This window comes from Falco peregrinus, chromosome 4, assembly GCF_023634155.1.
Source record: "Falco peregrinus isolate bFalPer1 chromosome 4, bFalPer1.pri, whole genome shotgun sequence".
NCBI lineage: Eukaryota > Metazoa > Chordata > Aves > Falconiformes > Falconidae > Falco > Falco peregrinus.
The window spans coordinates 92,903,709-93,171,358 of NC_073724.1; the positions used below are offsets into that span (position 1 = coordinate 92,903,709).

Here is a 267,650-nt window from a genome sequence, read left to right on the forward strand (position 1 = left end):
AGGATGTAGGTCTCCTAGGCGTTATCTTCTGCTGGGCCACCTGCAGATGGGTTATATATTCCTGAGTGTTTACAATGGCACTGGCTGCTTCTGTTAGGTACCTGGGTCACTTCCTCCATGTCAGAGTCAAATCTGTTTTCCTAAGGAGTTTTCCAGCTGAAGCCTGGAAGGGCAGGAGGGAAGATGAAACGATTCCTTGTTTCTCCCTGCCCTGGGTTGCTGCTCCTCATGTGTCATGTTTTCAAGAGCAAGTCTTGTGCAAAGAAACCAGTCTGAAATTGCTGTGCAAGGCAGTCTGCCCCCAGGACAGGCTCAGGCTCTGGATCCACAGGGCAGGACAGGACACGATCACCTGTGGTTTCTTTGTGGCTAGCTCTAGGAGATCCCATTCCTGCACACAGGTTTCTGGGACTGTCCTGTCCAACAGTCATCTCTGCACCTGCTACAGCAGCACACTAGCTCTGGCTCTTCAACTCCACTGCAACAGCAACACCAGCGTGTAAGCACCTATGTCCTCCTCCACGTGGCCCTCCGGCTGGTTTTGGGAAGATATCCTAAGGTATAGTCTGAAAGCTGCCTCATCCTCACGTTGCTAATGGTAACACCAGGCAGAGTGAAAGCCCCTCTGGCTGCCCACCACCTGCAGCAGTGCCAGCGCTGGGGCGAGCAGGGCTGTGTCAGAGCCCAGGCAGTGCAGTGGGACACTGGATACCTGCACAACCTACCTAGGCTACAGAAGACCTCACTTAAAATACTAGTAATATGTTCCAGGCTAATGATCATGGCAGAATTAGCTAATCAGAAGCAATAACACCTTCATTTCAAAGAAGAGACAGTGTATTTGCAGTTGTTAACGGGCTGGCAGCCACTGCTGGAGCTTACAGGGATGGCTGGAACTGAACTGCTGTTGCCCTAATTGCTTCCAGCTGCAATCCCAGGGAGCAGAAACTCAGCACATCCAATTTACTGACCTTTCTGCTGTGAATGAAGAGGAAATGCCAAGGCAGGAGCCCCACAGAAAGTGCAGGGAGAGCGAAGCCCATGTCAGGAACCTGTTTGGTGAAGGAGAAATGGCTGCTGCTTCAGCAGCTGCTCTGAAACTCAGGTAATAACAGGCTCCTGGAAATTAGTCTTTGGCACATTTACTCACCTAATTTTTCTAGCCTTCTAGGTACATGGTGTGGTACCATTAACCCCACAGACGAAACAGCCCACATGGGAGAGCACACACCACTTCTTTTTGGGATCCTTCTCACATTGAGCAGGGACAAACTGGTCAGCCCAGGAGCTCCATGAGGGTGTAGATGGCTGCCTTCCTCCTTTCCCACCTCCAATCTCCCAGGGAAGCCCCAGCTGTGGAAGGAAGGTTCAGGACTCAGGAAGCAGCATGAGAAGGAAACAGCAGAACTAAAATTCTCCTGTGTTCACCCAAAGTCCCCCTGCAGGTCCTGCTGCAGCTTGCCATCCATGAGAGCTCATCCCGGTTGCCGTGAAGGAGTGATCCACTCTGGCCTGTTCAGCAGCTGCAGGGATGGGGAGAGGCAGGAGTTGGCCAGATGCCACTAGAAGGCTCCTTGGCCATATCCAAAATAGCGGCAGAGAGGACAGAGCCCTGCCAGAGCCTGGCCCAGCTTTTGGAGGAGGGAGGAAGCCTGGGATGAGGAGGGTCCGTGCCTCCAGCACAGCGAAGGTGTGATGGCAGTGTCACATGCTGGTGGGCGCAGGGGCTTGAGGGGCGGTGTGTTTGCTGGGGCGCATGGGAGCTCTTGCAGCTTGGGCTGTCTGTCCATCCTGTCACCATGCCCTGGAGCTGTCACGCAGGCATGGGGCACTCCCCGCCTTCTCGTTCCTTGCGCAGAGCAGATGCACATTGCCATTAGCTGCACTGCATCCACAAAGGCCCCTGGGGCCTTTCCTGACTACAGCGAGGGATAGGCAGGCTCATAATATATTAATAATCAAGTGGTTTTATTTATAAGGCAACCTGTTCTCTGCTATAGAGCCAGAGGCACTGTGCAATAAGTAATAATAAATCTAATGGAACAGTGTAAATAAGTAACCAGCTTTAATCCTAGCTGCAGAATTATTAGGTAGGTTAGAACAGAAAATCAGATTTTTGTTTTCTCTTTGTTGTTCAAGTTTCACATGATTCTGGGAGCTGTACATTTTTGGGGGTGTCTGTGAAGATGCCGGAGACACAGCCAAGGGTCAGAGAGTTGAGAGTTCCTCGAGCACCAGCGGGAAAAGGGCGGAGGTGTCTGTCCTTCAGATTGGGACCCGCTGATCGGGGCTGTGGGAAGCAGCGCAGTGCCAAAGGCTGGTCCTGGTGCAGCCCCACACCCCTCTCCAAACCAGCAGCAGCCAGAGTCACGGTGCGAAAGGACTTGGAGAAATCCCAGCCTTTGCTCTGCATGGCACAGGTTGACTTCCAGGTGCTGCTGCAGATCATGCTGGCTGAGTCTTGGGCAGGGCTTTCATGATAAACATCTTCACTTGTGGTATAACATCGTTTCAAGTCAGCTATGACACAGGTGTGGGTGATGCCACCACGGACACCCATGACTTCCCTCTCTGTTGGGCCCCAGGGCAAGAGGCAGAGGGTCGGGCTGTGTGTCTGCCCTGTCTGTCAGTGATGAGCAGCAGACCCGAGCTGCCATTGCCAGCTATGTCCTGCTCTCCCTACCACACCTCCTGCCTGAAGAAGCTCATCAAGAAGCTGTGGGCTGACAGAGCCCTTCAGTAGGAGGTTCAGAGTTTTCAGGAGGCAGTGAAGAGCTTTTAGGAGAAGATCAAGGGCTTTTAGGAAAAAACCCAGAGATCTCAAGATGGCCATCCAAGCCTTCTGGAAGAGGGAAAGCCCACCTGGGCGGAGGAAGGTGCCTTTTGACAGGAAGAAAAGGCTATTCAGGAGGAAGCCCAAGTCTTCTGGAGGTGTATCGTGACTTCTGAAGGACTATAATGCTTTCTGAAAGAAGGATAAGGATTTCTGGAAAGAAGATCAGCTCCTCTGGGGCAAAGACAGGGTCCTTTTGAACAAGGACAGAGTCCTATGGGAAGAAGGAGAAGTTCTGTGGGCAAACAAAACAGCTCTCCTGGAAAAGGGGAGAGCTCTCTGGGAAGATGAGGCCCTTCAGGAAGATGAAAAAAACCTCAAGGAGTATGAAATGTTGATTTGGAAGAAGGCCTTTGGTCCTGAGGGAGAGGATATCTTCAGAGATGCCACTGTCCACATGGGAAAAGCATAAATTGTTCTGCTAGGCTCAGTCAAAAACATGTGGAAAGCCATGTACACTGATGCTGATACTTCATCTAAGCAGTACTGTGTTTCAGCCAGGTCTCTGAAATAACATCTCCAGTTCTTGGAAAAAAATAAGAGTTGTGATTTTTTAATGCGATTTTCTTTAAAGCCATTGTACTTGTGCTTTCAGGACATGATTTATCCTTTTGAGGTCCTATAGCCTGAAGAATTGGGCAAACCTCTGGTTTCCTGGTCTGTCACCAGGAGGCATGCAGGTGAGTAAAGCCATGAGAAGGTGAGGGCTTAATGGCTGAGACCATCTTCTGGAGCTCAGAACAGCTCGCCTAACTCCGTGCAGTTTATATCAACTAAGTCAGTGCCAAAATAAGGCACTGATAAATTATAAGCTTCAGATCCCCCACATTTTAAGAGTGACAGTTAACACTCCTGAGTCTTACTGAGGCAACTTGTGCTGTTCCACCAGGTTTGGGTTTTGACTTCCCATTTAATTTCCTGCGGCTCTTGGGAGTGTGATGGGAATGTTTACTTGCTTGGGTGAGCCCCCTGTATCCACTGCCTGGCTGACAGCAGCTTTGGGATCAGCCTTGCTGACACGAGCAGAGGGCAGGGAGAGAAGTGGGAGCATTTACAGGAGTCAGCAGCATGTGGGAAAAGATGCAAGCTCAAGGGAAAGTTGGAAGCAAGCCTCTCAGCAAGGGGGAAATAAATTTAGCACTGTGTATATACATGTGCGTGTAAGAGCCCGAGAGGGTGCACAGAGGGACTAGAATTATTATTCACCTGCTGAGCTCCTCTTGCCAGCGGAGGTACAGGAGCCTCTAGGTGAAAATCCTCAGTAACTGCAGTGCAGCATGTGGTCAATATTTAGCAATATTTTATGTGAGGTGAGTACAGAGGCAGTGCCTTCTGCTGAGTTTGCAGGTTTTCCTTCCTCTTGAGGAACTGAACTTAGATGCTTCACATTTTCAAAGGCTGATGTAAAGGGTGGCCTAGAGGCAAATCTTCGTTTGACCCGCTGTACATCCAGGAGCCGGGGGGACAAGAGCAACAGTGAAAAGTACTCATCTGAGTTGAACCAGGCATTGAATTTTTCTCTGGTATGGTAGCGTTAGTAACTCATTCTTCTTTGATAGGGGATGAACATCGAAAAGACTCAAGGACACAATGTAAGAAGCCTTTACAACTGCTGTTGAAGAATCTGGTGACTTTCTGCAACTGTCAGGCATATTTAGGCTGTCAGTCAAGCCTATCACTAAAGTTCAGTCCTTTGTGATCTGCTGTAGGATAAAGCTGCCTGTCCTGTTTAATTTTGCTCAAGACAAATTATGCACTATGTCTTTCCTGAAAAATCTATGAATATTTATTGCTTAATGAATAACCAGCCCAGAAGAAAAGCCAGCTGATTCAGCCAGGGTAGGAACGTTTTGCAACCTTTGTTATTATTGTTCTATTATTACCATGTAAGCCAGAGATGAAAACGATCTATTAGACCATTCAGTGTCACTTCCTGCAAATTCAGGACTCTTACGCATTAGAGCTTTATCTTTAGATGCTATAGAAAGAACCTTTGAGAAAATGACAATACACAAGAAGCACTTGTCACTTAATATATTTTAATGACAAAAAGCCAAGAATTTATCTCAGTTATTCAAATCCGTGTGTCAAATTAATATCCATTTAAACTAAAATTAGGTATGCTTTCTCTTGCAAATAACTTGAAGCACATGAAATGCTCTTAGGAGAGTCACTAGTCACTTCTTTCACAGGAGAGCAGAACAGCGTTTCTCTGGTGAGGGTGCTGTCAGTACAATCCAACAGTGGTGAAATTTAAGGCATTTCACAATGCAGCACAGAGGAGCCAGAAGTTTAGCCAGAGAAAATCAGGTACCAATATGGTTTGAGACTGCTGCTAGCTCCCCTGAAAATACATCATCCTCCTGGTAGCTTCAGAGTGGCCCTTGCTTGGGTGGCATTGCTGGAGGAAGGCCACCTGCAAAATGCTTACTGGGGCTGGGTATTTGAAGTGGGAAGTTAAGAGGGCATCTGCTCTGCATCCAGCAGTTCTGGGCTGAGGATGAATTTCAGTCACAAAACCAGTTTCTGCTAACTCTCTATAATGGTAAAGTAACAAGGGGAACAAATAGATCTACTGATCTGGCATAGGTAGGGAGCAGGAAAGTCTGAAGACATGTCTGAAGAACTGAAGATGTTTGATGCATGGACTCACTTAAAGTAGAGTGGAAGGACCTAAAGAAGCTGCCAAGCCCACCTGTGCCTCAAAAGCAGCCATACCTGTTATGCTCTGTGTAAACACTTCTCCAAGGTATTTTGCTTAATTCCCAGCAGTAGTGTTGCACAACCATCACTGTGTCTCTAGGTCTTTACTTACACATAATGTTTTTGAGATGTCTGAGGTGAATCTCCTTAATTGCAGTTTTGATTTCTTACCTGTAGGTCTATCCGTGGTGGGCATGGGGAACAACCATTCCATTTGCCTTGTGTTTATCTGGCTGAAGCCTGTACTGTCTTCTCTAACCAAGTCCCCCTAGACTAACCCACCCCAACTTCTTCTGGCCTTTTTCACTGACTAAGTGCTTTACCTATCTGGAAGGCTTCTGTCCTCCCTTCTGGCCCTCCCCTCAAGAGACTGAAACGTCAAAATAATTTGCAGCATCCAGATACAATAATCGCTGAAGATGCCCAAAGTCAAGGTTGCAGCGCTTGTTTTGGAGAAAAGATTCAGCCAGGAGTGATGCAGCTGAGCCCTTCAGACACTGAACGTCAGTGTCAAGATGCACTGGTGCCGGTGGGTCCTTCTGCAGAATGATGCTACCGCAAAGAGCCCTGTCCTGCGTCCTGGGGTGTCTCAGCCTCGTGTGAATGAAGAGCAAACCAAACCTGGGACTCAGCAGCACAGGGTCAGGCAGAACAGGCACTGATGTAACTTTAGACCATGATCGAACTTCCTGTGGTTGCTGTTCACATAAAGAGGCATTAAAGATAAAGGCAGAACAATTACCGTAATTTCAGAGTAAATACAGGGATAAAACCCAAACACATGGAAACATGGTGAATCCAAACAAGCATTATATGTTGGCAGTGCAATTAATTTAAAGTCAATGAGCAGTGTGCACTCAGGAAAGTTTTGAAGGCTTAGCAAGTCCTGCACAGAGCAATCTGACAACAGGATGCAGAAATTTGGCAGACTGGCTGTGCTGCATGCCCAGAGCTCATTTCCTTTCTGGTGCAGGCGACGCACTTCTTACTCTCCTTCCCTGGACAAAAATATAAAATACTATGGAAAACATTACAGAAAATCTATGTCGAGGCAGAAGGGTCCAACTTTATCCACATGAAAGGCAGCCCTGGCCTCAGTCAGAAGCCAGTGAAGATGCCGATGAATCTGATATTCATATTTCTAGGTCTTCTTTCAAAGTTTTTGCTCAAGCGATTCACAGCAGGCTATTTTCTGCTCAAGGCCACAACAAAGGTGGAAATTATGGACTACAGCTTTGTACTTCTAAAACCACAGAACATCCCAAAGCCCAGAGTGTCTTACAGAGGGATTGATGACAGAGCAATAAAGAAATTGAGTCAGTAGTGCCAAATCAGCATAAATACTTAAATGGGAGAACGAAATAGCTCCTGAGCTCACCTGCATGTTTTAAAATGCAGCATTCCTGACACAGCTGTGGAGCTAACTCATGTGATGTGAGAAGGAGAACATGGAAAATGGTGAAGAGTCATTTAAGTCAACTGACATACCTACCTGTGTCACAAACCGTAATGGCAAGTGACAGAAGATAATTGAATTTATTCAGTATATGTATGTGTGTATGTATATGTATGTGTGTGTGTGTGTATATAGCTATAATTTCCAACTCTGTGTGTCAGTCATTGCATAGGAGGAATATAAAAAAATCTGGGAGGTGGGCCTGTGACTCATGGGAAATTGGAGCTATGGAGAGCATCCAGACACAAATATAAATCCTGCTGCTGTTCTGCCAGGAAATCTGGCTGAATTGTTGAAAAGTCAGTGCAGAGGGTGCTGTGGAAATTGAAGGAGGAGATAGAATACTGTGGCTGAAAATATCAGATGGGTAAAAAATAACCACACTTTCATCCTTCAGAAATTAACATCTAATGTGGCTTAAAGAAGAGAGGAACCGTGAAGAAACTGTATTTTCAAAACAAATCTGTAATGCTGAAAATCTTTCTCCCTTTCTCTCTCTGTCTCTGCCCTCTTTTATTTTTTATTTTTTAATCTTCTTTTATTTATTGATTGAACTAGGAGCATGATCTGCAGAGAGGGAGGGAATTCCAGATTCTTGGCACCTAGGGATTCTTGGGAAGCTTTTTGTCCTGATCCACCAATTCACTCAGTCTATGCGGTCCCTCAGAGTACCTGAAATGTTCCAAAGTCCCATATAAATCTGTATTTAGAATTAAAACTGGGATTCTGTTATCGCTGGTTCACAGGCAACATGAGAAGTGGCCAAGGGGACCCCTCAAAGGTGGTGGTGAATTTGAGCACAAGTATATATGCTTGATGATGTGGGCTTTTAGCAAAATAAAAGACAATTCAGATTTGTACCTGTGATCTTCAGACACCATGGTGGCAGCCCTGGATTTTTTAAGATAAACACAGCTTGTATCTCGGGTCTTCAGGTTTGCAGTACATGGCACAGAAGCACCAAACCAGAAACCAGCTTCCCTTGGCTGCAAATTGTCCTCTTTGTATTTGTGATTTTTGTGTGCGCCCTGCTGTGTGTGTTTATACTTACAGACATATACCAAGAGAGAAAAAGTGGCTGGGAGCCAGTCAGTGTGTGCAGCACAGGTAAAACACCGTGCCCTTGCCCTAGTCATCCCCCTGCACTGCCTCTGCTATTAGAAGTGTTGCTTTAATTACTAACAGCAGGAGCTGTGCAGCTACTAACTTACCAAACCTCAGCGTCAGCGCTGTGGGAGCAGGTGACCTCAGTGCGGGGCTCTGACAACATACTTTTCATGCCATCACCTTCATTAGCATCCTGTGCCTTGCCATGCTGCCCAAGAACAGTATGTAAAAATTCATTAAAGATTGTATTTCTTTGGTGCGAATGGAAACATGACTGTCCACCCTCCACATTTTTACTGTGAGTTACAGCGTCATGATTCTGTTGTCCCGCGGCGCAGCTTTCTGAGCTTTCTGGCACGGGAGCTTTTCAAGCAGTATTACTGTTGTTATTACTCTTCTTCATGTGAATGCCACATTTCCAGAGCTCTGCCTAGCTAGCTTAAGAAGACTGAAACAGAAATTGGATTGAAAAGCTGTTATTTGGCTGCTCACCCTGCCAGTCAATTCCCAATTCACGTACAGGTTTTCTTCCACTTTCTTCAGGATCACCCTGCGCATCTGTGGCTTGACCACCACGCTGCAGGCGGGAGGGAAGTGTGAACCAAAGTGAATTCTCACTGGAATCACAGCGAGTGCCTCTTTTGTGAACATGCATTCTCCCTGCTGACTCACACAAAAAAAGCAGCTCTCCCTGCAGACTCCATCGTGATTCCAAGCTGCAGCCCAAACACATGCAGCCCCACTGAAGAGAAAGCTGTACATCCTCTGGTTGCTTCATACCTGTCATATACACACTTCATTTTTCAAGTGACCTACATTGACTTTACATCGTACCAAGACACACGACATTTTCTTCTTTTCAGTGGCACTCAGATTTGCATCTATGCAATCAGCAGCGGTGTTTAATTTAAAAAGCCAGCCCAAGCAGCAGCCTGATAGAAAGCCATTAATACTGTGAAATAATTGAGAGATGAAGAAACGATTGTGTGACCTGACCTTTCCCACTGATCAGCTGGGGAGTGGTGCTTCCCTGAGAGCAGATGCAATCAAGAGCTGATAGAGGTGGAACTGATTAACAGGGCAGATATTATTTGAAGCACCCATCTTTCCCAAGGATGGGGAGAGGGGATTTGTGTAAACTGATCTTCTTCCTAATGAAGGCATAAATAACAAAGCCTGCAAGGATCCCTCTGCAGGGAGCCATCAGCCCTGCATCAGCCTGCTGAAAAGCAGCAGCAGGGTACTTTGCACTCATGGTACTTATATGGTATATGGCACATCCAGTTCAGAGGTCCCCACACCTTACTGGCCCCACAGAACATACAAGGAATTTACTACCCACCTTATGTGTTGTCTACCAAGTGACCTTAATTGTAATTTCAAGACCTCAGCCCTTGCACAGAATCTGCCCCCAGCTCTATACTAGCTGGAAATGTCCTACATTTGCCTATGCTAAGTATAGTCAACTCAGGATCATAAGTCTCTACACAACCACCAGCTTCCAATCCCATAATTAATTAAACCTTACCATCCCTGTATGAAGCCCAGCCTTAGCTGCAATCCCTGTCACCATGCAAGGGAAGTCAGCATCTCTGACAAGCCCTGGTGCACTCATCGGGGGATGTGGAGGACCCCATCCACGGGTAGCACACACTGCCACTGGCACGGATCTCACATGGGCAGACACCAGTTGAGCCAGACTTGTCCCCAGGAGTCACAGCATGGTCATGGCTCCATATAAATAGATGGGATGGACTGACCCCAGATTTTAATGCCAGAAATGAGCCTTTATGATCACCTGCTATTTTTAGCATCTGACTCAAGAATCTCACAGAACAGCATTTATAGCCTACTCCAAACAGAAGCTACCCTGTAGAGGGGCAAACACATTTGGCTGCTGGACTGCAGGCAAGGGGGTAACTACAATACCTCTGCATGCATATGCCCACGGGCTGCTCTCTGCATTGCCCCTCTAAAAAATATTTGTGATTCAGTTCCCATCACAAGACCCTTCTACTAATGAACATCTGACATCTTCCAGTGGGTTTATCGTACAACTCTTCTGTGTGGTCAGGACACCTACTATGCTATACATACACATTATTGTGTTAGTGTAACAGGCTGGAAATGCAGGGACAGGGTCTGTGCTACCAGCACACATGGCCTATGTGCATCCTAATGCCATACTAGAAGCCCAGGGCACACCAGCATCCTTGCCCAGTGCCCTGGTCTACATGGAAAGGAAACTGAGGCAGACACTAGAGATACAGATGGGTCTGGGTGTCAGGGGTAGGACTGCAATCACACTATAAACCTTAGGTCCAGACTAAGGTCCAGAGCTTTAAATGTTGATATTCAGGCACCAAATGTGATTAATGTCACTGCATGAAAGCCCTGCACACCTCCAGGGGTGGCCTATCTGACAGCAGAAAGATGGCTTTCAGAGGGCTGACCCTGGGTTTTTTGAGGCATTTCACAGTGCACGGATCACAGCTACCTTCTCTGCTCCTCCGGTGCAGTCACGGTGGAGGCCCCAGAAACAGCAATAAGAACCAGACAGTGCTGTACAAAACTCCTAAATGCAACATTGATTTCCAGGCTCATGTTCGACCAGGCGGTAAGATAACCCCTGCCTTCAGACACATACATACCATTTAACCACACACTTAACACCTCTGCAGCTTGTTCACACATTTCGTGCTCACTCACCGCCAGCATGACAACTGTAACAAAAGGAATTCTATTTTTAACCCAATTACTGTTGATAGCACACCACAGACATTATGGGAAACCTGTGGGCTATGTTTCCTGAAGAACAGCTCAGTCACCAGACAACAAGCCATGCTCCCAGGGCCAGGTGATGCCACCGTCACCCCTCCAAGACCCACCTTGCTGGTGGGAGCCACCACCTTCACCTTCCTGCACCCCCTGCCGCACTTTGTCTCCTGGCTCTGCCCCATCTCTTCCCCTCGCTGGAGCAGCCCAGCCCAGCTCAGCCCCAACTCTTCCTCCTTCACATGGGATTTCTTGATGGCTGGCAGCCCACCTAGAGGCAAGCAGGAGGTTATCATATAACCTATAGCTAGACACTTTGGGAAATAGAGAAAAAAACAAAACCAAAATAAAGCTGGCAGATGTGCTGGCTGGAAAGAGAGGACACAGCCAGGAAAACCCAAACGGGTGGCAGCTACCGCCAGCAAAACCCTCCTCATGATGTGCCTATTTCCCACTGAACAGCAAACAACAGTGATAAATATATGTAATGTTTCGTTGCTAAAATGATTTGTGCTTTAGATAAGGATGCTGGACTCCTCACTGTAATGTAGGCATGTGAATTAGTGGTTCACAAACTCAAGCACAGAGACAATAACTGATGTGGCACACATTGTCACCGCTGCGTATTTTTAGACTCTTGTAGGCGTTTGTAGTCATTCCAAAGTGCCTTGATGATTTTTCATGCATTTTTCCAGCAGGAATGAAGATGGCTTCTTGGACTGGAGTATAATTACCAGTGTGCAAAGAAATGACCAAGTGACTGTGTTTTCCCCTGAGGGCAGAACAGATTTGGGGGGGACAAGAGCAATTCTGAGGCTGCACGGCCATTTCTTCTGCTTTCTCTCTGAAGGTCTTTGTGATGTCAGCCAGAAACATTTTTCATTACTCTACCCATTTTACCATGCTCTCAAGTAGAGATCTACTCCTCACAGGTTGCAGAAAGATTTCACTTACGGAATTTGAGGCATGGGCTTTCTCCCTTGCACTCCCTGAAGGCGTGCAACACAAATTAAACCCAGATGCTTTAATTTCATTATAAAGGAAAACCTCTGAAAAATTGATTTGAGTGGGTAGCAGGCTCACAGTTCCTACAAGATCAGTGCCAAGTGGTTCAGGAAATAATGTCGTTTCTCCCCAGGACTCTGGCAGGGCTGAGCCAAGCCCTGCAGTGAGCTGGGACTGAGGAGCAGTGGGAGAGCTGGAGGACAGCACTCGGCTCCTTACAGTTCCACCCATTGCAAGGATGCTCACATCCAACAGCTTTCTTGGGGCTGGGGACAGGATTCTAAGATGATGCTCAGACTGTCGTTCATCTCTGATTAAATCAGGGTTTGTTGGGAGAGAGAGGCAGCGAGAGCAAGGAATGACTCCGTTATACGTGAGGCTTTTGCCATCATGGAGAAGCTTTTCAGCAGCTTCCACCAAAAATCCTCATCTCCAGATTAAACAGTAAGTGCCTCAATGTAATGATTACATGTTGATGTTTTTTTAATATCTATAACTATATTTGCCTGTATGTGCACACGTGTGCAAATGTGTATCTGCAAACAGGCATCTCTGTATAATAACACCCACAATCAGACTCAGATCTGCCTGAGGCCACATATACTTTAAAAAGTGCTTTTTGCTCAGAGGTTTACTCTAAGGGCTCTACAAGCTGGATGAAATTTCTAGTGCCTCCTCCTGCAGTGCTTGGATGCTTTTCATGGCCTGCTTTTGGGCTCCTCTGATAGGAGGATTCATGACATACAGAGGGGAAAAAACAAAGTTTATTAATAGAGTCATCCAGTTCTTAAAACCACCATGCATGCCTGGGTGTGCACGCACGTTGCAGGACCCAACCTTGCCTTCAAACTGTCCATATTTATTTTTGGCTAGTGCATAGTGAGCCCTGGGCTTCAGGAAGTGCTGTTGGAACACAGTACAGCAACATTTCAGGTCTCTGAAATCGCCTGTACAGAGCAACTCGCACCACCAAGGCGGAAATGTGGTTGTGCATAAGGTTACAAGCACTGAGTTTTCACTGCATTACAACTCGATGGGTCCAAAAGGCATGGTGGGATCATTCAACTTGAACCTACGCCCCCCAGCCTGGTGGTCCATCTCATCCTTGGCTGTCTTGGGAGAGAGGGCTGCCAGCAGTATGGCTCTGCTCACTTCTTTCAAGGAGGCTTTACTGATATGAGGGAATTGTGCCCTGTGATGCTTGGAAAGGGCTTCGACTATTATCTTGAGAATAATACATTATCCCTGTTGGAGCAGTTCCAGTAGACGTTGCTGGTTTTCCATTTGAAAGTCATAATAATAACTCACATGCATTTATAATCAGTTTGCTGTGATTTAGTGACAAGGAATGCAAAAGGCAGTCACGTAATTATGCTCCAGGGACAATGGGTCTGTGTGAGCTTAATGTCAAGGTCTTCTGTGCACGAGGTGCTGGCATTATTTTGGATATCTATCCCTTTTTCTGGAATGGATCCCTGGAAATGGAGGTGAGGGCAGTGGGCAGCAAATGCCAGGGCAGATAGGACAGGGAGTTGGGGTGGAAGGTAGGGACAGGAAGGGGTGGGAAGGACCCATCCAGGGCAAGGTGGGGGTCACAGGTGGGCAGAGCAGGAGTGCTCAGACCAGTCAGATCCACACATGCAACTCCTTCCCAACACTACACTGCTAGGGAAGGATATCGGTCCTTCTTCCCTCTCCCCTGCCCTGCGTTGGGGGTCTGGCCAGGAGTGCAACTGGCAGTCTGTAATACATAGAGCAATTCAAACATCAACACAGTGGTCAAAGGGGGCCAAAGAATCAAAAAAAAAAAAAAAAAAAGTTGAGAATTAACTGGAAAGAAACAGAGTAGAGCAGAAAATGTATGTATGCCGCTGTAGAATTCAGTGGTGTGTCACCTTTTGGACAGTGTGTGTGGGTCTGTTATACCCATGTCCAGAAGCAATAAGGATGAAGCAGTGAGAACCTATGAAGTGGGAAATGTGGGACAGGTCCTGTGCAGGTCAGCCTGGAAAAGGTGTGAGTGGAGACAAACTAAAAAGTTCTGTAAAGTCCTGAGGTGCACAGATGAAGCTACTAGTCTCCACTACTACAAAATTCAGAAGGCATTGAAAGAAGCTTTCTTTCATGTTGGCACAAATGATATTCCTGTTTTAAGTGATCAGCATTTCCTGGTTTCCAGAAATTTAGTTTTAATCTTGAGCCCTTTCCAGGTCTTCAGAGGTTTGAAGTATGGGACCATAAACATTATGTACCAGAGGCAACCTTAATTCCCCTTTAACCAAGTTCTGTTTCCGAGTTTTGCACTGAGTGCCAGCCAACCAGCCATTTGCAAGGGACTAGAAATCTTTTAGCACCTGGAAATGCATCAGAGAGGACCTGCCTGATTTTTAGGTCACTGTATGGTGAAAAATCCCCCCATGCCAAAGGATGATTTCTATAACCATGAGGGACGTCACACACAACAGGCCCCAATGTATGTCCACAAACAGAAAAGCCAGTGCAAAGCAGGTGAAGAAGGGAGCATCCATGCAATGTCACGTCACTGCTGTGCAGTACCACGTCCCTGTTCCCAAGGGCTCTGTCTAACCTTGCCACATCACTCCCAGGGCTGGCACAGGGCACATCCGTGCAAAGACAGAGAATGCAAGAAACAAGAAACTCTCAGCACCAGCCGGCTGGTGGCTGCCCCGGGGCTTCCCAGGCACCCCAGGTATGCAGCGGTCCCAATTTCTCACCGCTCCACTGCTAGACAAGCTTTTATTAGAGCCTGCTAGGAGTTTAGGTAAACCCATTTATTATTTTTATTACTGCCTTAGCAAAAGCATTCCCACTCTCAGCTATATCAGGAAAGTTTTATGGGTTCATATGGAAGAGACCAACCCTGTTTCAGTAAATTCTCATTGTTGGATTATTATACATTGTAAACAATCTCTTTGGTGTCAATGTTTCTTGTCTTAGATGCCATCAGTGATTCTGTCCCCCTCATCCATCAATTAATGTTCATAATTAAAATCTACCTAGCCAGTTAATCTCACTAAGCAACTCTGCTGTGTTTGTCATCATGGCATCTGAATACCCAGTACAGCAATCGCAATCAAAAGGTAGAGATCATCCACAGTATGATTTTTCTCTCATTCCCCAGAGCCAGCCAGAAGAAAAGAGCAGTGAGAGACAAAATAACACTCTTGCTGCTTTTAAACATCAACCACAGCCTCTGAGGACCTGGAGAAATGGACCTCTCTTATTAAACTGTAAATTGCTGGTGCCGTATCTAAAGAATTATGTTGGACTGTTTATATTTTGCTACATTAAATCAGCATTGTCTTTTTCTCCTTTATTTTACCCAGTTTGACAAAAGAGGTGGATCGTGACTGCTTGTGTTAGGTAAATTGTTCAGGACATGCGAAGCATGCCCAATCAGTTGTGCCCACGTATCTTTCTATGTTAAGGAAGAGCTGCAGAGGTAAGATGCTTTCCCCACCCCAAAATACTTTCAAGGAGCCAGGCTGGAAGCTGGCTCCATGCCCTAACTAATACTGGTAGCTTCTGCAATTGTTAAAGAACTTAGAGATGTTTTGCCTGAGGTTGGGGGAGAAGGCGAGTTCTTGCAAGTACTTACTATGTAGGAAGGACCAGATGGCAAAATACTACATCAGTAATAAAGCCCCACCAGTAGTCCACTTGCAACATAGCTGTCCCATAACACAGTTAGAAATACAGTGGAACTGGGATCTTAATGTGTTTCATAGGTTTTCTCAAATACCTGAGAATAGTTGCTATGGGCACAGCTAAAGAAAGATTCTAGCAAGGTTTAGACGTGGCCTTAAAACACTATATTTTCCTCATTATTATTTTCATTCTCAAAAAGGACTTCTAAAGGATTTCAGGAATACTTAGTTTTTTCAATGCATGCATTGTCTGCCTGGGGAGAATGCCCTGAAAGCCTCCAGCAGGCATCCTCCAGGCCTGGCCACACCATCTGGAGACGATGCCATCCCAGAGTTGTGCCAGTGGGAAAGACCAGGGCAGCAGATCATTCAAATAGGGAATAGCAATTTTCTAAAGCAAAGTGTGTGGTTGCCCATAAAAGCATTTCTTTGCTATGCTGGCAAGTGTTAAAGAAAACCTGCAGCGCCTGTAATGGCAGTGCCACCTCATGCTCCTGCAGCTGGGCTCTGAAACATGGATGCAACTGGGACATTTAGCGGAGAGTGGGCTAAACTGCGCCTTTTAAAGGCAAACCAGCAGATTCAGGCAGCTCTCAAATTCAGCCAATGCCTGGGAGTTCAAAGGAAGGCTAAGGGGTTGCATGCTCCTCCTGGTGGGGGGAAAAGCACAGCTAAGCTCCCGGATCACCAAACGTTCGGAAAGGGTGTCTCTGCTACAAGAGGGAGGCCTACGAGTGTACTGGGAAGAGCAGAGATGGCCAAGTCTGTATTACTGAATTGCTGCCGCAAAGGGTTAATGTGGATGATGGGGCAGAGCGCACCCTCAGCAAGTCTGCCGATGACACTGAACTGGGAAGAGAGGCTGACATGCCAGAGGGTTGTGCTGCCATCCAGAGGGACCGAAACAGGCTGGAGAAATGGGCTGACAGGAACTTCGTTAAATTCAACAAGAAGAAAAGCCAAGTCCTGCACCTGGGGAGGAACAATCCCAGGCACACCCAGCTAGTGGGAAAGCAGCTTGGCAGAAAAGGACCCAGGGTGCCTGGTGGACACCAAGTTGACCATTAGACAGCAACACGCCTTTGCTGCAAAGAAGGTGAACGGTAAACTGGCCTGCATTAGCAGGACTGTTGCCAGCAGGTTGAAGGAGCTGATCCTTCCTCTCTGCTCAGCCCTGGTGAGGCCACTCCTGGAGTGCTGTGTCCAGTGCTGGGCTCTCTAGTATGAGAGAGACAGGGGACTACTGGAGAGAGTCCAACAAAGAGACACAAAGATGATGAAGGGACCGGAGCACCTCTTCTGTGAGGAAAGGCTGAGAAAGCTGGGACTGTTCAGCCTGGAGAAGGCTCAGAGGGATCTCATCAATATACATATAGATACCTGAAAGGAGGGCGCGAAGAGAGCGGAGCCAGGCTCTTCCCAGTGGTGCCCAGTGACAGGACCAGAGGCAATGGGCACAAACTGAACCTCAGGGGGTTCCCTCTGAACATCAGGAAACACTTTTTTTCCACTGGGGGTGTGACAGAGCACTGGCACAGGTTGCCCAGAGAGGCTGTGGAGTCTCCATCCTTGGAGATATTCAAAAGCTGTCTGGACATGGTCCTGGGCAACTGGCTCTAGGTGGCCCTGCTTGAGCATGAGGGATTGGACCAGAAGACCTTCAGAGGTCCCTTCCAACCTTAACCGTTCTGTAGTTCTGTGAATCTAATTGCTCCACCAGCATGTGCTCTCAACACATTACCCTTTCACATTAAAACTTTCTTAGCAATGAAGTGGCATGGAGAAAAGCTGGTAAATGTTGGTTGACGTTGATTACCTCTTTCCAGTTCTCAGCTTCTGGAGGCAGGGACAAGCAGTGCATTCCCATATGGCAACAGGACTGTCTCTGGAAAATGTGTGTTCCCAACACGGTGATACGTGATCCTCGGCACGGGACCAGCGATGGTGGCAACAGCGCATCTGACGTGGACAGAGGCACAGGATGTCCACATGGCCTTTTGTGGCTGAAACACATTCTCCAGCTTTCTGAGGCCATGGGAAATGCTGGTTCCTGGCTCTTCCTGTAGGCAAACCAACCTTTTTGAGTAGGAAAGCCAGCTCCCAGCTCCCTGGTAATTGCTTTTGTGGTAAATACAGTTGGGGCTGAATAGCACTAATAAGGATAGATTTTCTGCAATTAATCATTTTCAAAAAGAACAGGGATTCAGCCAAATGCTAACAAAGTCAGATGGAAATGGGAGCTGGGCCATGCATGAAGCAATGAAAAAGCTTTACCAGCAGTTTAAAAGCTGTAACATTTTCTTCACAAAACTAGATGGACACATCTTTCTGCAGCCCTTTGCAGTCACTTTTCACACTTGAGCTCTCCATTCCTTCTGCAAATGGCATCACTCAAATCCTGCACAAGTATTTTAAAAGAGAAACTGATCTCAGAGGAAAGACTGCCGTACAGTGGGAAAGCCTGAGCCAGAACCTGAAAGTACTAACAGAGTGAATGAGAAATATCTTGCTTAGTCTGAAATAACTTGCTTAGCGTGGAAAATAGGATGGGGAGAAAGGCAAAATGGAAATAAACCCATGCAAGCAGGGGGACTGCCTAATATTTTTTAAGCACCAGATAGAAAAGAGATGTAGGGACTCAGGGGCTTGCAGGGCTGTGTTGTGCTGTCATGACTGGCCTTAGGTTAAATAAATGAGAGGGGCTGGTGGTTTTGATCCTACACCCACCTGCAAGAGCAGCAATAAGCCAAGGTAATGAGAACTGTTTGACCACACAGAGCTACCGGGGAGTGGACGGCAGGGTGAGTGGTAGACAAAATCCCTCTGCTGACACATTGCTAGTGACTGGGATGACTGGTGGTCTGTATATTTCAAATGAGACCATGTGGACTGTCAGTTCTTTTTTTCCCAAAGGTTTTCAGTCCTATTTTGGAGTAACAGTCAAAGTGTATGGCTCATCCAGCACATGGGTATTTGCTATCTGGCAGCCAGGTTCTCAAGTTTTTGCTGTATAGAAATATGCTCGCCTCACTTGATGCACCTTCTGTTAGGCATGAATAACAGCTTCCCTGAAACCTTCCCATTCATGTGCAAATAAACAACATGGAGGTCTTGCCAATGTCTCCTCCACATTTCAGGAAAGCTCTGACAGCCTCCTCTTTTTCCAAATCACCCAGCCTCTATTAGAAGCATTTTTTTTATTTTTTTTTTAAATCAGTTGTTTGGAATTGCTGGGTTTCAGAGTCCAGGAGAGGGTAAGGCAGACAACTTTGCTGGGGACAAACAGATGAGAGCTGTAAAGACCAGAAAAGGGAAATGTATAACCACCCCGATAAAAAGTGTTTCTTACAATCCGTACTAAGTTATTGAGAAATAACTAGTTGCCTTCGCGCCCCTTGACGGTGGGCTGCCATTAGCCAGAATTATTATTGTGCTTTAACCTGGCCAGTAGCTAAACACCACGCAGCTGCTCACTCAGCCCTCCCCCCCCAGGGTGAGACGAGGGAGAGAACTGAGTCGCTTGACAGAGAGGGCTTGCAATCAGACTTTAATTTGGAATATGCATTGTCCAAAAACCCACAACACCCAAGAAAGCTTGTGTTTGTTTCTTACTAGCTGGTGGAGGCATTGCTGTTATTTTATTGATCACATCTGTTGGGATCTCACGACGTCCATCTTGCCATTTTATTCCTGAAAACTGGGTCCTCTGTACAGGTCCCTTGACCTTACTTTGTTTTATGGCAAAACTGGCTTGCAGAAGGGTTTGGACTATTTTCTTCCCCTTCTCAAACAGGGTACTCCTCCCAAACGTTGTACTACTTTTTCTGGATTCTGGGCTCGCTCAAAGGTGAAGTTCCAAACCACGAGAGGTGCCCACTGTCCTAGGTAGGCACTTGCCCATACTACCCCACACACCCTGCCACTCATAAGTAGCCAGCCTCAGGGCAGATCTCTGGGTGGTATTCTTAAATAGTTGTTTTAACCTTAAACAAGACCCGGAACACATTCAGGAAGCATAGCAATAGGAACATGCTGATTTGAACATCCTGAGGATATTTAAAATTCTCAAAAGCTATTGTAATTAGCCTGGAGGAGAGGGGGAAGGTGGAGGAAGGTGTCTCCCCCATAGATTGGCTCTCTGAGGAGAAAAGGTAGAAGGTGTAATTACTAATGTTTTCTGATAAACAGCTCCCAAAGCACAGAGGTAATGGCAATGCTGAGTACAAATACCACATTAGTTTCATGATCAGTAATTCTATCATAGCATAAGCCAGTGTTACAAAGTACAACAAACCGATAACCTTAACCCAGCCCCCAGAGGTGATAAACAGCACAACAGGAAACATATACAGCAAGTGAGGTGTTGGATAACGCAACCCTGAGAACAAGCACAACAGCTCTGAGGGCAAATAAATCAACATTGTGACCAGCAACTATTGAATTAATATAATGAATGTTTATAGCAAATTTGTTTTAACACACTGTGGTCAGATCTGTGGTTATCTCAACCCTTCCTGCCCCGTGTTGGGCACCCAGAAAGGACAGCTGTGATTTAACTTGGCACATAGCTAAACACCACATCACCACTCGCTCACTGCCCCCACCTCAGTGGGATGGGATGAGGGTGATAACTGGGGAAAAAAAGTAAAATTCATGGACTGAGGTAATAACAGGACAGAAGTTTAATAGGACTGAGTTTAATAGGACAGAAACGGAAGGGAAAATAATAATAATGATAATAATGATGATGAAGATGATACTAATAACAATAATAGAATTAAAACATACAGAACAAGTGATGCACAATGCGGTTTCCCACCACCCGCTGACCGATGCCCAGCCAGTTCCTGAGCAGCAGCCCCCGGGCAGCTCTGCCCCTGGTTTATATGCTGAGCATGGCACCGTATGGTATGGAATAGCCCTGGGGTCAGCTGGGGTCAGCTGTCCTGGCTGTGTCCCCTCCCAGCTTCTTGTGCCCCCCAGCTTACTTGCTGGTGGGGTGGGGTGAGAAGATGAAAAGTCCTTGCCTTAGTACAAACACTGCTTAGAAACAACTAAAACCACAGTGCATTATCAACATTATTCTCATCCTAAATCCAAAACACAGCACTGTACCAGCTACTAGGAATAAAATTAACTCTATCCCAGCTGAAACCAAGACAATGATACAATTAGAATTACTCAAACCAGGCAGTTTGAAAGTCCTTCCTATTCCTCTGCTCCACATGCCCAGCTATGTCTCTGTCTGGGATTTCCAGGTCTGAAATATGTTAAAAGATGCCTTGCAAATGTCTACAAGGTTTGATACAGTATGCATGTATGGGATTTCCTGCACATACTGTATGAAGTTGACCTGCATATGGACAATGGCCATTTGCCAAGGACACGGCTGTGTCTGGCAGCTGGCTCAGAATTACTGTGAATATCCAGAGGCTATGGGCAAATGCTCAATATCTTCCGATGCTGTCACAAGTTTCTAGGCAGAAAAAGAAACCACCGCATTTGGAAAAGACCCAGGCATATGTCAGCCCAAATTACACGTCTGGGGATAATACACCTGAGTTCCACACTTCTGAACAAGGTACACTAGTCCACTTCAACCTGAGCAGGGTGAAGAAAAGGGAGGTGAACCTGAAGCCAGTGAATGATGACCCAGGCCAACAGTGTCAGCATTGCTCCAGTCTGTGCACCCCATAGCACTGAAAAAATAAAGTTGACACTGGGATCTGCTACAACTGCACATAATCCACTGGTGATGCTGGAATCCACCTTCAGAGGCAACAAGGAGGCTTTTTCTCTCAGTAAAACAGGAGAGGTGGCATAAGAGCCTGGCAACTTAGGTTTGGTTTCTCCAGACTCTGCCCTTGAGCTGCTATGCATGTGGCAGCATCTGTTGCATTTCCACACACAAATTCCAAAGCATGTTACACACGGGACACCAGCTAAACCTGTAGGGGAAGATGAGAAAGAGAGGAGTAAAGTATTACGAATGTAACTGGCCTATGTGCATCCTCTTGCTAGGCCAATGACTTAAGCTTGGAGTGACCTTATTAAGTAAATGGAAATATAATTTTCTTTCTGAGGCAATAGGACACCCTCAGCAGAGAAGAAATTATGGTCATCAAAGCACCAAACTGTAAACAGGAACCTTGGGATCAATAGAAAACCAAAAAGAAAAGAAAAAGAAGGACTAATGTCCTCTCATATTAACAGAGGATAAAACGTGATAGCAGCTGACGCAGGTGAAGCAGCCCTCTGGGAAATGTGCTACCACTTTCTAGTGATTGCTTTGGTACTGCCCTGTATGCAGGCGATTGTGTCCAGAGCTGGAATTGCTTGGAGTATCATGGCTTGCTCTGTGCCCCAGTGCCTGTCTGAACAACTCACCAGAATAAAGAGAATATATCATTTACTGTGGTTTGCTATTTCTGCCTCTTTTTTTTTTTTTTTTTGGTTCTTGGGTGTTAAAAACACTTTTTTTGCTGAAGCCACTGTATGCATTGCAAAAATACTGTGGCCAGATGTGTATACATATAGCATAGTAAATTAAATGGGGAGAGTGTTAATACTGGTATAGGTGCAGTCACTCTCATTACACCTACTGCCATTTCTAAACATGTGTTTTAATAAAGAAGTAAGCAGAAGAGCGTGCAGAGGAACTGCTGTCATCAGCATAGATGGGTAAATGTGATGCACAGAGAATACACACCTCGTAGCAGAACTTGTAATCTTCTCATTTCATTACTCTTCAGGTCTTTTATAATGGAGTTTTTCAACCTGTCTCTTTTCTGACTTACACAAGAAGTTGAAAATGATGGAAGAGCTAGTGAGAATGGAGAGGGGGAAGAAGTTGTTGGGGAAACAATCATACATGTCTGAATCAGAGACTAGTAACTTGGCTATGGGTGAGCTATGTTTACGTTCCTTTGTTTTTATGAACCCAAAAGTGAGTTCTTTTAAATTCAATTTTTATTTTATTTGTTTTTTTTACAAACAAGCCAAGCAATCAGGAGAACAAGGCAAGATGGTGGTGAAGAGGCATGGCTGAAACACAAAATGTCCCAGTCCCTGCTGGGGTCAGACACCGCTCAGGTCACATCACCTGTGCCTCAGCTCAGCCTTGTGTAAGATGCAATCAGCTCTTTCCTCGTGGAATTGGCTTGCCGTTTTATTGCTGTATAACACCTTTATCTCAGGGCTTACATTTAACAAATGCCCAGGGAGTTAAATAACAACAGCAATGACAAAATTACTAAATCAGTGGTATGCTTTCCCATAGAATTTGACACTTTTCAAAGGAGGAAAATAGTGAGGCTGCTTTGGGCTCAGCCTTGTTTTCACCTCCCTCCCCATCTCTCCCTCCCAGCACTGCTGTAGAGGCCCTGCTCTCCCTGGGCCAAGATCCTGGGATGAAACTTGCAGAGCAAAGCTGCTTTTCTTGTTACTTCTGAAGATCTCTTGAGAGCAAGCCTATTTTTCTACTGACTTATATTGGTCCAACCTGCTTACTATTTAAGCAAGAGGATCGTTTCTTACAGCCCAGTGTGTTCAGAAGGGAAAGCTCTGTCAAATTCTCATTTTCTCCCTTCTTTTTAAGCACATGGAGTTGTTGCTGTAGCCATTAATAACTGGTTAATGGCTTGTGCAGGGAAAAATCTTAACCTGCTGCCTCTGCAGTGAAACCTGCCTGGAAATCACAGGGTTTGGGGTGCATCCAGCTCCAGCTGTAAGCTGCAGTGAGTGCCGGCCAGACCCCAGCAGCCCTCTGAACAGCTGAGGCTTTCCACCCTCTGGGATCCCCGAGAGAAGTGCTGCAGTGGCCTGAAAATCTGGGTGTCCTCTCCCTACAAAAGCCACCCACACATCCCAGTTCCTCTTAGCTCTGCACCTGGGTCACGACAGCCCCACACAGTGCTACAGGCAGGGGCAGAGCGGCTGGAAGCTGCCCGGTGGAAAAGGACCTGGGGTGCTGGTTGACAGCCAGCTGGACAGGAGCTGACAGTGTGCCCAGACAGCCAAGAAGGCCAACAGCATCCTGGCTTCTATCAGGAACAGTGTGGCCAGCAGGACCAGGGCAGTGATTGTCCCCCTGTGCTGGGCACTGGTGAGGCCGCACCTCGAATCCTGTGTTCAGTGTTGGGCCCCTCACTGCAAGACAGACACTGAGGTGCTGGAGCGTGTCCAGAGACGGGCAGCGGAGCTGGTGAAGGGTCTGGAGCACAAGTCTGGTGAGGAGCGGCTGAGGGAACTGGGGCTGTTCAGCCTGGGGAAAAGGAGGCTCAGGGCAGACCTTACTGCTTTCTTTTCTTACTGCCTGAAAGGGGGGGGGGGTGTAGTGAGGTGGGGGTTGGTCTTTCTCCCAAGTAAAAAATGATAGGATGAGAGGAAACAGTCTCAAGTTGCACAAGGGGAGGTTTATTAGGGAAAATATCTTCACTGAAAGGGTTGTCAAGCATTGGAACAGGCTGCCCAGGGAAGTGGTTGAGTCACCATCCCTGAAGGTATTTAAAAGATGTGTAGATGTGGTGTTTAGGGACATGGTTTAGTGATGGACTTGGCAGTGCTGGCTTAATGGTTGGGCTCAGTGACCTCAAAGTCTTTTCCAACCTAAATGATTCTATGATTCTACTATTCTCTCTCTGTTCATCACAGGTCACAGTGAGCATCTCCTACAATACCTGTGTACCTTGCAGACATTTCTCCTTGTAGTTTCCCTTTCCTACCTTACCCAATAGTCCCATATAAGCCCATATTTTACGGTCCATAGACCATACAAGTCACACAGTTCTGGCTGCTCAGCTATCACCTGCCATGGCAGTCATGAGTGAAAATCAGGCAGCCTGTTGTCAGCATAGACAGGAGTTGCCTGGTGTTCCCGACCCTGCCAGCGAGGCCAGGAGTGGGCTACAGCAAACCTTCATGGAAAAGGGAGATAAGCTAGGGCAGAGGCGCTCTGGCCACTACATCCCTCCATGAGTGCTGCCGGCTGGCAGGGCAGGGCAGGTCCAGCAGGAGCTCACGCCCAGCACCCACTGCTGGCTTTCTCAGCCCACCCGTCCCAGCGGTGGGTACCTGCACCCGCAGAAGCAGATGAGTGCAGGCATCTTCACCAAAACTTCCCTTTCAGCAGCTTCTTGTGAGCTACAGCTATAAACCATCTCACTGCAACATGGCCTTGCCCAGGGTAGCATTGCCCAGGCCACCTTTACAGCCAAAATCTGCCTCCCCCGTGGGTGTGAAGCAAGCAGCACGCTACCCAAAAGCCTTGCCTCTCTCCCCTTCATCTCCAAGACGATATGCTTAACGAGCTCCATGGTCTGCAAAGAGGACAATCAAACAACAGCTTCTGAGTAAGTTACTCATGGCACGAATATATTGGCAGGTGTATGTGGTTTTTTTAATTCTCCTGCCATAGTGAGAGGATAAAATTCCCAACACAAATGGCAACTCTGCAGCACGTATCTGACATAATTACAGTAATTACATTGTCTGCGCACTCTTTTATAAATCAGTGACAGTATATATTTACTGAGTTTTTTCCTGTTCAGCAGGTTGTTCCCAGCTGCTCAGATTTGCAACTGCAATGCAGAGATAACTTAAAATAACTTTAACCCTTAGAAGCGATGCCCCTTTCTGCGGGGATGCAGGCACGTCTTTTGGAGCAGGGCCTAACTCTGCACACCCTTCCCGGCACTGCTGGAAAGCACAGACAGGCCTTGGAGCAAGCCCCCCCACAGGTCTCGTTTCCCCTGGTGAGTAAAATTTTGCCAGTTCTGCCTGCATGAGCTGGATGCGGTAGGTGTGAGCATTGTCAGGATTAACCTGCTTGTAACCTGCGTGCAGGACATGAGCAGCTCAGCCCACAGTGGTTTATGTTGTACAGTCTGATGTTGTGCCTTGTAGGAAAGCCAAGGTTTTCCTTGTCTTTTCACAGCAAGTATTTTTGCAGCCCCTGGGCTAGCAGGTGTCCAGAAAATAGTCCATCAGCTTTACCCATCTCTGGAGGCAGAGCAGGACACGTGGCGGTGCTGATGCTCTCTGTGCACAGAGCATGCATCTGGCCTGGGCTGCTTGGCACATCCCATGCATCCCCGTACAGGGAGGTAACCTGGTTTGCTCTGGAGACATTCTGCGTCTGGGTCATCCAAAATCCAGCACTCTTCTGTGGAGAAACCTGTTACACTTTCACCCCAGGGACTAAGACAAAGTTTATGATGTCTGTCACCGGGAGCACACAATGTGGCAACCCCCTGCCTGGCAGGAAAGCTGGCACAAACCACTGCACTAAACACCTACACCCTATCTTCACTGCAAACTCAGAAGTCCTCTGCCCTCCCTGGCCAAGACCCTTAGCTGTGTCCCTTGCTTCAGCCCCATAAACTGGCCCACTGACACACGGGGCATTTAAAAAAGCCAGCTCTGAAAACTGAAAATGAGTGCACACAAGAACTTCCTGGTGCCCAGTGACCCCCATGCAGCCAGGCTGCCCCCCAGCCTTTCCTGGCAGCTGGCTTGGCACCACCTCCTGCACATGCCCCTCAGCAGGACTGTGCTGGGTCCCCCCAGGGGTCTGATTAAACCCACAGGCTCGAGCATGGATGAGCAGGCCCCTCCCCAAACGCAATTCGAATCAGTGCAGGGTGGCCGTTCTGCCTCGCTCCTTGCTGCCAGTCTGCACCACGTGTGTGTGTTGCACATCTGGCCCCCTGCAGCCCCTGATGCCCGTCAGGCAAGGCAGAAAGCTGCAGAGCTACAGGGCAGGAAAGCACCAGGCTTGCTGTGCAGTCCCCTTGTGCCTGGGCAGAGGAGACCGCGTGCTCCTCCTGCCACCCATCGCAGGGTGCCATCTCTAGCCCTCACCCTAACGCTGCGAGGGTAGAAGAGAGGTGAAGGGCTCAGGAGACATGGACATTTCAGCCAGGTGTTCTCAAACCACAGAAATGTCTAAAAAAATACAAGTGGAGAGATAAATGCTAATTTTAAAGCAATTTGCTTTAAGCAAAACTGCCACAATCCATCTTCTACCAAAGCAGCAGCTTGAGTGATCCCATTGATCTTGTGTATCCCCAAAGCACCTTTGGCAAGCTTCACCTGATGGGTGCCCCAAGGCCCTGTGCTGCCTGGGGACAGCTCCTCTTCCTCTTCAGCAGCCTGGGAGCTCCTCACCTGCCATGGGCTGAAGGCGAGCAGGGTTACAGGGATTTAAATAATAATACAGAGCTACAGCACTTTGTGACAGCAGCACCGCTGCTTTTTACAAAAGCCATGCACTGTGTCACACTTAAAAAGAGGTAGCAGTGGAGAAAAAAACCACTTTGGTGAACTTCTTTCAAACCCAGCCTATTTATTCATTTTACAGGTAGTCATCCGGATTTTGGGTAGCTCCCTAAGTGTTCAGGGGTGTCAAATATTCAGATTTATGCCTAATTTTTTTTTTGTCTGTCTGTCATGAGACACATGCAGCTGTAGTTCAGAGAAGCACTGTGCATGTCACCTTATCTTCACTGACTCCGGAAGGATTTACACTTGTGCTTTGGTGCTCCCCTGAACAGAAACACGTTCCTGGAGCCTTACGGCACAGGTCTAGATGGCGACTTCCCCGAAGGTAAGAGTCTGCTTAAAACAAAACCCAACCAAAGAAGCAGTCTTGCACCCTCAGCTGCCTGCGGAGTTTAAACTCACATTGTGTAGGTTTGTTCTGAGGGTGCAGGCACCATGCTTTGCCTTCCTGCAGGACTGCTTTTCTTCTCGAATATCAGCTTGTTGAAGGCAAAAGAAATTTAACAATAATTTCAGCAGACACCAATTATGTGACTTAAACTGCCCTCTTTGCATTTTTTCCCTCGCTGCTAACCAGCAGTGAATGTATTCGATCTTCAAATGCTTTACAGATTAAGGGGATTCTCTGGCTGGGGCTGGACCTGCAGTGACATCTCGCGGTCCCCCATGAAGCAAGGTGCTGGCGGACCAGGCAGCACAGCCCCCAGCCTGAACCTCGCACCAATGCCCCTGGACCACAGCACTGACCAGCACAAATCTCCCAGGGGATTTACCTCCACCTGGGGCAACTAAATGCCCAAGTGGGGAAACAAACACACACCTCCTCCTGCGACACCCCCTTCCCTTCCCCTGCAGTGCCACATGAAACTTCAGAAATCATGAAGATAAACAAATCATGAAAATCAGATCATTACATGGAGAGTCTGTGGATGGGCCGTGCTTGCCCGCAAAGTCTGGGTGCTTTTAATTTGAGACAAGGAAAGGAATTAACCTGCCCTCTCCCACATTTGTGCCTGTCTGAAACTCACATGTGAACAGGATGCTTTGCGCTTCACCACTTCTTTTGTTGTGACTCTCAAACGATTTTCCACTGAAAACCAACACGCTTGCTGTTGGCATCTTAGTAGAGGAAATTAAATCCAGCATTTTGGTATTATCTGATTTCCCATCCCTGTACACCATTGTATAATTTCACCACCTACTCACTTGTTTTCTTCACAGGCAAGTGCATTCAGAGAAAATACAATCTTTGGAAGAATATTTAGTCAGAGAAAGGTTGTAATCAGCTTGGATAGAAATCAGACAGTTAATTTGCTTGAAAAAGGGGGGAGGGAGGAGGAAATTAAATGGAATAATTTATTTCCTGTGAACCTAGGGCACCAAAAAATTTTATGGCAAAACTATAGCATGAGAAGGAAAACAGTTGAAAAGCTTCACAGGAAACACTGCTCCTTAGCTATTGCACTAAAAATAACATGAAAGCCAAATTAAAAGATCTGATTCCTTAGACATCTTCTGTGTTCGTTAAAGAAAAAAGTTACAGAAAAAGACTCATGAACTTTTCCCAGGGCAAAATAACTAGACATCCCATTTAAATCATCAGATATATCAACATGTAGAGTCAGATCAGCAATGACTGAGTCACGTTGGGAGAACATCCAGAATGTAGATGCCTAAGACCAAAACTGGGATTTAAAAAGCTCCTCCACACTGTCTAATCCATCTAAATAGTCATGGGAAAACGGAGAAGCATGGTGCACTGGCGAGCAGCCAGGGCACTGAGCTTAGGGATTACCCCAAGAGCCCGTCCTCTTGGGCGCTTTCCTCCAGCCCTTTTACTGGACTGGGATCACAGCACAGAGGAGCCCCAGCCACAGGCCAGCACTTCACTCTGCCAGAGGCTCCACAGGCGGATGGTCCTAGTGAAGATAAGGAAAGCTCATAATTATGTTACACAGAAATGCAGATGCTGTCCTCCACCTCATATGCCCCTCCAGCGAGTCAGCTCAAGCTCAACAGTTTAACAAGAGCACACGATCACAAGTGTCAGCACTACACTTAGATTTCTTTTTCTTGACTATCTGTAGTTATTCCAACTTCCTTTAGGCATTTATGCAAGTTTCACAGCAGTTTACGGTCTAAGACATTATGCAAATATAGTTAGGAAAGCTTAACGTATTTTCTAGTTCCTTTTGAGTTATTAAACAAAGTCAAAGCTGATCTTTCTTCCAGTACTTTGGCACCTCTTGAGAGCAGGATATTGCGATCAGTCCTCTACTCCAGTAATTTTCCAGTTCATAGTATGTTCACAGAAAGAAGAGAAAGCCTGGCAGGAGAGAAGGTCAGGAGATTGTCCAGGACAGTCATCTGCCCCAAGGCAGGATTCACCTTTAGCTAACACATTTTCATCAGGTACGTGCCTGATTGCCACACGCATCTGAAGAACCCCCCTCAGCAATCTCTTCCAGCGCTCCACAATCTTTCCTGTTACATGGTTCCTCCCTAGCGACTAATCTAAAATATTCTTTGATTCAATAAGCCTATTCTTTCTTGTTCTAGCCACCACGAACACAAAAGACACTGAAAACATGAAAGGAATAAATTGTTCTCTTTGTTTGGAGACTTGTATTTCCTTTGAGTATTCTGTAGGCAAACCTACTCAAACTCCTTCGATTTTCTTCTATTTCTCATTCTCATGTACTTATGTTCTCTAGATTTCTGTTAAATCTCTGCTCTTCTCTGAACTGCCTCTGGTTTATCCTAACAAGTATGACACACAATACTAGACCTGATACTTCAGCCGATGCCTCTTCAGAGCTGAACAGAAAGAAGTATTTCACGTCATAAGGATGATATGAAAGGTCTTTTCCAACCTAAATTATTCTGTGATATAGTCTTTATACATCTTAATGTTTCTGTTCATTTTTCAGCATCACTATGTTGTTATAATGGCTCACAAAATGAAATGCCAGCCAACTACCTGACCTTTTTCTGCCAAGCTGACCTCTATTCCCCTTTCCTGTTTGCAAAACTTGTCTGTTCTGCCCAAATTCTCAAGACGATTTTGAATCCTAATTTCACCTTTCAACATGCTTGCAACCTCACGTACCTCAATATACAATTGTATATTGTGTGCCTCAACACTCCTTTCCCCCTGTTATATATCCTGCCTGAAATAGATCACAAAGCAGTCACAAAATCTCTTGTGCATATGTATCATATGTATCCTGCAATCCAACAATCACTGCTTACAGTCTTTTTTTTTTTTTTCTGTATCCCTCTGAAAAAAAGAAAAACAAAGACACAAAGTTATTTGTTTGCTTGGTTGGTTTTGGGGGTTTTGTTTTTTAACACAGTAGTTTTACTGTAAGCACGGGTAAGAAAACATACAACAGTGAAACAATAAACCATCTTCCTCACAGGGACATGTGTAGGCACCTACCACATGTTTGAAAAGTGTGTGTGCTGTGAAAGTAGTCTCCACACATATAAAGAGATTTTATCCATTTTAAAACTGATTTGTCATTATTTTTAAGACAGTGCCGTCAATGATTACTAAGGAGAGCTCAAGTTAATACTAAGAGGAAGAGATAATAGGAAGATCTGCCCAATGCTTTCCGCACAATTCTTTTCCCCTCTGACTTGTTTTTCATTTTCACATTAGGAAGAGCAGGATTTGAACCCATACTGGAAGCAGCTCTATATTTGAGTTATTGAAAGTAAGTGGTTATGTCACATTGTTTAGCATGGTAAGTCCTCTTCTTTTACTTTTTAGATTAGACTATAAAACTCTGGTCTTCTTAGTTCAGAGTCCTACAGCTGAGCAACACAGCACCCCAGGATTGGGTTCAGTGCACCAAAGTCATTGATTCCTACTGCCGTGATTCTAAAAGGTGTTAAGGGAAGAAATTGACATTCACAGTGATAAAGTTACTGCAAGCTTTGGCAAAGATGTTAAAGTGAAGAACCCTGGTTCTCATTAAACTCGAGCGAAGAGGAAAATTTAAAACAACTCAAAACAAATTGACATCAAATTTTAAGCTATTACAAATATTCTTAGTTCAGGTCCTCTGTCATCAGAAAAGGCTATTTATATGGTAGCAAATAGAGGCCCCACATTTTAAGGCTGTTTTTCTACCTTTACCATTTAAACTTTTGGCTCCATTTTAAGCAGCCATCAACCTGGGTTTAACTTATGCAACAAACTCATTCCATTCAGCCATGCTGGAGTCACACCAGTGCTAGTTCTGTTCTCAGTCACACCATGGCAAGTACCACCTTTGTTCACACTGGCATAAATTCTTCACTCTGCTAGAAGGAAGACACAGATAACTGCCCAACTGTCAGGAGCTTCATGGGGTCCTGCAAGGTATCCACAGGAAAATGATATGCTAACTTGAACCAGGAATTGCTCTGCCTCTGTGGGCATCAATAGGAACAGAAAAGTTCCTGGTGACTTAACAGAGTTTTTCCAAAACAGAAATATCTATAAACATAAGTAACTCATAGAAGATATCTTGCACAAAAAAAAAGAGGGGGAAAACAGCTGATATGGAGCAAAAGATAAAATCTAGGAGAGCAGTGGGAATCACAGAACAAGTTTAGCAATGGAAATGTGCATCAGAAGGATGTGATATCTGAAAGCAAGTGAAAAGCATTGAAAGAGAGCTGTCAGAGAATTATAGTCAGTGAAACACTGAAGCTTTTTTGGTCCAAGGACATGCACATGAATCCTAAATACAAAATGCTCTCACAGTGACATGACTAGTTAGGATTCTGTGTAAAAATAAAACTTCTGACCACAGAGCTTCTTGTGCCATGGCTATTTTCACTTGGAGACAGAGAACGGTATTTGGCGGCTCTGAAAATGCTTTTGTTTCATGTGCTTTTAAAAGAGTAAAGTTAGAAAGAGTGAAAAGTATGAAATTTGATGCCCAGCAAACAGTCCAGAAGACAGCAGCATTTTTAGACATAATGTAAAATTACAATTTTACATTATGTCACTAATTGCTGTGTGCAAAGGAGCCAGTTAATTATAAAGTCACAGATTCTTTCTGTGACTAGAAATAACTGGTGACCTGAAAAAAACCCACAGTCCATACAACCCAGCACTGAGCTGAGTTGCAATTGCTTTATGAGCTGAAGGAAAGTTTTCACTTAGAGGCCTGAAACTCTTGATGAAGTGTCGGTCCCTCCCACCGCTAGTGAGGAGGAATGTTTCCTCCAGTACTAAAAATACAGTGCTTCAGATGTACTGTTCTTCATCTCCTCCATTCATGAGCAATGACCACTTGTCCCCTTCCTCCTCAACAAAACCATTACATCTCGGTAGCTTGTCTGAAGTCAAGGAAGAGAGAGACACTTGGCTAATCTGATCCAAAGGAGCTGATCTGGATGAATCCCTCCTCCTATCATCCATTCCAATATGAACACTGATTTGGGAAGGAGTAAGTGGCTTCATGCGGCCTTGAGCTTGTGCTTCATAACTTTCTGTGTTTGGCTTCTTGTAACTAAGAGGAAAAAGAGAAAAGATGTTTGGAACTGATGTGCAGAAGTGTCTTTGGCATTAGAACAACTCTGAAACTTCTGATAACCTAAATGTTACCTGCACTTCAGACACAATGTTAATGACTGAGAGTACTGGTCCCATTGCACTAAGACATCTCAGTAGTAAAAGAGAAGGATTCTCAAAGTGATGTTCTTTAAGAAAAAATATGAGTTTGCTGAATTATGAATTATGAAAGGGTTCATAGCAGACAGTTGCAGGGGAATGGACTTGATGACCCATTCAATGTATTCTAGGTCAAAAAAAGCCCAGCAAGGGCAAGTATGCATGGTCTTCTTCACATACATGTATTATCGTGTTCTTTGGAATCTGAAGTTCTATTCAGCTGATGTAAAGCTTCAAGAAAGATTACTGGCCTACAGGTTATACTGGAATACAACTTCCATAAGTCTGAAGCCAAGTATGTTTTGGGGGGTTCTCAATATCTAACCATGATTGTGTCTGATACTTAATGTAATCAGCAGAAGATCAAAATGATTGGAGAATAAAGGAATCCCTTCTCAGAAATTTCTCATCCTTTGCATAACTATACACAGAAAGTTCTTAGGATGAAAATTCTATAGTGGTAGGGCTGATTCTGCAAACAAACATAAGCACATGTGTAGTTTTCATTCTAGATTGTGGTCTCACTGAGCATTTGCAGGATAAGAAACATAATGCAGCAACAGAATTCCTATATAATAATTTATACCATACCGTACTATGCTATACTATAAATTACACGACACTACAGAAGACCCCAGGTGCTGTAGGAACACGTGAAGGTTTGGACTAATTTCAGACACCATAAAGAGTCTTATTTTTGAAAGTTGTTTGCTCACAATGCTGTTAAAAACAGGCCCACTGTAACTGCATCCAAAAAGGGCGCCCAAAAAATCTAGCCTAAAGAAATCAATGAAATTAACATCCCTTCCAACCCAAAGCATTCTGCGAGTCTATCAATTTGAAAAATCTTGCTACAGTTCAGAAACTGGTTCACTTCCAAAAAAATAGAGTAAGATACTTTATCTACAGTAAGGTGCAAAAGTATAAATACACTGCTGCTCTCTTTCTCTCTGGCCAAGTTAAATAGACAAAAAATAAAACCATGTACAAATCTAGATTTTGAATGATTTGTTCACTTGATATTCACAGCAAACCCAGTGTTGATCATTACCTCCCTTGGTATTGAATTACATCTCCAACACAGTGGCATCCAGTTACACTTTCAGCTGCTAGTTAAAGAATGCTCAGTACTGTCTTACTCCAGGTCTGTTCATGATAGTGACACATGTCTCTTTGGAGCCAAGGATTAGACAGAACAATGCTACATTACAGGACTGTCAGGTACTTTTAGGTACACAAAGCCCAAAGTAACTTCTCACTTGAGTCCCAGCAGCAGAGCTACCTAAGGGTCCCCAGCTGATTAGTGTAAGACAACTTGCCATTTCAGCTGCAGGGAAGACAGCACGACAGACACAGAAGAAGCTGCCATTGCAGCTGATCCCATCCAAGGCTGAAGCACAAGGCCAACAGGCATGAACACACCTAGCAAAAAAACATACGGGCATGAGCTAGAGCTGCCTGTCCCGATACAGTTCATTTCTGTCCCTGCACATCATAGAACAGACTGGCAGTTCTGCAACATGACCTGTGGAGATCTCCATAAACACGGCTAGATCGATACATATTTACTTACTTATTTTAAAATTACCCTTCTGTTGCAAGGGATGACCTTAGCACCAGTTCAGTTACAAGACTGCGGCCACAAGGTAAGACTGTTTGTCCCCTTCAGCTATTCTGCACATATGAAACAAAGCAAAAGCAACAGAAAGACAAGGCAATAGTCCAGGCAAAGGACAGAGAAGTTACTCATAAAGAAAGAATGCTTGAAGTAAGTTTTAAGGAGGAATCTGGAGCATGAGAAGATGTCTGACAGAAACAGAGAATGCAAGAAGTAGAAGAGAAAATGTGTGATTCAGGGTGAATAAAAGAGGGAGCACCCAGAAGTCAGTATCTCTGATTAGAGCTGGCTTTGAATATAAAGAAACTAATCCCCAAGTACCGCTATGAGAAATAAGAGCATGGTTTTAATTTCATTGTATGAGAACTTTTTCCTAAGAGTTTAAAATTTGGGAAACAAAGATTTTTTTTCTACAACATGAAAAACAAACAAACAAAAAAAAGAGAACGTATTTATTCTGTCCTCCTCCTGCTAAGTTTTAACTACTCTAGGAACCTCTATTTGGTTCCTTGAGCAGGAGATCCTGTAGGATGCACCACAGAGCTCAACGGTGCTGCTGTCTTCAACAAGCTGAGCTCTGGCAGTCACATACCTGCTGCTATGGGTATTCCAAGCAGATTATAAATTAAGGCAAGAATCAGATTTATCCGTATTCTTCGAACTGTTCTCTTTGATAAGTGAATACTGGCAACTACATCCAGCAAGTCATTCTGCAAGACAGAAGAGCATTGAAAGTTTTCTACATGCAGTCTTCAGAAAACAAACCAAAAAGAGGAGTGTCAGTGATAAAATAGGACAGGTCAAAACTAGTGCTCACTCGGATAAGAACAACATCTGCTGCTTCAATGGCAACGTCGGTGCCCGTTCCAATTGCAATTCCAACGTCGGCCCTGGCTAGTGCAGGGGAATCATTGACTCCATCACCAACCATTGCAACCTTCCTCCTCCCATTTTGGAGCTCCTGGACCTTTGCAACCTTGTGAGAAGGAAGAACCTCAGCAAAGACTTTTTTGATCCCAACCTATGTACAAAGAAAAAACATATCCAGTTGGTGATATGCTTCATGCTGAAAGGAAGAGCCATTTGCTATTCTGGGTGAAGGAGAAGCAAAGGAAGGCCAACTAAACCAATTCCACTGGAGACAACACTTGCAATCTACACAGGAAGCTGAAAAGCAACATGTCTTTGGCATAAGAAAGGGACTGATTACAGCCCCTTCCGTCTTTACTGCAGAGGTGTTGGCAAACCATGTTCTGTCATTAGCATCATGCCCCACATTGCTTCTACAGCTCTACTGCCCTGGTAAGAAAGGTTTGATGATTAAAAAAGCCAGCTTTCAGCTAATCATGCTGCTTGAAGCATGAAAATTTTTCAGTGAAACCATAGAATCACAGAATTTTTTGGGTTGGAAAAGACTTTGAGATCATTGAGTCCAGCCATTAACCCAGCACTGCCAAGTCCATCACTAAACCATGTCCCCAAGCACCACATTTACACATCTTTTAAATATGTCCAGGGATGGTAATTAAACCACTTCCCTGGGCAGCCTGTTCCAGCACTTGACAACCCTTTCGGTGAAGAAATTTTTCTTAATATCTAACCTAAAACTCCCCTGGTGCAACTTGAGACTGTTTCCTCTCATCCTATCATTTTTTACTTGGGAGAAGAGACCAACCCCCACCTCACTACACCCCCCCCCCTTTCAGGCAGTAAGAAAAGAAAGCAGTAAGGTCTGCCCTGAGCCTCCTCCTCTCCAGGCCGAACAGCCCCAGTTCCCTCAGCCGCTCCTCACCAGACTTGTGCTCCAGACCCTTCGCCAGCTCCGCTGCCCGTCTCTGGACACGCTCCAGCACCTCAGTGTCTGTCTTGCAGTGAGGGGCCCAACACTGAACACAGGGTTCGAGGTGTGGCCTCACCAGTGCCCAGCACAGGGGCACAATCACTTCACTTGCCCTGCTGGCCACACTGTTCCTGATAGAAGCCAGGATGCTGTTGGCCTTCTTGGCTGTCTGGGCACACTGCTGGCCCATGTCCAGCCGGCGGCTGTCGACCAGCATCCCCAGGTCCTTTCCCACCAAGCAGCTTCCCAGCCGCTGTGCCCGACGCCTGTAGTGCTGTGCTGTTGTGTGATGCAAGTGCAGGACCTGGCACTGAGCCTTGTTGAACCTCATACAACTGGCCTCAGACCATCAGTCCACCCTGCCCAGATCCCTCTGTGGGGCCTGCCTGCTCTCAAGCAGATAATGCAACACAGGAACCCCATATGATCAGGCAGTTGCAGTATGCAGAAATGCCAAGTATGTCCAAGTCTCAAGGAGACTATGAAGATCAAGCAGATGGCTGCCTAAACACTTCTACCCATCCGCATCTCAACTTATAAGGAGTTGTTACCAATGGCTTTAGCACTGGTGGTGTACAGAAGAGGGCTGGCATAATGCTCCTGGTTTGGCTGCCTCAGCAGGCAGAGATCAGCTTTTCACTACACAAGGTAAGAGCTCTCTTTTAACCTTTGAAAAAGTAACATTTTTGAAAGTTTTTAGGACTGTCTTACTATTTTTCCATTGGAAAGAAAGTAAGTGCCAAAAATTCAATGAAAATATAGGTTGGCACAGACTAAGCTTGCTGGAAAACTTCACCTGAGTGCCTGGAACCATAAATAAAAGCTTGTTTCTGAAGATTTCTCTTAACAAAGTTGAGTAGGAAAGCACTTTACCACAACTGAACACAAAAGTGAAAGCGTGAAATAAAATAGAAGGATTAAAGCATCACACTGATTTAAAAAACAGACCTCACAACATGCAAGAACATGCATACCACAGTGCTGGCTGAGTTAGCTGTGTGGTGAGATATCTGAGGAAAGCGAGGTAGCATACAGTAGATTAGAAGCAGATTGATGCAAAAGGGAAAGAGAAAAACTAAGGTGGAGAGAGTAGAAATGTAGCAAGGTGGAGTGAGATTTTGGCTTTGCCTTTCAAGTAACATTTAGAGTTTGAGATCAAGGAAATCTCATGTAAACCCAACATCTTTTAGACTGCTATGCTTCTTAACCATTCTTACTGTTATTACTGTTGCCCTTAATGACAAATCCCCACTTACCTTGTAGGGAACAGGACTGGACCTTAAAGCAAATTTCCTTCATCACTAACCAAACATGACTGCCCTTCAGTGAAGGAAAGCAGGAGGCTTCAGTTCAGCAACAGATTAATTACTGCAAGAACCTCTGTACCTCTGAAGAAGTACTGACTGCTTGTCTTCAGTGGGATCTTGAGGTAGCCACTGGCCTCAGACCAAGAAAAGCTAGTCTTCATTTAATGCATTGAGTGAAACTCTGATTTCCTGCCCCAAATTCACTGCAGTAAGCAGAGTTTTAGAACATCATTATGTATTTTTTAAAAAATGTAAAGAAGCAGATACCTGAGTAGCAATGGCTTTTGCAGTTTTTCTGTTGTCCCCGGTTATCAGCACCACATCTATTCCCATGTTTTTCAGCGTGTGCACAGCAAGGGCTGCCTCCTGCTTGACGGTGTCTGCTATTGCAATCATTCCACACAAAACGCCTACACAAAGAAATGTCCTCTGTTAGAGAGAGCTGTGGGAGGCAGAAAGGCAGCGAGAGAACAGGACTTCCCTCCATCACACCATGTGCCCACATTCTGGGTAAAATTGACACTCATAAACCTGAACAACTGTCTACAGTTTTCTAAGTTATGGTCTCTTTCTTACACACACACACAAACTTTTCACACTTATCTGCTTCAGGTCAAACAACAAACACCTTTGATGTTTAGGGACCAGGAGGAAGGGGAGGAGGGTAGCTTTTACACATGCCTGACTTCTAGCTTTTATGGTACAGACAAATACAATAGCGGGCTAGAGAAAGTTTGGATAATTGTGTCCAGGTCACATGTTGAAGACATTCCTCCAGAAGGAAGTATATAAAGTATCTGGAATTATGTCTCCTAATCTTTCAGGGTTGGATCTCTATTACAATTAATTACTTCCATACAAAAGTGTTGCAGCTGCCTTCCAACATAGCGACTCAAAGGTGCATCCACATGTCTTTCATGTGACTTACAAAAATCTCACATTGGTTTATCAGTGCATGTTACCTTTTCAAAGGACTTAGGTAGGTTTCGTACCCCTGTATCTCTATTTGCTATCATTAACAGTGATAGGAACACCAGTTGTACATCAAAGCCCTTACTTTCATGTTAAGAGCATTCGATATTACTGGACTGATGATGGAGCCCAGGCCAAGGCATGCAAATGCCTCTCAAAATTGCTCTCTAGGAGCACCAAGTCTATTTACTCAGTAATTGAACCAGAGACCTCACTTCAAGACCACAAATGCACTGGTAATATTGCTCTCTAGGAGCACCAAGTCTATTTATTCAGTAATTGAACCAGAGACCTCACTTCAAGACCACAAATGCACTGGTAATATATCACCATTACAGCAGTTTCTCATGTTGAGGTATTGTCTGGGATCTTTTTCTGTACAGCACAGAACAGAACCCCTTTGGCAAAACTCTTTTAGTCAAATCTATTATACTCGAATGATCTAATGAATCATCATGTTTATTCATGAAATGTTTTGAAGTCAGTGATGCAATAGGTTGGCCTCTGATCCTTACGTGATGTAAAATCAGGATGGGACATATCACTGCACTAGCACTGCTTTTCTGAGCAACAGACCTAGACAACAGGAAGTCCAGAAATAAATAGTTAAATTAAAAACTGCCCAACAAAATCTTATGAACAGTGTTCTGAGGTGAAGGCTTCTTTTAAGAACACCTTGATACTTTGCAGTTCACAAGCAGTTCTGCACTAAGAGATCAGTAGTTTCTTGACACTAAGTCACTGATCAATTGCTCCAGAGTTTCTTTTTAAGTTCCATGGTTGGATCAACTGACAATTTCCTAAGTCACTCCAAAGAACAGCAGTTACCATCTATAGCCACTAGTATGGCAGTCTGTCCTTTCGTTTCATGGTCTGTCATTGCATCATTCACGTCATTTGCAATATGCAAGCCATTGCGTCGCATCCACTCACGATTTCCAATCAACACCGAGTATGTATGAGAAGCTGATGGACCTTTGTGCACAGACATAAAGAAAAATGAGCAACTCAAAAATAGTGAACACAAGCCAGAAGTGTTTGAGGAGGACAATGTCTGGCTTCATCAGCTATAGAAAGTTATTCTGAAGATGTTTTCCTAAAATTTTTTTGTGTATGTGTGTTCAAGACTGGCAATGCTCACACCAAGACACAAACAGAATTAGTCTTGCTGATGTGCTGCTGTCATGGCCAAACACAAACGCATAGGCACTACCTGAAGACAGCCTCATAAAACTTTTCTCCTTCAAGACTCAATCTGTGCCTGTTTATAAACAGAACTGCATCATGAACTAACATACTTAATGGAAGTATCTGCCTGTATTTGCCTTTGCTAGTTGGCATTGTTTTTCTGAATAAATGCAGTATGCACATTTCATAAATGCCATGCTGCTTTGTTCTCACAACTAATGACTTCTTTCACATATAAAGGCTATTTCTGGCAAGAAAAAAGTAGTTTTGTTCTAACGAAGAATGAAACAGTTTGTAAAACACCTCATTATATATTCAATCCAACTTCACAAGAGCTGTATAAGGCAGATGAGAAAAATATTACATTAACACCATTTACAAATGGCACAGTTGTGATGATTAAAGTTCTTATTCTATTTAATTCTTCTAATAGCTTTCTCAAAAAGGTCAGGAGAGCCACAGCCTTCTGAAGAGAACTGATGAGCTTCTTAAGGATGGCTTTAAATACTTTTTCTTTCTCTCCTACACTACAAAAGAGCAAAGTGGCTTCCACAGACCCTGAAACAAAAACAAATGTATTGGCCTAATCAAAAAACATCAGGCACTGAAACTTGGTTTGCAGATGTAACATGCTTTATTGTGCATCTGCTGAATAGATTTTCTTTTTGATTAAGTGCCTTGAGAGATATATGAACAGAAAACAAGAGGTCCAATTAATAGGGAACTAAAGGGTAGGATATAAGAAGTTGCAGTAAGACAACATATGTTAAAGGTAACTGCTCTAAATGGGGAGATAATGCTAACTGGCAAACTTTGCTCTCTGCTGGACCATTCTACACAAAAAGGACATTGCTGTGTATGCCTTATTGTCTATGTATTGTAAGGACTTTCTGAGTACCCATCACAGTAGCATTTAAATTGTTATTTAGATTTCTGAATTGCAGAGAGATCAAGAGTATCAAGAATAGGGGAAACAGAGAGCTTCCATTTTTGTTAAGGCACATTTTTGTCCACCACGTTCTTTGCCTCCTCCTGCCATATATCCACCTTTCTGTTGTTCCTAGTCTGGTAGGATTGTTTTACAGGGGTCAGGACTGTTGATTCATTAGCTCTCACATTGTGACTGGCGGTCACTTCAGGGGCAGACATACCATGTGATTCCGAGAGCGTGATCAGCACCTTATCTCCCAGAGGAGCACTGCTGTCCCTGCTCCTGTTAGCGTCCAGCTTACTGAGACCCTCCTCAGCCATGCCCAGGACAGCCTCAACACCTCCAACTTTGCAGCTGATGCCACAGCCTGGGACTGCCTGGAAGTCGGTGCAGTATCCCAGGCTCTGAGTGCCAAGCTCCTGTGGACATAACCAGAGTCCATCATCAGTCTGTGCTGCCCACATGGGGTATAAATATTAGATAACTCCTGCTGAAAAGAGGCTTCATTCCTCTTCTTGACAATGACCGACTGACTGAAAAGCAGCATGGAGTATCAGTAGCACAGAACTAAAAATAAGGATGTTCCGGACATGCTGTGGTTCAGACTCCTAGAAAGGGACAGCCATACAGATCACAGCCCTAGCACCAGAAAACCATAAAGGACAGCTATTCCTGGCAGTTCAAAAACAAAGCAGTTACATTGGTGGTTCATGGCCTCAGCCAAGACTAGGAACTAATAAGAAATACTGAACGATAAACCATACAGCTTCTGAAAAGATGCAAATCCTAACTAACCTCACAGACAACTGGCTGTGGGGGATCGGGCCTTTTATATATATATATGTAAAAGTACAGTGAAAAGCTGTATCTAATTCCTGGAGTGATCTGGCTGGATGATAAGGAAACTGGGTCTTTCTGTTGAATTAGAGAGAGAAGCCAGTGAGTACCTTCAAGATGAGAAAAGGGATTACCAGGACCCTGAGTTACAGAAAGAATGGAGAAAATAATAATTTATAAACAAGTTATTCTGGGTTGTCTTTGGAAATTGGAATTACATGTACCTTTCAGTAACCTTATTACAATACAGGGATGATACGGCACGTGGTAAGAATATTAGCAGATGGTATAGCATTGCAATTAATATAAGCCAGATCCAGTAATAACTAGTGCATGGGATGACTACAGCAGTATACTAAGACAAATCTGTAACCAGAAAATGTAAAATACGACAAAGGCAACGGAGTCATTACCCATACTCTTTTTTTACTTCTACATTTGTATGTTAGCTTCTAAATTTCACCACTGAAAGATCTACCACTAATAAATTTGATATGTTCTTGCCAATGAATTTTTCCGTGAATCAATTAATTACTAGTCTTAGCAGAAATAAATTGTTTATTTAAACCACGCTTCCTATTTTGGTTACTATTTGTGCTTTCATTCTTCCTGAAACACTTGAGGAACACATGCAACACATAAATGACCTTTAAGCATCTGCAAAATCTGCAAAAATTTGAGTGATCTATTAATTCATTTGTGAAACTCACAAATATCACAGTTTAAAGCTTTTTGACTCATCTATTCAGATAAGCAAGTGACTAATAGAAGAGACTAGAGTCAGGTAACATGAAATGTCACCACACACATTTGCTTCACAATGCTATCGGAAGCATAAGTATCCCTCCTGCACATATTCCACAAACCTGAATTTTCCCACTAGTTCAGGAAAAAATTTTTAGGATCTTGCTTGAGAACTCCACAGCTTACCAGAAAAGCAAAGGTTAGAATTGTCCAGACTAAGATGCACAATCATAAAATCTCCCAGCTTTCCAGCCTATTATTTTTCAGGCAGGCCTGTCCCTCAGGGACTTGCTTTTTTTCTGCAACATTGCTGCATTTGCACAGATCCCTTCAGGTCTCAGATGAAACAGGAAGGCTAAGTACCTCTTTGCAGTATTTAGTGACTGCCACTCCTAAAGGATGCTCGCTGCTGGCTTCTGCAGTGCCAACCACTGCTAGTACCTTCTTCAGAGAGAGCACAGCCATGTCTCCCAGCAAAAGCACTCTCATGACTTTAGGAACTCCACAGGTGATGGTCCCAGTTTTATCAAACATCACAGTCTTGATCTGCAAGAAATAAACCAGAGCTACTGCCTAAGCCCTGCAAGCATAGGGAGGCACATAAATACAGGCAAGACCTTAGTAATGAGGTGACTATATCCACACCAAGACATAATAAACCTACAAAAGTAGGGATTCCTGTATGTACTTTGAACTGTCTGTAGAGCAGGTGGTTTCACCTGCTTTCACCATCCCATACCTATATCAGGATCTCAGACAACAGAGTCATTGCAGGACTTGTACTGTCCTTTGTGTATGTATTCACATGCAGGACTCACGTAATGGCACTTCAATCACTTTTACCACAAGGGATATGATGCAAGGATGGCTTTTGCAAATGCTGTTCTGAACAATTAACAATAGCGCTGAAGAAAGAGGACTCAGGAAGTTATTTGGTGATAGAGCAGGTAGGAAGAGTACAAGAAGCTGCCACAGGTTCCAGAAAAAACAACCTAACCAAAACCAGCCTCATGTTATTCACCAAAATCTTCAATCGCTTGTTAGCCAGCCCAAAAGGTCTTGAGGAATCGGGAATGAACCAGAAAACACACCCCCACATACACTGAAACCCAAACCAAGTCAATTCTAATCCTAAAAATAAACACAGCACAGAGAAACACAAGAACCAAAAAAAATGAATAAAGTAGGCACTATTTCCATTCCCAGCTCTTCCAACCCATTGACCTTGCAGAATCCAACAGGTCACCTCATTTTCCAGGCCCTGACGGTAGCCTCACTTAAATTCAAAAGGTAGAAAGTTCTGACACTAATTAGTAGTAACTTTTTGGTTTTTGCAGAGCTTTGGAAAAAGTTCTGGTTTATGCTTTATAATGTACAGTAAGAACATGAATTACCAGTCTGTTTAATTTATTCTTACCACTCTTTTCACTTGAAAGGTTCTGCGTATGTCTAATCCAGTCTACCATAGCATGGTTTAAACTCATATTCTTTTCACTGGCTGTGAATATGTCAAACCTGTTCCTTCTCAGATTTCCTCCTTCTCTTTTCATCTCTTTTCTGTCTTTGAAGGGCTTTTTCTGCCTCCCTCCCATCTTTTTGCTATACACTAAACTAACTTCAAATCTTTCTTTTTTTCTCTTACATACTACATTTTAAGCTACGGATCATGAACATTTCACAACATTCCTCTGAAGAAAGAAGGAAAACACTGGATTATTGGGCTTTTTTGCAGAAAAGGTAATGAAAGCACAGAAGTCAGAAACCTCTGAGGTCATGCAGAAAATTAGCAGTCTCACTCAACACTTTGCTGTGACTATGAAGAAAGAAGGTCAGATTTGTCTTCTTTACCTAATGAGCAGCAACCAGCAGAAAAAAACCCAAACAACATCCTGCAGTCTTTCTCTCCACCAGCATGACTTTCTGGGAAATTATATATCATGTAGCAACAGCTGGGTAAGCTACCAAAGTACAGAATAAACTATTAACCTTGTGTGCCATTTCCAGGGGTTTTCCACCTTTGATGAGAATACCATTCTGCGCAGCAACTCCTGTGCCCACCATCACAGCTGTGGGGGTAGCCAAGCCTAAAGAACAGGGGCATGCAATGCTCAGCACAGTGATCGAGGTTTGAAACGCAAATCTCAGTATTAGTTCAGCTTTTGAAATGTGTTTGTTCTGATTCTGCAAGAAAAGGGAAGGGGGAAAAAAAAGAAAGGAAGAGATGGATGATTGCTGATAGAAGATAACACAGATGTACAATCAACCATAGCCATTTCAAAAAACATTTACCTGGAAACCTCCCGTATAGGAAAGCAATCTATTATTGTTACTGTAATGGTAGAGAAAGGTCAATGTTATGAATTGTTTATGGCAGTATTTTCTGGATTTTTTGCTGCTCAGGCACACATATACTTGACTCTGCTCTCAGGCTGCTGGATGACAATATAACTTGTTGACATTTCCTTCATAGCTTAGCAAGGGAGAACCCTACTCCCAGGCACACAGATCCCCACAGCTGCTGAGCACAGCAAATACACATCCTGAAGATAATAGAAGCTCATCTTCTTTCTAAAGCCAAAATCACTATCTGCCATCAGGAACAAGGTTGTCCAGAAATATTTCAGCCATGATAGGAATGGTTCAGCTCCTTGCCATGCAGCTATAGAACATTTTTAGTCCAGAAAGACTGCCAATAATTTGTTTGTAGAAAACCCATTCAGAACTAAGGGGTAAATGCAAAGGTATATTTATACCTGCAGATAGATTTTAATTAGTGTAATTATCTGCTCTGTGTAGAAAACACCACATTGTACAAAAGTATTTGCCAGGTTGCAACATCAAACCCACAGATGGTATGTTAATTACACTGGAAGGTATCCTAACACCAAAATCCAGCTCTTAATGAAATTACTTACAGGAAAATATTTTTTAATAACATCAAAATTTATAAAACCAATTGTGATCCACACTAGCAATGTCACTGTTGAAATGATGATGATAAATGGAACAAAATATCCACTAAACTTATCTGCCAGTTGCTGGATGGGTGCCTATAAAAAAGAAAAACAGGTATTTTCATGTTTATGATCAAGACACATAAATATGCAGAGTTCATTATAATCTGATTCTTTTTAGAAGTCTGGAAAAAAACAGTTTCCTGAACCAGTAAATATATCAAAATATAGATTCTTTTCCTTATTTAATCAAAATATGGGACTAAGGTTTTCTTTTCTATTATTTTTACCTTTGACATTTGAGCTTCTTCCACCAATTTCACAATTTGTGCCAGGGTGGTATCGTTACCAACATGGGTTGCGTTAACAAGAACTGAGCCATGTGCATTTATAGAACCAGCAATCACTGTGCTCCCAGGCTTTTTAGTGACTGGCATAGCTTCCCCTAGAAAGAAAAGGTAAGAATAAATGAGCCAATACCCCTAATAGCAGTGAACATAGTCCATTAGCACACAGCTCATTTTTTTGGTAGCAAAATCAGTATGCTAACTTGAAATGCTAACGGGTATGCACGACCAGAAATCACATACTGTGTATCTCTGTCTAGTGAAGACATATGTAAGTGGTCTCGTACTTCTACAAACAACTTCCTAGGTTTAGTTTCAAAGCAAATGCTGTTTTCTTGGTCCTAACTCTCCAGTATGCCATCCCTCAAAAGGGCCAGGAGCAAACTGGTTGTAAAAGCAGCTTCTAGGAATTTCTCCAATTAACACTTTGCATAGCCTTTGGAGTTTGAACAATTTATTTCCACCTCCCTCAGTTTTCAAAGACTAGAGAAGTTGTCTCTGTGGCAAAGCTCCTGTTCTCATGCTGCCTCTCCAAAAACACTAGCTCAACAGAATCTTTATTTTCTCTCTTTTTAGAGTTAGTGATAATGACTGGTTCTCTTAAGCTAAGGGCATCCCTGTTTCCCAAGCAAAGTATATACATAACTAAAACAAGTATGCCAATGCCAATGTAAAGTTTTTATATCCTTTACCTTACTTCTGAGAATTGCATGATGCAGGAAATTCTTATTATATTTACAAAATTAATTGAAAATTTCAGAAGCTGTGAAAAAGTCTCATGACCCTTAATGAGCATCAAGTTGCGAGGCTCTCTTTCCCTCTCCTTGCTCACTGGGAGATCACTGTCAGAAGCCCTGTTTGGTGCCCATGCATGTACACCCAACATCTCAGCAATATTTCCCCATTGCCCTTTAGATATTATTTCTGAGAAGGTACCATCTCCACAAATACATTCCAGGGGAAACTCCCACCAGATCTCCAGAATAATGGTGTTTAAACTCTATCCATCCCATCAGTACATTAGTGAAGGTGACCAAACTGAGCAGAAATTCTTCAGCTTTTTAGGGTGTGTGCAAGCTGCAGGATTTGGATTCGAGCTCAAGAAGGCTAGGCACAGCATCCATTAAGGTGGGAGTTTATTCAGACTGCAGCTTTTGGGTTGGGTCTGCCCTCTTCCCTTGTAAGAAAGAGTTCTAGAAAATGTCATTTCTTTGTGTAAGGGAAGTTACCAGTAATAAGAGACTCATCTGCCATAGAACTGCCTTCAATGACCTTTCCATCTACCGGGAACTTTCCACCAGGAACAACCTTTACGATATCACCCCTTTGAACCAGTTCAACAGCTACCTGCTCCTCACTGCAAAAGACACAAGTAGAACAGACACATTGTTTACACCGGTAGCTTCAAAAGAATAATCACGCTTTCACATTAACTGTAACAAGCCTAGTCTGTGCACCCAGGCAGGCCGAAGGGGTTTTTGTTCATAAATATATACCTGGTGATAGAGTGGTCAGGTCCAAGAGTCACCACAGTGGCTTCTGTGGCTTGTAGAGATATAAGTTTAGCAAGAGCTTCTGAGGTCTTACTCTAAGAAACAGAGAAGAGTGTGTAAGATATATTAAGATAGATAAATGCTGATGTCCACTTAACCCAATGAACTAAATGACCTTCTATAATACAGGCTACATCATAAACGTCTGACTCAAAATTCCTCTGAATAGTTCTATTCTACTTCCATCACAAATACACAATTAGTGTGAAGATGTGTTACCTTTGCTATGTGTTCCAGCCATCTCCCAAGGGCAATGAACACGAACAGCATCGGAGGAGTGTCAAAGAAAGTGACAGGGCTTTTCTCTGCCTTTTCAATTATCGCTACCACCAGGATCACACACGAATACACATAAGCAATCGTCGTGGCCAGTACGATGAGCACATCCATATTGGCTGTCTTGTGCTTCAGTGATTTGTAAGCTTGTACATAAAAATACCATCCACCAAGAAACTGTTGATGTAAGCATGGACAGACGCACATTAAGATTACAGCAGTGAAAGCAGAGAGTACATGATGCTGCCTATAGCAGAATTATAAATATGTAGTATATAAGGGAAAGCATTACTGTCCCATGCAAATTTTATATTGCTATAACTTCAGTTGAGTGGTCTACTAGGAGGCTGACTCCATTGTCATCCTCTCACTTTCCCTTCCCCATTCTCAAAACAACTCTGCCAGCTAAATATCATCCTTTTCCTCAGCAATGAAAAGTAAACAAGGCACAGAAGTTGAAAAGATTTGCCTATGCTACCCAATTAGTTTGCAGCTGATCAGGTATTTCTTCATTTTAACACTACCTTCCCCACTTGGAAAACTACCTGATGCAGCTTTGGCAGGAGTAAGTCCTGTGAGCAATTACAGAATGGAAAACCTGCAGAAAAACGTCTCTTTATTCTGTGTAGGTGGTACAGACAAGAGAGCAAGCCTAATCCACTAAACCTTTCCAGTCTTTTCTCTTTATCACATGAGTTTACAGAACAGAAAGCAAACCCCTAGGAAGTACTGTGGACATACCTGAACAAACGTGCACAGGACAAAGAAGAGAAGATTTAAAATAGATAATCCAGGAATGAGGTTCTGTTCCAGCACCATAGACCCATGGTGCTCACCATTGGGTATTAGCATATAAATCATTAGGATTAAGACAGGGATACCAAACAGTAGGCTGCACAAGAAAGACTTCCTCCACCTGAAAAGTAGAAGCTGTAAATCCCCAACTGTCATACACCCAGCAGTACCCAGGCCAAACAGTGTGCTCACAGTGTACAGCTTGAGCTATTAGTACTGTACACACAGCTTTGGGATATTTTGGAAAGATACAACATTTGGGGACAGTTTCTGTGTCTCCTACATGTTTAACTGTATAGACTTCTATCAGTTGAAAACTGAAACTAATGAGAGTAATAAAAGTACTTGAATCAAATGGCAAATCGTAAAATTGAATATACTTTACACAGGATAAGCTAAATTATCTGGGAAGAGTGAGGGGCAAGATGAGTTACAACAGATGATCTATACATGTTCATTAGTGAGAGAGAAACAGAAATACTTACTGCTGTATTTCCTTTTTATGATCCAGGTTATGTGCATTTGGAACTCTTCTAGCCACAGAAGCATGAAAGCCAATTTCCTTTTTATTGAAAGGGGAGGGAAGATGAGTTAGTTTGGATTAAATTAACAAGATTATTTATACTTAAATTACACTACTTCTATGAGAAATGTCAGAAAAGGACACTGTTCCATATTTAATAAATGTTAACTTCTTATTTATTTTTAGATTCTGCCAACATGAGAGGATATTTCAGACAGTACTCAAAATGTGGACTGCAAAGGATTTCTGCTATGTGTACATGGACACAATGTATAGATGCAGTAAGTGTCCCAGGACACTGCCTGCTGCCCTTCTCCTCAAGGAAAATTAATGCCCCTTCATCTCCACTGGAATAAGTATGAGAGATGGGAAATACCACAAGGGAAAGTAAAACATAACAAGGCACTGGGCTAGTCAACCTTGCAAGCATCTCCTTAACACTACAGGTGAGTAGATACACCTGAAGCTGAAAATCAAAATGACTAGAATCAGTTTAAACCTGTAAAACAACAAACCACAGTGCAAAGCATCCCAGAAACAAAGACAAGCAACAAGCCTGTTTTGACAGATGCTTCAGTGAGTTACTGCGCCAGAACAAGGCCCCCACCAAAAGTCAAAAGCCACAAAAAAACCCAAAGCACACTTGCAAGCACAATACATTTAAACTGTACCTGCATCATGAGATGCTCCTGTGGCAAAATATACTTTACGGAAATACTATGCCAGCCTGAACAGTGTACTAGTTAACACGTTAATCACTACTGCTGCATCAGTTCTGTGGTCTAGGAGCTTTTTTTCTGAGTAAATACTCTAGAACATGAAAGGCGAACAGTCTCTGCTGTCCTCCTGACCACTCACTGCATGTGCCTCATAGAGTAAGTTCTCTTCCCTTCTGGTGGGGCAGAGAAGCAAAAAGTTTTGTCCACACCCAGGCTATGATAATGGCAGATTTTATGATCTGTGTGGTTACTGGTAAGCCAGGATAGTTTTCTTTTAGTGGCTGTATCACAAGCTTTCAGTTTAAAAAGTTCTTCTTTGAATTGATGCGGGAATAAATGCCAGCATATACAGAGATGTGTAATACTTGTGGTATGAGCTGTTGCAAAACTTCTTTTACAACCTCTTTCACTGGCAAGAGAAAGTGGTAATTTTTTTTCTGAAGTATCAACACTTCACTGAAATGACTGGACATCAGAGACACATGATTCCACACAGAACTGCAAGGAATTAATATATGACACTTTTATCAGATATAAATAAAAAAGGTTTCTTTTTTGTAGTTTTTAGGGTGTGGTTTTAAAGTAACAACCTGGGAGAATATGCACTACTGTGGAGTAGAACAGCTTCACCACAAGAGCATAAAAACATATGGCAATAACTATGGCATCTGCAAAAGTCGGTGAGAGCTCTCAAATACCAGCTCCTTTATTTCCTTTTTAACTTCACCTTAGAACTGCTCATACATAATTTTCTAAAGCCTACCTCAATAATTTTAATAATATCTCGAGGTCCAGTAATTTCAGGATCAAACTGGATGTGAGCTTTGCAAGTAGCAAGTGCAACTGAGGCGTAGAATATGCCATTTGTTCTCATGAGTTTGGATTCAATATTGTGAACACAAGAAGCACAAGTCATCCCTGTGATCTAAAGAAAAGACAAATTTAGGTACAGTTAGCGGTCCCCCACATTCACCCAATATTTGTGGATGAATTTTAGACAAGGCTTCCCACTGTCACAAAGGTGCTAATGACTATTCAGGCGCTGCTGATACTGACCCACGGCCTCAGCATCAAGATTTTATAGAGCTGTCTTAAATGAAACAAAGCTGAGAACATAACTGTCCACTTTAATTAAAAAATTATGTAACCAGCAGTTATAATCACAGCTATATATTTGTATAGCAGCACTTGTACATTGTATTAAGTGTAATGGTATAGCTAATACAGTTCTATCAACAGCTATATTAACATCGGCAAACTCAATCTCTGCGTGTATGACTTCATCTCACTTAAATTTTCCTGTGGCTTCAGTAAGTAGGTTCTCACTTTCTGATCTATTAGTACAGCTGCAGACTGTTGTTATCTGACTTTTAGTGGGTATATCAGAGAACAGAAACAGATTTGTGAAGAATCTGTCCTTCATATAAAAAAATTATTAATTTTACCCAAAGTTCTCAGACCTCTGTACAAAGCCCCAGGCATTATCAACACACATTTGGTGATATGTTCTCAGTTGCTCAGAGTCTGTACTGTTGACTGAAGTCACAGAAAAGTTCTGTTTCATTTCTTCTTGCTAAGTCTATTCTATATATACAAATATCAGGTTTTATTTCACTGCCTTTGGACAGGTTCTTCTAAGATGAATTGATTTTGTCTTTTCAGCTGTTAAGAAAAAATAGTGTCACCAGCCAGAACTGACTTGCTGAAGCCGCAACTACTTAAACAAAAGCATTTGCAAGTAAATTACTCTTCCAGACTTTTCCAAAACTAACATGTAATTTCAAAAACACATGACTTACAAGAAGCTCCACACTCCCTTCTGTTTCTGCATGATCTTCTATGACAGTAGCTTCAAAACCCAAATTCTGGATCAGCTGTGCTATTTCAAGAGGCTGTATGAATTCTGGCTTGTATTTTACCTCTGCTTTACCTGCCATCAGTGCTACCAACACTGATATAATTCCTGCAGTGTCAATAATAAAAAATGTTAGATAATGCAGCTCCTTTGAGGTAAGAAAAATAAAATATCACAAATGATTGTCAATGAGGGCTGGAAAAACTTAGAGATGTTATAAACCTAATAATTTCCTTCTGCCTCCTTCTTGCGTTGTTCCCTAGTCCCAACTGCAAAGGTTTTACCGAGATCTAGCCACACTGCAGTTCCCTTCAGCAATGAAAGGAACTGCAACAGTCACACGTGGAAGGAGGTGAGTTTTGCTACGCTCTAGTGAAAATAAATGGATGTTCAGAAGCAATCTTTGCACTCATTGATGCAAGCTCTACCCTGGACTCTGTAAGTTTGGAACACCCTAAACAACCCACACCCACTCCCACCCCAGCACCATGTTAGGCCTTTTTATTCTCTTGGTTTTCCCTTTGTTTTGTTTGGGGTTTTTTGGGGTTTTTTTTAAATAAATAAACACACATAAATTTAGAATTGAAAAGCAAAACAAAAATCACGGGCAAAAAAATTGTTCTTCAGTGCTAATGGTTTCTTGGATTTTGTAATCAAGGCAGTAAAACCATCACTGGGGCACTGGGAGTGCAGTAATTGATAAGCAAGACCCTCCAAAGGCATGCCTGCACAAATTAAATAAGACATTGCTGAGGTTCATCTGTTCATCTTCTATATGGCCAGAGGAAAGGCAGCTCCAGCCTGCAGACTTCTAACCTAATCAGCTTTGCTGTGCCTAAGCTAATATAATTATCCAGGAACTGGAGCCACACATTTGTTTGTACCTGCTTGTGCAAATGTGCCCTGAAGTGCAAGTTTCACATCACACGTGTCAGAGCTCTCAACAGCTCTGGAAGAGATGGATTGCTCTATAAAGCAATAAGGCTCTGAAAACTAAATAAGAAACATTTCTCTGTTCTTGCCTTGAGCCTTATTTGAAATTTTTATCACATTACAACTTACTATTACAATACAAGTATGCCCCCTGGGTTTGTCTACCAGTGCAGTAGGGTAGTTAAACAATGATATAGTTACATTAGCACTAAGAAAGAACATTAAGTCTATTTAACCTCCAGATGTTGTACCATCCCCTCTTCCATTAATCACATAGAATACCTTTTCCATCCCATAGTCTCTTATAGACTCATTATAGGAATCTCAAATTTATTACCATCTTCTTTCTGCAAATTTCTTTCAATGGTAGACACGCATGATGCACAGGTCATGCCTGTGATTTGTAAAAAACACTTCTCCGCTCTCACTCCACTGGGCTGGTTTGGTACATCGAGGTGAGGAATGTCTGGAAGACCAGCTGACCCACAGCCGTGGCGAGGAGGTTCTGGAGCTTGAGGCTGCACGGCAGCATTGCTGGTGTCAGGCCGGTGCCTACGTTCTCCAGTGGCGGTATCTTGAATAAATGCACAATACACTGAACAAACACTGTTTACAGTGTGATTGGATGATGCAAAACTACAAACAGGTCACATTTATCAGTCATGCAAAGTCTCTTAGTTATTTGAAAGGTGACATGGTGATCTCGGTGTCTTCATGGAAATAATATAGATTGTTACTATGCATATAACAATATACACTCACCAGTACCACTTGCATGACCATTTAACTCTACAGAACTAGTTTTCCACTTTCAGATGGCAAATGATTCCTTCCGATTTCAATGCCTAGACCTGACAGCTACCTCCACTTGATAAAGATATATTGGTATCTATAGGGTCCTTATCCAGCATAGAGAAGGCAGTCCAGTCATACTCATTCTGTCCCTGTTGTCATCTATGCAGGACTCATAGCACTTCATCTCAGACAAAGAAAAGGACAAGTTTCTCAACAGGTTTCTCTTTATGGCCCAATATTTACACTGCAAGTACTGCAAAATGAATAGTGGAAGGATTTGCAGCACTCGGAAGACCTCCACACATGCAGGCCAGTTGCAATCATTTTTGTTCTTACCAGATACTGTACAGACACACAACAGCTCCAGCTGCATTCACAACCTGCCTCCTTTGGGCAGAGGTTTGTGTAAAGGAGCAAGAGTTGCTTCTGAACACGTTAAATACAGGGGGTGCCCTCCTTTTCCACAGATGAATCAGAAGGTCTCCCACCAACAAATTATAAACAAACAAAAAAATCATAATTAACCACCACATATGGTCTCCTCCTCATTTGTAGTATAAAAGATTCAGAGGGATTGGACCCGTGAGAAAAGTGAATAGGATGTGGGCTATTGCCATCAACCTAATTTGTTGCAGGTAGACTACATCAGTATCTCAAAGCAGATGAGCTGAAATAGATAAATGTTGCCACATTTGAAATTCACTGGAGAGGAGGCTGTGCACCATAGCAACTTCTTAAACATTGAGCACATGTACAAAATGTACAAACTGTGCTGCAGCTGATATGTAAAAGCACCTGCTCCCACCAAAGAGTACCTACATCTTGCCACTCACCTCGCTTAAAATAAGGCTTCGTAAAGTAGGGCTAGTAAAAATAAAGAAATAAAGGTCAAAGGATTAGGACACTAAAAAGAGATTTTAGCTAGATAAGAAGAGGTTTAAAATGAAAGAGATTTCATTAAGTTTGTCAGGGGTTTAGTATTCTGGAACATAAATGAAAACATTTGGTTTGATAGATCTACTTACAGCAGCCTGTAGACATAGGAGGAAACCTACTTCAGTGGGTAAGGGGATCAGCTATTTGAAAAACCTTGTACCAACTTCCAAACCTTTTGGCTTCATAACATAACTGAACTCTTCCACCCACTAGTGCAGTTATTAAGGGCTGAAATAAGGTGCTCCACATCTGAAATCTCTCTCCCTTGCTAAGTGAGGTCAGATCAGGACAGTTCCTTAGAAAAGACAGTGCCAGTGTGATGTTCCGAGAGTTTCTCTCGAGAAGAGAGTCTCAATGAGGTGTTGCATGGCCCAACCTGGTGCACTACCCACGGAACTAAAACCAGTTACCTGTCAGCACAGAAGCATCAAACCCCATGTCCTCTATGGCAGCTCTTAACTCTTCTCCATTAGTGACAGCCGGATCATAATGTATGGTCCCAGTTCTGCCAGCTAGAGAAACTGCTATATGTTGCACTCCTTGTCTCTGTGATATGGTCCCTTCAATAGACTGTACACAAGAATGGCAGGTCATGCCATCAATCCTGATAACAGCTGTGCATGTCGTGTCTTGCAGTGGCTCTCTGAAGAGATCGCATAGGAAAGCGGATGATGAAGATTCTCCTTTATTTGCTTCTGAACCATTAAGGAGGCATACTTTAAAGTTTCCAGGTGGAAGGGATTCAATACCTTGCTGCAAAGCTGACAGGGTAATCAAATTTGGGCTATACTGTATCACAGCACGTTTATGTTCCAAAGATACTTGAATACTTTGTATGCCAGGAAGATCTGATATATTTCCTTCAATGTTTCTGACACAGGACTTGCAGTGCATACCTTCTATCCGTACAGCCACCGTAGCTATGCTACTCATCTCAGCGACCGAGGGATCCACCCCATCACACTCAAGACTTGCTGGTGTCTCCTTGGGGTTTGCATTCTGCAAGCGCTCAAGATCAAGGACACCCAGCTTCAAAGGAGCTGATTTACTTTTAACAGTGCAGGCATACCCCAGGTTACTGATATGGCTCTTGAGGTCATCAGGTTGAATGATGTAAGGATAGTAAGCAATAACTGCTTCCTGGTTACCAAGTGACACCTTGATTTTTGCCACACCGTGCAATTTCCTAATCTTTCCTTCAATGTTGGTGACACAGGACTGGCATGTCATGCCTTCTACCCGAAGCTTAACTACTGCTTCTCTCAAGCATGACAAATTTACGGTCGCTGTTGTCAACCTCTCTTCTGCTATGTTGGCATCAAAGCCCATACCCTGAATTTCCTGGAGAATCTGTTCAGAGCTTATTTCTGACTGCAGATACTTTATTACAGCACTGTTCTTTTCAAGGGAGACTTTAATACTCGCAATGCCCTTCACCTTAGAAATTTGGCCTTCTATTGACTGCACACACGATTGGCAAGTCATCCCCACAACGTTGATTGTCACAGTGTGTTCTTGGGAAGATGACGAGGGCACAGGTTCAAAGCTTTCCTCATAGCCCATGTTGTCAAAAGCAAAATTGTGTTTCATTGTAGGCTCCAGCTCACAGCCAGGAGGAGAATCAGTGTTGGACAAAGCCTAGGGAGGAAAAGGAAAAATATAAATAAAATGTGTGTAACTTTAGCCCTGCTTTTAGAGGGCAATATTCTGCATGTGCTTCCAAGCACACGCTAGAAGTGCTCTCAAGTCAGCCTATACTGCCAAAATGCTTCACAACATTAACTTACACTTCGAATATATTAACAGTGAGCTTTGCTCACAATGATGAATCAGGCCTCTGACACTTCTCTTGAGCAGCAATTAAAAAAATATTCACTAGGGATGTAAAAGCAAACTTGTCTCAGTATTCCCACACCAATCCAATCATTGAAAACTTGAGCTCTCTGCAGCCACAGGGCACTTTCACCATGCAGCCCAAGCCCTGCTCTTGAGAGCACAATGGCACAAAGGATCGCAGCAGTGTGCTGAACGCTTCTTCACAAATGTCAGAAGCTGGCTTAGCTTGGCCAACCTGCTACTGCTCAGAAGGAGCTCAAATAAAACCAAACCAAACTAAACAAAAAACCTCACAGAAAACAGAATCAAGAATTTCCCAGGAGCCTGAAACAAGCTGGCAGAGGGAGGAGCAGTTGCACGATATCTGAAGAGCTATACACATGCACACAAAGGCCTGGGCTGTCTGCCTATATATAGGTAAAAACATTTAAGTTAAAATCTATATCTGATAAAGATTTTAAAAGACACAAAACTATACGCAGATGCTTCCACTCTGGTTTAGTTTCATCTGCCTCCTTGTGAGGCACCTAAGAAAGACCATATATTGAGCTACAAGAACTCACTGGTTTGATCCAACACTGATTTTCAGGATGTAATGGCCAATATTGAAGCAGATTGGCCAGAAGTGGACTATCTGACTCTCAGCCAAATCACAGGCTCCACAGTACTGGGACTCTACAGTTTAACGCACTCAAGTCAATTGAAAATGAAATATTAAAAAAAATATATACTGATAAAGGCAATGCTTCTCACCGAACAGGTGACTGGAGCACAGACTCCAAAGATTGCCAAAGGAAACTGCTGGAAGGGGAGGGACAAGTCCCAGACTGTCAGAAAACATCAACGTTCATGTCCGTGACTTAAGGCAGTTCTAACTACTAAACATCTAGATGCAAGCTACTACAACAAATCTATTCTCTCACCTGTCATGCTGTGGGGTCTCCAGCATTCAGTAAAGCACCTGATGCTGGACTTTACTGCAGGAAGGGGCTGGAGAAGGGGCACTGGATCAGGCTCAGTACCACAAATCTTATTCCTACCGCCGACAAGAAAACTCCCTCCTTGGTACCACAGCATGAATGAGAAGCATTTAGGCTGCTTATTAACACCAGACTGCATCCAGTTCATTAGATGCAGTATTCAAAATTCATTAACTTGATTTTGTTTCACACTTAGACAGCTTGGGAATAATGAGGGCTGGGGTCATGACCAAAACAGCAAAAATTTAACATGAGAAATATGCTTTCAGCCTTCTCCATATTTTATTTATTAGAACAGGAGAAGGAATGAGCAACTTTAACTCTTCAGCATTCCAGTGCAGCCCCTCACTATCCTGACCACGAGCTCTCCCCCCTGCCCCCTCCCTCTCCTCTTCGCCTCAAGGCTATGCTCCAGAGATGCTGGTGAAGAAGAGTCACAGGAACATTTTAGCCCTACAGGTCTGGCAGCACCGGGGGTACATACCTCTCTCCTTGCACTTCCCTTACCAGAAGTTACTAAAATCCCCAACACACATGGAAATGCATAGCTAGCCCCTCCTTCCAAAACAAAACATATACAGTTAATTGGACCTCCCTGCAAAAGTGGTTCCCTGTTTAACCACACACAAAGATGACCACATGCTTATTTCCTCTTATTCGTGCCTTCCCACAGTTTAAAATAACAATATGGCCATATATAGGAAAAGAAGCCCATCTGAAGATGTGTAGTCTCTCACCCGCTGCATTTCAAATGCTGCTGAAACTCAGTTGCATTTATCGTAATGTCTACCTTGAGAAATGTTATATAAACATTGTCCCTGTCTCCTCTTCCCAATCTTCCATCCCCAGTGCCCCAAGAACACTCTGCTCTCAGGGGCCAGCTCTTCTTATCACAAACACCCAGTAAAGCAAAAATCTGCATGCAAGTTACAGGAGCTCAGCTTGTCCACTTACTTTGGCTCCTACAACAAAGGCATTTGCCTTCTGCATCCTTTGCTGAAACAGTGAGAGATGAGTGAGACAAACATCCTCCACTCTGCTGCTCCCCTCCACCGCGTTTTCTGTCAGCCACTTGTAGATGAAACCCAGGAACCATCACTGGCCTTATGTCCTCCACCGTGTTCCCTCCACCCCCACGCTCACCCACCACCTCAGTTTTCCTCTATATATAATAATACAAAAACATTAAAGAGTATTTCTGGTCCTCCAGTCTTTTGAAAAACATAAAAGCAAGGACTGATTTTACTATTTCAATGCGTTGTAAGCCACAAAAACATAAAAACTTGGCCGCCACTTTATATTTTGAGAAAAAGCTATACCAAAATTCAGAAGAATTGGCAAAAATATTTTGCTTGTTACTTGACAAAGCCTTATGTTTATGCTCTGTAGGAGAAAAATGTTAGCACACATTTTAAATGACAAGTTAAAAATAGAGAGGGGACATGGATTAAAAAAAAATAAAAGGCTTACTTCCCTTTTAAAAAAACACAACCAAAAAAAATGAAGAAGCATCTCCCAAAAAAAGCCTTTAGTATTGTTTAACAGCTTCCAAAAAATACAGAAGAGGCACAAATACATCTACGTGTGTATTTGCAAGAAGGGGTGTTTCTACACTAGATCAGAGGAAAACAGTTCACATAAGGACACAAAGACAAGGCACACAGAAATGTGCCCACAGTTTGCCTCAGGCACACGCTAGGTCTCAGAAGAGGGTTTCCTGATACCAACTAACAACCACACATAAAATGGCACCTATGGGCTGTAAAGTAATTCAGAGACACCATCTGCAAGAGGATCAGAGAAGCAAACACCTTCAAAAGTGCCCAAAAAAGGTACCTGGGATTCCCAGGCATTGGTCCTCCTGCTTGTTTCCCTGCCAAGAGGGAAATCCCAATCAAATAATGAAAATGCTTTTGACTCTACATCCCTATGGAAGTGTGAAGGAACTGGCTACAGTAACCAGCCATTTTATTTCTCACACCAAATGAGACCTGCTTACTTTTAAAGGCAAGTGTACACCAAGTCTGTTTGCTCTACCAGTCTTGTGCATATTTTTGCAGTGACTATGTAAAAAATTCGTAAATAATGAAAACATGAAATGATGACAATTCTTTCTCTCCCTTGTTCTGCACACAAAAGTTGCAACTGAAAATGCACAGCCGAGCAAGCCTCTAGTCTGAAAACTAAGAATCCCTACAGAAAGCAGTGTTATAAAGCTCATTTAAACAATAAAGGGGAAAAAAAAAAGAAGAAAATTAAGAAGAAACCCATTGACAGAAAAACAGCAGTAGCTGCAGAGAGCCTTAAAGGAAGCACCAGAACTGGATGGAAAACATTTGTATCTGAACTGGACCCAAGATGAGTAGCAACTGAAATTGCTGACGTGCATGAGTGTGGCATCTGAAGCCTGGTGTCAGGCTGCCCCACTGTCCCCCAGAATGAGCTATTTCTTTTGGATGCTCCCATTCATAAGTTCAAAGGTTGATAGTTTAACACAGCTGTGAGGGGATACAGAATAAATGTGAGAAAAACAACTGAACTGAGAAAAAAACCAAAGAGGAAACCACAGCACTAGGCAACACCCTCATGTACGCACACATGGTGCCTTGACATGGATGCAACCGCATGGCTGTGAACGCAACAAGGTTTGTGCTCTCCTTGGCCTCAGCCTCCAGCTACCCCTGACTGGGTCCCCATGCTGCCTCCACGCCTGTGCTCCATGGTGACCTTGTGGTGTGACTTGTCACCAGGAAAGCCTTCCCTCTCCTCCTCACTTCCCCTTCCCAAGAGGTGCAGCCACCTCCAAAACACCACTGTAACACCTGGCCTCTGCAGCACAAGGCTGAGGCCATGCCGGGTACACCCCACAGCTCCCCAAGCGTCACCCACACCGACATCCCTCATGGCTGCTGCTCCTCTCTGGTGCTCCAGCCAGGCTCTCCACCCAGGACTGGCACTGCTCTCCTGCCCTCCTTCACCTGGCCTGCAGGGATGCCAGTTTCCATATCCTGAAATTCAGGCACCAGACTTCTCACCACAATGCCAGGCTGGCGTGGAGATGGGGCCCAGCCCATTCCGCACCTTCCCCTCTGCCTCTCCCCATCTGCTCATCCATGAATGCCAGATCTCACTGAACCTCTCGTCCAGTATCTCCAAAGGTTTTGGGCTGCTTTTGTCCCTGTACCTCCACAGGCTGAAACCGGCTGTTGCCCCCTCGCCTTCAAGCTCACAACTGCCAAAAAATTATCTTATCTGTGTCTTTGCTTTAGCTTTCCTGCTTCATTCTTTCACAACCCATGCTGATTCATGGCTTTGGACTCAGGCAGGCAGTAACACACAACTGAAACGCCACATACTATTAATTAAATGCTTCAGATGCTTTCCCAGTTTGTTACAGGCAGCCAGTGAACAATAAAATGAGGACAGAGCAACCTCAGGAACATCAAAGGTCCCGAGTCTTCAATTTCATTCCTACAACAGCAGCACTTATGAGTGGGCAGAAATTCAACCCTCATCCTCCCTAACAAATTTCAGTGCAACTTGTCTATCCATCTTGTTAGCACATACTGTTTAAATGTATTAGATCTTAACTGGTTGGAACACAACTTGTTATTTTTCAAACAGTTCCTGAGTCTTAAATGAGGGAAAACCCACACTCTCCACCTGGATATCAACATTCAATGAAAATATTACTTTAAAGCAGCCTTCATGGTGCTTTTGTTTTCAAAATACTAAGTTAGTTGCCCTAATGCTTCTGCCAAGGGACTGCTATTCCCTGTCTGGGAACAGGTTTCTCTAACCGTGCAGATGATGGGGAAAGATTTAGGCAGTTGTAGCCAGTCTTACTAAAATGATGCCTACACTGTAGTTAACAAAACTTAGAGACCTTAACAGGTACTTCTAAATTAAAGGGAGCTATGTAAACCATGCTTGCTTTAGTGGGAAAGGGGAAAGCCTTGTTGTAAATGGCTTGTTTCCAATTTAGAATTAAAACAAAGCAAACCACTTTGTGATGTTCTTCACGGCTCCAGTACAAGCAACACATATATCCCAGTGAACTGAACACAGAGAAGAGATCCTTTGGTAGAACAAAGTCATTTATGTCATGATCGTTTTCTAGCAAACATTTATAATATAAGAAGTAACTTGAGGCAGAAAAAGCCTTCAAGTATATTTGGTTTGTAGTGGCTGTTATTTCATTCCAGTCTGACACCACTTATTTAAGCCATTCCAAGCATACACAGTTTCACAGGACACAAAATTCATTCCGAGAGTTTCTTTTCCTTAAACATTCACAATAATCACTGATCCAAACTACATTACTGTAATTTACATACCTTTTAAACAGCAAAAACTCTTTTAAAATAATAAACCTCATTGTGTTTTTACCAGTGTTGATTTTTTTAAGCCTCTTCTCCACAACAGTTGATCTCCAAAAATACCGTAGTTATACACAACACTGAACAAATAAAATAAATAATGTTGCCACAGGCTTGTTATCAAGAACTTCCAATAGCATCCACTTAGTAGTTATAAATAAACTACTTACCTACAATTAGGACCTTTTAATGTTTCTGCAATTTCTGTTATTCCAGAGAATAACCTCGTATCAGCTGCTGCCAAACTACCCAAGCAATTGTAGTTCAAAAGGACAAACACTAATACGTTTCCTTACTAAGAATCACTGCTCTATATTATTAGAGGTGGAGCTGAAAAAATGCTCATTAGTTACTAGAGCATAACTCATCATTAACATCTGCTTTCAAAGATTACTTTCAGAGGATCTCCAGAGGACTTTGCATTTGTGTATTGCTTGTTATGGGGCAGGCATCCATGCTGGGGATTGAGACAATTTAGATAAAGAAGGCTTAACCTCCTTTAATATACAACCCACGTCCAACATGCTTTGTTTTAAATTCTCCAGTTCAGAAATACCTCTTCCCTCCCAACACACACACTCACCAGCTCACTGACCTGTCTTTCAACTGCATTGACTTCTGGCATTCCCATGGAGTAACTCTGCAAAAGTTTATCTTCTTTCTGCAAGTTACTGCTTGCTTTTACCAGAGATCCTGTCTTAGACTTCTCACCAATAATCAGTAGTTCAGGCACATCATGAGGTGCCTGCTGCTTACGAATAGACACCAGGGTTATGTTTTTGTTGTTTAAAGTAGCTAAGCAGGACACTTCCCTTTTCATTTTATTGTCCAGTTTTCTCTCCATTATCTCTCTGGGCTTTAAATATTGCAACGCCAAAGAGCAGCTTTATGAAAGCAGTTATTTGGTGTCTTATCAGCCACACTTCTTTCAGTGACATTTACAATGGCTTGAAGAGTTCTGCCTGTCTAATCAACGTGCCCATTAAGCATTCATCACAAAATCCCAGATGTAACCTGTGATCCCTGTGTACACTGCCTGCTGCACTCGGCTACCTGCTTTTCCTGCCAGCTCAAATGCTTCCCACCAATTGGCATCCCTTGTGCTTACCAAACTGCATTCAGCACTGCTAATCTTTGCACACGGCATTGCAGCGAGCTCAGCCAAGGCTGCCTTTCACAAGCTAGTCAAACATGACCTGTGTGCAGCAAGCCAGCGCACAATTAACTCAGCCAGGCAGGCATTAGCTCCTTGTGGCCATGTGAATAATCACAGCTCCCATGAAGGGTAATGCTATTGCATTTCCTCCTATGAAATTACCAGGGATTTCTTGGAGGAAATGTGGTCCCTTCTAACACTGAAAATGTGCCTATGATTATAACATTAGATAAGGTTCCTGGACCAAATGTCTTTCACTTAGGGCATGAGAATATTCATTCTTTGTTTCAAGAGGCAGGAAAAAGAGTGAGTACAATATTTCTACTTTTAAAAATGTGCCTCTTTACCATCAAAAAGTCTTACTAAAAAACAAACAAACAAAATTAAACCAGAAATTAGTGCCAGAAAGTAAAGAAAAAAAGAAGATATTCCCTTTCGCAAACTCAAGTCCTCTTAAATCCTCTGGGCAACATCAGGAACATGTAATTTAGACAGCCATACATATCACAGGTACATAACCATTAGAAGTGCCTTGAGCCAAGCCTGAGGATATTTATCTGGGATTGCTCATAGCAAATTTACAGCACTGTGTTAAAAGCAGAGGTTCATCCCTCACACCCCTGCCACAAAGACACTGGTCCAGAAAGCCACCAGATGTCCAGAAAGCAGGACATTAGCATCCTGACTTGTCTTCCTGTCATAACTTCCCCACAAAGAAGAATCCTCAGCTCTGCTCACACCACAGTTCTTGACTCCACTTCAGAGTTAAGAACTGCCTTTGGAAAAAGATAGTCCCTTGCCAATGAAGAGAAACTAAAAAATACTGTTGTAGCACTGTGTTGTATCGTTGTCTTAATATGCAAGATCAGTGATAATATTAAACTTTTAAAAATGGCTATTTTGAAAACATTTTGAGAAATGGCCCTTCTAAAGAGTATTACTACAAAGAGGAAAGCATCTGTGTTTGTGCTGTATTTATCAATGAAACCAATTAAAAATATACCTGACTTCAGCTGTAATGCTTTTCTGAAAAAGAAAACTGTGTTAAAGGTGAAATACTTTCAGGAACTGCTGGTTTTAGCTGGGCTTGTATCAAGCAATTGAAAGTCATACAATTTGACTTATGTGAAAACATTTCAGTACAATGTCTTTAAATACTAAAGATACATCTATATTATATATATATATATATACAGTGTAGAACTATTTTTTATCTTTCTAAAACAAAACAATTATCTGAGTCCAAATCAAAGATATGCAGAAATTCAGCTCTGCATCCTATTTCCAAATAATAGAAATTCCAAATTCTAGATTGTCTTAGGGAACAAAAATTCCAGTTTCTGGCCAGCTCTAAAGTACATACTTGGTCCACTCATCTCTGACAGTATCTTTACTATTAAACATATCCCAAACCCTACCTAGCATGTTTCTACACATAAGTAATATTAATGAAATCATCATGTGATGAAACATACTGTAAAAACAAGTTGGGTTTTTCTTCATTTCAAGTTTACCAGCAAAGCTCAACTTAGGCTGATAGAATAAAGAGATTTTTAGTAAGTATCTCCTCTCATTTTCCCCTTAATCATCCTTTTTTCCCCCCAACTTCTGAGCAACTCTTAAGGTAAAAAAAAACCTGGTTTGATTTCTAAAAGTAGTGGAGACAAGTTCTTACTTAGTGCTCTATAGTCCTTTGCCTACAGCTGAGTCCTGAATTGGAGGTAGAGAAGAAACACATGAGGTTGTGCTTTGAACACATTCAGTTTACAAAGTATATACCCACATCAAAAAGAATTATTTGGTTGGAAAAAAAGTTTTCTGTAGTTCTTCAGATGAAAAGGGCATAAGATATATTTCAAACAGTCTAGCTGATTTAAAATAACCTAGTTTAGCTGGTGGCTCAAGCAGAGCTATATGGCAAGGGCAAAAGAAACCTGCGCAGCTGAGTTACAAGCAGCTTTTGGAGAAGAGGTACCATTCACAACAGAGAAACTGCTGAGCATCTTGTACAACCAGTTTCCATTTACCTTAGTACACCAGACTGAAAGCTCAGAGGTCCTGCTGCATCCCAACCACTCCACAACTCTCTTATGATTCAGGAGGCAGATCACGAAGGGATCCAATATTGATGCCAGCACCTCAAGGGTGGCAATGTCTGCCAGGGGAGAAGGCAGCTGCTTGGAGTTAACCACTGCAATCGCCTGCTGCTGAACTCTGTCAGACTGGTTTCCAAATCATTTTCCCCATTCTGGCTCAATTAATTGCCCCTTTAGAGTGGATGCTAATTGTGTTACCCGTGAATTGGGGGTGAGCATTTTAGTTATGGCTGAAACAAGAAAGGCAATGTTGCCCATCTCACTTGATAACCATGGTATCACTCCCTGGCTCAAGGCTAGGTTTTCCACAGCTTAGGAGTTTCGCCAGGAAGAATCACTCAGGTTTGGTAGCATGACATTTAGATGGCAAATAGAAAATATGCCTGCTGCCTTCACAGGTCTGCTAGTTCGGGGCAGAGATGTTTGTATTTTAATGTCAGAAAATGCAGAACATCCCAAGAAAAATAAATCCCTTTGACTTAAAGCCCAAAGAGCTGGCAAAACATGAATTTTCCCCGTTACATTACCTGCTACTGTTGGCAAATATGATAAACACACAAGAACTACGTGTTTTCAGGTAAATTATGTTTCCTGAATGCATTCATCCCTGGTTTTATGGGATATTCTGGCCTGCATCTAATCCCTCTGGCTCCATGCCCAAAGAAAGCATCTTAAAATAGTCTTAACAATGCTTTGAAAGATGAGATGCTTGGGTTCCAGGGAAAAAATGGCGGCCTGGAGGTAGGGGGGTCATATTGCCTTAACATGACAGACAAGAGAAACCGGTTCAGACACATGCACATCATGCCAATGCAAAGAGGGGTGTATTAGTATAAATCCATCACTCTAGAAATCCAGTCTGCCTTTGAATGTTAATTGTTTTCCTGCTCCTCAGACATCGTTTTAAACCACTGAAATACAATCCATCCTGAGGCATACAAACAATGATATAAGGCTAAAACCCAAGGAATTTCACGTTTGACAGTATTTTCTGTTCTTTTAAATTTGTCTTCAGGGTGCAAGTCAGCTAAATTTTTTTATTATTTTGCCCATCATAACAGAGTTGGATTGACTTTTTTTTGTTGTTGTTTTTACACATATAATGCAACTGCAGGAACTGGAGCTTTAAGGGGGAAAAAAAGAGAGAGAGAAAAAAAAGGAGAGAGAGAATAAAAGCGCCACATATTTCAAAGTTCCTAGTAACAAACAACAGGGCTGTAACTCACAGTTATCATTGCTTGGGGAGGAACCCGTGAAACACCCAGTCCTTATGTGAAACAAATAGTTCTCATCTGTCACTGTCCTCTTTAAGCCAAAAGAGAAGGTATGCACTTTTTCTTCAAGCAAATCCCTGCACTTGCTCAGCAGTCATTTTTCAGTCCTACTAACCAACACAAGCCTCACATTTCCCCCATGGAGTCAATCAGTTGCAGCTGAAAGTTCAGTGGAAGTTTGGTCAGACTCATGGTACGTAACTACATCCTTGACTTCTCCAAACTAAGTGACATACTTACTACAGAAAATAAAAAAAAAATTAGCATTGCCACACCTTTTTAGCATTAAAAAGGCAACAAAACTCCCTGTTAACATACATTTGTTCCTGCTTCTAGTTTTGAAATGAAAAGAGAAAGATAATTCTTTGGCTACAGTCCTAAGAAAACTGGCAGCCATCAGATACACAAGCATTTCTATAGCACAAATGGTATACATTTTGCTTTCAACAGGTGAAGCAGCATGATCATAAATAGTATTATTTCTTACACTACAAGAGAAAAGGAAGCTATGTAACTGAAATACAAGGAATCGAATTCCTACCTTCCATGAACAAAATTGCTTAAGAGTTGATGGCCTCATTTCAGATCAAATCAGCTCAGACTTTGGCTTCAGTTTTTCAGGAAGCGGACTCAATCTTCTCTAAATATTTAAAAACTTTTTGTTTGCTCTAAACCAGCAAAACTCGATGGAGTATCTCTTTTGTAACAGGACCCCAAAACGCCTACTAATTTTTTTCACTCCATGGCTTCTAATGTGGTTGCAAATTGTGTGGACTTGGTACTTTGTCTGCTTTTAGCAGTGTTGATTTCATTATGATAATTTCTGTTATCTGCCTATTTATACTGCAGGAATTTGTTTTCAAGTCCCCGGAAACTACCAGGCTGATCATATTACCACAGGAAAAGGCACACCTTTTGGGTCAGGGTTTAAGTACAAAGAACAATTGCAATCTGCATGAATTAATTCGAGTTCAGTTTTCCAGTAATCTTCACTCATCTAGCCAGTGAAGACGGCTGGCAGAACTCATCAGGCAATGCCAAAACAAAACCAGTATTTTCACCTCTGTGTTTCAAACTCAATTTTCTGACGTCCACAATTTGTTCTTGTTCTGAGCTGGTTTTGGCTTGTGAAGTTTGAGCAAAAGCTTTTTTGAATTCCATACACACAGAAAAAGGACCCACATTTTATCCATCTTACCTGCACTATTTCAAACATGAGAATGAGTAATATTATAAAAGTAACTATTTTTAAAGCTAATTTGAGAAGACAGAAAAACCTATTACTTGTGAACTATATCAGTCATTGCTAAAGATCATAGCTTTTGCCACCTACATTTGCTATCCACATTTAGAAATAAGACTCATGTTATTAAATCCAGTTTTATTTTGTAAATTTCTCAGTATTTGTTGTGGCATTTGAAAAATGTCTTTTACATTTGTTTTGAATAAATAAAGCGGTAGCTCTCTGAATTGTGAATTAAGTAAATGGGAAGACTGACTTTCTTTTTTTCCCAAAAAAGTAAGCTGCTGTTTACCCTGTAGCAGGCAAGCTAACAGCAGACCCTAAGGTGCCGTGCCAAATCTGCAATTAAATTTTCCCCTATACAGATCAGGAATGTAAGCCTATGTCTTAAGTGACCTCCATATTTAATAGATATCCTCTAAACTGTCCCCAGCTGTAGAGTCCACGCCATTTAGATTTACTATTTATTTTTTTTGCCAGCACTTGTTTCAAATCATTCCTGTGGTCATGTTTGACAGCCAGAGACAGAGATTTTACTTTTATGAGACTCCTGACACTAAGTAAATAACATAAAGCACATCGCATTTGTAAAGCATGAAAATAATAATAACAAAGAAAAATTACCAGAAAAGAAAAGTAACTCCAATTTAAGCCTGTATTTCTGGTTCTATAGCCGGTGTTTCTATATTCTATAGCCCAAGTCAAACTGCTCAGCCTCTGAATAAAAGGTTATTTCATCCCATTTCATTTATATACACCACAGTCACCTTCATGTCAAGAAAAAGACAAAACAGCATCTTGTGTTTGCATTACAGATGTCATGTCTAAAGTACAAACATACTGCCTTTGTTAGGACAGGCTAGATGTGGAAAGGCAGGACCAGATTCAGTTTCTCTTAACAGTTGTTTCTGGCTGCCTTATCCTGGCAGAAACCAACTCTATACAGAAAGAGAGGAGCCTGAAAGCAGCTCTCCTCACCATACCACCTAGGCTCCTCCAACACAGAGCCCTTAGCAAAGTCCTATCAACTTTCTTGGTGTTCCAGGCAAAATTCTGCCTGGGAAGAAGGGTTTCCACTTTCTACATCGTCTATTTGGGGGTTTTACTCCTTTTTTCCCTTCCCTCCTTGTGGACTGGTTGCAGTTACTGGGTAGAAAAAGGCATGAGGGTGTTAGGGTCCTCTCTATGATTTCATCTTTGCAGAGAGTGTAATCTCTTAGGTGATCCTCTGGCCACAGGTGCGCAGACACAGCCCGGTCAGGCTGGCACGAAGGCCCTTCTCACCTGTCCTCCACTACTCGCCCTTTTGGACTGTGCCACATGCTGTCCAGACAAGACTACCAACCACCCATGAGTGAATAAACCCAAGCATTGCTCACATGCCACTGACCCTCAGCATCACTGTACTCATGGTGAGACAGGAGGGGCAGCAGCTGGGGCCTCCCTAACTACAGTGCTGCCCTTAGGCAAGTTTTTCTTCCCTATTTGGAGATGGATGAAAATCTTCCATCTCTCCGGCTGACTCCCCTCAGCCACAGCAGGCAAGAAGTGAGGAGGGAAACCTCTGATGAGAACATTACAGGCACACGGGGACAGAGGCTTTGCTGTTCCCAGTTGTCAGAGATCCAAACTGTAATTTGGAGCAGTTAGCTGTTTAGCTAACTTATTGGTCTACAAAAATCCTGTTAATTATTTGCTCTTCAGGGCTAGGAACTATTACAGCACTGCTAATATCTCACATGAACTTACAGTCAACTCTGAGGCAAGAGCCACAGGCAGCAAGGGGCCAGTTTCTATCAGTGGACAAAACATACTTCCAGATGACCATGAAACTATGTGGAGCTTGCCTGGAAAGAGCCATACTGATTCGCTGGGGAGTCCTATAGAAACTAAGCAAAGAAACAAAGATGAAAACATATTTGCTGTTACTTTTTTCTGCTGGAATACCTGATAAAAATTCCCTATTACATCAAATAATACTGGCAGCCTGCAACAAGTAGTGCGGAAGAATTCAGGTGGAAATTTCAGAACTAAAGCAACAGTCAGGGATGAAAGTATCAACACAGGAAACTCTGCTAATTTTACACAATCTGTTCCATACAAACAGATGCTTCAAAAAATATCTAAGAGAACGGCAATACAGAGTAAACCTCTTTCTGTTTACAAGTGTTTTTATCTGAAATACTTAATACCTGGATTGAAATGTGCAGTTAAAATCCTGCTTTCAAATGCAGATGTGTTTTCTCAGGTTGTTTTCTGTGGCATGCATGTGGCTCATCATGACTCAAACACTGTAAAAATAGTGTTTGTTTATTGCATGAGCACACAGAGGAAACTGGAGACATTTGACTCCTAAAGAGATCCCGGGAGCCTGCAGTTGTGAGAAAAGAAAAACACAAAAAAGCTTTCTGACAGTAAAATGGAGGGTTTTTTCAGCTCACAGCAATCCTGTCATTTCCAGAGTTCACCTCAGTCTGTTCTTCAGACAAAGAATGTTTCTTTCAAGGACAAGTGTTTAGTCAAAACCGATGCATTCTGCAGCTCAGTTTAAAAGAAGGAAACCATCCTGAGAGTTGCTGAGCAACCTGCTGAGATTTATTAACTGCCCTCAATTCCTGGGAAACAGAGATGTTAATCTATGGAAATTCAGGCTCAGTTCATTTACCATTCCCTCCTGGTACCTCCACTTGTTGAAAGAAAAGGTAGTGCGGCAGGGAACTACTTTAAGCGGCCCTATTTCATCCCCCAGAAGAGGATCTTTGATTGACTCTACCCCATGGGAAAATCACCGACCTTTCGAGCTTTCTTCATCTCCAGAATAGAAATAAGTCAGAGGAGGTGACGAGGCACAGTCTGCATCTCTCATGTCTGGACTAGCCAAACAGTCTCCTCCAATAATCGTAACTCCCTTCTGTCCTGCTCCGCAGGCAGTTTCTGGCTCTTTTCTCTGTCTTGATCAGTGCCAAGAAGCCAGACGTGAGCACAGAATGCAAATCCTGCCTCGTCCTGGCTTCATGTGAAATAATTTGGATTTTCATCCAAATAGCACTCTCCCTTGCTTCCTGAGGCAGGCAAAGAGAAGCACACACAAACACACGTGCACAAATGCACTTTGAACAAGTTAGTGCAGGGTATTTGTTTTTCAATATGTAAACCCTTTAATGTTTGATAATGAAGATGCCTAACTCACTAAAAATTTCACACTGTGAATTGTTGCAACTTCCTGAGCAGTTTCATAGTTGAATTAAACAGATGTTAAGGTACAACTGTGAAAGAAGTGGTGCTTTATGATCTCCTTCATGTCCGATTAGGTGCAGATGGCCACAGAGACATTAGTATCTACATAAGGGAGAAAGAAAAGCAAGAAGTGTTCAAGTCTGCTATCACAGACATTCAAAAACAGTCTCCAGCCTCTCAAGAATTCCGAACTTTCAGCTGAAAAAGCTGGGACTTAAGCTGAGTCTACATGTTACTTTGCAAATTCAGTGATATTATCAGTAGGGCTACATCATTTGCCATCTCATTTCTGCCTGTGCTCTGGGTTGCTTGAAAAGATTTCCTTCAGTCACCCTAAAAAATGGCAGGCATTTTGATTTTTCCTGCTGATGGCTGTTTAGAAGAGCTGTCAGAAGAATCCACAGGAGATTAAAACACAGCATAATCTACAGGATGAAACTCCAACAGTGGAACTGGTTTTTTTTTTTTCCTACATGGTCCTTGCCCAGCTGGGACAACTTGTGTGAAAATAATCTTCTGTTAATCAAAAGCTATAGGTTCAATCTGCTTAAATTGCCTGGTGATACAAATAAACGTGGTTTATAGGAGCTCTTGCAAAAAAATCTGTGTAGATCCAAGCTGCTTAATTCTTCATTGCTTCTGCCCAAAGGGTGGCTTCTGCTCACAGATACATGGTGCGAGCACCCATGCCCTAGAACATCTAGCTCAAAAGTAAAGATGATAGTTAAGAAAATTTTTTACTAGAATCGCTTGCATTTAGCAACTTTAATATTACAACATATCAGTACAAACAAGCCCATAGTGTTTTTCTCAAGATACATTAGTGCCACAATTTATTTCCAATACTTGTTTCTTGCTTTGTAAATATTTTGCATACAACTAGTGCAACTTTATTTCTGCCTTCTGTTATTATGCAATGAAGAACAAATGTACTGTAACATTCAACAGCCTATCACAAGACGTGCAAAAAGGAAAAAAAATTGCTGTGTTTATAAATGATCTAAGATTCCTTATACTAAAAACAGTCCCAAGCATTTTGGTAACTAAGACCACAGCCCTGAATGAGAGACTCAATGCAACACAGGGCATGTTTCCGAAAGAAAGTAACCAACTGTACAAGAAAATACAAAAGACCACATGATTGTCATATAAGTATCCTTACACAATATTAATCCAGTTTCTTTGTGTTACTACTTGCCAGTGGTTTTATCCTACCAGCTTACTCATATGTGGAGTACTCAGCAAGAGTAAGAGTGACAAAAATGTACTTTAAAACTGTCTCAAATGCCTTGCAGGCTTGCAGAGAACAAACTGAGTGGATTCTGCTATTTGTTCTGAATACTACTCACTTCAGAAGGCCTGTTTGCATGTATTTAACTTCAGAGTAAGGGCATTTAATAAGGAAAGCAATTAAAACAGGACAAAAATTCTTGCAGAGGCAGCAAAAGATTAAACATGTGGTGCATCTCTGGGAAGCTGAAAACAAAGCTGACTTCATGGCAAGACTAGTTTAATTTTGCTGGCATGTCAGCCACATGGAATTCCTACAGACAAGGGTTTTAATAGCATTCTCATGGCTAGAGTGGGAACACCACAGAGAGCTCAGCACTGCCTTTGCTGACGTTATTGCCAATACCCTAAATGCATGCATACAATATCATCTGCTACATGTGTATTAAGGTGGGGAAGTTGTTAAGTCGTGACAACTCAATTAGTCTGTCAGATTTTCACACATTAAAGGTATCCTTTTATGTCTCTAAGACTGTCAGCAACACAGTCTTTGTATTGCTCACCCTGTGATTAAAGAAAAGTTAACAAAAGAACTTTGAAAGTATTAATATGTCTGGGGTTTAATTATCACTACAGGGACTAAGAAAAAATAAAACAACTAAGATGACCAAGGCAGTGGAGCATCTGTCCTGTGAGGAAAGGCTGAGAGCTGGGTCTGTTCAGCCTGGAGAAGGCTCAGGGAAGATCTTGGTAATGTATATAAGTACCTGAAGGGAGGGTGCAAAGAGGACCGAGCCAGGCTCTACCAGTGGTGCCCAGTGACAGGACATGAGGCAATGGGAACAAACTGAAACACAGGAGGTTCTGTTTGAACACCAGGAAACACTTTTCCACTGGGGGAGCAACCAAACACTGGCACAGGTTTCCCAGGGTGCTTGTGGAGTCTCCATCCTTGGAGGTATTCAAAACTCATCTGGACACGGTCCTGGGCAACTGGCTGTAGATGACCCAGCCTGGGCAGGGATGTTAGACAAGATGACCTCCAAAGTTCCCTACCAACCTCAACCATTCTGTGATTCTGTGAACTATAAATTATTAGAACTGGGAAAATTATTTTTCACCATCACTCAGATTTCTCCCTAAAACAAGCAAGTGGAACTCAAAAGCCAGGTACATAGGTGTCTCCCTCACTAATTGCTCTTCTTGCTACCTGGAACTCTTCACCATTACTTAAGTCTCCTCTTAATTAAGCCATGGCTAACCTGTAATCCTTCAGATTCCTAAAGACACTCAATCTAAGATTCATACCTTCAAAGGGAGTGGCCATAGGCTCCTTTTCAAGTCAGTGGGGAGGCACACAAATGTCACCATCTAAAACAGACTGGACTTTTTGTTCCCTAGAAGAACTGTGCCTCTTCTCTGAACCCAGGCAATTATCTTCCAATATTGATGTTACAAGAGAGGTGTTTTGATTTGAGAGATGTGAGTGCAGTGAAGGTCTCTTCTGCATACACCCCACATGCTTCTCAGGCAATTGCTCTGTCAGGGAAAAGCAAAAAGATTAAGGGAGAGAAACCAACACCTGCGGCACTCTACTTACAAGTGCTGTTGGTTTGGAAATGAAATGTTAGGTCATGCTTGCTGGACCTCTCAGCAGAACTCTTCCAATTTACCTGCTTACATAAAGGCAGAGGTGCCCTGATAAAACCTATAGTCAGTGGTATTTAGGACAGTGAAGTTATTTAAATAAAAATGCCGTAAAATTACCAATAAAACTCTGACTTTGAGGGCCTAACAGATTTCCAGTTCCATTCCCACATGGTGAGTCCTCATAAGTGGAAAACTCAATCCAGGCAGGTCAGAATCGAATAACTATTACTGAAGTTGAATTCTTCTCACTCCCACTACAGTAGAGACTTTGTCTCTGTGCTTCAGGCTATAGCAATGACCACATAAACTAATGATCCACCATTTTCCAACCAGCACTCTTCTGCCAAAGAAGACAGGACGACCTTCATAAACATTCTTAACAGCTTCAAGACCTCAAAATGCACAGGTGGCTATGACATGAAAGAGATCATGCTGATCTCTTAAGAGGCTGAAAGATCACAGGTTCTGAAAAGGCCCAGTTCAAAGAAACAGGGCTCAAAATGCCCTCAAATTTTGGACAAACTCAACTCTGCAAGAGAATGGAGACTGAGTTATTTGTATCAAATCTGCCGCATAAAGCATTTTATTATTTTTTAAATGGAGAATGTGGTGGGGGAAAAAAGCACTGAGTGATGTGACAGATCAGAAATGTTTTGGCCTATTTTGCCTAAGCCCCTCCTCACCTACAGTCTGGTATTTTCACTCAACACCTCCCAGCATCTGGGAGAGCAGGAGTTTCCTACATTGTTCCAGGGGAAGCCATTTTAGAAATACAAGCCTTGCTGTTCGCCGACACGACACATCATTAGTGGCATTTTGAAAAACAGCTCTGTTTAGTCACGTCTCTACACTAGTCCTCTGGTCTGTGCATATAATCCCCAATCAAGATAAAATGGGAGACAGCATGTATTAGCCAGAGACAGCCTGGACATTCTCCAGTGGAAATTGTTCCCAGTGAGCGTGTTCATGGAGATCCGGACACCCTGCCTGACAGGTGCTCCTCCATGAAGAGGGATTCACTTACAAACGGGAGATTAAAGCAGGGCGGGAGGACGGGACACAGAACACCACCCTCCTCTGGCCGAAGTAAGGGCCACTATTTACCGAGACACAATCTGCACGTGGGGGACGCAGAAGAAACGCCCTGTCCCGGGGAGGCCTCTGCCCCCTCACACACCCCGCGGCGCCCGCGCTTCGCGCTGCCCCGCCCGGCGGCCGGGCCCTGGCTCCCGCGCGGAGGCGGCGCCCCCTGAGGCCAGGCAGCAGCGGCGGCGGCGGCGGGGGAGGTGGCGGGGGCGGTGCCAGCCTCGCTCCCGCCCCGGGGCGCCGCCAGCCCGCGCAATTCGCGCCCCTCCCATCCCCTCAGGCACGGCCGCGCCCCGCTCGCCGCTCCCTCCCACACGGCGGGGCGGTGCCTCTGCTAGCCCCTCCCCCGTTCCCCTCCCCTCCGTCTATCTCCCACCGGACCCAATGAGAGGGAGGCAATACCAGCTTGGCCCCGCCCCCGCGCAGCCGGGTACCGCCCTTTCCGGCGGAAAGGTGTCGTGGCGTTATCCAAGATGGTGGCGGGAGGGTTGTGTCTGTGTGGGCTGATCAGGTACCGGGGGTGCGAGGGCGGCAGTGTGGGGGCGGGGCGTTCTGGCGGGGGAGGGGAGAAGGAGACCCCGTGCCTCTGTGGCCCCCTGCCAAGCCGCAACCGCGCTCCCCCGACCCCCCCCGAGCCTGCCTGGGCTTCGCGCTCCCGCCCCGCCCCGCCGTACCCCCTGAGGAGCGGAGGCCTCCGGGCAGGGCGAAATGGGACAGGACCCTGCCCGGCTGCTTCTCGCCCAGCCGCCGGCCTCAGATGGGTTAATGTTGCTTTTCCGCTTCATCCCGAAAGGAATGTTATCTTACGTGTCAGTCGTGACGCGTGGCTCGCCGCGGGCAGCTCCTTTAATGTCGAGTAAATGGTGTTTATCGTAACGGTAGCACAGCATCAGAAACCGGGCTCTGTTGCCTGTTAGGCTGTGTAGGCCAAGAAGAGACACACCGTTCGTGGGTTAGGAGAGCTGTGCGGGGAGGTGGTGGTCTGCAAAGGGAATTCCCCTGTCAGTGCTTCAGAGATCTGAGGAAGCAGGTGTCTCTAAACGGAAACTGCTCAGAGCTTTTCTGGACAATTGACATGCATCTTCAAATCTCAGGGGGGATGAAAATGCAAGTTCTGGGACATGCACTGCAGGCTGGCTCAAGTAGCTCTGCACCAAAGCAGTTCATGCTAATAGGCTAAACATGAGCTGGGACCGAAGAAAACTCTTACAAATCTGTTTAGAAATCACTTTGCTAGTTGCATTTTGCCACATTGGTAAGGACGTGCAACCTTTATAGTGTATATGGCACATAGATACATGGCGTGAGTAAACAACAGTAAATTATTGTGAAGTAACAGTACGGAAAAAATTTGGCTAAACAGTATAGAACAGTGATTTTTTTTTTTTTTGTAATTGTTGAAATGATACAGGGATGTTTATGATTTCTGAGATGAGAACTCAAGAAATTGTTGAACTCCCTGTAACTCTACCTGTAAGCCCTTCTCTCTCAATTTTGTACATAGTATTTTTTCAAAGCAGTTTTGTATTTTAAAATTTCTGGCTTGTTTCAGATTGCTGTGCTCGTTGTTAATCCCTGCATTATTTCTAAGTGGAATTTTATGTGTCTGCTTGGTGGTACTGCTGTGGGGAATACGGCTGTGGATACAACAAAGGAAAAAACAGTTGACTTCAGCAGGAGAAGATGGGAAGCGGCCATTGCTGGTTGCCTTTTTTCACCCATATTGCAATGCAGGTGGTGGAGGGGAGAGAGTCTTATGGTGTTCCATTAGAACGCTCCAGAAAAAGTAAGCCTATATGTTTATCAAATACCATATTTCATTCTCAGCTGCTGATGGTATTATCTGTGCACATTTTGGCATTTTACGTATTTAAATAGGTGTCATTTATCTACCAGTCCTATGGGGGTTTTTTGCATTTGAGTTTCACCTGGTTGCACCATTCCACTTCATCCCTTTATCCGGATTTTGATCTTTCTTGCTGTGGCATCTATCAATTCTTTCTCCCCTTGGGAGAACCCCTCCTACTTCATTGGTTTTCTGCTACTGGTATGGAGCTTTGTATGGGCTTAACTCATCAGTAGGTAACTGATGATTTTCATACTTGCCTCTTGGTGCAGGAGGCAAAACAGGTTAACATCTAAAGTGGGTTTAACATTGGCACACCCACTGGCTCGCACAGTTTTCTGCATTTTAGTCATGCTATGCACACACAGACATCTCGTAATGTAGGGCAAGGCATTCTTAAGTCTGTAGAATAATACTAAGCTCCCTTTTTGTTTTACAAAAAAAAATATTCCCCAGGTCCTCAGCCATATGTTCTTCTGCAGATCAGAAAAAACTGTGGAAGTATAAGGAAAAGTATAATTCAGTTAAAATAATTTCAGAGCTAGGCCAGACATTAGTTCTCACATATCTTTTGAGTAATTTTGAATGGATAATATTTTAGTTACATGTTAAAAAATTTGAAGAATCTATTAAATTCTTTTCTTTACTCTTGCAGGTACAGAAATGTAACGTGTGTTATTTACACTGGTGATAGAGATGCCACTGGAGAAGAAATAGTAGAAGGTGCTTTCAGAAGATTCAATATTAAATTATCTCATCCTGTGAAGTTTGTATTTCTGGAAAAACGCTACCTTGTGGAAGCTTCTCTTTACCCTCACTTCACTTTGCTGGGACAAAGTTTAGGATCAGTGTTTCTTGGCTGGGAAGCTCTTCTAAAGTGTGTTCCTGATATTTATATTGACTCAATGGGTTATGCCTTCACGCTTCCCCTCTTTAAATATTTAGGAGGTTGTCGCGTAGGATGCTATGTCCATTATCCCACTATCAGCACCGATATGCTTTCTGTCGTTAGGAATCAGGATACCAGATTTAACAATGCAGCCTTCATTACAAACAGTCCTCTTTTCAGCAAATTTAAACTTGTCTATTACTACTTCTTTGCTTTCATGTATGGATTGGTTGGTTCCTGCAGTGATGTGATTATGGTTAATTCTTCTTGGACACTAAATCACATCCTTTCCCTCTGGAGAGCTGGGGCTTGCACTTGTGTTGTACATCCACCGTGTGATGTTCAGACCTTCCTGGATATTCCACTAGAAGAGGAGAAGAGCACCAGTGAATATTCCATTGTTTCTGTCAGCCAGTTCAGGCCTGAAAAAGATCATCCATTGCAAATCAGAGCCTTTGCTAAATTGCTGAAAGAGAAGAGACTGGGGCAGCAGCCATCATTGAAGCTTGTCTTAATTGGAGGCTGTCGTAACCAACAAGATGAAGAGCGTGTAAATAACCTTAAGCACCTTTGTGATGAGCTGGGAGTTAGTAAGGACGTGATATTCAGAATAAACATTTCCTTTGAGGAGCTAAAGAGACACCTGGCTGAGGCCACCATCGGCCTGCATACAATGTGGAATGAGCACTTTGGGATCGGTCAGTATTTTTCCTCAGTGTTGAGCCATTTGTCCCAGCTGGGGACACAGGGAGGGCTTCAGTTCGTGATTAAGGCTCCTCAGTACAGGTGTCTAAGCAGAGGGGTCTGCATGTCAGGCAGGTGTCCAACTTGCATTCCTGTCACAGGCTGTCTAGCTGAGGTAAAGCCTACAGGACCAATTCAGGTGACTAACCACTAGGTGCTACTGTAGCGCAAGCCAAAGCATCTTAGACTGTTAATAATGATGGACATCCTCTGGTCACCTAAACAGACAGCTAGTCCCGTCTGTGCTGCCCAGGATGTCCTGACTGACCTCCAGCTGTCCCTCTGCAAGGTCATGGGTCACCCTAAGGTCGCATGTTAAGTTTGCCAGCCTCATTGCACAGATGCCAGCCATACCCAACAGAGCCTCAAAAGGCAGCAGGTACTTCTGTTTAAGCACCTTGGATTGTGCCCTGTTGGCTCCACTGACCACAGAGGGAGCTTAGATGTAGTTCATACATAGACATTCATGTGTAGAGATTGTGATTGTCTATTACCTGCCTCAGCTGCCATTTGAAATGTCTAGTAAACGTCATGGGGCTCCATCTGCTGTTTCAGAGGTGTGAGTCTCCCACAGATCCTGTCTCTTACTTGTAAGCCCCGTGTAGATGCCACCAGGTACCTACTGTTGGTCATCTCATTGCACTAGGCCACTGTGCTAAGGCAATTAAATCCATTGTAAGGCAATTAAATCAGTCACCATAGCACGGAACAGAACACCAAAGAGGAGCTGGGACCTGGTTTGCAATGTGCTGTCATACAGAATTAAGGTATTGGGCTCAGTTTACTGGGGTTATTTGGGTCCTGACCTTGAAATGGAATGTAAGATGACCCATCTGTCATAAATCTACAAGGTAAGTTAGCAGCCAAACGGATGGATATAATGTGACTAAACTGCAGTTCATGTCATCAGACTTTATTACAATACAAGTTAAATAAGTATCAACCCTAGTAGTCTGTAGGAACTTGGTATAAAAAATTTACTCTGAAGTGTCTCCCAGAATAATGGGTTTCTCATATTTCTTCCCCCACAAAACAATTCAAGTAAGTTTAAAGAAAAAGTTACACAATCACACTGTGATTTTGAATTTCAGCATGATTTCACCTTCATCTCCAATTTTATCTGTAAAAAACATGTTCCAAAAGCATTATTTATAGTTGGCAATTTTTGAGCTAGGGGAACTTTTGAAAAACCAAATCAGAACTGAGACGAATCAGCAATTAAAGTGATTTCTGAGGTCTGTTCTGGAACTGTGGAGGAGAACTGAAGTGATGTATACATTACATGCTATTCCTATCCCTCTGCTTTTGGCTGAGGAAAGCTTACTATCAGATTCCCATTCCATTAAAACTTCTTTCATCAAAAATACAGATGTAGTGGTAACAATTTTTACTAGTTTGTCTTGCTGAGTTGTCAAAAGCTATAGATTTGTTAATCTTCAAAATATTGAACTTCTGAATATCATCTGATTGAAACATGCATAGTCAGCTTTTCTCTCAGTATCTTTCTAAATGTTAAAAATCTTCAATGTGAATGAGAAAATGAAGTTACATTCAGCTGTAATTTTTAATTATTTTTTTGCAGCTGACACCAAACCATAAAACGCGCATTGCAGTGTTCCGTCACAAAGCAGAACAGAACTATGCAGTGTTGTAGAGCTACCTTCCCTTGTATCTTCACATTTGTTTCAATATCTGGCTTTTTTTTCACCATTATATACTGGTGATACAATCTCTCTCAGCTGAATCAAGTATGTTACAAGAACCGCAATTTAACCAGTTATAACTTTATATATAACTTATTATATAGCTTAACCAGTTATATCTGGTTTCTAATTTCAATTTTATATGCTTAAGAGAAACTTACAATTTCAGTCCTCAGGACTGAAAACCTTAAATTTGTTTTTCTTCTGAGACCATTTACTCTGTATTTTTCAAACTGATCTAGAACAGCAGTCTGTAGTAACTTCTGGGTGAATTGTACTGCGGTTTTACCTTTCCATGCCTCACAGAAAGCCAGAGTATGATGTGCACACTCATGTCAGCATGTTTTGTATCTTTTACAGGAGTAGTTGAATGTATGGCAGCTGGCACTGTTATCCTGGCTCACAATTCTGGAGGTCCCAAATTAGATATTGTGATACCCTATGAAGGACATACTACTGGCTTCCTAGCAGAAAACGAGGACAATTATGCCGAGATGATGGCTTATATCCTTTCTTTGTCTCCTGAAAAAAGGTTAGAGATCAGAGAAAATGCTCGTCGCTCTGTGCATAGGTTTTCTGACCAGCATTTTGAAGAGACATTCCTGTTATCTGTGGAGCCATTATTTAAATAAATGTATATAAATATAAAGGTGTATGAATAAAATTAACTTTTTATATTTGGCTATGTGTCACGTATAAATGTATCTAATCTATGATCCCTTGGTCCCATTCAATAAAGAGATGTTTTTCTTTCTGTCAGGGTATCTGCTTTACGTAATAGAGATTCTTCTACTGGGAAAAAAACACTCCTGATAATTTTCTGTGTTGACTACGTGACAGTGTGGTGCACTGTAAAACCCTCTGGATTCACAGAACCTTCATATTTCCTTGGTAACAGAACTACATCTGGAAGTTCTTTTATTTATTGAATACTTTCAGTCTCCACCCATTTAATGACTTTTCACCCACAGTCACACTTTTTAAAGGCAACGCTTTTGTTTGATAGCTTTTTTCACCCAGGAGATTTTGTTTCCAGAGTCTGCAGCACATTTTCAAATGGCTGTCCCCCGTTGTGTGGCAAAATCCTATTATGTGGGATTTTAATTGTGATTCTGGATATTTTGTTACCTACAGTGATTCCTTTAAGTTAATGATACGGTGGTTTTGCTAGCTTGCTTTTTAATAGTGTAATAATTGCCCTTGCCCATGATGCTTACATTAGCTATTTCCTCATGCCCTTTCACAGTATGACAGCTTAATGGTATTTTTCCAACTCTACTCTCCTGAAATGTTTTCTGTTCTGTTCTGGGGAATAGAAGGGTCTAGATTCGAGGGCATAAATAAATGCTGTACAAACATGAACATTAAAGCCCTAAACTACTGCTTATTATAAACCGGAACGCTGAACAAAATGTTCAAAAATTGGACATCTGCTTTTGTATCAAAAGTGGAAAAGCATATCGTTCTTTTTTGAGCCATTGAAGCACTATTTAATACTTTAGCAAACTCACAGAAGTGAAAAATTTCAACTTACCAGATGTCTGCTGCAAATACAATACAGCAGAGAGGAAGCAGTCTCAGAGGCTCCTGGAGTGTGTGGAAGGCAATTTCCTGACACAGTGGGTGAGGGACCCAGCTGGGGAAGGCACCCGCTGGGCCTGTTGTTTGCAAACAGAGAAGGACTTGTGGGTGATGTGGTGGTTGGAGGCCATCTCGGGCACAGTGATCATGTAACGATGAGGACTTTCACGTTTTGGAGAAGTAAGGAAGGGGATCAGCAGAACTGCTACCTTGGATGCCCAGAGGGCTGACTCTGGGCTGTTTACGGTCCTGGTTGACAAGAGTCCCTTGGGAGGCGGTCCTGAAGGGCAGAGGAGTCCAGGAAGGCTGGGCATTCTTCAAGAAGGAACTCTTTAAGGCGCAGGAGCAGGCCGGCCCCGTGTGCCCAAAGACAAGCCAGTGAGGAAGAAGACGGGCCTGGCTGAACAGAGAGCTTTGGCTGGAACTGAGGAAAAAAAGGGTTTATGACTTTTGGAAGAAGGAGCAGGGAACTCAGGAGGGCTAGGAGATGAAATGAGGTTATGCAAAGAGAAAATTAGAAGGGCCAAAGCCCAACTAGAACTTAAACTGGCTACTGCCATAAAAGACAATAAAAAATGTTTCTATAAATACATTAGCAACAAAAGAAGGGCTAAGGAGAATCTCCATCCTTTATTGGATGCGGGGAAAACCATAGTGACAAAGGATGAGGAAAAGGCTGAGGTACTTCATGCTGCCTTTGCCTCAGTCTCCAATAGCGAGATGCTCTGGGTACCCAGCCCCCGGAGCTGGAAGGTGGGGGTGGGGAGCAGAATGAAGCCACCATAACTCAAGGTGAAATGGTACCTGCTACACCACTGAGGCACACACGAGTCTATGGGGCCAGGCGAGATCCACCGGAGGGAACTGAGGGAGCTGGCAGGCGTGCTCACCGAGCCGCTTTGTCACCAGCCCTGGCTGACCAGGGAGGTCCCAGCTGGCTGGGGGTGCGTGAACGTGACACCCATCTGCAAGAAGGGCCGAAAGGAGGATCTGGGTAGCTACAGGCCTGTCAGCCTGACCCTGCTGCCAGGAAAGGTTATGGAGCAGGTCATCCTGTAAAACATCGCATGGCATGTGCAGGACAACCGGGGGATCAGGCCCAGCCAGCCTGGGGTTATGAAAGGCAGGTCCTGCTTGACGAATCTGGTCTCCTTCTACGACAACGTGACCTGCTTAGTGGATAAGGGAAAGGCTGTGGATGTTGTCTTCTTGGACCTTCGTAAAGCTTTTGACACCATTTCCCGCAGCATTCTCCTGGAGAAATGGGCTGCTCGTGGCTCGGGCAGCTGTGCTCTACACTGGGTAAAAAGCTGGCTGGAAGGCTGAGCCCCAAGAGCGGTGGTGAATGGACCAGCTGGTGGCTGGTGACAAGTGGTGTTCCCCAGGGCTCAGTACTGGGGCCAGTCCTGTTCGATATCTTTATCAATGATCTGGACAAGGGGATCAAGTATGTACTCAGTAAGTTTGCAGATGACACCAAGCTGGGGGGGAGTGTTGATCTGCTGGAGGGCAGGCAGGCTCTGCAGAGGGATCTGGGCAGGCTGGACTGGTGGATCAAGGCCAATTGTATGAGGTTCAACAAGGCTGAGTGCGGGTCCTGCACCTGGGTCACAACAGCCCCAGGCAGCGCTACAGGCTTGGGGCACCGCGGCTGGGAAGCTGCCCGGTGGGAAAGGCCCTGGGGGTGCTGGCTGGACATGGGCCAGCAGTGTGCCCAGGTGGCCAAGAAGGCCAACAGCATCCTGGCTTCTATCAGGAACAGTGTGGCCAGCAGGGCAAGTGAAGTGATTGTGCCCCTGTACTGGGCACTGGTGAGGCTGCACCTCGAACCCTGTGTTCAGTGTTGGGCCCCTCACTGCAAGACAGACACTGAGGTGCTGGAGCGTGTCCAGAGACGGGCAGCGGAGCTGGCGAAGGGTCTGGAGCACAAGTCTGGTGAGGAGCGGCTGAGGGAACTGGGGCTGTTCGGCCTGGAGAGGAGGAGGCTCAGGGAGACCTTACTGCTCTCTACAGCTGCCTGACAGGGGGGTGTGGTCTCTTCTCCCAGGTAACAAGGAAATGGCTTCAAGATGTGCCAGGGGAGGTTTAGATTGGATATGAGGAAAAATTTATTCACTGAAAGGGTTGTCAAGCATTGGAACAGGCTGCCCAGGGAAGCAACTGAGTCACCACCCCTGCAGATATTTAAAAGATAGGTAGAGGTGGTGCTTGGGGACATGGTTTAGTGATGGACTTGGCAGTGCTGGCTTAATGGTTGGGCTCAGTGACCTCAAAGTCTTTTCCAAACTAAATGAATCTATGATTCTATAAAAAAGCTACTGATAGAATGCGGTTTTCCCTCTATTTAAGTTTTATCTGGATTATATGAAATTTTTAATATGAAAAAATACAGTTAGAAGAACCTACTGTCCAATGTTTTATTAGGAAATGGGGAACACACAGTTCTCATGGTTCTAATAAATGCTTTTACTTCTACTATAAAAAACTGCTGAGCAGTTGGTGGTACTATGTAGTACTGTGCAAATGAAACTATGGATTACAAAGCTGTATTAGCAGTACATGGAGATTATGAAAGGCTGCAAGAGCTTCTTTTATAGCAAGGAGCTGATTGAGCTAGGGAAATATACTGGTTAGGAAACTTTCTTACATGATACAAATACAGTTAAAGAGAGTATGTAATTAGGAATTTGCTCAAGGAAGTCTTGTCAGAGATGTCCCAGGTAGTTTAGAATAATAGATGAAAGTGCACTACAGTCTGGATGAGGATTTTTCAACATTTAGACATATGACAATTAGCCTGATTTTCTTCCTTTTAAACAAAATAGTAACAACCTTCTATTAATTTTAATTGAGCATTTAGCACAGTGGAAAAGCAGTTGAATTACTTGGCATTTAATGTCATCTATCCTTAAATGTTGTTACTGATGTGGCTGAAATTTCAAGCAAGTTAAAGTTTTTGAAACAGTTACTTTGCTGGTGTTCTATGTAGCTCTTGCTTCCTGCTTACTTTTTTCATTGTATGTGTCAGCACTAAATGCCCCATGGTTATTTTCTAAATCATCATTAGATTTTCCAAGTAGTTTGTGAGGTAAACTCATCCTTTCTTCATCTGTTTGACCTTTATTTGTTGAAAGGATGGGAGACTCCATGCTTCTCTCTGCTGGAGAAGCTGCCACTTTTTCCAGACATTCCTTCAGCTCATGTCTGAGTTCATCTTCAGAATCTTCAAAATTTCTGTACAGTAAAAAAAAAGATAATTGTATTAATTAAATACATCCTTGTTACAAGTCTTTCTCCTTTCAAGGTCTTTGAGATTTTTTTAAAGATACTTTATAAAGAATATACAAGCAACACACACAATATGAACTGTTTCTTCTTCCTCTGTAAGATTGTTTACCTGTATTTATAAGGTAAGAGAACAGGAGTTGCAAAGCCATGTTAATACTTCTGCATAACCTTTTTAATGACCATGTTGGTATGTGACCTACTAATTTACAGAATTAAACATTAAATTAGCAGACTGTAAAACAAGTAAATTTTCTTCACTTGTGAATTTAAAAGAACAGAAGAAAAGCTTTAGGCAATGCAGCCTGTCATTTCATGAAAACAGTTGTATGGATTTTTCTTCTAATGTGCTTGACTTACGTGTCTTCATCATCTGATCTTGGTTCAAGTCTGCCTTCATCAACAGCAACAGCAAAGTATGCTTCTGAATCATCTTCCTTGTTTTCTTTTGGAGGCAACATAGTTAATCTTTCTTCTGGAAAGGAAGAGAAATATTCCTTTATTTGTGTATTAGCTAACTATAAAAGTCTACATAAAGTAATAGCAAATACGTAATTGCTTGATTATTTTTTTGGTTGTTGTTCAAATTACAACTATGTTAATACCATGCTTCTGTTGATCACACATTTTAGTTAGTGTTTTGTAACTTCTGCATAGTGAAACCTAATGTGTTTGTAGATCATAACCGAAGGACTATAAAAGTTAAGAAAGAAAGATGATATAATGTTAGTATGTTTAAGTTCCCAATACAGGGATCTGCATTTTCAATGGAAAACTTAGGGGAGTACTGTTTGAGAAAGACTGAAAATTACTGCTTTGGCTGTACCTATGGTTACCTAAAAATGCTCACTTTCGAAGACTGAAGGGCAATCTTAATCTGAAGATTGGGAGAACGTGGGAGAACAATGCTAAGAGTTGTTCTAATATAAAGACTAAACCCGGCATGTGATCCAACAGAGATCTGTCAGTTTGGGTAATGCTGTACTCCACAATGTCAGCTTTAGCAGCAGGGCAGAATGGGGTATTGAGAGAGTGCCATATTTTAATAAATGTAACTGATAAAAGTAACAGCAATTAGAATACCTGTGTACTTATTTTTGCTTTGGCCTATGAACTGCTGATATCAGTGAAAAGTGGTCTGAATTTCATTTTGGTTTGGGGTTTGGGTTTGCTTTTTTTTTAATGTGTAAGCAATAAAGCTAGTCTTTGGAGAGACATTTAGGTGGTACATTTAGCTGGTTTAGTCTTCAGGGTGGGGCAGTTTTAAAAGAGCTCGTTATGCTCTAAGGAAACATCTGTGAGGCATAATTAGTAGGAGAGTGCTGACTGCACAGCTGCAAATGGAAGACATTTCTCACAATCCATTAAAATTGTTGAAACTTGGTATGTGCAAGTTAGCTGGCTCAGAAGGCCTGTCATCCAATTATACATTCAGTAGATTGGCAATTGTGCATAAAACCACAATGTCCAGTTATATTTACAGCATCTTTCTGTGGAAAATACTGTGGCTTTTTAGCAAACAACTTTGATGCAAAGAAAATGTCAATTTTAAAACAGTCTGTTACTTTAGGAGAGTGCACTGCAGTATGTGTTCAACTCAATTTCAGAATTTCAGTGTCTGCTGCATCAGCATGGACCATGTTGTAAAGTAAGTCACCACTGTAGTTTAAGTCGCCATGCACTATCATTTACAGCTGTTGTACAGAAATACATTTATTTGCATAAATGCTTTCTACAGCATACGGTTCTTCAACCTTAACAGTTACAGGGGCTAAATCCAGGTTTGTGGTACCTGCAGACTTGCTGGCAGTAGTAGCTTACCTCTGTCTACCCAAGCAAATGAAAACACGACATATGAAAGTAATAGCCAGTAGGTAGGGCTTGCCCTTTTCCTGGCTATTGAAAACAGCAGCATCCTGAAAGAGGCCTTTCGCTGCCACAGGACAGAGCAGTGGATGCTGGGGCAAGCTGCCCGTGTTTTTCTAGTTTGCCAAGTGCTTCAAAATGTTGGTTCTCATCACAGACCCTCTGCCAGTGGTAGAAGAAGTAATACACTAAAGAGAAACTTGCAGAGTTTACAGTAACAAACATCCTACCTATTTCTTCTTCAAGGGAGGTGAAGGAATCATTAGACAGTTCTGCTTTTGCTAAGATGTTCAGGAGTGTCCCTGGCAGTGTTTGTTTCCACTGCTTCCTGTTTTCTGGGATGTCTTCAGGCAGATAAGCGTGGTCAGCTGAAGAACAGCAAGGTTCTCGGGTCACTAAAGCATGAGTGTAGCTTGCCACTGTCTTTTTTTCAGATTCAGACTTTCTAGTCTTGACACTGACTTCTTCCTTTTTGGTAATGCTGGCACCTGTATTTTTTTTACTTTGTGGAATACTCATTAGTTTTCAGTAAGTATTTTATCTGATCAATACCGTAGAGAAAAAAATAGTTTGGACTATCTGTCAGATAAAATTTCTAACACCAGTTTTAATGCTCAAGTAACTGCTTTTTAAGCCTGGAATAGACAGGTGCAACTTTACTGAGCAGTCCTTGCTCTCAAACTTGTTGGCTTCTTCAGGCTGAAAAATCTTCAAAGAATTTCCAGTTTCTTTTGCACCCTACGCTCTTTTATCTAAGCCAGAACGAACAAGAAGTGGTACACTAATAATATTCTGCTTTGTCATCACTGTCTATGCAAACTCTTCAGGTTATTTCTGTGTATCTGGGGTGTTGGGAGCATGCTGGAATGCTGGAAGTAACTCCAGTGACTGCAGCAACCAGTCATTGGAGACAGCTGGCTGCCTGGGAACATATGCACTGTTACTGTAACAAGCCCAGTGATTAGCCTCTCCTGAAATGAAGCATCACCACAGCCACACCTGTGTGAGCACGCACCTGTGCTTGTGACCCCACAGCGACACTAGTGTGTGGGGTGAGAGACCAAACCCCCCCACACACCCTGGAATGGCGTTGGCAACTGACTTCTCTAGTTCTTGTTCATTAGCTCAAGGCCCAAGAAAGTGGTGATGGTTAGTTGCATAGACTGGTTATTTTTAGCCACTGTTACCCAGGCCACAGAGTGATTCGCAAAATGCAGCCCTCTTAACGTGCATGAGCAGCACAACATCACTGCAATATTAGAGGGGAAAATGACAACTGCATTCTATGATTTAACACATACAATAACCTCAGTTATTATGAAGTCTTGCAATTAAAAGCCTGCCAGATCATGTGAACATTCTGGTATGGAATCATTTTGGCAAAGGTCTGTAAGTATTCTGGCTGAATTTTACCAGCTCCTTACTTTCACTGAAAACCAAAACTTTCTTACCAAGTTCGTTTTCAGCCATAGGAGGACATACAGATGTGACATCAACATCAGCTAAAAAATTCAGTAATGTCTGAGGTGCTCCAGCTTGCCAATATTTTCTGTTTTCTTTCTTATCATCTATGTCATTGGACTCTAAGGGGAAGAAAAAGAGAAGGCAAAGTTATTTCTTTTTTTTTTTTTTTAAAGTAGATTTCAGTGTGATTGTAACATTATGTGATATAAAGACAGAGCTCATCAGATAAACTTGCTCTAGCCTGGAGTTACTGAATTTACCTACAACTCCTACGTAATTTTCACGATTAATACTCAGCATTGCATTTCTCCAAGAAATACCTGTTTGGTATCCAGATACTTCTTCCAAAGCTCTGTCCATATGAGCTTCATAAACTTCCACCGCTTTCTTCTTAAGATTCTCACAATCCACAAAAGTTAAAGTCTTACTGAGTTTATCTAGTACCTGAAAAAAAAAATAGCTTACTTTGGAAACAGAAAACAAATATGGTAAAATAACTAATCCCTTCTTATTTTACTGTGTTTGTGAGCCATTCTCATGTATGCACGGGAAAACTATGTATCAAAAAGCGAAGCAGCAAAATTCAAAAGTCACATTGTGAGTTGTGTATCAGAGGGCTGCATGGAGCTCTGCAGAGGTGTGAAACGACAGAATGACAAAACAGTGCTTGATAAATTGAGAATATATATACCAGAAAGAAATTGTATTTTTGATGTTGCTGTTACAAATATTTTAAAAAATTCTAATATACTAACAACAATCTTAATAGGTACCTGTTACATGTTGATCAGCCACAAATGTCATTTTAATAAATGAAATCACACATGTTTTCTGTAGTCTCACTTCCACTTTTTCTACATAACAACTGGTTCATCACAATGTTATTCTTGCTTTGTGATACAATACTAGTGAAAATAAACATAAATGTACTAAAACAATTCAAATCAAATTTGGCATTCTCAGACTAACTCAATTTTGAGGCGAGTTCTTCCCCTCAAGCCCAATTAAAAAAAATTAAATATCTGCACACCTTTCATCTTTTACCATGTGAAGGATTGATCCACATATTATCCAATTTTCCTCTGAGTAATTATCTTCTTCAAGAAGGTCATATATATGCAATATGTCAACAAATCCTCAATAGGAAGCTTCGTTATAACAAAGGTAGAGGATGATGGTAATGGAAACAAACCTTAGATACTGGAGCTACTCTTATGGTTTCAGATTACTAATGTAAATGCTTTGAATACAACTACAACATACCTCTGCTTCTTGAATACTGTCTTCCTCAGGAACACATACATCTAAATTAATTTCAAACTTTACTCCTCCCTGAAGAAAATTATCACACTTCATTAATTCATTTTATTAAATAAAAACATTTAATTAAATGTACACAGTTTATATAGTACTACAAACTTGAAAGTTATTCTTCTATTGAAAATACATTTTATTTAACAATATTTTTCTTCTATTTAACAAAATCAAAGTTGAACAAATTGGAAAAAAATAGACTTCTCTAAATACACTTTATGGATATTTTCAAATGAAAAAAAAAGTGGACTGCATCCACTTTTGATTTTAAGGAAAGGTGTCTTTAATAATCATTTAATTCAAATCCTTGCAATACACAGAGTTGGTTCTTACAGCTGGCTCTCAACCAGTATTAAAACTTGAATACTGTACTGCTTTCATGCAATATTTCACAACAGACCTTGAGTCCACTTCACAATAATCTCAGAAACTTTCCTGATATCTTATGTGCATTTCCATTCAATTGCCATCCCCTTCTATAATTTAAAAAGCACTATAGAGAATAATTCTATAACAAAATGTTAAAAAATTAGCAGCCTGACTTTAAACTATGAGTAAACGTGAGTTCCCATACACTACTAATGCAGTTTGATATAAAGATGAGTAGGTAGGGATTGATTACTATCTGGGAATATCTAAAGGGAGTCTCCCTCAAATGATCTGAAAACCTCATTTATTTTCTTAGGGATTCTATCTTCTCATATAAACTTCTAACAAACAGTTGACGAGCACTCTCAATTGACTCACAAATAACTTGATTTCCAGAGCTACTGTGATAACACAATCATTTGAAACATACAGACATAAGAAGAAAGTGGAAAAAATACAGAAATGAGGACGGTTACCTTTGGTTTATGTTTCTTTTCTAAGATTTTCTGGTCTTGACTATACTGGAGTCTGACTTGTTTAAAGTTTTTTTCCATGTCCTGGAAGGAGGAAAAACCCCAACTTTAAAACACACTCTGGAACCAGTTTATGTCTATACCCTCTAAAAAAAGACCTGTTTAAGTAGTAAATGTAGTCACCGATTTCCTTGTATATGTATCTGTAAGAATATTCCATTTGTTGCCTTATTTAGATTCTAATACTGAAAGACATAATTCTGGCTTATCTGGCAAATAGAAAAATGGGAAACCTAGCATACACTGCAAACCTCTGATTTTTCAAAAACCTGTGTTAGGAGGATACAGTACTGTGTCAAGAAATAAGTAATACATCTTTTATTTTTTATGAGCAAGATGACTCATGCTGATTTCATTCTGGAAAACTTTGGAAGTGATGAAAGTCAAGATTATAATAGAAACCAATGCCTGCAGAAAGTATAGCCATGTTTCATAGTATCTTCTTTTCTGGTAACACCTGAAAAATACCTAATTACTCCTTTTCATATTCCTTTATCCTATGTTAGAACCTGTCAGATAAAAGCAAAGTAAAGAGTTGTATGCTGCTCCTTCAGTGATCTGCTGCAAGTAGGGCACATCCTCAGCCTCAGATGAAACGACTACAATTCACAGATTTTACTTTTTTAAAACATATATACAGTTTCTCCAGTAGATTGAGTGCCCATGAACTAAGGTGACATCAAGCAGGTGCAAAATCTAGTGTTTCTTTTTCATTATCATGTGTTTCCCATTAAATCACAGGGAATATAATTTCTGTCCTATCATGGCTCTGGTTGCCTACAACCTACATCACATGATGTGTGAATTCATTTTAGTAAAAGCCAGATCCACGATCTGTGAAAATCACTGAATAGAATCCTACTAATATGGTCAGGTTTGGCCCAAGTTCCAGCTGCAATAGGGTAGCAGAATCTGTCACCAATCTATGTGGCAGTCTGCCTCTTGCTACTGGACAGTGCAGGAAGTTCTACATCAAACAAAACAAAACAAAAAAAATGAGGCAAATCCTGACTGAAGAATCCTAGTAGCTAGACCAGGGCTATTTTCCTTTCAGAACTGACTGGGAATTTTCACACTGAGATCAATTTGCATAAATTGAGGCATTCATTTCACTTGAAGAAAAGTGGACTTTCTGTAGAACTCCATGTGGTCTGGAAAACTCATCCGGTGTTCACAATGTCAATACTGGCAAAGTGGAACAATTCTGAAACTTTCCAATTGCTGGAAACAACTCCAGCAGGTGTGTTGGTAGTGCTTGATGAGAAAGAAGTGAAGGAGTGCTGTAGCTGGAAAGCTTTGGCTCTGTCTCTTCCTCCCGCTTCTCCCAAATTTTTAAGTAAGGACTAAGGACTCCAGATAAAACTGAATTCTAACTTCCCACACAGTGCTACTCCAGGCTGTCATGAATCGCTGTACCTTCTGTACAGAATTTTCATAAAAGACTTGCGCTGTGAGTGGCTGCTTCTTTGCTTAGAAAGCAAGGAAAAGAAACACACGACAAAAATAAATTAAGTAAAAGTATATCCTAATATTTACAGATGAAACAGAATTACCAAAACAAGTCAGGACTCCACCAAAGAAATTTTCCAGGCTATTCATGAAGGGAACCTAGGGAGACTTTTACATATGGTGCAAGCTTCAGATAAGATTTAAGCTTTACCATTTTTCAGATTTGTCACAGAGAGTGAATCAAAGACCATGTGGGACTTGCATAAAAAAATCTATTTAGACTAGGAGATGATACTGATACCTGAAGTGATTCTTCTCCTGTTCTAGCTGTATCCTTGATTTCAGACTGGTCCTCAGCTTTTCCTTGCCTCACAACATAGGTTTTATCTTGTATTTTTTGATTCTCCTAGGGAACATTTTTATCAAATGTTAATTTCAATTTCTAATTATGTGTACTAACTTATAAAAGAAAGAGGAAGTATGACTGGGTGTATGTTTGAGCTTTGTTACCTGGAGTATTCCTGCTCTAAATCTGAATTCTTTTATATCACTGTGGTATTCTTCCCGAATCTTCTGCAATTGTTTCAGATACTCCTATTAAAGAACAGTAAGGTAGAACACATATATATTAGAAATACAGAAATAACACTAGCTAAACAGAATATTATATGGATATCAAACTGTGTATATATGAGAAAAAGGGATCCTTATCCTTTACTGCCAGCTTTAAAGATTGCCTGATACTTCCTCTTAGAGGACATTTTTGAGTTATAACTCTTTCAGACTAACCTTTTTGAAGATTTGCAGACAGTTTCATGCTACCTTTTCTGTAGAGTTATATCTAAACCAGCTAATTCCAAGAATGACCTAAGGACTTGCTCAGTAATGATGCTAAGGTTGCAATCCAAATATAGAGGACTGGAAATTAGGAGGACAAAATATTATATAATATTTATTGTATTGCAACCTGCTCCCCAAAATGAAACAAAATCCGGTAATCTTTTCTTGGAGAAGCTTCAACATTCCTATGCTTTGTAGCAAAAACTTCAAATTTGGCCAAAACATAGTTTTTGTGTTAAGGACATCTCTGTACTGCTTATATGAGTTATCCCAATTTGCCCATGTTTCAAATGGACAAATCTATAAAATTTATTTTTTTGGCATATTTAGGACAGACTTTGTGAAATTTAACAGCAAGAGTCTCTGAAGAATATGTACATGACGAGTATGTTCTTATGCCAAAGTCTGACCATAGTGTAAAAGTTAATATATTCATATTTATTCTGGAACTTTCCTATAACTCTAAGATAGAAGATTAAATGTATTTACATGTGTTCATTTAAGAGCGAAGCATCAGTTTGTTTTCTCTGTCACCCAAAATTAAACCAGAAAAGTATATCGTTTCTGTATAAAATGATCTCCAAAAGTTGTAACGTACCAGGGAAGTAGTATGATCACATACTATTATATCACACTCTAAATGTCCTAGTATGACTTACGGACAATGAATATACATACATGAATAGTACATGTATCACTATGTTCTCTGTTTTGTAAATGTGAGGATCTATTGTCTTCCAACATTAGTTTGGTCAGTGATGTAACTCCTCTGATCTCAGTAGGTGAGATTAAGGCCATAGTTTATAAAATGATTATGAACATCAGCTTTTGTGCAAGTCTTAACCAGTTTATGCAAGATGGAACCAGATGCAAATAGCTTACATTTTCCTAGTGGTTAGATGGAAAAGAATCAATTATTATGTAAAGAATACTACCATCAAGGAGTGTAAGAAGACAGCTTTAAGCAGCTCAGGAGGTGTCCTGGTTTCAACTGGGATAGCATTAATTTTCTTCCTAGTAGCAGGTATAGTGCTGTGTTTTGGATTTAGTATAAGAATAATGTTGATAACACGCTGATGTTTTAGTCATTGTTAAGTAGTGCTTACCCTAAATCAAGGACTTTTCACATTTCCATGCTCTGCCAGTGAGCAAGTACACAAGGAGCCAGGAGGGAGCAGAGCGAGGACAGATGACGCAAACTAGCCAAAGGGATATTCCATACCATAGAACATCATGCTCAGTATATGAAGTGGGGAGGTTGGCCAGAAGGGGCCGATCACTGCTTGGGGACAGGCAGGGCATCCGTCAGTGGGTGGTGAGCAATTGTATTGTGCATCACTTGTCTTTCTAATAACAAATAATAATAAACCTAAGGGTTTATTTCTCTCTCTCTTTTTGTTGTCTCCCTTTTCATTACAATTATTATTATCATGTTGTTATTATATTTTATTTTGTTTCAATTATTAAAATGTTCTTATCTCAACCTACAGGTTTTACCATCTTTTTTTCCGATTCTTCTCCCCAGCCCACCAGGGCAGAGGTGAGTGACCAGCTGCATGGTACTTAGTTGCCAGCTAGGGTTAAAACACAACAGGAAGATACTTCATTTACCTGTTCTTTCATTTCATTCTTTCTAGACATATCCTGCTGATGGTTTTTGAGATGCTCTTCCTTTATTTTCTGCTGCTTTATTTGGTCATGACATGAGTCAGCAGAGGATGGTCGCAGCCCCTGTGAATATACAAATAAATCCCAGAGCAAAGGAATTTTCATTTAGAGTCCTTTCCTTCAGTGCTCACTCAATTCACTCCCCTCATTCCACTGAAGAGTGCAGTAAGGCAAGTGTGTATTTTTGGAGGAAAAAGTTATAGTAGAATTTTACATTGCTATAGTTTTGCATTGGAAAATGAAATCTCAAGTTGAGCATTGCAGAGCAGATCAATGAACTTGCTAGAACAAAACTTTCTACCTGTCAGTGTTACAGTTTGCTGTTAGAAAGACATCAGTTCATCTTCTGGATTTTCATTCATTTTCTTTTACAGATTTTATTCTATGATCAATTCAGTATTTACTTACCAGCTGTTTTTCCACTTTAATCTTGTACTGCTGGGCTTCAAAACGCCTTTGAAGATATTCTGCAGGCCTGAGAGAAGAAAGGGATGTTTATATACTACCTTTTATTTCACAGACTCTGCTAGAAACTCAGCTCAGACAAGATGTTCTAAAGCTGATGGCCCTTAACTAAAACATTCTAAACACAGTCATCATTGAATGAAAATGAATGATTTAGTCAACCTTAAAGGAAGGATTCAAAAGTAGGCAGTATGAAAAATTCCTTACCTTCCTTTCTCAAGGTTTTCAAAGTTCATCCACACCTAAAATGGCTTATCATGGAACGGACAGGCAATGTTTAAAGCAATAAAAAAGTTTGTATCTCTACTCTGTGAGAAAGGCTTTGAAGTAAACAAACTGCTGGAGAAAGGGTCTTTGTATCTGAAACCAAAATATAAGCTCTGCAGGAAAAAAAGCACCATTTTCATGGCCTGCCTCCCACTCTGTTCCCTCAAGTGGATAACGGCTTTTGGTCTTTACATCATTCTGATCCTGGTCGGAAGGAAAGACAGTGTTTATCCTTGATATAATCAGAAAGTCTACGAAAAGCCTGTGGTTTACTTCTCATCAATAAAATGCTGAGATTTGGGAGACATTTTGACAATGAAATGTCAAACATCAGGACAATACATTCAGAAGGAACTTCTGGATAGATAGGAACTATGTTGTTCAACAAACATGATAGAATTATTAAAGACCAAGCAGGGAAGTAATTATACTGAATAAGCCATGTCCAGTGTTACCTAAGCAGGAAGGCTGACAACTCAAAACATACATGACAGTTCACCACTAATAAATAGAGTGAGAAAAGTTTACCAGTTGGGTGGTGGAGGTGGAGGTGCAACTTGTCCTTTCAGTTTATAGTATTCCCCAACTCTTTGGCTGATATGAGAAAGGTCATAAAGTGCATTAGCTTTCCTCTGCAAGTTGTCAAGCTTATCATAGTAATGGTCATAATGGCCATGCACTCTAATGCTTTCTGGCCTTTCTGCCATCTTAAATCTGGAGGTCTGTGGCTGGAAATACAATAAATAATGTCAATTTACCTGTTCTCATTTGTATCGGTACAAGTTTGAATTAACTTCCTGTCCTCGCCCCAGTCTGAGACGCACGGCTCCAGTACAGTACAGTACAGGCTGCCTACAGTACAGTTATTGTAGGTTTTCCAAATCCGTTCACATATAACCCCGAAACTTCCTAAATTCTCAGGGCTTATGTAATCTTACCATTGTATTTTCCTTTCTCCCTGTTCCATCAACTTCTGTCATTAAGCAGCAGCCCATATCGTTGCGTGAGTCAATCAGTGTGGGGCTTCGTACTCTGTAGTGTCATTACCCTAGAGTCACTAAAGTGTTCTAAAGCCTAAAGCACCACAATTGCTTCCAGGAGAGTTTCATTTTGACATGTGAGTGCAAAGGGGACTTGGGATGTAGTTTTGGGCAGTATGCGTTATTGCCTCCTGCTTTCAGGGGAGCACTGAGCTACTTCATTTCACCATCCCTTTGCTTATGTGCCTGTGGGAGCTTGCCTTTCATTTCTCAAAGTCCTTACTGTGATGAAACACACCTGTATTTCTACTTTGTGACAAGAATGTCTTTTCCATTTCTCGTAAGAACAATGGAGAGAAGGTGACTGTCTAGCTGCCAATGTGTGATGTAAGTGTGGTAAGACATTCACAAACTTTTCCATAGTGGGAGACTACATGGTGTATGAGAAAAATGCTGAATTTTACTTATTTTTTTACATAAATTAAAAAGCATCTAAGTATCCCTGCCACAGATGGTAAATACATTAACTATTCCTCCCTCTTTTCCTTGTTCAAAACACTGAAAATTGGCTCAGCTACCTATGGTAAAGTCCAGATTATAGTAGAATAGAAATTCATATCTATACAAGAAAATTTTCCACTGCCAATAATATTCCCAAGGAAGAGGTAACCTCAAAAAGCACTTATCTTGTCCCTCATTCAAATAAGTTTTACAGTATGGCAATCCCAAGCAATAAGGAGAACAAAACAGGCCACCTAAATAAATGTAGAGAATTGAGAACTGTGACCAGTGAAGCAGATGCCCCAGTGACACATGGAAAAGGGCGAGGTACTGAATGCCACCTTTGCCTCAGTCTTTGCTAGCAAGATCAGCCTTAAGGAATCTCAGGCCCCTGTGACCAGGGGGGAAGTCTGGAGCAAGGAAAACATACACTTGGTGGAAAAGGATCAGGTTAGCGAATACATAAGCAGACTGGACTGATGGGATGCAGCCATAAGTACTCAGGGAGCTGGCAAATGTCATTGCAAAGCCATTCTCTGTTATCTTTGATCAAACATAGCAGTGATTGGGAGAAGGACTGGAGGAAAGCAAACGTCACTCATATCTTCAAAAAGGCCAGGAAGGAGGATCCAGGGAACTACAGGCTGGTCAGCCTCACATTAGTGCCTAGCAAGGTGATGGAACAACTAATCCTGGAAACCATTTCCAGGGACATGAAGGACAAGAAAATCGTCAGTAATAGCATGGATGCACCAAGGGGAAGCCATCCTTGATCAATCCAATAACCTCCTACAATGAAATGACTGGCTTGGTAGACAAGGGAAGAGCAGTGGATATTGCCCACCAGGCAATTGCCTTCAGGGAGGCTTTTGACACTGTCTGCCACAAAATCCTCATAGAGAAGCTGATAAAGTATGGGCTGGATGAGCAGACAGTGAAGGGGATTGAAAAATGGATGAATGGTTGGACCCAAAGGGTGGTGATCATAGTACAAAGTCTAGTTGGAGGCCAGTAACTAGTGGTGCACCCCAGGGGTCAATCCTGCTCAACATCTTCACTAATGATCTGGATGATAGGGAAAGTGGGGCAGAGCGCACCCTCAGCAAGTCACAAGATAACACCAAACTGGGAGAAGTAGCTGATACACCAGAGGGTTTTGCTGCCATCCAGAGGGACCTCAATAGCCTGGAGAAATGGGCTGACTGAACTTCAGTGGCTGACTGAACTTCAGTGGAGTTCAACAACAGGAAGTGTAAAGTCCTACACTGCACCAGTACATGCTGGGGACTACCCAGCTGGAAACCAGCTTGGCAGAAAAGCACCTGGGGGTCCTGGTGGACACCAAGTCGACCATTAGCATGCCCTTGCTGCAAAGAAGGTGAATGGTATTCTGTCCTGCATTAGACAAAGCATTTCCAGCAAGTCAAGGGGATGATCCTTCCGCTCAGCTCAGCAGTGGTGAGGACACTCCTGGAGTGCAGTGTCCAATTCTGAGCTCCCCAGTGCAAGAGAAACATGAACATACTGGAGAAAGTCCAACAAAGGGCCACAAAAATGATTAAGGGACTGCAGCACTTCTCATATAGGGAGAGGCTGAAAGAGCTCAGACTGTTTAGCCTAGAGAAGGCTCAGATGGGTTCTTATCAAGATACCTGAAGAGTGGGTGCAAAGACAGCGGAGCCAGGCTCTTTTCAGTGGTGCCCAGTGACAGGACCAGAGGCAATGGGCACAAACTGAAACACAGGAGGAAACACTTTTTCACTGTGAGGGTAACCGAGCACCGGCACAGGTTGCCCATAGAGGTTGTAGAGTCCCTATCTTTAGAGATACTAAGAAGTTGTCTGGACATGGTCCTGGGCAACCAGCTCTAGAGGACCCTGCTTGAGCAGGGGTGCGGATGAGATAACATCCTGAGGTCCCTTCCAACCTCAAACATACTGTGATTCTGTGAATTCTGAAGCAACACGTTCAAAGTATGACCCTGCAACTCTGCAAACCATTTGCTTCATTTGGATGCTGAAAGAATGTGGGAGCTTTCCCAGCGTTAATATCAGAGTATGTCGCATAGATGGAAACACTGTGGACAAAATTCTGCCTTTGATTACAGCGGTACACAATGAAAGGAAACTTAACCTTCCTAACTTCATCCATCTGGATTTGCATTGGATACACATAAATGTAACTACGAGGAAAACTAAGTCCTATATTCTGCACAGGACCAGTATTATCCATTGGTAGTGTAAGTGATTGCTTGATGGGTGCAGCTCTGGGAATTCCACATTCCCTACCGTCAGTTAATCTACCATAACTGCAATGTGCAATTACTGCTGGGAACTCCCAGATCCTAAATGTGCTTTGCTCTGTGTTCACCAGCACCCAAGGCAGTACTACATGCTCTTGAAGATAAATACAAAGGTATGAAGTGATGCCAAGTAAAAGGCTGGACACAGTACACAGCTGATATCCAGCCTGAGGAAAGGAGGTGAAAAATGAGCGAGGGACGCAAGTAGTTGTGAAGAACAGGGGCTTTCTGCTGTAGGGTTTGATCCCAGATTGTTGTAGTAAGTATCTGAGACAAGGGCAGTGGGTGCTAGTGGTTTTGCCTGTGAATGGGCTCTCAGAAGGACTGAGGTAAGAGGTTCAGTGCATTTGCTTCTATAGCAAAAATGCAAACACAGAGTTTATTTGCCTTTGTGCAAATACAAATGCAAAGCATGCCTCATTTTTTTTGTTACAAAAAACCATACTGAAGCTGACTAAATTCAGTTTCCCACTTAGACTTTCTGAAACACCTCTTCTGAGGCTTCAGGAGTGCTTAACTGTCTCTACTGACTTGGTGTAGGCATTAAGCTACATTTAATATACCTTAATGAAACCTTTCAAAGGGTCTTTTCTAAGAGCAAAAATTTGGCTTCTGACAATGATTAAACATTACAAAAATGCAGATACACAGTACCTGAAAAATAGGCTGTTGCCCTCTTGAAGTAGGTTTCCATTCATTTCTTTGAAATAATTCTTTTTTCTTGACAGGCAGCACCATTCCAGATTCTGGAGAAACTAGGTCCTGTACTCTCCTTTTCTGAAGTTTATATGCTTTTTAAAAACAAAACATTAAAAGGCTACATTCTGTGCTCTCTACATGATTAATGATCATGTAGTTGCAAACCACAGTACAATGCATGTACCTAACACTGACAGGCTGGGCTAACAAACACTCCTTACATCCCTTTATCATCATCACCATCATCACCATATTTCACATTTCCTAGGCACTCTGCCTTTCATTCTTAGAATGACATCCTTTTGAAAACTTTATGATTTGTCACACTCGTGTGAAGTGGATTTCACGGATTAGTTTTGCAAAGCACACTGAATAAAAGGGAAACCTCTATATCAGAATGCTGATTTCATGCTAGTACCAATAACAGAAAAAAGGAGGTCTGATTGTTAGGCTCAGATTTCATTGGAGGCTAGGTGTCTACCTGCTTAGGTATTCCCTTTCTAAACCTAGCCCTCGGTATTCTACAGATTGCTAGACAATGTTGTAGTACCTGTGAAATCTGGAAAGAAGGGTTGAAAAGTGAAAAATTTACCTTATCGGTTTCCCACGCAGGAGAATACAAGTACACACCACTCCAGTCTGGTCAGTCAGTATTTAGCAAATACCTTAGCTGCAATAACCAATAGTAATGTCCTTGCTAGGACTAAGTAGTTTCTAAGTGAGTTTTAAATATTTCCTGAGTAATGACTGTGAGACTATCATGTCTGGGAGATAAAATATATGAAAATTATGAGTATATGACCATAGATATATTTTAAATGCTTAAGTGATACGGTGTTCAGGTGCCTCTGTCCAAATTGCATGAGTCCTGAAGGCAGGTAATCTCACTGGAAGTAACTTCCAAAATAACATGGGTTCTTACACCACAAAGAACTTTTATTGAGGAAAAAAAAAATGTTCATAATGCAGTTAAGTAACTACATATGTTTATTTTCACAAATCTGTTTAAACTACTTCAATACTTCCAAAGATAAATTTAAGGCATAATTATGATATACTAAATAATATAGAATTAGGAAAAAGTTATGCTGATAGAAACATGTTCAGCATTTCATACAGAGATACCATTTAGTCTTGTTCATGTTTTCTAAGAATGTGCATATGTAATCTGATCTATCAATGAGCACTAAATCCACACAGATTTCATTGTCTCTCACAACTGAATCTAACTTACAATATTTTGTAAAATACATTTTTATTATTTTTTAAAATACCATGGAGCACATTTTGCAAGATTTTTGCACATAGCTTGGAAAAATTAAGTAAGGATTGTTTTTCATGTGATGGACCTGAACTGCATCTAGACCAAAGCCTCTCAGTTTTGTAAATTCCATTCTTAAAAGAATTAAGACTAATGTTTCAGCACTTTCTTGTGGCAGCTTTTCTAGCTGAATGTTACTAATGAGCTGGACTTAAAGTTGTCTTTTCCTAAACAGGACAGTGATGCACTGCCTGGGGTGAATGTTTCTGCTGTTGCAGTTCTCTCCTCTTTTTCTTTTTAATTTTGTGCAAAACTCTTGTATTCAAATGTGCAATAAGGACTGCTGGAGAAAGTTATACCATCACATATATAACAACTAACAAATGTTAGTGTAGAACTAATGTTAAATAATATTATTAACATTACCTTGTATCAGCTTGGCCCCAAACTGTGATGCTGAAGGTCTTTTTCTATATATCATAGTGTGACCAAGTTCTTCCTGTGTCATGTGTAAGAAAAAAGGTGCCTGACAGAACTGTTTATACTACTTTGGTCTGTATTTTTCTCTCAGCAAGCAGCAGTACAGGCACTTACCTCAGGGGGCAAATACCTGAGAACAAGCTTCTGCAAGAAGGGCTTCCTTAGAATAGAATTGATAGATGGTCGATCTCTTGGAGATATTTTAAACAACTGGGAAATTAATATCCTCAGATCATATGAATAGCTGGGAGACACTGGGTGAAAACATCCTCTGCAAATCTTCAACACCAGCTGGTGCAAACTATGGCCTTCAAACTTAATGAAAACAGTAAAAAGGGGATAGTAAGTACTGCTGGTTGGAAATGATGGACTAGATGCCCCCACTTGAAAAAAGTACTTGCTGACAGAAGCCCTGTGCTATACAAATCCCTTCTTGCTAACCATAGCTTGCTGTGGAAAATTAATACAACCACTCTCTCTGACTGTATTTGCTGGTTACTTGCTTCAGATGCACAGCTTAGGAGGTCTGACAGCTTTTGTACCTGGAAGACTTTTATTCATACTCTGCTCTCATATAGTAAAACAGAAGCAATTTTTCCAGAATGAAACATGATTTATTTTGCCAAAAGCTGTTCAACAGAGACCTGCATGCATACTGTCTTCACAGTGTTCACCTACAAAACTTCACTCCACGCAGCTTAGCCTCTGTGTTCTGTGTTCTCTCAGGCACCAAGGTACAATCTTAATTTTTAACAACTAAAGCCACTCAGGTAAATCAGCATTCTCAGTTCAGCAGATCTCTTAACAGGTCAACATCAATACAGTTTTTTAGGGCCTCAGACAGGCAAAAATATTTTTGAAAGCAAGTTCTTTCTAAAATTACCATTTTATTTACATGGCTGTTTTGAAGGTGGTGTTACCAAAATTTGCCTTAGCTTCACTTGCATTTCCTGTCTACATCAGCATCTGGTCCCTGCCTCCAAATTAAAAAATGGGCAGCAATACAGAATAAAACATATAATATGCATAAGAATTAATATTAATGTTTTCTCACTTTGTGAAATCTGAAATTTTCCTCAGCAATATCCCTTTGCTCACAGCTCAGCCCAATTGCTCTCCCTATCAGAGCTGCTCTGTCATCTCCCACATCCAAGCTCAGCAAAAGGTCAACTTCTGCTGAGCCCAGGAACCTGATCCTTTTCTCGTTGCTGGGATTAGTCTCTGCTGTGTTCCCTTCTCCACATAATACTCACAGGCTGAGGATTATCTGAGGCTCACAGCAGGCTGAGGACAGCACAGCTTCCTGAAGATGCTATCAATCTGTTATTTTCTTACATGAATGTGCAAACCTTTAGGAAAATGCTTCTGAGGAACGTCAAACTGCTTTCTGGGGAGATGTGGGTTTCAAATTCCTTAGAAAGCATAGATTGGTATTTTCAAATAGAAATGAGTAAAATTATATGCCTAGACCCTAATCTTGAAATTTGGCTTTAATTCATTTCATTGTTCATCTGCTTTTTGAAAAAGTTTAGTACTTACTAAAGAGTAAATATATGTTCAGTGTGTGTATATACACACACACACGTTGCAGAAATACAACATAATAAATTGTACCTTAATATATACACAACAGACACAATATAAAAAATTAACACCAGCAGTCATTCTTTTATATCAACAAATGAGCTGAAAATAATTCTATCAGCTGACTATGAATGCTATTATTACTACAGTTTTTCCCAGCTGTCCACTATCTTTTTCAATAATATGATAATGATCTGATTCTGTGGTACTTACAGGATGCTTTAGCGCACATAGCTCATAAAGAACACAGCCGAGAGACCAAATATCTCTGTGAATAAAAAGTCATTTAAGTTTCATGGAAAAGACTGCAATATTTTCATACATATAGTCAGTACCTCTTCTCAGCTCTCAAATTTATGAACATTAGTCCATTACAGATCAACATTGGTGCAACTTTTAATTTTCTTTAAGATGCACTGAAAAGAACTAGAAATTTCTTTTTTGTTCTGGTACCAATGTCTGTATGATACCTAACTAGGTACTATAATTATAATTGGAAAAGGCACATGACATAAAGAATGTCTACTTACTATTCCTAGCAGGATGAAGGGCAAAGCTGTCTCTGGCTAACTTGATTGTTGAGAAGACAATAAGGGAGTAAACTTGTGTGAATAGAACCTTAGAGCTGAGATGCTAGTCTGGGCTCCAGAACATTTGGTATTGATCACATTTCCCACATAAAGGGGGTCTAGCCCGCTCAACTTTTCAGTGCTTCTCATCTAGTATTTTGTGTTAAGCCTTTAAAATTCTCAGACCTATTTGTCTTTCCTGCAGGTGGCTACTGCAAAGTTACAGAATTGCCAATCTAGTAGCATTCATTTCAGTGTATTTTTATAAATCACAAATGAGTGTATCAAAAATTAATAAACTTGGAACTGAAAAGACACATACTTGCATTGGTTGTTACATGTCGGAAACAAGAGAAAAATTTAGCATTTGATGGAGAGCCAGAGAAAGCAAAGGGGGAAAAAAATCTATTTTACATTTCATGCCACTACTAACAAGGAGTATTAAAAGAGAATGACATTAAACTTTAAAGTACAATAATTTTATTAAAAAATATATAATTATGTTAAGCCTGTAAATGAATTGCAACAAATTAATGATTGCTATATTCTGGACACTAAGTCAAAATTCAACTGACTTGTACAGTATAACATAGTTGTTGTGTACAATTGATACACCTAATTAATGTACACAATAACACAAAACTTCACAAAGGATGACATGTGAAATTCCTGGTGCCCTGGAGAAATACTGATTTAAACCACGATATCACTAATATAAGTTCTCTTATGCCTGCATGCCCTCATGCACAAGCATATGAAAAAAAGACAGAGACTTACGTTTTATTGTTATATGGCTGATTTTCACAGATCTCAGGTGACAGATAATAGGGGGTCCCTACACAGGTATGGGCAAACTCCATAGTGCTAATGAAACACAATGAAAAAAATGGCTTACACACTGAAAAAGTTTACACGCAATTGAACAAGAGGCTTCTCTACTCCAGGTGAAAAGCCCACAGAGGACATTATTTCTGTTCTCCAAATAGTTGAATAATGGAACACCCCAAGAACTACTTAAGTATTTCCCAGTTCTGTGTAAAAATGACCAACTGTTCTAATAGTGGAGACTGTCTGCACTTAAACAGAAAGCACAGAATTCCCTTTTCCCTACTTTTCACCAGCACTGTAATAAACATTTTTCAAGAATTCTGAAAGCTGTCAAAGACACTGCAAAATATTAGAAGTCTCCAACATACTCGCTGAAGTAAGAATATGGGAGGTGGTAGTCAGTCACACAAGTCAGAAACTGTGGAAGGAGGACGTACTGTTCAGAAACTAAATGGGGAGTAAATGAATTCTAGTTCCATCTCTGGAACTTGTAAAGGTGTAACCAAATAACACCAGTTGGATTAATTTCACTTGCTTTCAGGTATCTACTCTGTGGATGTAATCAAGAGCCACTGGGAAGTCAGTGGAGAGAAACAGGTACTCACAGAGTGTGATTCTTCTCACTCTATACTAGATGTCAATAAAGTTGTAAGTTACACTTTTAACAGAGTATGTGAAGTCTGAGCACCAGAGATGCCACAGACACTGCAAGTAAAAGTATTGGACACTATCTTACATATTGGAGAACTGCAATGAAAATGCCTTTTTATACCCCGGAGGAGGAGGAAAAGACAGTCTAAGAAACTTTTTGGGTTTGCGTGGCAAGGTTTTGGTAGCAGGGGGGCTACAGGAGTGGCTTCTTTGAGAAGCTGCTGGAAGCCTCCTCCCCCATGTCCCATAGAGCTGATGCCAGCTGGCTCCAAGACAGATCCACCACTTAGCCAAGGCTAAGCCTGTCAGTGATGGTGGTAGCATCTCTGGGATAGCATATTTAAGAAGAGGGGGAAAAAACTGCACAATAGAAGCTGCAGCCAGAACAGAGGAGTGAGAATATGTGAGAGAAACAGCCCTGCAGACACCCAGGTCAGTGCAGAAGGAGGACAGGAGGTGCTCCAGGTGCCAGAGCAGATTCCCCTGCACCCCGTGGTGAAGAGCACAGTGAGGCAGGCTGTCCCCCTGCAGCCCATGGAGGTCCATGGTGCAGCAGATATCCAAAACCACCTGTGTACCTAATACATGAACACAGTTAGGTACATCTGAAGAAAATGAGAAAATCGCCTATGTTGGTTAAAGTTATCTGTTCTCTTTACTGATGCTGTGTAGACAGAAATGTGGTTAAACTTACACTGACCTAATTTAGGGATAGAAAAAGTTTTAACAAGTGACTTGCAGCACATGGAGTACAAAGCAACTGAGAAGGACTGATGCTAAAGGAGAATCTGCAGAGGAAATTACCTTTCCACAGAAAACCTAAATGGTGGACCTTCTTTGCCACAATATCCTGCCAAGGTCAAAGATAATCAAGCAGCTGAAAACCAGATCAAATTCAAGAACTGTCCCATTGTCAGCATGCCCTCTGGCATGTTTTGGCCACACCAAAAAGCATTCTTCCTAGACAACATCTAGCCACTATGCAAGACAGGCCAACCTTGCCCCCAAAGTCAGTAAAGATAAGGCCACCCTCTTTGGGAGAACACATTTTGGCTGTATGGATGCACGCCATGCTGTCCCATGCCACTCACTCTCAGGCCCAGAGAGTCAGTTCTGGCCCTTTTAAAAAAATTAATATAGGCACAGTCTTGGAGGACATACAAAGAAAATGTGTACAAACTCTTCTTACACTCTTTCCAAAGCCTGTAGTGCTCTTCGCTTTCTTTTCTATGAGGTGCTAGAAATGATTATCAATGGCTGCAAGAACAGGAGCTGTGCCTCCAGAATCTCTTTAAGTGAGTTCCACAGACAACAGGGAAAGCCCGGGGCTTCCCCACCCTACCTCATTCGTATACCTCACAGAAGTCCTGTTACTATGCTAGATATGACTGTGGTTTCATGCAGAATGGCATGTTCTAGGGTAACAGAAAAAAATGTAGTGTCAGAAACTTTGTATCCCAACCTCCTGAACAAACACAATCCACAAGCAGTTGTGCACGTTCAGGTTGCATTTTGAATATTCATAAACAGTCCTATTTGGTGTAGGTCACAGACTAATTAAAAAAGGTGCTTACCTGTTCAACTGTCTTGCTATGCCAAAGTCCCCAAGTTTTGCTACCTTTCCATTATTGCTAAGAAAAATGTTCTGCAAATAAAAGCAAAACTTGTATGTGAAAAGAAAACATGGCAGAGCTTCTTAAGCATATCTTTTACAAGACAAAATCACCCCCTTTCTGATACTAATTTTACTACCTCTGCTTTTACATCTCTGTGTAAAATCTTCTGGTCATGAATATGCTTCAAGCCCAAGGAGATCTGCACAAACCAACTCAGAATCTGCAGTGAAAGTTAAAGGGAACAGATACCTATAAATTTGTGTGACTCTAATGTCCAATTACAACAACAAAATCTAAAATATGTAGAGCATATGCAATGTAAAATGTAAAAATTAATACTGTTTTAATTAATGTCATAGACTTTTCCTTTCCTTTTTTAGTGCTATCACAAAACTAAATGAAAGCAGATACTGGTTCTACTTCCCTTATCCCCATCAAGTTTTCACTGACTGTGACAGGACAAGTACTTGAACAGGGACTGAAGAATCACATCAAAGTACACTAAGAATACTAGACCTTTATTTAGAAATGAGTGAGTTCAAATAACAACCGAGACAGAACTGGGAGGTGCTTCTTAATCCTCAGTGGTGGAAGTCAAACCACCCAGGTATAATATTAGTACTCTTACTGAATGTGGTCCAGAAAAAAACAGAAAAAAAGAGTGAAGGACTGAAATGTGGTGAAATGCAGGTATGAAAAAAACTGCATAATAAGTAAGCACACAGGTTTATCCTTGACCCAGTACAGCTCTTAAGCATATATTTAACTTCAACTATACGTGTGTTTTATTGAATAAGGACTTTTGGACTCAATTCAGAAACAAAAATACAATGTGTTTACATGCTTCTCTATTTAGGAAGACTGATGGCCATGAAAGACTGTGATTCAAGTAATAATCTTCTACTTAGTTAATGCTTCACATTAAGCAGATGATTTCCTGAATAGGGCTGATGCCACAAATGATACTTTCTTAGGCATACATTTGAAAATATAGATATTTTAACATGACGTTACACTGGGCAATTTTCTTTCCTTTCTTGACTGGCAGATGTATCTTTATATGTTCTATATATATTTATATATTTACATGTTCTGTAATCCATTCTTCTGTCTGTACTTCCTTTCAATTTCTTTGGATATGTATTATTCTGTCTCATTGTCAAGGGGTTTTGTATGTCAGTTCTCTCTTTTGTGTTTTCATGATACGTGGTTTTGTCCTCTATTTGCTCTCATGTTCTCTCCACCTCTAGTATGGCTCCCAATAGGATCTTAAAATTCATTATTATTGAACCAGTAATTCACTTCCAACTAACTTCTACACTAAGGAGTTCTTCTTTTACTAAAACAAACAAACAAAAAAGTCACAACACTTCTTTTTTCCCCCACTCTTATGCTCTAGAGTATATTTCCACTAACAGGTTTGATACTACCTGTCTAGTTTGTAGGTAAATTTTCATTGTACCTGCAAAAGTAGAAGACTATGCAGGATTAAATAACCTCAGAGCTCATTACACTAAGTCCAATATGTAAGAGAAAATTTCCTTCAGAAAGCTTAAGAGTTAGTAAAAAAAGATGAGTAAGTAAGGAATAGTGGGAAATTCTGTTTCTGTGAATTGCAGTACTTATCTTACTCACCTATTTACAAAATAAAATGTAAGTGAAGATGGTTCAAATGCAATCAGATGTATGGGCTTGTTTCTCTGTGCTGGTTTAACTATTTAAATGGCATCAGAGAAATCTTGACCCAAATGAAAAGAATGAGAGATTTACCACTGATTTCAATATAAAGCAGGATATGTCATGATGCAAATAGCATAAAATGAAGAATTCATATGTAATATATCACCCAATAATTCTAAAATACCATTTAAAAGAAAGCATGGCTTAGTAGGTGTACTACTAATACGAAGAAAAAGTACATCCACAATGGAAGCAGCAGTGGGAGGGAGGGTGGATAAAAACAGCATCAAAATACTGCTAATGAATTAATTTAAGGTCTCACAGCAGTGTGACACGCAAACTCTAAACTCCCATTAAAATTACCAAAGTTTCTTTAAAACATTCAATAATTTTAATAGGCCAGAAAAGAAACAGTAGCTAGTACCGGACAATTCAAACCATATGTTTTACATGATATGTTCTTTCCTCTAAATATATCTTCTTTCACCTGGTCCTCATCAAAGAGCACTCCATGCTGCATATTTATCCGCTTCATTAAGTCTCCACCATCACAGTATTCCATCACAATATATAGCTTGTTCTTTTCTGAAAGGAAAAGTATAATTTTTCCTTTATTCCTTTATTACTCGTTAATACAGCAATAAATTCTGTTTATTCTATACAGTCCCTCTTTCAAAAGGGAGTAGTTAAACCTCTACCTATGCCTCCATTTCAAAGAGTAATCGAGAAAAAATGGACACTTCCAGTGAAACCTGATGCAAAACTAAGATGTGAAAATATATTTAAATGGAGATTCACAAAAATCTTAAATACATGAGAAAATCCTCAAAAGACCACACTGATAGAAAGACAAATTTTCTTACAGGCAATGCTTAGTAGAATGCATCACAGCTGAGGTTGTTCCCCAATAATTACCAAATATACAGTTAGGCTTAGGGAAAAGGTTAAAAGGAGACAGCGTCCAAACAGCAGAAATAAACAGCAGGGGCCACTTAGTATGGAAACTCACCCTATTGTTACCTCTCTGGGGTCCAGAAGAGTACCAGATTTATGTGTCCCTTAAAACATTTACAGTCCTGATCACAGAAAACAATTTGAACACAAGCTGTAACTATAGCATTCGTTACGTAAGGCATTGCTTATGACAGATGTCAGCAGGAAAAATAAATACTGGGATTTAGCTTTATGGAGAACTGACTTCCTTCTCTCTCTTTCAGTCCTGAAGAATTCCGTATCCTTGAGTGATACCTCAAAATATGGCTCACAACAAAAGACCAACAGGGCCTGTTTCTTGCTATACTCAAAAGCTCTCTTCTTCCATTGAACCTCCTAGAAAAGTCTCATTAAACTCTGGACTTCTATTGAAGATCAAGACTAAAGTCCAACTTAAGCAATGCAGACACGCCAAGATCTAGCATTCATGCCACAATACCTTAGGTCCCGCCCACACATATGGAGAGGGCAAATGATGACTGAATTTGATTCCTTATGTTCATTTTTAGGAATTGGGACATGTTCCCACTGGTGAGTAAGGGGCTGGGGACAGGCTTAATGTTGGACAATATTAACAAGGTAAGTTTTGCTGCCTATAATCACAAATAAAAGAAAAATGTTTAAAAGTAAACCTTGCAAAGAAGCATAGAAGGTTACAATATTTGCATGCTTCATCTTGGCCAGAAGAATAACTTCTTTCTGAGAGGCTTCTTTTTCTTTCACAGGCATCTACAAGGAATGAAGTAACTATATGCTAGCAATAATATATTTAACTCTTTTACAAAATAGTTACATTGTTTTCAAACCAGTCCCACAAACACAAAAAGACTGTGTACCAAGGGGATGCAGAAATATTATAAAATAAGATGTAAAATAGCAATTTGCAGTGCTTGCTCGGAAATATATCGGAATATTACCAAAGTTAGAACAACTTATGATATTTTACAAACAGGCAAATGTACACCTTTAAACTTTTTACACAAATGCTATTGCTAAGCTACCTGATGAATAGTTAAACTCTAAAGTTAGACTTCCCTTAAGTATTAAAAAAATAAGGGTCTAGATGACTCTTTATTCCTAATATAGGTGATCTCAAAAGAATGAAGTAAAAAGAAAAAAAGTCCTTCATTTTACAGTGTTGTTCGTTCTTGCAACTTTCGGACAAACTCTTTGCCCTGTTACATTAAATGGAAAACTTCTATTTGGTTCACTGTGATCACACTTTCATCGACATTACTTCTAAAAAATTCATGTCTCTAAGTCCCCATCCATTAGAACATTCTCTTGTATTTATAGAAAGTTTCTTACCCTCACTCTTACAAAATAACTTTGAAATGTAATCCTCAAAGATTCAGAAGTCAGAAAATGAATGAAACACACTTTACCATATAAAATAATTCTTATGACTTCAAGGTAGTAATTTTCTGTATCCAGCTTCTGGTTTTTGAATGAGTGGGATCCACAACAATATTTTATTAACTTCCATTTTTCTATTTTGCATACATCAAAATCTAAGATTAGAAATGCATCATTTTTATTGGTTATGAGCATAAAGAGAAATTATTTTTTTTTTATTTAGCTGTCATTACTGGCATATCAATTTTTCTGGGTTTGCAACTGGAAGTTATACAGCTCTTTCTAGAACAGCTGTATAAAAAATCATTCAAATTCATTATAATTTTCTAATATATTAGAAATTCACTAGTGTGGCCCAGAATAGCAAAGGACCTGTCAAAAGCATGCAGGCACTCACTGAAATTGACCGTTGAAATCCCTTTATTGAAATCACAGGGAGTTTAATTGCCTGGCTTTCTGGAACTAGGTATAGGAATGGTATTCCTCTAATACCAGAGCTAGTGACCCGAACCTGCCTCTGTACTCAACAAAGAGCGCTTTTGTGGGCCGATTCAGCTCATTCTAAAGCAGAAGTCTAAAATACACACGATCAACAGCTTCCTAAAAATACGTATTTCTCTTGTTCTCCCAGAAAGCAAGTCTAGCCAAACAGCTCAGATGCTGACAGCAACAGAATGGAAATTTAAAATTAGATGAGATGAATCCAACTGCCATAAACAGAAGGGAGAACTGAAAAGACTCTGTTGTGAATTACTCATGTCTGAAAATATGGATGAGAGGGAAAAAAAGGAAATGAAAAAGCTTAAGGAAATGTATGACAAAATTGTGATCTGTTATTTCAGCGGCAAAAGTTTCATCGTAGTTGAATCATCTGCTATAAAATTTGAATTAGGAAGTGTCACACATTGTAAGTAGGGAGAAGTTTTGAAAACAAAAATGCAGTAAAAAGTAAAGACTTAATGCCAAAATACCTGTTTTGCCTATGATTGCAAAATCACTAAATTAGCAAAGCATACAGTCTTTGGAAGGTTTAACTCTATATAATCAAGATGGAACTCTAAAGGAGACAAAACACAACCCAAGTTCATACCCTAGCTAAATGTAAGTAGCACAATCAGGTAAATAGCTACCATTACCATCCAGGTTTTGCTGGTTTACCTTAGTTAAATCGATCTCTTTGATAACACACTGCTCATTATCCAGTTTTCCCTTTGCCAGGAATATTTTGCCAAAAGATCCTTCTCCAATTTTTTTAATGATTTCATATTTATCCATGGTGTCTTCGTCTTAAAGCAGTGGCTAAAACAAAAAGGTCCCCAAATGAATATTGCACGTAGTCAATGCTGTAACATCTGAGTTTGCACTACTGAAATGGACACTACCTTTTAAGACTGTCATTTTCATCGCATTTTTATTACCTTTTATCATGTTTTTATTTCTGATGTTGATTATTCCTGAAAATGCCACCTCCTGGAAGTCTGCAATTTATTGCTGATCTACACTTTGAACAAGCAGCAAGTTTATGAGTGTGTCATAAAGAAAAGTGTGAAGCTTAGTCTTAGCACACCATGAGGTTAAAACAGTAGAAAGTAAGTCTGGCTCATTGTTTCCTGAAGTTAACAATACTGCAGAATTGTTCTTTTAATGGAAAAAAATAAAATTATAATCTATTTCATGTTGATTTAGTTTCAACTAACGTGACCTAATGTTGGCAGCAAAATGGAAAGCCGCTGCACTTTGCAGGAGCTCACTGCCAAGAGCCGTCGGGCATCAGCAGCCGTCTGGAAGCCTCTGGCAGAAACGGTCATATCACCGGGTACTTGCAGCGTATCCATAAGCAACCTTGCACACATAAATATGAGCAGCCGGTATAAACCTGTTCTTATTCGTTGGCCTGAGCTGTAGGAAGGGAGATTCGCTAAGTTACTGCCAGGCTTTCCCCCCAGGCAGGCCAGGCAAGCCGTGTAGCTGCCCCGGGAGCCGGGGGGGGGCTCGGTGCTGGCAGCTCCCGAGGCGCTGGGTGACCCCCAGGCACCCACGGTTCGGGCGCTCGGGGCAGCGCCAGCTCCTGCTCGCAGCCGCTACCGGGAAGGTGCCACACCGGGCGGCCGGGCTCGCACAGGCGTGAGGGGCTGCCCCGGGACGGGGGTGCGCTGCCCCCGCACCCCCGGCTGCCCTCGGCCCGCGGCACCGCCAGGCCCCTCACCGCCCTGGGCCTTGCCCCTGCGGGCACCCCGATGGAAGCGGGGCGCCGGGGAGGCGCGGCCGGCAGGGCCAGGCCTCGGGCAGGGCGGCGGGGCTCGACGGCCACCACACGCCGCGGGGGACCACCTCGCAGCAGGGCCGACACAGAGCCACGCGTGGCGGTCCGCAGCCTCCCGCCCGGGGGCTGGGGCAGGCGCCTCTGGCGGCCCGGGTGCCCCTCCGCTGGCCGCGCTGGGGGTGGCTCCCCGCCGCCCTTCTCTCCCCGGCCGTGCCGCCGTCGCCATGGCGCCGGGCGGGCAGCCCTTACCGGGGCCTCCCGCGACTGCGGCCCGGCCCGCCGCCGGGGGACGCGGTACCTGCGAGCGCTCCGCCGCTCCGGAGCCGCCGAGGGCCAGAGGAGGAGGAGCCCCCGCGGCGGAGGTGTGGCGGCAGCGCCCGCGGCCAGCCCCGGGGCGGCGGGGCCCCGCCGGGAGCAGCGGGAGCATTAGTCCCCTCAGCCAGACCGCGCCTTCCCCCCGCGACGAGCGGCTGTCGCCGCGGGTGGCCCGTAACGGGGTTGGGGCGGCCCGAAGGAAGATCTCGGCTGCCGCAAGGTCTGGCACCCGCGGCGGAGTCACGTACCCGCCCACGGGCAGCGCGGCAGGTGCGCTGTGAAAGGTCGCCGTACCAGATCCACAGATTTCCTACAGCTTTGCTGGTGTGTTACTCTCTGACAGTATCTATTACGTGGACACAGACTGGAACAGCTTCCCCAGAACTCTGCTGAGAGCGTTTCTGCTCTCCCCTGCTGTGCTTCTCTCGAGAAACTATCCAGTATGCAGCAGCCAGCACAGAGCACAAACCCCACACGGCCAATAATGCTTTCTGCAGCAGGACTGTGTCTCCTCATCAAAATTGGAAAAGTCATCCTTATTTACCAACAATTAGCCTCCTTCCACACATGCAATGGCATATATAAAAATCTCGACTGAAGTCATTAAGGTAACAGCTCAGCCTCAAAGAGTTTTCACAGGATTTATAATTGCATGATCTCAAGGCTCAGATATGTAGCATAGCTAAATGTTTTCTGTAATATGCCCTTCAGACAAGATCGGTTATTCCTACTATGTACATATCGGGTTTGCACGGCGAGGCGGCGGGGGCTACAGGGGCAGCTTCTGTGAGAAGATGCCAGAAGCTTCTCCCTTGTCCCACAGAGCCAGTGCCAGCCGGTTCCGAGATGGACCCACCGCTGGCCAAGGCCGAGCCCATCAGCGATGGTGGTAGCACCTCAGGGATAGCGTATTAAGAAGAAGGGGAAAACTGCAACTGAGGCCAAAGAGAGGAGTGAGAATACATGAAAGAAACAGCCCTGCAGACACCCCCCCACAGGTCAGTGCAGGAGGGGCAGGAGGTGCTCCAGGCGCTGGAGCAGATTCCCCTGCAGCCCATGCTGAAGACCACGGTGAGGCAGCCTGTGCCCCTGCAGCCTGTGGAGGTCCATGGTGGAGCAGGTGGGTGCCCGCGGGAGGCTGTGACCCGTGGGCAGCCCACGCTGGAGCAGCTCCTGGCAGGGCCTGTGGCCCCGCGGGGAGAGGAGCCCGGGCTGGGGCAGGTTTGCTGGCGGGGCTGGGGACCCCGGGGGGACCCAGGCTGGAGCCGGCTGTGCCTGAGGGACGGCACCCGTGGGGGGACCCGGCTGGGGCAGGGTGTGAGAACTGCAGCCCGTGGGAAGGACCCACGCTGGAGAAATTCACAGAAGACTGTCTTCCGTGGGAGGGACCCCACTCTGGAGCAGGGGAAGAGTGTGAGGAGTTCTCCTCTGAAGAAGAAGGAGTGGCAGAGACAGCATGTGATGAACTGACCGCAGCCCCATTCCCTGTCCCTCTGTGCTGCTGTAGGAGGAGAAGGTAGAGAAAATCACGAGTAAAGTTAAGCCCAGGAAGAAGGGAGGAGTGGGGAGAAGGTGTTTTAAGATTTGGGTTTATTTCTCATTATCTCAATCTAATATTGATTGGTAATAAATAAAACTAATTTCCCCAAGTCATGTCTGTTCTGCCCATGATGCTACTGGATGAGTGATCTCTCCTTGTCCTTATCTGGACCCGTGAGCCTTTTGTTATATTTTCTCTCCCCTGCGCAGCTGAGGAGGGGAGTGACAGAGCAGCTTTGGTGGGCACCTGGTATCCAGCCAGGGTCAACCCACCACAATGTAATATTTCTGTATGTGGTCAGGGATTAAAACTTTACACATTCTCATAGTGTTACACCATCTCTTTGAAACATGACAAGGAGGCAATCTGAACAATGCTATTAGTGCTAATGCTTTTGACTAAACATTTCTGCAAAGCTATTACCAACTCAAAATACATTTAATATCTAGGCTTATTTATTTATTTGAAAGTGTTCCAGCTAAAAAAGTTTGTCATGCATTTTCCACCCTTTGTTTTGTGATGCAGAAAACATGCCCACTCAGATTTTTTTGACTGAAATAATTTTATTAATAACTGCAACTATTAACAACAATAACTTGGATTATAAATACTGGCAAGCCTAACCTCAGTTATTGTAGGTAAATTCAAGTTTTCAGTCACTGTGTTTCAATATCATTTTCAGTTCTGACACCCAGTCTGGGTCATCTTCCTCAAAGTCCCTAAAAATAGATTTCAGAATGTTATTTTGCAAAACAAAAACCAAATTTATAAATCTGTATTTGCTTTCCCCCCAAAAAAATTACCCTACAACTAGGAACAATTATGTTAAAAATATCAACATGAGAGAGTTATTTCCTGAAGCATGGTGATTAAGGACCCAGTAGATGTTCTCTTTTGAATTTACCCAAATAAGTTTTATCAAAAGCAAAAGCAAATGCATCTAGGAGACTGCAAATGTGTTGATATTAATAGCTGGCAGCTGAACTGCGGTAATGCATGCCTAAGAAGTTTATCTCCAAGTGCCACAGAAATAAACAATGACATAAATTGAGATTCTGAGAACCCAAGAACCCCCCCAAATCATACACACATCTGTAAAATACAGTATTTCTGTTCAGAGTGTGTTGATGTACACTCTGCTCTTTCAAAGCCAGAAGTAGGTCACCAACATTAAAAAGTTTCTACAAACACGTCTCAGTAATAAGGTACCAAAGTGATTTTATTGCACTGTGCATGAAAGAGTACACACATACAGCAAACATACTGCTAGGCAAGTGGTTTTGCCACTGGTTATGATTCCAAGGTCAGAGTGCAAAGATGTTTCATGCAAGAAGGTTTTGCACTTTCCTGTGGATCTAACTGCATCTTGTACTTTCATTTTTGCAAAGTCATCAGCAAATTATTAGCAATCTGCTAATAACAAGCAACTTGTTTAATCTCAACATCATCGATAACCATAAATATAGCAAAGAAAACCTGTAAGATATCAAATACCATCAAATGTTAGTATCATTATGTAGGAGAGGGATGGATTTAGATGCTGAGAAAAATACTGATTTTTCTCAGGGGAATGTCTTTTTGGAAGAATCACTTTGAGGAACCAAAGAAAACAAAAATGTAAGGATGTCATTTGGACATACGTGTCATCGTCATCGGATCTAGGCTCCAGTCTCTCAGAATCTATGACAATAGCTTCATGTTCACCGTCTACTTCATCAGATGCTTCAGTTTCATCAGAAAGTGGACCTTTTAATATATTTTCAGAAGCTTTTAAAACACAAAAATGAAAAAGTTAGAAAATGTTACCAAAATACTTTAATTTTCAAAATAAAATTATTAAGAATATGAATATGATATAGTCTTTCTAATTTGCCTGCGGTTCTTAGCAGATCCCAGTACAAGCTGTTACCTATTCTAAGTGGGGAGATAATAGTGCAGCTGATGTGCAGAACAAGTATTTACGACTGTGGCTGTGCACATCTATAGATGACAGTTATGTTTAGCTGTGCCATCTTACCATCCTGTCATCAAGATAAGGCACTACTGATTTTGTGAAGGTGGGTTTACCTGATGGGGCTACCGTGTATTTTATTGCACCTCCCTAACACATACACCAGGCTGCTTAGCAGGATGGGGAACACAGGGCTCTACAGTGGCTGCATTTTTGCCACAACCTCATTCAGCTATTGAGCTGCAAGTGAAAGTCCATCATAAAGAGATGTAGTAGAGATGTACAGTCACTTGTGAATTCTAAACCTGGCTTTTTGTGAGCCCACGTTTCATGTGGTAAATAAAAAACCTGAAATAGCCTGTTGGGACATGAATTCAAATGCACAATCTCTATACATAGGGGCTTATGCATGTAAAAAAACCAAACCCAACAGTCTTTATTAATAAACCTGTTTGCAAAAATGTTTGCTCACAAACTGGGGATTTACCTGGTTTATAAATTGTGTATGTTTTAAATGCTAAGCTGACATCTGCGTTACTGAGAATGTCCATCAGGGTCTGAGGAGTTTCCTTGTTCCACTGCTTACGTGGCTTGTTTTCACTGTAGTTTATAATGCAGCCACCTAGGTATAAAATCATTAATAAATACTACTTACATAAAATCGCATTAGCAGCATTGATTACAAAGACCATATTCAAAAGAGAAATACAGGAAGAAAAGAGTCTAGATGTTTCTGTCTGCAGCACCGCTGACCTCTCAACACACTGAGGCTGACATTACCAACATTAAGAGGAAAGAAAATGTCAGAAGGCCACAGTGGAACCTTCTGCTATCAGGGAGTGCCTTTTAATAGCAGAACACCTGAATACATGCATTCTTCTGTCCTCTTCCCTTGCCCTGCATATAATTATCATGTAACGTTCCTACCACAGCTTGGGAATTTTCTAACTACTCATATCTTGATTATTTATTTCAATAGCATCTATTCACATTTACTTAGAATACGTATCCATAATCACATAAAATAATTATAGTAATTGCATACAGTGTAGGGCATTTCAAAACCGAAACATTTTCCAGGAGAAACCCCATGTTATGTGTTCTAATTAAAAGCTGTTGATGTGGAAGCAAAATCTCTGCCTCACATCTGAAGTATATCATTAATAGTTCTTGTCATTGGCATTATCTGTATGTTAAATGACAACAGAAGTAGTGGTATGCATGTTATATGCTCCTAATGAAAGACAGGCAGTGGCATTCTGCATCAGATTAATTCCTCAGTGTTACCCCCACAAATGGTATACTAAGAGGAGGGTTGATAGGACAATTTCTTAGCAATGATTTTAATTCTAGGGTTGCTAATGTTATCTGTGGCTTTCTTGCTCTTTGCAGTCCTCTTGTCACACAAGACCACTAAGAAATTCTCTTCAGCACAGTGGACTTGTTGAGTGTTTGTTACTAAATATTTTAAAATTATTTTGACGTCATTTTAAATATGCCCTGTAAAGTTTTGGCTTTTAAAATCTGTAAAGAATCACTGATATTACTTGAATTAAACCCATATTTAATTAAATCTTACTTTTAGCCTCTTCCGATGTAAAACTGGAGGAAAGCAAGGATGCATTTTCCAGGATATCCACTACAGTATTGGATATCTTCTTTTCCCATTGCCTCCTGTGGGGATGTGACACATCAGTAATTCCTGGGAGGACATCAGAAGTTTCTACTGCAATTGCAACAACAACAAAAAAAGGATGATAAACAGTATCCAGCTTCATTCTCTGTCCATGCAAACTCGTACTAAGCATACAGCACTTCGCTGACAGTGGTATCTGATTCTATGGGCACAAATCCGAGCTTGGTAAGAGTTCACCATACATTTACTCTACACCAAATGTTTTCAGTCATTTTCTAATCCTTTGGCCAAGATTGGTTTTTTTTAAATTTTTCTTTTAGATCTCAGATAAGCAGTAAGAATCAATATCATCACAGAAGTAACAGTGGCATCGTTTTCTATAGGTGCAGACTTGTATGCTCTACCTGTTTAAACAGCTGGATCGCTGACATTTAGATATCACCACACAGAGGGAAATGCATCAGTCTTAAAACTGTACAACTTACCCTTTTCATTGGACTTCCTTTGTTCCTTTATGCCTTCACTCAAATCCTTAGTAATATTTTTCCTTTCTAAGGGGCTATGCTTGCTACTTTCATCTTTACTTCGCTTTAAAAGAATAAAGACTGTATTAATCATTATCCTTGCTGTCAAGAAAAACAAAGCCGTAACATTAACATGGCATTATTTGAGTTTTGCTGTAAAATGGGTGGTCTAAAGGTCTGAAAATGAATCCACTGACACCATGAAGCCAATTGCAATTGCACTGTATGTATTACTGCACTGCATTTCACACTGCATGCCATTTTTTGACATGTTTCAAGTTACACATATGTAGTTACTTGATGCAGTTTGCAGTTGGTTTTTTTTACATTTAAGAACAGCAGCAATATAAAGACAAATGAGTCATAGTCCCAGGGAAAGGAAGATGCACCCAAATATTAAGCTCCTCAGACTGACAGGTTTATCAAAAGAAAAAAAAGAAGTGCTACTGGCAACATGTTTTGAAAAATATACTCAACAAGGCTGCACTAGGCTGTGCTGTAATGTACCCATGGATGACTTCTTGGCCACCTGTGACTTAATTCTCCTCACCTGAAATCTCACATGGGCCCTAAAACCTACTGAAGATTATGTCCAGATTAGACCATTTTCACAGCAGCGTGTTCAAAATGTGCCCCTAAAGCAAAGAAAATGCATCAATTTTTGCAGTATCCCAAAACTTAGAAAAATAGGAGAGGGTTTTTTTGGGGGCACAGGGTTTGACAGGGCTATAACGAAATCCTCTTTGAAACTAAACTAATGGGAAGCATAAAAATGTTACATGGGAAATGCACAGGAAATCTCTGTAATTTGAACACAGACGACAGCTGACCTAGTAGGCTGATCTATGATTCAGCATACTAATAAATTTCCGTATGAACTTTTCTGTAATACAGAACATTCTAAATTACTAAAATACAAATATTATATGTATATTTGAATACTTACCCTATTTTCTTTCTTATTATTTGAGCTTCCAGCAGCCATGACATTACCTGATACATTAAGGAACAGATTCAAGAGTTAATGCCTTTAGCAAGCATTTGTGGTACAGTGGTATTCTAGAGGTATGGCAGCAACAGCACTGAACCAAGCAATGAAAATTATGTGAAAGCTTCTTCACAATTCAGTCAACGTAGCTCATTCTCAACAGGGAGTCCCTCTACTATTGAGTTCCAAATGTGTACAAATTTTGGTGTAACTAAATTTATGCACAAGAAAAAATCCAACATTCTCTCTAAAAATTAAATAATGAAAATAAGTTGCTTCACTGTGTTCTGGGAAAGAAAGCACCATCATATTTAATGTATATGCAACAGCTGAAAGGTTTGCCTATTTTAAAATTGAAAAGTTTAATTCTAACACAAATCTTAAGACCTACAATGTATGCATTGCAGCTTTGCACTGTACTTCTCATGTGGGAATATAATTTATGCCCTTCAAGCATTTTTCCATATAGATTCAATAATATTAGATTTTGAAATAATTAAAAGTGGATTTGAACACATAATACTGTTTCTAGCTGTGTTTAAGATCTTACAATTCCTAGCCATTTTATAATTTCTTACATAAATAAAAATGTTGCTGATTTACCCTTTGGCCTTGCTGCATTGCCTTCAAGTTTCTTGGTTTCCTTTAATACCTGGTCAAATTCATTTGCCATCTGGAATATGTATGAAGAGATGCAAATATTGTACCATTTTAAACTTTCTTAAATTACAGTATATGCTATTTGTTAAAAATAAACTCGCCATATAAAAGCATTGTAATGGATAACAGCTAACAATATTTAATTTTAGCAGCATCGTGTCAATATTCAACTTTTATTTTCAAAACAAACCCTTCTAAAAACTGTTTTCTGAGAAGTCTACAGCTCTATTTATGGCTTTTAGAGCAGGACCTACACAACACTACTTTTCATATTGTGATACACTAACAAACTACAAAAGAAACTGATTTAGTATCTAAAATGTACATACTGTTGCTTAAATCTAGAGATAAAGAATATATCGTACCTCAGAAGGCAAACAATTTTTTATAAGTTTGGTTAGGGAACCTCTTGCAAGAATAGTACTGGCTGATGGACGATTCTGGGGATTTCTTTTAAACATCTGTTTTATTAAATAATGAAGTTCATAGGAATAATGAGATGGTAGTGGATTATAGGACCCTTTGCATATCTTAAGGATGAGCTGTTTCCAGCTGTTGGCTTGAAACTGCATTAAAAACAAACAAACATTAGACCATGGAGCTTAAGCATAAGGTAGAAAAAAGCTGATACAATTTAAGACCAAGCTTAACACCTATTATATAAAAATGCTTGGTATGTATTTATGTAGGCTGCCTATTACCATACTGATTTGGAACACAGTCTGACAGTTTCAGGGCTGTTTCAGAGGTGGGGAATGATGACCCTGAGTCAATACATCAGTAGCTTTACATTTTGTAGGGCTATTACATAGGCTTTTGATTATGTTAACACTGACAGAAATTTGCTGAGAATGAAAATGTCATAGTTTGCATACAAAGTTTGTCTAAAACCAGAGCATAACAGACATTGCAAACTAACCTGTACAACTGGAAACCAGGCGGGAGTTACTCCAATAAATTTAGGATTGTTCAAATTTTATTTTAATAGCAATATGGCATTGAGGAAATTTGGATCATCTTGGCGTGCTTTACTTTGTATACTTGAGATCAGAAGCAAACTGCAAGAATGAAACTGTCAGCCAGGAAAGATGCAGACTTTGATTAAAAAAGAATAATCATCAAAAGTAACCTGTAAAGGTACCAATTTCCTCTTGCAAATCTACATGAAATGGCTGAAGTTTTTACTTTCCTCAGCTAACTGTTAACCCGTCTTCAGTCAGGAATTACTGCTTCCAGGTACAAGTCATTGGTCAACTGCAGTATCAGCAGCGACAGCTATAACTATGGATGGCAACAGCCTGAGAGAAAACAGCTGAGAACTTCTATCTCCATGAAGAAAGTTTTCTCGTGGCACACCCCACTGGCTTGGCTGCAGAGTGCCAAGCATCTGTGGTGTGCGGCATCCTTTTATATCACCTCTGATAGATTATGCAAGAACACATGTGACCATCACATAAAACCAGACACATAATGTTTCACTGCTGCTGAAAAGGGAAAAATACTTCAGTCCTTGGTATCTTGGCTCTGAGCACTTCCTGAATAGCTATGAGACTGCCAACATCTTGCCACAGACCTACTTAGGTCAACACACATCTATGCACAGACTCCTTTATCACTCAGTTACGTACAGTGTAAAATAAACTCTTGCACTGCTAGTAGTTGCAGCTGTAGAGAACCTTTTGCTGATACACAGGATTTCATGGGATAGGATTAGCTCAATGAAAGGAAACTGATGATTAAAAAAACTAAGATGAAATAACCTTAAGTTAGGATGGTCTCATTGTCTTGCAAAACACCCTGATAAGGGCTCTCATGTTAGCCATGTGTCTGTATATAGAAGCCAGAGGAAGTTATCAAATAAGAAGCATAGCATCAACACTGTAAAAGACAGCGTCCCAGAAATAACAGAAAGGCAGAACCATCCATCAAGGCTCCCACTGTCCCAATAGCAGGATAGTGCTTGGACAGTGACTTATTTGATTTGAAAAATAAGCAAACAGATATATCACTGATGCAAGGTACAAAACTGCTTATAGCTCACTACATTTTGCTATACTTGCACACAATATATTCTCACTAGCAAAGATTTTGAGTGTCCTTGCCTCCACCTTCTGTAATCATCCCGATCTTGTAAAACACAGTGCTCATTGCAATACCCCTGCAGATATCTGGAACCAGTCTGGCAGCTGCTAGACTCCTTAATAAGCCCATATCACCTCACTGATATTGAGGAAAATTAACCAAGAAAGAAAAAAAGAATTGCTTTCTAACAGTGTAGAAAATGGAGTGTTTTACAGAAGGGTCCAAAAGGTCCCAAGAGCTGCTGAAGAACAGATGTAGTGGAAGAGGGGTGGGAAGGGTGGAGCAATACTTCCCTCTTTCAGAAGCAGCAAGCAAACATGTCAGTCAAATATATAATTGACCGTGAATCCACCAAACTACACCTAACTGCTAATTAAGTTTTAAGGAATTCCAAACCTTTTTTTGATAGCAATAAAACTATACTTACCGGATGTCTAAGAGTGCATAGTTCATACAGAATACATCCCAGAGACCATATATCACTGTAGGTATAGAGAAAGATGAGAAATTTTGAACCAAAAATTACAATTTAATATCCTGCCTAGAAAAAATGAAATTAATATGTGTACATAACTGAATTGAATAAACTAAAAAGAAATGTAAGCAACCATAAAAACCAATACAATTATGGGTTTAACCTCTCCAGTGGAAATTATCTTGCTTATTTTATCCTACCCAGATGTAAAAAAGGATGACTATCATACAGTGGTAGGTGGCTTTTTATTCCTAGAATACCTCTTCAATGATTTGATGCAAAAATATTTATCCTTCCACACTTGAAAGCCTTTGTATACCTTGGCCCTTAACATAAGAAGGCAGGCACACAATCCTAATCCTGAGAGCTGGAATTCTGGCCTTGGCATTAAGAGTTCTCCTGAGAAAAAAAACATTGTCTTCCACCAAAAGTGCCACCTGCACAAGAAGCAACTGATGCCTTTCTTGCAAGAGGAGCAGAAAAAAACTTAAGTGCTAGAAGGTTTCTTCCCTCCTCTGGAAAATAAATCACTTGGTTCAGGTACAAGTGGGGTCACAGAACACATCTAGGGGAGGGAATGTAAAGTGACTTAGGATTTTGGGAGTCTAGGAGGAAGACATAAACACCATACTATCAAGATGCTCTCAGAAGTTCTTGCATAAAGACCAGAACAACTGGGCTGTATAAATCTAAGTCATCAGTCCTGTAGCCATTATCCCTGCATTATCAGGACTGGCAAGGAGAGCTTAAAAAAATATGACCAGCCAAAAAAGCAAGACCAGCAAAAAAGACACAAACACATAAATATATATATGTGTGCGTGCATACATACATACGTGTGTATGTTTGTATGTATATATTTACTTTCCCAAACACAGAGAGAGGTCTCACACCAGTTTTCAAACTTGTAAGACTAAAGACACTGTACTCTTAGTTACCCAAGTAAGGAGGAATTTATGCCTTTTCATCTTAAAAAACCTGTAATTACCTCTTTCTAAATATTCTTCAGCTCAATATCTTCTCTAAACCAAATATGGATAAGCCACAAAACCAGAATGAGTCAACAATAAAAAGACATACATCAGTCAGGCATTATTTGTGACCACTGAAAACACTAATACCTTTTGTTGTTGTATGGTGTATTTTCCCATATTTCTGGAGGAACATAATAAGGAGTTCCCACATATGTGCAAGCATATGACACCGGACTATTGAAATGACAAAGAAGAAATGCCAGATGAAAAGTAATTATTTAACAACTCTGTACTACTTATCAGTGGTAAAATAAAACTTTACACCACTGAGATCAGTGGAGATATCCACATACTGTGCAAGAAGGCGTGCAGATCCAAAATCTCCTAATTTGACTTTTCCATTTTGAGTGAGGAAGATGTTCTGCATTTCAAGAGCATAGATTAACACAGTTAAACATTATTCTAGGAAACATTTCTGCAGTTTGTATATACAAAAAAGTGACTATCACTTCTGATATTTTATCCTTATATATCCTTTTCCTTGCTTCTCCTAACATTTCCACCAAAATTAAAAAAAAGAAAGAAGAACTATGTTTAAAGGGACATAGAAAGTTTATATGGGCCTAAAGCTCCAGCATCAGGAACAGAGAAGAATCAGAGTTTAGAAATGCCTTATCTCTATGCTGTACTCGAATTACTAAGGTCACACTTTCTTCTGAATCTGTCTCTTTCTGCTAGGAAAGAGTAACAAAGAAAAAGTGAGAGGCAAGTTATTTACAAACTGCATATTTCATACACATTTTCTACATCTATTATTGATTTAAATTATATGCAGTTTGTCACAAGCAATTGGTGCAGTGTGGACATGAAGGGTACAGGTATACTTAGATGATGTTTACACCCACAATATTGTGTCATTCCATACACTCCACAATTTCATTTACTTAATATTCTTAAGCCTAAATGAAAAACACAGTGTGCAGCAGTAACAGGAAATGTGAAAGAGGGATTTGAACTTTTGCATGCAGAAGAGAGTTTATTAATGGCAACAAAACTTGCTCTTGGATTTGTTCACCTTGGATTTGATATCCCTGTGCAACACACGTTTATCATGAATGTGCTTCACACCCAGGCACATCTGCACAAACCAATGAAGGATCTGAAAAGAGTAAGAGTTATAACAGCTCAATGCTGCATATAATGAATGCTTTACTAATAGATAAAAAAACATTAAGAAAATAAAGCATGTTCAGAATACTTGGCAGTTAAAAGTAACTGTAGCATAATGGCCCCCAGTTAGCATGAAAGACTTGAGTTCTTCAAGATAAAGTATATTTTAACATGGCAGAAGAAATGTTTACTACCTGTGTCTAGAAAACTAATAATACATAACAATAATGAAGATAGGGAGTCACTACATGGCACTTTACCTGACGGTCATTTTATAAGCAAGTGAATTACAATTTTATAGTAAATTAGAAAATTAAAAAAATCCACACTGAGATAACATACTGTTTCTAAAAGGAAATGTGTTCTTTTTAAAAGTACAAAATAAAGTTCTTGGAGATGTATGGCCAACCTAAATATTATATCAGGGGAGGATACTGGTCTTTTCATTTTGATTAAGATGATGCTTCTAACTGTGGCAGGAAGCAGTTTTCAATCACTACAATGCCACTTTGGACCTTTTTCTAAGTAATATTATATCCTATCTGATAAAAGAAGTTAATGCCTGCTGAATGGTTCAAACATTTAACATACATATGCATACATAAAATGCAAGTATTTAGTCTCCTGGCTAGTTTCATTTATCTTACCAGAATGCTTTATTTACTTCCCATTTGCAATACCTCTTCCCATGCTTGAAATTATGGCTGGAGTTTGTGTTAAATCCTTACTTAATTGCATAAATTTATGCATGCAAACCCAACTCTGTTTTTTCACACTGCCTGCACAATTCTCAGATATAGACAGCAATTTGTCTTTTATTCCTTTCAGTCCAGCTGTTCTTCTGGAAATTATCAAATCAAAAATGTTTCTGTAAGTGTCCTTGTTTCATTTAAGGTGTTCGTATATCTGTAATTTGTGTTATGCAATGCAGCATGCTTCAGTTTACATGAAAAAGGATTCCTAGGTCCTTGGTTCAAAACAATGTCTTACCTTTTCTTCAGGGAACAAATTTCCTCTTTGGTGTTTTATCTTTTGCATTAGATCTCCATCATCACAATATTCCATCACTATATACAGATGTCCACCAGCTAAATTTTAGGTAATTTAAGAATAATTAGTATTTTCGTTAGTGGAGTAAGTATGTTATTTTTACTATAAAGCTCTGACTACATGCTATGTATTAAATATTACAATAAACATGTACTTTGTTTATAACGTATTATAAACAACAATAAAAGTAATCTTGATCTCTTGAGAGTATGCAACTATAAACAAAGGTATTTTAAGTTTTTATATTTACCTTCAAATGATTCTTTATAGGCAACGATATTTGGATGTTTCATTTTAGCCAAAAGCACTGCTTCCTTCCTAGAGTTCTCTACATCAGATGAAGACTGAAAATGTAAGTATGCTCATATAAATGTCACACTAACAAATTTTCATACATACAGATGATGCACCTCACTTTCCAAAAGGAAAGCATTTTTAAGAATTGTTCTTCAGTTATTTTAATAAGACATTCATAAACTTGAAAACCCCATCATTTTTTAATCTATGGTTTATTACTAGCTGAAGACTTCTTCATTTTGGGGGAGGTGTGTGGTGTTTTGTTTCTTATTAATTTGAGAGGATATTTTGCTACTTTATTTAATTACTTTTTATGTTTTGAAAATGCAGAACTATGTAACAAAGCAGCACAAAGACTTTGGAACAGCTGACAGTCTATACTTCATGAACTCAGTATAAAGCCAAGTGCCCAGGTATTAACTGAGCTTCAGCCTCAATAAAGCCAGTGCCTCTCATTTTGTGATTTTTTTTTTTTTGCTTAGCTAAGTGCAGAGAAGGTAACCTGAATAACTGATTACCAGCAATAATATGAGGCTAATTTCCTCATTAGGTGTTGCAGATGATGTCTATCCAGTGAAATCAATGGGAATGCAGCCAAGGGCATCAGCAGAACAGGGGTTTCATTCTAAGTGTCTTCCTATGTGCTACACTTCCCAAAATGTAGCCATGTGCTTTCTGAAACAGATCAGATTTTGCTACCTCACTTATTATCAACATTGATTCAGACATAGTTACATAGTAGCCATACCATACACCTGTCTAATACACAAAACTCTCAGCAAAAATGTTCAGGATTTCAAAAATATATCCAGAATTATATTGGTTTGTTTTTTGGTTTTTTTTTTAAAGTGGTGGGTGATGTGATGTATGTGTTACACTTACCATGGGAAGCCTTATTTCCTTCATTGCATACTTCTGGTCACTGATTCTATGATGAACTAGGAGAGCTCGGCCAAAGGATCCCTCTCCTAGTATTTTCAACACTTTGTATTCTTCCATTCTTTACAAGCCTAGGTCCAACACACTTCTCTTCAAACGCTCGCTTTCACAGGATGGTCTTCTAAACTTTATCATGACCTTGATTCATTCTTTTGAAATTTGTTGTTAATATAATCTGCATGAGGAAAAAAAAAAAACCCAGCAAAATAATGAGTGATAAATGTGGGTACCTACAACCATTCAGCATTACCACAAATACAATTCATAGAATCATAGAATGATTTGGGTTGGAAGGAACGTGAAAGATCATCTAGTTCCAGCCCCCCTGCCATGGGCAGGGACACCTTCCACTAGACCAGGTTGCTCAAAGCCCCATCCAGCCTGGCCTTGAGCACTGCCAGGGATGGGGCATCCACAGCTTCTCTGGGCAGCCTGTGCCAGTGCCTCACCACCCTCACAGGAAAAATAATATCTAGCCTAAATCTACCCTCTTTCAGTTTAAAACCATTACCCCTTGTCCTATCACTGTAGGCCCTACTAAAAAGTCTGTCCCATCTTTCTTATAGGCCCTCTTTAAATTCTGAAAGGCCACTCTGTAAGGTTTCTCCAGAGCCTTCTCTTCTCCAGGCTGAACAACTCCAACTCTCAGCCTGTCTTCATAGGAGAGGTGCTCCAGCCCTCTGATCACCTTCATGGCCCTCCTCTGCACTCTGCACTCACTGCAGGTCCATGTCCTTCTTGTGCTGGGGGCTCCAGAGCTGAACACAGTAGTCCAGGTGGGGTCTCACAAAAGCCAAGCAGAGGTGGAGAACCACCTCCTTCAACCTGCTGGCCATGCTTCTTTTGATGCAGCCCAAGATTCAGTTGGCTTTCTGGGCTGCAAGCACACATCATTGGGCTATGCTGAGCTTTTCAGCCACTAGCACCCCCAAGTCCTTCTCCTCAGGGCTGCTATCAATCCATTCTCAGCCTAGCCTGTGTTGATAATGGAGGTTTCCCTGACCCACATGCAGGACCTTGCACTTGGCCTTGTTGAAATTCATGAGGTTCACACAGGCCCACCCCCTTAAGCCTGTAAAGGTCCCTCTGGATGGCATCCTTTCTGTCCAGCATGTTGACTGCACCACACAGCTTAGCATCATCAGCAAACTTGTTGAGGGTGAACTTGATCCCATTGTCCATGTCACTGACAAAGATGTTGAAGAGCACCGGTCCCAATACAGACCCCTGAGGAACGCCACTCATCATCAGTCTCCACTTGGACATCAAGCCATTGACCACAACTCTTTGACATGTCCATCCAGCCAATTCCTCATCCATTAAGTGGTCTACCCCTCAAACCCACATCTCTCCAGTTTAGAGACAAGGATGCCATGCAGGACAGTGTCAAAAGCTTTGCACATGTCCAGGTAGATGACATCAGTTGCTCTTCCCTCACTTGTCAGTCCTGTAACCCCATCATAGAAGGCCACCAAATTTGTCAGGCACGATTTGCCCTTAGTGAAGCCATGTTGGCTGTCACCAACCACCTCCTTATTTTCCATGTGCCTTAGCCAGGAGGATCTGATCCATGATCTTGTGGGCCCAGAGGTGAGACTGACTTCCCTGTAGCTTCCTGGGTCTTTTTTTCCCTTTTTAAAAATGGGGGTTACATGTCCCCTTTTCCAGACTAGACTGCCACGACTTCTCAAACATGATGGAAGGCTTAGCCACTTCATCCACCCATTCCCTCAGGACCTATGGACTTGTGCACCTTCAGGTTCCTTAGACGGTCTTGAACCTGATCATCTCCTACAGTGGGCAGTTCTTCATTCTCCCAGTTCCTGCCTTTACCTTCTGCAATTTGGGCAGTATGGCTGGAGCACTTGCCAGTGAAGACTGAGGCAAAAAAGTAATTGAGTACCCTAGCCTTCTCCATGTCCTGGGTAACCAGGTCTCCTGTTTCCTTCCGGAAAGGGCCCATGTTTTCCCTAGTTTTCCTTTTATTATTAATGTATCTACAGAAGCTTTTCTTGTTGTCCCTGATGTCCCCAGCCAGTTGTAATTCTATTACGGCTTTAGTCTTCCTAACCACTGCTACTGTGATTTTGCTGAAAATGAGGCCTTCAGAAAGTTCAACTTGAAGTATCATACAGCATATCTCTGCATTTTTAAATTTTGAATGCTAAAGCCTACAACTCAGCATCTTCTTTTTGCTACCTTTATTTCTGCAAGTTGTTTCATAATGCTAAACAAAACTCGCAGGCAAATAATATAAACAATAAGCTTCAAGCTTCCAGTGACATTTCTCATCTAAAACAGCACAAGAAGGATCAAACCGGAAAAAGTTACCAGTGTTTATGTGCAAAAACCTCAAGGACTGACTGAAAGAATAGGGATACAGGCAGGAATAGGAACATAATATTTCACTTGGAAGGGACCTGCAACTGATAGAAAGCTTAGAAATAACTAGATTAATAGGATATGGAAAACTTAGAATAATTAAATTCTCATTATATGTACAAAGAGGAGCTTCACAGTGTGACTTTGCAAATTAAGCGAGGAGCTTCAGAGTACAACTTTGCAAATCAGGCCTGGTCCTGGGGCCCTTTGTACTAATAAGGTGGACCTGGGATGCTCTGTGTGCCAAAAAGAAGACACTGGTATGTGAACCTCCTTGAGATAGGAAAACTGGATCTGTCCTGTTTTATGGTTTGGAAGAAACTCAAGACACGACTGAGTCTGGATGAAAAGTGAAGGTGAAAAGTTCAGAGCAAGGGAGACTGCTAAGCCTTCATCCCCAATGACCCCCACGACCCCCAGCAAGGAGATAGTGCACAAGCGCAAATGGGAGGAAACATGTTAATGACTTCTCGGTAGACTAATTATCCTAACCCAACCTATTCTCGGGCATCTATTGAATATGTATGAATGTATATTTTAAATCACACATGCACAAAGAAGTCAGGGCAGCAGGTGCTTTTGGAATTATCCACCCTGATGCCCACCAGTGAATTAAACATACCTGCTTTATAATCTATCCTGAGTTACAAAGTTTAATTCTGTATGTCACAACAATCATCTAGTCCAACTGCCTGACCACTTTAGGGCTGACCAAAAGTTAAAACATTAAGGGTACTGACCAAAAGCCTCTTAGATGCTGACAGGCTTGGTGCACCAAGAAAGTCTGTTCTAGTGTTTGAACGCCCTCTCAGCAAAGAAATGCTTCCTAATGCCCAGCCTAAACCTCCCCTGTCACAGCTTTGAACTATTCCCACATGTCCTATCGCTGGATTTACAGACTTGATACTTTCTTCACAATGTTGGTGCTTTTAAGGTATTGATAGTTCAGACGTTGCTTTATGTATATACCTATGCACACGCAGTGTTTTAATGGGCCGATGAGTTGTTTTCAGCAGACATCTTAGAGCTTAATTGTTTCTGAAAGGGTAAAAACGTCGGTTCACTTGGAGGCTGAAAAATAAACACGCTGATTAACTTCCCCTGAAAACACTGCAAGCACCTAAGCGATGACGGAGAACAGTGTTTTTTCAGGGGAAAGGGGAAGCCGTGCACTTCACGTTAACTGCAGTTACACCTCCTAGCCACGGCTCCCTCACACTGAGGGGGGCAAGCTCCAGCCCGCCCCCGAGCCCCTCAATCCCACCGGGCCCTCAACCCGAGGCGCGGAGGCGATACTCACCTCAGATGGCCGCGGAAACCGTCGGAGCCTTCCCCTGATGAAAAGCACTCGGCCGGGCTCGGCCCTTCTTCCGTAGCCCAGCCAAGACGAGCCGGAGGCGGGAATGGCGCCGCCTGAGAGGACGGACGGGAAAGGGGGAGCGGGCGGGGCGAGCCCCGCCCGCTCCCCCTTTCCCGTCCGTCCTCTCAGGCGGCGCCGCGTGTGGCCGTGGCGGCCAGTCGTTCTGAACATGCTCACGGGGCTTATTAACAATAAACAGCACCCCCCACACACCACACCTTCGGTAGAAAGTCCTGTTAATATTTAAAATCTCTTTGGACTCCACTTTGCACAAAAGCCAGGGGACAAATCACCTGTTAATAGATTGACGATGGGTTTCTCCACTGTAGCGAGAGATTTAATTCGTGCCAGAGCTTATCGCTAGCAACTGAAATAAGCAAGGCCTTTGGCCACATGAATTGTAGTTCAACCTTGTATTTTCTCTGTGGAAATGTAACTGGCAGGTAAGGAAGCATAAGAAAAACTTTAACTACAAGAACAAAAAACAAGGAAATGTCTCAAGACAGAAAAAAAACTTGTAAAGCTGCTTGCAAAACATAAGTCTTGTGCACTTCTATTGGCAGGATGATTTCCACCGTTTTGTTTTCCATGCTGGAAAAAGTATTTTCACTTCACAGACTTCCAGGTTAAAAAAAAAAAAAAAAAAAAATCACCCTGAGCCTGACTGCACACAGTCACTGCCCATGGCAGAGCAGAACTGGCACAATACAGATGCTCTGGTCAGCACATAAGCCACAAAATGCAGCAGAGTTAAATCCTCCACAAGGAGAACCAGAAGTGCCTGCCTAGACCATGTCCTGATCAAGACATGGTCAATCCTGTTACTCCCCATAGTACTACAAATGGATGCTTGGTCTTAACCGTCCTGAACACTGATGAGTATCTGAAGAAAATGTAGTGCAATAGTACACTTTAAGTTTGGTTTCTTGTTAGATGCAAAGAGCATATCCCTTCTGCAAACAGAAGATTCTAGCTAGCCATAAGGACCAAGATCTCTTCAACACTGAAATATGTTCAGCTAAGGTTTAAGTTACAGTTCATGTAAACTGCATACCGAAGATATGGAAATGTGATAAACTGTGAGCTGTTTCTTCATCAAAGTTTGTAAGAACAATGGAAATTTACATGGAATATGCAAAGGTCAGCCACAAGTATTCGGTCAGGAAGGGTTATGGAAAGAAACTTGAGAAGGAAGGAGGGGATGGGGCTCATGAACACGAGGAGTCCATGATGTGAGTTAGACAAAGAGCCTTCATCCCCACGACCACCAGGAATCCGAGGAAGGCAGAAAACGACCCCCTAGCAACAAGCAGCACAGACGCAGAGTGCACCACTATCACCGGAGGATGAAGGGTATAAAACCAGTGACTTTCGGGAAGAGAGTGCGCGCCGTTGGTGGAGCAGGAGACTCCCCGGCCGCCCAGCACTGTTTTGCTTACTTGTCGCTTGCTTTAATAAATCAAATTTTCTAATTGGCCAGTCTCTGTCATTTAATTGGACAGGTAAACTATAACAGAAACACTCAGCTTCTGCTGAATGTGAAAAATTCCACCATGTTCCACTCTGACAGTTCACTTCCAAGAACCATATAAAATAATTTTCAGAATTCCGGTCTCAGGCCTCTAGCCACAATCTACAATTTATTTATGGGCTTTAGGTGGAAACTAAGAACAAACACAACTAAGATGACTAGTTTAGTAAGTCTTCCATATTACAGAGTAATGCAAATCAACATTAGAACAGTTGCACAAGTAATTAGTGTATCATACTTGCAAAGGAAACCAGTTACTGGGTTTAATTACGATCCAGTAAAGGAATTAATTTTAATCTGTTTTATTGAAATACCCTAAAAAAATACACAGTTTAAACTTAGTGTTGTACACACCCTACTAGCTGTTTTCAGTTTTCAAAACTACACGTTGCTATAGTAGACGCTGCCTAAGTTGTTTTTGTTTCTTAAACTAAGATCGTGCAATTCTAAAGAATTCATAGGAATTGCAACAGGAAAACAGTATATATTAACAATATACTACAATCAGACTATTATATGAAGTGTGAAATCTATTCCTTGGTTCAATATTTGATGAATCATATTTAACATGAAGACACTGAAGGCTGTAAGTACTAAAAGAGACCAGATTCACTGCAATTTTGTAGAGGCAGAAACTTATAAATTCAAAAGTCTAGTGACTCAGGCAGTCAAATTTCATATTAAGCCATCCATGCAAGTTTTAGATAGCTCCTTTTCTCAAAGCTGCTAAAAACAAATGCCACTTAACTCCCCTTAAAAAGGATCCAATCTTTAACCCCCATGTAGCATTACTGCCCCTTTTTACTTTTCTACTTCAGCACTTATTTCTTTGAGTGCATTGCTGTCTGTGGATAAATGCAGTGCTTCTTATTCCAATTCTCCTAGCTGTTCAAATGAAGACACACATGGATCTTGATCCTTAACAGTATCCAACAGCTTGCGCATCTTCTCCCGAATGCGTTGAGAACATCGCAACGGGGTTACAATTTTCAGGTCTTTAGCACTGGAGTCATGTGCCTCATGGTGCATCTTCACCCTTAGTAAAAAAAATAAATAAAAGTCACTAAACACAGGCACACCATCATACAAATTATCTCTGTAGCATCTAGCAGAAACAGTAAGTCGTGATTCCCATTCAACTCTTCCCCATCCTCATAGCCAAAGGAAACTGAAAACAGGTCCTTTCATACAGTTAAAACTAGATATATATTTCTTCTTGGACAAAATACTTTAATTTGGAGAATGTATTCAAAAGAGGAAGATTTCTCCCCATTCCACCTGGGGAGTGTTCTTCCTGCTATGAGGCATAGCAGACAGCTGCCAAGAGTCCAGCTTCATCAGATGCCAAGGCTGAGCACAACTTTAAATCTGCTATCTTAAAAGGCACTTTGTGGCAAAAAAGAATTTAGATGTTGTTATCTGTTTCGTCCCGAGATTACTAACCAGAATTTTGCCTGAGAAAACGGTTAAGATAAACTTTACAGGACAGTTACATCTTGTTTGCTTCTGTGTTGTAGGATGTACAACCACATCTACATTTGAAAAGGGGATGGCTGGAGACACCTACTTTGTCTAGCTCAGTGTAGCACTGCTACTGCCACATGGGCTGTGGGAAGGGATCCTAAATCTGGAATCTATGTCTCTGCCCCAAAGAGATTAGATTACTCTGAAGTAAGGCATTCAAAAAGCAAAACAGTTTGAGTAAATAGAGGACTTCATTTAGAAATACTTCCTTCTGAAGGAACAGGAAGCAATACTAAAAAGTTAAGTTCTTGAGAGCTTTTAACAAGGTTTTCACAAATGCAGTGCCTCCTTGTTTCAACAGGACACAAACATTAGTGTTGCCCCAGACACTGCAAACTTTCCAGTTACCTGAAGTAATCTTACCTTCCCAAGTATGGTGTGGTAGATTGATTGTACCTCAGGAAATAAGGTGTGCCATTCTCTTTCTCAGGAGAATTAACTGATCGGGCTACATCTTTTACCCCATCTTCATTCTGCTCTTCTGTTCCACATTTTCCTTTCTTTTTTGTACCTTCTTTAGTCTTCTGGGTTTTATTCTTTTTTGGCAAAATGTCTTCTCTTGGTTTCAAGTCTGAATCCATTTCTTCATTTTTGATCACTTCAGTGTTAGCCTCTGCCTTAGTGTCGTCACTCTCTGCTTTTTGGTCATCAGAGCAGAGATCCTTAGAGGCCTCCTGAACCTGCTCCGATGCTCCTGAACCTAAACTTCCACTGACTTCAACTACCTCATGTAAACCAGATTCTACCACAGCTCCCCCTAAAATTGAAATATTAAAAAAAGTACAGCTGTGATTAGTTACAGCAAAATATAAGTTAATGTTTGAGAGATCTGAAATCTTAAAACTTTACATGAGAAAGTTAAGCATGTACTGAGTCTGAGCCACAGCAATTTAAATTACTAATAATTTTAGTGGCCTTCAAGAACCTGAAACCTGAGAACTCAGGGTAAATACATCCTGAGAGGTCATTCTCCTCATTCCCATGCACAGCAGCTCTGAGCAAGTATTTCATTCAGTTGGGATTAAATACTTGGCAGATTACGTTATATTGAACAGGAGTGTATATGGCTACTTTGCTTCCAAAATTGGAAGATTTACCACCTTTAATTGACACTATGCCATAACACAACGATGCATCTGCTGGTAAAGGAGTTTACGTGTCAAAGAGGCAACTGATTTTTAGCTCACAAGAATGTTTATTTACTCTTTGACTGTCAGGCTAAAATAGCTGGACAACATTGCTTTGACAGAGCTGAAGCAGAAAGTCCGAATATGCAAGCATCTCCACTACTCGTTTTAACATGCCTACAGTTGAAATTGATTGGTTTACAAGGTTGTCTTCAAAGACAACCGAGTAAAAAATGATCACAGAGGAGTTTCCATGAAACAGAATTTTACAGGCATAAATGGTTTAAACAGCTTGCATTGCCTGTCAAATCAGATATTTAGCTAGAATAGAGTACGCTTGGACTTACCATCCTCAGGCTCAAAGAGGCTTTCAGTATTTTTTATAATATTTATTAGTGTGTGTCGTAGTTCATCTTTAGGCTGGAAAAAGGTTGCATTGTTTTAGAAAAACAATTCCAAAATTAATCATCATTTCAGCTTATTTGGTATAACATTTACAGGGAAAGTGGTACAGAACACATGATGCTTATTTAATGCTGTTCAGACACAAGTCAGGACACAAGTGAATCCTGCATTTGGTGCACTAAGGCTGTATTTATTTGATGTCCTGAAACCTTGCTGATATCTAAGTACAGGAATTAATTTTACATTTATTGATGAACTTAAGTTCTGTTTTGGGTTTCTAGTGACACTAGAATTCTCAGTCCTTAATTTCTTCTAGGCAGAGCATCATATGGTATTTTGATGATCCTAAATCTTTCTTCTTGAAAGTAGTATCTACAGTGGTTACAGAGCAAACCAAATCCAACTTTTTAATGTTCACATAGGTTACATGGCTCTCCTACTATAAAAGTATTTATTAAAATCAGATATACCGTACTTTCATGCCTTTATATTTATTAATCTTAAACTTCAAGACAAGCTGCTTACCATTGCCCCTGCCAAAATGGCCTCCTCATAGACAGCAATGACCTTTTCAAGAGGGCCCATCTGTTCAAGACGTATACAGCAGATCCAATATTTCGCAAGCTTTTTAGCCCCAGGAGTGCTCTGTGCCATATCTTCCAACATGGCACGTACTTCATCACTTTGACATCCCTAAAGTCAACACAAGTGCAGAGATTTAAATGCAGTGAACAGTGAGGTGCTATACTTCAGCTGGTTTTGAACTAAAAAGCAAGTATTTTTTCCTTCTTTAGTAGAATTGTCATTCACCTATTCTTCCAAATGGAAATTATTTCTACAGTCTTGTAAGTAGAAGGGATAGTATAATGTATACACATCTTCAAAACTACTTAAACCAGACTTTATCAGAACTCTAGGCAAGTTTCTGCAAATGCAAACTTATTTTAGATTAATTATTTCATACTACCCTCATTACATTAGAACTTTTCTACTTTATTATGTTACCATTATTGCCTAATCTTATTAGGTAGTTCAGTAAATTGGCGACTCTTCAGTGAGAGCTAATTCCTTCAGGTGTCAGCAAAAAGCTACAATATTGCCTAACTTGGGGAGCAATTAGTGCCCTGCATCTGGTTCACAAGTCCAGCATGCCTATAGGACTTGCATGTTGTAGGGATCTATATTATTAGAACTTGCTAGGCAAGGGACTGAATACCTGTTCAGTTAATTTCAGACATTCTGCAAGAGTCCTGTTGACCTTTTCATTATGGAATACATGCTCTGAAGATTCACCAGAAGAGAACCCTTGTTCTTCACTTGTAGACTGAGGTCCCAGCTGCACACATATAGGAGGTCTCCTCAACACTTTTCCTCTAGATGCCCTCCATTCATCCAGACGAGCTCTGCATTTAAAAATATTATTAGCTGACATGACAGATATTTTATTTTTTACATTGACTGACACTAACTAGGGTAAGTCATACAAATACTTTCCAGATTGTCCTCGAGTCCTATCCTCTAATTCTAAAAAGGATACAGCTGCCATTTAGACCTGCATGGATATTTCAGAACCATGCATATCACTTACGCTGTAGGTATCTATCAGGTCAGAATGCTTTCATAGAAACAAAGAATCATTTAGGTTGGAAAAGACCTTTGAGATCATGCAGTCCAACCATTAACCCAGGACTGCCAAGTTCACCACTAAACCACGTCACCAAGCACCGCATCTATGTGTTTTTTAAACACTTCCAGGGTTGGTGATTCTACCACCTCCCTGGGCAGCCTGTTCCAGTGCTTGACCACCCTTTCACTTTAATCTCTCCCTTTTCAGCAGCACCAAGAGACTTCAGCTACAGACTTTTTATTTTTCCAAGAAGGGGTAGAAAATGCTTCTGATTTATTCATATGTACCACCTCTTCCCTAATCCCACTTCAAACCAGAAAACTAAAAGCTATCGCTAAAGACACAAAGCATGGAGAGCAGCCCAGAACAACCATATAATGTCATTGACAAGTGCTCTCCTTCAGGCCATAAACACAGTCAATTCTATATACATTCTGCATCAGGGTTTTTTTTTTTTTTGAAGCAGTGGCATGCATGTGCGATTCACTTCAAGAATTATCTGTCATGCTTAAGGCTGTCACAACACTTAGCCTAAAAATCAGAGACCACAAGCAATATATATTTTCTATTTATAACTGCACAGGACAAGCCGTAAACCTGAGGAGCTGCTGTAATTAGTCTGAATCATGATTTCTCAGTATTAAGTCTACAGTTTCTGTCTACTGCCCTTGGGCATCAAGTTAAAACACTCAGATGTCATTTTTCAGCACAACTACAGCAAGAAATAGATCAAAATAGACATTATTGGAAAAAAGGTCTAAATACCTCCCAAGATCAAGCTACAATAGTCAGTAATTCAGTTACCTTCTTGCTTCTGCTGACTCTTTTGGTAGAAGAGATTTTCTATTGCCATTAGTTTTCAAATTCTGTCCTGACTTTGTACCAGGAACAACAGAAACTGGTTTTGCTGGAGCTTCTGGTCTTGCACCTTCACAAAAACTTGTGCATTTCTTCACTCCTAGTATCCTGTGGTCAGAATTGTTAGAAGCAGCCTTCAGTGGCTGTGCAACCCTTCCAAGAATCGTATTTTCTGTTACTTTCTTGGGTGCTACAACAGATGTCAGTTGCCATTCCTTCAGATGGGACTGGGAGTTAATAGCAGCTTTGTTAGATGGTTTGCTCTGAAATGGGAGGACATAATTTGCTTTTACAGAATTAGGGTTGTTTGTGACTTTGATGGTCTTCAAAACTACGTTACAGCGGCTGATCGACAAAGATCTTGCTGCTGGTTTGGTGGCAGGAGGAAGAAACTTCTTGTCTGGCAAAGAACTCTTTTCCCCCTCACTTTTTGGTGCTTTTCGGAAGGAGTTTACCTTGGATTGGATAACTTTGCCACGATACACACCAAACACTGGTTTCTTTGGTAGGCTGATACCTGAATTTTGTTTTTCTTCAACTGACTGCTTCTCTTTTATGCTTTTCATTTGCAAGAAGGACTTGCTAAGTGACACGTGCTGAGATTTTAGTTCAGTAACTTCATCCTTGGAAGCATGATCTTCATTATAGTTTGTTCCCGATATGGAATTTGTCAGTGTGGTTGTGGAAGAGTTTAAAATAACACTTTTTTCGGAGTGACCACTTGATTGGTCCCATGGCAGTTTATTAGCATTCTCATTGTTTTCCTGAAGTCAAAAACATATCCACAAACTTATTAGAAGGACATTCATGCTGCATGTTACTTTTTCCCAAAGAAGCTTTCACTTATTTACAGGACTAAAGTGATTAACAGTAAATAGCACTTAAAGGTAACTACAAAATACAAAAGAGGTGTGTGTGTGTGTGTATATATATATATACACTGAACAGAGTATTTGTCAGCTCTCATTGCAGAATTCACATCAAAAAAATCAAGTAAGCATTGTTTAAACTGTACCTTGGAAGTGAGGCAGCCTAACCTGAGGGCTACACTCTTCTTATAGAAAGAAAACTCTCAAAGTAATTGCTGACTTTTAACTGCCAAAATCAATTTCTAAGAAGAGTCATAAAATAGAAACTTGCTTTAGGCTATATATAGACAAAAGCAGTATCTTAGTTTGTATACCACATCACTTAATGGCAGCACCATTCCTCCACTTAGTTTGGATACCCTGCTAATGCAAGGTAGTGAATAATTCCTTTAATTAGGGCATTAGGACATGGTACCAGAAGGAGAATTTTCTTACTAATGAGCTCTAGAATGCTGTAGTTAAGAATAGACACATGGGTTTTATGTAGCCTTACTACTCCCTGAAAACTCTCAGCCATATGTTCTCAGCATAACCCTAGCCTAGAGGCTACAAGGAGTGAGCCCTAGTCTTTTCCTCCAAAGAAGATGCTCTACAGCAACTAAGGCAGCATTTTCCAAGCAGCAGCTCATAGAATAGTGAAAGATCCAAATGCAGAAGAAAAGACATGCAAATGACACATGAAAGTCTGCAGAAATTGACACTCTTCTCCTTCAAGAAAGATGCCCTTGAACAGTAAGAAAATTATACCACATCTCGTATTTCCTGGTTTGTCATTCAGGCTTAGAAGTTAAGATTTGACCAAGCCAATAACTAGAGCTTGAGTACAAGGGCTGTTATTTCAGGAAGCTATGTAGTTTAATGTCTCATGTGATTTTTAATGTTAACACAGACCAAAATATCTCCTTTCAGGAAATTTCTAAATAAAGTTTGTTCTCCCTTTTGGAATTTTCCCCCTCCACTACTGTTTTCCAAGTAACAGAGTACAATACAAGAATTCTCTACTCTGACAGAAGACCTTGCTCAGATTATAAATAAATTCCCCAAAGACTGAAAATATATCCAAAAAGTTCTGAGAGTCTCAAGAAAAGTTATTAAAATTTAATCATTGTTTCAGCAAGAATGGTATCCTCTTTAATGCCCTCTCCAGTCAGGTACAAACTTAATATCAATATGGTCCGTTACACACAGTAATGCGACAGCTCTCCAAAAAGCATACAATAAGCACTCACTGAACAGTTTGTTAAAACTGCACCTCTGCACCTGCAAGCTTCTCATGCTTTGGAAGTTGTAGAACTTAAATACGCTTTAAGTGAGTGGAATGTTGTAGTCACAGAAACAGAGTGCCATCAGTATGTGATTATCAGTCAAAAACTTACTATTTCTGGCTTTGGAGAACTTGAGAGCTGTGTTTTGTCTTGCAGTTTATTGCTAGTTGCTCTCCTAGTTCTGCTACTGCTAAAAAAAAAAAAGAAGAAGACATCTTAAATCATCCTACAATGTAACAAATGAATATATTTTTAGAATAAGTTCACATGGTCCAGCTGGTAGTCTGCAGGCAACTCATGCTGAAGCACTTCTGCTCAGTTTGTACTCTTCCTCCAGAAACAAATAAATGGCTAAGCAACCATTGAGCAGGGCTCAGGCTGCAAAACATCCCTTCTTACACCATAATGAGCTAACAGAGAGGGAGAAAAGAGAACAGACCTTATATACTGCAGATGCCATTCTCATGTTTAAGGATGAGCACTAGCCTGTCTGGCCTGATGCATCTGCCACAAGGTCAAGTTTCTAAATGCTGCAGTTGAGGGAGAAGGGGGAGCAGCACAACAAGCTGAAGCTCAGCTACTGCAATCATGAGGGGCCAGGCTGTTTGAGGCAAGTCTGAACAAGGATACATAGCTCCTACCACACTGACAGGTTCCAAAACCCGAAGTCAGGCACCACAGCTGGCATCAGACTACCCAATGAGTAACGAAACCACCAAGACCAGTATTGTCTCCTAGAAACTAGGAAAATATATTGACAGCTCAGAAGAAAAATATCCTCAGCTTGAAGTTACAAATCCAAATCCTTCCTCAGGTGCTTCACAATGCATAATACGAAACATGTGGCACTACTGCATGTGACTGAAAATTAATGTTTCAGTTAGCAACTGATAACTTTGCATCAGATGACATTCTGGAAGCCAGCCAAGTTGAAAATGAGGGTACATGAATGAAAATAAAGAAAAAGATAACTGGTGACTTTGAAGTGCTGCAGAAAGCATGCATCTTGCTGTCACTTCTGCACCACCTGATAGAGAACACATGTTAAGGGAACTGATCATTAGTTATAGAATCACAGAATCATTTTGGTTGGAACAGACCTTTAAGACAGAGTCCAACTATAAACCCAACAATAAACCACGTTCCTAAGCACCACATCTACATGTCTTTTAAATACCTCCAGGGATGGCCACCCGACTACTTCCCCATGCAGCCTGTTCCAATGCTTGACCACCCTTTCAGTGAAGAAAATTTTTCAAATATCCAATCTAAACCTCTCCTGGCGGAACTTGAGGCCGTTTCCTATCATCCTATCGCTTGTTACTTGGGAAAAGAGACTGACACCCAGCTTGCTACAGCCCCCTTTCAGGTAGTCAGTGTGGAACAGTAATGGCTTCATAAAAGTAAAAGCTTCTCAAAAAGCTATTACAACAGTAACAGCTTCACAATATCTGCAAAATAAAAGTATTAGTCATACCCACATACATGATGTCTCTAAATAATGAGTTAACTGAAGACTATGAAAAGTCCTGGAATATAATTGCCAGAGAAGAAACTGAAAGCAAGGAAAATAAAGTAAAACAAATGCTAAATTAAGAGTATTGCTATAATGAAAGTAGTTGGCATTGATTTTCTAACACAAGATAGCTTTCTTAAAACATGAAAGCACTTGCCTTTTCCTACTACAGAGTAAGTCTTTTGGCAGATTATATTCATCCTTGTAATTTATGTGTATTTTACATTCAAAGGTCATTGTTCAGTTAGATTTGTACTACCAAGTAGCTCTGTGCTACTGAACATGGGACCATACCACCTCAAGTATACAGAATAGCAAACAAGACTTCCTATTTAGATTGGAATAAATTTCAGACTGAAATTTACAATTTGCAAAGACATTGTTACACCATGAACTAACGGCAGAGCTAGAACCTTCTGCGCTCCTTTACACCACTGTCTTCTCTAGAGATATTTCTGCTGCTTATTAGAATGTCTTGCAGTATATGTCCAGACTTTAGACAACAGCAGGAAGATTTAAATACAAGTCAATAAAAACAAGCACCAGCTGATGATAGGTGCCCACCTTCTGTTTACAGAACATCATGCCGATGTGCTGGCCACCACACAGCTTGTGTTTTATTATAGTTTGTTTGCTTTTAGCACAAAATAGTGAATTACTAACTATGAAAGCACAATGAAGCTAGATCAAGTGGATCGTGAACACATGCAGCATAGCCTGAGTAGAAAGAGGGGGAAAACTTATTTGTGGAAGGAAGGTCATAGAGGCAAACAGCAGAGTGTCATCTCAAACAAGAGCTCTGTCATGAGGGTATTACGTCCTGTCTCAGTCTCTAGAGGAGCAGATAATACACTTCATGAATTGCATCTATTATGCATGTGGTTAACAAAAGCTTTTAGTATTTGTTGACAATAAAAGGGCTTCAGGAAATCTGTGTGGTCACTAGCCTCACTGTGTGGTATCACCTTTTGGATGAGGTTTTCAGCCAGAACTGCTATTGTCTTTCCCACCAACCACCGACAAAGCTTTCTAAAGAATGTAAGCCATAGCAGAAATACTACCTGATTGATGCCTGCTTTTTTTGAACGGGCACACCAGAAAAGGTCTTTTTTCTTGATAGGTATTCTTCAACCTTTTGTTGTCTTTGTTCTGGTGGGTTTAATAAAAAAATAAAATATAGATTACATTTTCAGCTAAAATAATCATGCCAAACTTTGTTTCTTAGAAAAAAGTAAATGCCATTAGAAAAGCATCAGGACATCATGAAACATAGACATTGTGGGTTAAAAAAAATCTTTAATTTTCACATCTTATGATGTCTTACACATTCTCTTATTTCTTGAGAAAGACTAGATTCAAGGGGCAATTGAACGTAAACTCACAGCTGTACAAGATAGCCGTTTTGCTGCGTTAAGCTTGAAGAAACACGATTTTGCAATGGGAAGAAGTCAGGCTCACCCCTCTCTACCTTCTGAATGCCCGTCCAGCATTTCACATACTTGCTGTTGGCTCAGCGAGCACAGTTTTCACTTGTAATGGTAGCAAGGTAAGGTTAGCACACATGGAAAACGCCATGCACGTGAACCCAGCTGACCATCTGCAAAATCATTTCCTTCTCTTCTGCTGTCATCTGGGCATTTGCATAAACACCGAATCAATGGGAGTGTTAATAACACCACAAAGTGATCATGGAAAGGTCTTAAGCCAGCTGTCACTTCTTAATATAGAAAGTCATTGCAGAACAGGATACTAGTTTGCATGTTTTCGCTGACCGACTGCACACCAGAGGCTTATATCCTTCATAAGGCTGCATTGTTGATCTTTTCAGAGACCTTTCTTTATTCCTGTAAGGGAGGCAGTGATCTTGGATTGCTGGAAGCAGCTGGGTAAGATGGTCCTGCTGTTACAGATTTGCTAATAATTTAAGATTGATTGACTTTATTTGATTTTATAAAATAATTTTTAATAGAAATATAGAGGGATAAGAAATATATTTTAATGAAACATAGTTGCACAGTAAAAGCTGTTATGAAATCCCTTGTACAGTCCCGTACCAAGGCCAGAAGAATGGGCTAGAATCAGTGTTTAAAATTTAGGTAATAAGTTTAGGGTTTGAAAGGTTTCTTTGTAGTTAACTAGTCTTCCATATGTAGAAAGCGTATTGAAATGTCAGAATATAGGATTAATGGGAACTGGGGAGAGTCGACTGGAACAACCTGTAGATATCTGCCAAGAAACCGTGAACTTTAGTAAAAGGTAACTCCGGCAGGGGGAGATCGTGACCACCGACTCGTATACCACCTACCCAAATCATACCGCAGACCCATTTCTGGACCTTTCTAACCTTTACTGTGCAGAATCAGATATGGGAGGAGAATACGTTAATGATTTTCGGGAAATATCACGATTATGCATGAATAAGTTCTATATATGGTGTCTGATTTTGAAACTTGGTGTGCATTGATCGTGAGAAGACTCACTCACGCACCCGGCCGTTAATAAAGAAGTGTCTGCTTATCTACATCACGTTGGTGTTGAGAAGTTCTTCATTCCGAGATTTCAGTAACACTGCCACCCAAAGCAAGCTCAAGCATCCACACAGCCAGTCTAGACAGTTAAGACTCCAAGTCTTAAACTGTTTGACATGCAGCGGGGATATGACAGCATGAAGTTAAAGCTTTATCTTTGACTCAAAACAACAATTCCTTTATCATATTCAGGAACTCATGGCATTGCACCATCCTCCATCATAGACAGGCTCATTCAGCTGTGGAAGCCTTCAATGAACTCACATAAAACCTGACTTTGGCCTCCTCCTAAGCAGGCTTGAGTCCCCTTTTGAATCTCTTTGCATGTGTTCTTTATCTTTCATATTTTGTCTTGCCCCTTGTTCTTTATTCACACTTCAGAAATCCCTACAAGGCTCATCAACATCCTCCCTCAACACTCAGGTATTTCTATATTACTGAAGTTCACACTGTAGAAATTGCTAAAACATGATTGCTTTTGAGGACCTGAACATTAATCCTGAAAGAATTAAGCACTTGATTGCACACTCTGTGTGGTAAAAAGTTGTCATCCCACAAAACGGGGTAATTGTCCTCAGAACTTCCCAGCATGGGAGAGCTGAAAAAGGCAAGTTCTTCCTCAACACTGACACGCCAAAGCCTGAAACAGCCAGCCAGCAGAATGGATCGAGACTTAGGCTTGCTGCAGCGCTGTTTCGTTCAGGATATAGTGCTTTTTTAGCACAGCTGTCCAAATCCCGCTCCGAAGGAAGCCCAAGAGGCCATGTGTGTCACCTGCTCTGCAGAGGCGTGCACCAGCTGGCCCACCCCCGGGTGTACTTGCGAAGAGGTGCTGCGCCCTGGAGCCCCCCAGGCACCGTCTGCACCAGAAACTCAGATCTTGCCAGCTCCAAACGGCAAAGCCCCATCAAAGCAACTCAGTTCGTTTAGCTCGCGCGAACCAAACCGGTCAGAAAGTAACAAATAGAAGAGTCCAGGTCTAGATCGAAGCATTTCCTTGTTTCAATAGGATGCTCTTAAGCATCTCCTTATGAAGAAGGGCGCCCTTCCCGCCAGAAGCCCTGCCCAGGGGCGGGGGGAGAGCACCGGCCCCAGCCCTGCCAGGGGAAGGTGAAGTCTCATAGGCCCCCTCGCACCGGTCAAGGCCACGACAGCGGGCGCCGCTACCGAGACCTGCTCAGCCTCCCACCCCACCGGAGGCGCTTGCCCTCGCCTCCCGCTTCTCGCTTCCCGGCGGGCGCGGCCAGCTCCCCTCTCCCACCGGCCCCTCCCTTACCCGCCGCGGCCTTGCTCGGGACTACGCGGGGCGGCTAACGACAGACAGCCCCGGCAGCCTGCGCCTCGCTTCCGCGGCCCCTCGGGGCTCCGCAGCCCCTCGGGGCTCCGTGCCCCGGTGCCCGCCCCGCCGCCTTACCTCGGAAGGCCGGCTCAGACCTGCGGCTGGCTGAGAGCTGGGGAGAGGAGCTCGCCGCCATAGCGCTACGGGGGAGACTGCGAGGGCCCGTTGAATCGCCCGCCGCGCAGCGCCTCCCTGATTGGGCCGGCCGCGGGACTTGAACTGGCCAATGGCGAGCGGGAGGGCGGGGCCGGCCGCGCCCCGCGCGGCGGCGGGGCCGGCAGGGGGCGCGTGTGCTGGGGCGGAGGGGCGGTGCGCCCGGCCGCGGCGGGAAGATGGCGGCCGTTCCTCCGCCCGCCGCTAGAGGGCGAGGCGCGGCGCGGGTGGGGATGGTGTCTGCTCGCCTCGGCGGCTGCGGGCGCGGAGCGGCTGCCGCGGCCTGGTCTGCCTGCGGCAGCTAGGGAGGGAGGGGAGGGAGCTGCGCGCCCGCTATGGACAGGTTCGTTTGGACCAGCGGGTTGCTGGAGCTGGGGGAGACGCTGGTGGTCCAGCAGCGCGGCGTGCGCCTCTGCGACGGGGAGGAGAAGGTGACGGGCGCGGCCTGCGCGGGGCCTGGCGGCGCGGCGGGGCCCGGCGGGCCGGGGCAGGGCAGGGGGGGAAGAGGCGCGGCCGTGGGCCTGGGCCGAGGGGGACGGCGGGGGCCGGGTGGTACCGGGCGAGGTGGGGCGACGCGGGGTGTGAAGGGGCCTGGGCTGCAGGCGGAGCATCGATGAGGGCAGAGGGGGGCGGAGTACGCTTCGCCCCGGGGTCTGGCAGGGTCCGGGCAGGGTTTGGCCCTGTGAGAAGCTTGTTGCGGAGGGGATCCGGGCCTTGCGGGACCGAGAAAGGTCTGGGACGGTGTGTGGCACATGGCGGAAGGTTGGGCTGCCCATAGGGCGCGTGTAGCCCGTGTCACTGCGGTGAAACCTGATGTCCATGGCCTGGGCTGACCCTGCCCGTCCCGGAGGCTCAGCGCACCCCTGTCACTCGGTGCCGCAAGTTGGGTGTCACACACAGGACGTGTCATACAATTCACACCTGAGTCTTTCTGGTAGTTGTAAAATACTCTTTAGCTCTGGTCGTGAAGGCTGCCCCCTTGCCCTCTGCTCGGATCTGAGCCTGCCCGCTTAATGCTTCACCTCGCTGCTGGGCTGTCTCTTGATCTCTTAATTTTTCCATGCCGCAGTAGTTGCATACCCTCATAAAAAGCTGTGAAAAAAACGTGCCTCAAGTTTTACAAGTAGGAAGCAATTTGCTAACACAGGTTTTCCACATGCTGATTGCTGTCGGGTAAGTGAAGAAGTTTTCAACAGTAAAATGGATAGAAGCAATACTTCCGTGTGATAGGCCAGAAGATTTCAGATTGTGCACAGTATCTTCTTATCAGGGTGCTTTGCTTTTTTTGCATAACTTTTACTTTCCTTGTCAGCAAAGAGTGTTCCAAAGCCAATAGCCATGTTTAAAATAGGATATTAAGAATGTTTGTGTATCTTGCACAGCATATGGAGGGAGGATCCTTCAGGATTTCCTGGGGGAAAGTTTATACAGTTGAAAAAGAAACTTTGTGTATATCCATGTAATCCTTTTATAGTAATTTTCTCCATTGTTTCCTAAACTTCATTTATTGCGTTTTTAGGGGGGGTGGGGGGGTGGGAGAAGTTTTCTTAAAGTACTGGCTTGTTGAATTTGATTGCTATGTTGTGGTAACATGTAATGTGTCCAAGATCAGTATTTATGCAACTTACTGGTCAAATTTGTTGATGATCTCTTTTCTTTTTCCTGTCTAGGTTAAATTTGATAGTGGAGTATTACTGCTTAGCACGCACAGACTAATCTGGAGGGATCAGAAGAATCACGTAAGTCCCACTTTTGTATCTTTTATGTCGTTCAATTGTAAATTCCATAACAGATAGCTTGCAATGAGAAGACTGCACATGGAGAGGAGATGGGTATTTTCCTTTGTGTGTGTTTTGTTTTACAAGTATAGTCCATTTTTTGCCTCATAGTGGAGAGAAAATAAGAGACAGGAATGTTCTTTCACCTATTTCTGCTTTAATAAAATAATTATGCAGAGATAAGCAGGGATGGGCATTAATCATATAAATTTTCCTTTTCTACAGCACAAACACAAAGGAGAAAAGAGTCTGGTATCATGCACTAAAAAACACTGGGGTTGAGACTGAAGTTGAATGTGTCAGGCAGATCAAAATGTGAACTTCTCACCCATGCTCTTTGTCTAGAAAGACCTTTTCTTCTTCATTATTTTCAAGTCCAAGTTCCCCTGTCTTCTGCTCCCACCATATAGTTCCAGACCATGATCTGGTAACAGAATGTGTTTGGTGGCAGTGTTATTTCGTACTGGTCTTAACCTCCCAACTGCCTATTCCTGCGCTCAACAATCCCTTCAATAAGCCAGAACATTTGTCTGTACTGCTATGGAGAATTGACTCAGAGGTTAAGTGGCAATGTCAGAACTACACTGTAGCGATACTGCTGCTGAATGCTTTGTACCATTAAGCCACAGCCAGAGATTGCAGGCTAAAAGTGAGTGAGAAAGACTACAAACGCATACGAAGCTCTAGGCATAGAGTGTGACAGCATGCACCAATGTACAGCTGCAACTGAAGAAGTCCTCCTCAGAACCAATTTGGATTAATGCTTGTTTTGGACACAGTCTTTTAGAAACTTACCCCTGGAAACCAAGGTTTAGACAGAGCATGTTCAGATGACAACTTCTCAAAGGTGAATTATATTCCACTGGACTAATTTTGTGCAAGGATAGCTGAAGCACCTCTCGTACCCAAAGGCTGTTCCCTACCAAATACCACATCCTTGCTCCAAAGCAGGGAGCTAATAAGAGCCTTCTGAAGAAGGTAAGGTCACCAAGGATGTTCTTAGTTTGGCAAAGCAATTTTTTTTTTCTTCAGGGATTGTTTGCAGGAACAGCAGAACTATTTTTAATACAAATTTTTTAAAATGTTTTGAGAGCTGGTCCCCAGGGTGGGGTTAACTGTTGAACGAGTCAGGGGTTGATTGTCCAGACCATGAACTATTCTGTATAAATTAACTTTTTTTGGGCACAGGCAGTGTGAGATAATTTAACTGCTAAACTGACAGTGTTAATCCTTTTTTCTTCATCAGCATCTCTTTTTGAGAGATGGGCATGTACTGCAACAGGCATTGCTTCTGATCTGATTTGGCCTTTTTGCTTGCTTGGAGTGACAATAAGCATTATGACTTCAGCAAGTCTTACAACTGTCCACATCCGTATTCTGTCCTTCCCAACAAAAGGATGATACATGTCTCTTTTCCTTGACTTCCCCCTGTGCTCCTGGGCCACATGGCTTTTTGTCCTCTTCCAAGATCATTTGATTTGCTAAATCAGCAGAGGAGAACCTTGGAGAATAATAAAAATAGTTTTAGTTTAGCAAATTAATTGAACTCGGCAAAGATTCTGACAGGTTCCAGGCTTGATTAACAGAAGGGACAGGTACATGTGGCTAGGAAATTGGCAAAAATTAGCCAGTTCTGATTAGGGGGGATGTAAATATAAATAACTTTGTTCGTGTGGTAAATAAAGCTGATTATTTTTCAAGCTCTGAGGACTGAAACATGGGGAGCACAGTGCCCTTTTATTTTCATGGTGAGTTGTTGACTAAGCTCAGCTGTGATATAACATCAGCCTTAGAAACCTTAGCTAGTTTACTAGAATAAACTTGTAGAGAAAATCCCCTTTATTGTGTCAGCAAACTTTAGTAATAAATTGGGCAGTTATCGTTAGGTTAACATAGCAAACCTTTTTACAAAACCAGACAGCTGTATTTTATAGCTGCTGTTGTTACATACCATCTGTTGAACAGTTTAGAAAATACAGTGATTATCAAAAGAAAAAATATTGATTCTTTTAAGTTGGTTAGATAGCTAGATTTGTACATTTTAAATCACAAAATTGTGCATAATGTGAGCATGAGACGTTAGGAAAAAAGTATCCAGATAAGCTTACAGCATTTTTAACACATCTGTCTTTTTGTATCCCTTCCTCTTGCTTCTCTCACTAGGAAGGAGTGATTCTAACTCCTTGTGCTTACAAGAAGTCCTTAACTTTCTAGCTGTGAACTAAATCAGTTAATCATCTTGGAAGTGTACATATTATATATAGTTGGACTCTTGTATTCAAAACCTTTTTTTAACGGAAGTATGATTTTGCCTGTCTTTAAAGCGTTCAGAGCTATGTGGGTGTTTTACAGTATGTAACAGCTGTAGAATCTGGAGCCACAGAAGAATCTAGATAGCTTGTATAAAGAGTTTTTAGAACAGGAAATACAATCCATGCTTTTTCCCAGTGAGAGGTTTACTGAACAGTCAAGAGTTCCTGCATGTATACTTTTCTAATCTCCAAATTAATGAGTATTTAATTATTCCATGCAAAGAGGAACAATTTTGGTAGTAGGGATTGAGAGGGCCCCCTAACAGTGTTCACTGTAACCTGGTGCTAAGCACACCCTCATGGCAGATGGAAGAGAGAGGTTCCAAGAGGGAATGTATCCTGTGTTTCCTGTGTTCTGGGTGACTATGTCAATCACCAAGCTATTGTGCAAAAGACTTCACTGAAGGATATTCACCAAAACAAGACCAGCACCTAATTAGATATGTTGAATCACTCACTCCCTTGAGCAATTTATGTCTCAAATACATAGACTAAGAGTTTATCTTGGGTAGGTTAGTCTCCCACAGATGGCTATAGTCTTGTTTCTTGCTCCACTTTGTTTTGTCTGAAGCACAGTCCAATAAATGTGTGTTGAGATGCAGCCATCAACTTCTGGATTAAGTCCGTGGGTATGGGATAGATGGAGAAACTAATATTCCACTCAGAGATATTCTAATTTTGTACATGTTCAACACTTAAAAGACTGATGCCTTTGGATATTGTTTTAGCTCCCGAAGTAACATCAATTAAAAAATGTTAAGAATTGAGTATTGTGCACCTACAGGGATACGCTGCAGTAGTGTGGAAATTTTAGTGACACATTTGGGTTGTTTTTTATTAACTAGAGCTCAGTTGCAACTTTCTATTAGTTTTCTACTTAAATTTATCTTTAATAGATTGTTTTGATTGTTACTATCGTATTTCATATGGAGTGCCTCAGGCAGCACCTGTAGAGATCCATACTGTTTGTGAAATAAGGAAAGAGAACACTTGGTTTTAGAGAATGAATAGTCAGTATATGGCTTCAATTTCACTTGTGCTTGCATTGATTATTCCAGGAGTGCTGCATTGCTATACCTCTGTCTCAGATCGTCTTTATTGAAGAGCAGGCAGCTGGGATAGGAAAAAGGTAAGGTGATAATCTTTTTTCAGATGGATAGTTTGCACATGCATGTTATATGAGGTACCCAAGTTTATATATTAATTCATGGTAGATTCCTTTTGTAATCTAAGATTGACAGCCACAAGGACCTGCTTTCCTCACTTGAGGTCAAGTGTGTAAAAGAGTCATGACAAAGCAGTGTTTGATATGATTTGTTAAATCTTGTAATCACTAAACAAGTATGCATTGTAACTTGCCATTTTAATTTCATTAGTCATAAATGACAACAGTGATTTTGCTGAATCTAAATTTGAAAGCTACTTTTAGTCTTTTGTGCCACAGAACTGGTTGGGGATAGAAACTCTGCCAAATCCTGTATTATATATATTTTTTATGACCAAATATGATTGATTTTGAGCATGGAAATGCTAGCAGTGATTAGAAGGAACTCAAGTGTTTCCACTCACTTGAATAACTAATTCAGCATGGTTTGTGTATGAAGAAGTGTATTAGCGTATAAAGCCATCAGTGTGTCCAGGTGGCCAAGAAGGCCAACGGCATCCTGGCTTGTATCAGAAACCATGTGGCCAGCAGGGCAAGGGCAGCGATTGTCTCCCTGTACTTGGCACTAGTGAGACCACATCTGTTCAGTTTTGGGCCCCTCGCTACAAGACAGACACTGAGGTGCTGGAGCGTGTCCAGAGACGGGCAACGGAGCTGGTGAAGGGTCTGGAGCACAAGTCTGGTGAGGAGCGGCTGAGGGAACTGGGGCTGTTCAGCCTGGGGAAAAGGAGGCTCAGGGGAGACCTTATCGCTCTCTAGAACTGCCTGAGAGGAGGTTGTAAGCAGGTGGAGGTCGGTCTCTTCTCCCAAGTAAGAAGTGAAAGGACGAGAGGAAATGACCTGAAGTTGCACCAGGGGAGGTTTAGGTTGGATATTAGGAAAAATTTCTTCACTGAAAAGGTTTGTCAGGTATTTGAACAGGCGGCTCAGGGACGTGGTGGAGTCACCATCCCTGGAGTTATTTAAAAGACATGTAGGTGTGGCGCATATGGACATGGTTTAGTGGCAGACTTGGAAGACCTGATGATCTTAAAGGTCTTTTCCAACCTAAATGAGTCTATGATTCTGTGATTCAAAGCTTCATAAGAAGAAGAGAAAAATATTAACTGGAGAAATATATATATAGTTGACATCTGCTTGCAGCCTGTAGTCGGATGGGTAAGGTAATGTGCTGAGGTGTCCAGAATAAATCAGGTAAGTCACTAATGCTTGATAAGTCACCTATATAAAGACCCATGAAAAAAGTAAAGTGAAATTATAATGGTGGACTTGCAGTTCTACTGTGATAGCAGTTTGTTATGTTCCTAAAATAATGCTATCTTAGAGTTTGCTTTGGTGGTAGGTGTCATTTTAGACTGTTATTTCCATGTGTGCTAACTTTGAATGTTGGTTTTGGACAAATTCACATACAGTGTTCACAAGTGACATATACAAGTGGGACAGATTAAACATAGTATCGAGACCTTTTGTTTTCCTGTTACAAAGATAGTGTATTTTGGCAGTAGTTATTGCAAGTCAAAAGCCAAATTAAATGACTATTTGATGATTAATCTTAACTAAAAGATTTTTTTAGAAATTATTGCTTGAAATGTTAACATTTGTTATGTTTATTTCTTAAGAATTGGTGGTGGGTACATTTTAAATTTGTGAGATGTTGGTGTTTCAGCGTTTCTAGTACTTTTTATGCAAGATCTACTATAATACTGAGTCAAAATACTTAAATATTGATGTACAAACATGAAACATTATTTGATGTATTTTAGCTCTTATGTGAGATAAATTTAATAGAGGTTTTGATTAGATGTTAAACTTTGTAGAAACAAATTTTTTTAGCTATTACAGAAAGCTACCTCTTTTGTATAACTTTTTCTTAGTGCCAAAATAGTAGTTCATCTTCATCCTGCTTCTTCAAACAAAGAGCCTGGTCCATTCCAAAGCAGCAAATATTCCTACATCAAACTTTCTTTCAAAGAACATGGGCAGATTGAGGTAAGTTTTGTACCATGCAAGCCCAGTACATCAGATCTTTGAACATGCTTTTCCCCTCTTGCTGCATTAGTGATAATTTTCCATGATCTTTCCATGTTTACTTTTGAGGTGGAGCTTTTTCAATACATCCTTTTTGAAGACAAACACTGTGAGCTTTCAGGGTCCTGTACTTTGGTTAAATAATACAAATGGAGTTCCAAAAATCCAAGAGGCATTATTAAGCTTTGTCCTTATTTTAGTAGTTTTAATATAATCTTACACTTCCTTTTTTAGTATTTTAAATTGAACATAGGGTTTTCTGAAGTCATATGTCTGAAATCTATTAAATGCTTAACAGAGTAAAATACATTTCTTTGTAGCTAGCCTTCTATTGAACCTGAATCAAGCAACTTACTCCTTCCTAATCATCTCTTTAGTTTTATTGCTGAACACTTTTTGTCACCTTGGAGCTCTGTTTCATTTTATTTTTTGTAAATCTTTATTTTTTTTACCTACACCAAATCTCAAAGGCTTTGAACATTCTAAAAAACCGTAATATATTTTTAAAAAGAAGGCTTATCCTAAAAAACAAAGAAATTGCACTCTGTAAAGAAATTTCACATTATAAGATCCTCACTTGAAGAAACTGAGAACTTTAACTTTGAACAATGAAAAAAGCTGTATCTGTTCACTGCAGAAAATCAGGTTTTCAACTTGACTTAGTTATAACTGGCTTATAAATGCATTGCTTGATCAGACTCACTTTCATTTCTTTGTGAGCTGTTTCTAGCTTAGAACAAGTAGATTTATGCCTAGTTATAATTGTATAGCTGTTTTGCCTAATTATAACATTATTTATTTTAATGTTAACGCTAGTGTCTGAAAATCAAACTTACTGTATTTACTTTTTACCTAGCATATCAATTACACTCCAGATTTTTTCTTTATGACTTCAGAATGCCTTCCTGAAAACTGCACTGTAACATTGGAATAGGTTTTCTTTCTGGATTTTGGTCAGTGGGATACACTTAGTGTTAACTACTGTTAACTAATTAACTAATGCCAGCTTCTGGTATTAGTGATAAACAAATAAGTGTAATTGATCTGTGCGGTCATCTTTATATTGTTCAATAGTAATTGGATTGTTCAACTTTCCCTCCTTTAAAAGCATACCTTTGAGCAAACCTTGACATTTTTAAATTTAGCATGTTTTGGAACATTTTGAATATCTGAAAAAAATATTTTACAATAAAAGTAATCATGCAAGTTTAATTAGTAACTACATGGCTCCTTCTCTAATGTATGTATTTTTGAAAATTGGATGTTAAGAAATTTCAGGTAATGTTGTACTGTGCATGTGTAGGTGTTCCTGTGCTTTGTCTTACATTGAAGCTTCTTTCATCTACCACCAAGATGCTAAAAATACCCAGAGGTACTCTGCACGGTTTATGAAACCTCTCTTGTCACTCTTTAATGTTTGCAGTTCTATAGACGACTATCAGAAGAAATCACACATAGGAGATGGGAGAACATGCCCACTGGTCAGACCATACAAGTTAACAAGGATCCACAGGTACACGCAGAGCTTCTGAGCAGAATCTGTATGTAATAATGTCGTTTCCATTTCTTGCTGTTCCAATCTACTGCATCTGGCATGCCTCTCTAACCAACACCATGGACACGTGGGAATTCAGCTTTACTTTGCCTGTTTCTTCACTGGCATAAATTAGTTTCTCATTTACAGTTTTCTCCTGATACAGAACGCTATGGCCTGTCTTTCTTAAGAGTGTGTTTAGACTGGAATAGTTGATAATTAGCTCTGGGTTTTTTATATGTCAGATACACACACATGCACACATACACTATTATGCAAATATTAATTCAGCATGAGAGATCTAATGAAGCTGAAAGATTTTTGATCTGAATTGTGCTTTCTTTCCTGTTTTACTTTTGTGGCTGGAAGTCAAATATATAACATGTAATTTATATAACTCTTTGGAACCTTTGTATGTTTGATTTAAATGTGTATGCTAAATGGACAGTTGTTATGGAGAATCCCTTTGTCATATGTTAGATTACCTTCTTTATCTGTGTGCATACTTCTGGGTTATAAACTGATAACACTGTCTCCCATAACATCCTTATAGTTAAGCTCAGGCAGTGTGGGTTAGGTGAGCGGACAGCAAGGTGGGCTGAGGGCTGGCTGAATGCAGAGCTCTGGGGGTTGTGATCGGTGGCGCAGAGTCCAGCAGGAGGCCTGTAGCCAGCGGTGCTCCCCAGGGGTCAGTGCTGGGTCCAGGCCTGTTTGACTTATCCACCAATGACCTGGATGAAGGGACAGAGTGTCCCCTCAGCAAGTTGCTGATGCTACAAAACTGGGAGGAGTGGCTGATGCACCAGAAGGCTGCGCTGCCATTCAGCGAGACCTGGACAGGCTGAAGAGCTGGGCAGAGAGGAACCTCATGGAAGTTCAACAAAGGCAAGTGCAGGGTCCTGCACCTGGGGAAGAACAACCCCACGCACCCAGTACAGGCTGGGGCTGACCTGCTGGAAGGCAGCTCTGCGGAGAAGGACCTGGTAGTTCTGGTGGACAGCAAGTTGCCCGTGAGCCAGCGGTGTGCCCTGGTGGCCAGGAAGGCCAGTGGGACCCTGGGGTGCATTAGGAGGAGTGTGGCCAGCAGGTGGAGGGAGGTTCTCCTGCCCCTCTGCTCTGCCCTGGTGAGGCCGCACCTGGAGTGCTGTGTCCAGTGCTGGGCTCCCCAGTTCAAGCAAGACAGAGAACTACTGGAGAGGGTCCAGCAAAGGGCTACAAAGGTGATTGGGGGGATGGAGCATCTCTCTGATGAGGAAAGGCTGAGAAAGCTGGACCTGTTTAGCCTAGAGAAGACTGAGAGGGGACCTTATCAATGTCTACAAACATCTTAAGGGCAGGTGTCAGGAGGATGGGCCAGGCTCTTTTTAGTGGTGCCCAGCAACAGGACAGGGGGGCAACAGGCACAAACTGCAACATAAGAAGTTCCATCTGAATACGAGTTAAAAATACTTTGAGGGTGACAGAGCACTGGAAGAGGTTGCCCAAGAGCGGTTGTGGAGTCTCCATCTCTGGAGACGTTCAAAACCCACCTGGATGTGATTCTGTGCAACCTGCACTAGTGAACCTGCTTTAGCAGGAGTTGGACTAGATGATCTCCAGAGGTCTGTTCCAACCCTGACCATTCTGTGATAAATATGTAGATATTGTCTCTGCATATGAATGTGTTGAATATATGAATATATTGAACATACAGTACTATATGAATGAAATAGGATGATTTAAAGATTGTTCCGTGTCAGATCACATGTCTTCCTTTTTAAATGTAGTATCTATAAACATTGCTGCATTTGGACTAACGGCAAAGCCTGGACCCTGCATCAAGAATCAATGAAAATGCCTTACCTCCTGTTCTTAATTTTGAGTTGTAGTAAATTGTTAACACTAAGCTTTGCAGTCAGAGATTTGAGGGCTGGCACCACTGCCGCTTAGGTACCAGTCTTTCGAAAACACATTTGGTATCAAATGAAAGGTTCACCATTACCTCCCTTCTGATACTTCTCAGCAAGGTAAATTAGACTGCACTTCGCATTGTGTTTCTGTGGCTATGTTTCTTCAGGGTAGATTCCTTGAGGTAATCCTGTTCAGATACACTCATGCATTTGCACAGCTCTAGTATAGATGTTCACATGGACTCAGAGGCTCTAATTGAGATGAGCTGGCATGCGCAGTCTGGATCAGGCTATTAAGCATCTTCATAATTAATAGCTTCAATATAGTAATCTTATCTGTCTACTACAGCAAATTCATACGTGCTTCATGCTTACTGTTTATTTTATTACACTGGTTTAAAAAATACTTTCAAGAAATATATGAAATATTGTATGTGTGATTCCAGCTCTTTGGGAGAATGTTTCCTGTCATCTAATGTAAAGTTTTTCACAGTGAGGCGGATGAGAAAACTTAGCGTTTCCTATTTTGATTCCTTTCATTATTTTCTTTTGCAGGCAGGAAGAATAAGGGCTGTAGGAATTGTAGGGATTGAAAGGAAATTAGAGGAAAAAAGAAAAGAGACTGACAAAAACATTTCCGAGGTAAATACTACTGATGTTTCAAGGTCAACCACCTGAGCCATTTACATTCATTCACACTTTCTTTTAGGGGCAGCTGAGAATATTTATTGTTTTTGTTGTGAAGTCTGAATTCATTTAAGAGTGTATAATTTATGGTTATTTACTGTGTTTAACTGGCTTTTCAATATATGTAAAGGTACTTAATTTAAACAGTTCCTTTCAAGAAGACTGTTCTTTGAAACTAACGGTGTGTATTTATGAAATTAACTTTAGTAGAATTAGAAATTCGAGTTCAGTGACTTTTGATCAGGGGAAGCAGAACACAAAGGCATCTGCAGAAGTAGACTATTACAATTTTGAGCATGGGGGGAGGTCCTTCATTGTTTTACAGCTAATTGTAATTTCAGTTGAAAATGTAATATATATTAAGGATAATATGCTGATCTAAGTGTCTGCATGTAACTGGTAAAGTTAGATTTTAATCTTACTCAGTTTCTAAATGTTAAGATTTAGGCTTATAATTACAGTAAAATGTTCTGCAGTCCAGGCATCAGCAAGATGTTACAAGTGTCTTTGCAAAATACCTGGGCTAGATGGAGACCATCCTTTTCCCCAGAAACAGCACAATAGTTGAATTTCAGATCTCAATACTGATGGACAACAGAGGCAATTAATTTCTTCATATATACCTGGGAACAGTAGCCTCAAAAATAGTCTGGTTCCGTCTTGGTAGTAGAGATTAATACAGAAGTACTTATAAACTACATGCAATAGATTTAATTTTTGTGGCAAAGCTTTATGGAATTCAGTGTGGCACAATAAAAAAAGACATTCAGTGCTCTAGTACCTAAGAAAATTATAGTATCTTTGCAGGCTGCCTGCTGTTTCAGATACTGGTAGCATTAAAATTTTTCCTTTCTATTTATAAGGAATGTAATGAATGAAGTTCTGTGTGTAGTTCAAAAGGTATTGTGGTTACATGCTTGTGTATATAGTTCAAAAGGTATTGTCTGGTTATTTTTTCCTTCAGCAGCTTTGTCAGAGAGTAAAATGAATCCGTTTATACATGTTGTATGAACGAAGGAAAACCATGGCTTGTAAAATCCTGCCTTCCTCTAGCTGTAAATGTTATAAATGACTTAATTTAAAAAATGGTGCCCTGGCTTCCAGGAAAAGGCTTCCTGCATCTGCTGTTCACTGCTGATAAGAATCCAGTTCTTTAGCCTTTTGTTTATCTGAGGAAGTTCCTGTTAGGTGTGTGCACATTCCCCTTTGTTTCCAGGCCTGCCCTTGGTGAGTCAGGCAGAGGAGGAGTTAGACACAGCATGCTGTTTATTTAGCTAAATCAAGGGTTCTTTTGATGAATGATGTTTTCATGCAGGCTATAGAGATTAGAAATAAGCTGGGAAAAGCCTTGTTAGAAAACTTTTTGTTGATATCATATACAAATACAGTAGGAGGACTTTGATTTACACTATAGATTAGGAAATCTATTTTAAATTATTGAATTTGGCAGAATAAGAAGAAATATTCCAAAGAGAAGCTTTTGTTCTGATAGTGGTAGATTATTGTTATACACGAGTATATTATCTTTTCTCACCTTGGACTTTGCTTTGTCCCACTTAATTTTGGATACCTAACCTAGGTACCAAGTGTTAAGAAGCTAGACTTCTCCAGTCAGTGGACAAACACTGGCACCATTAGGAAGGGTTCTGATGAAAAGCAAACCCTGTCCCTTCCTGGAGGCATCTCTGTCTCTGCACGTTGAATCTCAGACCAATAAGCTTCTAAGTAAGGCACCTAAGTGTAGCTGGGAACAGTTAGGTCTTCCTATGCAAATTCTTTTAAGGTGTCAGAGTTTCAGGAATTTTTCTCGCACCAGTTGTTCAAAAAAGGTTGTTTGAAAAGGTTGACCACCTGGGCGTGTTGTCACGTATTTGAGAGATGTGGGCAAGAAGGCTGAATATGTGTTGCTGAGGGTGGGAGAAATGGTAGTTGCTTTTTAATATAGTTGTGTTAATATGGTTGCTACCTTTTTTTGTACATGATTTTTTTTAATGCTAGTTGGTTATCGTTACTAAAACTTTTGCATTTCAGTATATGTTCAGCATTTTTTGAAGTATGTTTTATTTAAGCCTAAAAATGCCCTTTGTAAGTTGTTGTAGAGTTGTTGTATTTGAGACTTTAGCAGTTTACTGAGCTTAATAGGCTTGATATAATTATGGTCCCGTGGTGGATGCCCAGTATATTACTTATTTGGGTTTTTTTGAAACAAAATTAACAGTTTCTTAGACAAGAAAATAAATGTTTTGTAAAAATAATTTTTTCCCTTTATCTAGTATTTATTTTGGTTTTTAGGTCCAACAACTAGAGTTTTCAGAGGATGCTTTCTGTCTAGTTTTTATCTTAACTTATTGAAATCTGATCACTTATCTTGTGGATCTTACTTCATTCGTTTTCTTAACTGGTTTTTGTTTATTATGCTAGCACCACTGGTCCTATGTATGCAATACTTAGATGAAGAGAAATTGCCACACATTTTCAGAGGTTTTGTCTTGTCAGTTAAGCATACATGTGAAAAACATATACTTTCTTCCTTGCTTATTTGAAATGGCTGTTGCTTAGAACTTCATAACATCTACTGATTAAAATTATCTTGTCAGGAGGAGTACTTCTGTAGGTTTAAAGTAGTCTTGCTGCTGGCCAGATACAATAGATCTCCTTGAGTGATGGTTAACTGTTGGAAAAAATCTACCGTCACCACCAGGAAACCTTTCCCCAGCTTTTAGGAGAGCATAATAAACTAGGACAGTTTAATCTTTTGTGGGCCTTGGTGTCTCGTTGTTCCTTCCTATTGTATGGACTTCATATTGAACTAGTGTTCATGTACTAGTAAAGTGTGTGATTGATTCTTTTCTTTATTCTTGTTTATGGATTGTGTAGTTTTGATTTTAAGACCTGGTATAAAACAGGTATGTCAACCAATTATATATAATGTCTGACATTGTAACATACTGATCTAAAGGGATAGCAGCTCTTAGAAAAGCTTGGGTAGGTGGACAAAGGCAGCTCACTGTACCCACGAAGCTTGATGCTGTAATTATACTGATCTGCGGTGTCTTTGTTTCAGGCTTTTGAGGATCTTAGCAAACTAATGGAGAAGGTATGGCATGTGTCACTTATCCAAGTTGACTTACACTTGTTTCTCAGTTTTAAGCGTGCTTTTCACTGTGGAGCTGAAAGTTGACTTATCTGTGTGTCTTTCTTGATAGGCTAAGGAAATGGTGGAGTTATCCAAGTCAATAGCCAATAAGATTAAAGAAAAACAAGGTGACATCACTGAGGATGAGGTAAGTGAATTTTGTTTTTAAAGTCAACAGAAATGTTCCTATGCAAAGCAAAAATTATCCATTTAATACATGTTATTTAATAAGGAACACTTCATGGTTGGGTGTTTTTGTGTTTTAGTGCCTACATAAAGTAAAAGTGACTTGTTTAGCATTAGCTTTTCTTTCGACCCTTTCTTAAAAGCAGATTTTACTGCCTTCGTGTGAATTTTTGTATTTTTGACCTCTGCTGGTCAAAATTGAATTTTATTAAGACTTGCCTTCTCTTTGATAGTAATTGACTTTATCGGTAGTAAACTGAATGGATTTATTCACCAAAACTGTCACATAGTAATAAAATAAAAGATTTTTCAAAACCAGACTCATTCACTAGCTGATGTACTTCTAAATTTATTTGTTTAGACTATTAGGTTCAAGTCCTATCTGCTGAGTATGGGTATAGCTAATCCAGTTACCAGGGAAACACATGGATCTGGTACACATTACCACATGCAGCTGGCGAAGCAACTAGCTGGAATACTCCAGACACCATTAGAGGTAAAGCACCTAATTTTGCACCAAGATTTTCCATGCGTTGCTGAATTTTGACGTAAATGTGTTTGGCTGTAGCACTGTGCCTGTTTTTAAAGTCTTGGATTTGGCAGCATAGCTTCACATTCAGTGTTTATGGAAAGAATATATATATATATATATCTTCTTCCTGAATTAAGAAAGTTTAAAAGAAGTAAGAATTTTCCTTTGGAGTAATAGCATCTCAACTTCTAATCTGCAAAATATCAGTGATACTTAGAAAATCATACGAGCGGTCTTCCTTCCATTTGAACAGCCCTCTATTCATCCCTTGCTGCAGAATATTATTTTTTTAAAGAAAGAGTGAAACAACACATGACTTTAAAAATATAAGTAGTCTTTAAACCGCCTTAAAATTATGCATTTTGCAAATACAACACAGAGTTATTACACAGACTATCCCTCCTTGGTAATATATTCTAGTGTGTCTGAAGCTGTTAGAGAATTCAAGATTCTCACCAAAATGTTGCAACTTATAAGGGCTATGTGTCTACTAAAACAAGTTGATGTGGTAGATTTAATATATTGACATTTCTTGTTCCTGTGACTTATTCTCTGCTTTAAAATCAAAGTAATTCAGTCTTTGGATGTAGTATCAGTGGTTTGCATTTTAAAATGATTGGTGAAAGATGTTACAACTTACCTCTCATGCTAGAAATATATGGTATTGCCTGGGTAGTTTCTTTCATTAAGGCCCATCGTTTAGCTCCTCTGTTTTACCTGTTTAATCACTCAAATGCAAGTAAAGATACCGTGTTTACTAGATTAATGCTATTTCTCTTACCAGTCTTGTGCTTAACACAGGAGCGAGGAGGGATCATGTCACTTACAGAAGTATACTGTCTGGTAAATCGTGCACGAGGATTAGAGGTGAGAAATTGGTTTAATTAAATATTTTATAAAGTGTACTTCAGTGATAAGGTAATTAAAGAAAAAGTGTAAGAAGTTCCCTACCAATTGCTCACCCTACTTGTTTTAACAGCATGAACTGATCAGCCCTTTATTAAAATGTGGGGTTTACCTATATTCTTTCTCCTTCTTCCATGCAATGTTTATGTATGCTCTACAAGTTCTTTTAATGTATGCTTCTTTTTGTAATACCATATAAAAGGGAAAATTCATACTTATCTGGAAAGAAAACTGAAAGGACAGAGAATACTAAAGAATGATGAATTTGTTTTGTTTTTTTTTTAAACAAATACATCAATTTTTTCTGTAAACAGGGCAAGAAGGATTATTACAGAACACATAGTAAGGAAACAGAAAGGAGCATAGAAGCCAATGAAAGTAGGCTGCAAAATAGAAAGAAATTAACAATATTGTATAGCCTGGTGTGTTTTATAGCTGTAGTTATTAAAACTGTTTGTTTTGGTGTTACGTTGTATACTTAAAATGCAAGCTGTGAAATAAATCTGTTTTACTATTTTAATAGTTGCTGTCACCAGAAGATTTAGTAAATGCTTGTAAGATGCTGGAGTCACTGAAATTACCAATAAGGTAAGAGTTTTACAGATGTATTTATAAAACCTGGCACTCACAAGTCAGACCATGGTGTTTGGAAGACTTAATATTTTTACCTGCAGTAGATTTTCTTGCTTTTTAAGCAAAGTCATCCTTTGCTTAAAGGATGCTGCTGTAAGCACCAATATCCACTCTACATTAAAATACGAATTTTTAACAATGGTTCACTTTGCTAGGAAGACAGTATTGTTTTCGCTTCCAATACAGGTTGGTTTTTTTTCATACTGGGAAAAGTGTTTAACTAAACTCAGACATATACCCCATTCTTTTCAGTCTTCAGATTTTGAAGATGCTTTTAATATTCATTTTACAGAGCTTTGGTTTGGTTTGGGTTTTTTTTCCTTTTGTAATGTGGTTTTAGGTGTGAATGCATCAGAAATGTGACCATAGGTGATGTGTACAGAGTTTTTAGTTATTTAGACTCTCTTTTGATTGTAGGCTTCGGATATTTGACAGTGGTGTGATGGTGATTGAACTCCAGTCTCATAATGAAGAGGAAATGGTAGCTTCTGCTTTGGAGACAGTAAGTGTACTTCATTTCCTTCAGTGTTCTGACCACGCTAGGGAAATTTAAACACATTAGGTATAAAAACTTGAGGTACAGGATTTCCTTTTGAGGTTTTGAAATACAAAATACTCCACTTCCAATCTTCTAACAGTAATACTTAAATAGCACTTTTCATCTTCAAAGTGCTATGCAGGCAATAATCTTAGTCATTGCGTTCTCCTTAAGGAATAAATCACTTTTCCTCTCTTTTCAAACTTCATTAACCTTCAGCCTTCCTCCAAATCTTTTGCTCTGCAGAATGAAATTCATGGCGTGTATTAAGCACTTAATTTAACAGAAGTGGACTTCAGACACTGTACACAACATGCTTGAAGGCGGGGTGAAAGTAGCTCTGAAATATTGATATAGGCAGTTGTTTAGTTTGGGTTTATTTCATAAAATAGCACATTGTATGTGTAACATCTACTGAGTTTGCCACTGTAAAGAGCACTCAGTTGGAGACTAGTGCACATAGAATTAGGCTAGCTTCATCAGGGAAAAAAATAGTATAAATTGCTCAGTGTGGTAAACCTTCATGGTCTTACTACCTCTGGGTCTTTAAAGTCCTGCTATCCTATTGCTTGATGCATGTTCCTGTGTTTCTTTCAGCGGGATGTGATTTTTTTGTTGTTCATAAAGTTGAGTAAAGGCTGATTCAGTGTACCCAAAGTTAAACATCAGGGTCAAAGAGGACTTTGACTTGGGCAGTCAGGAAGAAGTAGAGCTATCACAGGCACCTTCTCCCTTGATAAATGAGGTAGGCTCTTCAGTGCGTTTTGCATGATTGTTACTGTATAGCTTTCTCTCATCAAAAAGATTTTTAGATAAGAGAAATGTATGTAGCCATCTAAAAGATTCCATCCTAAATTATCAAAACTAAAATGCTTAAATTTTTCAATATATGTTAATCCTTTCAGTTTATTTTCTCATATTTACAGAAAAATACCTAGTTCATTTTAGGGTTTTTTTTTCTGATTATTTTTGGTTTCTAATTAATTTGTTGCCTTCAGTAAAGGGCTTATCTCTTTGAAAGGAAAGGAAAAAGCTTTTCTTGATAACAAACAAGGTCAACTGCAAAAAGCAACAGATGGTGGATTTATTACTGAAACACCTTTTTTCTTTTTATTTTCATAATATGAGACACTGACTCCATAGAAAAACGTAAGGGAAAGGCTTTGAATGATGAAGGCTAACCTGTACAGGAGGGGGAAGATGAGATCAGAATTGTGGCCAAAAGCACCCTGTACTTAATGTGTAATGTACGGTAACATGAAACCTCTGAGAAGAAATGAAAGGAAGTCACCAGCCTTTCAAACAGGAGAGAGATGTTTTGAAAGGCTGGTGAAGACAGGAAATGAGATGGAAGTCAAAGGATCCCAAAGTCACCCCTGATGAGAGTAGTGGTTTGGGAAGGAAAGATAATTAATCACCCATATGCATATTAGATTCTATAGCTGACTTCCATTACTCAAACTTGATCACTTAGCTTTATAGAATCTCAAGTTAGGACTAGCTTAATCTGAGTTTCCATAAAAATACTACAGCTGAGAATGATGCAGAATAGACCCCTCCCTACCCAGTTACGTGGGAAGCAGGACATGGGAACCATGTCTGGATTTACAAGTTTGCTTGAATCTGAAGCAATGGAGAAATGGAAGAATTATTAATTTGTAGGGTAATAAAACATGTTTATCTGGGAAATTCAAGGCAATAATAAGTCTAGACTGCATATCTAATATTTTAAGCATCCGCATGTCCAGCCTGTGAGGTTTCATTGTAGCATGTATTAACTAAGACAAAGTTTTGAGTCCCAAGACTGAACCTATCTTTTGTGTCAGCTGAATGTGATGGTGGCTTTTACTGATCCCTCTAGTATGCCATAATATAGGGTGGAGTACTAAGGTGTGGGGATTTTTCTATAGACAGTGGGGATATTTTAAATCTCATTAAACTCAAATTCTCTACTTCCATCTGAGACGACTTAAATCTCTAAATCGATGACCTGCCCTTAACAGGTCTTTTATTTCCTCATTTAGGCTTCACTTGAATCACTTGAAGTTTGCCAAATCACTTAGTATAGATAGCTGAGCTGTGTAAATACTGATTGTGACAGTATACTGTGCCTGAGCTATTCTGATTTTTCTGTTCTCTTTGTCCCAAGGCATCTTTTAAAAAAAATCCAAACAAGAGGGTACCACATGATTATGTTTGTTACAATTTGAGTCTTTTCTACATTCTTTTTTTATATTTGGCAGTTTTCCCAGGACAGAGAAGAGGTATTTTTAAGGGCAAATACCCATAATTATTTGTACTTTTTAAAAATGCAAACAAACTAGCTGTTTTCACAAGGGATTTGCTACCAATTTATCACTTCACAAGGCTAACCCTGATTCACTAGCTAAGAGAACATCATTGTTCTCTTAATGCTGTAGTTTATTTATTTGTGTATTTGTTTTTTGATAGGTGTCTGAAAAGGGTTCCCTCACAGCTGACGAGTTTGCTAAGCTGGTGGGGATGTCTGTTCTCTTAGCCAAAGAAAGGTAAGTAATAATTGCTGTGTTTAATACCTCTGTTACCATGTTGTCCTCAAGTAATACAGCACGTCTTCTTTTGCTTTCTCTAGGCTGCTTCTTGCTGAAAAGATGGGCCATCTTTGCAGAGATGATTCAGTGGAGGGCTTGAGATTCTACCCAAATTTATTTCTGACGCAAAGCTAATGTCATTTGTGTACAACTTACTATGTAACAGTTGAACAAGGGAGCAGAACCCTTCCAACAACTGACTTTAAAATTTTAATTTTGTTAGTCAACTGCAACAGTGATGAACATCGCAATGCTTTACAGTTCTCAGGTATTTCAAGTGCTGAACTCTCTTACATGGAACTGAATGGAAGTAGGAATCACTAAGTCAGAAGTTTGCTAATTGTCTCAAGCTGGCTAGCTCATGTTTCAGGTTTTATTTGGTGTATTCTGTCCTTTTTAATTTCAAGAGAAGTCAGATGAAGATTCCACACAAGTGAAAGTGGAGAGACTATCTCTGTAGTCTGCCATGGGGGTCAGCACCCAGAAGACAGGTTACTGTATACTCCAATTTCAATTTGTTTATGTCTAGAGCAACAAAGCAGACAGATGTATCCGTAGTGATAAGAAAAGTGGCTTTGGTGTGTACTGAAGTATAAGGAACAAAACCAGGGTAGAGTAACCCCTTCTCCCTGAAGCAAGGAGCAGTTTCCTAAGAGAGAATCTTGGAGTTCTTGTACTTTGAGACAGAAAGAACCTGCTGCAGAAGAGATAAATGTATGGCATGTGAATCTAGAAATCACAGTGTTTGTTATGTCTTATGCTAATATCTCAGATAGAAGCATTGTTAGTGGAGACTTCCTCTCTTTTTCCTTGCCATCTTCCTTCCTGTCTCATTATGTTGTACTTCAGGTGCCCTTTCTCTGTCCTCTCTTCATGTAGCAGAGTGGAATACCCTCCTATCACTCTACCAGACTCTGTGCTTTAACGTGCTTGTGTTTTATCCTGTACTTCTAATGAAAGATCATTTGTTTCATCAGCCTGTTACCTGTTTTGGAGAGACTGTTTGTTAGCTTATGTCTCATGTGTGAAAATTAATCTGCTTTCAGTATTGAAGGGAGGAAGACTATCACCCTGTGTTTAATAGTCACAAGGTATCGTATTGTTTGGTATTCCTCACCCTGTGTTCACACTGAATACAATTTGATAGTCTCGGTTTTCATAACTCCAGTGGAGTTGTTACATTACTTGAAGATCTGTTGTCATGGTAATAACAGTAAGTGGATGTTTATGATCCACATCACTTAAAATTTTTGGCGTTTTGAAGTCACCAGTTTTAATAACAAAATTCAGTCAAGATATGAACAAGGATAACACATAGGTAATGGCATTGTGGTTGTAATGGCCAAATCGACACTACAAAAAAGGAGAAAAAGCTTTTAAGAGCTTGAAAATACTTTCAGAACTGTTTTGGTGTTACCATAGCTTAGACAAATTAATAAGGAGTTCAGTGCAGAGAACCCTACAGTGATGATGCTTATGGTTTGTAAGATGCTCGTTTAGGTCCAAGGAATTGTGTCCTCTTATCCTTGTCAAGAGCAAACTTCTGTGCGGTGCTTTCTTTAGGGCAGTTTCCCTCTGTTTCATGAAGGTGCTAAGCCTAATGTATTTGGCACAGCTGAAGGAACTGGTTCACGCTATTCTTACTGTGTTAACCATCTAGTGTCATCTCGTCAGGAGTCGTATGGCTTGCAGCTTTTCTTCATCCTTCCCACAACCCACAGAAGAGATCTATGCGAGGTATGCTAAGCATCACACATCTAAGGAGGGACTGAAAAGTGAGAAATTCAGAAGCAAAAAGCTGATTTGTGACTCTTTCTTCTACCCGATGTCAAGGGAGACCAGTGGTTTATGGGCCAGAACCTCTCTCCACAAGGGGGCATGTCTTCTGCAGAAAGAACAAAATGAGAAAGGAAATGCCAAGTGTCAACTCCCAACCTCGGTTGCTCCAACCCTGAGCTTTTCATTTTAAGCAATAACGATACAACCTGTTTAGAATGATGTACCTTCTTGAGCTTTTCTTTCCCAAGATTTTTGTTTGACTTTTTTTTTTTTTTTTCTACAGGGAAGAAATCTATAGGGTAAATTGTATAGCTGGTTTAGAATTTAAACATAACATGGGAAAATGACTACTAGAAAGTAATAAAAATTAAAAGATTTTCTTAAATAGACTGTTCTCTGTTTTTTTCTTCCTAAATGTTTTGGCCGACTTTAAAATCTTTACACATCAAAATCTTGTGATTCTGTGGGGCAGGTTTTTAAAGTGCATCATATTTTTGCTTTCTCCTTTTGTAGCTAAAAGGGTGCCAAGGTAGTTTTGATTAAAGGGAAAAATTAAATGTAATTAGAATGCCATGGTTCCGTTGAGTAGCCTGTGACCCACCCCAGCCAGAATCACAGAACTGTAGATACCTACACAAGCACCAGTTTGATGAGGAAACCAGTCTGAGTCTGAGCCAAGCACATGCCCTGTGCTAGCGCTGGCAAGGTCTTTGACACGTTGAAATGTATTTTCCAACCTGAAAGACAACAGAAATCATGTATCTGGTGCTACACTTGGAGCCAGCTGTTGGGTGAACAGAGGGAGTGACATGTTTACAGGTCTGTGGTATCGTGGTAGTACATCGCACTGTCCTAAAGTGCCATTGCCCAGCCCCATTTCCATTGATACTACCCACAAAAAAAATCTATTGAAGCAGGATTATAGGAGAGGAAAACCTCACAGATCATTCTAGTTTAATACAGAAGATGCCTATACGAACCTTTCATGTTTTGATTGTTCCTAGAATATTTGTATCATGATACAAAAAAAATCACGATCTCATTTTGCCAGGGCTGCCCAATTGTACAGTCCTTCAAACAGAAGTTTGTATCAGAGGTCAGTTCAAAAAGTGCTTGGGTTTTTTTATGGAGTGGTCTTAAATAATGATTCTGTTTTTCATTTGAAAACACGGGCTTTTTTATACCTCTGACAGGAAAAGAGTGCTGCTCAGGAATCTGTACCTCTTGTCCATTTCTCCTTTGCCTTTGTTTTCAAAAAAATTCTATTCAGCCTATGGAAACATGGATCTAATCTGAACCACATTTCTGAAGTGCAAACTTCTTTTTCCCTCGGACAGTTATTTATGTATGTATGTGTATTTGGAAGTCTTCAGAAGTGTATCTTTAATAATCACTGTTGGCTGTGTATTGATAAGCTAAACTCTTCAATGCTCAGTTCTTCTAACAGGACTTTTACAGTTTGTCCAAAGGACCTGACTGTCCTGCTTGTGAAATTAGTGGAAGTATTTTCACCGAATTCGTGAGGACAGTAGTGGGAGACAGCAGGAGCCTGTTGCCAAGAGTAGAATTTCTTGCTTCCTCAAGCCCAGGGAGGCTCTTGTTTGCAACTGGACAGTTCTCTAAAATACACACTGAAAAGGCAGGAATGGCTGATTCAAAATCATTTGTGAATTTGATGTGAAATCATTGTTTTCTTTGGGAGGAACCCCCTCTCCAATGCTTTTTTTTTTCCGAGCTAGATTCATGAATCTGCAACATTGCTTCTCCTATTTTAGCAGTTCCCATTTCATCCTAATTTGCAGTGCTCCAGGCATCCACGTGAAATGCCAGACCTTGTAGTTACAGGTCATCTGCTGGGAAGACTTCATCTGTCATTTTATTCTCCCAAGAATGAGCTGCAAGTACTCATGCTAAGAGGATGTTCTGGGCATGTATGTTGGCAACATTTGTCTTTATTTTAAGGAAATACTTAAATACCTTTTAGAGCACAGGCCCAAGTGTCATACCTCCCAGGTAGTTGTCTAGGCCAGCAGGCCTGAGAGTTGTTTTTCTTTGTGGTTTAGAATTAAAGTATTACTCAAATACGAAAAAACCACCAAAACACAAAAATGTCAGGACTGAGTGAGGAAGCCTCCATTTCAGAAAATTTTATAGCCTGCTAGTTAGCACACACTTGTAAAAGGTAGACCTGACAGAAACCACCCTGCTTCACATCCCTGCTTGAGACCAGTAGGATCTTGGGTCTCCTGCATTCCCACTGGACTGTGTGGAATGCTGTGACTTCAAATTCCCACTGATGAAAGCATGTTAAACCCTACTCTGCCATGCTCACAGCAATGATGGACAGCGAGTTCAAGGCAAAAGGGGCTGAAATAGTCGCAGCACTTTTGTGAATCCAATCTTGTTCTGAGCATAAGGCTGAGACTGTTCAGAAGTTATGCATTGTTTTGTTCAGTGCAAAGTATTTTATGTACTTGGAGGGTTTCATGTAGCTGCTGATGAATAATCATCAAAACAATCTCGGGAAGTAAGTAAAGGAGGGGACTGCTATAACCGAAATGCTGTTTCACTGTATTTTTGAAGTCAACAGTTAAATTGGTGCTTCTGTGTTCCTTAGTTCATACTTGCGGAACACTCCTAGAAACTCAAAGGCAGGATTTGTTACTGTCTTTTAACCAAAAAGTTTGCAGGAGGATACATGCTGTGTGAAGTACCCTCTTTTTGCAAAGAACAATGAAGGCAGCACGGTTGCACAGAATAAATTTGTGTCTGTTGCAGGTGTGGCATTGGTACTGTGGCTGTTTAATGATTCACTTCATGTAGGTAGAATTATTTTCAAATGTTGCCTAAATATAACAGTATTTGACGTGATATATGGGAAACGTCTGTTGTTTCAGCTAGACTCAGCAGCTGTGTGTGTGTGGCACAATTCCCCTGAGTTTCACTTCACATCGGATGGAGAATTTGAGGTGTGTCCTTAAATTGCAAAGATACTCTGGTTTGATCCACCCATTAAATGAGAATGGCAAAACTCCCACAGACTTCAAACCCAACCTTTGTTATAATTATCAAACACTGACTAGTTAACAGCTCTGAAAATGGGTGTATTGAGTATGGCTGAGCTCTGACAGCAAGAAGGAAGAGCTTAAAAGATGTTCTGGAATAAGATAACAAAATATTTTGGTCTTTTCAGTAGAAATACTGAACGAGACACAACTGTTGCAAAGTGACGATTTCTGATCTTTCTGCATTTCAATTGTTTTTTCCACAGTGTTTTGGGAAAGCCCAAGATAAGGATAATTTTTTCCCCTGGGACTCTAATCTATTTATAGGTTACAAGGCCAGAAGGGACTATTATGATCACCTCGCTTGACCTCTTGGGTAACAGAAGCTGTAGAACTTCCCATACTTAATGTGTGTTTGAAGTAGAACTCCTCTTTTAGGAACAACAAGAGATTGCAACTTCTGGGAAATCCCACCACAGCTCTTGGCAAATTATTCCAATGACCACTACCTGTTGTAAAAATATTTTCAGCGTGCATAATCAGAGTTTGTTTAGCTTCAGGTTCTAGCCGCTGGACCTTATATTTAATGAGTCCTCAGCCTTAAGGCTGAGTTCCCTTCATGCCAGGTGTCCTGGAAGTTAACTGTTTCTTAAACAGATTAATCATCGGATTCCTTGTGCCCACCGCATTGTCCTATTTTCTGCTCTTCCCAAGGTTTTCCCTGGTCACCTAATAACCACCTTAAATTGTCAACAGCAGCGCTGGACCAAGAAAAACTACTGCAAAAATACTAATTGCAGAGGTAATTTGTTTCCCCATTTTTTATACTCCCAGCCATCACATACAGACTGTATGCCCACGCTACCAGACGTGTGCTTGCACTTATGTTCATGCTCAGTTCGCTCCCCATCCCTATAGCTCAGGTGTGAATGTGGGTTAGATGTCAGACTTCTGCTGGACTCTCATTCCGGTGGGTAACCAAAGAAAAAGGTAAAGTGGGATTTGAGGGTGGTCTCCTGTGAAACTGCACTAGGCTAAGCACACTGCAGCCTGGTTTCCTGGTGGGTGTCCAAAGCTAGGCTTTTCCTAAGCACAGTATAGAAACTGTGAGCCTGAACCACACTGGGGTAACAACCAACAGCGCAGATGGAAGGGCTCAGGGCTTCATCTGATTAAGCTTGTTCTGCAGCTCCCTCGGCAGCTTGCAGATGCTTTCCTGCAGATTTGCTTCCTCCAGAGTTGTCCTTTGTGCTATGGTTGTATGGTTATTTCTCCTAGTGACTGAAGAATTTCAATCATCTCTTTATTTTTATAAGATATCAATACTAACTACTCATTCCCCCATTTTCCTATAAGTTTTGTGTTTCCTTACAGCAATTTCATCCAGGTCATATTTCTTGCGCTTGGTCATAATACTTTCAGGCAAAACACTTGTAAAAGTAAGGTGACATCTTTCTCTGCTCAAAACCTGTGGGCAGCAGCATGAACTAATACGACAGTGAGGGCTCAAGATTAGCTAACAACTCAGTATGATCTTCAGATCTTTGTAAAGTAATGAGGATCCAGGAGGGAGCGGCACATCCCATAAAGCATGTCCTGCAGTCTTTGTTCCTAGGTATGTGACGTTGTGGGAGCTACGTTTGTTAAAGCCCAGCTTGCTTGGAGATTGCTCAGCAGTAGTGACCTGTCTTCAGGACTTACCATTCTCCCAATTGGTGTGTTATCTGAAAACTTGAGCGGTGATGATGTTACATCTTCTTCTAGGTCTCTGATAAAAGTTTTAAATTGCTAAAGCCTAATCCATACTTAAATCTTTAGGTAAATACATCTTGCATGAAGATGACATGTTAAAAGGACATTTTGAGACCAATTAGTTAACATTTAATCCTTTTGATGCATGCTGCGCTGATTTTGCAGAAGTGTCCTTGGTGGAAATGTCAGGGGTTACCAAACCAAATGTTCTATGGAAATGTGAAGTATTATTACATTATAGCATTGCTACCTTTACTCACTAAACTTGTGACATTATCTAAAACACATTTTCCACCAACCTTTGTCAAATGGCATTGGTGATGGTACTCTCCCTTTTTATTATCAGCTTTTCCATCCCTGTGCCTGGAATCAGGGTAAGGCTGATGGGTCTGTTTCAGCTGGGGCTGCTCTCACTTCACAAACCAACAAAATCCCATACAGGAGTATTCATCCAGTGGTCTGAAACCTCCACAGCATTTCCAAACTAACTGATTGGAAAAATAATATTACGAATTGTCAGATGCAGGTTTATCCAGAGCTGCTGACTTTAAGTTGTTTAACTGGAGCTGCTCTTATTTTACATTCTGAAGCTTGCATTGGAACAGAAAGTATTTTGTTACCAGCCTGGAATATGGCTCTGTCATGGGTTTTCCACCCCAGACCAGACCAGAAGTATTTATTGAACGTCTGTATTTCTTTTGCATTCCAATTGACAAGGCAAATTTTTCACATAGCAGTAGATGAGTAGAAGAGCTGCCATTCTTTGGTTTCAAATTTATATTAAAATCAGACAAATCTTTATTGTTTGACACTACTGGCTGCGGATCTCATCTTCTTTTAAGTTCTTTACCAGTTTTATGCTTCTGATTTCTATCAATTCCTGACAATTTTACCTTTTTTCTAGTTATTATTGTTCATTTACATGCCTTCTGTAGTTAAATTGTTAGTATTCTTTTCAGTTCTCCAGTCAAGACCGTAGTTTTTTCAGCACCTTTTTTTCTTTTGATAGCTTGAGAAAATTTCTTAAACAATGCAGAGGTATCATTTCCAAAAGGACATGTTTAAGTTTCTTCCTGTTTCCAGCTTTCTAAAGTTCCCCCCTAAACCACCAAATATTTATATTACTATTTTGGCACTTACCTTGTTCATCCATAACAGATGACTAGCTTGTATTGCAGCCAGCACTGCTCTGGGGGTTTCACTGTTCATTCTTCTTTGCCAGTGTGGATGAGGGCAAATAGAGACTTCTTTGGCTTGCACGTTTCTCTTTCCGATTCAGCATATTATTACTGCTCCCTTTAGGGAGCTTGAGGTCATTTTAATATCAGCAAGAGGAGACTTTTAGCATATTTTGCACAGATAGAAATCGCACACAGTGTTGCATCTCTCCCCACTACACAGAGCAGAGAGGGAATTTGGTAGCCAACCGTTCTGTTTTCACACCTGGTGGTCTGTACACAATATGTGCAACTACACGATCCTGGGTTTATGCCAAGGGAAAAAAAAAGACATTTTCTTCCCAACCCAACTGCGCTGGCAATGGGGAGGGAGCCACACACCAACACGCCACCTTATGCCCACTGAAAACCACCAACACAGCCGATCTGGTAGTGGTGCCCTTTATACAAATAACCTTAATTTGGCTTGGGTAAAATCAGGCAGATTGGTTTCAGGTCGTGGCTGGAGTCAATGTGGCTGCTCTGGCCTGGCCAAGCAGGGGGTCCATAGCCTCTGACACTGCCTATCACGACACATGCAAGTGTTTTCTGCACAGCTGCCAGCAGCTGGAAAACAGGTAATCCCGTTTTTCCAGGCCAGGATGCTTTTCCCTGCCTGACTTTCCTGTCATGGCTGCTTCTAACGTTTCAGCCACACAGGCCACCTCAGCAGAGCAGCTAGCTGGGGCCTGCACCCAAGTGGCTCCATCTGCGCACTCCCTACTTGTTTATCGCACTGGCGGCTGGTGCTGCAGATCAGCAATTAAAGTTCACTCTCTCTTTGTATCCTTCAGTGCCTAAATTAATTTTGTTCTCAATGTTACGATCGTGGGCTAAATGAGTATTCATCTGCTCCCTCTTCCTCCTGTCCCTTCTGTTATTAGTTTCTCACTCTCCAGGGAGACCAACTTTAATGGCAAGGAACCCAGCATTTTATCCGCCGCTAGCCAGATGCCTCAGAGAAGAGCTCCGCTGAAGTATTTTAATGAAAAATATGTTCCTGATGAAATTTGGATGGCACGTTAACAAAGACAGATCTTAGTCCCTAGCATCACAGCAGGTGTGTTATGTGCAAACATAATCCAGTGTGCTTCAAAGGGTTTAATAAAGTAGCCTGTGTATTTATCCCATGCTCATCCTCCTGTTATCTGGGGTCTTTGTCAATTCTATCACGTAACGATATGGGTGACTTGTGGGTTTTAATCACTAGTTTTTGGACTCTGTCCCCTTTTGGACATGTTAACGCAAAGGCAAAGACCCAAAAATGGGTCTAAGAGAAGGCATGGGGGGGAAGCACAGGGACCCGAGCTGCAGTCTTTGCTTTGTTTCTGGCTTTACAATTTAAGCATAATCTCAGCAAATCAGTTTACTCTGGCAGAAAAATTAAGACAAAGTGTTTTTCATCAGGAGTGGGAAACAAAAAGACCAAGGATCACTCATAGCTCATAAAATACTCTAAGGCCATTGGATCAAAGACACTATAATAAGTGCAAAATACTGCAGTACGAGTAAAACACCCTGCCACATGTTCCAGGCTCTTTCCTGCTGTGCGGATTTCTTTACTTTCTCCTCTGCACTACAACTGAGGAATGATATTTTTTTCTTAGTGATTAAATCCTTAAAAAGTTTTGTTCATAGAGGAAAAAAGCCTGGCAATGCACTCACCGATGTAAGATTTTTCAGACGTTAAATGTAGGTAGCAAGCAAGACTGGAGTTTCAGCTGTGGGACTTCAGCAGACGTTTTGGAGCAGGGAGCCATTCATCACACACTTCCTCTCCTCTGAAATTCCCCATCATCTGTAATCTCCTTACAGTATTATTTTCCTTATTTACCACGTGACTTATCATCTGTTTGAATGAACCCAGTACCACGGCGTACCCACTTCTGTCAGCTGGTAACTTATGTGATCAATGTGAAAGGAGCTCCTGGCATGACCGTGCACCTCTGTGCCTCAGCACCCCCACAGCAGCACTGGAGCTGAATGCTGGAGCTGGAGCTGAATGCTGGCTGCCAGACGTGTCACACAGGCCAGGACCGGGCACAGGAAGCTCCTCAGCATGCAGAGAAAGGGTTGAGCCACATCACCACGAGACATGGGACAGACCATGTAGCTGCAAGTGTCTGATGGCAAAATGCAGTGACCTTCACTTATTAGACTGGACACACGCACGTGTGTATCGCTTCTCTGAAACCTCAAACAAAATCTTACAGACAGCAAAAAGTCAGCCAAGTTAAAAAAAAACGCACACACCTTGACTGAAACAAAACAGAAGAGTATTAGGAATTTGGATTGTTCAAATTAAAATGTTCACAAACAGCCTAGAAAATCTTTATGATACATGAATACTTCACTTTTTGCTGTCCAGAATAGAGCCCCAGTTCCTCAGCAAGTGTTTATCTTGCTTTCCCGAAGATTTTTGATGGTACTCCAGATGGCAGTGTGCCTGTAAAGTGTTAACCACCGCAGACCCCAGCTAGCATATGGAAAAGGGTTTTAGTGCAGGTTGATCAGAGCCGAGTGACAGCGGGAAGGCAGGCCGGGGACAACAGGGGGCTTGGGCAGGTGGCAACCCTAACTGTCTCCTCAGGCTCAGGGTCACATGGGGCAGGGATGCTTGTGTCGTGTGGAAGTTGTATTTTCTTGGTCGTATCGATGATGTAAGTTCACTGGGAGCAACATTTTGGCTTGTTTTTAGTTTTGGACACCAAAAGTTGACAATTACTTCTTTCAGGCCTTTATGTCATGCCTTATGCTTGTTGCAGATGAATTAGGGAAAGCAGGAAGATTTGTTACACGTAACACTGGCTGATTTAAACGCCCCTTGCAATCCTTTTGTAGCTCTGCAGGTGTGTGGGCATCCATCAGTCTGTATTTAAATCACAAATTCCATGTCCGGGAAACAAATTTAACTGTGGTTTGAGACAAATGGATGAGTCTGTTGCACAAAAACAGATGGGAAGTTGTTTCTTTTTTTGAAGAAGCCTCTGGTGAGAGGATAGTTTCATCCTGTCACAACAGTCCCTGAACACTATCCATGAACACTGGACATGACAAACACCCGCACAAACAGGACCTTCGGCTGCAGACGGGCACGTTAAGGAGCCGGCACCGCTCCTCACCGTTGGTGAGATCGTTTGGTGCCCGTCTTCACTGCCGGCTCTGCAGAGCGGCCTCCTGCCTGCCCGCTGCTCCCTTCAGGAGATGGCAGCGGAACCAGCGGACACCCGCACCCGGCGCCGAGGTGCGGGCTTGCGCACGGATGCCTGGATGCCCTCCCCAGCGCCCGCGGAGGCGGCCCGTTCCGGGGTGCGCGCTCGCCGCTGGCGGGAAGGCACCTCCGGAGCCAGGCAGGAGGTGGGGGCCACGCACCTGTGGCGAAACAGCGGCGCGGGCAGGTCTGAGGGCCCGCCGGCCCCCCGCGGCTCGCACCGCGGCCCTCGGGCTCTTCGTGGCCGGCGGGAAGGCCGCGGTCGTTACCCCCGGGGCCACGCAAACCGCACCGCACCGCACTGCGCGCCGCTGGCGGCCGGGGCACGGCACAGCCCGCCCCGGCACCGGCCGGCCCCGGGCGCACACGCCGCCGGGTCCCGGCGCACCCCCCATCCCCCCGCCCCGCGGCGGGCGGCTCGTGGCCCCCTCCCCCCCGGCGGCCCCTCGCCCGCGGGGCCGCCTCACCCCGGCGGCGGGCGGGAGGGCGTGTGCGGGCGGCGCGGCCCCGGCGGGCCGGACCGGGCAGGGCAGCGCCTCGCCGCGCCGCGCCTCGCCGCCAGGGGCGCGGACTCCCCTCGTACGGCGCCCGCCGCCGCCCCGCGCCCCGCTGACAGCCGCCCTGACAGCCGCGCCGCGCCGCGCCGCCATTTAACCCTCCCCCCGCCGCTGGCCGGGCCGGGCGCTCCCGCCGCCGCCGCCGGAGGTGAGTGAGCGCCCGCCCGTCCGCAGGGCAGCCCCGGCGGCATTTCCTCCGCGGGAAGGATCCCGCTTCGGCCCCGTCCCTGCGCGCCCGTCCCGCCGGTGGCGCCGGTGCGGCGGCCGCTCCTCCCGCGCAGAGCCGCGGGCAGCGGCGCGGAGGTGAGCGCGGGGCGGGAGCCGAGCCCCTGCCCGCGGGCCGGACGCAGCTCCCTGGGCGGCGGGGCGGGGGCCGGGGGGTCCCGGGCCTGGCTGGGCGCCGTCCGCGGGGCGTGGGTGGGTCACCCGGCGGCGGCGGTCGCCGCGTCGCCGCGGGTGACGAGGGGCCGGAGCCGTGCGGCAGCCGCGGGCTGGCAGCGGGCTGGGCGGCGTGTAGCGGCGCGGAGCGCGGCCGGCGCAGGCGGGGGGCGGCCCGTAGGTCGCCTGCGAGGGGGGCTGGCAGCACCGCGCGGTGTTTGCCGTAACGCCGGGTTACCGGGGCTCTTAAAAACACCCGTGTGGCGTCTGGTTTGGTGCCTGTCCCCGGCCGGGGCTCTGGCGGCGGCCGCCCCTCGCCGTGGGGCAGGGACCGTCCCGCCGGGGAGCGCCGCCGCTGTGGCACCGCCGGGGCGCGGGCAGCGCCGGGACCTGGAGCACCCGAGTGCGGGTGTCACTCCGGGTCGGCGACAAGTGGGGTTACCCTTAGTGTTTCACAGCACGGTTAGTGACTTCTGCTTTACGTTGGGCGCTAGACCGGATCAAGCCGTGTGGGTATCCGACGAAACCAGTGTTGAAGCGTAGGAGACTGCTTCTCCGTTCTCTTTGCAGTGCTGGTACTTCATGGTATTTCGGACCTGCTTCTCCAGCGTATTTCCAATTATTTCAGCTGTGCAATACATACTCCCCGTACTACGATCTTTAGAATTCCCCTTTTAGTGGAGTTTATCTTAGAAACGGTGAACAATACCCATCTATTTTAAGAAAAAAGCTAAAGGGGAAGAATGGATGACTGCATTACATCCTTTATGCTGTAAGGGATGGTCTATTGTATTTAATTCTTTGCATTTATTATTTATTATTGCTTGGACACCTTCTCAAATCTCCTTGTGCTTAATAAACTTATTTTCACTGTACATTTTCCAAAGTAAATCTCATCCATCTATTCAGTCTGCTGTAGCCCTTAGGTTTCAAAGGACAGATGTTGCCGGCCAGCTAGCTCTTGAATTGCTGAGTCGATATCAAAAGGAGCTGAGAAATCCTAGCATTTTGTGAGATATGACCCCAAATGTTGATGAAAATAGGCTTTACCATCTAATTATTGGGTTTTTTTCTTGCACACAGAGAGTCTGGTGCTGTCAGTTTCAGCCCAGTGAATTTAGATGCATAATTTTAATAAAGCCATTATCTGATAACAATGTAAAATTGTCTGATGTGTAAATAAGAATGAAAGATGCCTTTGAGGATGTCAGCTCTAGCCCCCTGCTGTGGCAGACATCATACATATACTTTCTTTGCTAAACTCGGTGTCTTCTGAGAAGTGGCATATTTTTGGCCCCGACCACTCAGACTGGTCAGCAGTGATTAGATTTTGATAAAATGTGATGCACACCTAAGGTGCTCCCTCTTTAATGTCAAAGGAGGAGGATTATTTGGGAAGTTCTGAAATTCCCAGCAGGTGGTAACACTTCAATAGCTGCCTAATCCCATTGCAATAAGCAAATACTGGTTGAAAATAATTAATCTCTTTCCTGCCATACAGATAAAATACCTTAAATTTGTTGAAATGTTGCAGATACACGTTTCTTTTTGCTGTCTGTGCTGCTTGGTGTCCCTCAAGTGGAATGTAGGGAGGATTTGGGGACTTTCAGGCTTTTCCGTCTCTAGCCTATTTTACTGTCAGCCTCTCATGCATAACGAGAATTGTGCAAATTTCAGTTTGCAAATACAGCTGAAAAATGTTTACTAATGGGCAGCTATTAAGGAAACTGGTTTTCATCTGGGATTTTTTTCCCCCTTTACATTCTGGCAACATTTTGCTTGCTTTAAATTCCAATAAATAACTTTATTTTCCAGACAGCATCACTCCAGACCTCAGCTACTTGCTGGATCCGTTGGGGTAGCTGGGGTAGGGTGCTGCTGCTTGGGGCAGTGCTTGGGGTCCGGGGGAAGGCTGCCTCCGAGAGGGGCAGTCCTCAGCCTGACCCCCAGCTTACTCCTTTTCCAAGCCCTTCTCCTGCCTCGAGCTCATGTGTGCCCCAAGTCATGGGGGACCTGTGCCATGGCTGGATCCAGCTTCACCTGGAGCTGGGGGGCCTGGGGGGAGAGGAGGGAGCAGGGCTGTGCTCAGAGGAGAGGTGAGCGAGGACAGGCCTCTTCCCGATTCCTGAAGGAGGCTGGAGCAGGGGAGGGGGATTTGCAAAGGGCCTGAGGGTACCCGTGGCTGGGGTGAAATACAGGATCCATGCATGGCGCTCTTCGTGAGAATGAGGCTCCAGAGTGCAGAGGTTTCAAGTGCTGTGAGTCCGCATTCTCATTAAGCTCAGTGCTTGGTCATGGAATAGCTGATTAATTCCTGATGGCCCTTTCTTAACTGCAGGGCTCATTTGCCTCTCATCCTCCTACATGAAGGGGGAGTAGCTGCTGAGCGCTATACTGTTGCAGCTGATGAAGCTGGTAACTGGTTAGCTGTGCTAAATTAGCAAGTGACAGCACTCAGAAGAGATGGCTGGTTTGTGAAATGTTTGTTCTGTGACCCTGGATATTGCCGCAAAAAGTAATGGGAGTTGTAAATCCACTTGGCTTGTGGTTTGTTGTTGTTTTGGGGTTTTTTTTTGTTGTTGTTGTTTGTAAAACCAAAATGATCACAAAATACTTTATGATATTAATGATGTAGAGAAATAGGGACATCATATGAATAGGTTAACGTATGTGACTCTAGTAGTCAGTATATATAACCTGTTCTTTTTTTCTTTATTTGCAAAAAAACCCTATTGTAAATAAAACTGTAAATTTTATGTTTGGTTCTTACACAGGTTCTGACACTGTGGTGCCTGTTAGTCTTGAAGTTCATGGTAGATTTATTCTTGTAGTTCCTGTACCAGATAGTGAGGTACTATTTCCAATGGAGAGCTGTGGCACAGGAAAACTAAGTGATGTGACCAAGATCACACAGGAGATCTGTTGCAGAGCAGGGACTTGAAATGTTTCAGTATCATTTGTGTTACACACAAACCTATTGATTTGCATCTCCGAGGCGCTTTATGGCTTATCCCCTCCTCAACCGTCATTTCTAATTCCCTTTGGAGAGGAAGTCTTCCACTTCCAGTCGGCCCATTATGCTGTCTCTTGGAAGAAGAAATCATCTTTTTATGTTGCTGTGCTTCTGCGGCATGTCACACAATAGAGCCTTAGTCCATGCTTGTCCATGAGAGCAATAAATTAAAAAAGCAAATTATTCAAAGTCTGATAGCCTTCTCTGTTCGATCATTTTTCATCTCATTAAGTTGATGAACTTGAGGTAGAAGATCTAAATAGTGTTGAAACCGCTTAAGATGTACTGTCTGCCTTGAAAAGTACTAATTTTATGTAAGTATGAAAAGTGGAAAAAATAATAGAGTGGGGGCAGGGGGAAAAGATGTGAAGAGTTTTGAAGAAGACCTAAAAATGAGAAGAAATCTAGACAGAAGTTGGCTTAGGGAAGGCTGAGAGGAGAGGGGAGAAGTCTGAACCAAGTGTAGAGGTCAGCGTAAGGGCTGTCCAAAACTGGGGCGAGGCAAACGGATGGAAAACGGAAGGAAAGGAGAGGAAGAAACCTGTGGGGAAGGAGGAGGAGAGGGGCAACACCACACCAGAACGGGACCAGCAGTTCTCTCATTCAAAGCTGCTATTAGAATTGAGCTAGCAAAGGTGCAAACACTCCGGGAGGCTTCATGGAGGCCCTTTAACAGGAGCTCCGTTGGAAGGCAGGGCTGTATGGCGGCTGAAGTAGCTGTGCGTGAGGTGGGAGGCTCCGGCTGCAGAGTGGTGGTGGCAGAGGCTTGCGGAGGGTGAAGTAGCCGCAGGCTAGGCTTCCAGAGGTACCTGATCTCACCGGCTGGAAGTTAGTTTTGGTCCCGTTTCAAGTACTCCAGTTCCATCCAGCCTGGGTGTTGCCTGCGCTGCATGCCCGAGCCTTTTCCCAAGCGAGCCAAGATAACGCGGAGGGATGGGTGAGAGGGCAGGAGGGTTTGGTCTGACAAACGATCGGTGTTACTGAAACAGCCGAGGGCTCTGGTGCTGCGCTCCGTCCGCAGGCTAGGTTAGGAGACCCTGTCCTGACAAATCTGTGCTATAAATACAGAGCAGGAGAGATGGGATGGGGAAGAGGGGAGCAGATTAATGCTGCGGTTTGATATTGTGTGTCTGGTGATGGCAGGGATAGGGACAGAAGTTCCGTCTCCCCTACCTCCTGCCAGTGCCCTGTCTCGTGAACCATGTCGCTTTTCCCTCAGTCGGGCTGATGTGCAAATGAAGATGTAAGGCCACTGTCTCAAAAGTACTCTCCCACGCAGGCTTTTTTTTTTTTTCTTCCCGAGGATTTATTCTCCCTTCCATACCTTCGTTTCCTTTCTGCAGTGTGTCACTCATTAGACTGAGATTAGGATTATTTGAATTTCACCTGTCAGTGTGTGACTGTCTCTCCGAAAGAAGTATTTGTAAAAGCCATTTGAAAAATACACAGCTAGGAAAGCTCGAAGTGGAAAGGAACTGTTAGATCATCCAGCACAGTCACGGCTGTGCCTCACAGAGCATTTCCCCCCTCCTTTTCGGAGCAGCTTACAGCAACACAGTGTAACTTCTGCTGTATTCCTTGAGCAGTTAACGTTAGAGGCCAAGGCATCTATCACAATTTTTTTATTATTATTTTTTTTGTAACCAAAACCTGCTTTTTCTTCTTTGGACCACTTTGATTCTTTGTTTCGATTAACTGATTCATGATCAGTAACAGCCCAGGGAAGGAGCGACGTCCCTGGCGCGATGCTGCTGTCGGTAGGCAGGGGCAGTTACAGAGCGCCCCCCAGGGGGCAGGCTGGGCTCTGCACCGCCCTCTGCCAGCAGCCCGCCCTGTCTTGAGCCGTAAGGTTTGTCTTGCTGTAATTTACGGCATATCAAGTGAAATCATGAGGGGTGGTGGTATCACTGTCCCTGTCTAATTCTGTCTGGAGCCTTGTCAAGTTTGTGGGCCGGGTGGTGATTATTCCTGTCAGATGCGTACAGCTATCGGTGTAATGGGCTTTTACCGAGCAAAGCCGTGCTGCTAGTCTTTTCTTAGAAATCATTCTCTCCAGCCACTTGGCACAGAGACCAGTTTAAAAAGCTTTCAAATAACACGTCTGCTGTGTCTTCGTTCAACAAGCCTAGCAATGTAATTGTTGAAATACCTCATTTGTGATTCCTAAAGACGTACCTGATCTTTGCTGTACCTGGTCCTTGTGTTTCACCTCTATGCTCTGCAGTTCTGTTTGCTTCTAGCTTCTGCCTGCACCAGTGCCAGATTTCTCACATAAAATTAGGTTGTAAACTTTATGGAACAAGAATTTTCTTGCATGTTTGTGTGATGGTGAGCACAGTAAGACTGACTTGCTGGCACTCCTATGCAATATGAAAGAGCAGTCCTTATATTTTAAGAATGGTTCCCTTGAGCTAGGTTGTATCTTTTTAGAGATTCTCCCCTACTTCTGTTTCTGAAGCAAACTGTTGGTTTTGCTATCGTTGTGCTTCCAACCTGTTTTATGTGATTGTTACAAGCCTCATAAAGACTAGTTTAAAACACATGGACATAAAATTGTGAAAGTTGCCAAAAGGAGCTCTATTTTTTGTTGGCTTAACTGAGGCTGCAGAGTATGTAAACTTAAAAATGATGGAGAGAGTGCTAACTTCCACTTTTTCCTTGATCTGATCAGTTGGAATGACAAAAAAAGGCAGTTATAGATCTTTTATAAATCTAGTAAGGTAACTGAATATATTACTAGACCTGAAAAACAGGGCAGTTTGAGAACCAAAATGGTAGTTTTCTGCTGAGTCAGTTTCATGCTTGAAAGTATTTGACAGTAAGTGATATGAATTTTGCAGCAGCAATACATCTCCACTATCAGTATGTGCTGGATCAGAGTTACATTTTGTATAAAATACTTGTAATTTTGCTATCACGAGTCTTTATCTTAATATAAGATGTGCACAGCAGCAGTTGCTGCAGTGCAAAGGTAAATTGTTGTGGCCTGTCTTCTTTGTTCTGGTTCAGGAGCTGACATTTCAGGAGGGAAAATTTATTGTCCAGTGAATTGTAGTTGTGTTTATTCAGGTCCATTGATACAGTATTAGTAATTTTTAAGTAAATTGGAGAAAAGTGTTGATTAATAGTGTTTGGGGTGGGATTTTTTTTACTTAATTAGTGGGATGTCTTCCTTCTCATATTTTATGAAGCAAAGTCAACACAGCTGTAACTTTTTAACTTTCAGGCGTTCTTGGGAAAACGTGCCTGCACTGTGGAGCTGAAGAAGGACATGAGGAGTAAAAGAACCTGGGATCTCACTGGTCAGAATGAAACAGATGTTGAAAGATTTTTCAAATCTATTGCTCGTAGTGCTCTGTGACTACGGTGAGTATTAGAGCTATCAAGGGAAAACTGTGAAATGTGTATTCACAAGGTGATTTTGGATGGTGCCGTTTCCAGATGATCTGTTGAAATCAGGTGCCATGGAAGACACCACTGATAAACATAGAAGACAGTTCAGATCTTATGCGATATTTAGGTGGAAAATACAGCTTGCATAAACTGTCCCTTTAGATCAGAGTGCCAGGATCCTTTCCAGTTGTGTTTGAAGCAGTGACTGGAACTCTGCTGTCTTGTAAGACTCGTATTTCATAATATTTAATGAGCATCTTGGAAGACAGTCCTGTTTTAGGTATCCGTACCAGGATGTATGTGCCGTACAACTAACTACCTGTTTCTTTCCATTAACTATAAAAGGAACCTATGATGGTTGGCTGTGATGTAAGCATCTACAGTATAGGCAACCTCCTCTCCTCTGACTGAGTGAGCCCCCATCTGATGGACCTAAGCTGCCACTTAGAGAACCTTTAAGAACAGAGGTGTTCTTTTCTCTGAATGTATAAGAAGCCAAAGGATGGTATTCATACTCACTCAATTTTAGTAATGTAAAATTAGGCATCTAGTCAGAGGCAATCTGTCTTGTTCGAGTAGTTCACACACAAATCAGCACATACTGAAAGCAGCTCTAACCCATCTGAAGTCTGAAATGGGTGGAGTGAAAAGGTGCCGCCTTCTCACTATCAGCTGCCAAGGAGGGAGGTTAGACATCTTAAGTTCAAGTGAGACAACTGTAAGATGTTTACAAGCTGAGGGGCATCCTATACATGTTGTCTTCTCTCTTCCAAGAATGTACTAAGTAGGAAGCAGGTTCACAAAGGGTATTAATTCCTTATTGCACAGTGAATTAGAAATTTTGAAAATGGGACTCCTAATTCCTAAATTGTTTTTGAAAATTATGTTCCTAATATAAAAGTAGGTGGTGTTCTGACAGCTGCAGTATATTGTCAAACCACGCTAAAGGATTAAGCCCCACACTGCTGAAATGTCTACAGCACAGAAAAAATAGATAAAGGATTGTTTAGTCCCCCTTTACAGAACGGGCTGTGGTAGCACGTAGTTTACACACCAAACAGCTGAAGATGTCTTACAAAGGAGAGAAGTGGACCAAAAGTGTATGCGGTTTTCTCTCCTTGTGTAAGTGAGAACAATCTGATCATGGGTAATGACTGAATACTTAAGGATGCTACTCGTGCCTCTGTGCTTGCTCTGTCTCCGCTCTAGAACAAGGGACATGTTCTAGAATGTGTAAAGAACCTAGAATTGCCATCTTTTAGATTAATTTAATTCCAGTAGGGGTAGCAATACTTGGCTATGGCTTTTAGTACTGTTTCTTCTTTTAATAAGACAAAGTTAATTAGCCAAGTTAGGAACACTGCACTGAGCGGAGAACACAGTGAAGGTAAGTATTAAATTTGCTTAACCCACGAAGTGAGGTGAGTGAGTGCATTGTCCACCGGTTCTTGGTGAGCTAGTCCTGCAGGCATTCACAACTAGTTGACTCAGAGGTAAAAGCTATTATTCCTGAACTTTATAGTGTGGCACAGTAAGTAATTACAAGGTGCAGTTAGAGAGCTAAATCCCTTCTGCAAACTTTAGGTGCATCATCTTTTGCCTTATTTCCAGTTAAAAGGCGGACCATAATTCAGAAGATTACTTCCAAGCAATTCTGCGTATACACATCTTTGAGTATCCTATGTGTACCTAGTTTTTAGATGATTATTTTACTCATATACTTCTCTGTTTCAGACCAAGACTAATTTTTTTAATCATCCAGTATGATCTGGAAAATTATTGTAATGCTAAAAAAATGCCCTAACATACAACAAAACATTATTCTTGTTTCTTATTAGTTTTTTCTGATGTGTTTGTTTTTCTTAGCTCTGTGTTACTGGTGGCTGACAAGCCAACAACACAACCCAAGTTGGCTTAAACACAGCAAGAAACAAATAAATATCAGAACAGCAGCCTCAAATAATTCTTCTCGCTCTTCATTGAAAACAAGGATTTTTCTTTTGATCTTTCTAAGAGTGACTTCTTGCAAAGACTCCTCTGGCAGGTTGTTGATGCCACAGCCAGGCTTCTTTCAATGGGAGACCATTGTAATGGCAACCAAAAATATACGAATGCATTGAAAGCTGCCCTGACTGGCTGTCCAAACAACTTGGGTCCAAGTTTTGGTGTATGGACACAGTCATGCACACACAGTAAGCTGGAGGGCGGCTGAAGGAGCTTGTGGCAGAAGCTGGCCACTTCTGACTGGAGCCTTTTGGAGCATCGTAAAAAGCTGCTGTGTGGGCTGTCCGTGAGTGCAAAGTTCTTGTGTTATTAACCAAAGATGGGGGAAAGGATGCTGTGAACTGGGGTGTACCAGCCAGAGCTCTGCAGTGCTATAACAGCATCCTCCAGTAATTCCCACTTTCCTCACTTCCCAAATGATCTGCATTAAGGTTGATGGGAGCTAGATGGCAGTCCCCTGGCCTCTCTCCAGTCCTCCCCCACACATACACAGTGGTACTTCTTCTTGTCTGAGCCATTCCAAATAAAAAATAGTGCAAGAGTCAAGACAGAGCAAAGATAGTAGAGCAGTAGGTACAAACATCAATGTTTTTCATTACTGTCACTTTAATGTTTTTGCTGTAAGTTCAAAGCTTGAAGCTGAAATTTTTCGTGCTGGACTTTTGCCGTGGTCTGATTCCTTTTTCCTTTATAATGTTTCAGCTAAGTTGAATCTAGCCAATTCCTTTGTAGAGAAATACATCATTTTGCCCATGTTCAAAGAAACAAAAGCTCAGCAACTTGCAACCATTTCCCTGGGAAACTCTTCACACAGCTGTGGGAACTTCATGTTGGAGTGCTCGCGGTGGCCTGGGACGTGCTTTCTGCTGTCGTTGTGAAGAATTGCCCAGACTTGGTTCAGATCTAAGTCCTTGCAGATGATGGTAATGAAGTTCTCTGAAGGGTTAAGCATGCCCCAGCTCCCGCTGGTTCTTCTTGCCAGCCCCACGCAATATTGTGCATGCTCCAGCCCAAGGCAGCAGAGTTCCCCCACGTTCCACGTTTGTGATACTGGGGACTAGAGTTCTTGTCCTGTGCTCTCTGCTGTCATGCTAGCAGTGAGTGAGAAAAGTAGGAACTTGCTGGAGTTAATTGCAGGCCCAAGGAGCAGGAGAAGGTACAAGAGCTATAAAGGCAAAGAGACAAAGGCAGGAGTTTGGAAAACAATGGTAACGGAGTTAGGATAGTACCCAAGAGATATTGGCAGTAGCTGATGGTAGGAACAGGCCTGGAAAATATGGGCAGGCACAGGCAGGCACAGAGGACAGAACCAAAACATGAAGAGCAAGGAGAATGTGTTGCTGGACAGTTCATGGAGAGCCATTTTTAACAGGCATGCAGGATCTGTTTCCTGCTCTCTGAGTGTCCGAGTTGAGATCAGGTTTCCTGGAGTGCCCTGTGCTCACCACAGCTGGGATCAATGGGATCCTGCTTTGGATGTCTGAAGGACCATTGTATTTAAAATCAGGTCTTGGGTTTCTTAGGGGCACCTGCAGTTAGTTGATACTTGACACTTTTCCTCTGTGCCTGTGCTTTGTTCCAAAGACAGTAAACACAAATAGAGTCATCCTCTCATCTTCCAGGGTTATTGGGAGGATAAACTTGCTAATATTTCTAATGTGCTAATATACTGCGGTAAGAGCACAATAGAAGAGTACATGTGGGAAATGAATATATCTGTGTTATCAGCGTGGATTTTGGATGGTGTGCAGTCAGTAATGCTTGGCACCACCCATAGAGGAATGAGAAGAAAAGAGCCCTCTGGTAATGAGCACCATCCATCTGCCAAATAAAGCAGTGTCTTTTGGAAATGCAAATGAAAGTTACAGTACATACATGTAAGAGTATATGCATGATTTGTATGTGTAAGGCTGTGCGTGCCACCTTCATTCGGACTGCATGGATGTGGTTGGAGCTGGTTTTTTTTGAGGATGTGTTATAGCTGGTGGAGGGTAATAGGCTCTTCTAGTGCACACTGCACCTCACTGGTGTAAATGTCTGTAGCTGGTCAGATGAATTTCTTCCCTAAAATTTTCCCCGCTGACAAGAAAGTGAATCCAAGGTGACTAACTCAAATAGAAGCTTAGAGTGGTAGGCGTCTAATATTATGTGAGATGAGTCCTGCTACTCCTGACTGCTGAGTGCTTCTTGGCAGTTGCAGTGTTTTTCCAGCAAAGCGTTCTTTGAGGTAATCTTAAGACATATGTAACAGATTTAACAAGTCAAAGTATTGTTAGTTGATACTACCTATGAAAGGATTGCTTTAACTGAAGTTTTATGCTTCCGTAGCATCATCCAAGACTCAGAAGCCTTTTCCCAGACAATTAATTACATAAAGACGTCTCACAGTGCATTCTGTGTCTGGAATAGATGCATGTAGCTCCCATTTTTTAGATAACCTTTCTATGTTTTCAATTCTTAAGTTTCAAGCAATGCAGAAAAGCTAGCTGAGCTGAGAACGGAAATGTGAACTTCCCAATCCATTGCTTTAGATATCATCTATCCCCGCTAGTTATAGCACGTCTCAGGATAATTTGGCAACTTGCACAAACATGGTCATGCAAGAAGTACATTTAAAAAGACTGGGCCATTTGTAATGAAATGATGTCATTTAGACATGTTGCACCACATCTGAGACAAGAAAAGTGCTGCAGTCACCATCACTGTTATTTTCAGCTCTTTCACTCAAGTGTCTCTGCGATGCAAATGAGCAAAATGAAAGATTCATAAGACAGAGCAAGAGAAGAGGCTTCAAAAAGCATCATGCAGACTTCCTATTTTATTTAATTTGGGGGACATTTTTCATGTTTCTCTATTAAGAAACTACTGTGCTTTTTTTACTCAATTATAGCTAAAGTAAGTGGAACATCAGCTGGCCACTGTGAAGTGGATTTAAAGAAACTGTAAGTGAAAGAAGTTGAGAAGTTTGAGATTTTCTGTGAATGTTTTGGGTCATTTGTGTGGGGTTTTTTTTTAAACCTTGTTTTTGACCTTCCTGAACATGTTACTGCAGTGGGCTTTTTGCTGCTGCAAACCATGTCCCTGTGCAAAGGGGAGGTTGTGAGCTTTAATTGCTATAGCTAGGACCTATTTTTTGTGAACTGATTCACTTTAAAAAGCTTGAGATCCACTTCTTAAATATCCACTTTATAAATCCTTGGATTCTTCCATAAGGTAGATAAACAATCACTCGTCTCTTTGGCTCTTAATACTGTTGTGAAACTGTTTTCCTTGCAGTTCTCGGCGAAGTGGAGTATCTCCTGTTGGAGCGCCCAGGTCATGTAGCCTTCAGCAATGACACAGTATCTGTGGAATATCAGTACTATAGTGATGGTAATGTGACAGCAGAGCATCTGTCTGTGCTTTTGCTGGATGCCAGCACCAACGAGATAATTGCAAGAAAACAACTTCCAGCAAATCAGTCCCATGGGAGGGTAGAATTTGAGTGTTTCCATTTTAAGAGTGCCGGGGACTTCTTGTTCAGAATGGTCTCTCCCAGCAACAACAGCAGTGCTGCCCAGTGGAGCAGAAGAAGCATGTCTGCCCTCCATGTGGAATGGCCTGTATTTCACATTGATTTGAACAGGAGTTCAGAGGTGCTTGGGAGCTCCATTCAGGTTGGAATTTTTACGAATGAGCAGTTGTGTGCCATAAACGAGACAGTGGTTTCACTGGATGTGATATTTACTAGCACCCTTTATGAATTCAGAAGAGTAAGCTCTGACGACACTCTGGGCATTAGAACTAGCAAAAGAATCCTGCTCTCCAGGTCCCAGTGGATAGAGTTTGATTGCCCACCTGTTGGTCAAGAAACATATATCACGGTGTTACTGAAATCGTTAGAAACACGTTCCATCATTTCCTCCATAGGACCCATAGATCTCCTCCACAAATTTGGATACAGACTGGTTGTGGCACCAGAAACAACATGCAAGACTTTGGTTCAGGTCTTCATAGTCTCTCCACCGTGCACTTCTATCAGTGGAAAAATTGTCGTCTATAAAGAGGCTGTCAAGCATCCCAGCCAACGAACAACTTGGCTGTATGAAAATGCCCTTCACCCAGGAGACAACAGGACAGAATTTAACTGCACTTTGTTTGATGTGGGGAAGAACAAGTACTGCTTTGACCTCTTTAATTTCTCAAACCGAAGCCATTTCCCAACAAGAGTTAAGGAGTGTATGATGATCCAAAGGAATATGGGTTTGTACAGACGTTTGTCCTCTTTCAGCACTCTTTCCAGCCAATGTGGGTAATGATAAATAGGTTTGATTGTGGTGTCCCCTATTGAATAGCTACTTTTTGGGTCTCCTACACCAGACAAAATAGTTGTGATGTCATATGCAGTTGGGAACAAGGTGGAGTAGACTGTTACATAGAGGCATACATAAGGACATTTGGTAACAAATGCCACTTGGTGGCTTAAAACTGCGCTAAGTTAACATGAAGTACCAACCAAAACCATCTGGGGCTTTCTGACTGATGTACCTATCTAGTCTGGGTAAAACTGAAACTTGGCCTGCTCAGTGAGGTAAGAAGATACTGCAGTAGACCTGGCCCATTTGAGACACTAAAGGTAGCATTAGTCCTACCTGCATCTAGGTGTCTAAAAGCCAAAAGTCCAACATTAAGTAGTTGTCTGGCTTTTTAGTCAAGAGAGATGGGGATCTTACAAGGGTGATTCATGGGTATAAAAGATATATGGGCTGAATCCTCACTTGCGTGTCTTTTTCTCTAGCCCATTTGCTGTTTAGAGTCCTACCTGTTAGATACACAAAATTTTGGTGAGATGAATCAGGGTTTGGCCATACCAAAAGACACCGTGTCACTTGGACAGCTTGCTGTTTTTTCAGCCAGCCTTTCAAGACATGTCTCTGCTGCTTAAAATAGGCCAGCATGCATTTTCTGACCCATGAGACCACCTGGCAGATCATGGGTCACATTCATATAGCTAAACTTTTTCTTCCAGGAAAGATTAGAATCATACAAACGACCAGTCCATGGTCCATATTGTCTTTTGGGCCATGACCAGGCATAGTCTGGGAGAGTGCTAGTTAGCAGAAGCCAAAACCATGTCCAGGAGTATGAATGATCATGGTTAAGGAGTGGTCACAGTTAAGTACGATAACAAGACAGAACCTGAGCCCATTCCTCAGCCCTGCTTAAGGAGTATCTATACATTCCGTTTATATCTATAAATCTTATGCAGCTCTAGCTCCAGAGGTGGCAGTCCTTGGTTTGACAGAGTCTACAAATCACAGTAGCATGGCAGAAGAAGCAGATGAGCCAAATGTCCTCATCCCTCATTTGTGGAAGGCAACCACAGTGCAGGATGGGCAGTATGTGCACGAGGGGATTGGGGTTGGGTTGGGTTAGCCTGTGTTGCCTACATCCTGGAATGGAAAAGTAAGTTCTGTCATTTGGAGCAGGCTTGTGTCTATAGGTCATGAATTAGTCTTTCCCATCTGCACACTTCAAAGAGCTTGGGTTGAAAGGTTTGAGGTGTGCACAGTTTTCAACACCTCCCCGCCCTGGTCTCCCTGAAAAGGAAGTGCAGGAACTCAAGCCAAAAAACGGTCATTGCGCTTCATGGGCAGCTAAGTGGGATCATCAGGAGACCAGGACTGTAGGACATGCTCCATAGCACACAGTCCAGACACAGCCTACCTTAATTAGGTTCCTAGGATTGCTTGGTCTAGCTTTGCACTATTTCATAAATTCTAAAACTGTTAGCTGTTTAATTAATACTCTGTACTAAAAATGACCTCTATTTTCACCACATGCCAACCTGGGTACATAGTTCTTCTCTTCATCTTAACTTCCCATCTGCGTTCTCTGTTGGCACTCTCTTTCTTCCTTTGGCATAAGAAAGTCTATCTAAAAATGAAAGCATATTGTTTTCGTAACGGAGATAATTCTCAAGGAAAAAGGAAGATAGAATTCTAACTCTTTCTCTGTGCTTGGGTGGTATGTTACACTGATATGATCTAGATAATTACCCTGACAGATGAATACCTAGGATATGACATAGATATGTTTCGGTGCCCAATATTTAACTGTTTTAATTGATGAGATCCACCTTAAGCAATGAATCCCTGCAATCTGCTTTGTTTCCTTGGGCTCCCCAGTTGCACCACCCTTACAACCACAGTCGAAAGAATCAGGCTATGCCTGCGAAGAACAGAGTTAAGTCAATAGCTGCCAAGTTAGAAGTGTCAAATCTACAAAGCCGATGAAAGCGAAACCACACCGCGTAGCCGTAAATAAAATGTCAACCTGAAATTAATTAGACTGCAGCACATCTGACTTTGTGCCTGTATCTGCGAGACTTCAAAGCCCGCAGGCAGCGTTTGAAAGGAGCGGGGCGTGCTGGGAGGGGCGCATCAGCCTGAAGCCACGACAGGCAGAGAGAGCTGAACCGCCTGTGATGGCCATCCGCCTCCTGGCTGCTTGGGAAAGCTCTCCTGAGCCCTCTCACCCTGCTGCAGGGCACTGCGAGATGGCCTGCGTGGACCCAGACCCCGATAGCTGTTAGTGCAAAATGCGCGGCTGCTGCACAACAGACACCTCTTCTCAAGTCACTGATTTTCTGCTTTGGGCTTCCTGAACTCACTCAGTTTAAGGGGAGGAGAGCTGATAAGCCTCTCGCCTGGGCTCCTGTGCAGCATGGGCCATCACTTGTCATCCAGTTACCCTGGTGCTGAGCCCCACAGCTAGTCTTTGCATTTGTCTGCTGCTTATCCTCCAGAGAGTTATCTAGTCTTCTGTTGAAGGCGGCACAAAACAGAGACCTTTCCGATAATTTCTTTTAATACTGCGTTCTGACTTATTTTTTTTAAAAAAAGGAAGCTGTGTGTTTCATAACTAAAGCTGACCTAGCTTCATCCTCTAGCGACTGGCTCTTACTCTGCTGCTCTCTGCTAGAGGAGACAGCTGTTTCCTATCCAGTCTCCCACCCCCCTCAAAGGCATTTGCACACCCAGATCATCTCAGTCCTTCCAGATTATCTCAGTGTTCTTCCTAATAAACTGAAAAGATTGAGTCTTTAATTGGAAGGCGTTTTCTTCAGGATTTGATTAATTTTCTGTCTCTCTTTGGCTCCATTTCCATTATTTTAAACCTTTTTACTTAACAGGAGTACCAGCTTTGGGTGCTGTATTCAGATGCCCTCCTCACTGATGCTGTTTGAGCAGTAGCACTCTCCTTATCCCTACCTCTGCTTTCATTCCACCAATTGCATTAGCTAATTTTGCCATAAATGTTACCCTGTAAACTCATCTTGAGCTGTTTTTGTGTATGACCTTTCAGTATGTAATCTACCCTCCCGCAGGTACAATTAGAATTCCTTCTTTTGCATTTTGCCGATTTATGATCTACTTTGCTTGAGTTATTCTAACTTAGCAAGTACCCCACATTGCTCCATACAACTGCACTGTCTATTTTTGTCATCACAGGAGTGACATATTTTCTCAGTAATGGTTTTATATTTATTTTGATGTCAACTAGGCGAGCACTGTACAGCACTGAGCCTTATACTAATCCCTTTGGAATGTCTCCAAATGCATTCCCACTCGGTGATGATTTTCTGTTGACAATTGCGTATCAAATCTGTCACTCAGCCAGTTCTTACTTCACTTAGCGTATGCTCTATTGTTATGAAGCAGAGATATTGTCTTGTAAAAGATCAAAGCTCCTAAATCATTAAAATTATCTTTATCCAAACCACAGAGGATGAGATAAAATATGATTATTTTGTCACACCCATTTTCCATGGGTCAGGCATCAGTTGTATTCCTGACCTTTTGTCAGTCGTGCCCTTTACTCCTCATCCCAGCCAGGTTTAGTACAGCCTGTGGAACAGGAATCTGGCTTGTGTCTAGGGTAGGAAGGAGAAGGCTCCCAGTGGCCTTGAACAGGCCAGGGCAGCAGCTTCAAAATGAGTTGCAACAACCTTGTGCTACCTAAGACTGTGACTATGTCTCTTAAAGGTGGGGAATACATCTGTGAGCTAGCACTTGTGCAGCTTTCTTTAGACTCCGATTGGAGAACCTGTGAAAAAATAACAGTGAGATGTGAATCATTTCATTCGTCTCAGTGGGATGTTAATTGTTTCACACAGGTGACTTAGAGATTCATGTAGCTAATTTTTTCCCTGTTTCACTGGATTATTTGAATGTCTGAGGTAGGAAACTCTGTTAGATCATCTTACCCAGCAACAGACGCATTGCAGGCTCATTCTTTTCAATGCTTTATCCTGTGCTTTGTTCATCTGGAATTTAAGTGTCCCCAGCAGTGAGACTTACGCACTCCTTAGAAGGATGTTCCATGTCCTAGCCTGTATCCCTCGTGAAACATTAGGGATGAGACTGATAAAATGAATCAGTAATATGCCCATAGAAATTTTTATTCATATTTCCGGTGTTAATTAACTTTCTTTTACAGTTCTTAGTTACACTCCTGAGACCAGTTTCAACTTCGGTGTGACTCCCAGTAGTTTCTTGCACTTGTCGACAGCAGAGATTAATTTTTTTCATCTGTCTTTTGCTAACTGTCAAAAAAAGCTATTGAGGGGTCAGCAAGATGTAAGAGGCGCGGCTGTTGCCAGCAAAGAGGAAGGCAGGAGAAGACCTTCTGAAGGGAAAAGTGGTCAGTAAGGGAGGAGGAGAGTAAGTGGAGTATCTAGGGGTCAGGCTTCCATCAAATTCTCACTCCCTGGATAAGATTGTATGAATCAGACCTGCCTATCTGTAGGAAACTCTGGGAACTAATTAGCTCTATTGCCTGAATCTGTATCTGGTTTGCATTTATTTAGAAACAGGCAGATGCAGGGGATGTGGGTATGCTAGGGCTGGTTTGTACCCCATCAGCTTCTCCTGTGTCAGTGAATACTTCATCTCCACACCCTCAGCGTTTTAGGAATAAATCAAGTGTTGTGGACTCACTGGGATAGCTCTTGGCTTCTGAAAAAAATTTTTAGGCTGTGCCGCCATGATTCTTAAAGATGTCTGTAATTTGCCCAGGTGGAGTCTAGGTTTTTGTCTTTTAAAGAGATCCTCGTCATTTCGTTGTCCAAATTAGTAACCTGTTGGAGCATGCCACTGTTTCGGTGCACCCAGGCTTCATTTCCATGGGAAGAGAGAAACACGGAATAGCTGAGAAGAGTGTTTGCCCAGGCCTTATCCAAAGACCAATACAATGTGTGTGCGCCCAGGCTCAGGACCTAAAAACTATCTCAGTTTCCACAAATATCCTGCAGTCCCCCAGGCTAGTGTAGGCATTTACATGAGCCTGTAAGTAATTAGTGATTTTGTCCTGTATCACTGGTCTTGTTGAAGTGCTTAGGACTATCATGTGCTGTAAGGATGATGCTCTCAGCAACCCTTGCTGGCTGTGCCGTTGGATAGCACTACATGCTCAAAGTCTTACGAACACAGAAATTTGAGGGGAGATATTTATGCAGAGCAACAATTAACACAGTTAATTGCATTTATCTTTCATGCTGGCAGATCTGCCAACTGTCAGCTATTTCAGACTAACTCATCAGTTAGATGTCTTCACGTTGATAATTGATTCCTCAATTGTATGTGAAAAAATTCACACTTATTAGAGCTAGTTTGCGGTGCGTACCTTCTGGGTTTTCCCCTAGCGCTTTGGATCTGTTTTGTCTTAAATGAAGGTTAATCATTTAATTTCCTTGGGGGAGAATAAACTATGCTTCATTTTCTTTTACATTCTGGTAATTGCAGGAGGTTGCAGAACAAGTTGCAGGAGTTTAAATCTCCCGTCGTTCGTTCGTGGGAGCTGGAGCATTTCCTGCTCTCCTGCTGCCTAAGGTGCATATTCTTAGCCCCAAAGCTATGGTTGCCAAGTGTTTTTGCTAAGGAACTCTGTGCCCTCAGCTGAAGCTGAAGTCAGTGAAAAGTGCCCTGGAGCAATGGGCACATCATACGTTTGACGTCAAAGTTAGAAAATTACTCATCCTAAATGTTCTTGTACGTTGAAGCCCACAGGCATCAATGCAGAGGCTGCCGAGCACCCTTCACTATCACCAGTGTTAATACCGGAGGCAACTGGAACCTTTCAGGATCTGGGTCTATATCTCACTGTAGTTAACAGAATTTTAAATGAACAGGGAGTGTGGAGAGAAGGAAACGAGCTAGCTCACACACTGAAAATATGGTAGAGACTCATCAAGCTGCTCACATAAAGTAGTCTGTGAGGAGGTAGGTGCTTCTCCAGCTGAGCTACCTCCTTCTGCCAGTGATGAGGGATGCTGCTGGAGTCTTTCATGATACTGATATGAAGAAAAGTGTTGTGAGATCCCCAAATACTGTGATACCGTGAAGTAATTTTTGAGTAATTTTGGAGGATGGATCAGTGAGCCCTGACTAAATTATGGCCTTTTTTCCTTCCTGCCCTTGCTAATAGCTCTGCTCGCTAGCTGATGTGACGTTGCAACTGTCCAGGGTCGTACCTTTGAGAGATCCTTACCCCAACAAGCTTCCTCATTTCCCCTCCCCTTGGCATCCTCTGACTCCTTTTCCTCCTGAGACCACGCACCATCCAATCTTGCTCCATTTTGCGCTTTACTGGGAACTGACATAACTGCAAACTGGAGGAGGAGTGCAAAAGCTCAGCCTGCCTCTGGGCTCCTCACCCCAGCTGTAGCAGCTCTCCAGCACCAGAAACAGAGGGGCGAAAGCAGAGAGGTGCACGAAGAGCACAAAGTGAAAGACAGCCTGGGATCATGGATGTCACAGTATTGTGGAGTCAGTGGCAAATAGCCGGAGAGGTCACTTGGTGTTGTGTGGGCTTTACAACCGCAGCACCACCAGGGCGTCTTGCCATGCCCATTTCTACTCTGCATTAGGCAAGGCAGACATACTCAAACGTGCATGCACACAGATGTGCGTGAGTATGTGCCCACACACGCTTTACAGCCTTGGCTGACAGCACAAGTGTAAGCTCAAACCCTCTGGGCCCCATCCTGCAATGCAGGTGAGTACCTGCACGCAGGAGACCAGCCCCGCTGGTTCTGTTACGCTGCTTGTGTTAACGTTATTCCTGCTGGCGTGCGCACAAAAATTCATAGGACAGGGCCCAAACCAGTTAAAATTTCATGTTCATTGAAACACAGCTGTATTTAATTTTTGTTAGACAAAAATTAAAAGTTATTTTCAAAAATAGTAACAATAGAGCAACGAAGATAACATGAAATCATAAAGCCAGTCATGCAACACTGTCTAGTCCTTTGATATGGTAACTTGGTCACTGTCCAGGAGCTCAGGGCTCAGGGGCATGCTAGCAGCAAAGCAACTGTGTCATAAAATTAAAGATCATGACCTGTGTTGGCAGTGGCAGCACCATAAATTATTTAAAAGAGCAAACTTTAACAAACCTAATCTACTTCTCTTTTTTTTTTTTTTTTTTTTTTAAAATTAGTTGTTTTTCCACTTTAGCTGTGAGTGGTGAAATTGAGTTAAGTGGTGTATTGTTTTTCTTTCTGGCAGATTTCAAAACCAGGCCACCAAGTCAACTGACCCATAGGAGAGTCCCCAGGGTTTTGTCCTTTAAGATTACACCTGGACTCATGCGTTAGTTTGGAATTTAAAGTTGTGGTCCTGCTTCAGCGTCACAGCTGCCAGATGTGGGCAGGAACGGTCCCTTTATCCCTCTTGGGTTTTTGCTGCTGTAAAGTTTGAGTGTTGAACACCGGATGAGGATGTTGTCTAAGCAAAAGGGGGATTTCATTAAACATTAAAAAATGATAATGTTTGAGGTAGTATTAGAACTTGAGTCTGCCTCCACTTAAAATAAATAAATGAACCTGCAAAATTATATCTTGAGTTAATTGTCTAACCATAAGCAATAGGGGCCTGTAAGCTGTCAAATGAGTGATTCAATAACATGTTTGTGTGGCTGAGAAGATAATAAAGAAAAACCCCAGTATTGCCGTTTCATTAGACCTTGTAGGCTCATCCTCCTTTCACAATCATATAAATCAGGAGTAACTACACTTTAGTTATCCTGCTGTAAAAGCACTATTTGTCAGGCAGGAATTAGATGAATATATAAATTACTAACCCATTCCAAAGATCTGTGGATTAATTTCCATTTGCTGTTCCAGGCAGAACCTGCCTGCCAGTTGACCGACTGCTGTGTTGCTGGTTGGCACTGGAGTGAGAAAAGGAAAACAGTGGAAGCTTTGCCCCAGACTCTTGATGGGAACAGGAGCAGGTCCCTGGATGCTGCTTGCTCTTTTGGGGTTGCTGTTTGGATTGTTAGGCTATTTATTGCTGGTTTTCTCAAATAAGAGAAGGCAAATGGCTGTGTCTTTAAAGGTAAGGAGGCAGATGCATTCCTTATTGCTGTGAGTTTATGTATTTGCAGAAACGTGGAGCCCATGGCAGCCCTGGAGCCCCTGCAGTGTCACCTGTGGGGACGGCGTCCGGGAGCGCTCCAGAGAGTGCCTCACCTCCTCGCCGGCAAAACCAGGCTGTGCTGGATCACCGAGGGAGACTTCCTTGTGTTCACTGGAGGAGTGTTTGTGTACGTAGCTCTGCTGTCCTCTTCCCTGTGGTTGCATGTCTCCCCTGGAAAAAGCAAAGGGCCTGTTACCAGAAGGGCTTTGTAAAATGGAAGTATCTGATTTCTCCTTCAGTCATATTGATTGTGGGGGGGTGTCACGTTCCTGCAGTTGATGGAGTAGGGTGGGAGCCTACATGTGTTTGTAGGACAGCTGGAGATAGGGCTCCAAGGTGTAAGAAGATTTCTGAAACCTGTGGGTGCTATGGAAGGGGTTTAAAATCTCCAGCATGGCCAGGGAGCAGAGAAGGGCTGAAGGAGAGATCCTGGGGCTAGCAGAACATGTTCAGTACTGAAAGCCAAAGACCCCAGGCAGCGGAAACCTATTAAAAGAGGGCTGGTTCCAGCTGAGACCCACAGTGAGGTTCCCATTCTGGGAGTTTTGAGGTGGCAGTGCCAGGTCTCCCCCTGCTCCAGCCTGCCACTACTGTGGGCCAGTGACAGGGCAGACTGGCCAGTGCCGGTGGGTGGCTAGTGGGTACGGATACAAGAGACTTAAGTGTCCTGTAAGGTGAGAGGGGGTTACAGTAGCCACATGGCCGTGGTGAGGCTGGATGAGGCTGTGCCAGCCCCATAGCTGAGTGTTTGCAGCCATCATAAGGGGCAGAAGTGGCCCCTTTTAACAGGGCGCTGGTGCTTAGTCCATGCTAAACTTTCGCTTCTTGCAAACTCCCTGCTGGAAAGGAGGGTGCTGTCTCTGGAACTGGAGAGCTGCTACAGCAGGGCCAAGGGGCCCTAGAGGTCCATCTGCTCAGAAACGGGCTCATCTACAAGCTCCAATCAATGCCTTCTGTCCCACAGGTGCCACAGGGGACAAGGATGGGGAGGGGAAGGTGCCCAGGGACTGTGCAAGCTCCTAAGCTCTCAGGATGTAATTTAGCAGATATTTTAAGCTATTGCAAAGTGAGCAATGCCTCACCCCTTGTTTTGGCTGCTTCTGTGAACTTTCTTGTGCTGGCAAAAGTGCTGTGTGGAGAACTGGAATGCAGCCACCTAAAGAACTGACAGTTTAGGAAAGTAGGGAGGTTGTTTCTCACACGGCCACTGAAAAGAGAAGGACAGGAGAGGGGGAGAATGTGTAGCTGGAGCAGGAAGACCACAGGACGACTTTTTAAATGGAGATGTTGGCTTGAACCAGCTTTAGGGTGTTTGTTGAATGAAGACCTCAGAAGTATACAGGCAGGGCTGAAATGTATCGGGAGCACTCTAAGAAGTGGGTTGTGTTGAACAACAGGTCAGGCGAAGGGAAAATATTAAAAATTGTATTCTATCAAGTCAGATAGTGCACTTTGTCAGTGTTTGTGCAGCACTTGGGATGTTTAAACAGCTTGTTGTTAAACTGTCTGATGTTTTTAATGACTAGAAAATGCTGGCCATGTGGGTTTGCTTATATTGTAACGCTGCAAGTGTAAGCAGGGAGGAACAAGTCAAATGTTTAGGGCCCCAGCTTAAAACTGATTCCCTGCTCTAGGTCTGGTTGTCTTCTCTATGCCGAGCAGTCAGAATGCTGTGGGCAGTAATGCCACCAGCAAAATGCAGTGGGGTTGTTGGTATTTTTCTAAAGCTGATACTGAGCTGTGCTATTCCGCGCCTCCTGTTACCTGCCGGAGGGGTATGTCTGTAAGGACAGTATTTGGCTTGGCTCCTTGCTGGGCAATTTCACCCCACTCCTCTGGAGCTCTGAGGGCAGTCCCAGTGCAGAGAGCTCCCCAGAGGATGGTCCATGCATGTGGAGCATGTGCTGGACACGGGGTTTGTGCATGCACCCTGCTTTACCTGCACAGAAGTGACAGGACTCTGGTGCTTCTCAGAGGTGTCACTCTTTCTCTGCAGGTGCACAACTGTATAATGCATATGGTGGTTTCCAGAGATATCAGCCGTCCTGTGCCAGCCTGGTTAGAGATACAGCCTAACAGTACTCAGCAGGTCTGGACAACCCTCAGATTCTAGCGAGGTCTATGGGTTGATAAAGAGGGTTTATATATAGAAAACACAGATGCACAGGAGGCCTACATCTGCACCCATTGCCCTGGGATCATCTGGAGGAATTGCCTCGCTTCTCTCTTGCACGTGGTTTCTAATACTCCTGCTCCCATGTCAGGCAGCTTTCTTTACAGAATCACCTACATGATTTCATCTCATTGAATCCTAGGGTGCTTGAGAAGTGACTTGACACCGTGATATTACAGTGTTCATCTGCTGCCTGATCTCAAGCTGGGAGTGTCACTCTTCCCCACCCCCTGACTGTCTGCACCTTTCTGAAGCAGGCAAGCTTTTTTTTCAGCATAACTGTGTTTGCAGTCATTAGTCCAGCAGATGGAGCAAATGGCTGAATAAATGAAACCAGCACACAGCCTAGGGGCAGAGGTAGATGAGAAGGAGAGAGTGGCAAATCTATGCAACTAAGTCCTGTTTCAAACCTCGCCATTCCCTAGCTGTTAGCTTTCTACTCCAAACAATACAGCACAGTATCTGCATTACAGATAGAAAACGGAGTCTTTAGAAAATAACTGGACTGAGGGAAGGATGAGCAATGAAGGGATTGCTCCGCTGTGGTGGTACTGAACAGAGCAAATGCTGGTCCTGCCTTCTTCCCTGAGGTCAGCATGTTCACTCCCTGCTCAGGCCCCACAACAGCAGTGTTCCATGCTCTGGCGTGGTGGCATTGGGCTGAATGCAAGTTTTAGACATCCTCCAAAAAGGACTCAGCAGGCGGTGGTCTTGTTCTTTAAGCTGATGTCAAGCTCTCAGAGTGACATGAAGGTCAGAGTTAACCCAATGGCAGGATTTTTCAAAGGGCTTGGGACTGTCGGGTGGTCCTGAGTCAAAGAAACAGATCTCCTGCCCAGCGCAGCACCCTGCATGTCTGTTGTCATAGCAGCCTGAGACCTTCTGGTCTGTGTTCATCAGTGCATTTGTGCATCCTGCACAACTAATCGCCGTGCTACCAGCTTGCTGTGGAATGAGTATTATTCTGAATTATGGGAAGTACATGGTGTCTCCTTCTTGTTATTCTGCAGACGCATTTCCTATGCCTGGACAGTCACTGTGGTGCTGGCAGGAGCACCTGCCAAGTTTTACAACAGACTGTCTATCACTCTGATGGAAGGCTTTGGGTTCCGGATAAAGCTAGAGACTGGGACAGGGTTGTTAAGTGGTTCAGTCTGAGCTCACAGCTTTGTGGCCAGCTCTTGTCAACTACAACTGAGCAGCTTCATCCTCCGACGGCATTTTTGTGGCCTGACAGCTGACGTTTGGCCACAAGAAACTGGGGAGTGCTAACACACACTAAAATTATCTGCTGCACCAAATCATCCACTTTCCACCGTGCTATGTTCTGCTCAGGGTTGCATCTGAAATGCTAGAGACCTCATCCACAAAAAGAATTATTAATCTCTCATTGGTTCAGCCTTCTGTAATGAGGTGCAATGGGCAGGTGGAGGTTTAAATAGGGATGTGGAAAGCTCTGAGATGTTCAAATTCCAGATTAGAATCATATAATATCTCAAGTTGGAAGGGACCCGTAAGGATCATAGAGTCCAGCTCCCTGTTCCTCGCAGGGCTACCTAAAATTAAACCACATGACTAAGACAATCTTCCAGATGCTCCTTGAACTCTGACAGGTTTGGTGCAGTGACTGCTTCCCTGGGGAGCCTGTTCCAGTGACTGACCACTACCTTAGTGAAGGAGGGCTGCAGGATATTCTTCCCTCTTTGAAGGCCCATCTCCAGTCCACGACAGAAGAGTGTCAATACTAGAATGCCAGGGGCATGAGAGCAGTGGCCTTCTCAGTTGGGAGCCTGCTGTAGAGGGGGAAGGTTTCAGCGTCTGGGGCTGTGACATCAGGCAGCAGTGGAAGAACCATCCTCAGAGGACTCCTTAGAAAAGATACACTGCCCATGCTAGTGCTGTCTCTCTGCTCTTCAGACTCACTGCAAATCTCACGCCCGCTTAAGCTATCCTAAAAGTAAGTCTAAAGTGGTACCTGAAGTACTAATGTGGGTCGGGTTATTTTTTTCCCCTTTTACGGCACCTTTCACCAGAGGATCTTAATGTACTTCATAAAGGAGGACAAATAGTGTTATCCCATTTTACACGTATTTAGGAGTGCCTTAAGGAAATGGCGGAACAGGAAAAAGTAAAGATTACATTGAAAAGGTCCATGGGGAGCCTTGGTGTAAAGTAAGTAGATCTGTTCCTGCCAGTTTGAAGTCATTGGTAGTAAGTCATCTCCAATGAGCAAATTTTAATGGCAGTTGGACAGCTTCCTGTACTGTATTAATTGGTTATTTTTTCTTTGCAGTAACGTATCCATCCTAAAATACCAAAGTGCTGATGGCAGTGCAACTCTGACAGACATGTGTGCTCTTTGTTACAGCTATCAGGCCTCCCACTCCACCTTCTGTCCAGCCAGGAGAGGACCAGAAAGCAAATAATATAGTCACCGTCACAGGTATCTCCCTATGCTTGTTCATCATCTTTGCCACTGTTCTCATCACCCTCTGGAGGAAGCTCTGTAGAGCTCAGAAGTGCAGCACTGCTGTCCGCCGAAACTCCGTCCATTCCCCCAGCTTCCGGAAAAACTCTGATGAGGAGAACATTTGCCAAGGCAACAAGCAGCGGGACAGTTTTGCCGAAGGAGGGGATGCCCCTGTTAACATTCCTCTGACTTACAGGCGAAGCCTCCAATTTGCCCAAGAAGATGATGCCTCTGGAAGCGAAAACTTTCAGCCAAACGCACAAAAAATAATCCCTCCGATTTTCAGCTACCGCCTGGCACAGCAGCAGCTGAAAGAGATGAAGAAGAAAGGGTTGACTGAGACCACCAAGGTGTACCATGTCTCTCAGAATCCCCTCACGGACACGGTTGTTGGTGCTACCACGATGCTTCCCCTGAGTGGGGAGAACCAAGAGGAGGCAGTGGCGAACAAATTTAGGATCAAATCTCCATTTCTGGACCAGCCAGCCAGTCAGCCCAAATTCCTGGGGGAAAGCTCTCACCCTAGGCTGGATTTTCCGTTCTCACAGGCCAATCCTGCCATGAGCCCTACTCAGACCTTAGTAAGAAGAGCTCATTTCAAGCACCAGGATAACAGAGGGGACTTACCCGAGAGGGGCTGTCACAGAAACCCACAGTTTAGAAGAACAGCCAGTTTCCATGAAACCAAAAAGGCCAGGCCTTTCAGAGAGAGAAGTATGTCCACCCTCACCCCCCGACAGACTCCCCTCTACAACTCCAGGACCAGAACGTGGGACCAGGGTTTGGAGGACAGGACGCGGCCAAAATCGAGGAACACCAATCACACGTGTGAAAAGCTGGATCAGCCCCACAGCACTGTGCTGGGGTGCGAACCACAGGGCCACGGCACAAAGGGCCACCACAGGGCAGGTCCCCCGGTGAAGAAGCTGGACCTGATCACTGACCGCCAGCCTGCTGGTCAGGAGAAGGCAGCTGATAAGCCCGAGCTCAGCCGTAGTAAGAGGGGCCCTTCACCTAACCCCAGAGGTGCGTGGCGGAAGGAAGCGGGCTCGACTGGCAAGGATAATTCCCAGAGAGGCCCAGGCGTGAGCCCTGCCCAGTACCGAAGGGACAAGTGCCAGAGCTTCCCCTTGGACCCTGAGTTTGCCTTTTATGACAATACTACTTTTGGCTTAACGGAGGCAGAGCAGCAGATGATCGACCTCCCCGGGTATTTCGGCTCAAATGAAGAGGATGAAACAAGTACTTTAAGCATCGAGAAGCTGGTGATCTGAGTGACTCATTGCAGCCCTGCAGGAGGGGCGTGCACAGGAGAGGGTCTGCAGGGTCGGTTGGCTTCTGGTGGAAGGGGCAGCAGGAACTGCATTACCTCTGCACAGAGCAGGAGGGAATAATGCCCCAAGTCTGGCTTCTGGGAACACATTCCTTTCTAATTACTGGAAAGTGCTTCCGTGTAATTATTTTTTGTATGTATGTGTGTACAATACACACAGAATACCCTGGGAAAGCACATGTTAGTGAAGGTGTGACGCAGGAATAGCCAACAGATTTTATTGTGTAAAGCAGTCACGTTTGGTGCGTCATGCATGATGAATGCCACTGATCTAGCCTTTCTCACCTTGTGGACCATGTACTAGTAGATTATGATATCCTAAAGCATCTATTGTCCAGTATCCTAGACCATCTGTCCTAATTAGTGGATCATTGGCCATTTAGAAAACATAAACGTCAAGTTGCGAGCAGTTTTCATTGTTTTTCTGGTAGTTGTTATTGAACTGTGTTGATTCGTCATTTGTAGTTGCTCAAATAAGTCATATGGTGGTGTTTTTTTTAGCTGGTTGCATGAAAGTGCAAACAATTGATGCTGAATACTTGGACTGAACTTAAAATTGAGGAGGTGTTTTTCATCATTCAAGACTTTGATATTTTCTGTCTGCCAATATTTATGTTAAGAAAACAGTAATGTGCAAATATTTGCGGGAGATTAGTAGAAAAGGCATGATGCTGGGAGGGCAGAGAAAATTGATCATCAAATTTTAGTCCTCACAGAAATGTTAAGGCAGCATTGAAGCATCGGTAAAAGACAGTGAGAGAATTTTTGAATCACCCATCTTTTCTGTAATCATCTTTGCCTTTATTAAACTTTTAAAAAATGTAAATAACTGACAATAATACTACTACAGCAAGCTCAAAATAAATTATGAACAAAATCAGTGAACAACAGATTTATTTGATGAATACCTGTTTTGCGGACAAAAAGAAAAAATAAAGTGGCTTGACATCTGGTGATTCCTGGAGAATCATGGTGAAGTACAAAAGTTACATTGTTTTGGTTTTTTTTGTTGTGCTTTAAAACCAGAGATCACAGTTTGGTGATTACACACTGCTGCAAGTATTCAGAGCTGGGTTGAAACCCCAATTAACAACCGAGACAGAGCTCAGGCCAGTGAGAATGACTCAGAGACTTTGCTTGCCATTTGTTAGGATAACCGTCTCTTCAGGGAGTTTGCAAAGACCAAGGGAATACTATTGGGCAAAAACAAGAAAAGAGGAGGTGCTGCCCATGGAGGATGGAGTGAAAGGAGATAGCTTCAGGCAAAGGACTGTCAGTCTTAAAACAACTCCGCCATAAGGAGCCCAACCCTACATGCCCTATAGCCTGCCTTGTGGGTGTGAGGGAAAAACTAGCATGTGCTCAGTTCTCTGGCTATCTCTCAACACTGGCTTTCTGACCAGAAAGATAGATTTCACAGGGCCACACTTTTTTTTCCCTCCAAACCAACTATTTTGAAGGAAGAGCAGCATCACTGTGCATTAGCCAGTTACCAGTGGCACCCCACTGAAGTATCCAAAGCATATGCACAGGTAACTTGACAGGCACACAGCAACAGGACTTGCTGTGACAGCCTAGGAGGAGCAAGACACTCGGCATTTGGCTGCCAGAACGAAACCCCGCCATTTGAATGGCCTTTTTTTGATGGGTAACATTTCGCAGCTGCTGCTGGAGCGCCAGATCTGACTCGCAGGGTGATGCGAACTCCCTCTTTCCCAGGAGCTGTGCCAGCACACTGCATTGTCGGCATTCAGCCCTTTGGCCCAGCGTGGCTTTAGTACCAGCTATGCATTCCCATAAACCATCAACTTGAAATGCTGTTTAAAGCATTTGAGAACATGTCCACACTTGAAGAGTGATCCAAAGCTAATCAAATGTGATGAGTCTTTAAATTGACTTAAATGAGCTGGAAATCAGAGCTCTGAAGCAATTGCTGCTCAGGTTACTTACCACCCCTGTACTAAGGTAAACTCCACAGTGTCAAGAACATTTGCCCTGAAGCAGTGATCTGTCAGCGCTGGAGCTACAGGGCTACAATATTTACAGCTTCCATGAGCCTCTCAGCACGGGAGGCCCTGGAGAAACAGGAGATCAAATGTACAGCACAGCAACATTCAGCAAGCAGTCTCCTAACCCTCAGTGGGAGTGATCTGAGCTTGGCAGTAGCCTTCAGATCAAATAAGTTCTTAGCTAGTGGCATTTTACCCTGTTTATTAAGGTAAAGAGACTTCTGAAACACTTCCTGGGGTTTGCTGTGGGAGTTGCAGGGTACTACACAAAGCCCTGTGACCTCTGCATCTCCAAGGGGGTTCCCTGCGTGGCAGAGGAGGGGGACCCTCACTCTTAAGCCAGATGCTGCTTCCTGAAACCTTGTCTCGGGGTCGAACTGTGTTCAGAACAGCTACTGTAATGCACTACATGTACTTAGGTACATCTTGCATCTAAGGCAGCAAGGCAGACCCCTTCCCTCCCAGCCTGTCAGATCTTGGTCCCTTTCTCTCTCAGAGAAAGAGAAAAAAAAGCACCTTCACATATTCATGCTGGCTGAAGGCAGTCCAAATATAATGCCTGCCTCTCCATATTAACATAGAAGGGGGAAGAGGCTCTGTACTCTGGGCTTTACATCACTCACTGGGGAGCTGGACTGGGTAACAGTTGTCTGACCAAGCCTTGTGGACTTTTATTTCCAGCTTGATGCTCTATTATCAGATGTCTTATTGCCTGCTCAGTGAACTGGCAAACCACTAATGCTGTCTCTTTGGTGCTGTAGTTGATTTCCAGCATACAGAGTCAAGCATCACCAGTCTGTAATCTTTATCTTGCTTCCCTAGCCCTCTACTGAAGAATGGGATTGAGCATCATCTGCCAGAAGGCATTAACTTATTTCACTCGTGTTTCTCTGTGTCTTCTGCCTAGACAAAAATTGTCCTTACTGCCCTCAGCACTGCATCTGTGGCCCCACGGTTACAACATGTGCAAAGTGATTCCTTACGTTCCCAACATGCAGTTACAACCTGGCACTAAGATTTTACCATAGCAAAATAGAGAATTAGGGATCAGAAAGGAAATAGTAAGTGCTGGCTGTTTGCAGTGGTTTCTTCACAAGGGCAACCTCATTTCAGGGGCATAGTGCAAGTTTCGTTCCATGTGGGTACATGCCAATGCTTGGGAAGAGAGCAGCAGTGCAGCCTTGCCAGGGCACAGGCTTCAGGAGCATGGTTCCCTGGAGCGCTGGCCCATTGTGCTCCAGTGTTCACCTTTGCAGTCACTGGGATGTTTAGGAAGAAGTGAGAGCAGGGTTTACCTCTTGACAAAGCAGAGGAACCAAACCAAGTTTCACACTGAACCTGCACATGTTTCTGCATTTGTCCAGGACAGCTTGAGCCATGGAAATTAAACTTACCTTGCAGACCCACTCAACTATCCAGAACAGCAGGTGCAAAAGCACTAGAGTCAATGCCAAAAGAATGCATTTCTCACATTATGAGCTTTACCAAGATTTTCATCCAAATTTCTGTTCAAGTTTGTACTGTTGAAAACCAAATACAAAGTGTTAAATCCTACTCAGATGGTTTTATTTCACCCTTTATGGATATATAATACAAATTACAATATGTATGGATCTGAAAGCAAGTAAATGGAAAATAACTACCAGTTTAATACATGATTGTAAATATTATTTTTTTAAAAAAAGGCTCATTCTGCAACATGGTAGTTAAATGATTTACATCAAGCTAATATTACTGTTCATTTTTAATAGTTGTTATTAAAAACTTGTGGAAAATAAATTTTCAGTATTCCACTTCTGTCAGTCATTTGTGTTGCTCTTTCTTTCACTCCAATGAGACAATGAAGTCAGTGTGCCTTACAGTTCAACCACTTTCCACTTACTGATTCCCCTCACTCCACGAGAATGTACAAATGAATCATGACTGCATTATATGAACTCCTAAGAATATTTGTGCTTGTCTTAAATGTAGTAAAATCTGCCTAATTTTCACCTGGGGCTTAAGCCTGGTTGGCAGCGCTGTCTCTGTCTGCTTTAATGTATCACGGTGTGCTATAGAAGCGTATCTGCAGTGGGAAGCTGTTGGCAAGGAAACCCAGTGTCCACACTGTCCACGTTGTGGGGGTTTACTCTGACATAGCCTTAGCCTGGATGCACGTTAGCAACTGGAGCATGTGCATCCACTGGTTCGGTTTCACACACTCCAGAAGCATTTTGCAACTGAAGTGTGGCAATTGGGAACCATAGGGAGAGCTGCTTAAAAAAACTCTGCTGATTCAGATCAAAGCACTAGCGAAGACACACCAGATTAATTCCAATTCCCCATCAACTTGTTGTTTCTGTTCTTAAGTTCTGGTAACTGAGCTGCGGACAGTTAAAATCAAGATGAGAAAGATCTTGAAGAGTACAAATAGCTAAAAGAACATTCTTGATCATTCAAGGTCCAGAATGCTTTTCAAAAACGCTTAGCAATGAAGTCCTGAAAATCACTGAAAAAGAAAACTGTGACTCTTCCATGACTAAGATCCATATGTTTTCCATTAAATTGTTGGCTGGCTGTGCTCAAATAACTTGCAGCATTAGCTTCAGCTCATACAAACAGGTGCAACTCCAGTTATCACAGTGCAGGTTTGTCAATTGGCAGCAGCAGAGGGCTGGCTATTAATTTACACAATTCTTTTCAGCCTGTACTTTTTTCTTTCCAAAGCAGCAGGTTTCAGCTGCCCTGACCGTTCTCACCATCTCCACTCCCGCTGTCAACAAAGAACGGAGCCCTGATTTTCATGGCCGAGTATTTTAGCGAGTACCACATCCCATGCCATGTAGACCAAACCACGCCATTGTCATGGGATCCATTGTACTTCCCTGTTCTGTAGTATCTTCCATTGAGGTTTACGGCGTGGCACCTTGTAACAATGTAGGAAAGGGAAAAAAGGGAAATTAGGTTTAGTGTGGGAAGATATTGCATCATTACAGTGAAGTACAGTTTTCACACATCATACATTTAGAAATACCAGGGCGGGATTCACTGACAAATTCAGACACCTAGATGTATCTGTCTGTACTGAACTGGTTATCTAAAGTCCTGCATTAGCCTGTGGGAATCTGGTTAATGCATTTAGTGGAACCCAGAGAAGTATGTGGGTCATCCTAACGTAGACACCTATGCTGGTCAGATAATTCAACCTGTTGACTCCTCCAAGTGTATTAACTAGGGACTCAGTTCAGTTGCCTAAACAGAGCGGTGTAGTGCCACTTAGTAGGCTGCAGCTCAAGTGTAGGCGGCTACGTATTGGCACCTAAAAATGCAGATGTCTTTTAATCAAGGTAAATCCCACTATTGATGTACATTCTTGTAGCTCTAGTGATTTCAGTTTGTATGTGATGAGGGCCTGGTCAAAGAAGGGGCTCATTCTGCACTAAAGCTGAAAAAACCTGAGAGCGGTGTGTCCAGGGCTGGTGAACCTGAGCCCCTATCTGTTGATGTGTGAGGTATGCCCAACTAGCAAACATACCATCAGGACTAACAAGGGGTGACTCACCCCCTAGACATGCTCCACAACAGAGAAATGTCCTTCATACACACTTCACCTTGCAGTGGCTACCATTGTTTTCTTTCCTGGGATATAACCCAAAGCACTTAAAGGAATTTTATTTGAGCTCTTTTCCTTCCAGGTCATTCCCCCCTGTGCATTTATTATGACCCATTTTCTTAAAATGAATGCAACTGACCTGCTTTGCTTCATAGTGAAAGAAGGAGATTGCTTTCCTTTGAGGATCTGTAGGTCTGAACATCTTAGATTTGACTGTGTGAGGTGGCAAATGCACACAGCAACCTCCAGCTGCTGTAAGGCAGGCAAGTGCTCTCGGCTGTACAGCCACCCACACCCTATGCATCCAAGAGGAATCAACTGTTTTCCATACCTGTTAAACCACCAACCGCCCTTGTTCTCTGATGCACAGTTGCCTGCCAGGAATCGATCGTGGTCCTTGTCAGATGTGGTGAACTGCATCCCTCTGTGAGAGGCTGACCACTGATCTTCAAAATTGCTCCCACCAGACAGAGCGTCGCCAGCGTTACCAGAGTAGGTGCCAAACCATAACCTGTAATTGTCCTGCAAGAACATGTGAAACGTCTTTGTTATCAGCTCTTTCTGCCCTTCCTCCCACTTTTGAGATCAACTTTTCTCTGGCCATTGTATCCACTGTCAAAGGCAAGACTGTTGAAGTCAAGGGTGAGTTTTGGCCCCGTGCTTTAATGATCCTAGTGTAGATCAATGCCGGGTTTAAACTTCCAGAAGGGATTGCTAGTAGCTGCTGCTACAACAGGCTTCAGGCTTTGTTGTCTTTCAATAAACATTTGATGCACTATACAACAAGCTGGAAGGCTCTTCCTAGCTCATCAAGAACAACCTGGCAGAAAACTGTGCCAAGTAGTTGCCTTCATAAACTGGTCAGTTGTTCAGCTAGAATAACTCCTTAGGAATTTTGCTCTTCCAGGAACTAGAAGCCATCTGATTTCTAGCTAAATGGTCTAGTCCTGGTAGGAATACTTAGAAGAATAGTTCCATTGTGCACGGCTAACAGATCTAAGAGATGTTTGATGTAAGATGGATGATTACTTTTGTGGTGTGGGCTTTTTCCTGTCATCATATTCCACTTTTGTTTATGAAAAATAGCAGTAAGGTATTAAAATGAAGCTGTTCAAACTTTTCATAAGAAAACTAATGGCAAACTGAATGTAATGCATAAATTTCTGGAGTGGTCATGGAGTTGGAACTAGGACTGGTCCATGCAATGGAACTCATGTCCCTGGGTATTTGGGCCACTTAGGCATGTTCAGACAGGCAAGCCTGCAAAGAACAGCACTAATACTGAGCATGACACCGTCTAAAGCTAGAAGCAAACATGAAAATACAGGGATGTGTCTGTCTTTGGGTCTTCTGTGTCCGTAGCACCAAGTGTAGTAGTACAGGTACCTTTCTTCAAGATAGGAACTTATAACTGCTCTTCCAAAGCTTGGATTACAGTTCACTGTTTTCTTTTAAAACAAAGTAGAGTTTGTTCTGGCAATTGCCTTTTATGTGACAGCCTGAAACACTCTCCTAGGAAGCAGGAAAACAGGGTTCAGTTTCATTGCAGAGGTTCAGACCCTTGTCTCTTACCTCACAGAAGACCATGGGGCTGGAGGCAAATGCATGTGGGAATCCCTGCGCCCTGTGGCGGAGAGCTGCCCTCCGTGCAGCAGCTGAGTTAGCAAAAGAGCACACACAGAGGTGACCTGCTGGCTTGGGCACTCAGTGGTTGTGAGGAAGCAGTCCCAGGCTTAGGTCCCTGCTCCCAGGGCTGTTTGTCAAACAGCCAAACCTGGAATCCCAGGGAACCAGAGCAGGTAAGTTTTGCAGCACTGTAATTACAACCCTGATACTGAAGTCTGATGCTGCATATGCAGATGCCCCAACCTCACAGACAAACCAAGCAGATCACCACTCTCAATTTCTTACCTGCTCATTTGCAAGCTGGAAATTTTCATAAACTGCATAACGTCTTTCCCCTTGCCAGTCCATCAGGTCAATCTTTAATGAGCACTCTCCTAAACACAAAGTGGTGTCTTGTTAGATGGATGAGCTATCTCACGCAAATTGGAAAGAAATCTGTGGAGGGAAAATACTTGCACCTCTAGCGAGCAGGTCATGGATGTGGTCATTGCCCAGCCAGTATTCATCATTCTTGCCCTGGAATTTCCCAAATCCCAGTTTGTAATCATCCCATTTCCTGCAGTGAGATACAAATACCAATTTCAGCGCATGAGGGAATTAGACAGTTTGTGACACTTGGCTATGGTAACAAGTAAAACTTCATCTGTATCTCTAGACATTGTTTTCTAAAAGTACCTGATCCATAGCAAGCTGAGCTGAGATTTGTCACTCCACCTTAGAAGTAAATACAGCTCACAGCTGCTTCTCCTGCTAAACCTGTGCACACACATATACTGGGATCAAACCTTCCAACTGCCAGATGCAGTGCTCACAGGTTGAGGGTGTCAGTTAGATGGAAAGGGAAAGCAGCAGCTGTCATACTGGTCTTCAGCAAAGCATCTGATACTGTTCTTCAGCAAGTCATAATTCAAATGCACTCCTGGCTGGGAACAAATATTGCAGTCTAAAATACGTGGCAATCTAAAATGTATGATGTGGTATGGTGAAGAATCAGAAATTGCATAGAAGCTGCAAGTAGAAGCTTGCAGAGGAAGTTTAAAGGAAAATATCTGTGTTTGTTTTGAGCTCCTGTTCCATTTAAATGTATTTTTTATTCATTGACTCTCACCTCTGTTTTTTTTCCAGGATTACTGTTTCAATGTGGCAACTTGTCCTTCAAAGATATATACTCACTTTTCATCACCATTCTCTGGCTTCATCTTCCTGAGAGAAATCTCCTGCTGTTACATTCTTCTCATAATTTCATTCTCTTAAAATCTGCTCTGTTATTTATGTATTATCTTTGATACTTCTATACTACCTATACAACCTGTGTACCATCATTTCCAGTTTTAGTAATCCCATGTTTATTCCCTCCCTCATGTTATTAGGGATATTAATGTACACACTAGTCAATGCTCCTCTTCAGTATGTTTTTCGTTCACTGATGCTGAGACCTGAAGTACCATGGCTAGATGGCTACCACTCTCTGAGCAAGCCTGAGAGTCAGTTGAGGTAGCTTTGCAATGGACTGCACTCACTGTAGGAGGCACTGGACATGCCCTGAAATTGTGTGTGCTGTGATCTGCATGGGGATGTTCCTTCTTTACTGTGCTACCAGGGCGTCTCTCCTCCTGGAGGTCTCCAAGTGAAAGTCACCTCTCTGGGATTTTGCACAGAGAAAGGACAATCTGGACCAGTGGTTTGAACATCTTTTTGAAATATGTTGATGAATAAATGTTACACCATGCTGAATGGAATTCCTGATACGAGAACAGGTAATAGGTTCAACAGATCTCAGTCTATGAACTGACAGCAGATACCTGCCAATTCGGAGCCTTCGGCTATCTCCAATAATGATAAAACAAGTATGTACACACGTACACACTTACTCAAATGCAGAGAAGCCATGGAAAAGCCTTTGTAGGTCCATTTTGAAAATGGCCTCCTGCTACAAATCTGTAGCACCAGGTTGTCCTAATGCAGAATTATCATTGCTAAAGTATAGCGTAGCATACCCTGCTTCTCAAACGCAGGGTTTTGCCAGGCAGTGGGACCGGGGCTGGGAGCTGGAGACCTGGCTGCAAGCCCTGTTGATGCAACCACAATGCACCCACCTGTTGAAATTCTCCTTGCCGTTACTCCGCCGCTGAATGACGGTCCACCCCCCCCCATCAGACATGTCACAGTATGCCAGGAAAGGCTCTCGGTCTGCTCTGGGCCTTATCCGGTAGTAGCCGGTTTTGGCCTTCTGACGATTATACACTGCGGAGCAATCTAGGGCAGAACAGTATGGGTTTGTTATATGGGGAGGGGGGAAAGCAAAGGGGTACGTGCAGCCAAGGGAAGGCATCACTGAGGGGCTGTATGGGACAAGGACACTTGGCCAGCCTGTGGATAGCCCTGCAAGCCCTGCAAAGCCAAAGCAAATGGCTCAGTAAGGTAGTAGCAACGCTGGTTTGCCAACTGCTGGGCTTGACATAGGGTAGCAAAGCTTGAGAGCCTTTACAGCCATGCCCTCTGAGGGAGTCACTCCCAAATCTTTGGTGAGGTACGGGGTGGCTGCAGCTTAGGCTGGGGCCATAGCATGGGAGCAGCGCTGGACAGGGATTGGCTCTGTCAGCAAGATCAGTTGCAGGGAAACTGATTTCCGTGTGGAAGGTAATCTCAGCTGTACTTCAGGTTGGATTGGGGCCTGAAATCTCTACTGGAAGGGGCTAAGCTCCTGTGACCAGCTCCATCAGGGCTGTATCAGGAGAATGCCTCACACTTTCAATGCAATGCCCAGGAAGGGTAAAATCTTGGCCACAGGCCACGATTCCAGTTATGACCATGTTCTTAAACTGACACCAGGGAAGCGGGTATGCATGCCCACTGCTGTGCTGCAGAGGTGGTGGAGTAGCTGAGGAGCAAGGAGGCTGCGCTCTTCAAAACAGGTTTCAGTGCCCACAGCTGAGCTAGGCACTCTGGGCTCCCATAAGTCACTCGGGGAAAATGAGCTTTTCAAGAGCAAGACCCATCTCTTCCTAAAGGAGATGTCTAAAGTAGGCCTGATGGAAAACATCTGAGAGGAGCCTGTTCCTCTGTGCACCAGAGTCCCAGGTGAGAAGCCCATCTGCAGGTGTCTGCGTTGTACCTGGGCAGTAGCTGCCTAAAGCTGGCCCAGCTGACTGGCTCTGGGGGATGTCTGCTGGTACCAGGGCAGCCAGTCTGCCCCCCTCCTTCTCATGTATCTGACTGCATTTAAAAACACAATCCACCTTTACACATTCTATAACTTTAAGCAGAAATAAAATATGACACATGGGACACTGCAGGGAGAAACAAACATTATGGCAAGCTGAAATTTCCACACACACCACTGCAAACTGTACCTTGGTCATAGACTATCAAATTTCCACTGGTCGTGGGTAAGAGCATCTCATGCTGCACGCTCCTGTTGCCTGAGAACAGCCCGCTTTTTGTTCTGTGGTAAGTGTTCTCCAGGATGTCCTTCAGTTGCAGTTCATATAAGTAAAGCAAGTCTTGAAGCTGGTTTAACCTTTTTCTTAATTTATTATTGTCTAGGAGGCAGATATCTTTTTCCTGTGGAGAAAATAAAACAAAAATCCCCACACTTAAGTCACTGGTGAAATCAGAGAGGCAGAGAGAAGGAGTATCTGCCTCCTCTTGACCCTAACATGTCCCACTGCCTCTGCAGATCAAGACCATTCCATGGCGGTTCCTTCCTAAGATACACAAACCATGCTGTTGTGGGCTGTTGAGTTGAACCCAGTGGAAATGAGTTTTCTACAATGATCTTGCCACTGCTCAGAGCATCCCAGAATATGGTCAGATATGTAGAAAATTACTCTGGACAAAAAGTCATTCATTTTGACTCCCATTTAATGAACTCAAGGGGAGTGTTTGGAAGTTGTGAAAATGCTCAGGGTAATAAGAGGGGGGAAACTCAGTTCTTGCACTGCAGCCAGGCCAAACCAGCAAGGTTCCAGAATCATCTTTATGTAAAACTGGAAGATAAAAGGCTGATATTTGACACAAATGAGCTGAAAGCAGTGAGCCTACAGTGGTATAACTTCAAAGCTACGTTACCATAACCAAGAATCTGACACACACTGGCTGGGATAAACATTTTCAGCCGCAGTCTAGTGTGCAGCTGGTGTTATTCCATTAAAAACACAACAAAACAGAGCAAAATCTCTTCCAAGACAACCAAGGAAACCTGTGCAATAAGAATAATTGGCTATTTTAACCCTGAGCAAGCTGGCTTGAGTGATACCAGGTCAGAACCGGTACTAGGTACAAGCAAAACAAGCAGTTGCCCATGACAGCAGACTGCTGAGTGTGATCAAACATGGCCATCCAGCTGCCTCTTCCTTTTCCTAGGCCTGTTGGTTTTCCTCCACAGAGGAGCATTTCCAGGCTGGAGGCACACAGGGACCTGCTGCAGACAGCCCTTATCTCACTGGACTCTCCTTGCCAAGTTCTGTACCTTGTTGGGATGGCCCAAGAGAAATTTACTCATCAGAAGAGTACAGGTTGCCTCAGATCATGCCTACCTCATCTTCCCCTTACTGCTTTTTAAATCACATTGAATAAATGAAGGCAGTTTTCCCTGAGGGAATGGAGTAGAATATTTCTTCACTGGCCATAAAATTACTTTCTTTTTTTGAAGGGCTTTTGTTATTGTTGTTCATAACTCTTGGCAATATCAGTCTAGTCACCCAGAGAGCTGCACAGCCCCTTGTGTGCAAACTATTCTATTATCAGGACAAGAGTGACCCTCCTTTAGCTGCAGGCAGATGCCTTTTTGCTCTGCTCTTGCAGGTCTCCATCCCTCTTCTGTGGATGCACCTATCTCTACATGGCTGGGAATCATAAACCACTGAGAGGTTGTACAGACACCAGTAAAAGATACGCACTGAAAACCTGGGTGCAGGCGAGCCGAAGCTGACCAGAAGGAGCAGCAGCAGCAAACGCATCATCACACTCATTTCTTTTGACCTGAAAAGAAGCATTGACAGGCTGCACTGGAGGTTTCTTTAGTTCCTCTCACAACTTAGTCCCCCCTCACAATCACGTTTAATTCCCCAGAAAAATGTTGCAGGATTTAAGGAGGTTGCTTGAAACTACAGGAAGGAGAAAAACAGGTAAAAGATGCGTGTTAGGGGGAAAGCTGAAGCACCAGTGCAGTGTGCTGAGAGGGATATTGAGGTTTAGGTCCAAGCTCCTGCTTCCCTGGAGAAATAAATACCTAGCGTAACTCCCCGGCAGCCTCTGCCCCTTCTCCTGAGTGCCCACGCAGACGGGAAGTTACTCAGCAATTACACCTCCTTGGAGCACTCCTTGCCAAACTGGTTGGCCAAAACCACACAGTCCTTGCTCAGTCCAAACTCCACAAAGCTAAGAGGAATTTTGCCTCTTGAGTGACTGTAGGCATTGCCCCCCCTCAGTCCATGGAGCAGTCTGTCAGGATGGGATTACCTTAGAGGCCGACATCAGAAGTCACACATGGGACTGAGTGGGCATGGGATAGTTTTTGCTTGGATTTCGGTGGAAGAGATCTCTGCTGCTGACCTGCCTGAGCACACAGATGGCTTCAGTTGGAGAGCCTCGGCTAGAAAAAGTGCTAAGCAAATGACACTGGGAACATGCAGCTGAACGTGAGTGAACAGTACAAATTGTTTGCAGTGTGGTTGCACGGTGCTTTAGAAAAAATACATCAAAGAAATCAGAATTAAAAAAATCTGAAAAATCAGCTAAAATCGGCTCCCCCGCTTCACATCTGGAAGTGCTGCAGAAACTTGGCTACCCAGCTTTCCACTCTGAGCAACAAGCTTTGTTTCAGCTACAGCTCTATTAGCATCCCTGCAGCAGCTGATGCTGGGGCTGCTTCCAGAGCCAGCGAAGCTGCTGTGACGGGGGAGCCATCCCCCAAGCCAGGCAGGTAGTGCCCAAAGCAAGCCAAGAGAAGAAGTGCCCCATGGAAGTCACCCATAAAAGGTGTCGTGCAGGTGGGTGCCCCAGCACACAGCATTCTTTCAGCTCATAGAGAGGAGTTCAGTGTTGCAGCAGGGGACTCCCCTATCTGTGATTGCTGGTGCTGTTCACCCACACCGCCCCACAGCCATGCTGGGGCTGCAGCACTGGTGCCGAGGTCAGAATCAGGCCCCATGCGGTGCATGTGGTGGAGTCAAAAAGTTAGCAGGAAGGATGGGTTTGAGCCACAGCTCCTGACAACCAGACAGTGCAGACGGGAGGGAAAGCAAGCAACTTCATCTATGCCTTAATCAACACACATGAAATGCACATACCTGTAAGTCACCTTTCCTTCAGACCTCCTCCTGATGAGATTATCTCCCTTAAAAAGTCAACTGCAAAAGAAAGTGATCATAAACCTGGCTGCATTTCTAGAGGTTGATGAGATTTTTCCCCTCCAGATGGCTCACATCAAGGGTGCAGACGAAGAACGTTTCACAGCACTAGACAGTTCCACAGAAGACGCTCACAGCTCCTCGTGTGAAAGTTACCCATAACTCGGGGTATCTGTTGGTACCCAATACTCATCCTCTTGCTTCCCAGTAAGAATAAACAACAGGTCTCTGTCAGCAGTGCTCTCCAAAGCAGAGGGGCTCTGCTGGTTGCGTACCATTACCCACCTTATTTGACTAGGAAGCTCAAACAAGACAGACTTCTTTAAGCATTTACATGAATCACTCAGACTAATGCTCCCTGTGGGAGTTTCATCTCATGTTTGATACAGCCAGGCTTATTTCAGTAAGTCCTGCAAGGTGGAAATAACACAGCTTTTCCATTCAGCATTCCCTTTGCTGTTTAATCTGGTTTATATGTAAAGGCACAGCACAGCTGTAACGCCAAAGGAGCTGCAAATCTGAAGTGAGAAGAGAATGGGGGTGGGGGCGGGGGGGGTGGGGGCGGTATTAAGCAAGATTTGCTATTCCACTGAAATCTCAGGAGGTTTGCAGTTGTGTAACTCTCCTCTGAGCTGGTTGATTAGATTTGCTAGTTAACATAAACAAGGACATTCGTGGAAGAGAGAAAAAATAACCCAAACAAACTGATGGGTGCCTCCCTTTGCATTATAGCCAAGGAATTACAGATTATTTTAAAGAAAACAGCAGGAATGTTCCATTTCAGTGTGCTGTGTTCAGAGGAGAAACTGTGAGGACGAAAGACAAGGCATATAAGCCCACAGTAAACTTCTGTGTTACCCTTCAGGAAAGCAGGACAGTCCAGCTTTTATCAACTACAGTGATGCTGTTTATTTCTTAAAAACTACATTCTTCCTCTCCCACAAGAACACTGACCCATTTCACTGCCAAAGGATTACGTAAACAGCGCTCTTCTTCTCACTTGCTCTCTACCCCTAGTTTTAGGCTGGTTTTGGCAGCTGTGAAATGAGTGAAACGTCTCCTCTCCTCCTTAGTGGGTACTCAGCTCTTTCTCCCACTACTTCAGCCAGGGACTACAGCCAACAGCAGGGTGCTGGGGTACCACACACCTGAGCACAGGGGGCTGCACACCATCCCCCGGCACCTTCATCCACAGCAGCATCTCTTTCTCAGCTGGAGCCAGCCAGCCAGGGCTTGAGATGCTGCACACCAGTTTGTGCTCTTGCCTAGATGGCCAACATCCTCCTCGGCCTGCGAGCACCTCCAGGTCCCAGATGGGATTGGTGACGGGCCCAGGTCCGTGGTGGCAGTGTTGGAGTCTCAGTACGGGCAGCGTGAGCAGCCCTCACAGCCATCTGCAGGGCTGTAAGGCCAGGAGCATCGGGCCCCACGTCTCTAAGTCCTGCTGGTCCCTGGGTGGGAAGAGGCAGTGGAGCTGCAGTCTCCGCGGGACTCACATGTCTGTTATGTGACTGCAGCTTTGCAGGAGCAGGACACAAACTCCCACCCTCCTTCAGGAGCAAACACCTCTCAGGGGCAAGACATCTGGGGCACTCGCACACTGTCTCTAGGACTCCGTCAGTGTTAGCCTCACCAAAGTCTGCATGTGAAAAAGTCAGTCAGCTAGAACATGTTTCTTGCATACCTGCTTCTCAATTAATTTATTTTCCCAGGCTAGATGAAGTTTTAGGAATACCTGAAGTACAAGAGAGGGATTGTCATGAGGCTGAGTTCACGTGAGGTGGGTCTAGCAGGAGGGTGCATTCATGTACTGCTCCACTGGCCCAGAGCTAAAATAATCAAGTCATTGTAAAGAATGTGGACACTGTGTGACCCCTGTTGTTGTTTCCTCACAGATGTTGAAATCCCTAGGCAATGTGACTGTAAATGGTCTTCTTTTTTTACCCTGGAATACATACGCTTCACACATATTCTGCAGTGCAAATTTCTTTTTAGTTACTTGGAAGGAGATCAAATTCCCTCTTCTTAAGATACTCGGTGATCTTGTCAACAAATAATAGCAGTTTCAGTAACTAAAAACCTCCCCGCCCTGCTCTCGTCCACCCTCCTTCCAGCAAAAGTATGTAGGTGCTGAATAACAGTCATAAAACGCCTATTATTCACACATTAAATGCACAGCCAGCACAGGAAGAATGCAAACTGCTGGATAAATGTGAATGAAGAGGGCAGCTGTGGGGCAGCTCTTAATACTCCTACAGTCGCAGGGCACTGGGCTCTCCCAGAAAGAATAGCTTGGGATGAAGACACGAAGATGACACCTGATGAACATTCACTCCCCCAGTGCCCCGTGGGACATCACTGCAGCTGGAAGACAGTGGTGGTATCTCAAAACTCTTCCAAGACCAGTTCCTCGTGGTTTGTTTGTTGTTAAAGAGGGAAGGGAAGAAATGAGGCAGACGGCTTCAGACTCCGAAGGAGGTGCAGAGACCTGAGGTTTTCCCAGCAAGAGTCTGCCTGCCTACCTGTGCCCTAGGAAAATTCAGAGCAGTCTGGAGTTGGCTCCAAGAAAAACAGCTCATTTGCACTGAATCCAGGTGCTTTATGCATTTGCCATTACTTTTATACTTCTCTGTCACATCCCACCTTCTACGAACGGACATGCTGCTCACTGGGAGAGACTGCGGACCTGGGTCCTCTGCAGGCACTGCAAGTGTGGAGGTACCAGGGGCCTGCAGGTTCTTGATTTGTGAGCTACTATACCTCTTCTGGAGGAGTATGGGCTGCCGATTTTTTAAAAATAAAATTATGGTATGAGATCTGAAACTTTTTTTTTAAATCTAACAATAAAGGGTTTCATCAAAAGTAGGATAAACTTAAAAGGTCAGGATGACATCAGCCACCATAGTTTCAATCTACTAAATAACCAAAACCAGCATATGCGCATTTAGCACCTGTGGTTTGCTAGCAAGGAGGAACCACAGAAATCTGTGTACAAAGAATGGTAGCAGACGTTAAACATGCTAGACTTGAATGTTTTGATAACGTTCAAAGAGCAAAAACATAATACAGCCTAACTAATGAGTCTGCATGCAGCCTGTAACCATCTAATGGGTTGACACAACAAATGTAATTAGTTTATAAGTTCCTGAGGGCAAGCACAGGTCCAAGCAGTCCCACATACATGAGGAATAGCTGTACCAGAGGGAATTAGTCACAAAGCCAGAGGGAGTATGTGCATTATCTGTGTGATCTTCTACCTACCTCAGGTCAGGGAACTCTCCTGACCTAATTCACTCCCATTTGAATGGGAGCATCTCTTTGAGAAAAGATATTTTGGTGTAAAATAACCAGGGCTGAAGAACCAGCCACAGACCTTAGCATGCTTTTCCACTGCTTAATTACCTGCATTGTTAATTATTATTGTTTCTTGCTCTGACTCTGAATTTGCCAAGTGTCATCCTGCAGGCTGTTAATCTCATAATGCCTTACTCTGCAAAGGGGAAGAGCACTCTCCTGCCAAATGTCTTTTTCTCTGCTTAAGGCTAGGTCCAAGTACAGAGAAGCTGTGTGTCTGCCCTTGGCTGGGAACCCTACTTTGGCTGCAGGCGTGCGTGCTGGGGGTTCATGGGGTGAGGAGTTGTGTGGAGCTTGTCCAAGGCAAGGCTGGGCACCAGAGCACAAGTGTATGGAAGAGTGCTAGTGGGCCGGGCACTTGGCTGGCATGGGGAAGGAGGAAGGACAAGAATAAGTTCTGCTCCTGCAGTGATTTCATTCATGGTTGTTCAATGCAGAGCGCGTACATAAAGGTGAGAAGAGCTGTGGGTGGTGTATGGCAGTGTGTGGCAGAGGGGGTCTCACTGGGCTTGTTGAGGGCTCCAGGGACTGCAGTACTCCTCTGCCTAGATTTGGGATCCTCATCCTCCACAGCCAGAGGCAAGCAGCAGAGAGAAATAGCCAGAACAATCCAGGGCAAGCACAGGAGCAGAACTATGGGTTCTGGGGGATCTCTGCAGCCTCGCAGAGAGATGTCCAAGCAGTTTAATTGCCTCTAAGGTTAGGCAGCTGCTGAACAAGTACCTTTCTAGATCTAAATTTCAAAGCTTTAAGTCTGCTTACACCCCTTTTTGAACACCTAGACCTTTTTCCAGATCCAGCCCTGACTAACTGTAATCAAGTCACTCCTTATCTTTCCTTTCAGAAGATGGACAGCTTTGAGCTACTCAACCCAGGTGTTATGAGGTGCACTTCACAGCCTTTTACTCATGTCATGTCTCTTTCTTCTGGAGTTGTTACCAGCACTGGAGACCTGAGAGCTCTGGAGCCAAGTAAAGAGCTCAAGCAATATTTCCAACGCATGTTTGTGGATCCAGGGATCTTGTTATTCCTTTTGCCACAGAGCCACATGCCATAATCACCTATGGCTGGCTACTCCCTACCGCTACCCCAGGATTTTTTAGTTACCTGTTTTCATAATAGTTGCTGATTCTCTGAGTCTGACCTGCCATGGTCTTTCTCCCCACAGTGAGGATGACTGTGACTCGCAACATGAGAAGTAAGTCAAGAAATGCTTGCAAGCTTTTTGACATGTACACATATATGCCATGCAGGTGGAAGGTGCCTTGCAGTGACAGTTGGTGGGATTATAAGTAGACCAAGGATTTTTTTTTTTAAAGGTGTTGAATGGTCCTTCAGGTACCAAAGGCTGAAAAGCACCATCGTGAGTCTTTTGTTCTGAGATTGACAGTGGACGTATGGAAAAGCACGTTGCTCACTCATCTGAACTTAACAGATGTTACAATTTACTCAGTGCTAGGCAGCTGTTCTTCAATTACGACCACTTTTCCAACCTCTGTGTCAGCTGCAAACTTCATCATTCGAGATTTTATTCCGTGTATGGTTTAAAACAAAACAACACAACATTAAACAGCATAAGACAACACCCAATCCCTGCAGAACCTCTCTGGAAAGGAACTACTTATGGATGGTCCCCCTTTTAGTTAAGACAAGTGTGCTGGGTTTTCGCCAATGTGAACCAGATTGAGTTTATATTCTTTTGCCTCTCTAATCAAAGTGATTTTCTAGCCAGACAGTTGCTTACAGAAGTAAAAAAATACTTTTATTTTAACAGTAAAACTTGTCATCTTGTTTTAGAAATACAAATTTTCTTGACAGGAACTATTTTCCCTCATCCCATGTTGGCATTAATAATTTGCATATTATCATCATCATCATCATCATCATCATCATTATTATTATTATTATTACCACCATAATCATCATCACCATCACTGCTAATCTTCTTTAATATTTTATTAGTTGAAACCTCTGTTTGGTCTGCTCTCATTTCATCTGGGACCAAAGCCAAGCTGACAGATCTATCATCATCAGGTCTTATGATCTACCTGCTTTTAATATTGTCAGAGGACCAATTTTTTCCCCACTTCGCTCCATATTTCTTCTATCCTAAGACTTAATAAAAATATAATCATTCTTGACCATCTCTCTTAAAAGTATCAGATGTAAATGAGACATACATGCCAATTTTAAAATCTTTCAAGTTAAGAGATTCTGTTTACTACCCTCTCTGTTATTTTTGGAATGTAAAGTATGTCATCACCCCTCTGAGATATGCATACTTCATCCTGCTCTCTAGCCAGTATGAGACTGGATTATTTACTAAAATATTTCAATCTTTTCTGTATTTTGTTGACAAATCCTCTATTTTACATGATGAATAATTGTCAAGGGATCAGAACTGGATCTGAGGGGCTTTAAAATGTCAGTATCATGAATTAACCAGCAAAATATTTGCAGTGCTTCCTTTTTATTTTTAGGCTTATCAACCTGGGGTCTTGTTCATATGCTTTTCTCTACCAGCTGAGAACTAGAAATTTAATTTTATTAATAAAAAAAGGTGGGGTTTTTTATTTTAGTCATCTGAGTCCAGAAGTTAGGCTTTGAAGAAAATAGATCAACCACTAGGAAACTCATGATGACGCATGAGAGCTGGCAGATCTTCTACAGCATCACCAATGCTGTAAGATTAGCAACACTGAAAGGAACAGTGATGGTGTTACCACTGGGATGTCTACCTATTTCATGAAAAAAGGGAAGAACTGTTTTTACTTTCTAAGTGCATCTGCAGCCTCTAGCAAGCTGGTTCATTTAGGGCCCTGGCGTTCAGCCTGTATGCCAAACTGGAAGCCTCCCGCCTCCAGCTCTCCTTTGACTGGTCATTACAGGTTGTCCTGTGAAAAGTCCACTTCAATACCCAAACCGCCTTTACAGTCTGGTGCTTGCAGAGCCCAGGACAGGGGAAACCAGACCTCTGTGTTTCTATACTATTCTCTGATATGGTCGTCCCCGTGCAGGTGCTGCACAGGCAACAGCTGCTTCTGACAGTGACTCACAGGATACCCACACAGTCCACAGGATAAAGGCTGTACATGCACATGTACATTTTTTTTTTCAGAATTAAGAGAAAATTAATCGAATGTTTCTTCTCATCATCCAGCTTAGTTTCCATCCATGTTTAGCCGCTTCTAAAATACAGAATTATCTGAGCACAGCAAACACCTTTAGCTCGTTGCTCGCTATCACTGTCTGTACTAGCTACTCACCCATATATTTATATATATCTGACAGGCTTGAAAGGGAAACTGTCCATGTAGCTTGCTGCCCAGGCATGCTCCTTGTTCTCAGCGTTCATCCTAAGGATTTTCCTTCTTTTGGGCAAGGGGCATCCCGCAAGGCTCCTGCCACGGCTGACCCGCACGCAGCCCTGCTCCAGCCACAGCCGCCGCGAGCAGCCTCACAAGCTCTCCTTGAGCGCCCCCTGCTGTCGGCCGCCCAGCAGGACCCTCCCCGCCACGCAGGACCCCCCCGCCCCGCCCCGCAGGACCCTCCCCGCCCCGCAGGACCCCCCCCCGCCACGCAGGACCCCCTCCCGCCCCGCCCCGCAAGATCCCCCCCCCCCCGCCACGCAGGACCCCCCGGCCGCTCCGCTCCACCGCACGGGGGTCTCCCGGGGGCTGCCGGCCGGTGCGCGGGGCCGCCGCAGGGAACGGGCCGCGCTCTGCCCCGCGGGCTCCCGGCTGCACGGGCGCGAGTGCTCAGCGTTACGTGGAGAGCACGAAGCGCTCGCACGGTGAACGCGGCGCTGCCCTGCGGGGGCGCAGTCGCTGCCACGGTCCCGCGGCCCGTCCGCACCAGCCCGGTCCCGACCGCGACCCCCAGCAGCCGCCGTGCCCGGGAGGTGCGTGAAGAGGCGGCAAAGCCCAGCAGCGGGTGTACACGGCCCGAATGGCTGAGGATCGGCAGAGGGCGGCAGGCCCTGCTGCGGGACCCGGCGGGGCAGGCAGGCCCGGCCCGGCTGCGGGACCCCCGGGTCCCGGGAGGCGCCGGCGGCCGCTGCGGACCCGCCGCTGCTGAGTGCGAGGTGCCGGGAGGTGCCGGGCGGTGCCGGGCGGTGCCGGGAGCGGCGGCGGGGCCGTCGCGGTGGCAGCGGGCGGATCCGCCCAGCCCGGCCCCGGCCCAGGTGCAGCCGTGAGGCGCCGCCGGGGCATTTAGCCGCGGCGCGGCGGGGGGCTGAGGTCCGTCGGTGCCCGCGGCTCGGCCTCTCCCCGGCGGGTGAGTGGGGCTGCGCGGCCCGGCCCGGCCGGCGTGAGGGAAGGCGGGGGCCGGAGAACGGCCCTCAGGAAGTTTAACGCAACTTTCCGCTGAGCTCGCGGAGCGCGGGGGGCGGGCGTCCGGGCTCGACTTTGAGCCCGCCGGCCGCGGTGAGGTGAGGGTGGCTGGGGGAGAGAGGGCTCCCGGGGGGCCGCGGTCACCGGGCCGCCCCGCCGGGGCTTGGCCTGCGGGGGTGCCGGCGGCTTGCCGGGGCCGGCTCGGCGCCGGGCGTGCGGAAGGCTGCTGGCGGGGCCGTGCCCGCCGCTGCGGGAGCCGCTGCCCGCGCCGCACCGCGATGCCGTGCCCGAGCGGCGGCTGCCGCCCGGCGAGGCGGCTCCGAGGGAGCGGGGCCGGCCGTGGAGCTGCCGCCCGCGGGGCCGGTGTGTGCCCGCGGGGACGGGCCCGCTGCCCGGGGCTTCTAGCCCGCGCTTGGGGCAGCAGCCTGGGCGGCACCGCTCCCGGGGGTGCCGCCTGCGGGTCTGCTGCGTTTCGTAGCTTGAAGCAGGGGAAGAGGCTTCATCGTGAGGTAAAGATGCTGCTTTAAAGTTGTTGTCACTGTGGTGTATTGGGTATAGTCAAAGAGTATCCCGCTGCTGGCCTTAATGTCTCTCAGTGATCTTCCAGGTAAAGGTTGTGCTCTCTGAACTCATGAAAAAGAAGCAGAAGTCTGTCTGCTGGTAACTGAGTGTAAGGCTGCTACGGGATGCTGGTTATTCACTGCTTTTCTACTGATATCTCTTTAAGCAGATGTGCTTCTCTTAAGACCAGCAGAGCAACAACAGGCAAAATGACAGCTGTGAAGTATGAACAAGGAGCAGGGCTGGCAGAAGAGTCCAGGTGAGTGAAATGAACTACACCAGGATATGTCTCTGAGGTTGAAGTGTGCAGTGTGTCGTCCCCTGTCTAGAGTTGCTTAGTGCTCTAAATATAACAAAGATAGTGCTTGAAGTTTATGTAGTATATAGTCTTTGTATTCTTTCCCCCTTGAAATGCTGTTGTCTGAAAGGAGTAATGTCTTTGAAGAAAATATGATTTAAAGGAAAAATGCTGTTGTGATTGACTTCTTGAAGCAGTTAAGAACTAGCTAGGAAGTACAGAGCCTTCAGCCCTGGTGTAAGCTCATGACATTAAAGCCTGCTCTGTTCTATCATCCAGAAACTCTGTCAAGGTCTCTTGTAAAGCAAGATGCTTATGTTCTGCTCTCCTTAAAAACCTCAAATTTGAGGTTCCCTTTAGCTGTGAGCGGTCAGAAAAGCTTATGCTCTGTATGGAAAGTGCGTGTAAAGGAAATAAGTTCTAGTATATCCTTATTTTCTTCTCTTTCACCCCAGTAGTGAAAAAATAGATGTAGTAGCTTGTGGCAGAGAGCTTGTTCCATCTTGGACAACAAGCAGATGTGGAGTGCTCAACAAAACAGACTCCCTCTGAGGAAAGCATTATCTGGAACTGAATACTTGTGAGTGCACAGTGGAAACAATGTACTTGAACTTGGCTTCTGTTTTCCTTTTGTGTTAAAGATTGACTTCCTAACGCAAAACACTTTGTTGCTCATTCTTATTTTGGCTTATTCTAATCACAGTGGAGGATAAGAAGTAGCCTTTGGTGCACTTCATGTGTCTACAAATAAAAGCAAGTGACCTTCAGCAAAACTTCTGCTGTAGCAGCAGCAACCTGCTTTGAGCGAAACATTTCAGCTGTACATAAAGTGGAAACTCCCAAGTGAATATTCCATAGGAGTAGCTGGGAAGCAAAGCTGAATGGTAATACATTGCTGGAGCTTTGCTTCAGTTCTAGGAACAAAATGAGGATACAAAATGTCTGGAGACACTGGAGCTGGAAAATTAGCATTAAATAACAAAACTGTTGGGGGGGGAATCATTCCTCTACTCAGCCTGATACTAAGTACAGGTGGTGAACCACCAGTACTGGTTGCTGACACTGTAGGAAATGCATCACTTAGTTCCTTGCTTAAAAGCAGGTTAGCCCACACTACAGAAGCAGTGCTGGTGCATTGGGTCTATTGTGGAGCATGAAGAGTACTTGTATCCTCTGAGTTGTTCCAGTAATGCTTTAAACATGCTAGATTGCTTCTTGGCCAGGAGTGACTTATATGCACATGTTCAATATTGATGTTTCCATGCTGTTCTGAGGCAATGATGCCAGAGGCAGAGCCATGGCAAACATTGGCTGTGCTATTATGCATGGCAGTATTTCTGTGGAGAAGGCTGAATTAGAAACTCCTGGATCTGGATGTTAAACTTTATTTTCTCTGAAGTTATCATGTGGTCTTCAAAGCTTCTCGGGTGGCTGAACAAAAACATGATCTGAAGAGACCCTTTTAAGGAAGCTATGGCAAGCAGCCACTGTCCCCCAAAAATGCTGTTCTAGCACTAGCTCAGCTGCTGCTGCTCTGGTCTTCCAGTTTCCTGTCTGGCATCCTGCTCTGCACAAAAACATCTCTGTGCTATGGCTTTTCCTGGTGAAAACATTCATTCTCTGAACAAGTAGTTTACTGTAATAGTATTAATGTCATTTGGACTCTCTGAAACAATTTTGCATATGCATATTTACAGCACTTCCAGAGTCTGAACAGGGCTGTTAAGCCCTCAGCAGACTCTTGGATACCTTACTTGAAAGCCACTTATCCTATTGCTGAACACATCTGTTCCCTTCCTCCCTGAAAGAGGAACTTTCAAGAAATTGCTAACAGTAACTAGATTGGTACAAGCAGAGGGGTTCTGCTGTGCCAGCACATGGGAAGCCTGTCTTCCCATGGTACTATGCCTGTGCTCTGTCCCAGGCTGCTGCTTGCTGCTCAGCTGACAGTTAATACTGTTTTCTGTGGAACAACAAAGAGTAGCAATGTATAAAGTTGACATCTGTATGAGAATGTGACTTGCGTTATTGCTTTGACAGCTCTCCAGCAGCAGAAGAGCCCACAGTAAAGATTGATGATGGGCGTGATGAGGATAATGAACCAGACAGCTGTTCCAAGTAAGCTAATGATATACTAAATGCCTTGCTTACCCCCCAAATTGGAAAATGTTGAGATAAAATAAGAAGGCAGGTGGCTTGCTGAAGTAGGGATAAGCCCAGTAAATCACTTGATACTGACATTTATTTTTAGTGCATAGTAAAGACAAGTTCAGGAAGCTTCTTTATGTCTGTAGAGATTAAAGCCCAACCCAAGAACTAGCTACAAGTCCATCAAATTATGAAGAATGGGTAGTCCAAACTGCATTGATTAAATTTTCCTGAAGGAATGGGTTTGGGAGAGCACAGAAGAACAAATGCTGGTGGGGGAAAAAAAAATGAGCTGATTGAGTTTCTGGAGCAAATAGGGATCAGGCCCTCATCAAGACTAAACTGTCTGAACTTGCTAGTGATTAACTCTGTTCTTGAAGTAGTTATTTTCTAATGTTGTTTAGTTCTTGTCACCAGCTTACTCACTCTTATAGTGTACTTAGTCATGTCGGTGACAAGTCAATAGACTTGTTTCTCTGTTCTTGCTGCTCAAGGATAGTAAGACGAAGCCTGTTATCTTAGTTCTTTTATGTGACATGTCTTTCTTGAATTCAGAAGTTTGCATGTACAAATGCATTTCACAAAAGCTTTAAGCTAAGTATGTGAACAGATATGCCATGTTCTCTTCAAGTGATGTAAGGTGTTGGCAGGCCAAATTGGAGTGGTGTGTATATTTCAGTCTTTAGTGCACCTAATAAAGGTGCTTGTTGTTAGACTGTGGGAGATGAAGTCTTGGTGTACCTACTATATTTGCATTGTAGGATTGATGAGGTAAAGACATAGGTCATCGAACTGTTAGTGTAATTATCACAGTGTTTCCTTCTATATTAGATACACATAAATGTAAGGAAAGCCATGGAAAAAGTGGGTACTAAACCTCAGCAACTCCTTCCTGCTTATGGATGCAGATGTTTGCTGGGTGGACCTTGTTCCTTAGTTTAAAGTATGCACCTACTAGTAAGTGTGGGTTAACTCATTAAGCCTGGCAAGATGCTTCCTCATCACTTCAAAGATATCTACCCTTGTCTTAAACTGAGTTACTGAGGTGTTAAGGGTACACACCAAATGTGATGCCAAAGTTACCCTAGAGCAAACAAGTAGCTTGAACAGGCTCACTGGGGTGCAATATGCATGACTGAGCTGGCAGGCTTCCTGTAACAGTGGTATCTTTAATGGTGATGCGGAAAGGAAGTGTAGTAAGTATATATAACAGGAAAGGTAGGGTAGATATGTGAACAATATGAAAGGAATTTACCAGTAGTTTCTGTCAGCATGTCAGAACCTTTTGGTAGGTACTACTGTTAGTGATACACTTGGAAAAGGTGTTTTCCTTAAGAGTCTAAGTAAAGACTTAGTACTTACAGTAGCTAAGTAATCCCAAAATTACTTAACAGGCTGGCAATCTGTTTTTCAAATTGCCAGAACTTGGGGCTTACAGATAATTTATTCTACCTACTACACTTGGTATAGCCTAAAGAGAATTTCAGCTGGTGAGGTAGTTACACAAAGGCCTAGCTTTAAATCAGAAGCTTAAAGTATACCGAAGAGGCAACAAATAATCTTCCATAACTGAAAACAGGAGCTGGAGCCTTGCTAGGGTTGGAGATAACTCTCAGAATTGAAAGAACTTAGCATCAGTAACTGATTTTCTTAATAGGTACTTGAGTCTTCAACCTGAAAGCCGAATGTTACCTCTTAAAGGTAGAAGAGGATTTGCCTTCCTTTATTCCAAGGGCACAGAAGCAGCAGTGGAACTATTAAGTGTAGCTTTTTCCAGGCACAGACAAAAATTGTCTGATACAATAAGCTAATATCTTGAAAAAGATACCTTAAGAGATGTTTATCCTTTAATATTCCTCTTGACAAACTGTTATTGTATAAGCCCACTTCTTATAGCTTGTAACTGGGCATTAAGGCAGTCTTCTAGTGTAACTGAAATTGTGATATTGAAGTGTTATGTGTAAAGTACGTACTGCTGTACTTTTAGGGTCTGTAACTGGTGAATATTTCTAACAAGTGGTCAAAGCATTGCTTTACTGTTTTAACCTATATACAGTGTGAGTGCAACAGAATAATCTTCTCTTAAAGGAATTACTACTATACAGAATTCTAAAACCAAAAGAATATGAACATAAGAATGTAACGGTACTCTTGTGGCTAATATCAGTAGCAAAAAGTTACTTGTCTTGATGGCAGTTCTCCTCTCTTGCAGTGCAATTAGGAGAAAAATTTCCCCATTTGTGATGTCATTTGGATTCAGGTAAAAGCTCATGCTTGTAATGATTTGGGTAAGGTGGTCCTTATTTCTGGTGTAAAAACTTGGAGAGCTCTTTGAACTCCAGCCTGCTCTGTCTGGAAAGTACTGAATCCTTTATCACCCCTAGAAAGGGTGACTTGAGGAAAGTACTTTGATTGAGAAAGAAGTCTTAAACAGATACAACTACATTCTTCAAGGATAGCTGAAAGCCATGGTTTTAAATGCTGTTGATTTGGATAAAAGCTCTTTAATGGCTTACTTCAGGCTGTGGCAGCCTTTGAACAACCAGTTGGTCGGTTCTATGCAGTCTATGTGCTGGAACAAGGTAAGCCACTAAAAACAGTTATTTTCAAGGGACTACACTAAGTCAAAGTGGGAGGGGAGTAAGCTGAAAGGCAGCACTGACAGACACTTGAGTGCCTTAAAGCTTTTTTTGGGTTTGCACCACTTCTAGGTAGCTGTGGGTTTATAGGTTAAGAACTACAGCTGAGTCTGAAGTAAATGTACAATTCAACATGGATGGTGTACTCTGTGCAGATGACTTAAAATGCAACTGGAATCCTTCAGCTGCTGATACAAGCAGGCGCCTATCTGTATGTAAGAGAACACACTCTTGCTGGAACAGGTTAAAGCAAAATTCTGGGCTTGTGTGCTTCAGTCAACCTGAAAGGCAGAAATGAATTGATGGCATTTGTTGACTTTTTTTCTTTTTTTTACAGAGTATTTGGAGTTGTACTTATCATTGTGGACATTTTAATTGTGATTGTGGATCTGGCTATCAGTGAGAAGAAGGGTGTTAGAGAGATTCTTGAAGGTGTTTCCTTGGCAATAGCAATCTTCTTTCTCATCGATGTTCTCCTAAGAGTGTTTGTTGAAGGGTAAGATGTGGACAAAAACTAAGTCAGTGTGGCAAGCCAGCAAGGAAGCAATACTTCAAACTTGGACTATGAACATGGATGCCCTGTAGGCGAACTTTCTGGTCATAGAGATGTGACCATTGTAGTCTTGGCGCTGTAAATTGCTGTTATCCCTCTATAGAATAATCTGTAGAGTGTTTTTTGGTATAAGTGAGCACTTGGAAACGGCATCAGCTTTGCTGTGACTTATGGGTGTAGACAAGGTGTAAGATTATTTTCTTAATGAGTCTTCAGTGTTAAGAACTGCTTCAGGAGAGCTTGTCTCTAGCAGTAGCTCTGTATAGGTAATTCTGTTCCGGAAAATGTATTTCAATCTTTGCTGCCCCTATGGGCATCTGTCTAAAACTCTTGTTTCAGCTTCAGGAACTATTTCCGGTCTAAACTGAATATTTTGGATGCATGCATTGTGGTGGGCACTCTGCTAATTAACATGACATACTCCTTCTCAGACCTTGCTGCAGCAGATCAGATACCAAGGTAAGAATGGTATGGCAGCTGTTAAATGTGAACTCTCTTCTCTTGATAGCTTTCTAAGGATTTTCTTGGGCACCTCTAGTATGCACACATCTAGCTCAGATAACGGATGTGGTTGTAACCATATTTCATGATACAGGCTAACAAAGACACCTAACTTTGATCTACAGTTATACTGTAGGCTGTCCCTGTCTTGAAGGCAGAGATGATCTAAATATATCAGTTGAGGTAACTGAAAGTGAATAGTAAGACCATCAAATACTGAGTCAAACATTTCTTGGGGGAAGGTGTGCAGCAGCCCTGATAGAGGTAAGAGTCTGAAGGTCAGACAGAAGATTTGGATTCTAATAGCAAATGGCATAGACAACTGGGGGAGGGTCTCCACTTAATGAATTTTGAAAGAGAAAGAGTTGCCACACTGTCTTGTTTTCCCAGAAGCCCCATGGTAATACATATTGGATATTTCAGCCATGCCTTGGGGAGGGGAAACATGCTGTTCACGTGCATAAGTAACTCAAGTCGCATTTCAATCTTATTTCTGTAGCTTGATCAGATGAGAGGAATCCATTCCTGATGGAAACAAACTAATCTTAGTGCAGGTAGAACTACAACTATAGGTTTGAATTAATAAACTTGCTTGCATCAGCCAGGGAAAGAAGTTGAGCTCTTTTTTTTAAAAAAGGAAAAAAAAAAAATTATGCCCCTGATTCAGCTGGCTACTGGGTACAAGTGGGGAAACATTCTTCTAGAAGAAACAAACTCAAAGTGTAGCTATTGAAGAAGATCCAGAGTTGGACAAACCTCTGGAAGTACTACTTGTCTCTTTAAATACCAGCTAAACTCGGGTTTCAAAAAGTAGAATTGTCAAAGGGGTAGTTTGTGCAGCCTCAGTATCATAAAAGGGTGTTTCCTTTCAGGTCTTTCTGAACACTAATCTGAGTTTAATGATTACTTCCAATTTCTCTGGCCACGTTTTTCTAATGCAGCTCTCTTCTTATAGCAGCGTTCAGTTAAAGGTAGGAGAAATAACACTGTGACAGGTAACTTGTGCTGTTGTCTTTACTAGGCTGTGTTAGTAGGCTTAATCCTGCACTGACCCATCCTATTGTAGATTGGTGTGTGCAAGACCCTTCTATTGACTTGCTGAAGTTGATGTAGATTTAATATAGGCTTTGGGGTCACAGAAGATAACACTGTTCTTGGAAGATCCTCAGCTGGGGTCTATTGTCTCACCCATTCAATTTTTGAGGCCTTCTTTAAGGCTTACCTTGTTAAGGGATCTTCAGTCGTGTTCTGACCAAAATATTATATTAGATGATACCTCAGACTTGGCCAAATATCAAATCTTGGTGAGATGGTCTTCCCACCTAACTATATTCACACAATCCAACTAATTCCCAGTAGCCTACCTGGGGTTTATCACTTATTTACCCAGCCCTTCTTCAAGAAGTGAACAATAGTCTTAAAGCACCTGATACTTCTCAGAATAATTAGAATCTGAGCAGCTTTTATGTGGATGAAAGCATATATGTGACAAGTAAAATTTTGGTGGCAGCCCTTGGAAGCAACATCCCCTGATAGAGGGGTATGGTTTCTATTTCTAATCTGGTCTGTCTGGGTGTGCATTGGGATGTTACCTGTTTCCTTGAAGTCAGACCTATAAAAGGACATTGAGGAATGAGAGCTGGGTATCGGTCTGGGAGCTAATGCTTAACTGGCTAACTTTGTAAAGGGCAGAATGCAAACTGCTTTTATCTTGAAGAGCTGCTTCTCACAACGGTGGTTCAGGCTGGGGAGAGGGGCTATGTAGTCCTCTTCACCCCACTGCTGGTTCATCTCCTTGGCTGATAGCTCCAAGGGAAGTCTGTTCTGAAAACAGCCAAGTGATCCTGGCCTAGGAAGGAGCTCAGGGGTTGGAAACTGAAAGTTTCCTCCAGGTGTCTGGGACAACCTTGTATTGCTGACTTTAATCTTCACATCAGTGGAGAGCAGACTGTTTTCAGCTGGAGGCTTGTCCACCTTAATGAAGGTATTCACCGGGATTCTTACCTGAGTATACGAGGACCTGAAATATGTGCATGTGCTCCTTAAATGTATATGCTCATATACCTCCCTAAGGAATGAATGTTAGTTTGCCCTAGTCCCTAAGGGTATGAAAAGCAGCTGCCCCTGTTCAGTTGTCTAGGTAGAACCACTGCATAAGCATCTTGCCTGCTTCAAAGTTCATCAGCAGTTCAAAGTTCCTCAAACCAAATCATCTGATCAAGTTGCTGAATGATTAAACACAGGGTTTATACTGACCTGTTCTCAGGCTTCTTAATGAAGGCATGATGTATGCAGCCTCTCTGGCTTCTCTTTTCAGCTGTTTTTCAGGTGGCTACTTACACTTAAATGTATATGAGAACAGGCTTCAAGGAACAAGGATTTGGGGATAATAATATGGGTAGCGTTAAGGGGATTTGCTTGCTGGGCAGAGGTGCCTGTGAAAGCCTGAGCAAGTAGGGGGTTTCCTACTTTCATTAGCTGTTCGGAACATACTCCCCAAAAAACCTCAACAATAAAACCATGGTATTCTTTAAGCATAGTACTTTTTTTTTTTTTCCCCAAAACCAGTGTGAGAAGTACTAGTTCAGTATATGAAACAAAGCCTTAAACTGTCTCTGAAACAGTATTTAAATAGCTTTAAGCTTTGCATCTAAGTCTAATCATGTTCATTTTCATTCATGGTGAATCTGACCCTCATCTAGAATGGTTACTTTCCTCCGAGTTCTAAGAATTGTCATCTTAATAAGAATATTTCGCCTGGCTTCACAAAAGAAGCAACTTGAAGTGGTGACCAGGAGAATGGTAAGTTGGCCTTTTAATGTATTTAGGCTGCTGTTACCGTTTCCTGCTCTAGCTCTTTCTCCAGGCAGTCATCAATGGCAAGCAGCAAGACTGCCCACAGCCTATTGGTCTGCAGCTGATGATAGTGCCTGAGCAGTACATCTGTTTGGTACCCTGTCAGGGGCACGGGAGCTTTGCCTCCAGCCTCCATATAGCTAATTACTCTTAACTTTGTTCATGTAAGCAGAAACTTGACCGGGAAGGCCAGCACAGCAAAGTGATTGCAACACCACCATGTGTCTCAATGGATAGTTTCTAGTTTCTGTGGTACATAGTTTTCCTTCACATGGGGAGAATAGGAATTTTAATGTTTCTGCTGCTTATTCCAGGTGAAAACAAAACAACTTAGCTCTTGAAGCCCTTGTTTTCATCAGGCGCGCTGAAGTGGTACTTGAAGGTTCAAGTGTGTCTTCTTGCTTGGGAATAAGCAGTCTTTGTTATGCTGCCCTTAACTTTCTTCTTCCTTCCCTTAGCCCCCAAACACTCAAATAGAAAGGACAGATTCATGTTTCTGTCTGCAAAGTGTCTGCAGTGTTCTTTCTACTAGAATAAACTTTGATACTTCAGGGTAAAAATTCTGTAGGGAACTTCTACCCAAAAGCTAACACAACAAATGTTACTTTTGGCTAATGCTGTGGTCTTTGCTATAGCAAAATGAGGCTTTACTACTCATGACAACTTCAGAGTCTAGATGGTTGATTCCCCACCCCCACCCCCCTTGTAAGTTGTTGATCTTTGGCATTCCTTTAGAAGACTAACTGTTCTTTCTTTTTTTTTTTTTGGCAGGTCTCTGAAAACAAAAGGCGTTATATGAAAGATGGCTTTGATCTGGATCTCACTTATGTTACTGGTTTGTAGATAACACTTTGCAGCATGTTATATCCTGCTAAGACTAGTTATTCAGTTCAGTGCTTGACATAAAATACAGTCAATGTTTTAGACTAATGAAATGTAAGTATGAAGCCAAACCAGGCCTACTCCTTTTCTGTGGGATTTTGAAATAAGGATTCCTGACTCTGACACTGTACTCAAGGGTTAGCCTCCTGGGGAAGAGGCTGTACATGCTGTAAGTAATGATAGAAATTCTCCTGAGACCTAGGGAACCAGAGCTGAGAAACTACTGAAAATACTTACAGTATTTTTGGTTATGATTCTGTGAAGACCAACACAACAGTAGCTGATGCCTTGAGAAGCATTATTGTCTTGCTATGCTGAATGTAGAGCAAAGCTTCTCAGAAATGGGTAGGTAGGTTGGTTTTATAGTTAGGGTAGGAATATGCAATTTCATGATGCTGTCAGTCACGTAGTTCTTACGTGTGGGGAGGCTTCCCACTGTTACTTCTGATTGCTGTCTTCTCCACAGATCGCATTATTGCAATGTCGTTTCCATCTTCTGGGAAGCAGTCTTTCTATAGGAACCCTATAGAGGTAAAAATCTAATCTACCAAGTTCAGTTTCTGAATACTGTTTCACCCCACTGGTGGGGTGGTTCTCACTAATTTGTGTGTGGACCAGATCAGCAGGATTAGGATTGACTTTTGTCTTGGCTGGTTGGAATGACTGCATGATGGTCTTCATTGTGCTGTACTGCTTGTGTTGTAGTCTTTCAGCTAAGCTTGGGGGGGGTGTATCTTGCAGTGTGGATGCACTGGTGCTCTGTTGCTCCTGTTCTTTGGGAATGCTTTGGAGAACCAAATCAGTTCTGTCCCAGGCTAGCGGTAGTGTGAGTGATAATAAGAACTATCTATTCATCTAAAGATGTTCAAAAGGTCTGTATAATGCCCTCTTCAGAGCTGTGCTTGATACTGTAGAAATATATAGGGCAAGGAAGACAGTTGCAGTAGTACTTTTATTCCAGACAAGAACCTGAGTAGTTGGGCTGGAAGGGCCTGCTGTCCAAGGGCTGTTTAATGCAGTTGCTGACCCCACTTGAGGGATGGGTGTTGAGGTGGCAGTGGAAATAAGGAGTAGAGCACTAACTACTCTGAACTCTTACTTGGTTATTACTTTAGGAAGTTGCAAGATTTTTGGACACCAAACATGCCGACCACTATAAAGTCTACAATCTCTGCAGTAAGTATATTTAGCTGCTGACTATACTGAATAACTGCTAAAGAGAAACATTTCTTCAAGTGTGCTGCTGGCAATAACACATCTCCAGGAATGTGCAGTATGTCAAAAGTAGATGGCGATCTCTGACTGCCTTCAGTCCTGAACATGGCTATTGACTTTGAGCATCTAATACTACCAGAGCTTGCAAAGGAGATACGATCTGTCTCGCAGTTTAGTCTTTTTGTTAATGTTGAACAATTTCTTCAATGTTCTGAAAATCTTACTAAAAAATAAGTGGAAAACTATACCTGGGCTAAAACTTGGGGTGATGGAGAATTTTCTCATGGAGGCTTAGGAGAACGAGGTGAGGAATAGTTAAAAGCTCTTCTGTTTAAAGGTGGCCAAAAAAACCCCCCAAAAAAACCCCAAAAAACAAACCACTTCAGAAACAATTATTCTGTGGCCCCTGTTTCATAGCAGAGTATCAGAGCTGGAAGCAAGATGTGATATAGAAGCACTGCTACTTGAAAAAGTAAACCTGCCCTCTGGCCAGCAAAGGGATAGATGAGGGGACACAGGTAGGTGTGGTATTAACAGCTCTTGACCACTTTGTAGGTGGTGGTTGCTGTGATTGACCCTGACAGTACATCAGAACACTAACTTTCAGATCCCTAAATAATGCCCATGGAAAGGAATGGCCAATTGGGCCTGGAGATAACCTCTCACTGAAGTGAAAGGTGTGAAACTCAAGCAAGCGTGGTTCTAGCCAAATTACCTCATTTTTTTCACTTCAATCTGTCTATTCATACTACTGCACTTTAAACACTAGTGTATGCTTAGACCAGCAATTGTGTCACAAGCCACTTTGTTGCAGTCCTCTTCTCCTTCCTGGCATAACTTCAGATCTTTCCTTGCAGGTGAAAAAGGCTATGACCCCAAGTACTTCCACTACAGGGTGGAAAGGATCTTTATTGATGACCACAATGTCCCAGCACTACAGTGAGTCTTGTCAAGAAATGCATATGTAATCATACCGTGTAGGAGTTTGCTTTGATCCACTAATCTTCCTGTCATCTAGGGACATGCTGAAATTCACTGCCAGTGTCCGTGAATGGATGAGCCAAGATGAAAAGAACATCATAGCAATTCATTGCAAAGGAGGCAAAGGTAGAACCTCTCATGTGTAATCTCTGAATGCTACAAATTGTGCTTTATTCTTACCATGGCTGCTTTGATGTAAGTGTGAGATGGGTTAGAGTGCAACTTGGCAAATTCTGCAGCTACTGTGATGATGAGTAACAGTGTAGTACTGTGTGTTTTAGTATTACACAACCCCTTTTCTAGGTAGCCCAAATTACTAGTTCTTAATCAAAGCTGGCATCTGATCTCTTAATGTTCTTCAATAATTTCCTGCTCTCCTGGCTTCTGGGACAGCAGTTTCCTGGGAGAGGTTGGGGATAGGGAGCTACTGACACTGCTACTAGCAAAAGTGTGAAGCTGCTGCTTTTGCTCCCTGGAAGCCAGTCACCCCCACTGAATGTCCTCCATTGTAATATATCTCAAGCTCTTTAATTTCTTGGCAGGGGGGAAATAGAATTCTTTAGGTGGAAAAGACCTTTAAGATCATGTCCAACCATTAACCTAACACTGCCAAGTCCATCACTAAACCATGTCTGTATGCACTACACCTACATGTTTTCTAAATACCGCCAAGGAAGGTAATGTCCCTGGGCAGCCTATTCCAATGCTTGACAACCCTTTTGGTGAAGGAATTCTTCCTAATATCCAATCTGAACCTCACTGGCACAACTCGAGGCTGTCCAGAGCCTTCCTACCCCCAAGCAGATCAACACTCCTGGCCAACGTGGTGTCATCTGCAAACTTACTGAGGGTGCACTTGATCCCCTTGTCCAGATCATTGATAAAGATACTAAAAACTGATCCCAGTACCGAGCCCTGAGGAACACCACTTGGGACTAGCTGCTAACTGGATGTAACTCAATTTACTACCACTCTTTGGGCTCAGCCATCCAGTCAGGTTTTTTTACCCAGAAAAGAGTATACCCATCCAAGTCACGAGCAGCCAGTTTCTCCAGGAGAATGCTGTGGAAAATGGTGTCAAAGGCTTTACTACAGTCCAGGTAAATAGCATTCACAGACTTTCCCTCATCCATCATGAGTGGATCATCTTGTCATAGGAGATCAGGTTATTCAGGCAGGACCTGCCTTTCATAAACCCATGCTGGGCCTGATCACCTGGTTGTCCTGCACATGCTGTGCAATAGTATTCAAGATGATCTGCTCCATAACTTTCCCCTGCTAGAATGTTCTGGGTACTGCTGGATTTTAAATCAAGCTACACATGGTATTATGTGATAGAGCATAATGTGGTCTTATGGGAACAGGCTTGTCAAAGCTACTGCATATGAGCTGACCTGTAGGTGCTATGCACAATCTCTAGTAGTGTGGGATTTGTTGAAGAGCACAGATAGCTGTGAAAATAAACCAAACTTCCCTGCAAACATCTGCCACATCTTTAGCTGTCTGCTGTTACTACTGCAAATAGTTGGCTGAACAAGGTGGTTACTTAACATAAAGAAGTCTCTCCCAGTTGGAACTGTAGCTTAAAAGGTCTTGCAAAACTGAACATTGAAACTACCTGCAGGCCAAATCCAACTTGAGCAAGTGCAGAGAGGGGTATTTTTTGAGACCTCAGACTTCAAATTCAAAACAGACTATACTGGAGTCTCTGCTGGAAGTCTTGATGCCTTCTTAGTAGGATTGGGTTGGGGGGAAAAGGTTGAGGCAGAGAAGCAACTTTTAAGATGTACAACATTGGCAAGTGCCAGTCTATAACCTCATTTAATAGGGTGTGCTTGATGCTGTTCCCTGATGAATGATGTAGGTGGATACTGGCAACTTACAAAGTGTCTCCAGTAATACTGCAAAGAAATGTGGGAACTGCCTTCAGGAACAAGCTAATAAACTGTGATATCTTGTCTTTAACTCATTCTTCCCAGGAATACAGGTACTTGACGACTATACTGTCACTTCCAACTTTTGAAATGGAAAACAGGAGATAACTTCATATTCACAAAAATAATCCTGAATACCTTTGAACTCCTGTAGTTCAACCTGTCTTTCGCTTCTAATACAGGTAGAACTGGAACGATGGTCTGTACCTGGCTCATAGACAGTGACCAGTTTGAGAGTGCGAAGGTAAAAACCAGCGTTTATTTTTTGATTCTTTTAGTATTCAAAACGCCCCTTTAGAATCTGCTTAACTGGTGAAATTCACTAATATTCTGCAAAAAGTCTGTGTTGGAAAAAGGGTAGTGTAAACAACCTGTTCTAAAAAATTTCTTGTGAATCGTGCAACTGTGTAAATTCCTTTCTGATCAAGACTATTCTTGATCAGGAAGAACTGGGAAAGTAGAATTTAAGAGTACTAGCTTTGAAGCACGCTTTTTTTTTTGAGTTATGATAGACCTGGGATCTTGAGCAACAGGTTTCTTAAACTGTAGGTGGCTTCTGAGCATGCTCTGCTGAAGATGGTGTCACTGTAGTTACATGGTCTTGAGCAATTTTTTTTGCCTAACCTCCCTCCAAGTAGTGTGAGGCATTCAGGGATTGTCTTGTCTTGACTGCTAGCATTACAGTAAGCCCTTCTGGGGAAAGAAAGATCACAAAGTCCCAGCCAGTACGGCTGCATGTGCTGCTTTAGTATCCCAGGACTGGTATATAGAACTGAAGACCAGGGTTGCAGAAGGTCCAGGTCACTCAGGGTAGTCTGGGCAGACTGTATCTATTGAACTTGTTTTTCCGAGTTTGACTTGTGAAGATCTGAACTAGTGTTCAGCTTGGTCTTGCCACAGACTACCTGAGAAATAGTGACGGTTCTAAACCAATCACTGAAATCATATTGCTCTCCTTCACACTGTCATAGATGACAGACTTAATGTATCTGACTTCCTAATTAGTACTTTCTTATTCTAGTTAATAGCCTCCTTTAGAAGGTACTAAAGCAACTATTGCATATTTTCACTTGTATTCCTTTATTGGAATTGATTAGTGTAACAGTAGTTTACTGTCCCCTTCTCAGGAAGGGGAATGGTGGTGGGAAGAGTATCTTAATCCTTGAAATTATTTTCCTGTGTAGGAAAGTTTGGCCTACTTTGGGGAGAGAAGAACTGATAGAAGCACAAGTACCAAGTTTCAAGGAGTTGAAACTCCATCCCAGGTAAGGTTAAGCAGGTCCAGTAACAGCAGCCAAACCAACAGCAGCCTGTGAGCTCCTACACTACCCCACCTCCCCTGCCAGGTTTCTCCCATGCGTTTAACTCCTGAACACTTTCTCGAAGGACTGTGAAACTATCAGATGGCAGGTTTGCACTGCATCTTCCTCCCCTTTGTCCAAGCACATATTTCCTATGCCTTTTTCTGCATAATCTTAGATGCCATAATTCAGATTTGATGATAAAGGAATTGTTGAGATTGGGAGAGCTTTCAGTCTAACCCCAATGTGCAAACAGGGTGAGCTAGGTTGCCTAGGGCTATATCCAGTCAGGTCTAAAAATATCTTCAGAGATGGAGGCTCCACAACCTCTCTGGGCACGCTCACAGGAGCATGACCCTGTAAGACAATTGAGCTGTTTATCAGGGATGCACTGAAGCCTACAGCTTGGCCTGGGGAGGAACTATGGCACTGATGTGGCTGAGTAGAGGAATGCATCATCTAGAGACTACATTTGCAAGAAAACACAGAAGTTATTGCCTCAGACCACAGTTTGGGGCTTAGCTCATCTTGATTTGCTGTGTGTTGTGCAATTCGGGTATGTGAGATAAAGCTGGTGACAGAGGTTCATCAGTTGCTGGTTTAAAATGGAAGTATAGCTGTCCTTCAGAATGTGCTGCTGTAAAATGAAGGTATCTTGTACATTGAAACATTCTGCCCTTTAAAAAGCTACATCATCAAAGCTCCCTGCCTCTTGCTGAGCTGAAGTACAGAATTTCTCTTAGAACATAAGCTTGAGTACCGCTTGAAAATATAGGTGTTGAATTTGTCTAGAGAACTGTTTGAACTGGGGAGGGGAAGAACAAATGGCTACTTTCTTCTTAGCTTTGAAGTTAGAGCTAAGAACTTGGGGTAGAAGATCTATTTAATCCTCCTTCTGCTTAGAATTTGTGTGTGGTACAGAAACTGCATAATGTGTCTGGGTTTTTTTGCATTACAGAGTAGGTATGTTGGGTATTATGAGATCCTGAAGAACAAGTATAACTTGAAACTCCCACCAGAGAGACAACTCAAAATAAAAAACTTCAAAATCCACTCTATACACGGTAAGAACTCTTGAATTTGGGCATTCCTGTATTTGGTAATGACTTTCTATTACAGCAGCTGATCTCTACTGCCTCTCTTGCTAAACCCATGATAGGAATGTAGATCTACTGGGATTTGAGAATTCAAATGGCACAGTTAAACTACAGCAAAGAGCACTTTGAAGTGCACTTGCCCCGTGTGTTCTGTCACTTTATGGGTGTCTGATCAAATGGTGGTTCACACACAACCTGCTCTTTTGGGAGGGGAATCACTTTTGAAAAGTGAGATTGACTCCACATACGGAACTACATCCGCTAATGTTTTTCAGCTTGATGTGCACACCTGATTCTGTACACATGTACTGGCAGCCTTGATAGAAGGCTGGAACTTCAGTACTACTTGTTCTAGGGGACTTCAAACTGCTCTTCTTGTTCAGACAGTGGAACCAGACTCTACGTTAGCCTGCTCCACTAGTAGGGTTCACTGCTACCTCAAAATAAAGGTTTCAACCACTGAATCTTGAGCTGCCTTTAGGATTTGAGTTCTTTAAAGTCTATTGCAAGGTGTTCTGGAAAGAAGGCACTTTTGAATGGGGTTGCACTCGGTTTTCATTACAGCTTATGTTTCCAGCTAAATGTATATGCTTTGGTATAATGCAACTCTTTCTTCCTAGGAGTTGGGAAAGGCAATGGAACTGATATGAGATTGCAGATAATAGTGAGGAAGCAAGTTGTACTAGAATGTATATGTGCCAGTCAAGGGAACTGCAAGGTGAGAGTACTATGGAGTCTTGTCAGTTGAATTTATATTGACTTATAGGTCAAGTGTCCTCCTGTAGAAGCTGAATACTGGATAAAAAACCCAGCTAACTAAATAAATGCTATAAATTCTGAGAGGGTGAAAAAGCTAAACTTTGCTAAATCATAGTTGTTTTTTTTAGTAAGATTGTGAAAGATTTCCATAGAAGTTACTTAAATGTAAATGGTTCACTCAGACCTGAGAAGCTTAAATTTCTGGCCATTATTCATGGTGTACAAATACTACAATAGTAGTGCTAGAATGATTAGCTAGGTACTGTCATGAATTACTCCTTTGTCTCTCTATAGTAACTCTTCATAAAACTAATATTTTCTTCTATTATATAGCTTTTCTTTGATTCTGAAAGTGACTCTGTAGTCATTGGCTTGGAAGACAGCCCTGTTATAAGCGGTGATGTGAAAGTCAGATTTGAGTCACATTCTGTAAGTATAACAGTGTGAAGAAGTTTGCTTGAGTCTGGGGAGAGGCTGCAGTGCAAACTGCAGCTGGGGTCTGGTTGGCTGTGCCGTGTGGGGCAGAATTTGTGCCTATGCAGGCAGGGGAGGCATCTGGCTGTTCATACAGTACAACCTGGACATCTTAGTTGAGTACCTGCTGCTTCTGACATGGGTCTCTTGCTCAATTGCACTGAGTGACCTAGTCCTGAAATAATATTGGTGAAGATGGTGATTTGGGTGGGATACTGGGCTCTTCAAGTGTGTTGACTCTGACGCTGTAGCTTTGTAAACCAAACTACTGAGGACAGGTGGATATTCTTGCTCTGCTTAAAATAAATCCTGTTGTCTAATGGAGTCCTTAAACAAGATCTTTGTGTTTAGGATCTCCCAAAAGGCTATGATGACTGCCCATTCTTCTTCTGGTTCAACACTTCCTTTATTGAAAATAACAGGTAAGTGATCACAGGATCTGAAGGCAGTTGCTAACTTCTGGTGTCTGAATGGAGTGGGAAGTTGATAAACAGTACTGAAAGCTGAGCGAGCTGGTGATCAGCCTGTTCTGGCTTCTGTGTGGGTACTGGTCTCTGACTCAGTTCAACTGTAACTTGTAAGCAGGCAGTTAGCACACGCTTCCTTACACTGTGCAAACATAGGTGAGCTCTTTATCCTAATCCATTAGACTCTTCTCAGCATCTAAGTATTGTTAATGAACTTGAATTCAAAAAGGTAATGCTGTTCAAACCAAAGGCAACTGCTATCGTCTAGCATGACTGCCTAAGAGGCTGGACCTCATTCAGCAGCTTTGTAGGCAAACATTAAGACCAGAGTTAGAGGTACTGATGCTTGGAATCCTAAAGAAAGGCTTTTACTGCTTCTCATGCTTTTAAGTTAAAAATTACTGTGGCTTTTCTTGTTAGACTAGAAGTCTTGGGACAGCTCCAGCCACTGAAAGCTGGCCTTGTTTGGCTGGATCAGAGTGGTCTAGAAACGCAGACAGGAGATCCTTCTTTCCTGTCTGCCAAACTTGACAGACTTAGACAGAGGATCAGTGAACTTGACGTGTGGAAACTACTGCATTCTTTGAGTGGAATAGGAAGGAAACAGTTTTTATTCTATTGATCCCATCGGAGCATGAGGACAGGTAGCCATGAGTCTAGGTTCATAACTAAACTTAATATGCTGAGCAGTCCAGGTGCAGACATCTGGTTATACCAAACCAGTGCCAGGGAAAACATGTACCTGTTGTGTGACAGCCCTGCAACAGTGCCATCTCAAAACTTTCACCCAAGTGTTGTTTCTTCCAGGGCTAGGGAGGATGCCCCCCCCCCCAGGCTGTCTTTGAAACACAATTTAGTAGAGACTGTCTCTCTTCCTTCCCAGAGAATTCTGCTAGACCTGAGGTGGACTAGATCTGATCAGAAGCAAAACAGCTGTTAAGGCAGTGCTTCTATCTCTGTATTTCTAATTCAGCCACAGCTGATGTGCAAGTGATATTAAGTGATGTGAATTTGGTAAGCATCAAAAATGGAGAACACACCTGCTGAACTTGACTGAATACTGAATCAAATCCTTTCGCTAGGAAAGTCAGTTATTCCCGCTACTAACACAAACTTTAACAATCTTGCATTGTAGGGCTCTTTGGGTTTTGGGTGTGGTTTTTTTTTAACACACCCACAAACCCATCAGATTTGATCTGTACTAGTCTGAGAAACATCCAGTCAAAGCACTGTGCAGGCATGACTGACACTTTTCTTAATTCATGGTCTGGGGCTATATTTAATATATTCCAGGGCTGAATTTGAAGTTCCCTTGGCTGGCTGAAAGAAAAAGTGTGTCTTGGGCTGTAAGATATGCTACTGAATTTTGTCTTTCAGACTCTACCTTCCCAGGAATGAGCTGGATAACCCTCACAAGTCTAAAACATGGAAAGTCTATAGTGAAACATTTGCTGTGGAGGTGAACTTTATTGAACCATAAGGGAAAGCTGAAAGAAGGGAAAAATGTAAAAATCTGTCTTTTCCTGGAAAATGTCTTTCTGCTTCAGTGTAAAGTGAAGCGGTCTCATTTTGATGTATTAATGTATTTCTGTGAGGATACAACTTCCCAAATAAACTTGCATGAAGTTCTGTTGTGCAGAGCAATAATAGTCTGAAGAGTTAGTGTCAGTTGACAGTCATGTCACGTTAATGAGCTGTTGGATCCTCTGGAGTTTAATGTTTCTACATACAGGTAATCCCCGTTTTTATCAATCTAAGGCAATTATCTTAAATGAGCATTAACCTGATGGTGGGTGGACATTAGCAATCTACAGGAGACTTCTGGAAAAATCTGAGACACCTTCTCTCAACATCGCTGTTTTCTACAGGTCAGTAAAGTAATGGGGATTTTGAGGGAGAAATATTGTGATCTGGCACCAGCAGACCACTTTTTGAGTAGAAGTCTTGGTATTGAACCCCTCTTCATCAGAAATCCAGGGACACAGGGTTTTGAGCAACACCTAGCCTAGGAGCTGACTGGTGCCTGGAGACTGCACAGCTGTTTGTCTGTTGCTCTACCTTCCCCCAAAGGGCTGACATAGCCACGTGCCCTAACCCTTCCTTAAGTCTGGATCTCATCAGCTCATGAGCATGCCAGCTGCCTGGGATCAGTTAAGCCAGGCTTGTCTTCATGCTTGCATGTCGTGGGTTTGATCTGTGCTCTTGCTCTGAGCTAATACTGCAAATGCTCACTGACCCCTCTGAGCTATACTAAGACTCGTAAAGCACAAAATTCCAGGATGTCTGTTCTGCTTCCAGCCGTTCTCATCAGTGCAGCTCCTCTGTGGGGACTCTTCATGCCTGTCTGGATGTGGAATGTGTCGAGGTCAGCTGCTTGGTTCTGTTGCTTCCTTTGTCTTTTTGTTGTTAGGAACCAGGAGTGGAAAGGGGGGTGATACAGCTTTCCATGGCTAATGCCTAGTTGTTGGAGTAAGTGGAGATCGCCTACCTTCCCTGCGCTCACCCGAGGGTAGCGGTATACTATGCAGTACGTGTATACACTCAACTTTTGCTGTTGCTGTGTAATGACCTGGTACTTCAGAGCTGGGCTGTTGGAAACTCCCGCAGTGTTGGAAGCTGCTTCTGTCAGTGCTGTACTTCGTGTGGAGGCTAAAATCTGTCTTGAATGCCCAAGTGTTGCACCAATTGTTTGCAGTTTTAGGTGCAGTACAGTGAGCCTGGATCACCCTGATACATGTAGTTCAAGCTCCTGTGCAAAACAGGCCCACTAGAGCTGGCTCACACAACCTAGTTCTATTCTCTGTGGCTTGGGTTTTCACAGAAGACTTAATTTTCTACTTTTCCTTCCTTGTTGGAATTGCTAACATTACAAGTCGTAGCTGTTGCATCTTGTCCTGTCCCTGTATCTCTGAGAAGAGCCTGTCCCTGCCACTTCTCATGAATGAGGTAACTGTAGAAAGCACACCTGATCTTACAATCTCTTCTCAGCTTTCTGTTATGGGCGAGCTCTGCTTTTTCCACCATCTGTCCTCATCGCCCTCTGGCTTGCACAAGTATGTCCCTGCCTTTCTTGTACTAATACAAAATGGGATGTGGTATTCCATGTCTGTGCTGGCGGATGCGCACAGAGCGAGCAGAGGGCTGGAATGGTACAATTCAGCAGTGCTGGTCCCCAAGCTGTCGTGTCGCTTCAGAGGCTGCATGTGTTACTGTGCATAAATGTAGCAAAGTGCGCAAGGTGAAGGGGTGCTGCCCAAGTTACCGCAGTCCCTGCGTCTCTGCCTGCAGAAAAGGAGTGCACGCTTACACGGGGTGGGAGCGGGGCCGCAGCGCTAGAGGGCGATGAGCAAGGCAGCAGCAAGGCCTCTGCCGCCACACCGAGCGTACCGGGAGGTGGAAGAGGAGGTCAGTTTACTGCAGCCAGAAGTGGCTGATTGACTAAGTTCCTCGGGTCTTAGCTCAGGAATTGGATATCACTCTCCTGGGATGCCCTGTCTCATAGCTTGCAGGGCTGTTAAGGTGAACCTTCTTCCTGCTTACGGACTAAGCTAATCTCATGCAGCAACAGCAAAGGCTGTAATGGCGAGAGTCAGGGTTTTTTCTAGCTGAAGCATGCAGCTAAGCAAAAACTATTGTGTAAGCAGGAATGAGTAACAAAATAGCTGTATGAGGGAGATACGACATTTATCTTCAGAGATCCAAGCGCCGCTGCTCACAAGATGGTAACAATAGTTCTCAAACTCCCTGTAGCATTGATTTTATTTTTTTTTTCTGGCTTCAATGTAGTGGATGCTTCCCCCCTTCCCATGTGGAATTCAGGTCACCTGTGCTAGACCCCTGGCATTCTTGTGGCAGGAAACTTGCCCTTATAGCATATATCACAGTAATTGATGATCTTGGAAGTTGAGTTGAACCTTAATAGTAGAACTGACTCTAGTACTATCAAAGCAACAGGCCAAGGGTGAAACTATAGGCCTTTATTTTCCATAGTAGGATATGTAAAATTTGCATTTGTTTTACGGCACTTTGTTATAGCTGGCACTTTCCCTTCAATTTTGAGGGCTTTATATGCTTAGTGATTGCAAAACCCCTTTTTCCTTTAATTCTGTGGGGGCAGTGACACAGACTTCAACCTCTCTTTGCTCCTCAGCTAGACAAGCTTGTTAATTGTTGTTGCATAAACAACTGTCAGGTACCCAGTTAATCAAATCAAACTTTATTGCCATGAATTTTTATACCAACATTATGAAGTTCTTTGCTGAACAACTGATACATATGTACAGCTTAAGCAGCTGTGAATAGCAAAAATACTGCTTACATCAACTTCAGAAGGTGAACTCTCAAAACAAGTCTATTTCTTGCTGTAGGTTCAGTGCTAAGTATCCTGCTTCTCTTGAAGCTTCAACTTTTGTATTAAAAACTGCAACCATAAGCTTTAAAAAATGAAAGCAAAGACAAATCTTAATAGATTGAAGTATTCCACTGATGTGGAATCAGTCATCGCTTTTCCATACCTATGAGAAACATGTACAAATATAATCATTCCCTTGGCTAGACACCTTTGAAAAGAAGGGGAAGTGTAACAACCCTTAAAGCCTTACCCTCCTACCTGGATTATTTAAACATTTGGCATAAACTCCTTTTAAAGTCCAGATGATGCACAGCATTACTGCTCCTAGTCTACCAGTCAGCTGAGGTAAATTGGTGCAACAGACACTGAAGATTCTTCTGCCCTGCCCTGCTTTAACTGCCCTTTTGCAGGGGTGTATGAAAGGGAGATGAACAGTTCTCACTGCACAGGGAGGTGGGAGAAGCCAGAAGAGTTGGGGGAGCTGCCCTGGCCACCTCTCAAACAGGCTGTAACAATGCAGAGGTGTAGCTGGTTTCAGTGCACCCTGGCTCCACTGCATGAGGCAGCAGGTACTGAGATGCTTCCTGAAGCTTTATCCTGATCTATGCCTGAAGCTTTCTCCCCTTTCTGGGATTTGGAAGGGAAGCTCTAATAGGCAAAACTGAGCTGTTTCAGCTGAAAGTGTTGTCAGTCACTGACAAACTGTGGTTGCCAGGAGTAGCTGCCAATCTGTGTAGCTCTGATGATCTTGGTAGGTCAAAGAGTCTGCCTGTGCCCCCCACCAGGTGAGCTGCCACTTATAGCATACAGTCAACATGCTTCCATACAACTCCAGGCCCAAGTCAGGCACTGTGGAGCTCGGAGACCTGCTTTACCTTCGCCCAGGATATGGCAATAGCTGCTTACACCGCATGTATAAAGAACATCCTACTTAAAGTGGCATCTAGAAACAGGTGTTTTGCATAATTTTGGGTAATGCTAACTGCATGTTTGATCAAGTAACACAGCCAAGCAGGTACGCCCTCCAGGCCTGAAGGGGACATGATACAAACTATCCAGTCATGTGAGCTTTTTCCACTCAGCTGGAAGGACACATCAAGTGGCAGAGCTCCAGCCCAAGTGTGCGCTACACCACAGAGACTGTGGTGTCAGTTGTCTTTAAGAACTTGGTTCTGGCATTCTGCTGCTCTTCAGTGTCCTGTCCTTCGAGCACATGGACTCATTCACATCAGGGTGACCCAGACAGGAATCTGCAGTTACAATTCTGTGCTCAGAGCCAGCAGCTATTTCCAGTAGTCTCCCTCATGTTAAGTACTTAATTCAGTGGTGCTTAGTATATACTCCAGCATTTCACTATTTTCTGAAATCCTTTCAAGGACTCCTTAAACCCATCAACTATGTATTTTTACCTCAAATGCCAGCATATGTCAGGCTCTAGGTCATGTAAGTACAAGGTATGGGGTGAACACTTCCTACTTTTATAAGCCCATTTACTGGGACAGACTACACAAGTCAGGCACCAACTGCCATGACCTTGGAAAGTCACAGAGCAGAAAGGAGCCAGACAAGGGCAGGAATCTAGCTGAGGGCTATGTATCAGCCAGCCATACTCAGCAAGATCAGACAGGACTGCTGTTATTTCAAGTCAGACACTTGCCAGGAACAACTTGGAAAACTCACCACCACAGCACAGATTTTAAGACAGTGTTTTGCCGTAAACAAATCACAGCCTACTGCTGCATATTACATGAAACCCGACAGGTCAACATAAACTTTTTTAGCACCATTACCGGTCAGGAAAATACATTTATGATGTGCCATGTACCTAGTGCAGAATCTGCAAGATGGAGATAGTTCTGCTGATCTAACTCAAGCAGCATGTACACATCTATAAAAATCACCTGAATTTCAAAGATTACAAATCCTAAACAGGAGTTGAGTTCCTAAAGTTAGGTCACTGATTTAGCCCTGCTCAGACCATGGTGTGATCTACAGGTTTTTGACCATTTATTTAAATGATCATTAAACAACCTTTTCGTTCTCCATCTGCTAGACTGTATCAGTAAGAATCTACTTGTTTCATCATAAGTTTCCGGCTGTACTCATAGGCAAGGAACAGTGCCCCATTAGCCAGGAATGCGCGGATCATAGTTGGCTTTAGTCCAGAATACAAGGCAAGTACACCTGGAAATGAAATAAGAGCGAGTTAGGCAATTTAATAAATTGCTATCTGCATCAACCACTGTACTTTTACCTTCTAAGGATACTAAAGTAACGCTTCTGCTCAGAGGCATGCACACAAAGAGCTAAACTCAGCGGAGCTGCTAACTGCAGTGTTACTGGATAGTGATACAGAGGTAAGCATCTAGAGTTAGAACACGAGCGTAGCCATTTAAGTGCTTCTGTTAGAAGCTTATCTCAGATATGACAGGGTCTTCATAGTAGCTGTGCCACAGCTGGCAAGGGGACAGAAAGAACAGCAGGACTATGGTGAAGCTGTATCCTAGCCAGACTCCTGCTCTGGAGTATCTTCCCTAGCACCAGGGCCAGGATTCGTATCTGCTGCCACATATGTTCTTACACCATCTTTTGAAGTTCCTGGTGCAGGCCTTTTCCAGAGATGAGACACAGAGGTAGATGCCCCAAGCTGCCAGGCTACATAGGTCTGATTTATCAAACAGCCCTCAGTCAGCCATATAGTAACTTCTAGAGGTAAAGAAAAATTCTGTACTGAACTTCACTGATTCCTTCAATTTTCATCTATAGGTTTGGTCACAGGGTGATGGAGACCCTTCCTTTATCTGCTTTTAATGCATACTGAGCTCCTGTTAGTGTTATGTGAATTGTCTCCTGAACCAAGAGGCAGGGCAGATGCAGTAGGTCTCGATTTCTAAATTCCAAGCTTTCCAGCCTACATGAAGCATCAGTATTTGTTAGAAACAGTTACTGTCTGTCTTCAACACATTATCAGTGCACTAGCCTTCTTAAGCAATTTTTAATACTGGAGGGTACTGACTTCAATCTGCAGCCCTACAGATTCAGTTAATGTGCTGCATACTCACCTTCAGTTCTCACAACAGTTACAAATGTTCCCATAAAGCCTGTCTGTTTTCCAGCCATTGAAAGAACCTGAATTCTAGATTTGACACAGTCCACAGGATACACAGCAATCCACAGACAGCTGCCTCCAAAACCTCCACTCAGTAGCAAAGGAATAGGACCTAAAGTTAAGAAATAAGCTTTTATACACACCACAAAATATTCACCAACATAAATATCACATTATTTCATCTACAGAAGTCAAAGAGAACATAGAGAAACCTGCTTATGACAAAAGAGCAGTTTCTGCACCGCCCCCCACCCCAGCAAAACCTTTAAGTTAATTTTAAGCCACTGGTAAGTTGCAAGCGTAACCAGAAGCTCAAAGGTTACAAAGGAGTGCCTCAGATTAGCGGATGTGCTAAAAACGCTTAACTCTGAAATCTGTTTTGACTGCTTTAACTAAATTAACTCCACTCCTTTCACACTTGTAGTCACTTTCCAAGGCTAATTGTGAAATGGTTTAGAGTGATATCACATGGTGTCCCTAATTACCTATACAGAGATTTATTTATTTGGTAAAGTTACTTTGTGATCCATCATTTTTTAAGATGCAACCCGACTTCATGTTTCAGATCAGATGATGATATACTTATTTTGCAACAGAGACCACAGTGCACGCAGCTGAAATCCTAAGTCCCAGCAAGACAAAGTATTACTGTTCAATCTTTCAACAGGGGACAAGCAATCTTTATTCTGGCATCTCTTCGTGTTTTCCATGTCTAATTTTCAATCTCAGTGTTCTCTTACTATCACTGTAATTACATCTAATAGTCAGTATACTTTTCAGCATACGCTTGAAAACACTGTTCAGGAATACAACTAAGGACTTCAACATCACTCTAAACGGCAGCTGAAATAAGTTGAGTGGCATTACACTTGTAGGATCAGATATTCAAGTAGTTTTGTAGCATTACTGTTAGCTCACTGTATTCATTCTCCATTTGTAATACATCCTGCTCCATTGAAAGACGGTCACTTCAATAATTCATTACTATATACATACAAAACACAGAGGTCTGCATTTTGCGTATGACCAATTCCCTTCATTTTACATGCATTTTACAACTGCTGTATATAATTTGTATATCTTCAGGGAAGATATGCCCCCTCCCCCTTATATCCCCCATGACAGCATGCTAAAATCAACCTGGAAAAAGAGGCACCATACCTAATTCATCTTTTGATCTCCCAGAGGCAAAAAATGTCCGGCTCAGTTCATACCCTCCAAAGAAGAAGAAATAGCCTGGGATCTCCCGCAGCAAAGTGCTTGACAGGCCACGGTAAAATCCAAGGGGACCGTCCTTTTGAATAACACCCTTCACTACTGACCAAACTGTACTGATAGAGACGTTAATCCAGTTAGTGATGCCTAATAGCCAGATAATGAGAAAGTTACAGAATAGTAGGCAACGGCAACAACAATTAAGGGTTAGACCCGTTGTGCAGACAACAGAATTCAAGCAAGACTTAGAACAAGACCCTGCTGGGAGCCCTTCACCAGCATCCAGCTTTACTGATACCTGAGAGATCTCCAGGCCGTGACCCTCCCAACCACAACTCTTTTCTGGTTAGTAGTGCACTACAAATGTGACACTGAGCCAACACAGAATTAAAAATAATAAAAAAAAATAATAAATAAAAGGGTTTCAGAAATACTGGGCAGGGTGTATACTTACTTGTGTCCCTGGATTATCTTTCCTGACAACTGCATTTCATGCATGGCCTGCAGCCGGCACTTGACCAGCTCTGTGGGACAGAGGACAAGGGTGGCAAAGGCAGAGGCGAAGGAGCCTGCAGCAGCATTCTGCAGATCACTGCAAGAGAGAAACTGCAGAAGGTATTTGGGCACTGACCTTCAGCGCAGCTGAGCCACTGCACCACCAATCAGCTTCCCAAACCTGTACTCTAAATAATCATCGAGAAACTGATGCACAGTCTTGGGGGGAAGAGTCTTAAGGGAAAAGGGCAGTTACTTGAACTAGAGAGATGAAAAACCTAACTCATCCCATCTTCGTGTACAACTTGAACACACCCTTTTGACACCCGAGAGGATACATTGCAACCTTTACCCTTTTTGCTATACTTCAGTGAATGTGGCAGAATAAACACTATCAAATCTTCCCCTTCTTGGCTGTGATAAAAGATTTCTGTAGACTTGTTTTACTGGGCAACTTTTGGGTACTAGTTACTTCCTCAAAGAGAGAAGGAGCAACAATAATTTCGTATAGATGTCAGTGTTCTCAAATTCATCTTACCAGTATTAATACAGGTTTTCTTTCAGTGGAAGATGCTAGAAATCTGAAAGCAAAGCATGATGGACCACTATAATCTTTCTATGGATGTGGTGCTATGAACATAACCATATGATTCAGAGCTAGCACAAACAAACCACACCACTGAATAAGACAGCACTGTAATCTGCACTGACTCACAGTATTCCAAAACTGGGGCTTACTTTGCAGTGATTTTACACATATCACGAAGTCTGGGCTGCTGAACTGCCAGGTCTCCAGGCTCATACTGCTTTATGATGATACACTTTAAACAGGCTCCTGCAGACACTGGTGTGTTGGACAGGAGCTGCACAATAGCACAGAGCAAGTGGAGCTTCTCTCTTCTTTCAAAGCCTGGGGAGCCAGTCTCCGCTGTGCTGACCTCGCTGCCGAACAGAAATTCTTTCCATACAAGGGAGATGTTTGCCCTGTGCCCAGCAGTTTTATGCACCTATAGTATCAGAGATTAAAGCTACAGCTTTAGTTTTGTGATGCTTCTGTAAGGTGAAAATTCACATGAAGCAAAGCTCGTGACATCTTCAGATAGGGCAGTGACAAGAGCTGTCAAAGCAGAAGAAATCAGGAACTGCCAGTCAAGCAGCAACTGAATAACATGCAGTAAATAAGAAATGCAACACTGACTGCACAACCCTCTTGCAGAACACAAAGCTTGGCAGAACAGGGATCTGAAATGCAACCTACAATTCCTAAACCTAAACCTACTGTTTAATTTAGCACTGTAGTAGCTCTGGACAGAGAAAGGCAGAGCTGAAAATACAGTATGTGGCTGAGCCCTGCAGTCATTAAGCTATGAGCTAGAGCAAGGCAATAAGGTTACACACTGAAGAATTAAGATAAGAAAATACGGAAAAGGTGCCTTCTAACTATGTACTAAAGGGTACGCAAGATCCTGCCTCCTTCAGGAGAGAAATAAACCCCAGATGCTATCAGATTAAAAGAATTCTGACACGTACATAAAGGACTAGACTTAGCCATAATTCAGATCTTTTCTACTTTTGCTGCTGATGTTTAATTCTACATACAGAAATTCAAATAGACCCACTGTTTAGGCTCTGGGTTTTAATATAGTGAACCTCATTGCAGAAGTGATAAGTCTTGAATCCTGTTCAAGTTCCCCCTCAACTCAAAATGCCCAATTCAGAATTTTTTTCTGCATGGGAGGGTTTTGATCACACATCACAGGAGCAAGAATCCTCTACTCTCACACTTCTATAACGCATTTATCTTGTTTTTTTCAAATAAAATAACCTACTGAAGATGACTAGTCACATACTGAGAAAGTCAAACTGAGGTGAACTAGTATAAAGTTCTCTCCATTTAGTCTTTGGCACGGAACACAATCAGTTTGGTTGGGCTAAATGGGTATTTAAAGACATACTTAATTTAGCACTTCTTTCCATTTTGCTGTCTCAGTTTAGACTTTAGCACTGAATGAAATCAGTTTGGTTGGTCTAAATGGATGTTAAAAAATAAATGGAATTTAGCATTTCTCCCTCTGTTTTCTTTTTGACTTGTGCATCAGTGGCATGTATTCCTTTAACTGGAAAACCTGTTGTTTTGTAACTATCCTGGTAACTGTTTTGCAAGGCTTCACACACTGACCAGGATATCCCTAAACCCAGGCAGGCTAGGCAAGCTTATTTCCAAGCCATTTAAAGTTAAGGCTGAAAAGGTAACTTAAAGCAAACCCAAACTATTCTAGCTGGTTTTGAGAAATCACAAAAATTATAAAATCATGAAAAAGTGAGAAGCAATTGCTTATATATGGTTAAGAAAAATGGTCAGGTGCACCTCAGTTTGTGACTTCATGCATATTCTTCTTCAGGCTAAGACAGTATGACAATTTTTAAACAGCAGAGGCAATTAAGGTAATTATAGTTCTTTGCTTGTCATGTCTGCTGGTTAGCCACCTCATCAAGGTTTCTTCCCTTCCCTAGAGCACACGCCAAAGGCTTCTTCGCTCTTCAACAATGAGAATGGGTAGAGATGTCCTGGACAGACCACATGTACTCAGGGTACCACTGCAGACCACATCAATACAATTCTGTCATACATGTACCTCATCAGATGCCCCCACAATGATCCAGATGAAGAGATCAAGGGAGCAGCACCAAGGAAGAAGCCTTTCAAGTAAACCTAAATCCTTTAGTGTTCTGTCCTAGTACAGCCATGCAGTTACACTGTTTGCTCTTCAATCAACAATGTATTAAAACCAACCATCCTGGATCTGAAAAATACTATTACCTGACCGAGGAAAGAAGGGTCAGTTGTCAGAGACACTCGCTATTGCTACATATTCAAATTACATTCCCATTCTGTATCCTACTCCAAAGATATGGAGTAGAACACCTATACGTACTGTTTGAAAGTTTCCTGTGCTGCCTCCCCTACATACACCATAAACATGCTGTCTCAGTCATGTGAAGAGATGATCCTAGGACCTCTGCAAGTCTGCGGTCTACCTCCCAGGAGGATCATAAAAGATCGTTAAGTAGGTAGGCCTGTTGGTAGGCCTGCCTTCTACATTTTAATGGGTAGGAAAAGACAAGGGATCTGTAAGCCAAGCAAACAGAAGCCCCCGATCCAAGAAAGCAATAAAAAAAGGTGGAAATAGTTCTGTCTCAGCTGAGAGGTCTGAACTGCCAGAACACAGTGAAAGACAACACAAATAAAGAGCAAATAATATAATTCATTTCTTCATCACGTCATAGAAGTCTCCTCGGGAAGAAATTCTTTCCTGTGAGGGTGGTGAGGCACTGGCACAGGCTGCCCGGAGAAGCTGTGGATGCCCCATCCCTGGCGGTGCTCAAGGCCAGGCTGGATGGGGCTTTGAGCAACCTGGTGTGGTGCAAGGTATCCCTGCCCATGGCAGATGGGGGTGGAACTAGATGGTCTTTAAGGTCTCTTCCAACCCAAACCATCCCATGATTCTATGATACGTATTCACTCATAGCAGGCCTCAGTCTTAAGATACAGAGCATCTTAACACGTGACAGGAGAACACTTCACTTAATGCCACTTTTAAATACTTGTCTTGCACTTAGGTAGCTACCCAAGCCATGTCAGAGATCTCAAATGCAGAATCATGGCCTCCCCAGATACTTCCATTTGGAGACAGATGTGACAGAGGCAGAACAAAGCTATTAATAAAAAGCTAAGTGGGGTTAAACCTTGCATCACTATGAATGAGTGGACTTCAGACAGTGTGAGAAGTTGTTTACATACCGTGGGGCAGCACAGGGATGGAGAAGGTGCAGCTGCTCCCAGTGCTGCACAGAAGACATGCCTTGAGAAACGCGTAACAATAAGGCACACAGACCTGGAGAAGAGCCGTCCTAGCTAGAAAGGGATTATGATCATTATGCCAGTGCATAAATCCATGACCTGTTCATAGCCTGAATACTCTGCACAGCTCTGGTCTCATAAGCTAAGAGCCCAAACGCATTAGAACTACAACAGTTTCAGAGAAAGACAGTGACAGCCAAAGGAACAGCTTCACAGTGCTCATTGACTAGGTGGACTGGGATCCTTCCATCTAGGAAAAGACTCAGGTGGGGAAGAGGGGCATGGAGCAATGGATACAGGCCTACAAAATCCCAGATAACATGGAGACAGTGGCTAAGAATCAACAATTACAGAACTAATGACTATCACCTGCAGAACTCCCTGCCAAAGCGTACTGCACATGTAAGGAACTTAGAAGAATTTGAGAGGAGACTGGACAAGTGCTTCAAAAAGAGATCCAAAGTCACGCCAGGATCAAGAAATCCTCTGAACTAAGAAAGCAGCCTGGTAGAGAACTCAAAAGTATTAAACACTTCCTTCTCTTCTTTCTCATTCTTTAGGCAACCACTTACTGCCAGTGCAGTAGATTGTGTTAGACCTTTGGTCTAACCACCATTATATTAAAGCTTTTGAAACAATTTTTTAAAAGCAAGGCAATATTAGAAAAGTGTCCTTTCCCCTTAGTATGCCTCCCTCTAAGAACAAATACCTCCCTTGCAAAATCAGAACCACCTAGAGATCAAGGGAATACTAACTTTCAGCTGTGGCAATGCTCAGTCTCTTTGGCAAAAATGTTCCAGGTCTTGAATATTCCATTAAGTTGTGATTATCTAAACCAGCTACCTGTAGTAACAAGTAGATGGCTCTGTTTTAGTTAGACACCGTATCCTAACACAAAGGTCTATATTCCAAAACCTATTACACTGCATACTGACTGAGGGGGGCCCAGGACATCAGCTGCACCCTGACAATACAGTATTTGCAAGTAGCAGCTGCATGATTTTTTATTTATTTATTTTAGATTATGAACCAGACTTCTATTACTAACCTGAGCTTTGTTTTCCTGTCTACTCCAACAATTCTTCTCACAATTTGCTGGCAAAATCCATAGCACATGAACAGAACTGAGTTCTCCGCAATGTTGGCTACAAGCGCTGGTGTGGTTCCCTTGTAGAAGCCTCGAAACCCCACTTGCTTATAGGTTTTCACAAAACAGTCAATAAGTCCTTTGTACATGTTGGGGAACGTCTGCATCTTCACCTTCGCAGTGTCAAAGGGCTGGCCAGTCACCACGCATGCTGTCCCACCTAAGTAAGCAGTGGAAGTTAGAGAGGGTGGCTGAAGATTATCACAGCTGAAACACCTATACACAAACACCACTATTAGGAAAATCACGCAGAAAGCAAAGATGGAATTAATTCTCCACAGGAAAAGACAACTGTGCTGATTTTAGAACAATAGCATCAATTGTCAGTGGTGAATTTAGTTACTGAAGAAAAAAAAAATCAGGCATAACAGCAGTAACAGTTTTATTCTCATTAAACATTTCTTTACCTTACTAAAAGCAAGTATAAATGAATTTGTTCATCTTACATAAACAGGTATTAAATTAGAAGTATTGTTCTGCAATCAAGTCACTTGTGTTAATGAGTTAAGCAACATTTTCCCTTGCTCATTAATGCAGTGGTTCTGAAGCTGATTTTATGTTCCAGTAATAACAAAACCTGAAATATTTGTAATCAAGCAAGACAAAGATTCCTCCAGCACAAGAGGAACACTGCTGAGAGAGTGCTAAAACTGATGATACATTGTAAGTTGATAATCAAAGACTCAAGCTCTTTACTTCAAAAATCTAGATGATTGTTACGTACATTTATTCCCACATACTGGAAGAAAGTGTCCAGTATAAGCTGAAAAAGGGCAAAAGGGCAAAGTTTCTCAACATGTTATCTTTTCCAAAGAGAACTGCAAGGTCAATACCCTGAAAACTTGTGAGGTATTTCCATCATTGTCATCAATAACCACTTTGCCCATAGTGCAGTGTTCTTCCACAAGATCTAACTCAATTAAGTAGTCTGCAGAAAGAGCTGACGTTACACTTTTTCAGTAAAAACCACCAGCGTATGTTGACAGCAATCTATTAGATGCCAATACCTAACAGGACGCATATGATAGGTGTACCTTATATAGGCTTTACGGTTTTGCTTTTCCAGCAAGAGAGAAGAACCACCCTAAAACAGAAGCTGATCTTTAACCAAAGCACAGTTAACCCGGAAATATCTTAAAGAGGGTCAAGTTAACAAGATGTTTTTTCAGCTATGAAACAGAAATAATTATCTGTAAATGCAGATAATGTAGAGAAACTGAAACAGAATTAAGGTTAGTTATTTTTCTTCTACGTGAAAGAAGAAAAGTGAGCAAGCATTTGTTTAACCCCGGTTATTTTCAATTAATTTTACTCTTTGCAAACACATTTGTGTTACATTGTTGTTGCTCCTCTGCAAAGAGCTACTTCAGGAACTGGAGATCTAGCTGCCATAAAACCTCATGCTCAACCAGATGGATTATGAAAAGCTTCAGAGTAAGACATGCAAGGAAGCATGATGAGCTTCTTGCTCTGGGAGTGATAACCAAGGAGAGAAGTAGCTGGCTCAGGCCAGTAACATCCATGTAAACCTCAGATGAAAAGCAGAGCTGGAAAGGCTCAGCCAATGCTACCTGCAGGCAAGCCAGGTAGATATTAATCTACAGGACAAGTGCTAGGACTTCCTTTACACAGGAGCCTAACACATCCATATATAATAAAATAATGGCTGTTGGAAGAAGCCCAAGAAAACCAGGAATGGTCTTGGAAATGTAAAGCTGAAAAATGGGGAGTGGACTGTGAACGGATGTTCCAAAAAGAGAAAGGGCTCTCCTTACACTGTCATTGAAGGTGGCACAAGAAGCCCAGTAAACTACAGCAAGGAACTTTGTAAGCCTCAAGGTAAAGACCAAGAGTCCCAGTTAATATCTAAAATATTAAAGAAAAACATAATAATTCCAGTCAGCAGTAATGGGTCTGAAAAAATACACAACAAAACCAAAACAAACCAGAAAAGCAAAAAAAAGTCAACCCTGCTTGAACATTTAGACAAATGTGGTCCTAATAAAAACATGGGAATAGTGGGGGAAAAAAAAAAAAAAAAAAAAAAAAAGAGTCCTACTTAATCAAAGATGTGAGCAGAGGTTGATCAATTCCTAGGCAAAGGACTATGACCCACAGGCAGCTAAATGACTTGTTTATTCTTTGTCCAGAACTTACTTGCCCCGAAATGTCATTACTTATCAGCTAGCCAAGACTATATCTGGAGAGGAAGGTAAAATCAGGTTATGCATTTGCTGGAGGAACTAGTCATTTGCCTAGTTAAGCACACTTTCTAAAGGGTGTAGAAACATAATGTAACACAGAAAAAAGCACTGCCAATGAACACAGGCAATATAAAGCAAGTATGTGGAAAAAATGTGGAAAATAAATACTAGAGGAACAGTAAAACTATCTACTACAACAGAAGTATCAAAGAAAAAAAACAAGAAACAGTGATTTAGGATTACTGAAGTTATATTGAAAGAGGTCTAAATTTCTTCATCTGAAGGCAGGAGAACTATACCAGAGAAGAAAACACCATAATAAATTCCAAGATCCTCTAAGCTCTACTGCTAAAACCCAGGCAAACCTCAAGTGCATACCCTGTCAGCCTGAAGGCGGGCATGGAACAGTATCACCAAGCAATGGGCTTCTAGGCTAATGCCAGTTTCCAGCCCTTGTAGTAGCCAAGATGAGACATACCAGGCTTCAACTCATAAAGTTAACAGTAGCATTCCTAGGCTGAAGCACCAGGAAGGAAAGCAATCACACCTCCCATTTGAGCACTTGGGAACACCTGCAAAACCATCAAGAACCACACAGATATTAAGTTGCTACTTTGGGAAACAGAGCAGATACAATAGCTTTTCTTTACTGAGGAGCCCAAAACCAAGGTGAGTGCACAGGCAAACAGAAACTTTTTTTTTTTTTTAAAGCAATGAAGGAGTAATAGCAGAAACATTTCTCTTCCCTTGCAGGAAAAGAGGGTCTTACCTGGTCACTTACGTATTTTGCAAAGGCTAACAAAGCAGGTATTCACCAGGAAAAAATGTGGCAGCAGGAGAAATGCTTTATGAAGGTGCCACACTGGTCTCATGTGACTTGTCACCACTTGCCTTCTCACTGCAGTAAGGTTAACTCCGTTCTGACAAATGACCTCAAACAACTACCTTTGAATGCACTTAACACCATGAATACTGTCATACAGCATTAACATAACCATCATAAAAGGACTGACTGCAATAGCTATTGTATGGGAAAGAAAACCCATGAAACTATCTAAATTGGTTACAACAGTACATTAGAAAAATCTTTCCTTCCATCTTTTCTATATAAACATTGCCACCTTAGCAATGTCAAAAAGATCCCTTTTCCGTGGTAGAGCTAAAAACAAATTCATCCCTCAGCCACAGACACTTCCAATGTGGTAACACCAGCAAGACAATGCCACTGTTTCCACATTTGCAACTGTCACAACTGGTCCAGCAAAACTATAGCACAGACTAGACCAAAGTGGAAGTTAGTTAAGTGAATTCATCATCATCAGTCGCACTGCTGAGCTTCCCAGCTTTTAAAGATTCACACTGGGATGTTGTCGGAGTCAATAACCTTTCGGCTAGCCTCTTGGCCATTTCAATTACAGAGGATTCCTGTGAGAAAAGCAGCACCTCAATTACTTGCGCATTGTTGGAGTTCATTCCAATGCTTTAATTGTGAATGATTCTTAAACTCCTATAAGCATGAGAACCAACACTAACTTAAACCTCCTTCTGGAAGATTATTAGTCTGAAATAAGGGTTACACCTTCCCTGTACGGCAGGGGTTTCAGCAGGGAGGAGTGAGAGTGATGTAGTTACAACACTCGCTGAGGTCAGCTGCTTCAACTCCATATCCTTAAAATACAGAAGGCGAGGCTTTTTATAGCAATGGGAAACTGCTTCTACATTTGTCAAAGGTATTAAAACTGTCCCTCAGAAGTTTTGTGCAATTAAATTCTCTCCAGCATTACCTGCAGCTCCTGCTGTGAGATCAATAGCAGCCTGAATAGCAGAGTTGATCCTCATGCTTCACGCTTGTTTATCAGTTACTTCAGAGTGAAGTCTCCCGTTTCCTGGCAGGTATAGTGATACTGGTCTCCTGAGGGAAGAGAAAGATGAAGCATACCTGATTTACAACAGTAACTCTGACAGGCAAAAGCGTCACATGAATGCTTCTACTTCCACTCTTCCAGTTAGCTTGTTCTAAACCATTTAGAGACAGAAAATGCTTGTCCCCAGAACTGAGACATCGCATATTTGTATTTTGACTGACCAGTTTTATGTGTTACGCAAGTTCTCTGGAAGTATTGCTTCCTAGCTTCAGATCACTTGGGCTTTCTAGCTTCTAGTCTCCCTGGATCTCTCAAATGAATGCAAAGAGGACATCCAGGAACAGTGTCGAGCATTATTTTTCGATTGATTGTAGAAGCATAGCCTCCATCAGGCTTCCAAGGCTAGCTGGCAGGAATATTACTCCCCATCTCAGCTCCCTGCCTATAAAGCAAAACAGAGAATTGCTCTCTCTCTCTCATGGTAAACAGCAGCTAAGAAAGCTGTATGCATGATGATACAGGCACATTAGGTATTTCTACATGGTTCTCAGAAAATATGAGTAGAAAGGGAATGAATATGAATCTAGAATGGTGTCTGGCTGTCATGTTTCCAGTGTAAATCCTCCACAGACTAGCACACTATAAATAAGAAATACAGCTCATCTCTCAGGAAGGCAGCTGGAAAGCAGAAATACAAAGGCAATACCTTCAAATAAAATATTCAAATTAATTCAGTTCTCAAGTTTGCAGCATAATACTTCCGCTGGGCAAGCAGTTAAAACAAGCTTGCTTATCTAGAGTAAAATCACCGAGTTGATGAGCTCCCACTGGTTCAGAACCACATTGCTGAGCGAGACATTTGGCTGGGAATACTGTCAAGAAGTTGCATGAGTCTTAGAAAACACACAAACACACACATGAATCAGTCCCTCATTGACTTTTAAGCCTGGCTTCAAGCAAAGTACATCAGTAAAAAGAACATTTTTCACTCTTCTACCTACTGTAGTGCTTCTTTTGAAGCTTTCTGACTCCCAAAATATATTTTGGAGTAATATGAATGGGAAACATGATTTCCAGTAGGCTACATTGAAAGAATAATTAAAAAACCCCACACTGCATGAACCACGTCCTTTGTGCAGCTTTTACATTAAAAGCACAGATGCTTGCTTACAAGCAAGGCTTTAAGAAAGCCTGTCTCTAAACAGATTTATTATTCCTGAAGCTTAATAAAACCTATCCAGTAGGCCAAATACTGTCACTCAGTAACTTATGTCCGATCTGTTTAAGATGTGTTGATCGAATTTGAACATAATGGATTTTTAAAAAAAATATCACTTCTCTTGTAATAAATGGCACTAACACATGCAGTTTCTGAGTTGTGGTTTCAGATCTGAACAGTTTCACTACTGACAACATAGTACACTAGGTGTTGTTTCAAATCAGAGGCTCCAAGACCAAGTGACGCTTCATTAGCCTATATACCTCATTAGTGTTCACACAGCACTGCAGAGTTTTGCTTCTCATTTAGGGGAAGAAAAGAACAACAGGCCAGTGAGGCAGCCTCTGAATGAAGGGAATTACTAGAGAGCAACAGTGGCCTGCACTCACTAAAATGTACACTGCTTGCATCATGCTGAGAGCTTAGCAACTTGTGCTGATCCCCAAAGGGACATGCCAAATCACCCACAGACACCAATGGAAAGCTCGGCAGCAGAAGGAAAAACAGAGATGCCTATAAAAATATGGAAGATTTAAGAGCCAAGAAAGTTTAGTTCCCTGATCAATAAGAGCACATCACCACTTTCAGAAAATTTAAGACTTAGTCCAAACTACAGCAGTATTATATATGTACATACCTTCCCCTATTTTTTTCTTACTTGTGATCACACTAGCAGATTAAAAACTGTAGATACACGAAGCAACATCTGCTCTATTACTTCCAAACCACATCCAAGCCTCAAACCTAGAAACAAAGGTGCATCAGTTAGCATAGCAGGTCCCACAGAGCCCTTCGCCCGCAGCCCCAGGTGTTATTCTCTGCCGATTCATTCCGCAAACATTCTCCAAAGCCGATGAGCCCAGCAGGCAGCCCTGCTGCTCGCAAGACCCCGCACGGGCAGGCGGCAGCAGGCCGGCATCCGCAGCTGAGGCGCCGGGCGGGCAGGGCAGCGGGCAGCGCTCACACGTGCGCACGGCCGGGCCACGGCGGGACCCCACGGCCGGGCACCCCTGGCCGGCCCGGCTGCAGGGCGGCCGAAGCCGAGGGCAGGCCGCCTCGGGAGGGGAAGGCTCGGGCCGCCGCCGCGCTGCCCCCCGCCGCCAACAGGCCCACCCGCCCCGAGCGGGAAAGCCCCGGCCGCGTTCGGCGATGGCGGAGGCCCCGCCGGGGCAGGGCCCGCCGACCCCCGCACCGCGCCCGGCCCCACCCCGCAGCTTCCCGAGGGGCCGCTGAGCCCCGCGGCGCACCCCGGGCCAGCAGGCGCGCCAGGCCCACAGGCCAGCCCGGCTCCCGCCCGGGGACCCCGCCGCTCCGCGCCCAGCCCGGCCCGGCCCGCTCCGCCCGCCGAGAGGGCAAAGCCGCTGCCCCGCGCCGCCACTCACCGCAGCCCGCCCGGGCGGTCCCGCCACGGCCGCTGCCCCTATATAGGCGGCCGAGGGGAGGCGGCGCGGCCCCGCCGCGGCCCGGGGAGGTGCTGGGCGGGCGGCGGGGCTGGGCCGGGCCGGGCGGCGGCCTGCGATGACCCCGGCGGCGAGAGGCGGTTCCGGGCGGGCGGGGACACGCCCGGCGGGGCTGCGCAGCGTGGGGTCGGGGACAGGGTGCGGGGTCCCCACAAGTGCCGGCGCCACCCGCACCCACCCCCTCGGGGGCCTGCGCGCCGCGGGCGGCCGGGGCGGCGTGGTGGGGGGGCGGAGGCGCCGTGAAGGTCAGGCCGCTGCTGCCCGGGCTCGATGGCAGTTTCTCCCTGGAAAACCCCGGATCGGCGAGCGGTGTTCAAGCTTGCTGAGCGGGATTTCACTGAACTGATGAATTAGAACCACAACATCCTTTTGTTTTGGTCGGTTGGGTGGTTTGTTTGTAAAGAAGGATTAATTTAGGAATTATGCACCCTGAAATAAACAGCGTTTGTGGGTGGGGGGAAAGCAGCCACAGGACATTTTAAAAATGTCATTCCAGCAATGACAGAGAAGGAAAATTAACCAGTGGCCATTTCTTTTTTTGTACTATGTTACTGAACAACAGTAATGCAAAACAAAAATTACTATTCCTCTTTTCCCAAAATACAAAATTCCCATTAAATTTAACACATGTGTTAGAGAACTAAACTGTACAAATCTGGAGCTTATACGTAAAAGATAGAAGATTGTAGACTGCTGTATCTAAAATTATGAAGCTATACCTGATGTCTTGGATACTGACTAACACAAAAGGGATTTTCTTGTGCCTCTTTAGTTGGATTGAATAGTCAAATAATTGTGGCAATACAAATAAGAAAAGGTGTTCCTGTTCTGACATCTGCTAAAACCTCTAGCTTTGATGGCACATAAACAAGTTCTCCTAAGCAGAGATGTCCCTTTTATGCTCTTTGCTTTTTGGGAATAGGAAGCGGCATATAGTGGCTTAAACCACTGTGATGAGGCCTAATACCACTTTCCTCAGCTGCAACTGCACAAAACTCTTTTGTCACAGCACTATCAAAACTAGCCAGCTGCAACAAGGCTTTTACCACCATGTACCAGGTTAACTTCAATAAGTAATTCCCACACCTCGCCCTGGCACAGCCACCAATCCCCCCCAGGGTTTCAACAGTTCATCTACTGCCTGCGCTGTTTCTTCATCCTCTTCAGGCCAGCCCACCCTGCTTCTTGCCTCTGCTGCATCCTTCTCCTCATCTTTCCTACGCTCAGGACACGCTCTCTTCTCCCTCTGCTTCTTCCACACCTCCCTTCATCAACTCTTCTTCCATACCCCTTAGAGCTATTTAACTACTTAGCAGGAACCAGCCACAGCTGCACCTTATCCACATCAGCCAACCCACCACCCCAAGCCAGCCCACAGCTGTATATTATCAATGTTAATTAACCCAGCTTCATTCCTCTATAATTCCTCTACATTATTTCTTTTTTTTTTTTTTCTCTTTTGATTAACAATTAACTGAAGTGCTCACGATAAGGCTCATCAGAAGCAATGCCCAGTTGAAAGCAGTAGGACACCGTACAGACTGTGGAAAGGTAGATGAGCAGTAGCTACAATATATATCAGTGATCAGTACTACCACAGATGCTCTGCCAGACCAGGCAGTGTTCCTGGGAAGTGCTGTACACCTGCAATCCCTGCTGAGTTGCACATGTGTTTGCATGGATTGAGACACACAGACCTACATTATCGGAGCTTAGATCCATGGTGTTTTCCCCTAGATAAAATGGACAGCTCGTACTTTCAAAGCCCAAACCCAGGAAAAAGCATTATAAATACCAGAAAGTTAAATGTACTTTTCCCCCCATCACTTTTAAGTAATTGAAGGGTTCAGATATGATTTTTCTATATGGTTATTTTCTTGAAACGTTCCTTTTAAATGGTAAAGGAAAAGGAAAATCCTTTTAAATTGGTAAAGAAAAGAAAAATCCTTTTTTAATTGGGGCTGTTCTTCAAAATATGGCAATTGCTAAGGAAAAGCAGGCTAGGTTAAAAATATTCTAGAAACAATACATCGGACTGTAAGTTACTTTATTGCTTTAACATAGAAATAATTGCTGAGTCTGCGGTAACCAGTTAGTGACTGTTAGTTGTGCATATCAAATGACCTGAGATACTTAGAGATTACTATTTAGTCGCAAAGAATTTTGACCTGAGTGCTGACTTCTTTTTTAGCAGGACTGCAGCAGTGTTGGAAGATCCAGTTGGTGAAAAACATCTAACCCCTAATTTGGTAAAAATTGTGACTAATATGCCATTAAACCACATGCTGCCTGCCTTTGGCATTTGCCAGCTGAAACATCAGACCTTGAGTGTTTCAGGATGCTTCTTCATAACCATGTTCCTCAGGCAGACCACCAGGCCTGATCTGCTCGATTGGACCCTGTACAAAAGAGGGAACTGGTGAGTGCTTGAAACGTTGCCTGGGAGATTTTATAGCCGTGAAATGCAGCATACAATGAGCATATTGCCACCACATGGCTATTCCTGCTTCCTGCACCCACGCCTACTAAGACTGCACGCCGTGTCCCTGCATGTCCCTGCACCGTGCTGGCATAGAGGGCCTAATGGACAATTTGGAGCTTAACTTCAGGCTTCCTCTCAGGGCTTTTAGGTAGGACAGAAATGGGACATGTGTACAGAGACCGTGGCTTGCAAGTGCTTTGCAGGAACATGGAGGTGCTTTCTTGCACCGAAGGGGTATGGGTGATTGGCTTTGGGACATGATGGCCCATTGTGTGATGGGAGGGGCACAACCCCTCTTGAGCAGAGTGTTTCAGCACTGGAGGGATGGGTAACTTTTGGGAGTTGAAAAGCTGGTAAGGGAATGACATGAAAACTTGTGTGACCCAGGAGAGGAAAGGGTTTCCTTGCAACATGTATTCCTTTCCATCCTGCAGAATACCAGCAGTCCAAGCCGATCTCCTGGCCCACCATCTCCAGCCACCCAGAGGCAAACCATTTGCTCCCTGTAAGCCAGTCTGCCTTTCCTAATTCTTAGGGAAAGCCTCACTGCCAGGAGGGTGAATATCAGTTCTTTGCAAGTACTGTCCCAGAATAGCAGCCAGAGCTGCAGAAATGACACCATCAAAACTTGCCCAGCATCTTGCCGTGGATGTTGTTCCCACTGTTTGGAGAACTGTGTCAAGCAGTACAGTACCACATGGGGGCTGTACATGGAGGAAAAGAAAGATGGCTTCTGCACGCAAGGCCTTAC

General features: G+C 42.7%; 11 protein-coding genes across 44 annotated transcripts; 5 read left to right on the forward strand and 6 right to left on the reverse strand.

Moving 5' to 3' along the window:
• The first annotated feature begins 2,632 nt into the window (after positions 1-2,632).
• CCDC70 (coiled-coil domain containing 70) lies at positions 2,633-3,245 on the forward strand. Its single transcript, XM_055802860.1, is given in 2 exon segments — positions 2,633-2,929; positions 2,931-3,245. Coding segments are annotated over 2 exon segments (612 nt in total).
• A 24,924-nt stretch (positions 3,246-28,169) lies between these two features.
• ATP7B (ATPase copper transporting beta) lies at positions 28,170-74,614 on the reverse strand. 8 transcript variants are annotated; one of them, XR_003555686.2, is made up of 22 exons: positions 61,400-61,903; positions 54,032-55,259; positions 52,228-52,464; positions 50,902-51,065; positions 49,866-50,027; positions 48,346-48,422; positions 47,807-47,981; positions 47,009-47,242; positions 46,733-46,824; positions 46,466-46,593; positions 45,180-45,334; positions 44,851-44,985; positions 43,922-44,116; positions 42,299-42,481; positions 40,575-40,773; positions 39,064-39,210; positions 37,531-37,673; positions 34,934-35,137; positions 34,709-34,826; positions 33,818-33,920; positions 29,937-32,337; positions 28,170-29,153 (listed from the first exon to the last, which is right to left on the reverse strand). XR_003555686.2 is itself a non-coding variant. In XM_027790711.2 (22 exons), exons 3-22 carry the CDS (start codon positions 55,209-55,211, stop codon positions 32,073-32,075), a joined length of 4,296 nt encoding a protein of 1,431 aa, XP_027646512.1. In that variant the 5' UTR covers positions 55,212-55,259; positions 60,987-61,146; positions 61,412-61,501; the 3' UTR covers positions 28,170-32,072. The 8 variants fall into 8 exon arrangements, 7 of the variants coding, with proteins under 7 accessions (XP_027646512.1, XP_055657628.1, XP_027646510.1 ...); XM_027790711.2 differs by adding an exon at positions 60,987-61,146 and having other exon boundaries at positions 28,170-32,337; positions 61,412-61,501; XM_055801653.1 differs by lacking the exon at positions 61,400-61,903 and adding an exon at positions 74,596-74,614 and having other exon boundaries at positions 28,170-32,337.
• Positions 74,228-79,652, forward strand: ALG11 (ALG11 alpha-1,2-mannosyltransferase). 2 transcript variants are annotated; one of them, XM_005240236.4, is made up of 4 exons: positions 74,228-74,299; positions 75,341-75,574; positions 76,290-77,221; positions 79,331-79,652. In XM_005240236.4, exons 1-4 carry the CDS (start codon positions 74,262-74,264, stop codon positions 79,600-79,602), a joined length of 1,476 nt encoding a protein of 491 aa, XP_005240293.2. In that variant the 5' UTR covers positions 74,228-74,261; the 3' UTR covers positions 79,603-79,652. The 2 variants fall into 2 exon arrangements, with proteins under 2 accessions (XP_005240293.2, XP_027646501.2); XM_027790700.2 differs by having other exon boundaries at positions 74,242-74,299; positions 75,380-75,574.
• A 3,537-nt stretch (positions 79,653-83,189) lies between these two features.
• NEK5 (NIMA related kinase 5) lies at positions 83,190-112,669 on the reverse strand. 5 transcript variants are annotated; one of them, XM_055802489.1, is made up of 23 exons: positions 112,133-112,669; positions 110,730-110,870; positions 108,848-108,944; positions 107,710-107,807; positions 105,679-105,762; positions 105,501-105,571; positions 103,225-103,311; positions 102,092-102,146; positions 100,409-100,609; positions 100,241-100,313; positions 98,509-98,645; positions 94,600-94,799; positions 93,748-93,814; positions 93,283-93,402; positions 91,342-91,425; positions 91,133-91,237; positions 89,326-89,406; positions 88,430-88,498; positions 87,487-87,610; positions 87,154-87,285; positions 85,933-86,070; positions 84,197-84,311; positions 83,190-83,785 (listed from the first exon to the last, which is right to left on the reverse strand). In XM_055802489.1, the coding sequence occupies exons 2-23, from the start codon at positions 110,844-110,846 to the stop codon at positions 83,533-83,535; spliced, it is 2,508 nt and encodes an 835-aa protein (XP_055658464.1). In that variant the 5' UTR covers positions 110,847-110,870; positions 112,133-112,669; the 3' UTR covers positions 83,190-83,532. The 5 variants fall into 5 exon arrangements, with proteins under 5 accessions (XP_055658464.1, XP_055658465.1, XP_055658466.1 ...); XM_055802490.1 differs by having other exon boundaries at positions 112,084-112,148; XM_055802491.1 differs by lacking the exon at positions 105,679-105,762.
• Positions 112,670-113,518: 849 nt separating this feature from the next.
• NEK3 (NIMA related kinase 3) lies at positions 113,519-130,245 on the reverse strand. Of its 9 annotated transcripts, XM_027790685.2 has the most exons (17): positions 130,118-130,245; positions 126,379-126,610; positions 125,450-125,543; positions 125,140-125,237; positions 124,055-124,138; positions 123,333-123,400; positions 123,127-123,213; positions 121,958-122,012; positions 119,814-120,014; positions 119,392-119,461; positions 118,747-118,793; positions 117,762-117,864; positions 117,220-117,366; positions 116,128-116,262; positions 115,330-115,456; positions 114,314-114,408; positions 113,519-113,650 (listed from the first exon to the last, which is right to left on the reverse strand). In XM_027790685.2, the coding sequence occupies exons 2-16, from the start codon at positions 126,493-126,495 to the stop codon at positions 114,342-114,344; spliced, it is 1,500 nt and encodes a 499-aa protein (XP_027646486.1). In that variant the 5' UTR covers positions 126,496-126,610; positions 130,118-130,245; the 3' UTR covers positions 113,519-113,650; positions 114,314-114,341. The 9 variants fall into 9 exon arrangements, with proteins under 9 accessions (XP_027646486.1, XP_027646488.1, XP_027646490.1 ...); XM_027790687.2 differs by lacking the exon at positions 113,519-113,650 and having other exon boundaries at positions 114,219-114,408; positions 119,814-119,909; XM_027790684.2 differs by lacking the exon at positions 113,519-113,650 and having other exon boundaries at positions 114,220-114,408.
• A 1,538-nt stretch (positions 130,246-131,783) lies between these two features.
• CKAP2 (cytoskeleton associated protein 2) lies at positions 131,784-144,965 on the reverse strand. 2 transcript variants are annotated; one of them, XM_055801770.1, is made up of 9 exons: positions 144,842-144,965; positions 141,961-142,048; positions 139,495-139,570; positions 137,196-138,013; positions 135,981-136,167; positions 135,290-135,457; positions 134,707-134,779; positions 133,596-133,989; positions 131,784-132,744 (listed from the first exon to the last, which is right to left on the reverse strand). In XM_055801770.1, the coding sequence occupies exons 1-9, from the start codon at positions 144,900-144,902 to the stop codon at positions 132,576-132,578; spliced, it is 2,034 nt and encodes a 677-aa protein (XP_055657745.1). In that variant the 5' UTR covers positions 144,903-144,965; the 3' UTR covers positions 131,784-132,575. The 2 variants fall into 2 exon arrangements, with proteins under 2 accessions (XP_055657745.1, XP_055657744.1); XM_055801769.1 differs by having other exon boundaries at positions 139,495-139,573.
• Positions 144,966-145,171: 206 nt separating this feature from the next.
• On the forward strand, positions 145,172-166,981 carry VPS36 (vacuolar protein sorting 36 homolog). The gene is made up of 14 exons (XM_055801771.1): positions 145,172-145,350; positions 146,590-146,658; positions 150,068-150,138; positions 152,049-152,163; positions 153,626-153,715; positions 156,181-156,267; positions 159,377-159,409; positions 159,519-159,596; positions 159,996-160,130; positions 160,968-161,033; positions 161,596-161,660; positions 162,123-162,207; positions 164,695-164,771; positions 164,855-166,981. Exons 1-14 carry the CDS (start codon positions 145,255-145,257, stop codon positions 164,946-164,948), a joined length of 1,161 nt encoding a protein of 386 aa, XP_055657746.1. The 5' UTR covers positions 145,172-145,254; the 3' UTR covers positions 164,949-166,981.
• A 9,304-nt stretch (positions 166,982-176,285) lies between these two features.
• Positions 176,286-206,964, forward strand: THSD1 (thrombospondin type 1 domain containing 1). 3 transcript variants are annotated; one of them, XM_055802749.1, is made up of 5 exons: positions 176,286-176,637; positions 182,952-183,091; positions 188,399-189,364; positions 197,552-197,710; positions 202,125-206,964. In XM_055802749.1, the coding sequence occupies exons 2-5, from the start codon at positions 183,034-183,036 to the stop codon at positions 203,498-203,500; spliced, it is 2,559 nt and encodes an 852-aa protein (XP_055658724.1). In that variant the 5' UTR covers positions 176,286-176,637; positions 182,952-183,033; the 3' UTR covers positions 203,501-206,964. The 3 variants fall into 3 exon arrangements, with proteins under 3 accessions (XP_055658724.1, XP_055658725.1, XP_055658726.1); XM_055802750.1 differs by having other exon boundaries at positions 176,286-176,482; XM_055802751.1 differs by lacking the exon at positions 197,552-197,710.
• A 153-nt stretch (positions 206,965-207,117) lies between these two features.
• On the reverse strand, positions 207,118-217,650 carry LOC101915865 (fibrinogen-like protein 1). Of its 3 annotated transcripts, none has more exons than XM_027790703.2 (9): positions 217,425-217,650; positions 217,091-217,139; positions 215,688-215,769; positions 214,140-214,350; positions 212,883-213,042; positions 211,245-211,342; positions 211,072-211,160; positions 209,492-209,682; positions 207,118-208,473 (listed from the first exon to the last, which is right to left on the reverse strand). In XM_027790703.2, the coding sequence occupies exons 3-9, from the start codon at positions 215,757-215,759 to the stop codon at positions 208,284-208,286; spliced, it is 1,011 nt and encodes a 336-aa protein (XP_027646504.2). In that variant the 5' UTR covers positions 215,760-215,769; positions 217,091-217,139; positions 217,425-217,650; the 3' UTR covers positions 207,118-208,283. The 3 variants fall into 3 exon arrangements, with proteins under 3 accessions (XP_027646504.2, XP_027646503.2, XP_005240322.2); XM_027790702.2 differs by having other exon boundaries at positions 217,080-217,139; XM_005240265.3 differs by having other exon boundaries at positions 217,091-217,650.
• A 6,479-nt stretch (positions 217,651-224,129) lies between these two features.
• On the forward strand, positions 224,130-245,139 carry LOC101924849 (phosphatidylinositol 3,4,5-trisphosphate 3-phosphatase TPTE2). 8 transcript variants are annotated; one of them, XM_055802828.1, is made up of 19 exons: positions 224,131-224,394; positions 225,555-225,644; positions 227,724-227,801; positions 230,044-230,091; positions 230,808-230,966; positions 231,363-231,482; positions 234,227-234,326; positions 235,152-235,215; positions 235,729-235,793; positions 236,378-236,438; positions 237,335-237,416; positions 237,496-237,584; positions 239,575-239,636; positions 240,577-240,657; positions 241,652-241,757; positions 242,411-242,508; positions 242,883-242,978; positions 243,375-243,445; positions 244,868-245,139. In XM_055802828.1, exons 2-19 carry the CDS (start codon positions 225,595-225,597, stop codon positions 244,968-244,970), a joined length of 1,533 nt encoding a protein of 510 aa, XP_055658803.1. In that variant the 5' UTR covers positions 224,131-224,394; positions 225,555-225,594; the 3' UTR covers positions 244,971-245,139. The 8 variants fall into 8 exon arrangements, with proteins under 8 accessions (XP_055658805.1, XP_055658803.1, XP_055658804.1 ...); XM_055802829.1 differs by lacking the exon at positions 224,131-224,394 and adding an exon at positions 224,612-224,768; XM_055802827.1 differs by lacking the exon at positions 224,131-224,394 and adding an exon at positions 224,814-224,922.
• Positions 245,140-247,687: 2,548 nt separating this feature from the next.
• SLC25A15 (solute carrier family 25 member 15) lies at positions 247,688-264,507 on the reverse strand. 2 transcript variants are annotated; one of them, XM_055802610.1, is made up of 8 exons: positions 264,340-264,507; positions 263,595-263,701; positions 261,658-261,785; positions 257,571-257,829; positions 252,620-252,757; positions 252,112-252,281; positions 250,904-251,062; positions 247,688-250,025 (listed from the first exon to the last, which is right to left on the reverse strand). In XM_055802610.1, the coding sequence occupies exons 3-8, from the start codon at positions 261,710-261,712 to the stop codon at positions 249,901-249,903; spliced, it is 906 nt and encodes a 301-aa protein (XP_055658585.1). In that variant the 5' UTR covers positions 261,713-261,785; positions 263,595-263,701; positions 264,340-264,507; the 3' UTR covers positions 247,688-249,900. The 2 variants fall into 2 exon arrangements, with proteins under 2 accessions (XP_055658585.1, XP_055658586.1); XM_055802611.1 differs by lacking the exons at positions 263,595-263,701; positions 264,340-264,507 and adding an exon at positions 260,252-260,445 and having other exon boundaries at positions 261,658-261,761.
• Positions 264,508-267,650: the final 3,143 nt, after the last annotated feature.

Excerpts from the sequence above, each read along its gene's own strand:
- CKAP2 (XM_055801769.1), bottom strand. The coding sequence starts at position 144,902 with ATGGCGGCGAGCTCCTCTCCCCAGCTCTCAGCCAGCCGCAGGTCTGAG. Across the intron at positions 142,049-144,841 it reads GTCTGAGCCGGCCTTCCGAG|AACAAAGACAACAAAAGGTT; the intron begins GTAAGGCGGCGG and ends TAAACCCACCAG. Across the intron at positions 133,990-134,706 it reads CCTCTTTGAGCCTGAGGATG|GGGGAGCTGTGGTAGAATCT; the intron begins GTAAGTCCAAGC and ends TTTCAATTTTAG.
- ALG11 (XM_005240236.4), top strand. The coding sequence starts at position 74,262 with ATGGTGGCGGGAGGGTTGTGTCTGTGTGGGCTGATCAG. Across the intron at positions 74,300-75,340 it reads TGTCTGTGTGGGCTGATCAG|ATTGCTGTGCTCGTTGTTAA; the intron begins GTACCGGGGGTG and ends GGCTTGTTTCAG. Across the intron at positions 77,222-79,330 it reads GAATGAGCACTTTGGGATCG|GAGTAGTTGAATGTATGGCA; the intron begins GTCAGTATTTTT and ends TATCTTTTACAG.
- VPS36 (XM_055801771.1), top strand. The coding sequence starts at position 145,255 with ATGGACAGGTTCGTTTGGACCAGCGGGTTGCTGGAGCTGGGGGAGACG. Across the intron at positions 159,410-159,518 it reads TTAGCAAACTAATGGAGAAG|GCTAAGGAAATGGTGGAGTT; the intron begins GTATGGCATGTG and ends CTTTCTTGATAG. Across the intron at positions 161,661-162,122 it reads TCACTGAAATTACCAATAAG|GCTTCGGATATTTGACAGTG; the intron begins GTAAGAGTTTTA and ends TTTTGATTGTAG.
- NEK3 (XM_027790685.2), bottom strand. The coding sequence starts at position 126,495 with ATGGAAGAATACAAAGTGTTGAAAATACTAGGAGAGGGATCCTTTGGC. Across the intron at positions 123,401-124,054 it reads ACAGGGATATCAAATCCAAG|AACATCTTCCTCACTCAAAA; the intron begins GTGAACAAATCC and ends CTTGAAATGCAG. Across the intron at positions 117,367-117,761 it reads AAGGAAGTCCAATGAAAAGG|TAGAAACTTCTGATGTCCTC; the intron begins GTAAGTTGTACA and ends TTGCAATTGCAG.
- THSD1 (XM_055802749.1), top strand. The coding sequence starts at position 183,034 with ATGAAACAGATGTTGAAAGATTTTTCAAATCTATTGCTCGTAGTGCTC. Across the intron at positions 183,092-188,398 it reads CGTAGTGCTCTGTGACTACG|TTCTCGGCGAAGTGGAGTAT; the intron begins GTGAGTATTAGA and ends TTTTCCTTGCAG. Across the intron at positions 189,365-197,551 it reads GATGATCCAAAGGAATATGG|AAACGTGGAGCCCATGGCAG; the intron begins GTTTGTACAGAC and ends ATGTATTTGCAG.
- SLC25A15 (XM_055802610.1), bottom strand. The coding sequence starts at position 261,712 with ATGAGGATCAACTCTGCTATTCAGGCTGCTATTGATCTCACAGCAGGA. Across the intron at positions 257,830-261,657 it reads TCTCACAGCAGGAGCTGCAG|GTGGGACAGCATGCGTGGTG; the intron begins GTAATGCTGGAG and ends CTGCTTACTTAG. Across the intron at positions 250,026-250,903 it reads AACTGTTGTGAGAACTGAAG|GTGTACTTGCCTTGTATTCT; the intron begins GTGAGTATGCAG and ends TTTCATTTCCAG.
- NEK5 (XM_055802489.1), bottom strand. The coding sequence starts at position 110,846 with ATGGATAAATATGAAATCATTAAAAAAATTGGAGAAGGATCTTTTGGC. Across the intron at positions 105,763-107,709 it reads TGCTCTTTGATGAGGACCAG|ATTCTGAGTTGGTTTGTGCA; the intron begins GTGAAAGAAGAT and ends CTTTCACTGCAG. Across the intron at positions 91,238-91,341 it reads TTAGAGCAGGAATACTCCAG|GAGAATCAAAAAATACAAGA; the intron begins GTAACAAAGCTC and ends AATGTTCCCTAG.
- ATP7B (XM_027790704.2), bottom strand. The coding sequence starts at position 61,660 with ATGGAGAGAAAACTGGACAATAAAATGAAAAGGGAAGTGTCCTGCTTA. Across the intron at positions 42,482-43,921 it reads CCCTGGAAATGGCACACAAG|ATCAAGACTGTGATGTTTGA; the intron begins GTTAATAGTTTA and ends TATTTCTTGCAG. Across the intron at positions 33,921-34,708 it reads TGGAATACCCATAGCAGCAG|GTGTGTTCATGCCTGTTGGC; the intron begins GTATGTGACTGC and ends TTTTTTTGCTAG.
- LOC101924849 (XM_027790713.2), top strand. The coding sequence starts at position 226,202 with ATGTGGAGTGCTCAACAAAACAGACTCCCTCTGAGGAAAGCATTATCT. Across the intron at positions 235,216-235,728 it reads GGATCTCACTTATGTTACTG|ATCGCATTATTGCAATGTCG; the intron begins GTTTGTAGATAA and ends TCTTCTCCACAG. Across the intron at positions 237,417-237,495 it reads CACAATGTCCCAGCACTACA|GGACATGCTGAAATTCACTG; the intron begins GTGAGTCTTGTC and ends CCTGTCATCTAG.
- LOC101915865 (XM_027790703.2), bottom strand. The coding sequence starts at position 215,759 with ATGAGTGTGATGATGCGTTTGCTGCTGCTGCTCCTTCTGGTCAGCTTC. Across the intron at positions 211,343-212,882 it reads GGCAAGGAGAATTTCAACAG|GAAATGGGATGATTACAAAC; the intron begins GTGGGTGCATTG and ends ATCTCACTGCAG. Across the intron at positions 209,683-211,071 it reads TCCAGCTTGCAAATGAGCAG|GACAATTACAGGTTATGGTT; the intron begins GTAAGAAATTGA and ends ATGTTCTTGCAG.